This window comes from Solea solea, chromosome 7 (genome assembly GCF_958295425.1).
Source record: "Solea solea chromosome 7, fSolSol10.1, whole genome shotgun sequence".
In the NCBI taxonomy this organism is placed as follows: domain Eukaryota; kingdom Metazoa; phylum Chordata; class Actinopteri; order Pleuronectiformes; family Soleidae; genus Solea; species Solea solea.
Window position 1 is genome coordinate 15,165,811 of NC_081140.1, and position 232,754 is coordinate 15,398,564.

General features: G+C 40.3%; 12 protein-coding genes and 1 long non-coding RNA gene across 16 annotated transcripts; 8 read left to right on the top strand and 5 right to left on the bottom strand.

The window, feature by feature from the left end:
- Positions 1 to 3,962: 3,962 nt before the first annotated feature.
- On the bottom strand, positions 3,963 to 13,995 carry bmp16 (bone morphogenetic protein 16). The gene is made up of 3 exons (XM_058634863.1): positions 13,488 to 13,995; positions 8,006 to 8,382; positions 3,963 to 6,465 (listed from the first exon to the last, which is right to left on the bottom strand). Exons 2-3 carry the CDS (start codon positions 8,373 to 8,375, stop codon positions 5,399 to 5,401), a joined length of 1,437 nt encoding a protein of 478 aa, XP_058490846.1. The 5' UTR covers positions 8,376 to 8,382; positions 13,488 to 13,995; the 3' UTR covers positions 3,963 to 5,398.
- A 19,799-nt stretch (positions 13,996 to 33,794) lies between these two features.
- Positions 33,795 to 36,958, bottom strand: gemin7 (gem (nuclear organelle) associated protein 7). Of its 2 annotated transcripts, XM_058634115.1 has the most exons (3): positions 36,835 to 36,952; positions 35,881 to 35,989; positions 33,795 to 34,832 (listed from the first exon to the last, which is right to left on the bottom strand). In XM_058634115.1, exons 2-3 carry the CDS (start codon positions 35,950 to 35,952, stop codon positions 34,425 to 34,427), a joined length of 480 nt encoding a protein of 159 aa, XP_058490098.1. In that variant the 5' UTR covers positions 35,953 to 35,989; positions 36,835 to 36,952; the 3' UTR covers positions 33,795 to 34,424. The 2 variants fall into 2 exon arrangements, with proteins under 2 accessions (XP_058490098.1, XP_058490099.1); XM_058634116.1 differs by lacking the exon at positions 35,881 to 35,989 and having other exon boundaries at positions 36,835 to 36,958.
- Positions 36,959 to 43,350: 6,392 nt separating this feature from the next.
- On the top strand, positions 43,351 to 64,657 carry si:ch211-195m9.3 (galaxin). Of its 2 annotated transcripts, none has more exons than XM_058635044.1 (11): positions 43,351 to 43,500; positions 45,474 to 45,608; positions 51,468 to 51,656; positions 54,271 to 54,363; positions 54,459 to 54,644; positions 58,731 to 58,822; positions 59,195 to 59,421; positions 61,279 to 61,438; positions 62,884 to 63,046; positions 63,165 to 63,218; positions 63,316 to 64,657. In XM_058635044.1, the coding sequence occupies exons 1-11, from the start codon at positions 43,356 to 43,358 to the stop codon at positions 63,567 to 63,569; spliced, it is 1,698 nt and encodes a 565-aa protein (XP_058491027.1). In that variant the 5' UTR covers positions 43,351 to 43,355; the 3' UTR covers positions 63,570 to 64,657. The 2 variants fall into 2 exon arrangements, with proteins under 2 accessions (XP_058491027.1, XP_058491028.1); XM_058635045.1 differs by having other exon boundaries at positions 59,342 to 59,421.
- Positions 64,658 to 66,031: 1,374 nt separating this feature from the next.
- Positions 66,032 to 76,885, top strand: si:ch211-261a10.5 (potassium channel subfamily K member 13). Its single transcript, XM_058633216.1, has 2 exons — positions 66,032 to 67,792; positions 73,741 to 76,885. Exons 1-2 carry the CDS (start codon positions 67,450 to 67,452, stop codon positions 74,556 to 74,558), a joined length of 1,161 nt encoding a protein of 386 aa, XP_058489199.1. The 5' UTR covers positions 66,032 to 67,449; the 3' UTR covers positions 74,559 to 76,885.
- A 4,240-nt stretch (positions 76,886 to 81,125) lies between these two features.
- Positions 81,126 to 83,094, top strand: LOC131463133 (uncharacterized). Its single transcript, XR_009240954.1, has 3 exons — positions 81,126 to 81,386; positions 82,382 to 82,461; positions 82,678 to 83,094. It is a non-coding gene; the product is annotated as an uncharacterized LOC131463133 (long non-coding RNA).
- Positions 83,095 to 85,221: 2,127 nt separating this feature from the next.
- Positions 85,222 to 93,156, top strand: calm3a (calmodulin 3a (phosphorylase kinase, delta)). The gene is made up of 6 exons (XM_058634540.1): positions 85,222 to 85,426; positions 89,555 to 89,585; positions 90,031 to 90,174; positions 90,777 to 90,883; positions 91,156 to 91,291; positions 91,440 to 93,156. Exons 1-6 carry the CDS (start codon positions 85,424 to 85,426, stop codon positions 91,466 to 91,468), a joined length of 450 nt encoding a protein of 149 aa, XP_058490523.1. The 5' UTR covers positions 85,222 to 85,423; the 3' UTR covers positions 91,469 to 93,156.
- Positions 93,157 to 106,884: 13,728 nt separating this feature from the next.
- On the top strand, positions 106,885 to 134,706 carry ptgir (prostaglandin I2 receptor). 2 transcript variants are annotated; one of them, XR_009240961.1, is made up of 4 exons: positions 106,885 to 107,122; positions 107,561 to 108,595; positions 131,123 to 131,865; positions 133,465 to 134,706. XR_009240961.1 is itself a non-coding variant. In XM_058634990.1 (3 exons), the coding sequence occupies exons 2-3, from the start codon at positions 107,765 to 107,767 to the stop codon at positions 131,405 to 131,407; spliced, it is 1,116 nt and encodes a 371-aa protein (XP_058490973.1). In that variant the 5' UTR covers positions 106,885 to 107,122; positions 107,561 to 107,764; the 3' UTR covers positions 131,408 to 134,705. The 2 variants fall into 2 exon arrangements, 1 of the variants encoding a protein (XP_058490973.1); XM_058634990.1 differs by having other exon boundaries at positions 131,123 to 134,705.
- Positions 134,707 to 135,504: 798 nt separating this feature from the next.
- Positions 135,505 to 141,753, bottom strand: si:dkey-202g17.3 (4F2 cell-surface antigen heavy chain). Its single transcript, XM_058633711.1, has 9 exons — positions 141,567 to 141,753; positions 139,536 to 139,908; positions 137,468 to 137,632; positions 137,315 to 137,382; positions 137,145 to 137,222; positions 137,012 to 137,070; positions 136,736 to 136,931; positions 136,138 to 136,245; positions 135,505 to 136,020 (listed from the first exon to the last, which is right to left on the bottom strand). The coding sequence occupies exons 2-9, from the start codon at positions 139,897 to 139,899 to the stop codon at positions 135,610 to 135,612; spliced, it is 1,449 nt and encodes a 482-aa protein (XP_058489694.1). The 5' UTR covers positions 139,900 to 139,908; positions 141,567 to 141,753; the 3' UTR covers positions 135,505 to 135,609.
- A 1,014-nt stretch (positions 141,754 to 142,767) lies between these two features.
- On the bottom strand, positions 142,768 to 148,437 carry ppm1na (protein phosphatase, Mg2+/Mn2+ dependent, 1Na (putative)). Its single transcript, XM_058633712.1, has 6 exons — positions 148,029 to 148,437; positions 146,085 to 146,656; positions 144,332 to 144,449; positions 144,101 to 144,215; positions 143,925 to 143,988; positions 142,768 to 142,940 (listed from the first exon to the last, which is right to left on the bottom strand). Exons 1-6 carry the CDS (start codon positions 148,435 to 148,437, stop codon positions 142,908 to 142,910), a joined length of 1,311 nt encoding a protein of 436 aa, XP_058489695.1. The 3' UTR covers positions 142,768 to 142,907.
- Positions 148,438 to 151,397: 2,960 nt separating this feature from the next.
- rtn2a (reticulon 2a) lies at positions 151,398 to 165,497 on the top strand. The gene is made up of 10 exons (XM_058633710.1): positions 151,398 to 151,522; positions 152,658 to 152,711; positions 153,095 to 153,700; positions 154,528 to 154,728; positions 160,140 to 160,347; positions 161,006 to 161,144; positions 163,455 to 163,524; positions 163,629 to 163,675; positions 163,780 to 163,838; positions 164,721 to 165,497. Exons 1-10 carry the CDS (start codon positions 151,492 to 151,494, stop codon positions 164,794 to 164,796), a joined length of 1,491 nt encoding a protein of 496 aa, XP_058489693.1. The 5' UTR covers positions 151,398 to 151,491; the 3' UTR covers positions 164,797 to 165,497.
- Positions 165,498 to 169,611: 4,114 nt separating this feature from the next.
- rhoub (ras homolog family member Ub) lies at positions 169,612 to 175,523 on the top strand. The gene is made up of 3 exons (XM_058634546.1): positions 169,612 to 170,030; positions 171,551 to 171,609; positions 173,514 to 175,523. Exons 1-3 carry the CDS (start codon positions 169,814 to 169,816, stop codon positions 173,967 to 173,969), a joined length of 732 nt encoding a protein of 243 aa, XP_058490529.1. The 5' UTR covers positions 169,612 to 169,813; the 3' UTR covers positions 173,970 to 175,523.
- A 37,443-nt stretch (positions 175,524 to 212,966) lies between these two features.
- On the top strand, positions 212,967 to 224,549 carry rab4b (RAB4B, member RAS oncogene family). Its single transcript, XM_058633885.1, has 8 exons — positions 212,967 to 213,151; positions 217,844 to 217,924; positions 218,949 to 219,063; positions 219,278 to 219,340; positions 220,862 to 221,016; positions 221,127 to 221,222; positions 221,463 to 221,633; positions 222,361 to 224,549. Exons 1-7 carry the CDS (start codon positions 213,136 to 213,138, stop codon positions 221,576 to 221,578), a joined length of 642 nt encoding a protein of 213 aa, XP_058489868.1. The 5' UTR covers positions 212,967 to 213,135; the 3' UTR covers positions 221,579 to 221,633; positions 222,361 to 224,549.
- Positions 224,550 to 225,145: 596 nt separating this feature from the next.
- Positions 225,146 to 231,204, bottom strand: ap2s1 (adaptor related protein complex 2 subunit sigma 1). Its single transcript, XM_058633886.1, has 5 exons — positions 231,046 to 231,204; positions 229,893 to 230,042; positions 229,295 to 229,408; positions 227,231 to 227,290; positions 225,146 to 226,633 (listed from the first exon to the last, which is right to left on the bottom strand). Exons 1-5 carry the CDS (start codon positions 231,046 to 231,048, stop codon positions 226,532 to 226,534), a joined length of 429 nt encoding a protein of 142 aa, XP_058489869.1. The 5' UTR covers positions 231,049 to 231,204; the 3' UTR covers positions 225,146 to 226,531.
- Positions 231,205 to 232,754: the final 1,550 nt, after the last annotated feature.

The window sequence follows — 232,754 nt, forward strand, 5'->3', positions numbered from 1 at the left end:
GGTGTTACTGAGCTCATGGTGTGACTGCGCCAGTGGATCAGATCAGGGCATCACGTAGTAGATCGTGGGCTCATTGTTCCAGCTAAATGCAGCTAAACCCAATCAAAACGCTGCAGAACCAGACAGTGACAGACCGTTCCTTAATCGCACTGATCTTATAACAGTAGCTGGGTCACCTCAACAGAGGCTGCTAGTTTGGACCACCATGTTTTTACAGTAGCCCAGAACATGCAAACTAAATATCTGTTGGGTTTCGATGTTAAGTGTTACCTACAGTAGAGTACTCCACTGTGAAAGAATGGTAAGGGGGAGAGACACTCAGCTGCAACAATGCAATTTCACTAACATGAATGTTACTAAATTGTGCACAATCTGCCTTTAACTCAAGCAAGGACAATGCCCTGGATCTATATCATGTTTGTTTTCTTTGAACTACAACAAAAGGATCATTTAGTGAATTTTAACACTATAAAATGCACACTGGTCTTGACATTAGATCCATAAAACCTAAACATAATCAACCTATATTTCCAATCATCTGAAAAATACTTCAAAAATACTTTTAAAAACACATAGAGAGCCCTGTGATGAGCTTGTGACCTGAATAATCAAACAATTCTGAATTATGCTGCTCACAGTCTGAAAGACAGACTGACAGGCGGACAAAAGTGGACAAAAGTGTCCAAATATGTTACTTACTTGGCAGAGGTAATCATACATTACACCACAATATAGAAACTGAACTAACTTGAAATTAACAAATGAAAAACTGATTCTTCCTGTATGACATTTTACCAGATTAACTCAGAATACAGAGTGACAAATATCTCTCAAAGAGCACGTCTGATCCCGGTGTGAAGAACTCTCTGTAATGCGAGGCACTTGAACTCCCTCCCTCTTTTCCTTTCACTTATCTGGGGTATATATTGCAGATAAATCCAGACACCTGGTGAGCAGTGTGGCCACAGGTCAGTGAAGTGCAGTCCCAGGGTAACTGTCCATAGCTCCTCTGCATTATTTATGGACTGGGGGGGGGGGGGGATAGCTGTTCTTGCCTGGGTCAAGGCCGCTGCTACCCAGCTTCAAACATACTCCACACCTGACAAGATAAGCTTAGCCATATCCTGTGTTTGTCATCTGTAAGAATTCAAGACCACGAGCACCTGTGAGAGAAAAGAAGACCAAATGTGTTTCAGACATCGATATGAGACAGAGGCAGCGTACGGCCTTGACAAAGGGAAAAGGTCAATGCGTGATGCGGTAGCTGTCTCTCCTACTTCCACTGCACAATATATGGACGAAACACAAGGAAATAATAAGTATGCAAAAGCTGCCTTTGAGCCAACAACTGTCATCTTAAAGATATTGTGCATAACAACTGAACTCAACAACCTCTACAGATGTTTACAGCCTGTGATGTTGGTAACTCTTATTTTCCCCCATTCAAAATGGCTTGAACATTGTAAATACTGATTCTTTATCAGTAATTGTATCTCTGAAAACTGCACAACAACTATCGTACCAGTAAAACGGTGGGATTACACTTGGAGATACCACGGTTTCTCCTCACATCTCCCCCTAAGTATTGGGAAACTATGTGGTTATTGTAATTAAGTTTGTTGTACCTTTTAACATGCAGTTGCTCATGTACAACTGCAACTTTTTTCTAAATAAACATTTTTGTTTTTGTTCCTTTTAAATTGTTAAACCAGTATTTTAACATGCAGTAAATTGTAAATAACTGTCAGATATTGGTTAGTTATTCTGGTGGGAAAATGGGCAAAAGCACTTAATAACAGGACATTCTCCGTTGTGTTTGTGGTTAAAACGAGAAAAAAAAAAAAAAGTCCAGATGGACGTTTTAAGGGTTAGGTGTTAAAGGGTTAAATGAGACGCTTTAGAATATAATTACATTGTCAGGGATAATGCTGTTAAAAAACAGCAGTGGAACTCTTTGTGGCTTTGCACTGGAGCCCCCAGTGGATCTCATCATTAACTACATCAACTGATGTAGATCTGTTTTGGATCAACAGTAGATCTCAAACTAAACTAAAACATGAACCTGGGAAACAGAGCGTGTGGAGTTGAGAGTCATGTGACGATGTTGGACGATGTCTGATGTTGGACAGGTGATTGAAAAATAGGCTGAAATGAAGGTGATGATTTAAAAAAAGAGGATGCTGAAGGATGAGAGTGAGATAGAGGGGTCAAGAATGGTGGGAAAAAAAATGTGGTTGCGTCTGGGTGATGGAGGAAAAGGGTCAGAGGTTATTGCTCAGCTGCTAAGTGAACTTCAATGTGCTACAGCCGCTGAGATCAAATGTGCTGGTGCTGAACCAGGAGAGGCACAGGATTTACAACACATCTGACGTGCACATCTTTTATCTACCTCTTTCAGACTTTCTTGTTTTTGAAAGAGGTAGACGCCACACACACACACACACGCACATTCCTACCATACAAACTATGAGACTATGCCGATTAGTCCAAGAAGCACTAAATTTTTATTGAACGTCTTCTTTCATAATGTGACTGCAAAGATGTTTTTGTGATTTTCTCGTACTATTTGTCAGGAGGAAACGTTGATAGATGGACTCTGGCTGACGTCTGTGCGACAGGAATACACACAAAAGCATTTTGATTTCTGTCTAAAACATAAACATAACCTACAGCCTGCAAGGGCAGGTGGGCTGAAATAAATAATCCTTTACTAACATTCTGCTCTCTATAGTTATACCAGTTATACTATACCATATATACCATACCCTACACCAGTGGAAGTGCTTCTTTGTAGGATGTTAGTGGGTCATTAATAGGGCTGGATATTGAACTTTAATACCCTTTGTGGTATCAACTGGGTACTAAAAAAACCTTCATTTGTATCACCTATTATTAAAAAAATGTGTTGTCAATTGATGTGAACAGTAAGTAAACTAAGTAAGGAGTTAATCTCATCAGCGTCAGTGAGGCAGTGAATAGCCGAGCGTAGTATCGTATTAGACTGTGAGAAATGAAGTGTATTGTAATTGTTTTTGATGCTGCTGTGTTTATTTAATTCACATTCTGTTACAGAGTTGGATTAAATGTGACCTGTTTTTTATTTTTATTTCATATACATTTTCTTTTTGCAGATCTTTTTTGTTATAATTGACTGAAACACAGTGAAGAGAAGTGTAGGCCTTTTACTTTGACGCCGATTTCATGGTCAATTTTATTTTACAAGGAACTCAGTAAATCAGTAAGAAACAGTATATTCTTTGGGTGGAGTGGCCCTTTCATAAAGTAGGTGTTAATCAGGTATTGACGCTGTATTGAACATTCTTAATCAATAGCCAGTCCTAGTTATGTACAGCAGCTACTTAGTTTATGTACCTCATGCAAACAATTAACACTTTGCTTTTGGTGTGAAAACAGATTAAAACTGTCCGTGGTGGCCTTCACTCACCTGTGAGCTGCAGTGAGCTGATTCATCTGATGGAGGCTGAGCGAACAGGATCTTCCTCTCACACATGCAGGAATGTGGAGGCGAAAGACGCTGCTGCTGTGTTTGCTTGACTTTTGCATTCGCTGCAAAAAAAAAAATTCTGAATGGCGGTGGAATGACTGCACATCTCTGGCAATGTCTCCATGAGATATCTGGGATCAGGAAGCATGTGTGCACTGCTCATGGGCGTTACATGGAGGCGATACAGTGGGGTTTTTTGTCAGGGAGGATGTGCGGTGACGAGAGGACATTTCCTCTTGCATTTAAACCTTGATCTCAGACTCACAGCTGTATTGGTGTGAATTAGAAGTCACTTCCTAAGCTAAACTATCATTTTGTGTAAAAGTCTCTGTGGTATGGCTTCCCGCTTTTCCTCCAAAAATTCATTATCGGCTGAAGAAAAATGTAAACATATGAGGCCTGTGTTTCATGCAGTGGCTCACTAAAAAGAAGGCAATGTCAAGAAAAACACAGTCGGTGCTGTTTGCTTTGTTTATTAGAGGTATACTGTCAAACATTTTTACAAGCTTTTGCTTAAATGTTTCCATTTAGAGAGAAAAATGCAACACTGAAAAACAATTACTAAAGCTCAGCAGAGAACACGTTTAAAGCCCCCGTTTGAAAGGCACTGAAGTCCAAGTTTCAACACATGCAGACACAACTAAGAAAGACACCTGTTGTTACACACTTCAGTAGCTACGATACACAGAGCTTCCAATTGGCTTGTTAGTTGAGCTTTTTTTTTTTAATGGCAACACATCATGTCTGCTATCATGTGTTGGACATGTGTTGTAACACGGGCTGTTACTTCAACACGCTGAACAGATGCAAAGCTACCGTAACTTACTTCATGTCCACTGTCGTCTTCCAGTTTTCTGAATGCTTTGTTGAGTGCAGGTATCTTAAATATTTTCAAGATTAAATACACCATATTGCTGCTATTTAAATACATATTGTGTCTTTTAAGTTAGAATTGCCATTCATGTTCATGAATTATGTATAATCACAAGACGACCGTCACATGGTTTTTCCTCACGTCTGCAAAGGAAATGTACAAAAAAAGTCTCTCTTTTCTTTTTTTTTTTTAAATAATAGTAATAGTAGTACATTCAAACAATAGCATAATAGTTCCTCACCATTATTGTTGTGTTTTTAAATAGCTTGTGATGCAGGAGTGTGTAAGGGTTGAGTTTGCCTTTAATGCTAATGCTCACAAAAACAGATGCGCCTTACTTCTCCGTTCAAATTCTGCAGAAACAACACTGTCACACAAAGTTTAGGTTCCATGCTGGTGCCACTGATGTATTGCTGATGCTGTTGTTCATCAGTAAGTCCATCAGAAAGACATACAATTGTCTAAACTCTGCCTCAGAGCTTAAAATTCATGTCCTCACCTGCCGACTCCAACTGCCTACAATTATGCTTGCCCTCCATGAAAGCTAAACACAGTTCACCTGTCAGAGAGTGACGTGAGAGTGATGTGAGAGTGATATGAGTAACAAACACTTAGATACAGAATAGACACCTTGTGATGTCAAAGCTTCTCATGGAGGAACGTGTAGCCTCTCACATGATGGTGCACGCAGCTGTTTCATGGCTAAATGGGAAATTGAATTAAGTCTAAGGTAATTCCTGGCAGTTTACTTGCATTGATTATATTTCTGCTCGCAATTCTTCCTCTGCCTTATTGTGTCATCATTGTGTAGCAGGTCATGCTACACTCTTTTTCTTTTCTCTTTTCTTTGACAGTTTTTCCTGCAACAGATTTAGCTGATTTACCCACTCCTTTAGCTCCCTCCTCTCCACTCATTCTTCTCATGCTGCTACATTTATCTCTACCAGTCTTTGAGGCTGTTGCTTACACAGTCTATTCTTTTACCTTCTTCTGCCTTCAATGCAAACCTCTATAGGTCACTACCGGCAGCCACAGCCCTCCACCACCATGTCCTGGTAATTCTTCAGCACCACTCGGTCTTGAGGGTCCAAGTAGAGCAGGGCAATGGCACTGAGGGAGGTGGGGACGCAGCAGGCCCGAGGCACCGCTCCATTCACCGAGTTCACCAGAGTTTGCACCATGGCGTGGCTTGAGGAGTTCATGTGGTCCGCCAGAGGGAAGCGACACTCTCCCAGGCAGAAGAAGGCATCATAACCGCTGGGCGCAATGATCCACTTGTGCCAGCCCACATCGTTGAAATCTACATATAAAGGATGACGGCGGCATCTATTGCGGGAAAGGCGCTTCAGTTTTGCAGCACGGCCGCCGTTCCTTTTCACCCTTCCTTTGTCGTTCCAAACCACCCCATCTTTATCACTCCCCCAACCTGGTGCTGTCTTTTTGGCCCTCAACCAGGACTGGTCCCTACTGTGGCCCTTGCTTCTGCTCCTAGGTTTCTCTTTTGTCCCATTTCTCCCTCTCATCCTCTGGCCACCACTTGAGGTCCTCCTGCCATGTTTGACTAAAGGTTCTCCACGCCCATCGTGGCTGTAAGTCACCAAGAGTGGTCTCTCCTGAGCCCAGCTATGCTCATCCTGATCAACAGACCTGCATACCCTCAAGTGACCCTCTTTGTGTTTCTCTGCCTCCCCCTCACTGGCAGCAGAGGAGAGGTTCTGGTCAAGTGGTAAGGAGGTACTGTTCTCAGGTTGGACCTCCAGCAGAAAGCCAAGGCTACCACTCCTAGCAAGGGCCTCATGGAGGAGCTCTGCACTTAAGGTAAACGCCTCCCAGAAATCACTTTCTTTATGGCTATGGAGGCCAGAGGTGAGCAACCTTGTCTCCAGGAGAGTTGGCTTTGGGTCCTCATGGTGCTCAGAGAGGTATAGGTTTATTCTGTGGGGCTCGGGGCTCGGGGAGGCTCTATTACTGCGGAGGAGGCGAAGCTCAGCGGAGAGCACTCTCTCATCCTGAGGGATGGAGGAAATATTGAAGAAAATGTGAACCCTCTTGTGATCATCTGGTATGGGCCTGTCTCCAAGATGCTCTAAGAGAGAGATGAAGAGAAACAAGAGGGTATGGGATGTCAGTGTGGTTTTAATTTGCTTTGTTTGACTTTAGATGCAAGCATCTTTCATTTTTAAAGACTAGTTACCAAAAGTTACCAAGTCCTTCTTAAAAAAGCTAAAGAGGAGGAGAGATTGCAAATTACCTGATATTATCAAATAACTAATAATTTACAGTGACAAAAGGTTTAGAGTAGCTCACCTTTTGGACCATTTGGTAGAACATTTGGGGTTTTTTTCTCCAAAGAAGTACAATAATTAATTTGTCACAAGATGTATTTGTAAAATCCATATAACTAAGGGTGAACCTGGCTTTGTGTAAAAGACAGATGGTTGATGTTTTTTTTTTATTCTTGAGAATTCAAAGCTATTTAATCAATTAAGAAAATCTGGTAACTGCCCCATGCTGGACCTTGCGTCTCTTAACCAAAACAAGTTCATGATAAATTGACAATTTATTTAGGAGAATCTCACCACTCATGTGCAATTATGGTGTATTATTACAAACTTATTTTAGGTCATTTGTAGGCATGTCTTGTAGAGGGTGGCTGTAAATGATTTCCTCTGTGCTGCGACATGAACACCAGGGTTTACAGGTGAAGTTATCCCGATCAAATTTTTGATGCAGGACAAACAGTCCTGGTGAGCAGGCGTCGTCAGCTGTTTTCCAAGCTGCTGATAAGAAAAGCATTATCTGAGTGGAATGAAGGCAAACTAATTGACTCCAGAATTGCATTTTCTTGTCATGAACAATTTAGGCTCTTATCTGATCACGCCAGCTTTTAAAATCTGATTTTGGGGCCTGGTATCAAAATGTATTTGTCTCTCTGCCAAGAAGGTTTTATTTTCTGCCAATGTTTGTCTGTTTATTTGTTAGGAACATATTTTGAGTCATTTTCTAAGAATGTAAGTTATAGCACAAGGCAGAAAGTATTAGATTGTGATGGTGATCAGTATACTCTGGATTTTTGTTAGTGATCAAAGTCAATATTGCTCATAAAAAATCATGTAATAATATCTTATATAGTTTTGGTCATGTATATGAAACCTGGCACTTGATGTGTAATGACACTGTGGAAAATTGAGCAGCCTTGGTTGTGGTTTACACTCTCTTCTCTAGTTAAGAGCTTTTTCCAAGTCAGTGTTCTTATTTCCACATAGTCCATATTGCTAATATAGAAAAGTGTGTTGGACATTTGGCGGTAGTACAGGTATGGGTATAGGAGTGAGACGTTTCTAAAACTTTCTGCACATTTTTGGAGGTAAGTATTGTGAACATGTTATCTAAGAGGATATGAGTTTTAGTGTTTGGATTGTTAAGTGGGGAGTCACAACAAACATCCTCATAAATTAGATCTTTATACTGCATCTATGGCTGATAAAAAAAACACTACGTATGAATATATCGTCTTTGGAAGAACAGTTTAAAGGTCAAACTCAGCTCAAGCGATCATGATTTGGATATTCTAATGCAATAAAACCGGTTTATATTATGGTACCATGATGTGTCAGGGAACTTACCACTGTGGTGAAAGCTGCGTACAGTGTTGGCCTGCTGAATGTGCTGGCTTGGGAAACTAAATGAAGGGTCTTCTAATAGATGGTACTGTTGCTGGTGGAAGCGGTAAAGATCCAGGAGGTACCTAGGCACCGGCACTCCGGGCCGAGGGTCAGGCTGTGACTGCAGGCCCAGTCGGCTCAGGAGGAGACTCTGGATGGTCTGAGCCAGACTTGGATCCAGCAGTGAAGCAGCGGCCGCTGGCTGCGACAAGGAGGAAGATGTGGGGGATACTCTGCCATGGTTGATCTCGCTGGTGTCTCCACCTTGGCGACCAGACGAGGCTTGAGGTAGCAGCAGGACCATGAGGAGCAGGAGGTTAGCAGGGAACATGGTGGACCTGGGAGGAGAGATAGGGAGATGATGGTGGTACAGGTGTGTGGAGAAAAGAGGTCGTAGAAGTGGAGAGGAAATGGTGGACAGAATAAAAGATAAACTTGTCAAGACATGTTTGTTGTTTTAGGTCCTTTAAGGTACTTTAAAGCTGCAGAGTTATTTTGGTTATTTTTATGGATGTTGATGTTAACATTCTGCCTTTGTTTAATCTGTTGTGCCTATCTTTGTCAAGCAATACTATCAGACCTGACTGAGGGAGTGTTTGTGTGTATACATCGGTAAGAAGTGGGGGGTTTTTTACCAGTAGAATTTCACAGGCACTTGTTTTCAGTCACACTCCAACCTGTTTGCAGACATCTTACTTTACTAGCATAAACTTACTAGCATAATGTTGCAGTTGCCTCTTTTTGTCTTGACATAAAAGGAATCACTTCCTGTGTGCAGTGAGGGACCATCACGAGATCACGAGATCTAAACCCAGAGTCGTGTTGAGCTGACGTGCTGTTCTGATTTAGCCTTAGCATGAACACGTTTGAAACATAACAGACGTTTGTTTATATTTAAAATGAATGAGCTACAGCTTTAAATGTAGGTGTTTGTGTTATAAAAAGTGCAATCATGTGACGTAAAGACATAATACAACAAGTTGTTTGAGAAAATCTGCAAAAGAGATAGCTCCTACTAGATGCTGCAGGACTCTGTATATCATGCTTATGTCTTTTCCTTCCTGGACACACTAGTTTCTCATTAGTTTTCAGCCTTCGTGTGGCATATGTTCAAGAAATCTACCGTCCACATGAAGTTGTTTGCTTGATACTCCTGGCAGTAGGAACAGTGCCACTTTGGGGTTTTTTTTCTCCCTCGGTTGATTTATGAGAAACATTTTTATCCCAAGACTCGTATATCTCCCAGGACACCTTAGCAGAAGCAATTAACCCGCCTCTATGTGTACTTTAATCATACTGTGTGTGCTTGCATGTGAAAGAGATCAACACTAGAGTATGACAGACAGCTCGCATTAATCAAAGACTGTGGACATAAGGACATGTAATGTAGTTGTAGGGATTTAAATTGTGGGTATTTGTTTATTTTTTTCGTTCTCTTCCTTTCTGAATTAACCAGACATTTGTTAGTACACTCAACTTTCATTTAAATTACTGAAACAATTTACAACTAATTAAAAGTGTATTGATTCAAAATATAAAAGTCTTATTCAGTAGACCTGTTGTAATATTGTTTACATTACTTGACGTTGATCCTTGTGTAAAAACGCCTGTAATATATTTAACTTACAATCAACTCTGTTGGACAGTGTTTACACTGTGGAAACTGCTGTGCTCTTTGACTTTAGACTCTAGACTTCTCAAAGAATGTTGACATTCCTGCAGTCAGACAAAGGAGCTGACAGCTTGTTTTGCTTCAAGTGGATAGATAAATATTGTCAATATTCACCTGTACATAAAAAGTAAAAATTATAAATGATATATAAAAAAAACAACTAGGAGCAGGAGCCAATATGTCGCATTTAAATGTGTCAGCCATATGCTTGCATTCAGTGTAGAACATGCATGTGAATGTATGCATTGTCTTGTTTTACACCCAGAATCTGGAGAAAACACAAGGAGATTTTTGTTTCTGTGTCTGTTTTAAAGTTTAGAATGACAGCTGACATATGATGGATCTGATGGATTACGTAACGTATTGTACTGTATCTATTACTGTCCCATTTGCTCAGATGCATACAAACACCTGCTTTGTTTATGCCATTGACCCTAAGCAGAGAGTTAACCTACTCTTAGCAGACTCAAATCAATCGATCAGCTTATCTCCCTTCATGACTATTCCTAGTGCGGGAACATGACTACAGACAGGGGGTCACGCAATTATCACTGTGACCTGGCTAACACCCTGCACCTCTGTGGTGCAGCTGTTAATAAATGAGCCAGTAATTAGACACCAGCAAGTTGAGGGCCAAAAGGTAAGACCTGTTGACCTGTCGGGAACAAGACAATCTGGACTACAAATGAGCTAAACCTCTGTACAAAAGGGACGAATAAAAGAAGTATCATGGCGGTTTAATGAACAAGCATAATTTCAAATGAGAACACTGGCAACTATCTCTCTCTCTCCCCTCTCTCTCCCTGTCCACGCCGTTGCTTCGTATCTCCCTCCTCCATCTCTTTATCTCATCTCTCAGAGGGACAGAGAATTGATTAGCTGCTTTGCAGTGAGATAAGAGAGGTGTTTAAAACACATAATGACACTGTAATGACCACTATTCTCACCACACGCCACAAAAACAGCCACACGATCACAGGTGTGAAGGCGTGGATATTTTTATGCATGTGTGTGTGTGTGTGTGTGTGTGTGTGTGTGTGTGCATTGATTATCGTAGGTGGTTCAAAGGGCAGCCATGGGAAAATAAGCCACTTGCAAGCGTGGGATTGTTGCTAGCTATCTATTAAACTCCAGCAGCCCCACCCAGGGCTGCTTCACCTGAGGCAACACAGCAAAGGACAATTACAGATTAGACACTCAGTGCTGGACAGCCTCTCCCATGTACTGTGGAGGCTTGTAAAGCAGGTTAAGGACAGACACACCACCTCGCTCCTGTACTTTCCTCACCTGCTAAACCACCCAGGTGACTGTGAGGTTCAAAGGTTCATGCAACACGGCTGTCACATGGCAGGGTGTGCTGGCAGAAGAACCCAGAGGGAGAAATGGAGGCCTCTTTGCCCTACATCACTTTGACATACATACAGCTTCTCTCATCTCCCTGGGTGTCTGTGTTGTGGCTGTCTAATTTAAACTGAGCAAAGAGGATCCAGGCCTATTTGAGCATCTTCATGTGTTGTGTGCATCGGGCTGCCACCGATCCTGAGGTCCATTCATGTTGACTCACGTCGTCCCTTCAGTTCCCTCCCTTTAGACCAGATTTTTTTTAAATGTATTTCCATATCTGGCATGAAAACGGACTAAAGAAATGTTTGTATCTGTGTGATACGGGGACCAGGAATGAGGTGAGCATCAGTTTTGAGTGTAGAGCTTAGCCTATTAGACATATTGGATGTGACCTGACCTCCCAAGCAGACTGTAGCTTGACCCTGGTGTGTGCAGCAGACGAGCGTCTGCCCTGTGTCTTTTTGAACTCGCTGATTAAAACCTCTGACCTCTAATGTCTTTTGTCGTGTGTCTCTCTCTCTCTGCCTCTCCTTTTATCTGTTTATTTCAAACCCCTAATGCTTTTCCCCTTCCTCCTTCCTCCTTGCATTCCTTGAACTTTGTCCTTTTGCTCTGTTCTCACTGTCGTGTTTTTGTGCTTCTCTGCATCACCTTCCCACTCCTTCTCTGTCTCTTTCCTTCTCCCTCATGAACGTTGCTCATTTTTCCTATGCCTAAAATGAATGGTGTTTTTGCGGAAGAGTGTGGCGGGCTGCTGCCGGGCCAGAGGGCTGGAGTGTCACTGCAGCCGGCTGATTTATCCACCGCTGCTGTCTTCATGTTATGCCTGGTCCCTCAACTTTCCCTTCCTGTTGTTCTTCCCGTGTTTCTTTTCCCAAATTCCTCCCCTTGCTCTCCCTGATTTCTCGCTCCCCCCTTCATGCTCACATTTTTCTATGCTGCCGTCTCATTCTTTCAGAACATGATACATGCAGCTTACATGCCACAGGGTTCACTTTGTCGCTCTGCAAATACTAGAAAATGTCACGTTGCGATGGACAGTGCACGCACACACACACACACACACCTGCGAACACATCTGCTTTTTTTCCCAAATATAAAATGACAAATGAGTTTGTATAAACATGCATGGGGTTATGAGAACATGATATTTATCATGTTTAATTAGTCATTAATGCATGGATTTGGGACCTAAAATGTAATGTGGTGGGGGGAAAAGTGGTTGAAAACTGTTGCGAGTTTAGATGTAGCTCTGCTTTCTGATGAGTAACTGATGAAATCACTACATATTCCAACAATATTCCAGGTATCAGTGACTGCTGCTGTGTGGTTTTACTGGACTCTTAATGACCCAGATGACAAAAAGTCACATACACACACAAACACTTTATGAACAGCACAGGGTTTAACACATTACAATCAAAGAGAGTGAGTACTAACACGTCCGTCCAACCACAAGCCAAGATGTAAAACTGTGGAGGAGCTGGGCTGTAAATATATGACAGTGGGAAGCAGATTTAGAGTCACACACACACACACACACACGCACGCACGCACTGTATAGTATTGCAGTCTGTAAAATTGTGACTTTGTTGGGAGACTATGACCTTAACTTAAATCTATCCTTACCCTAACCTTACAACATGTCTTCACCTTCAAATGTAATGATTTACATAGGTGTTCACTTTATGTTCTAATAAGGACAAAAAGGGACCTAAATGTGAGTGCGTAAACAGATTAAGGTCCCAAACACAACCATTACTACTGGGTCCACAGGCATGCATGCGTGCACACGTGCACACAAACTGCCTGCATGCAGTATTGTACATCTGGGCTTTAGTCTCATTTGACTGAGCTTGAGCTATAAGCATCAACAGGTCTCTGGTCCTCATGCCGCTTTTTTTTCTCAGGTTTCTCAGGCAGGGATGCCCACAGGTCTCCTCTGTATCACAAGTGCATTGTGGTTAACAGGAGGCCCGCCGCCGAAAAGCATCAGTGGAAATACTGACACGTCTGACCCGAGCGCAGAGACTGCTGTTGCTGCGTGTCTGACAGCTAAACCCATGTGAAATACAGAACAAAAACAAACCTCTGCTTTTCACATTAAAGCTGCAGAGTGTTGAGACTGAGGGCCAACTCAGCCTGTGCGTATTGCACTGTTGGTGAATTACGTTATGCTCTTTGAACTCATAATGGGCACATTATTCTTGGACAAGTTGCTTACCGGACAAGATTTTGATTGAGCAACACTCTGTGCCAGAGGTGCATGTAAGTGCGTGTGTGTGTGTGTGTGTTTTTTTCTTTCCCCAGAGTGACTAATGGTTTCAGCAGCACAGTTCCTCTACCCTGTGGCCTGACAGACAGACGTGTGTGTGTGTGTGTGAGTGAGTGTGACTGAGTGAAGAAGCATAAGGATGAAGTACTCACGTCCAGGTGTGATGGGATGTATGCAGAGTCCATGGTTTATCCTTGAGCTCCAGTGTTACGATCCCTCGGCTCTCGCTCCTTTGGACAGAATGGACACAGTGGACTATTTATTTCTTTTTCTTTCTTGGTTTCTCTCAATTTTTTTCACCTGTCTCAGAGCAGCCACTGTCTGTCTCTCCAGTGTAAATGAACAGTAGGTAAAGCTGTTCTCTCCATGATTTTCTCTCCTCTCCTCTCTGCTGCCTCACTCAGCCTCTCATCCTGTTGTCAGTGTCAGATAAGCAAACTCTTTAAAAACATGCACTGGCTTCCCCCTCTGCCTGTCTGCGTGACCTCTGCTGGTAGGCAACTCCCTTTCCCTGTCGCCTGCACTTCCACCTCTACTTTTTTTTAAAACACACTGGCACTGCTGCTGTTGCTGTGCATGGAAGCTACAGGAGGAAAGTGAGTTGTGTCCGTCTATCTGTCTGTGCTGTATCACAGGGAATAACTTCCTCTTGTTCCTTAACCTCCTTACTATGACTCTCTCCCTCCCTCTCCACTCAGTTCCTCCCTTTTGTATCTCCTCCCCTTTTCCTCTCTCTCTCTCTCTCTTTCTCACCCTCCCTTCCATACCCATACTCTCACACACACACACACACACACCTTCCTTTTTTTTTATATACTTTTTTTCATTCTTTTTCATTCACTGACCAGCTGCTAAACTCAGTTTAACTCTAATTGACTGTCCTGGCCACTTAGATCCTCCCAAATAGTGATGTCACAAAGATCGGCCAAGTACATCTCACACACATACTCTCTCTCTCTCTCTGTCACCAGCGCGCACACACACACACACACACACACATACATACACACACATACATACACAGAGGAGACAAAACACACAAGCATGTTGTCAAAGACACATGCACTCGTGCAATCACACATTCCCTCACACACATGCATGCACATAGAGGAGACAAACACACAAGCATATCATCAAAGACACACACACACACACACACACACTGGTCCAGATAACCCTGAGGTCAGAAAACATACTTAGACTAATTATTTTTCCACACTTCCTCCTTTAACAAACTCACCTGCTGCTTTTCATTGGCACCATTTTATGTTTCGGCCAACAAGCTTGCTGTCATTATAAATACGAGGCCCCATGACACTGAATAAGAGCAAACAGATTCAGTTACAAGACACAAGGTATGAATGGATGACTCATAGGGAGCTGCCATGAAGTCACAACATTTGAGTTTTGTGATTGGATGGAAGTACACGTTGAGGTTAAAAAAAAAAAAAGAAAAATGCAGGCTGTACTTCTCCACTACGGGTTGAAGCAAGGTGCATCCGTCCTTCCAGCTACAGAGCGGGTGGTGGGGTGAATTTGTATTCATGGGCTGGACCCATGAGAAAACGTCTCTTTGGGATGCATCGTCTCACATATTGGATCTCATCTGGAGAATCACTTGTCCACGTCCCCCCCCCCCTGCTCCTCCTCTCTGTCCCCTGCACTTGCTCTTCCAGGCCACTCGTACAAACACGCACACAAAAAAAAATCCTCCTCATCCACAGACCTCATTCATCCTGAGGCTGAGTAATTATCCCAGTGCAGAGCGAATTTACACAAACGCACACTGGCTCCTCTCGAACCACACACACGCACTTCCAAACTTTGAACATGAGGGAAAAATGTTGGAAAAGCATTTGATTTCAATATTTCAACTTGATAATCTGCTTTCTGCTGTGGTTAAACAACTACCGTGAGTCCTCAAGAACTAATCTCCTGACCCTGATCCTTGACCCCTCTGAGGAGCATCACCTGAACATCACTGTAGATTAGGACAGGGCATCGAACGTCAATATCTTTCGTGACATCGACTGGACATCAAACGTCTTCTTTATCACCTTATATTAAGAAAATCTGTTGTCATTCGACATCACATGTCAGTACATAAAGAGTTTATCTCATTACTGGCTCAGTAAGTATGCAGCATGCTGTTTGACTGAGATCTAATGGTGCTTGTCATTGGCTGTCCTGAGGTTTACAGGAAGTTTGGACCAGAGACAGAGTTCCTTCTCCAAAGGAGAAGAGGAATATTGGGCTTTCTACGTGTGTCTGAGCAGAGGGTTGCATTGTGTTTAACTGCAAGAGGATTGGGCCAGCTAAAACTAAATAATTATACTGTATTAATACTGCATCACACATTTTAATCAATAACCAGCCCCCCTCTGGATACAAGCATTATAGTATCATCAATAAAGATTATCTTTGAGTATCTTCAGACATAGTAAATCGTCATTTTCTAGCAGTCTCAAATAGTTTGTACATACTGTACAGTGGTTGTGAAGTGGGAAACCATGACAGGCCCCGTGTCTGGCTATTGTCCATCAAAAGGATTCCAAAAATGGATTTAAATATTTTGTACAACTGCAATATAATTACTTTTCCAACCCGTGGAGTGAAAATATTAGAGGAGTAAAGGCACGGTGTAAAATGAACAGATGTCTGTGGCTTTTCAGGGTTCAGACATCACAGCTGAGCCACAGCTCAGGCTTCACATAGTTCTTTTTCCAAATGAGCAGTAATTCCAGCCTCCAGGTTTCCCATCCTCTGGAAAAGCCGTCGGCTGCCTGTCCCGCTGGCTTCCGATGGGGGCGGAGAGAAACTTTTAAAGTAATACCTCACCGCCTTCTTAACAAGCCATCCATCCATCCTGCATCCCAGCATTTCCACCTCCATACTGCTCCATCCATCCATCCATGGACACAGAGAGTGAGGAGGAGGAGGAGGAGGCAAAAGAATATGGTGGAGGAAGAGGGTGTGACTGTTCAACTACCCCTTTTTTTTTTTTCCCTCTTTCAGCAAGATGTTGCACACAACTATTCATTGATAAACACAGTCATCTGTCATTTTGTTGTGGTGGGAAGACGAACCTGAAAAAAAAAAAAAACTAAATAGAAGGTCATTTTGGCCTTGGAGGAATAGCAGTACTATCACACACACACACACACACACACACTGGAGTGTGTGTATTCTGACTTTGAGTTAATGGCTCTGACTTTTTAATAGTTCTGACTTTGAGCTAAACAGTTGCACTGGCTCAGTGTGTGATTTAAGTATGTCAGGTATTTCTCCAAGTCAAAGGATGTGCTTTGCCTAATATTTCTGTCGGTGACAGTGTGAGGTCTATTTTATTAATCCTATCATTGAGCAGAATATATCTGGTAGCATATTATGTGTGGAGGATCCGCCATGACTTTGCAGCGTTTCAGAATGTCAAACTTCCATCTGTCCGTCTTCTACCGCTTTATCCTCCACATGAGGGTCGCGGGGTCCCGATCTCAGCTGACATAGGGCAAAAGGAGGGGCGCCAGTCCAAGAGTGCTAACCACTACACCAACTGTGTAGCCACAAAATGTCAAACTTAAATTTCAAATGTTCCACTTTCCTACATTTGTATACTCTGGGCACAGGCTCATTGGACACAGTCACTGCTGGTGCAAACTGTTCTATCTTGAGCATTATGAGCGGCTGTGTCACTGTTATACAAATGAAATTCCAACATAATGAGAAGTGTTGTTTGGAGAACATGGAACAATGGAGCTTAATGACGTGGTCATCTGTCGTCTTATTCCAAAATCAGATTTTCCTGAGAAGAGCACATCACGGAGCAGAGTGAGTCATGAGAACAAAGCCGCACGCCGTCGAATAAGCTAAGATTGATGTTCAAACACTCAAAGGGATCGATGCCTCACCAGGGAGCGACCTGCATGATAAACATGAAGGGCTGCAGAGTCATTTCTGTAACAACCTTACATTTACCTTCATTGTGTCTATGTAATGAAGTTGCATTTTTTTCTGAGTGCCTTTGATGTGCAGCATATGAAACTTGATTATTTTTTGTTGTTGTTCATATTTGGGATTTCTTTCATTCTGTTTGCGGTAAATTAATGTTTTGGTGACGCATAAAGTCTCTGCTCAGAAAATTCAACCACTTTTGAAATTCTTTTCTCATGTACAAGGGTCAAGGGCCTTGAACTATTGGCTCCACTGCTCCACAATGTTGTGATATAATGAAGTACACATACTGTGTTACTGTACTTAAGTACAAAATTTACATATCTGTTTACTTTATATTTCTAGCAACTTTTACTCCACATTTCCTCTAACTATCTTTGTTGGAATTGAACCCACAACCTTCCAGTTGAAGGATAACTCTCCCTACCACTGAGCTACCATGGCTCAGTCCTTACTCCTCACTTTTTAAATACTTTTGCTTTTAAACTTCAGTACAATTTATATCAGAAAATGTCTTTTGATACTTAAGGACAGTAAATGGCATATACTTTAAGACTTTTACTCGAGTAATATTATAAAAAAGTGACTTCAACTTCTACTACTCAATACTCAAATAGCCCCTTTATCCATCCATCCATCCCGCTTCTAGCGCTTTATCCTCCACATGAGGGTCGCTGGTGCCAATCCCAGCTGACATGGGGTGAAATGAAGGGTACACATCACGCTGTGGTGGACAGGTCACCAGTCCATCACAGGGACAAATATAGAGACAAAAAACCATCCACTCTCACACTACAGTCCATTAAGAGTGTCCAATTTACATCATTCCCAAATCTGAATATTCTTGGACGGTGGGAGGAAACCAGAGAAACTGGGGAGCGACTAAACACCGACCACACAAATTCAAATACGATCACAACACTGTTTTATTCAGCAACAACAGCCTGATAATGAATTCACTGCACAAGTAGGAGACACAACAACATGATGAGAAAAGTGTTCGATGTTATTACCACTGCCAAGACGTTTTCGTTTGTCCTGCCATTGTTTGTCTGTCGGTCTGTGAGCTGCATAACTTAAAACAGCTAATTTTAATGACATTTTCTGGGGATGTAGGTTATGACCCGAGGAGTAAACAATGCGATGTTGGGGTTGATCCAGATATGGATCATTTTATACCATCTGAGTGCTTTCTTGTTAGACATAGAGTAGCCCTTGAATGACACAGCGAAAAGCAAATCAAGAAAAGGGATTATTTGAATGTTGCCTTGTGAAAAGGTCAGACGAGTGTCGGCAGGATGACAAACCAAAGAAAGGGGAGCGATGAGATTCAGTTTGGCCTTGACATGAAGGTGAAATGGCACATGCTGCATTAATGTACACACACACTGTCACACAAACACTTTTCATTCACTGCTTAGACATTCCTACACGAGTTTTTGCAGTGATAAGATTTCATTCCTGAATTCTGAGGTCATTGTTTCTGCAGCGAGAGAGGCTGGCAATACATGACAATGTTTCTAACACACGTTGGTCATAATTTGCTTTACACTTCAAGTTTATATTCTTGTGTACAGTTTTATGTTCTAATCTACTTCACTTTCGTCTACTCTTCGACTTTTTTAAAATTTAAATGTAAATCTGATCTACTTTTTTAGCACAATAGGGGCGTGTCACAATTTGAATTTCACGACAATGTACCATGTGACCAATAAAGAAATCTTGAAATCTCTTGGATCAGTACTGAAGCTACTTTTTCAAAACTCTTCACACAGTCTGCATCACCAGTGTTCGTTCATGTCACCTCCAAAGCTCTTTCTCACCAACAAAATACATCATACATCTCTTAATGATCTCATTCATCCACAACACTGGCAGCAAATCTCACTCAGGGAAACAAGCACTGAAAATACCAGCATTTTATCTTTAACTTATAATGAATATTTCATTCAGATAAGACAGTGTTTTTATTACAGGAAAAGTTGAACGTTGAACTTGTGGACTAAATTATTGTATGAAACAAGAATTTCAGTTCCATTTATGTTTTCTATGTCTTTTCATAGCTATTGTTAAAAAAAAAAACAAACAACAACTACAGAATCACAAAAGTCCAGGGGTAGGATAAAAATGAAAAGAAGCCCCAAAAACATGTTTAACATATTGCCGTCAATATTTTGATATTATAGATACTGTATTCAATGTGGCTGTAAATGAAATGCCCATTTTTTTCCAAACGTGTGTTAGCATTAAAATAATGTGCTTCAGAAGTATAGTGTTTCGCAGGTTGACTGAACACTTCAAATACTGAATGATTATATTAAATTTACTGTACATAGAGAATCTGCCCCCCCCCCCCCTTCAGCCTAACTCTAACTGGCTGAGGCAGTTGAGTCTGTATGTTCCTGTTAAAAGTGCTTGTGTTTCTCCTCTCTCTATAACATTGTAAGGTCTCTGCCTTACTATGTTGTGATTTGGCACTTTTCAAATACATCAAGTGTATTATTTATCAAAGCTATTCCTCAATATGGAAGGAGCCTAACCACCAAGCAGTGGAACGTAAACTGTTAATGAACATCTATAAATGCAAATCAATTGAGCAATGAAAACCAGATGGAAAGAGGAAGTCTTGTGATCGCTCTCCTCCTCCTCCTCCACATCTCAGTCATATCATGTTTGCAGATGCTGAAAACAAGGTCATTCAAGAGGTAGAAATGGATCCTGCGTATGTGTGTGTGTAAAAGAGAGAGAGAGATAGAGATAGCACCTCATGAGCTGGTACGCATTCATTATCTTGATCAAGGACATTTAACAAGGATGGACTTGTCTTTCCTTCAAACACCCACACACTCTCAACAGGCTGCTATTAAATTCATTCATTCAGAAGAGTTCACACACACACACTGACCGTAGGTGTGAATGTGAGAGTGAATGGTTGTTCCTCTGTGTGTGTTTGCGCTGCGATGGTCCATGGTGAACCCCATGTTTAACCCCGTGTCAGCTGCATTTGGCTCCAGTGGCTCCTGCGACCTGCGTTTGGAGGATAAAGCCATAGAAAATGGATGAATACATTCATATGAAATGAATTTACAGTAATGTTGGCAGCACTACTTCCTCTGGCAGGTGCTCTGAAAGCGGCGCTGCAGAAGAAGAGGACGCGTTGAGACGACAATTGAACGCAGCTCAAACGTTTTTTTTTTTTTGTCAGCTGCTATTTTGTCCGTGCACTTTACATTCTGGATGTCACCGTCACACCATTTATGTAGCTGACACAACAACTGCCATCTGGCAGACACACACTGTGGTAGAAACACAAGCCACGGGCTTTACCATTCCGAACCACACCATGGCGAGCTGTGCTGCACTGTAGCACGGCACCCAACAGAGAGGTTGTGGAATAGATGGGACACATAATAATTGGCTATTTTTGCAAAAGTGAGCTTAGTGCAAAGAGTCTATTCTGAATCTCAGTGCTGTTGAGGGAGTTCAGTGATAAGGAAAGGACTATTAACAAGTATCTACCCCAAAGATCATCTAAACTTTCAGTAGACAAGACAAACCCTTAAAAGAAAGAACAGGCATACAAGAGGTTTCTTGAAATCTGATCAACATCTACACATTTCTACATCTTCCTTTCCTTTTTTTTCCCTCAGAGTAGGAGAGCAGATGCACACATTTACATTTCTTGTATCATAGGTTTGTGTTTGCATACGTGTGTGTGGTCAGTAAAAACAGGAAGTTGGCCCTCTGTGTTGACACAATCCGGCACTGGTGATTGGCCATTTGAGATAAATAAACAAACACAAGAGTGACCCACTCAACCCACAAGCAGCAGAGTCCCTCCACAAGACTAAAAATAAGGAATGGGCCATTAAACCCAAACAGGAACACCTGCAGCTTACGCCTCAGTCCGGCCTGTGGTCATGACAACCAATTGCACTGCATGCAAACAGTTTATAGTAGGATGAGGATGGGTGGGAGATATTTTACAGATGCCAGAGAGTTTGAGCACAGATAGTGGACGAGCTGCAGCTGAACGAAGACACTGACGATACAATTAGAAGGACAGTGGAGGTGGACATAAAGTCAAAGGGAGAGGGGAATGTTGGGAGAAGGAATCACCAGGACTGAATGTTAAAGAAAAAAAGAAAAAAGAAAACCCACAAAAATATTTTAAAGACAGGGAGAGGAAACGAGAGTCAGTCTGGGATGTGGTTTGAGTAGGAGTTGGTTTCACATTCAGCTGGTGACTGTGCAGCACCAAGGCCACAGGACTGACTGTAGCCACGCACGTGTACTATATGAACGGCATTTGTCCCAAAATGTAAGCACATGTCCACATGTACTGTATGTGGCTAATGATGATACACACTCCTGTCCTGTACTAATGGAGAAATAAAAGAATCAGAAGACGGAAGCTGTGTCCTTACCCGGCAGCAGTCTGATGACTTAGCCAGCAAATGTGACTAGAATAGGAATGACAATGAATTGGCAAAATCTTTTAGGTGGTGGTATGTACCTTTAAATGTGACATTTCTCAAAATCATAGCCTGTTCTAAAAGAAGTACAAGTTAAGGTGAGTTGGTTATTATTTAACAAAACGTTGAATCTGTTGATTTTGCATCAAAGTTAAATCTGATATCTGATATGTAAACAATTATACAGCTGAGAGCTCTGGTTCCCGGAGAAAACCCTCACGCACACGAGGAGAACATTCGTACTCTACAACTAAAGGCCCCCAGTCAAACAGGGATCCAAACCTGTGACCGTCTTGCTGTGAGGCAACAATGCTAGCCACTGAACCACCATGTGAACCCTGTGTGTTAGCTGTTCAGGTTAAAAAGATAATCTTCTAATAAATAATGTTGCCCCATATTCTGCTCCTCCGACAAGCAGCACAATACAAAGCGGATGATTCTGTGTCTGTGGCTTGACCTGGTGGGACACGTCGAGCTTTAAGGTCCAACACTGTTAGCGGGCTCCTCTGGGAGGTTAAAATGCCCCTCTAACAGCTGCAGCACCTGCTCATATTTCTCTTTGAGACAGCGTGATAAAACACAAGTCTTCTTTCATACGTAAAAAGAAAACGTGGCCTCACAACTCATCAGAGGGCAGCAAGATTCTCTACATTCTCTCCATCGGCCTGTTTCAAGCATTTGCACATATAAAACTGAACGGAAACACAAAAGACACAGATCAGCGCCGCAGGTGCAGCCTTGGTAAATTGCAGCAGGAATAACACACAACTACATATATGGACATCCTGGGTGTGTGTGTTTATACTGTAGGTCACATCTTCAGGCTTCACCATATGCATTTCTTCATGGGTTGTTGAGTCAAAGTTATGATTCATTTTGAATTGCTTTAAAAAAAAAAAAAAAAAAAACGCTAATTGTGCAGAAGCCGCTTTTAGATCGCTTTTTGTTCATAAAAACGAGCCAAGCGAACTTTGGACTGTGACGTATTGCCAAATTTCACAAATTTAATCCGATTTTAAGAATGTTGAGCACTTTTTGCTCAGGTGCATTTATATAGTTGGTGAAAATGAAAAAAATAAAAATAAAATTAATCCGATTACCTATAGGTTATGCTGGGGAAAAAAGGATGGAAGACACTCTATATTGCACATTCTTATAGCCTCTACATTTTATATAAATATATATAATATATCATTTTATATATTATATATACATTTTAATATAGTAATGGAAAAAAACAGCCCTAATGCTCTGTGTTCAACGGGTTAAAGGAGTGGAAAAGTTGGTACCCCAATAAAAGATGAATACATAAGCGAAATACTCTCTACTTCTATTTGAAGTAGAGAGCAAATATTACTGCGATAATCGATTGAAGCGGCGACGAAAACAGCACCACAGATCAGTGGCTGCTGGCACTCTTCACTTATGTCATTAAATTGTACCTTCTTGTCCTTCTTCTGTGGTGACCTACAATTTGCCACCCACTGCTTACTTTGGTGAACTAACTAAAATTTCAACTTTTCTTTTACATAATGTAAAAGAAAATCTTCTTTTCTTTTTAACGAAAAGCAGGTCATAGAGATGCAAGAGCATATGTTTGTTCTATGAAGAAGAAGAGAGTGTGTGTGTGTGTGTGTGCACTTCCCATGAATTGCATACTGTACATACTATGTGTGAGTGCTATTTTAATGCAACAGCACACTGTGTCTTAGTGTGTCATATCCAGATGGTCTGGGGTCAGAGCAGGCCTTCCGTCTCTCCCGCTCTAGTCCAGATGTGGCCAGGTGTGGCCAGCAATGTTTCGCCATGGTGTCCAGACTCTCCTTAGATCGCAAAACAGGTCACAGGGTCAGACACATTTTTCACTTCTGTCTGAAAGTGAAAGAGAGAAAAAAAGTAACCAGTAAATCCAGTAAATTAAAATGTCTTGTTGATAGTTTGTGCTAAAGTGAATGAACGTCTCTGGCTTGAATAAAGCAATCGAGTGATTCATCTCTCTGTTACTATGTTTGGCAGGAAGTGGCCGTCTGTCCAGACAGGACAGCTGTGTCCATTGATATCTTCATCAAGGAGAACAGGGTCAAGCTTCAGGACAGAGATCTGGCAATTTTACAGCAGGAAAGGAGCCTTGCATTCTCCAGCAGATGGAGGAGAGACTGAGACTTAGAAAGAAGAGTCAAGGAGTTGATTTTATATAAAGATTTCATGAGAGAAATGAAGTAAGTGTTTGGTTCTTGTTGGTTTGGGGGACTTGTGTTTTGGGAGCATCACAGAGCTGTGGCGGAAAACATAAGGAGAACGGGAAGAAGGAAGATGTGCTCCACTTGTTATCTTGGCTCTCTGTTTACTCAGATTCTTTCTCACAGATAGTATCAGCAAATAATCTTTAGCCAAGTCGACGTGCTGTGGACCAAGCCATAGCTGACCTTTTGCCTCTATGAACACACACACACACACGCACACACTGTACTCTACATTCAGATTATAAATACTGAGCATTAGCGTGGGCCGACTCTCGGTAAGTTCACCGTCCTCATCTGTTGAATATAAACATCATGTTTACATTTTGTTTTCATTCCCTCAGAAACAATTTGTTGCCATTATATATACAGACAACAACAGTTACTGTAATCATTATATGCTAACTAGTCTGGAATGTGAAGAAGAGGTGGAATTAAAGGGAGAGTTCAGGGTTTTTTTTGTTACAAAAGTAAGTCTGAAAACAGATTTTATACACTTTTCAAAAAGGTTCACCTCAAAACTTTTACACCTGCTTGAGTCTAAAATATCTTAAGACAATGTCCAGTTCTTTACATCACCATTGCACAGTCAGATGGGTGTTGTCACGGGGTGTATGTGTGTGTTGTCACCTCCTCAGGACCTTTGCTCAGTATACTGATTGTCCTCTGACCTTTTTGTGTGTGACCTCTGCTTTAGCGTGTTTTGGAACTCCCATTCCCATGGACTTGTGTTTTAACTTTTCATTTTGCAACCAAAAATTTTTTTAAAAAATTGTCCATAATGTGGAAAATTGTCTTCAGTTCCACATAAAAACACAAGCAACCCCTCTTTTCATTAACTTGGTATATTGTTATAACTAACTACTCTTACAATGTAACCGTTTTACTGTATTTTCCCTCAAGCACCTGCTCCCTTTACCCGCCATATCCCTCATTCACATTCCACCTCTCCCCCTCTATTTCTTTATTCCTCTCTTTGTGCGACAGAGTGATATGACAGCAGAGAGCAGACAATGTCGGGTTACCCTGGTAATTTGGGAAGGAGGACGGAAGTATCCTGGGCGGGGAGCATCCCTCCTCCCCATGCGGTGCAAGTCCCACTGATGATTCACCAGCCCAAGCAATGAAGGTTGGTGACCCCAATTTGAGTAAGGCAGGAGGAGGAGGAGCAGGACAAGAAGGCAGATGAAGAAGGGGGATAATAAGGAGGAGGGGATGGCGATGCCTACGTCAGTGGTACTTGCTAATAGGCAGATGTCCTTGTCCCTGACACAAGTAAATCATGCCTCTTGAGGGAAAGAATAAAAGAAAGAGAGGAAAGGAAGGGAGTAAACAAGTAAGGCAGAGATTGAAATTGCCATCTGGAGGAGTTGGGCTGGACGTGAGTGCGTGTCTAAGTGAAATTACAAGCATTTAGTTCAGCCTCTGAGCCCACAGTAGAAATTATTTTTTGATGAAGACAGAAAACACAAACGAGGGAAGCCAGTGAAGGTGCAATGGCTCGGATTAAGTCTAAAACTGTTTAGTGGGCTGAGTTTTATTTAAAACCCAAGGGGATAGACTGATGACTTGCAGAGATGGATGAGTGTTTTACACCAACCGACCGAGGCAGGTGGCTACACCTGTCTGAGTCTAGATCTGCTAGCCATTTCCTTCCTCTCCACTGATGATGCTACGTGAAGTGCCTTGATATAATATCCATGGTGATTTGGTGCTATACAAATAAATGTATTTGATTCAGATGAGTGAAATAAGATAGAAAGGGAAGCAGAGCCGAGGTTGAGGATGCCAATGGGCAGCCATTACCAAAGACTGGGTCAAGGCCCACAAATGGGTTCTAGTCACCAAATAAATATGCTAAAAAAAAAATCCCAGCCTTTTACTTAAGATCTAATAAATAGCACATGCATGAAATAACAAAAATATCCCTTAAAAATGTCTGTTTTTCCAATACAAATTAATATTAGGTGTTACAGAAATTGTAGAAAAATGGTCACAATGTTATATTATGCACACATTTGTTCTTGTTGTGATTTATTTTATTTCATTTTTTGGGGACAGATAGTTTTTCATCGTCAAAAATTGAGTCCCGAGACAAGGAATCAGAATTGTCCCGTCAGGGATAAATAAGGTATTTTGATCAGAATTGAATTGATTGAAATTAGAAGTGAAAAATAACCACTGACAGTCAAAACTGATAAAAATGTCATGTTTTTCTTTAAAAATACATCAATACCCTATTATGCACTGCTGACTTAACCTTGCTTGGTATTCTATAAACTCTTCCCATGTTTTGTTTAATATAGAAATGCTGTAAAAGTGAGTACACCAGTTCAGCAAATGTACTTAGATATATTCCACCTGGTGTTCATCAGTGTGTTCGTCCTTGTGGGAATCATTGCTCTGTCCCACGGTCTCAGCTCATGACCACAGGAAGATACACTTTCTCAAGTATGTGATCTTCTTCCTGATTAAATACCAGACGACCACCCCGTCCGTCAGTGCAGCTTCCCCACATCAAACGCCCTCATCCAACCGCTTCACAAACACATTAAACACATGCACTATCTTAAAAGGCAACGTAGTCATTTAAGATGTTCTGGTCACTGTGGTTGCCCTTACAAATGCAGACAATAATAATTGTATGATACATTTTGAGAGCGGGGACTAATGCAGGATTGGCTGTAACAGGAAAACCACCTCTCAAAGACAGCATGGCTACTTTTTATCCAATTAAAGGTTTGTTTCACTCAAATGGAAACTGCTTTAGATGCAGGTACTGACTGGTTTGAGGATTGAGGGAGGAAGTGATTTTAACTTTGAAAAACTCACAAACGACTCAGCAAAATGTCAGCACTGCCACCTGGTCGGGATGATTAAGCTCAGATGGGGCATCTATCCAGTCAGCGCTGGTATCTGAGGGTCCTCAGCATCACAGACTAATTAGCAGCATCTTCCTGTGTTTACTCCTGTGGGAAAGGGAGGGGACCATGGTTGAGTCTGCACACTCAAAGATAAATGAAGATAACTTTAATCTTTCTCAAATTAGCGCTTCTGTTTGCCTCCCACCTCTTCATATGGCTTCCTGTCTAGACTGGAGTTGTGCATATGCGTATACTCTTTCCCATGTGATGCTGCGGTAACATCCTAATCATACACACACAGTCAAACACATGCATATGTTTGCGCAGCATTCATAGTAAGGACTCTAACCTTAACCTAAACCCAATTCTATCCCTAATCCTTAAGACTCAGAACGTAAACACCAGCCAAAATGTCCTCACTCCCATATGGTTTATATAGGTTCAGGTGCCACATACAGCACAATTAGATCTCAAGTGGGCCGGACCAGTCAAATAATAGCATAATAACTTATGAACAACAAGCACTCCAAATGTTTCCCTTTGTCTGAAGGGAGTATGAAGTATCTTTTCACAAAAAAATAAGCACAATTTCAACAGTAATATGCCTAAGTTAACCACTTACAAAGGCACAACACATTTAGGTATCTGGAACTGCAAAATATAATATTTCACAAATTCATCCTAGGGGCCGGATTGGACCCACTGGTGGGCCGGTTCTGGCCCACTGGCCATACGTTTGACACCACTGGTTTAAATGGTTTGTTGTTGTCACAAAGATACCCGTACAAGAACACACAAAACCCATGTGCCTTATTATATTACGAGTAGCCTTCTAACTCCACAGGTCATATTATAGATAGTGTATAAGAAGGGGGCGGAGTCTTCCGGTTTGTCAGGAGAACCTAATCAGGAAGTAAGAATATATATGAATAGGCACCAGGGGCATCTAGAAAAAATAATCCAAAATAACTTGAATGGACTTGATTTATACTGTCAGGAGACATTTTCCTGAAGAGCCAAGGTGGTCTCAGTCACTGCATGTCACATGTGAGTGGACATCAGTGTGATTGACAACTGGTATTGTCCAGTAAGTGCAAAATGGGAGTTAGTGCAGTGCTTATAAAGCCACTATGTAAAAGTAATCAAGTTGAATATAACGTACTAATTATATAATATTAACTCTTATCATATACATAAAATGTAATGTTCCATGGGCTGAGGGTTTGTTTATGTTTGGGGCCCAGGCCACTGCTCAGTGGGGTCCAGCTGGCATGTTCCTCAGCTGGATTCCGTATCTTGTCCAGCCACTTGAGTCAGGGAAGCGAGGCTGCCACACAAGCGCCTGACCCTCACAATCGCTGGACCTCCTCCAAACACTGCAACTCTAAGTGGCAACACAAACAGTCCTTAAGACTGGTGGTGAGTCAGCCATTCCTCTCATGTCTGGCTGTCTGGCCTCCGCTTGTGAATATCAACATATGTCTTCATACACGGAGAAATGTATTCAACAGTGACTATATTGCACGCACTGATATATGTGGGGTTTGTTCTTGTTCTATAAAGAGACAAAAAAAAAAAGATAATAACTGAACTTAAGACTCAAGGTCATAACATTCCACAATGATTCACACATTCATCACAAATGACTGGTTGTATAAAATGATGTTCAATTCTCTTTCCATTTTGACCTGTGACCTCTGTGACCTTGACACAAGGACAATTTTATGTCATGTTACCTTATGTTATATTATGTCATATTACCTCATGTCATGTTACCTCATGTCATGTCATATTACCTCGTGTCATGTCATATAACCTCATGTTATGTTACCTAATGTAATGTCATGTTACCTCATGTTATGTCATGTTACCTCATGTCATGTCATGTTACCTCATGTCATGTCACCTCATGTCATGTCATGTTACCTCATGTCATGTCATGTTACCTCATGTCATATTATGTTACCTAATGTTATGTCATGTTACCTCATGTTATGTCATGTTACCTCATGTCATGTCATATTACCTCATGTTATGTTACCTCGTGTTATGTCATGTCATGTCATTGCAGGTACTGCATATAAGGATATTTTACAGGTCTGGTCATAACACAAATCAAATACACAGTAAAATATTTTATTGGATTATTAGAAAACAATACTATACACCAGGAGTATAGTATTGTAAAGGGGAGAAAAAATAATGGCTGTTTATAAAACAATTTTTTTATAAAGCAAAAAATTATAACACAATATTCCATCATGATGTCGAAATGAAGATATTCATGATGATATTTCATTGAATTTCAAAGTAAAAGTGCTTGTTTTTAAAAGGAATGAGACCTATTAATGTCAAAAACAGAGAAATAAATCTAAAAATCAATGTTTGATGGAATACATTGAATAATGTGACAATTCCAACGGGAAAAATGTTATTATTTCCATTGAAAAAATATTGCTAGAAAACATATTTAGTATTATATTCTGTCTATATTGTCGTTTTGTCACTGTGTTTAAAGGACGAGGAGGTCATGGCCAATGTTTTAATCATAACATGATAGTAAGTGGTAGGCCACATGTAATGAATTGGAGGGGGCACACTAGGCCCACGGGCCACCACTTTGACCTCTGCTATACACTGATTGATTGCTGGTTATTTGAGTGGATGAATGAACTGCTGTTTATTCGAGGCCTTTTGGGTAGAAAAAGGTGGTTTGGTTATGTGTGTCTGTTACATGAGATGGCATTGGTCACACCCACAGTCTCATCTGTGGTGAGGCTACACAAGTGTTTTGTTTAATGGAAGATTGTGGTTTGGCAAAAAAAAGAAAGAAAAAAAGATGAAGATAATAAATGTGTCTGTGTGTCACTGTGAATGTCTTTTCACTGCATGAAACTGGACCATAATCTACCCCAACCCTTCAGGCGCTATGTACATTAATGTAAAAAAAATGTAATATACATGTATTAACCTAATGTCTTCATACAGTTAGAAAAGTATTGTGTATTTCAGTTTAATTGCGTTGAAATATAATCCTCTGAGTCATAAGACTTCATCTCCTTAGGATCATGAATGTCTACACAAAAATCCAACTGCAATCCATTGATATGAGGTAAACAGTTATATCAACAAACTCCATCATTGTAATTATATCAGCCTGGGCCATTAGAGTCAGCAGAAGCAGAATGGTAGCATGTCTAAAAACAAGATGCAGAAGTCAAAAAAAAAAAAGTAAGTTCCATTAAATCAAAGCTGGGAATAAGCAAAAAAGGTCACATCTAAAAAGTCATTTAAAAGTTTGAAAAACAAGTGAGAGAAAAGCTTCATGCATCTTCTTTTGTTTTTGACGTGTGCTGGATTAACGTAAATGATGTGAATCATCATCATCTCCTTTGAAACGTCCATCATTAAACACACTAAAAATACATGATCATGAGGTCACTGCTCAATTATTTTAGACTCCTGGCACAAGCTTTGGGCAAAAGGGGTGATTGATTGGTTTTGTAAGTTATCAGACACTTGCCAGGAAGTGAGAGGGGGCCACAAACAGGAAGGAGCGGAATGTGCTTCCTGATGGCTCACAGTGTTATACAGGGCAGATTCCTTGTACCATCATAACTGACGCACTGACAGACCAACACACACAAACACAAATTGATACGAAGAGGCAGGAATGTTTTTCCACTGAAATCAGGGAGAAGCAGACGGTCAGGAAAGACAAACAGTGGAGCCAGATAACATTGAGGCGGCGTGTCCTCATGCACCGCAACAGATGAGGGAGCAAGAATCCAGCTCAAAATCCCGAGGACACATAATGCAAACAAAGTACAGCCTGAAACTGAGTAATTAGTACTATAAATTATACTCTTACTACTTCTATTACAAGTGGAAAATGTTATTAACATGTGTTTGATTTGATTGATTTAATTGTATGATTGATTATAAAAAAGGAAAAGAAAGGGAAACTAGAAGCCCAGTCGACATAGAATCACCTCACATTATTTAAGAGTCCGCACACCTACAGACTGTGTGATGGTCAAATTTCACCGGGTGGGTGGGAGACAATCCAATATGATAGAGTGAAGCTCAGATTTTACAGGTGTTCTGTGAGCAGGGAAGCTGCACCCACACTCCATCAGTCAGTCTTAACAAATATACTTCATTTATATACTTTGCTTTCTTGAAAAATGATCATATAGCGTCGAGTATTTGCCATCAGTGCCAAGGAATTTTTGTGGCGGCCTCTCGTATAATAAGTTAATGGCACTGCATCGTACATGTGCCGAATTGTATGTTCACATACATTTGTACAGCTGGAGAATAACGCCAACGCTTCAGTGAGTGTTGATGAAAAGTTGTATTACCATGTTGCAGGAGGAATGCAACTATTAGAGGAAAGCACCGTAGAGGGCCCAAACTTCTACGATGGCCACTCAGTTTCCCACAGTGTAAATACATTCCGCTATCTTCCCAGGTTTACAATTGTAGTGTAATATCCACATCACCAACAATATCTAAATCACAAATGACTTCCTTTGGGCATAACCTACAACACATCCCCCAGAAAATGTCATTAGATTCTGTCCTCACAAACAGACACAGAACATTTCTCTTTGGTATAGTGGTAATAAGAAAACATTAAGACGTAGTAGGAAGATCCAACTTTAAGCAACCTACTACTGTTGCTGTGATTTAAATCGTCTTTTTTTCATTTTTAATCTTTAGTTTTACACAATGAGAAAACATTGGAGGAGCTGAAATAAAACTGATTTACATATGAAAGTTAAATATGTATAATTCATTCAAGGCTCACAGTCATCTAAGTAACTGCTCGTACGTGTACAATCAGAGTCGCTACTGTCATAAAGGCAGCAAAGATACACAAGCCTGTGCATCATACTGTATTTGCTCCAGTAGACGTTACGCATCAGAAAGGGGGAGGGGGGGGGGGGGGACTGAAGAAGTTTAGGGCTGCTGGTCATCGCATGCCTGCGTATTTATAAAATTAACATTGCTTGTCCTTGAGGGCTTCCTGATTGAATCACGCAGGCCTGATGACGTCACGCAAGGTTTTAAGTCATATTTCGGATTAGGGAGGGCGGGAGTGTGGTGCGGGGGTGAGGAAGAGCGAGAGAGAGAGAGAGAGAGGATGAGTCACTGCCTCATTGATGATTGTCTGCACTGAGTGGTCAGATAATTCAGGTACAGAAAGAAACACAGGCACAGCACGACCACCTAATGGCACTCAAATAAAATGACTTATTGGGAACTTGCAAAATACACCTTTTAGGAAGATTAAATAGTATTGATGCTACCCCACCCCCACCACCCTCCTGCTCCACCTCCCTCTTCTCTCCTCGTGCGGCTTGTGCTAAACAAAGATGAATCCCTCTCTTCTGTGTAATATTTCATCAGTGCTGTTAGAACATTATAGTATATGTATTTCTGAGGGCTATTACTTTAATATAGGTTATAGCTAAAACAACTGAATGCATTTATGCTTTGCCGTTTACAGGTTCAGTTACTGCTAAAGTTCTGTATGATTTAACAAAATGGGCCGACAGTTGTAAGAACCTGAGGGGTCACAGCTGTCGCTGACGGCATTCTTCACATTTCTTGTTGGAGAGTTGCTCAAAAATAACAATAGAAAAATGATACACATGGCTATTTTCTTCTTACCACTTTATCCTCCACATGAGGGTCGCAGGGAGAGCTGGTGCCAATCCGAGCTGACATAGGGCAAAAGGCGGGGTGCACTCTGGGCAGGTCTCCAGTCCATCGCAGGGCCACACAGAGACAAACAACCATCAACACTCACACCTTTAGTCAATTTAGAGTGTCTAATTTACCTAATCCCCATATATGCATGTTTTTGGACTGTGGGAGGAAACCGGAGAACCTGGAGAAAACCCGTGCAGACATAGAGAGAACATGCAAACTCCATGCAAAAAGAACCAGTCTAATCCTAGTTCACGTTCCCTATTAGTGGGTGAACAATCCCCAGCCCTTGAATTAACGGCGATTTGAACCAGCAACCCTCCGGTTACAAACTGCTTAAACATGGGCTGCCCACTCGACCAGCAGAAAACAAAGTGTAAAAGGGCCACACATTGGGCCCACGCAAGGAAATGTCCAGTAGTCTGGTGTGTTTAGTGACAGCTATCATGAGTCAAATCATAATCCGTTAAGCCGTATTTTAATTCAGTGACTCTGTGCTCCAGTCATGCAGGAAGTACTTGCTTGTCACTAGTTTGCGTTGTGTACAAAACGACATCATGGCAGTTTCATGCAGCCGTGGTGACCCCGCTTATGTTGAGGAGGAGTCGAGCCTCGCTGCGTTGTGCTAGAACTGTATAGTGGAATAGAAACAATAGTTTCAGTTTTGCTTCTCTCCAGTCTTCTGTCCAGGATTTTTCAGGAGTGTCTAAAAATATGACTTGATGTCACACCGGAGCCATAGTTGGCATAACTCCTCTTCAAAAGCTGTAACAATATAAAAGACTTTAAAAAGTTGACAATAGTTCACCCCTTAACAAAGGTTTAGTGGCATGGAATAAATGTGCAGGATCACAACACACAACAGAACCGAGTTCAGCACACTAGGTGCTCACAGAACAAGCAAAAGTTGTTGCCAAAAAAATTAATAAAAGATGCAATATGTCAATGCAAGACAACAGGTTTAGTTTGTTTTACTTAAACTTGCCATTTATTTATCAAAATGTAAACCTATCTGAGTGTAATTAGATGGTCATACAGTGACATAGTATCACTGACAACTATCTGGGGAAATAGTTTGTGTTTAAATTATAAAAAATGACAACGAAATATGATACATTTGTTTGATGATATGGTTGTGTAACTTACACAACAGTTCAACGTCTTTGCTGCTCATATTTTCGGTGTTATTAGAAAACACAGTGTAGTGGCAAACAAAGTGGTATATATATTTATTTATTTTTTTAAACTATATCAAGTGCAACGTTTCATATGTCAAAGTTAACCAGGGAAAGTAAACCTCAGCAAAAGAAACACAGAATCAAGAGACTTGGCTTTAAACTTCCAGATCTTAAAGAGTGCACCAACACTGTGGTCCCCATAAACAGAACACCCCTACCTGCTCAAATGTCAGATGCAATACTAGGATACAACATTTCTTGCAACATGACATTTTCAGCAAAATATAATATTTTGTCACTATTTTACGAAAAATTTTCTAATATTTGACTGATCTGTGCATCATTCAACTCCAGTACAAAGTAACAGGCCTATCAGGTTTAAAATGTGCCTTAAAACACAGGGATGACGCCCTCTTGTGGTGAAAAGTGGGAGCTCCTGTTACTGTTGGACTCAAGTTTCATCAGCACGATCTTTTGATCAAAGAGGACTGGAAAAAACAAAACAATATACAACCTCACCCTGCAGCAAATTAATAAAGAAGAAAAAGAAAAAAAAAAAGATTGATTTACAATCTCATGGTGTGAAAACAGATCCCACTTGCAACAAATGAGATTCCTCAGTGACCAAAAAAAGCAAGTAACAAGTAACAAATCCTCAGGTATTTATGCATCAAACGTTAACGAAATCACATCATGACACCTGATCAGTGCCTCTTTCTGTACACCAATCGGCGTGTGCAAGTCCGACACCTGAAAGTGCAGCATGTCAATGTCAGACGCTCCAAACGTGGCCTCAACCTTCACCTTCTCATACATGTGAAACTGAACCTTTTTGTTGGTCATGGCAAGCAGACAGTGCAGGAATCTTTCCCTCAGCGTGGTCCGTGCATGCTGCTCTCTCTGCTGCTCCTCTGGGTCGGCCTCTGAGGCGGCAGACGTGGAAATGGAGGTGCGACAAAGAGCTATGAAACGGGGTGACTTTGGGTCAAATCCACGGCTGTTGGGGTCCGGACCTTTGGGCAGACGCAGCACAGACACTGGTGCCGCCATGTTGAGTTTTTCTACCAACACCTGTGAAAATAAAATACAATATCATTAATGCTGAACATACATATGGAATAAAACTACATCCTCTTACTATAAAATGTTTCACCAAAAACTAAGTAATTTGTGTATTCCATGTACTGTAGGCTTGCACCAAACTCATATTTTGACTGTCAAAATCAACATTTTGATTCAAACAAGTTCATCTTCATGCTCCGTTTTTTCATATAGCCCATCAAGTGATTCCTGGGTCACAGTGACAGAGATGAAGGGCCACAAATGTAAAGAGCAGTAGTGAACACACAAAAGCCAGGCACAGAAGCATTGGGCAGCATGTATCTGCACCTGGGGAGCAATGAGGTATTGGGTGCCTTGCTCAGGGGCACCCCTGCCCTTGGCCCGTCCCAGGATGGAATCCGGGGCCCTTCTGGTTACAAACGGCCTGAGGATGAATGGCCCATTGCTCAGATTTTATTGCATCCAGATTTAGAAAGAGAGATGATGCAATTTACTTATTTAATAAGTAAATTGCATGATTCTGTTTTGCATTTCACTACCGATGTATGTATAAACATGTTGTGGTTAGAGATAGACACAGGTCAGATTTGTGCTTTGCCACATTAGAAAACCAAGGTTGTGGGGAGTGTGACATGAACATGAGTGCAGCCACGTGAAGACAAACACACATGCCTCAAGAGTAATATATCAGAACAGATATCAACGTAATTATGGAATCTCTTGGTACAAATACAATGTGAGGGATGGAGAGTAACTCCAGGTGAGTTGTACCATCGCTGCAGTCTGAAATGGTTCATGTTCACTGGGTTCTCACTCTGTCATGCAATGCTCATATGTAAACACTGACATTTTAAGTGTACATGGAATTAAGTGTTATCTGCGACTGCAACACACATACATATGAACAGGGAATGGGATAAAAACAAATCAGAGATAAATAAAAAAAAGAGCTCCATGAGGCAGCCATGTATGCTGTGGTGGAGAAAAACTAAAACAAAACATTGCAACATTTTCAGCTGTGATAGGTAAACTCACTGGCACATTTCCATTTTTTTACCTCACACTTTCCTCCATTTCCATCATTGTCTCTGCTTTCTTCAGTTACTTTTTGGGCAAGGGATTTAAACATGAGACTCTAAAGTTTACAGTCTGACTCACTGTGGCTCCTGCTATGAAGTAGCAAATAAATCAGTTAATCAGTGCTGACCTATTGGGTTTCTTTCTAGGTACAACCATATCTGGAGTTTTGAATCCAAAGGTCTGGGGAGAGTACCAGATTGACTAAAAATTATATAAAAACTCAAATAATTAACAAATGTATGAAGAAGCCCATCTCGGAACACAAAACACATCAAACCGTGAAGCTACAGCAGCAAAAATGTAGGTCAGCTGACCCAGATACTAAACAAATCCAAATCATGTGTCCAACTCTTGTGAAATATCAAATCAATAGTTCATTTTCTGAAGTTTGATGGAATTGTGGGTGATTTCATGCTCGGTCACAATTGTGAGCAGCGAGATATTATCTGTATATACTAAATTGTAATAAAAAAAATCATCCCTGCATCACAACAACTTTTACACATTTAACCCCAGTTACCGGTAACCCCCACGATTGCCACTTGTATGCTTTATATATTATAAAATGTAATGCATAATGGTGAAATGTCATACTTCTGCTCAAATAATTATCAAAAAATAGGTATAATCTATTCAGTGTATTTGCTGTTCAATCTATGCACTACAGCACAAAATGGATTGCTGAGCCGTTAACTGATTATAAATGAGAAAATTGTTCTCGGTACATATTCATCGATTATTAGTTTAAAGCAAGTGTGTACATGGTTAAAATAAATCACTCTCCAGGTGTTAACAATAAAGAAATGAACACGCCTGACAGCTTTTGTAAAACTAATGGACAAGATGTCAATGAAAGAGTGTTTGCTGTTACTACGCGTAACTACCGTTCAAAAAATAACTTTGATATAAACTGGAATAACATTATAACAACCGTAAGATGTGTGTTGTGTTTCCTCCTGGACTCTAATGCGGCTCCTCTCCTCTACCGACTCCAGTTAGCAGCATTAGCATGTAGCCACGTCGTCGCGTCCACCGGGTGGGTTCCACTGTTTTTGTTGTTTCCGGTAGACCAGGCACAGTCAAGCGCACTTCTGCCTCCCACCGTTTGGAGTTGGCATTGCATTTACATTACGCATACCGTGGTCCCTTTATCTCCTTTTTCATAACACCAACCCTGATCATACTCCTAACCAGAGGTGGAAAGAAATGAATTACATTCACAATTGAGTAGGTTTTTTGTGTACTTGCACTTTCTTAAAGTCATTTTTAAAATTTGAGGTGGACAGGTGAATGATGAGGACAGGTGAATGATGAGGACTGGTCAATTATGAGGAGGACAGGTCAGTGATGAGGAGGACAGGTATTAAATAAAGTCCCTGAATAAGTGAGAAAGTTCAAGCATTTGTCACCCTTGACCCATGTTGGCTGATACATTACTGTGTTTACATATTTTATTTTTTCAGCACTTGAATTTGTAAAGGTTTGCCTTTAATTAAAAACAATTAATGTGAGATTTGTGTCCTCTTGTCCTTTTTTGCACGAAAAATGAAAGAACCGTAACCTTGATAAAAAAAAAGTAATTAAGTAACTTTGACTAACGATAAATTTGGTAAATTTTTAGACCAGTACTTTTACTAATTTTATCAAAAATAGTGGGTGAGTGAGTAGAATATTTCAGTATTCTTTCCACCTCTGCTTCCACCTTGGCTCACACTGAAAATAACATAGCTTCAAACTGTGTTTAAACGCAGGGTAGTTAACGTCAACTTTTAGCACGCACACACACACCAGGGACCTAGTGTGTGTCCCTGAACCCTGAGCATGTTGGCTAAGACGCCACTTCCTTTCAATTGTGACATTCCTTGTGCCTCTCTGCCTCGTCACATCATGGGCAGCTGTGCTGTTGGTATTTGATAACTCAACCGCAAGTTGTCCAACATCTGCAGGAAAGTCAGTCATCATCTACCGCTTTATCCTCCACCAGAGGGTTGCGGGGGGTGCTGTGCCAATCTCAGCTACATCGGGCACCATCGCAGGGCCACACACAGATAGAGACAAACAACCAATGTCCAATTTACCTAATCCCCACATTGCATGTTTTTGGACTGTGGGAGGAAGCCGGAGAACCCGGAGAGAACCCACGCACACATGGGGAGAACATGCAAACTCCATGCAGAAAGGCCCTTGTTCCAACCGGGGCTCGAACCCGGGTCTTCTCGCTGCAAGGCGAGAGTGCTAACCACTACACCACCGTGTGTGTGCCAATTTTATTGCCTCTAAATATGTGCATTTCTCTTAATGCTTGCAGCGTTCTTCCAAAAAATGGATATGCTGTGATTATGGGTTTGTTCAATTACTGCCGATATTATACTTATTACCTCTAAGATTTGGTTGTCTAAATCTATTCTGGATAAAGACGTAACATTTGCTATCACTCAGAGTGTCCAAGGTAGGGCAGTGGGGGTCAAATCTTCTTTTGCAACAAAACTGTACTCACTTAATCTGCTTATTATTAGTTAGCAGATATAAATTAGTTTGAAATCTTAGCTCTAAATATTGTCTTTTACTGTTGTTAGCTGCTATAGGCCTCCTTCTGACACCTTAGCATCCTTAATGCAGCAATTTTCTGTTATTCTAAGATTACTTTGGATGTGAATTAAGATGTTTTATATTTGTTGTGTTGTGATTAAAAATGTTTATGTATTTGGGTTTTTGCAGTTTGTTTGTTTGTTTGTGTTACTTTTCCCAGTATTATATTTGTGGGCCAACACATGCGGCCGTGGTAAGCCCCATCCTGTTATAATTGTCCACTGGTTGTGCTGTTGGAAGCATTTTTTATTGTGGAATGTTAACATATGTTTAATTCAATAAAATAAACTATATTTTGCAAAATACTGTGTAACCTACTGTCTGTCCTGGGGGCAAAATTGCGTGGGTGGTGTTGTTGCTGGTCTCCTCCCCTTGGTCCTGCCCATAGTGCAAATCTTTTGTGCACAATGTGTGTGCCTGCACAAATATAAGATCTATTATAAGATCTAAATATAAGTAATTATAAGATCTTCATCATCATTATAATTACTTAACAATCCTAAAAACATGGGTTAATCTCCAACAACTACCAAGACTCTAGTGTATTTAGCGACAGCACTGCTGATCGCTCTTTAGTGATAGTATTTCAGTCCAGTATATATGTATATCATATTTTTTTAATTAACTGATTATAGTGATTTGATTTAGTTACACTGAAAACAACTGCTTTACAAGTCACTAGTCACTCGTTTGTGCGTTTGTGAACGTGTGTGTGTGTGTGTGTTTGTGTCGTGTAGTGGAGATGCAACCTAAACCGTGTGCCGTGCCATGCTGTGCCAAGGCGAGGCGAGTAGAGCCGGTGGAAATAGGGCATCAGATGTTTCACCTCATGCCTGTACGCTGTTTCCTCAAATTGTCTGCAGTTTTAATTTGATGAACGCCACTTCCTCTGCGGACACTCTATGTAGTGTCGTTGTGTGAATAGTTTGTTGTGCCTGATGCTGCGCCTTCTCTGTTTCTGCTTTTCCTCTGTTTTCCTGCGCGTCTTGTGCGCACACTTCAGTTTCGGCAGTGGGGCTTGAAGTGAGCGCTTCTCATTGGCTGATTGTGTATCGGATACATTGTGTGTGATGGCTTTGTATAGTGGGTGTGCACTGTTCACACCATGAGTCGTGCATTCTTTTTATTGTTGTCACGTTGTTGTTTCAATCTTTAGTATTTAATATTGTGAGATTTTGAACACTGCCATTTGGTGGTGCAGTTGAAATGATAATATATGTCATCAGATTGGCATTGTTTGCATGGTGCTGTGGTCCCCTCTCTCACTTGCTACTGTGTTTTTGTTGTGAGGGTATGAGATTTTCCTGTATGGCTCCACCAGAATTTCCAGACCAAAATCACTGCCAACAAGTAGTATTGACAACTTCTAAATAAATGAGGCTCCATAAAATCTAGAGACCACCCACAACACACTTTATTCATCACTGGCCAGCAGACTTCATGACTCGTATGAAATGGAACTGTCTCCACTGTCCCTACACTAAACTCCCAATAAACGTTTTGGATGTGATTATTTTATTCTTGCTGATAATAAAAATTATTAATACCAGCAGATGGTGCTCTGTGATACTTGCAAAATAATTTTTCATTATTCATTGAATTAATCTAACGTGATCCATGGCTAATGTAATGTTGTCACTGTGTAACAATATAATAAGGCTTTAGGAAAAGCGGGAACATTTTATTGACTATAATGTCTGGGGCTGATTTTACCTCATCCAGCTCTGAGCAGCTGCACAGACAGTTCACTTGGAGTTGCGTTTGTGTGTGTGTGTGTGTGTTTGTCACTGGGGCTGAATGATTAGCTGATTATGTCACATGTGCCGAAGAAGAATGTTCGCTTGATTTCTGTTGACCGCTAAACAGCTTTATATCATCATATCACATATATCCGCAAGTTTCCTTTTTGGATTAAGCGTGTCGGACAGAACCCTGTGTTCCCCTCTCAGTGACTGATTTGGGATTTGATGGTCACGTTACAAGGGTAGATTTTCAGAGAGAGAGATAGTATAGCGGCCGATCGATGTTAAGGCACTGGCATGCAGCACACACACATCAGTGCACACGAACACGAGAGCGAGAGGAGCGCAATTGGATTTTACCATGCAGCCTGCGAAGGTGTGTCTGACAGTCAGAGTCACAGGGTGTGTCTGACACTGACTGTGGTGTCTCACTGTCTCTCTTCCAAACTGTTCCAAACCTTGCACTCAACTACTGGATGGACTAGTTGCTAGTTGCTACATGACCACAACTTCCCACGCAGCGACTGATTTCTTTTTTTAGCAACATTTTGACTTTTAACTAACACTGTGTGACTTTGTAACCACTATGTGGCTGGTGTTCTGCTTCATCATTCTGTGTGGTAAGTACATGGGTGCATAATTTGTCTTGATTAATTGATTACACAGCGCATTCATTCTTTGTTTCTTTTTTTCAATGCATGTGTCCAGTCCAGTATAAGTCTTAGTATCAGTATTCAAGTTTTACGCATGCACATCTTCTGTCTTTCTTTCTTTCTTTCTTTCTTTCTGTCAATCGTATATAAGTCTTATATATAAGTCCTATATAAGTCAGAATTATCATTTAAGTTTTATGGATGCGCATCTTCTGTCTGTCTTTCTTTCTTTCGTTCGTTTTCAATGCATGTGTCCATCCAGGTCTAGCCTAAAGACTAACCGAATCATATACTGTTAAGCAGCGTGTAAAAATGTGTGTCCAGTCCAATATACGTCTTAGAATCTTAGTATCTTCTTTGTCATAGAATCATCATTTAAGTTTTACGCACTTTCTTTCTTTCTTTCTTTCTTTCAATGCATGTGTCCAGTCCTATATAAGTCTTACAGAATCATAATTTAGGTTTTATGGATGCACATCTTCCGTCTTTCTTTCTGTTTCTTTTGTTCTTTCAATACATATGTCCAGCCATACAATCTCTATTTAAGTTTTACGCATAAGCGCATCTTCTGTCATTGAAGATTAGTTCAATCAGGTGAGAGTGAGATTTCGTCGGGAAGGGCAGGTGTAGGTGAGGTGTGTGTGTGTGGGGAAATGTAATGTTTTCATTACGTTTCATTTTATGAAACACCATAATATGTTCTTTGTACTCAGCTTGGACTTCTTGTGTGTTTGTTGACAGTTGCTGCCATTGAACCTAAAGAGGCGTGTGGTAACCGGTGAGTGTTGCTCTGAATGCCCCCATTCTTTAAATACATTATACTATGTATTATACTGAGTGTTTTTTGCAAATCATATCACCTTAAAGAGGCCATAGCATGGTCCTATATCACTTATATGTGAGATATGGAGGTGTACTTACAAACATGTAGTCGTTTTTATGGTCAAAAACGTCCTAGTTGCTGCAAACGAGCAGATGTAGATGTCTCATCACTCTCGTCAGCCATGCTGTTTCAGACCAAAACCACACCTGCAGAACACGGACTGTGTTGTGATTGGCCAGTTACCTGGAAGTGGCTTAATTGGCACGTCACGCCTGCTAGCAATTATCAAAACATTGAGTAATACCTTTGTCACGACCCCTTGCTGTAATCCCTTACACATTTGACACTGTGACAAGTGAAAGACTGCTGCAGGACGCCTGTAGCTTGGATAACGTTGTGGTTACCGAGATGATAAACACACATACATGCAAATGAAATACAAGTGAACGTGTGTAGCTTAGCCTGCTGCTGACTATCGCTAATGCTAAACGACAGAACAAGCAAACAAAGACAGTAAGACAGTTTTACGCTTTGCAAATATTGTAATATACGTATTGTTGGCACTGCTCCTTCCTTTAGGTGAAGTTTGGTGCTGTGTCCTGCTTTATATTACCAGAAGTTTGTGTAACAATCCTCCGTGAAGTGGTTGCTACATACATGGAGGTATTTGGGAAATGTAGCAGAACCAACGAGAGTAGTTGTTGTTCTTCTACAGTTGAAAGTACATCACCAGATGTGCCTGGAAACTAGTGCCTGGACTAGGAGGCACTGCTGTTTACAGGAGTGGTGAGATTCGCCAGTGACGTAGTCAACTGAAGTGACTTGCCGCTTTGTAGAGCTCAGGAAAACAATAAAACCCTGCGCTCTCAGCAGTGGCTGAACTGATGGTCTTTTAGGGCTTCATAGACGAGGTAATGACAGATACATATCCAAACATACGCAGTGTTAATTGGCACTTCCGGGCTATGGCCGCTTTAATAAATTAACTAGTGTTATAATACAGTACTGTGCAAAAGTCTTAGGCCACCACCATCTACAGGTGTCAAGTATTTAGCATGATCCCTTACACTTGAACATTAACACAGCTCTGTTAATACTGGAGTGGAATCTTAATTAATCTTACTGATAAATCCTGTGTTTGTCCTACTATTTCATTTAAGGAAATATCTGCAGTAAAAAAACATCAAGACATGCTTGAGCATTACATACACATGTTGCATGAGTTAAACTCATTGACAGCTCGCTATTATATAAGACCAGCTTTAAGTCGCATCACTTCATTCTAAATTACAATGATCACAGAATTTGACAGACAGAAAAAACTACAGAGCTGGCGGTGCCTAAAACTTAAGTACTGTAACTACTGTATAATTTACACAACCATATATGGGGGTTCCCTGCATTGCATTCCCTGTTTAACTTCTTGTTGCAATGGAAAATATTTCCAATTCAATATATATCAATGGACTGTGTTTCACCACCAGAGGGCAGTATTGTAAAGCCAATGAGTGGTATTAGGGGGTATTGCAGGTATTTGTACAAAGCCTTTTTTTTGTTCTGTGTATTTGCATCGTAACTACATCTATATAAAACCAGTGAATGTCAGTCTGGATATTTGTTCTCTGTTTTTTGCAGCGAAAACTGTATGGGAATAGAATATGACCCCCATGAGTTTGTATGCTGTGGGAATAAACTTCATCGAGGAACAGGACTGTCATGTTGCGGACAACAAGCCTTCAACCCTGATATAGCGACATGTTGTGAAGAGGGACAAGGAAGCACATTCACAGGTAATGATCACACATTTCTGTGAAAGTCATTTAAAGGTCCCATATTATACCCTATTTCTCCAAGTTAAAATAGTTCCCTGGGACTCTTCCTCACTCGCCTGCACTCTCACATTTTATAGGGACAAGGTGGAGCTAAGGTGGAGCCCCAGGGTGGCTCCACCTTAGCTCCACCTATGACTTAGTGTAAGTATAGGCGATAAAACATGCGTTGTTGAATTGCCCATTTCACCGCGAATGTTGACACCCGTGGCTCCACCTTAGCTCCACCTTGTCCCTATAAAATGTGAGAGTGCAGGCGAGGGAGGAAGTTGTTCATTAGGACACCAGGGTGGCAACATTCGCGGTGAAATGGGCAATTCAACATCGCGTGTTTTATCGCCTATACTTACACTAAGGGGGACCACGAAAAAATCACTGAGTATTCTTTTTCCACACGTTGCAACTGGTAGGGCCTCCAGAGTCCCAAATATAAGTATTAAAATGATTAAAAAGTTGATTTTGCATAATATGTCCCCTTTAATAAAACAAATAAGATCCTGAAGACTTTCTTCGGCAGTCTACATAATCCTGTTTCCTGAATTTGGGTTGTATGGTTCAGTTGTTGGAATGGAAAAAAATCTGTCGTTCAATAAAAAAGATTTAAAAATCTGTCCCAACCTGCGTTAATCCCCTGACATGACTAATACCTGAACATTTAACAGAGGTGTCTGGTGTATTTAGCGACAAGCCTGTAAACATGAGTGAATCAGAACATTTGAACCTGCGGGCAAATTTCTGCCTTCCAGCTTATTGGCTTTTCCATGATTCACCGCTGTTTCTTTGTTCACCTGTGTTCCGAGTTAGAGAAAGTGTCTGGGATGGTGAAGGCTGTGATGAATGAATGATTAATTGAGTGTATTTGCAGTAGACTGACCAGTCGCAGTAGTTAAGAGCAACAATTAGATCAGCTGAGTTGTGACAGAGAGCAGCCAGTTGACTATATGCATGGAGCATTATAGTTTTTCTCAGTCGCTTTGGTGCTTTTCACAGATCAGAATGAAAATTCTCTATTAAATAACTATTATTTCAACCTCCAAAACATTAAGTCATTTGTGCACATCATAGTTGCAATTTCTCCTTCCTCTGAACAAATTGCAAATGCTTTTGGACATGTATCAGCTGCTTTCATACAATTCTCTGCTGTTTTATAACATCGTCATTTGCTTATGTCATGTCAGTCAAAATGAACTATAGTCTTCATTTGTGGCCGGGCCACACAGTTGGTGTAGTGGTTAGCACTCTACAGGTACTATATTGTAATGGAAAACCAACCAAACCTTGTTGAGTCGAGCTGTGCCGAGGTGGAGCGAGGCGAGTTGGGACCATGTAGCAGAAACGTGGTGTTACTCTGTAATCTGTCAAAAAAACATAGGATATTGTGTGTGAAAATGTCATCATCCTCGGAGTTACTCAAACCACCAACAATCATTCAGCAGATAGACAGACAGACAGACAGATTGATTGATGAAAAAAACAAAAAACAAACAAACAACGAAACGGGCTCTCACACCATCCAAGTTAATAGTTAACCTGATGAATTGATCTCTACTGACTTTGGGACGTTGTAACGTGCCAGGCAACAAGTCAAGGCTGTCACTCACGACGGAATATTATGTACAGACATACACGTAGTCTGATCGACTGTCTAGAGCTAGACTGCATCTCTGAGTGCTACCTGCTGCTGAAACATGTTTTGTCATAAGGAAAAAGAAATCAGTATGATGAAATTATGTATTGTACGATGAAAATATGTATTATGTGGGTAATGGGGGCGGGACTAGATAAGCTTTTGCTTCTCCCGCTTTCCCTTTCGGGTATGTGTATTGTGTGAACTACACTAAGATGATGTGTGATGATGATCGATCTAACTGACATGACCGAAATAAACATATAAATAAATAAATAACTTAATGATGTCATCTCTGTTATTACAGCAAATGTTACACAGGGTCTAAGTGGAAGAGTGTCTGCTTGCTGTGGACTGGAGGCCTACAACCCACTCAATGAAATATGCTGCAATTCAACAGTTGTAGCCAAACCTGTGCCAATGGCAGAATGTTGTGGTAAAGGTGAGTAGCAGCTAATGTATTTAAATAATCATATTCACATGATGTATTAAACTACAAACCCCCATTTCCAGTGAGGTTGGGATGTTGTGTATGTGATGTTATGAGTATAGTAACATGAGAACTACATTACCCAGCATGCCACAGCAGTGATGGGCTGGGGGTAAGCCAGTGCTGGATAGCCATGCAGGTAGCACATGAATGTATACAAGTTAATAAAGTAACAAGTTAATAGTAAAAGACCTGATGTCACGCCTCGTCTGCTTATTGAAGTAAAAGCAAGACAACACATGGTGTCAGAAGTGGTCGTGAGCAGCTTCGGACGGAAGATTTGACACGGAAAGAGGAAGAAAAAGTCTCTGGTCGCGTGAGTGCTACGGGCTAATAAAGCTACATGCTAAAAGAGTTTGCTGCGGTGTGTGATGGCTACGAGCGGCAGAGGAAGTAAAGCGAGGACGAGGGACGGATCGAACAAGTAGAAGAGGATCTCGTACCTGTATTGGAGGATAACCGGCACCAGGAGAGGGCTGTGTAAGTCCCGATACCCCGACGTGCAGTCATGGATAAGCTAAGTCCACCCACTTCTATGCAATTGACTGGGAACCTTGCTGATAACTGGAAGCGTTTCAAGCAACGATTTAATATATATCTAGCAGCAAGCGGAGCTGGGGGTGATGATGAAAAACTGAAAGCTCACATTCTTTTGCATATTATAGGAGAAGATGCATTGGATATATATAATAGCTTTCAGCTGAATGAAGCTGATCTGACTTTGACAGAGCTAATGACAAAGTTTGAAGAATACTTTGTGCCTAGACAGAACGTGACTTTTGAAAGATACAAGTTTTTCACCCATGACCAAAAGCAAGGAGTACTATTTGACCAGTACTTAGCAGAGCTTCACACGCTAAGCAAGACATGTGAATTCGGCACCTTGAGAGACTCATTAGTGAGAGACAGGGTCGTTTGTGGAACAGTGGATAATGCACTTAGAGAAAGACTGCTCCGAGAGACAGGACTGACCCTGGACAAGTGTGTCAGTATGTGCAGAGCAGCTGAAACCACTCGAGCACAAGCAAAAGAGCTTCGGAGAGGAGAGACAACTGTGCATTCGATAAATAAAGAACAGAGGAAAAAGAAAACATTTACCAAACAAAGAGACCAAAGAGAGAAATCTACTGAGTTCAAATGTGGTAAATGTGGAGGCAGCCACAAGCCAAGATCTTGTCCTGCATTTGGAAAATCCTGTAACAACTGTGGAAGGAGCAATCACTATGCTAAATGTTGCAAAGCAGCTCTAAAACAAAAAGTTCACACAGTCGATGAGGGAGAGGAGGAGTATGATGAGTTTATTGTGGATGTGGTGCAAGCTTGTACAACTGAAAAAGAGGAATGGATTGTGCCTATTGAGGTGAACAAAACAATAATACCATTCAAGTTGGACACAGGTGCTCATGTAAACCTGCTGTCATTGGAACACTACAAAACACTGACAGTAAAGAGCAAAATTCATCCTTTAAAAACAAAAGTGACTGGATACACCGGAGAACGTGTTCCTGTTAAAGGCGGATGCATCGCAACCTTCAAACACAAGGGTCGGCAGATAAGAGCACAGCTTCTGATCGTGGATATGAGTGTACAACCAATCCTGGGACTCAGTACATGTACAAAGCTCAATCTGGTCAAAAGAGTGTTTGTTGTGACATCACCAGGTACTGCAAATGATCACGACTCACTCATGGAGGAGTATAAAGACTGTTTCGAAGGACTTGGATGTCTACCTGGAAAACATAAGATACGAGTGGATGAAAGTGTGTCTCCTGTTGTGCATCCCTGCAGGAAAGTCCCGTTTGCCCTGCGGGAAAAACTGAAAGAGGAACTAGCGCGCATGGAAAAATTAGAGGTCATCAAGAAAATAGATGAACCAACGGAATGGGTCAGCTCGCTGGTTATTGTGCAAAAGAAAACAGGTGCTCTGAGGATTTGTTTGGATCCTAGGGATTTAAACAGAGCAATCAGAAGAGAACACTTTAAGTTACCAACCAGAGAAGAAATCATGGCACAGTTTGCTGGAGCGAAATGGTTCAGCAAACTAGATGCTTCGTCAGGTTTCTGGCAACTGAGGTTAGACGAGCAGAGTTCGAGACTGTGTACGTTCAACACGCCGGAGGGCAGGTACAGGTTTCTTCGTCTGCCGTACGGTATCTTGTCAGCGCCTGAAGTATACCATAAGACTATTCACATGATATTTGAGCACATTCCAGGAGTAGAGACGATGATGGACGATGTTATTGTCTGGGGGGCTACTCGAGAAGAACACGACGAAAGACTGAGACAAGTGCTAGACAAAACAAGAGAAGTTAATCTGAAACTTAACAAAGACAAATGTGAGTTCGGTGTAAAAACACTTACCTTTGTGGGAGATGTTCTCAGTGAAGAGGGGGTGAAGCCAGACCCGAGAAAAACATCAGCGATCAACAACATGGAAAGACCAAACAATAAAGATGAGGTCAGACGGTTTTTAGGGATGGTCACCTATCTCGCCAAGTTTGTCCCACAGTTGTCAACACGGTCGGCACCTCTCAGGAGTCTTCTCGAACAAAAGAATGAATGGATCTGGTCCCATGAGCAGGAACAATGTTTTCTGAAACTGAAAGAGACTCTCACACAGGAACCAGTGCTAAAGTTCTACGACCCAAAGAAGAGTACCAGGATCTCAGCAGACGCGTCACAGTACGGCCTGGGAGCAGTGCTGCTGCAGCGACACGACGAGCAGTGGCTACCTGTTGCTTATGCATCCAGAGCCTTGACAAGCGCCGAGTCCAGGTACGCTCAAATTGAAAAAGAACTGTTAGCGAGTTTGTATGCATGTGAGCGTTTTCATCAATATGTGTATGGTCAATTTTTTGAGGTAGAAACTGACCATAAACCTTTAGTGTCCATCATGGCCAAACCTCTAAATGACTGTCCTGTACGGATACAGCGCATGCTGATCAGGCTGCAAAAGTACGACGTGCACATGATATACACACAAGGAAAATACATGTTCACCGCCGACACCTTGTCTAGATCAGTGGATAAAGAGGAACGTGCAGACTGTGAGAACAGCGCAGACATACAGGCATATGTGGACATGATTGTGACATCTCTGCCAGTAACTGCAGACAGAACGGAACAAATACGAAGAGAGACTAATGCAGATGAAACAATGAAAGAACTCAAGAACACAGTACAGAAAGGCTGGCCTGAGAACAAAAAGGATTGCCCTGTGCAAATACAGGACTACTGGAACTGTAGGGCAGAGCTCACAGTGGTGGATGACATAGTGTTGAAAGGGAGCAAATACGTTATTCCATCCTCACTACGTAAACAAATGCTCCAAAAGATTCACAAAGGCCACCTTGGAGAAGTCAAGTGTAAACGTAGGGCTAGAGAAGTGATGTACTGGCCGAGAATCAATTTAGATATAAGCCAGACGACAGCGTCATGTGAACTTTGTCGCATCCACAGGCCAAGACAACAAGCTGAGCCGCTGATGATGCATCCAGTGCCCCACAGACCCTACTACAAGGTTGGCACTGACCTGTTTGACTGTGATGGTAAGAGTTACATAGTGGTCACTGACTATTTCTCAAACTATCCTGAAGTTGGAGCGCTGCAGTCAACATCAAGCAAAGCAGTCATCAGCTACCTCAAGACTGTCTTCGCTAGACATGGTGTCCCATGTGAACTGTTCTCGGATAATGGGCCCCAGTTTTCTAGCTGCGAGTTTGCTGCCTTTGCCAAAGAATGGGGGTTTCAACACTCTACATCGAGTCCAACTTATCCAAAGTCAAACGGCTTGGCAGAAAGCTCTGTAAAGACAGTAAAAACAATGATGAAAAAAGCAGAGGACAGAGATGACTTTCAGACAAGTTTACTGATTTACCGGAGTACACCTCTACAGAATGGACTGTCACCAGCCCAAATGCTGATGGGAAGGCGCATTCGCTCCAACCTACCAGTAAATGAGGACCTGCTGACGCCGAAAAATGCACACAAAGTCAGAAACGCAAGGGAGGAACAAAAGGTGAAACAAAAACAGCTGCATGACAGAACGGCTAAACACCTGCCTATGCTGAAGCCAGGAGACGTAGTGCGACTCAGAGACATCTCTACTGGCGCATGGAGACAAAAAGGACAGGTGGAGGAGGAAGTTGCCCCACGATCCTACAGAATCCAGACAGAGAGTGGATTGTCTCTGAGAAGAAACCGCATGGATCTTCAACTACAGCTGACTGAAAAGGACACTACAGCTAAGGAGATGGTTCAGCAGGACACGGCTGAATCTACAGAGCCAACTAACAGTGGGACTGACCACACTGACTGTAGTCTGACAGCAGTGTCTGCGTCGCCAGCTGTTGAAAGACTGTCCAGACCTGTAAGACATGTTCAGCCACCTAAGAGGCTGATCGAGAGTTGCTAAGGACTCTTGTTTACAAGTTGTTGTTAATGTTAATGTAAAAAAAAAAAAAGAAAAGTAAAAAAAAAAAGATGTTGACATGATTCTAGGTGTGTTATGATGCTTAGAAAGTTTGCACTTTATTATTTTTCTATTGCAGAAAAAGTGTTTAAATAGAAAAGTTGTTTACAAGTAAAGTTACGATGCTGATTGAAGTTAATGATAAATGCCAAGACAAAGTAAAGGCATGGCTTTGTTTTAAGGGGTAAATATCATTATTTTATAGGGGGAAAGATGTGATGTTATGAGTATAGTAACATGAGAACTACATTACCCAGCATGCCACAGCAGTGATGGGCTGGGGGTAAGCCAGTGCTGGATAGCCATGCAGGTAGCACATGAATGTATACAAGTTAATAAAGTAACAAGTTAATAGTAAAAGACCTGATGTCACGCCTCGTCTGCTTATTGAAGTAAAAGCAAGACAACACAGTGTAAAACATGGATAAAAACAGAATACAATGATATGCAAATCCTTTTCGACCTATATTCAATTGAATAGACTACACTAAAGACGAGTTATTTGATGTTCAAACTTTGATGTTTACTACTGTGTTACATCACCGTTCCATTTAACAACACTCAACAAGTGTAAGACTTCAGCTGCTCATTGGTCCGTGGTCTCCATTGTCTTATTTTTCTTTCCATAATGCGTCACACATTTTCAATAGGAGACACTGTTACTACGAAGCCAGGCTGTTGTAACACATGCAGAATGTGTCTTGCTGAAATAAACAGGGACGTCCCTGAAAAAGACGTCTCTTGGAAGACGTCTTGCAATTGCTACACATACAGTCGTTTAAAATGTAAACTGCCGCTGAAACCCAGTATGCTGCTGTTCTTCAATTCATGCAAGTTATGGTGTAACTTCCAGAGGCCTGCAACCCACTCAATGAAAAATGCTGCCAGTCAACAGTTGTAGCCAAATGTTGAGGGGATGGTGCAGTGCTGCCTGAGGGGTTAGACTGTTCACCTGTGAACTGCTCCAAACCGTTGTTCTTTGAGCTTTCCCCAATTTTCCCAGCCTTTTGTTGCCCTGTCTCAGCATTTCTTTGGAAAGTGTTACAGGCAACAAATTCAAAATGAGTGAATTTTGCAAAATTTGTAGGCACACCAGTAGCTAAAAGTTATGTTTTTATTCAACATTTAGGATGTATTTTTTTGCAAATGTAGTTTTTCATAACACATATTTATCGGTTTTATTCTATTTAATCCCGAAAACCTGTGGTCTTATTACGTCATGTCCACCACAATAAATACAGTAATATTTAAAGTGAATGTAAAGTAATTATGGAGATTCTCTTCATTATATGATATATATATATCTGTTAAAAGAAACAACAACACACTCTTGTGAATAGGTGCTTTTGATGTGGAGAATCAGCGCTGTTGTGGACCCAATGATGACAAGAAGATTGTGACGATGGCCTCCACCCACCACCAGTGCTGCGGACACACCCAGTATGACACCATGAGTCAGTGTTGCTGTTGGATGAACCGCAGTTCTCAGATACAACCCATCCACTCAAACTGCTGTCCAGAGAATTCAGGTGCATCTGATTTACTATTCTTGAGGCTCCTGTACACTATGTGAAAACAGCAACTGGACCAGTTTAAAGGGGACATATTATACCCTATTTCCCCAATGAAAATAGTTCCCTGGTGTCCTAATGAACATGTCAGTGACATGCTTTTGTCAAAATACCATAAGGATGAAGCACCATAGCAGTTCAATAACCCTGCTAAACCCGCCCCTTTCAGAACGCTCGGTTTTGTGCGTGGTCCCTTTACATGCAAATGAGACACAGGCAAACACACACCCACTTCTTCCAGGGGGTTTCTGATTTGTGCTTGCGGCGAGCTGCATAAACTGCCGCTGTATGTGACTGTATCAGACTGAGTCTGTGCTCCGGAGCTGGCGATCAGTGGTGGCGATCAGCGGTGCTGTCCCTAAGTCTTTTTAACTGATTTACAGTTCGGCAGTGTTCCGCTTGATCATTGTGTCGGAGGTCTCCGGAGCACAGATTCAGTCTGATACAGTCACATACAGCGGCAGTTTATGCAGCTCGGTGCTGTCCCTAAGTGCCGCAGTGCCGCAGTCTAATGCAACCGCAGTCTAATGCAAATGGTGGTGCGAACACACAAACACACGTTTGCTGACTTTATCCGGCACATTAGCTTTAAATATAAAATGTATCCACTGGACACACAAATCCCCTGAGGCTGGAAGTTTGTGTAAAACACTGTGCTCCACTGTGCAGCCACGAACAGCACACTTGTCCCTCCGCGTTGACATAATACCGCTCTTCCTTCCTCGCCTTCACTCTCGCAGGGACAAGTCGGAGCTAAGGTGGAGCTAAGGTGGAGCTAAGGTGGAGCTCTCGAAGTAAACTTACTGGTGGGGCGGTAACATTCGCGGTGAAATGCGCATGCTGCCGTCATAAGCGCAGGGAATTCAACATTGCATGTTTTATCGCCTATACTTACACTAAGGGGGACCACGAAAAAAGGACTGAGTATTATTTTTCCACACTTTGGCGACTGGTAGGGCCTCCAGAGTCCCAAATATAAGTATTGAAATGGTTAAAAAGTTGATTTTGCATAATATGTCCCCTTTAACATAAACCACACTCTGTCAGATGAAGTAATAACTCTGTCAAGCAGGTTATGCTTTTTGACATGCTGTATATGTTAGTCTGTTTGCTTTGAGAAGCGTAACTAAAAATAAAATAAAGAACTTGATGGCATTTTCTAAGGATGTATATTTAGGCTCAGGGAAGAAACTATGACATTTGACCTAAGTAGATAAAATCCAAGCTTAACGCATACCCAGTGAATTCTACATGAAAACACTCAATACTTCATACAGTTCATACAGTCAAATAGAGTTTGTTGACAAGCGTTAGGTCGGGGCTATTCAACTTCAAAAGTGGGGGGGGCCAAACCGGAAAATAACTGGTGTTTTGTGGGCCACACAGAATATTTGTCAAAAAAAAAAAGGAAATCATAATAATTTGGCTAAAATAAAAGGTTTATAGCAATCATAGCAAATATATTGCTATAAGGAAGAAAAATAGCCAAACATGTCAAATCCAGACAGCAGCCAGTCCACTTCACAAGTGGGACAGGGCGGGACATTCAAGAGACATGCAAAAGTTAACGTGAGACATTTTGTTTTGACAACGGTTACACATTGATTGACATGACATCACTTGACTGTGTTGAAATGATGCCGTTAGTTCCTGGACGTTACAAAAACAGTTTCTGGATGCAAGGGGGCGTAGGTTTGCATGTGGACGGTGGGGACATGTCCCCACAAGTACATGGAGAAAGATTGTCCCAACTTATATGAGACACAGGACACGTGTGTACGTGTGCAGCAATGCTGTGATAAGAGAGCGAGCGTATTTTGAGAGAGAGACTCAGTTGCTCTTCTTAGTATAGCTCAGAGGTGACTTTTATCATAACGTCAGCTTCATTTACAGAGAGTTCGCGGCCGTAGGAAAATAAAAAAAGGCAGTGGACCGCGAGTTGAATAGGCCTGTGTTAGGACTATGCTGCAAAAGTAGCTCATACAGTATTTCATCATGATTTTCAGTTGGACCCATTCACAGCATAAGATAACAGCTGAATAATTTGCCAGCTGCACACTTTGAACATTTTTCTGAACAGGACCCAGTCATTTGTCCTCGAAATGCTTAGGCTTTGGTGGTGATCCAGCCACAGAGCGAGAATCACAACAGCTTTAAAACCACTGTTATCCTTGGGGAGTGAAGTGAGACTGAGAGTGAGATGAAAGTTCATTTGCATTCGGCATGCATACTTCTCATTACTGTAACTCGTAGACCATTTGTGATATCTAGATAATTCAAAAACTGTGGACTGGCAATCTGTCCAGGGTGTACCGCTATCAGCTTTTCTTTCTGTTTTGGCAATCTAAATAAATCCAGGCGGTCATAAGAGGGTTAAAAATTGTCTTGTAATAAATTATATTTTAAGTTAGTTATATTATGAATTGTGCCCATAATAGATGCAATACTGTTCACTCACATGTGATATTAGCATAGTTCATATACACTAGTGTATAAGCAGTTTTTAATTGGTTGGTGTACTAAGGAAGGTGTTCACATATCTTATATATTAAGTTGATTTTTGCCTCTGCAGCTCAAATTCCACAGCATGTGCAACATGTCAGTACAACTGTCAGTCAACTGCAGAAGTCAACTGCAAAAGCCACGCTCAAGTCTTGTGGTAAAGGTAAGTCATTAAAACATGCAACAAAAAAGTGTTTCAAATAAGTAGCTGTGTGTGCGATTTATAAATCACACCTGCTTCACCTTTTCCTCCCAAAGGTTTCGATGCAGGGACGCACCTGTGTTGCGGTCCATTTTTTAACAAGAAGATCCTGACCCGGAAGTCCAGTGATCACCGGTGCTGTGGTCATGAGCAGTATGACCCTAAGACTGAGCGCTGCTGCTGGCATCGTGGAACCTCATGGAGACAACCCCTCAAGTCCTGCTGCTGTGCAACAGTGTCAGGTGTGTTACTCAATGTGTTTTTATTAGGGCTGGAACGGTTCACACGGTTTGGTTCATTTTGCGGTTTTGGGTCACGGTTTTTCAGTTCGGTTGTTTGTTTTTTTTTCTATTTTTGTTACACTCATACCATACCATGTATCAAATCTATAGCCTTATAATTAGATTTCTTTTTATCAGATATACTTAAGGGCATATCATGCAATCTTGCAAAAACTGAAAAAAATGAGGCAGCTTGATTAGGGATTAAGCACATCATTTAGACGCCCACACATGAGCCCAACTGGTGAGTCAAGTATCAGTCTGAAACTACAGGTTTTTTTTCCGTCCTTACCCAGAACCAAAGAATTGCTTTGAGCCAATGATTGTGTTGATTTTTTACAGTAGCTTACTGTTCACATTTTGAGCCAGTGTGCAGCGTTTGCGTTGTAATCTGGACTTTGCAGGAGTCGTTATGGCAACAGCCCACAATTACAGTTGCAATAAGATCAAAACATGGGATCATTTAGATTAGGCAAATTGGACACTCTCAATGGACCGTAGGTGAGAGTGAATGGTTGTTTGTCTCTATTTGGCCCTGTGATGGACTGGCGATCTGTCCAGGGTGTGACCCTGTCTTTCGCCCTATGTCAGCTGGGATCGGCACCAGGGGTAGACTATGAAACATTGCACACTCTGTGCATGCGCGTCTTTAAATATACTGCAGACCCACAAAAAGCTGCATGTCATGACAGGACAACGAACAATCGCTGTGGTGCTAATATTTTCAGAATTATTCACACTTTGGGTGTGGGTAAGGATGTGATGTGATGTGGACTGCATCTGTTTTTGCTTACACCTGCACATCCACAGCCCTGAGCCACACACACGTCGCTGTGGGGTGTCATGTTACAAACCGAAGAAATTCCGGTGCTGCGAGATAACACAAACAAAGCACCCCCGGTGCTGTCATTCAGGCATGTGGGTGTAGGGTGTGGGTTTGGGAATATTCCATCCGTTAGTTGTTGACTCATAGTAACTGATGGTTAATGGAAAAAGCTGCCTATATGCTCTGTGTTCTAAGGGTTAACCCAGGTGTGTCAAACTCATTGTAAGTCAGGGCAGCCTGTGGCCAAGTGGAAAGGGAACTTGGCTTGTAACCGCAAGGTCACCGGAGCCCCTGAGCAAGGTACTCTACCCACATTGCTCCCCGGGCGCTACTCAGTGTGGCAGCCCACTGCTCCTAATTCTAGGATGGGTCAAAATGCAGAAAATAATTTTCCTAAGGGGATTAATAAAGTATCAAAAAAAAAAATAATCAGGGGCCACACACATAGCAGTCTGATCTCAAGTGGGCTGGATGAGTAAAATAATAGCATAATAACCTATAAACAAGAAGAACTCCAATGTTTTATATTTAATGAATCTTTTCACAAAACATATTATGAAAAACCTGAAAATGTTATGCTTAAATTGACCATTAACATAGGTATATGAAACTACAAATTCTGGTATTTTACTTACAATTAGTACATGTCAATATCTAGAATTGATTTTATTACACATCTACGTAGTATTCCTGAAACTAAAGTGGGAGCTAATAAAAATTATGCGACCCCAGGGGGCAAATTAGGAATGACTGTATGTATAACTACATAATTGTAGTTGATTATCTTCAATGTAGTGTTAACTTTCCTGCTCTGCTTCTGGACAGTGGTCGTGGAAGTGTAGGGGAGGAAATATCTACCACCAAGTAACAATCTCTCCCCAATAAGTATTCTGTCTTTCCGGCGTTAGCAAGAGGTTTTCCAAAGTGAAGTAAAGTATAGTAAATATTTAATATTTAAACAACAAATAACTTTACTTTTAAATATTGTTGGGAATTAAAGTAAACCCATCATTTAAAATGTAAACCCTTTAAGACAATCCTATTGTCAGGAAGTCTGACATCGGTCTAGTTCAGAGATGGTTTATATTATAAAAACCACTCAGTGACCTTTTTCCACATATAAGATTAGCCCTAATGCCTAGGTTGAAGTATTCAGAGGTCAGAAATGTAACTCAACAGTTTTACAGGACATGATACTCAAATCCTTTCTATTCAACTCAGAGGTGGAGGGTATGAGTGTTAAATCTCACCATATAACTAGACTAAATAAATATTCATATTCATTCATTCATATTCATAGTGACTAATGCTAACGCTGCACGTATGCGGGCTTCCTCTCTTCTTGCACGAACACCTGGCTCTTAAAGGAGCTGCAGCATTCTGCAGCATTCTACGTTTGACACCCCTGCATTAACCCATTAAAACTGAAATGATCAGAAAATACATGAGTGTGTGTTATCTCCATCATTTTATTGATCTGTCTATCTGTCTGCGTGACTGTGAGCAGCATAACCCAAATTCAATTTTCTGGGGGTGGAGGTTATGGCCCAAGAAGGACATGGGTAGATTTAGTCGTTAATCTGGATCGACATACACTGACACTGTGGGAAACCAAGCAGCCTTGGTGGACTTAGTGGCACCAAATTACCTCAGACATCGTCTCAATGTACTTTATACATTAAGGCTGATATCTAGATAGTAACAGTTCAGACATTTAAAGACTGGTGATCTTTACCCTCTGTTGAAAAGAGATTATAGTCTGAAGTTGAAGAGCACCAGTTGTCTTGGGTGTGTTCATTATTTTGCTGTAATAATATCTTGCTGTATGGATTAATGGAAAAGTTAGGGGGTTTTCATTCTACAGTGGGTGTTGACTGAGGCAAGGAGAGTTTTCAGACAACCGAGTATGGAAATCAAAGGGAGATTTCCATCTGTATTGTTACAATGGGCATGGACAGTTGGTGTGTGGAGTGTGCTAATGACTGATCAAATACTTTTACTTGTCAGGTGACTGACATTTAACTGACCTGTATTTCCAGACACAAAAAAAAACCCATTGTCTGAAGTGTTTGATGATATTACATTACATTACATGTCATTTAGCAGATGCTTTTATCCAAAGCGACTTACAATAAGTGCATTTAAACATTTGGGAACAAACAAGGGCTAGTCGTAAGTAAGTGCTTCAAGTAAGCAAAACTATAAAGTGCTAGTCATAAGTGCGCTGTATAAGTAAGTGTTTTGTTTTTTTTGTTTTTGGGTTTTTTTTGTCGTCGTCTTAGTCAAGGTAGAGTCGAAAGAGATGTGTTTTTGAGTTGTCGAAAGGTGATGGTCAGATCTGTGGTGAGAGAGTCCTTTCCTGGGAGAAAAAGAAACTTGGTCTTGTCGAGATTGAGTTTCAGGTAATGGTCAGACAAGCGGAGATCCGTTCTGCTACATGTGTTTCAGAGCTGGGAGAAGAGAGAATGAGTTGGGTGTCATCAGCATAGCTGTGATAGGAAAAACCATGAGAGTGAATAACAGAACCAAGAGAGTTGGTGTACAGAAAGAAGAGGAGAGGGCCCAAGACAGAACCCTGAGGGACCCCAGTAATTAGAGGACAGGGTTCCAACACAGATCCTCTCCAGGTTACTCAGTATGTTCGGTTTTGAAGATAGGATGAGAGTAGGGTGCAGAGCCTGAGACACCTAGTTCTTGAAGGGAGGAAGTAAGGATCTGGTGGTTAACTGTGTCAAACGCTGCAGAAAGGTCAAAGAGGATAAGCACAGAGGAGAGAGAGGCAGCCCTGGCAGTGTGAAGTTGTTCATTGACAGCAGGAATTACAGTTTCGGTCGGGTGACCTGCCTGATATAAATCAAATAAATCAAATCAGATAAGGTTTTTTGTTTTTTTCATTTCTGTAAGAAGATTCGGGAGAACAGCGTGTGATCAGATGAGTCATTGCTGAGAAACCATGTCACACATACTGATCCACAAAAATAAAAACAATCTGAAGTTGACATGTTGATGTTTACAGACAAATGGTCTGAACAAAAGACATCATAGATTCCACCTGTGCAGACGTTATCTGACAGACTTCAACTTTCAACTGAAAGACCCTATTGACTTTTGAAAATAAATGTTAAACACTAAGACACGTTTCTCACGTTCCACATCAGTGTCTCTGCTCTAAACTCCTGCACTAACTTCTCTGTCTGCTCTGTCCCCCACCCTCTGTTTAGGTCACTGTGATTCTACGCCCACAATCTTTAACCCACTGACTCACATCTGCCGCAATGGCTGTGTTTCCGTGAGAAAGCCTTGGATGGATCAGGTAATAAAATGAATTAATGAAAAGTTCAACATATTTTCTCTGCTTGGGGAATATGCAAACCAGACATTCCAGGAATGTTTTTTGGTTAATCCCTTTTCCATTACGTTTTAAAAAGAAAACAAACCTCAGACAATCATTTGTCTGTGTGCAGCTGGCCAAAAAAGCAACTAACGTCAAAAACAAAAGTGCTGCTGTGGAGCAGAGAGAGCTCGGCGCTCCACCCAGCTTGTTTTTTATATAGAAATTGAGGGCGTTCTGGATTTACGGGATGAAAAATATAGACGTTAACCTGCATTTGCAGAAGTACAGTATATTTGTGTGTGCGTGTTTTTACTGCTCTTTTACGGGTGTATTTTTCTCTGATTCTTCAAGTGCTGCGGACAAGTACCGTATGGCTTGGCACAGCGTAGCATTCTCTGTTGTAATGGCACCTTGTACAAGGACAGAGAGGATGGAGAGGAATGTTCAGAGATCGGTATTCCTTACAACCCAGCTAAAGGAACTATGTGTTGTTCCCAGTTGCATGGCTCACCTGGACAACACTGCTGCGGGACAGAATTGTACCAGCCCCATTCTGAGATCTGCTGTGATGGACACAGGTGATTATGTTTGTCGTTAACACTTTTGTCTGTGGTAATACTGATGCCCTTCAACGAGACAGGAGATGTTGTATTTGGCCTGGCATGATGTGGCGATCATATGTGTATGTCTGTGTGTTAGTGTGAGTGCATGTGCATGTTTGTGTAATTGTTCATTTGTTTCCGTCTACAAGAGATGGAGGGGTCAGACAGTCTCAAAAGGAGTGTTGAGGGGAAAGAAATGCACAGTGACTGGATTCACAGACAGCACACCATAGCTAAAGCAATCCAACCACACCCAGCGACTCAGAGGAATGTCTGTTTCTTCCACTTTTGGCAGATTTTGTTCCCAGACATGTACTATAATCTGTAGTGTCAGCAATATCACACTCTCTCTTCTTTTTTTTTATTTGTCCCATTCAGACTGAGCTTGGCACGATGATGTGGTGTCAGGATCAGTCAGCACTTGTGTGATGGGATCCAAAGTTTAGCTTACTCACCCATAACAATTTAAAGTCCCATTTTGCAGTCTCCCGAAGGTTTGTCACTTGCAGCCCGGCGCCTATAGGACAATACCATACGTCAGTATGTCCTGTACTTAATCATCTATTTCAATCCTAATGGGAGACCAACAGAGACGTAGGCTAATTTTTCCACAGTTTTACAATAAAAAACAATAAGATCTTTTTGCAACCTGTGGAGTTGCTCCCTGTGGATATTCATCCACAGGGGGTGGATGAATAAATAAAAGTGTTTACTTTTGTATTGGCTTTCTGGGGAGAAGTGGAACATTACTCCACTTTTAATGTACATTCTAAGGTGCTAACCAATGTGAGTGTAGCTCAAATATTAAACCCTCCGAAATGTTTCACACTGGACCTTAAACACACCAGTGTATTCTCGCTTTAAAATAAAAAAGGGTTTGGTTTTCGTAGATGAACCTGTCGTCATCTGGCGCCAACAAGTTTCAGCACTGCACGATGTGTGTTTTACATCCTGTGTGGTCGCCGTAGTTACAGCCAATATTATCAATAGACATATATACGTAGACGCCGCACTGAGCGCTGAATCGTACGTCGACGTCGCCGCCATATTGGATGTGGCAGATCTGCCCCGTAAACTAATAAATGGGAATGGACTGAACTTCATAAAGCGCCTTTCTACAAAGTGCTTTAAGTTAATGCCTCTTATTCACCCATTCACACACACACACACACACTAATATATCTGGGAAACAAATAGGCACCAAAAACAACTATGTAACTTTTAAAGTGACGATTATAAATGTTTACTCCTTATGTTTAGGATATAAGTAAGCACCAAACCAACATATGTATTTTTCTAATGCTGAGTGTTTACAGCTACTAATGTGTAACACTGTTACTGTGATGATAAATATTGAAACATTTATATTTAACATTTAATCTGTGTATAATAACCAGATCCTGAAATGTAGATGTGACATGAGGGTTTTCTAAATAAAGAGCACTAACGTTTACATTTAACTGATATTGATTAATAGTTTTTATATTCACATTGATGAATTTATATACATATATACATATATATACACACACACAGGGAGGGGGTTAACATTGATGAACATATATACACATACTGTATATCTACACAGGGGGCATTGATGAACATACATATCTATACAGCTATACATTTGCAGTCTATCTGTGTGTGTGTGTGTGTGTGTGTGTGTGTGTGTGTGTGTGTGATAAATCGTTTTTATATTCACATTGATGAACATATATACATATATATGTGTATATATATGTATATATGTTCAGAGTCTTGAACTTTTCCAGTCAATAACAGTTAATTCTTGGAATTCACAGTCACAGCTTTGAAATGTGTTTCTCCATCCAGACATCGCAGAGAGGAGCACAGACACTGTTGTGGAATTCGAGTCTACAATGTTAATGATCCACAGATGAAGTGTTGTGGAGGGACACTTTACAACTTGACATCTTTGGGCAAGTCTGGTCCTGATGCACTGTGCTGTGGATCGATTTTGCAAAAGGAACTGGTATGTTTTGTCAATAATAATCGCAAATAGCTATAGCGATAGAAAGTGCTCTATAAGTGAAAACTTACAAAGCCGCTCAGTTTCCCACAGCGTCAATATGGCTCAGCAGCCGGATGTTGAGTCAACTATTCAGTAACATGGAACTTTATTTCGTAAGGTTTTTTTTATTTTTAAAGTTATTCATGAAAAGGTCCCAAATGTCCCAAACTCTCCTGTTTCACAGGGTTAACCGTGGTTTAAAGGTCCAGTGCAGAACCTCTATCGCCCTCTCGTGTATCTCTGAGTAATTACATGTATAAAACTATTGCCGCTTTTACACTATACAGTTCCAGCATGGCTCACCTTGGCTCGGAAACGGCACGGCTTTGGTATGGCTTTCAATTACTGTAGTACCTCCTCAACGTGGTTGACTTGACATGCACGGCTGTATGAAACTGCTGTGACTTGGTTTTACACACGACAAACTAGTGACTAGTGACTTGTAAAGCTGTTGTTTTCTCTGTACCGAATCATACCCAATCAATTCAGTACTTCCTGCATCACGCAGTCACTGAAAGGAAATACAGTGGAAGGGGTCGGGATGCCGCTCACCGCTCGCGATCGCCGCTTTTGGCAGTGCTGTCGATAAACACACCAGACTCCTCTGTTAAATGTTGAGATTTTAGACATTTCCGTGTTTAATGTTGGCGATTAACACATGCCTTCAGGATTTTATGTCTTTTCAACTTTCAGTGACGACACTGACCAATCAGTGGCCGACAGTCTGTCGATGTCACATATGTATAGTATCGGCTCAGTTCGCTCGCCAGAGCAGGTACTAAAAAAAGTACCAGCTAGTATCACTAGTGGAAAAACAGTACTATTTTTAGTACCTGGTACGAGGCGAGGTTCCAAAAGCGTGCCGAATAGGTACTATGCGATGATTGGTCAGACTGCCGGCCATTGACTGGCCAGAGTGCCGTCACAGGAAGCGACGTCGCACACACAAATCAAGCCGAACAGCTGCAAACTGTAGAAAAGTTAAAACTACTTAACGATCCTAAAAACGTGGGTTCATCTCCAACAACTACCAGGGAACGCTCTGAATTTAACAGAGGAGTCTGTTGTATTTAGGGACAGCGCCGCCGACCACAAGCTGCATCACAGACCCTGCCGCTGTGGTCTGTGGAGTAGGAGGCTGTGCTCCGGAGACGTGTGGACAGAAATCAAGCCGAACAGTGCCAAATGATAAGATAGATAAGTTAAAACTACTTAACAATCTTAAAAACGTGGGTTAATCAAGATTTTTGCATTATGTTTTTCTTAATATTGTCTTGAATGCATTCACTGTATATTTTAAACTATATCTCAAGGACAGACATCAGTTTCATTGAACCTTGACAACAAACACTCATAAAGTTATCAACACAAGTGAATAACTGTTCATAACTCCATGTTTACTGTAGAACCAGGTTTGCTGCTCAAGTGAGGATACAGAGTTGCTTTACTCTAACAAGAGAGGATACCAATGCTGTGGTCATATGTACTATAACATCTCCCTGTGGTCATGCTGTGCTGGGAAGTTAAGTCCTGTCCAACCAGGACAGCATCTGGACAAGATGACTACAGGTCAGTTTGCGCTCTATCACTGCCTTACAAGATTAGTTCTTAATCTTTGTCATTTTAAATACATGCTTATTCCAGTTACTTCAACTTAGTAAAATGTGTGTATTTTGTTCTTTTTCAGAATGTACATTTCTGTCGGTGAACAACCTGAACAAAATACATCTTTGCAATAAAAGTAAGTTAAGTTCAGTAAGCTAGCAATTTTTCGTGAATACTCTTTTAAATACACGTGGGTCTGTAAATATAATCCATTTTTTAATTTGCCTCCTCAGTAAAAATTGGGACCATACAAAGTGTGTCTCCGCACAGCATCGTGTTCAACACTGTGCTCGAAATCCAGGGAACGCAGGCAACTGTTGAAGCTCTGCCCTCGCCTTACATGCTGCAAACACCCAACCACTGCATCATCCCCAAACTGACCCCAGGCAAGACCTACTTCTTTGACGAAGCTCAAGTCTTCAGTGATTTCAACCACAACTCTCTTCAGTCAATCTATTTCATTATGTCAAAGTGTTTCCATTCTTAATTCACCACTTCCATGCAGTCGTAAATTGATATTTACGACTGAACAGCGATTCTGGCCGGAACGAAACCCCGCAATAACTAACAAGACGAGTTGACAGAGAAACAGATGTTGCATACTTTTGTTTAGAACCGTAACTTGTACAAGCCAAATTGATTCCGTCCTCTCAGCCATGACTCCATCCAGTTTTTTTTGCTGGATCATCTAGTCTGTGCTTTCTCATTGAAAATAGGTGACAAAGTGTCTCAAAATCTCAAAGTCTGTGGTCGCCCAAATTTTTTGTCAGATTTGAAAATCACCAACTGATGTCATAAAGGTCAGGAATGTTTTTCAATCAGGTCATAAAGTTAAGCTCAACCACAACGTTGACACATGATAGCAGCAAATTTGTATGCCACTGTTTACTCTGCCTGTTTTAACGGAAAGCTTCACAACCCACCTACTGTACTTTGACACCTTATCTGATTTAAATCACTGTTATATGGTGTCATTAGCCTTGTTTCCGCCGAGTGGAACGGGTTGGTTTGGTATAGTATGATAACATCTTTTAGGAATATTCCATTAGGCTACTCTGAGGTAGCAGAGTAAAATTGTACAGTACAGTCAGGGTGCAGCCAGTCTAGCTCCACCCATGAAAGTCAGCTGATTGGGTGACAGAAAAACTCTAAAAATCACTAACTTGTGATTGGTGCAAATATCCCATGGGAGTCAAGGCAAACAGCCGCAGTCTATTGCCATACAAACAGACAAACAGCCTCAAACCCAGCAGGACAGATACTGTACAAGCTGCTGGATGGCCTCCATTGTTGTCTATTGTGTCCCGTTCGAAATTGTCATCGAAACACAAGCCTGACTCGGGGCTTTACCATTCCAAATCGTATTGTACTGTACCAAACCAAACCAAACTGTACCATGATGGAAACAACAACTGATGCCTGTTGTGCTGTGAACAGGGAGCACTAGCTCCCTGTTCCATGTGAGCAGCACACTCTAGACTTTCCACTAACGCATGTGGAAACAGCATGGCTCACACAGTGTATCACTCCTGTAGACAAAGACTTATTTGTCTACAGGGTCTACTTTTGGCAGAACGGAATTAATTATTATTTGTTTTAACTTGTGTAATAATTGCACACCCTGAATTGCACTTGACAGGTAGTTGTTATAGAAGTGAGCTCTTCAGTTGGCAGAAGAGTCCCAAACCTATTTGTCAGCCATAAAAAAAAAAAAAGATTGATAATGGACTCAGCCAATAGCAGATAGCCATTATATTTGTGTAGATGAATCTTCTGTTTAATGCCTACTTGCCACTCCTTTTACAATCGTGTAACACTGCAAATGTCTTCCTAAAGCTACTGCAATACTATAATGCACTATGATTCACATTTATATTATTGCATCTCTGTACTGATATTATTGCCAGTGTGGCAGTTTGAAACAACTGAAAACCTCAGTGTGTTCAGTGCCAGACAACAAGTCAGCTACTTCCCAAAACCACAATGTTCTCTGATTGTAGTATTGACACTAATCAATACTATAACAAGACTAACACTGGGTGTCTTATTCCTCTGTATGTATAAAATATACAGAGCTGTGTCTTCTGCAGAACCACTTGTTTTTTAATACTAACTTGTTAAGCTACGTTCTTTTACTTGTTTTTTTTTACACCCAGCTACATACAAAACTTACTATATACTTTGTACCGTGACTGTACTGTGTGTTTACATGCAAATGACACAATCATGTGACAAATGATAAAGCTGTACTGTAATTAAGCTCATCAGAAAATATCATTCATGAATCATGTTAAGTTTAACTGTATTTTATTCTATTTTTATGTTGCATTTGTGTGTTAGTAGTACAATCCCAATCAGCTTTCACCATGGTGCCTTGAATCTGGGATTCTCTATACATTTTTTTTTCTGCATGTGACAAAACCCATTGTGGGTGTCTCTTTACTATTCTTCTACTAAACGAGCATTTGGAAAAAGAACAAAAATATCTTGTGGTTTGTCTTGTCTGTGCCATTGTTTGTTGTTATATCTTGTGGTTTGTCTTGTCTGTGCCATTGTTTGTTGTTTCATCATTACTTGGATGTTGTAGGAGGTTGCCTTTAGTCAAAACACTGTCTGCTCTTCAGTGTTGTGAGCTGTGTCTCAGTGTGAAACTGTGTGCCGTCATGATCTAAGGACAGGGGATGATCAGTGTGAAACTGTGTGCCGTCATGATCTAAGGACAGGGGATGATCAGTGTGAAACTGTGTGCCGTCATGATCTAAGGACAGGGGATGATACACACACCATCAGGCTTCTTCAGATCTGAATCCAACAATTTTAGTCATATGTAAGTAATGTGACATATCCTGTGTTGTTGTTCACTCACGCACACTCATAAAAAGGTTAAATGGCTCGTGTGTATGGCAAGCCGGTTTAACATCTCGACAGGATATTCATTACATTACATTACATGTCATTTAGCAGACGCTTTTATCCAAAGCGACTTACAATAAGTGCATTTAAACATTTGGGTACAAATAAGAAGTAGAAGTAAGTAAGAGCTTCAAGTAAGCCAAACTATGCAGTGCTAGTCATAAGTGCGATATATAAGTTTTTTTTTTGTTTTGTTTTTTGTCGTCGTCGTCTTAGTCAAGGTAGAGTCGTAGGAAATGTGTTTTTAGTCGGCGGCGGAAGATGTGGAGGCTTTCTGCTGTCCGGAAGTTGATGGGGAGCTCGTTCCACCATTTGGCTAGGACAGTGAACAGTCTTGAGTTCTGCGATTGCCTCTGCGATCCTCTCAGTGAGGGGGCAGCAAGCCGGTTTGCCGATGCAGAGCGGAGTGGGCGGGCTGGGGTGTAGGTTTTGATCATATCCTGGATGTAGGCTGGACCGGATCCGTTTGTAGCATGGAACGCAAGCACTAGAGTCTTGAAGCGGATGCGAGCAGCTACAGGAAGCCAGTGAAGGGAGCGGAGGAGCGGTGTAGTGTGGGAGAATTTTGGTAAGTTGAAGACCAGTCGAGCTGCTGCATTCTGGATCAGTTGCAGAGGTCGTATGGCACACGCAGGGAGACCAGCCAGGAGTGAGTTGCAGTAATCCAAGCGTGAGATGACAAGAGCCTGGACCAGAACCTGTGCCGCCTTCTGGGTTAGGAGAGGCCGTATCCTTCTGATGTTGTACAACATGTATCTGCAAGATCGAGCTGTTGCAGCAATGTTGGCAGATATATTCACTACCGATACTCGCAGCATCATTCTTACTAGTCAAAACCACAGTTACAGATATCTAGTCACAATGAAATGACAACTCCTGTACTCTGTAGTGTGTCACAAGAGGAACACGGTTAAAGGAGCAATTCCATGTTATAGTCAACAAGTTTAATGGTGGATGCTGTTTAGAATCTGATCAGCTGAAAAACCTTGGAAGTCTGAGCAAATCTTAAAATCCTCTTCAGAGTAAAGAAAAAAAGCAATAATAAATTGACTCAGTAATAGTAAGGTGTACTTGGAAGAAAAGGCAACAGGAGTGCGTGTGTTTGCATATTTTTGTGGCATGTCATAAAAGGAGAGTAAAGATGGATTATTGAGCTGGTGATAAGCAGTCACCATGCATACACAGATCATTAAAGTCTCAGTTAAAGCCACCTGCACACTCACAAGATCTCAGACCAGTTACCAGCATAGGTAGTGATAGAAGTAGCATTAATTCAAGACTTGTACTGGATAATTACCTAGATTTGTTTAGAATAACTAGCAAACTAAGGGAAGAATGCCTTGGACTAACATCTGCCTTGACTGATGGCATAGATCAACTATGCAAATATTATTTACTTAGCACTGTTTTATCCTACGTGAAAAAGAAATCTGCCCGCAGATCTGCCTCCACAAATGACAATGAAGAAAGATTGTGTTTGCTGCTGCCCATCCCTGATCCCCAGCAGGGAAACCACTCATTTCTATGTACTCGGTCTGCTCATTGCTCTTTACATGCTGGCTGGTGCTGCAGTATTTTCTTCCTTGGAGAGACCAGCAGAGATACAGGCTCACCAGCTCTGGGAAAAGAGGTTAACAGACTTCAGCCATGAGCATAAAATTAGTTGTGAGGACCTGAAATATCTGTTGCTGCATTATGAAGAAGCCAGGACAGCAGGCATCCGGATTGAACAAGGCAGAGCCCTGTGGGACATCTCTGGTGCCTTCTACTTTGTAGGAACTGTTGTCTCCACCATTGGTGAGTCATGGTGCACTGAAAACAAGGGTAAATAAACTTTGAAAAATGACTGTTTCATATGCTATCTTAAGTTTGTATGTAAGTGTTCTACATTCAAGTTTTTTCTTTTCATTTTTTGTCAACTATTTTCTTGACATACACATATCTTAGTATTTATACTACTTAGTAGTATATTTTATATATATATATATGTATATATATATATATATATATATACATATATATATATACAGTATATATATATATATATATATGTATATGCCTTTCTGCATGGAGTTTGCATGTTCTCCCCGTGTGTGCGTGGGTTCTCTCCGGGTTCTCCGGCTTCCTCCCACAGTCCAAAAACATGCAATGCGGGGATTAGATAAATTGGACACTCTAAATTGACCATAGGAGTGAGTGTGAGAGTGAATGGTTGTTTGTCTCTATCTGTGTGTGGCCCTGCGATGGACTGGCGAACTGTCCAGGGTGTACCCCGCCTATCGCCCGATGTAGCTGAGATTGGCACAGCACCCCCCGCGACCCTCTGGCGGAGGATAAAAGCGGTAGATGATGACTGACTGAATGACATATGTATATACATATATATGTATAAATATATATATATATAAAATATACTATATATATACACACATGTATATATATACATATATAACCTATAATATATATGTTATAGGTATGTTAACATAATTTATATACGAAGGTTAAAACAGAATTTGTAACTTGGTCATGATTTTGATGTGCAAACGTTGGCAACTTAGAACAATGAAGTACAAAACCATGTCATGTGACATGCCCCATTACTCTTCAAATATTATGTTGTTTAGACCTAATCCTAACACATGACCTGATCTACAACTAAACACTGACAACTGAAACTGACTAGACATGTAAAGCCGTATCGATTTGGGGAGGGCAACAGGGGAGATGTGCGCCAAACCCCACAGTCTGTCAAAATCAATATTTTACCTGTGTCAATTGTGGACGGACATGACTTCCAAGATAAAAATTAAACCAGCCTCATCTCCGAGAATCAATTTACAGGCCTTCCTATTTTGAAACACTATCTTTTGGCATTCCCTGTCTCTGTGGAAACTCTGTAAGGCATTGTAATAAAACTACAAGATTAATTTCCTTTCTTTAACAACCTCCATATTTACTGACTGCGGCCATACAAATCCCTTATGTATGGCTACACATCAGGGATTTGTATCACTGACAAATGCCTCCTGGCGAAGTTTTTGTTTGTTTGTTTGTACTTTTGTTAATCACTGTAGGGAAATTCCTCTCGGCATTAAACCGGCCCCCTTCCAGGAACCTTCCTAGAACAAGGCAATCAGAGATTGCAGAGATAGAGTGTCTGACTCCAGATCAGAAAGTGGTGTGTTCGAATCTACGTCAGGGTCAAAATCCAAAATCTATTCATCACAGCACAGCTGGCCACTGTGCAATGCTGCTATCATGACTAAACTTTGCCGGCAATTTAACATTGTTTACAATAGTGTTGCAACAGTGTTGGATGTGGACTGGATTGCAGGGCTTTGAAGGCACAGCCCCGTCTCAATGGAGACTCCACATACCAGAGAGTCATGAACTTGATGAGCCTGTCTGTATAAACAACAAAGCAATCAGAGACGGCAGACTTCACCCCATTCGCGCAACAAGCCTCTGTCGGCCTCTGTTAGGCAAGTGAGGAACACAAACAGACAGACAGGTAGACACACAGAGGCACTAAAAACAATACCTCCCTCCCACTCGATTGATATAAATGAGTTAGGGAAAAGGTGCATACTTCCTTATTTGTTGGCCGCTGTTCTCTGTTTCCCCAAAAGATCTAAGTAAAGCCACAACATGACCCATGACCTCGGCCGCTTATGAGGAAAAGTTGTTGTCTCCATTTTTAGATGACCACAGAGTAAGGTTTGTACATGTGTGCAAACATCTAGACCAGGGGTGTCAAACTCATTGTAAGTCAGGGGCCACACACGATCTGATCTCAATAAAGAATAAAGAATAGCATAATAACTTATAAACAACAAGAACTCCAATGTGTTCCCTTTGTTTTACATTTAATGAATCTTTTCACAAAACATATTATGACAAACCTGAAAATGCTATGCTTAAGCTTACCAGTTGCATTGCAACTTAGAGATCACAGTGGGTCTACAAAGACATTACAAAACATTTACACATATGATTAGAACCTGTTAAGATCTAGAAATGATTTTACGACACATCTATGTAGTATTCCTGAAACTAAATGATGTGACCCCAGGGGACAAATTAGGAATGACTGTATGTATAACTACATATGCTGTAGACTATCTTCAATGTAGTGTTAACTTTCCTGCTCTGCTTCTGGACAGTAGTTGCGTAAGCACAGCGGAGATATTATAACCTCCAGGGTTGGAGCTGTGGCTGCTCCAGGTTAACACCTTTACTTCTACAGATAGAGGTTAAACAGGCAGACACTCAGGTGATCTGGAAGATTCTAAGCGTTTATTTCTCTCAACAGGCTCGGAACACAATACATATTTCAGTACGTTTACATGCACAGCTTAGTTGAGCTAAGGCCGTAGTCTGACTAAGACAGACAATTGGACAACTTGCCAAGTTTGAGTATACATGTGGAGGAGAAAAAGGATTTATTGGCCGGGTACGTCTGACTCCGCCTCTGTAGGTGGCGCTGTATCTCTCTGTAAGCTAGTGCATATGGAATCAGTTTCTTGATGACCTGTACGTCACGGAAAAACAAACGGCGAACAAGACGCATAAATGTTGCAGGTCTTCTCGGTAGCTTTTGCTCTCGCCGACGCCATCTTGTCGTTTGTTCTTTTCCGGCAACAGTACTGCAGTTTATACATCGTCTCCTTCTACGTCCGAGTCAAAGACTGGGGAGGACATTTTGGTGCATGCACAGAACGCCAAGTTCCACTCTATTCCAACTAAGTGTAATAATGCTGGAGTAATCGGACTATGTATCGCATTATCCAGGTATGTTAGTCCGATTAAGTCTAGCTCGCTTTTAGTCGGACTAACAGTTTGCATGACAGTAAGAAAACCAAATGATTGTCTTCCTAGACTTACTTTTAACGTGCATGTAAACCCGCTGAATGTGTGTTAATGCTCTCCACAGTGCTATGGATAGTGACCACCTGGTCAGAGGCATGGACTGGCAACAGAAAATGGCAGTACTTGCAAACAAAACAAATGACCGCTCGCATGAGTATGGTTATGGCAAAAAGTGCATTTTTCAACATTTACAGGTTAACTCATTCCCCAAGAGTGTAGAGAAAAAAATTAATCCGGTCATTATCCTGGGAACATAAACACAAGGAAGGACAGAGGGAAGGAAGGCAGTGGGGGGTGAGGGGTTAATGATGTCCATTAACCCCTCACACCCCACTGCCTTCCTTCCCTCTGTACAGAGCTCTATACGCACCTGTGGACTATTTTTGCGCTGCCAGTAGACAACATTAAAGAATGGAATTCCATTCTTTAAAGAATTCTATTATTTAATATAGGTACAAAGGTCACAATAAGTACGTGTAGAGGGGGTGGAGTGGCTCAGCGGTTAAGACTGGTACCCTGTGTACGGAACTAATCATTGTCGCAAGTTCATATCCACCCTTGGCCTGATTGTACTCAATTCCATTGTTAGTTGCTTTGGATAAAAGCGTCTGCAAAATGACGTAATGTACAATAAAACGTGGAGCAAGCATCAACACATCTGTGGTTTGAAAAGAAAAAAAATCTTACAGGGCCTCTGAAACCCTGTTTCCTTGTAATAGTGATTTTTATTAATTTATGCAAGGCTCCTATGCACACTCCTGTCTGTGGTTAAGTATAGAAAACAAAGCAGTGTATAGACCCCTGGATGTCGTGTAGCTCGGTCTCTATCAAACGCCATGTTGGCAGCAAAAGATGCAACAAAAATTAAAGGGACCGGTGCTGGATTCAACCTTACAGTTCACAGTCAGTTCACTGCACACTTTAAATCCATGGAGATCCAAAACTTGATGGGCTGAAGAAACCTGATCCTTATAATGAAGACTGTCCTCCCAGGAATTACGACCTATACAGTGCCCCCTAGCGGTAGTATAAAGAACAGCAATCTAGTAGCTTCGCTGAGGTTCCCACTGACAGTTTGCATAGTTGTTAAAGCCATTAGCAGTGTTTGGAATAACGGCGCTTAAAAGAACGGCGTTAGGTAACGACGTTATTTTTTCAGTAACGGGGTAATCTAACTAATTACTTTTCCCATCGTTACAACGCCGTTAACGTTAAATGCGGTGCGTTACTATGCATTGATTGAATAAACTGTTATAATCCCAACGCACCCCTGGCTCACAGCTAGTGAGGAGGCGGGTTAATAACGATGTAAGCGATTATGATTGACCAAGGCAGAGTCACGTTTCACGCATTCCAGCATACGCACCACACGCGCGCGCACACACACACACACACACAAACACAAACACACACACAAACACACACACAGCTAAACAGAGAATCGATGAAGCAGCAGAGATGGCGAGTCAGGACTCCGATGTAAAGTTGGCATTTTCAAAATGGCGATAAAATCACTTCTTCAAGTTCATTGTGCTCAAAAATCCAAATTCTTTGACATATAGCAACTTTTTTTTAATAGTTACTTTCCCTGGTTAGGAGTTACTTTTATTATAGAGTAATTCAGTTAATAACTCAGTTACTTTTTGGAACAAGTAGTGAGTAACTATAACTAATTACTTTTTTAAAGTAACGTTCCCAACACTGGCCATTAGAATAATTTCTACTGTCTAATCTTTTTTCGGAGGGCTTGTTTTTATAATGTCCCTTGGGATTTTTACAAATTCAAAAACAGCCGGAGAGGCGTTATTCCAGATCTGTTGTATCCTGACATCTTTAATTTCCTGATTAACTTCCCTTCATCTTACTGCCTGGTGGGAACCAAATGGACGCAATCTGGCTTTGTGACAAACATTCAAGTCTGGAGTCTACCTGCTACGGATGGAGCCTTTCGTCAGTACTTTGCAAGGAAGCTGGAATGACGGAGCAATACCACCGGGAATTGTGGGGAAAATGATAGGAAAAAGGGCCTACGTACAGGGTTTTAAAAATTACAGAAAGTTTTGAAGAGCATCTCTGCAAGATGGTGCGGAATTATATCCATCTTTTGGATGTAGGATGCATATCCTGTGTTAAGTGTGCGTCAGTTAGTTTAGTTTACGTGTACTCTTGGTTTTATTTCTTCCTTACTGTCTGCACTTCATCTGTCTTGTCTAGTCAGTTCATGAACCTTTAAATATGCCCTCCTCCCTTTGTCTTGTGTCAGTGCGTCGGTTATGTTTCCTCCTCCTGCATTTTAGTCCCCTTTTGGATTCCTATGTCAGCTTCATCTTGTTCCCTGTGCCTGACTCACCCTGACCCTGTTTGGATTTATTGACTTAGAGTAAGAATTTCCTTTGTCAAAACAAGGCACTCAGACCATGACAAGAAAAGGATCCAGAATAGCTTGGAGGTCACAGGGAGTGTCAATGCCGCTTGCGTTTTAGACAAATAAAATAATCTCTTCAATGGCCGCTGTGTTTGTTGATGCCTGCAACTTGGCACTCAGTACTGCCCTCTAGTGGAAGTAGTGCGCAAACATCCATACCAATGTAAAAGGAAGCACAGAGGTATGCAGGGTAGTGACAGACATAATGTTTGGGATGGATGGATATATAAATGGGCCTTATGTGTTTATTAACATAACGTAGGTATTGGCAACTGGCAGTGTAAGTAAATAATTGTTGTGGTAATAAATGAATAAATAAATTTAAATAAAATTTTACTTCCCATTGTGCAAAGGGAAAACAATATTTCAGTGGTATTGTTGAAATTCCTTATGTAATGTTATCAATATCTGATTAAAGGATGTGTTCTTTAACCTGTCGTGTTTCTCGCAGGATTCGGAATGACTGCACCGTCCACTGTGACAGGGAAGGTCTTGCTTGTTTTCTATGGACTGTTGGGATGCTCAGCTACCATACTCTTCTTCAATCTCTTCCTGGAGAGAGTCCTAACGTTGTTGAGCCTCCAGAAATTCTGGTGCCACAGACGAAGGAGCACTCACAGAGAACTGGAGCGAAGTGTGGGTGACAGACATGAGGAATGGAAACCATCTGTGTACCAAATCACACTCATCCTTTTTGCTGCTGTCCTGCTGGTTGCATGTGGGGCTGCCTCCCTCTATTCAGCCATGGAGGGCTGGACTTTCCTGGAGTCACTCTATTTTTGCTTTGTGGCATTCAGCACTGTGGGCTTTGGGGACTTTGTAAGCAGCCAGAGAGCACAACATGAGGACATCCGGGTGTACCAAGTGGCTAATTGTCTCCTTATGCTCTTAGGAGTGTGTTGCACTTACTCCCTCTTTAATGCCATCTCCGTGATCATCAAACAGGGACTGAACTGGTTGCTGAAGACACTGGCCTGGGTGTATAGGGGAATCCGCCACTTTAGACTGAAACTCAAACGACCATTCAAACTCCACTTTACTGACTCTGAGCAAACTGTACGCTGTAGTGAAAATGACACTCTACATAAGCAACAAGTGCAGACATTTTCCAGCTCAGCCCACAGTTTGCTGTGGCATTTCTGTGCCCCCAGCGCTATTGGTAAATGTCTTTGCGATGAGGCTACAGTAAAAACAGTCTGCCACAGAAGCTATGATAGGATGACACAAGGCGAGAGGAAAGGTGAAAATAATGTTGTCTCAGTTCAGTGAAACACGGCCGATATACTCTGATTGTCTTGTAAAGAATTGATCACATTTCAAGCACAAATCACCAATTTGACAATGATATCATGACATGAACTACTACTGTTAAGAAGTAGAAAATACAGGAACACACACAATGAACAGTTTTGCACATCTTAAAACCAACTCTTTCAAACAGCACCTGCACTTGACCTAAGAAGATGGCATGATATGACGACTTAAAAGACAAAACAATATAAACAGCATTTTCTCATTTCCTTAACCCAAATAGTGTCAATTTTAAAAGTCAATTTCCTGAATGGTCTTGATGAGGAAAATAAAAAAATAATGACAATCAAGTTAATATTAATCTATATTCTTATAAATATACTATGTTCATGTGTGAAGTCACAAAAGGTTTACAGAGAGCCACGTTCGCTGAGTGACCTGTGAGGTTATGATACGTACATAATATTGGAAATCACACAAATTGGCAGCCACCCAAGGAAAGAGTAGATGACAGGTGCTTGGCTGAGAGCCCAAGTATTCCAAAAAACTGCTAACTCAGTAATAAAAATAGCCAATTAGAGTGAGAGGGGGAAAAAAAAACCTCACAGTAATAAAAACAAGGAAGAGAACAGAAGCTGAGACACCTGTAAATCAGCTTGACATGGGCTAATGACATGATACAAGATCAATAAAAAGAAAGGTGGGGAAGTGAGGGGGATGACCTACTTTTACTGTATAAATAAAATACTACCTAGTACCTGGTACCAGGTAGTATTTTTAGTACCTGCTCAGGCGAGGTTCCAAGCGTGCTTAAAAGCAGGTACTATGCGATGATTGGTCAACGTGGGTTAATCTCCAACAACTACCAGGGAAACCTCTATATTTAACAGGAGTCTTTTAAAGTGGAGTGGTGTATTTAGGGACAACGCCGCTGATCGCGAGCCACAGACCGCTGCCGCTGTAGTCTGTGGAGTAGGAGGCTGTACTCGGGAGACGTGTGGACAGAAATCAAGCTGAACAGTGCCGAATTGTAGATAAATTAACTACTTAACAATCCTAAAAACATGGGTTAATCTCCAACAACTACAGAAGTGTGGTGTAAAGTCACTAGTCACTCGTGTGTGTGTGGGTGTGTGTCGCGTATAAAACGAAGTCACCGCATAAAACAAGTCACTGCAGCCGTGTAGTGATAACTCCGCCCACGTTAAGTAGGTACTTTTTTGTAGTGGAGATGCAACCTAATTGTGCCGTGTAAAGCTGTGCAATACTGCAAAATTGAAATACAGGGCCAGTATTGCCGATACCGATACCAATACCAATACCGATACTTTTCACTACTACCACCTACTTTTGTGTAGGGGAGAGAAATGTATCATGATTTATTAAGTGAATGCATCATCAATATGCAAATTTGACTGAAAACTTGAATTTTCATGATTATTTAATTATTTCGTAAATTTTCCTTTAAAGGGGACATCAATGCTTGTATCGCACATATATGTTAGTTATGGAGGTCTACTTACATATATTAACTTGTTTTCATGGTTAAAAACCTCCTAGTCACTGCAAATGAGCCGATCAAAATATCTCCTCACTGACACTCTTGTCAGCCGCGCTGTTTCAGACCAAAATCACACCCCCAGAATGTGGACTGTGTTGTGATTGGCCAGCCAACGAGAGCTTTCCCACTGTCCTGTGATTGGCCAGGTACCTGGAAGTGACGTAATTGGTAGGCCAGCTCTCAGATACACAGCTCCCCCTACGGCACGGTCGATGCTCTGCATCTCAGCAGCTACAATGAGAGTAGTTCTTCTTCTTCTGCTGCGGTTGAATGTACGCAACCGGATGTGCCCCGGACTAGTGCCCGCACCAGGAGGCGCTACGGTGGTGAGATGAGTGGTGAGGTATACTGATGACAACATCAACATATGGAAGTGCCAATCCGCTTCGCAGAACCCAGGAAAACAATAAAACCCTATTTTCTCAGCAGTGGCTGAACTGTTTGTTCTGAAACTTTAGGGTTTCATAAACGAGGTAATGACTAATGACGCAGATACACACAAAGATTAGATATGGTTCAACCCTAGGGAGATCATATGCAGTTTAGAGGACAACACACCACTAAAATGGACACATTAGAATCGCCTGATAACCTGGGGCCATGGGTGTTTTTGTGTGGTTGACAGGGCAACCAGCACAACAATCCCTTCTTTCTCCTAACACTTAACAAGTATCACTGCATCCGCCTAGGAGGTATATCAGGTTTTTGTAATGGTAACGCATGACACTGAGTCAGGTGGTGATTCATACAGTACATTTATTTTTATATGTTTATTTCGGTCACTACATTTAGATCACTCATCACACAACAATGCAGTTCACACAATACACATAACCGAAAGGGAAAGTGGGAGAAGCAAAAGGCTTATCTAGTCCCGCCCCCATTATCATCATACATTACATAATTATTATTATTTTTTTTTTATGACATGAGAAAACATGTCATAAAAACATGTTTCTCATGTCATAAAGACATGAGAAACATGTGAGTGCTACCTTTATCTCAGGTAGCACTCAGAGATAAAGTCTAGCTCTAGACAGTCAAATCAGACTCCATGTGTGTCTGTACATGTGTCCATGATATTCCGCCGCAAGTGACAGTCTCGACTTGTTGCCTGGCATATTCAACTTCCCAAAAGTCACAAAATAATCCAATCAATAGAGGTCAATGCATCATTTTTTTTAATTTTTTTTTCCCTTTAGTCATCCATCTCATCCGTAGGATTCGCCTCGCTTTGCTTCTCCGTTCTTTTCACGTGCTCGAGGGTTGTGGAGACGTCGGAGCGCAGCCCAACCATGACTCTCTTTGTTATTGCGCTTTCCACCTTCACATCGATCAATTCATTGGTCATCTAACTGCCTATCTTTCTCAGTTCCCGGTATTGCAGGAACATACCACATCCATTCATACATCTGGAACTGTAGCTGCACTTGAAATGATGCCCTGCTACTTCTGGCGTGTTTTCAAAAGCCACTGCACCAGATATCAAGGCCTATATCTGTGCTAAACAAGCACCACTTTAATGACAATTACCAGCTTCCTCTTTTTTAATAAAAAAGGAAAGCAGTGAGCATAACAGTCACCCCTCCCACCTCCTACCATCTGGAAAAATGTACCGAAGTCTTCAACATCACCGGCCACTTTACTGTAGCTTACACAGGACAATGTGTATAAATGTGTATATAGATAGACTTTTTTTAATCTACAGTACCTCTTGTCTATATTTTATATTGTAATTTGCATCATTTTATGTATATATTTTATTTTATGCTTATATTTAATGTTAAATGTTACTTTAGTTCTTAAATTTTTAAAATTCCTTTAGCTTATACTGTATGTATACACCGTAGGGGCAGAGGGAAACGCTATTACAATTCAATGTATGTCCTGTATGCCAAATGACAATAAAGTTGACTTTGACGTTCACATTGATTAATCAGTGTCTTTCATCTAATCTGTCCTAAACCAGCATGTGCACACTCTCCTCCATTGTTTGTTTTAGCTGCACTGATGCATGTCAAAGACAACAATGCTCAGTGGATGTGTATACGCAAACTGCACTTGCGACACACGTTGATGACTAAAACGCTCAGTCCTTGAATATAGGAAAAAAGCTGCAGGATATGACCTCTCACTCAAGTCTCACGGCCATATATCAGATATATCTGATCTGGGACCACATACTGAAATAACAGGTGTCATCTCACCACTAAAAAAAAAAAAATAATCAGACCCGAGTCTCCACAGCCTGCTTATATGAACCTAGACATTTGGCTTTAAAAATCAGTAGTTATAATAATATCACTTTACTTGTGGTTTTTATTTATTTATTTATTTATTTTGGTCATGACATTTGGATCACTCATCACACAACAGTGCAGTTCACACAATATACATAACACAATATCATACATTTCATTTCCTCTTTTTTTTTCTTCTTTTTTTTTTGTCATTTTGACAAAGAAAACATGTTTCAGCATCCGGTAGCACTCAGAGATATAGTCTAGCTCTAGACAGTCAACTCAGGTTACATTTCTTTCCCCTGTCGTTTCCCCCAGTGTCTACAGATTTCTGTCCCTGACCTTTGTCATACTTTCCTTCTGTGTCATTCCGTATCGATTAATAGTCATCTCTACATACTTCTTTTTAAATACACTCAGTTTTGCTGATTTTTTCATCTCCTCATCCAGATTGTTCCACTGTCTGACCCCCGTGACCGATACAGTAAAGGATTTTAATGTAGTTCTTACCCTTCTCTGCCTAAACCTCATGTTCCCTCTTAGATTGTGTCCCTCCCCTCTGTTCAGGAATAATGTCTGTAGATTGTGAGGGAGGTTTTTGTTGGCAGCTCTATAAATCATCTGTACTGTGCGGTATTTTATTAAGTCATAGAATTTAAGTATTTTTGATTTGGTAAATAGTTGATTTGTATGTTCTCTGTAACTGGCATAATGTAGGATTCTCAAGGCTCTTTTTTGGAGTATAAACAGGGGATAAGTAGTGGTTTTGTAAGTGTGTCCCCAGACCTCTGCGCAGTATTGTAGGTGTGGAGAGACTAGTGCGCAGTACAACAAGTACAGTGCCTTCTGGTTTAATAGTTTTTGTGCCCTCCAAAGTATGGACACACTCCTGACTTAACTGTTTGGTGTGTGGCTTCCAACTTAACATGTCATCAATAATCACTCCCAGCACTTTGTACTCATTAACCCTTTCAATGTCCACTCCATTAACTTGTATGTTAAGACTAGTCTTACAGCCTTTTTTCCCATACAGCATATATTTAGTTTTCTCTAAATTTGGAGATAGTTTATTTATATTAAACCACTCATGTAGCTTGGCCATTTCATGATTGACTGTTTCCACTAATTGGTTTAGGTCTTCCCCCGAACAGAGAATATTAGTATCATCTGCAAATAATATTAATTTCAGAATATTGGATACCTTGCATATGTCATTAATGTATAGTATAAACAGTTTTGGGCCCAGCACTGATCCTTGTGGGACCCCACAAATTATGTCCAAGCAAGTCGATGTGCAATCTCCCATCTTAACATATTGAGATCTGTTGTGAAGATAACTCTTGACCCATTCCAGTGCTATGCCTCTTATACCGTAGCACTGTTTTATGTACAGTTGTTATGACCAAAAACAGTCTGTCATTTTTACACTCTGCCCCGTGCTGGCAGCGTAATGAAAACATACTTGACATACTTGACATACACAACAGAACTGAATCTGTAAAATAAATATAACTATAGAAGAAAATAATATTTTCTTCAGGTGTTACACAGACAACACAGCTGTGGAATGAACAAACTACAGGAGTGAGGTGAGATTCCCGCTCAGGTGGAGACAACAAACTCTCTCTGAATGTGGAGAAGACAAAAGAGATTGTTGTGAACCTCAGCTTGCACATACAGCCCTGGATTATTTTTGCATGCCCTTGTTTTTTTTGTTTTTTTTAATGTTCACCTGTTGCACTTCAGCAATTAACCTGTTGCACTTTAGCAATTAACTTTCAATCCCCTGTATGTCCTGTACATATGGCAAAATTGACAATAAAGCAAACCTTAACCTCATTGATCAGCTCCTCAAATTAATACATCCATCTTCACAACACAATCTGTTCACTTGCTAGAACATTTCCATCTGTGTCATTATCACTTTAACCTGCTGCACATGCTTTACACCTCACTTTCATCATTTTCCTCTGCCTAGACTCACAGTATGTCCCTGTACTTCCTTGTTCCACTAGCAAGTTTCCCGTGTTCTGTACTGTAGACTTCAAAATGTTGAAATTGTTAACTCCATTCATAAATGTGTTCTTTTCCCACAGCAACCTCTTTGCCATGTCTGATGCAGATGATGGACAATGTGCCCCTCTGCTGGCGGGCCTTGCAACCTACACTTATTTAGTGGACGCTTTCGAAAACTGTCACATAAAACCATAAGTCTTTATAATTTAATTTAATTGAAACCTTAATTCATATGCAAGAAATGTACCTTTTTTTTTTTTTGCCAGAGACCTGCAGCGTTAAGGGAACATAAAACAATTAAAAAGCTATTGGCAGCAGTGTAAAAACACTCCACACTAGGGAAGGAGGGTAAAAGAAGGTAAGGTAAAAGAGGTGAAGAAGAACAACATTTGACAGTAAGACAAAAAAACAAATGTAACCAAAATATAACCTCCTTGGTGGAGGTAATGAATTGTCTTTCTACTGTATAACTTATAGTCCACATAATATAGTATATATTATACAGGCATATATTATATGCCTGTGTGATGATAAGGCCTTCTTTCACACACCATCCTCTTTATTTCGCTAAAGATGACAAAGTAACGGTGAAAATAACGGTGTTTGTGATGTACTTTATAAATACAGACATAATCACGAATACAAAACACAGAGGCAAAGGAGGGAGACGTAAATACTTTGTGAATATAGCATAAAAGAGGAGACTGACCGATTGATTGATTGGTGACCCACAGCAACACACGATCATCTTCACTCAGGTGTTTTCGATTAGCTGATGACCGCGGATTCCTCCAGCCAACGTCGGTTCAGTGCTGTTACTTCGAAGAGAAGGCACACAAACGAGCTGCAAAACGAAACATAGGGTGATGCTGCTTAACTACAGAAACTGTTCCTGAAGTAGCTAACAAAACTATCGCGGTGTGACGTCAGACGCCGACAATTGGTCTTGTGAAGCAACTCGGAACAAAGAAATACGGCATGGAGAGTGAAGATGGTGACCTGGTCCAGATTAACGACTTGTCCAGAATGGTGAGTACATTTTGTCAAGTTGTCTTAATGATGGCTCTGTTGGCTCAATTATGTATTGATTTTGGCTTAATTATATGCTCAAAAGGTTCCTTAGCTTAGTGTTAGCCAAGCAGTGCCTCATTGTCTGCTTAATTCTGCCTTAATGTTAGCTTAATTATGTGCTCAATATTAGCTTTAGCTCAATGTTAGCCTAACCATGCCTCATCAGCTCAATTCTGCCTTAATGTTAGCTTAATAATTTCCACTTTGCTCAATTTCAGCCTTAGCTCAAGCTGTGCTTCATTGTCAGCAAATTTGGCTTAGTTATTTGCTCAAAATTAGACTTGGGTCAATGGTAGCCACACTGCGTCATTGTTGGTTCAATTATGCCTTAATATTTGCACATTTACTCAATTTTAGCTTTGGCTCAATGTAATTGGAGTTTTCTCACTGTTGGCCCATTTGTGGCTTAATGTTATCTTTATTACTCACTCTATATTAGCTTTGGCTCATTGTTGTCCGTACTTTGTACAAACATAAATATGTGGGCCAACAGTGGCTGAATTATTTCTTAGTTTCAATTTTGACACATTATCTAAATTGGTGACCAATTTGTCAGGAGTAAATGGGGCTGCAAATGGTCATTTTAATTCAATCTGATTTAATTTCATGTTTAGTCCACAAAATGTTAATAAATGTTGACCACTGTTTAGCAAATAACAACACTTAAGATAAAAACAAATTAAACTGTCTGAAACACTTGAACCAATAAATTCATTATCAAAATACTTGGATGAAATAAGCCTTAAAAACAAGTTAAAATGGCTGCTGTGCCATGTTTAGTCACTGTTGCATCCAATGTCATTACTGGTGTTTTTCACCGGAAAGATTTATTGGTATTTTTAATGTTTTGTTAAATGTATAAAGGCAGATTCAGGGTTACACACAGAAAAGTCTTGTTTAAATATCTCTAACCGTTTTTAATGCTGTTAAAATACAAACTTTTTTTCTAAAAGGAACAAACCTCTGCTTCCTGTTTGGAGACCTGGTCGGACAAGTCCAGCTTCAAAGACCTCAGACTGTAAAAGAAAAAAAGGTCAGTGATGCATAGACGATTTACTACCTCAACTGAACCTTAAGGACTAATTACCACAATATATTGAACTGACCAATATAGCATTAATTTCAATGCAGTTTATTTAGAACTAGTGTGGCTGATTTTTACACTAGAAGTTAACAGAAGTCAATTCTCCATCAGCTTTATTCTACAATTGTTTGCAATCATGTTAATTTCTTCATATCTTTCTTTCAGGTTGATCTTCATGAAGATCTTCAAACATTAGGGGTCATGTATTTTTAATTCCTTTACCCCCCAGAATGCATTGCGTGTTGGTCACCTGGTCTGGCGAGCTCAATAATATGATCATGAGTCTGCACAACTTTTTTGACATATGCGCTGTGAGCAACTCCGTAGGAATGCCTTTACCCCCCAGAATGCATTGCGTGTTGGTCACATGGTCTGGCGAGCTCAATAATATGATCATGAGTCCGCACAACTTTTTTGACATATGCGCTGTGAGCAACTCCATAGGAATGCCTTTACCCCCCCAGTGGTGCTGTATCCAGTTCTTATAATGCATCCATGACAAAACCTCACTCGGTCACAAGTATCCATTCTTACAACACCTAAGTCTCCAACTGAGCGCTCACGGTATAATTTACAGGTCAGTTACAGCAACTGGGACATTCCCTTGGCAATTTACAAATGCCATTCCTGTGGCATTTGTAAATTTGTTTCAGGATTTGTAAAAGTGTTTTGCAGTTTGTAAATTTGTTTTAACTTTTGTTAATTTGTTTTGGTATTAGTGAAAGTGTTTTGCCTTTTTGTAAAATGTAAATTTGTTTCAAGTTTTGTTAATTTGTTTCTGTATTTGTAAATTTGTTTCAAGTTTTGCTGGTTACTACTGGTTTGCACTTCCAGGCCACCGTAGAATAGTTATGAGATGCTCAGAGGGGATTCTGCTCAGCCGTTCATATTGGAGTAGATGTAGTGTGTCGATGCAGGGTTTGTCTTAAAGGGCTGCCGTTTCAAGTGCTTGAACTAACATTTCCTTTTTAGCTCCAACAAAGGTTAAGTCAATTGCTTTTTTTCCCCCTTGGGGCACTCAAAGCTGCTGTACACTACAGTTTTGCCATTCACCCGTTCACACCCATTCAGTCACACTTATATACAGCCCATTTATGTGCAGTGCATCACTCATCTTTCTTACCATTAAGTGTCTTGTCCAAGGACACGTCGGCATATAGGGAATCGATCCCACAACCTTCACGTTGAAAAACGACTCGCTCTACCACTGAGCTACTGTTGCCCGATGTGATGTCTTCATATTGTTCAATCCATATTTACTTTATACTAAAGTGTGCTAACTTTTTCCAGATACTGTACATAAATGCCTCAATGGCTGCTACATCACTCTGCTCCACTCTGTTTCAGATCCAGTTCAGAAGTTTTTATATGGACTTTACCACCTGAGCCAGAGACTCAGCCAACCCAGAACCCCCCTGGCCCCCACTGACCCCCAACCACACGTCACAAAACACTGTACGTGTACATGACACAGCACAAAAAATGAAAACACTACTACTTTCAGCCTATAATGATTGACATTGAAAACATGTATTTATTGCCCTATTTATCCATCCATCATTATCTTTTTTACATGTCATTTAGCAGACGTTTTTATCCAAAGCGACTTACATCCTCCACTGAGGGTATAAATTCTTGATGGTTGACTCGTATTTCTTTTTTCTATGGTTCAGTGATGAATGTTTTGACAAGTTATTTCTTTGAACTTAAAGTTGTGGAATTATTTAATAACAAATTGCATTAACTCTGCACCCTTGACACTGCTTCATGTGTCAGTTTCATCTTAACCAGAAAACTCAAACCTTCAGGTCATGTATGATCATGGATGTCAAAATTCTTTTGTTTGCCAGATCTCCTAGTTGTCTCAACATTTACTTTAAACTATTAACATTTCCAGTTTCTTAGGTCCTATGTAAAGTTTCCTATTTTTGATTTTTACAAAATTTCCAACAAGTTCCGATAGAAATGTACTTTGTTTGCCAACCTACTACCGATTAATCGGTTATCAAAATAGTTTTAATTTTAAGTGTAATTGTTACAGCACTAATCGGAAAATAACTAGTAGACCTGAAAATTATTGGTCCACAAACAAATTCTGTTTTTATTTTGTAATGGAGCAAAGAAACCAAAAAATTTACCCAAGAAGTTGAAAAATCAGAACTTGTTTTAATTATTATTTTTTTTTTTAAAAAGGACGAACAAAAACCAACTTCAGTCTCCATCAGGAAATATTGAGATAAACGTTGAATAACCAAAGACAGAATGTGGGAGCCAGCTGCTTCATGCATGATGTTAAAAAAAAAAAGAGACTCATTAGACCTTCGAACATTACTACAAAATGCAACTTGAACTTACTCAATTAAACAACGTGTGGAGGTCCATATAGAGGTCCTCGTGAAATTCTGCAGGGCCAGGCTGCCATTGGCCCCAAGTCGGACTTTGGACATGCCTGTCTTAAGTGTACTAGTGGAGCCCTTTTTTTAATTTTCGCCCCTGCCCTTCAAATATCTGTGCACGCCACTGTTCCCGAGTGCACTGTCGAGATTTTTACAGAGTAAAATGAATTATGGTTTATGTGTTGAGTACAACTGACGTTATTTAATAAACAGTGAATGTGTATTCATATTTAAATCGCTTTCATTTAGTGTCCGGTAAGCTGGCAAAGCACCTCGTTGAACAACCGAACAGACACACGCGGAGGGATATAGAGACAAGTGAAGCTTAACAGCACACACCGTGACCGGCGTCGTTGGATTGAGGTTTCCGGGCAACTCTGCTGCTAAGCTGACACATTCACGGACACATATTTTAACACAGTTCGATATTATTAATTATTTTTACTCGTATTACACATCTCAACTCAAGCTGTCTGTCGAGTCGTCTCCACTGAAGTAGGAAATTCACAGGGACAATGGTGAGTAAAGGCTAACGTTAACTCGAGTTAGTGCTATGTAGACTTGCTAGCTGTGACAGCACTCTCTGGAAAAAAGAAATCCCCTCCATGTAGCCAGTCTGTTATCCTTATTAATATACATGGTAAACGGTCATCTTTACCTATGCATGCGATAAACCATTTAACGCCACCAGCTACCCACTAGCAGGTTTTACGCTTGGTTATAAAAAGAGCATGGGGACGCTGCAGTGCTTTGGATGACTTAAGTGTATGTATGTACGTACATACATACATACAAACTCAACTGTAATGACAGAACACCGCCTATCTTTGACAGTAGCATGTCAACTGCGCAGCTTGCACGTCGTGTAGAGAGAGGAAACAGGTGATTTCGCTCCCTGCTCTTAAATAAGCCATTTCATATAATGTTTTTTTCCCTCTTCTTATGTGAAAATGCTTGTGTTCTATGTCTGGATCACGGTTTCCTATGTGTGAGTGTTTTTAACCCTTAGCTTGGAATCTTGAGTGGGCGTGGTAGTGGGGTGCTGGTAAAGCTGTGTAAAAATAGACCGTCCACTGTAAACGTGATCTTGGAATACATCTCGTTAATCTTGCAAGACAGATATTCTGAGCATTTTAGCGAACTACCCTTTTGCTTAGTTGCTGCAGCACTGGTCCTGCAGTATAGCTTCAGTCAGCAGCAGTCTACTTTGATATTAGTGTGACATGCGCAACAAGCGGAACAAGGCCAACAGATGTGATTACATAAGAATATAAAATGCTTCTTTTTGGGGGGGCGGGGGGTTAGGCTGTCTCCTCGCACCACCACCATGACAGCATCTCCTCCGTTACGTATTGCGCCATAACGTTGAGCCGCCGCATTCTGCTCCCTCTGAATGATCCTGTTCCCCCCCGCATTGAACCAAACCATGCTTGGTGCAGTAGGCTGCAGGACCCGCAGTGCACCCTCCAAAAAGGAACTAACCATCACGTAAAAGCCCCCTTTTTAGCACTACTAATTAACCCTCTTCACTGCACTCTATCCTTTTACTTTCACACAGTGTTATCGGTAATGTAACATAACATGTGGTCTGTGATATAGTCTCTCATAATGGAAACTTTGCTCATGCTACACTGATGCATGCATGCTGCATCTTTTTCATCTTCTTTGAGCTGCTCCTGATTGATGGCTATGACTCATACTTTTTCATTCCTAATATCTATATTGCAAACTTTAGTGTTTACCAAGACTAATATCAGTCCAACACAATATTTACCTATTAAACAACTTGGGCTACATAATTAACATTATTAAAAGTCAACACATTTTTTGACTTATCTTTCCTATCCTCATTGTTGTTTTGGGTTAGATCTTATGCTGTGACGATCTTATGCACTTTTCAATTTGGAAGAACAACATTTTTAGCACATTGTCTTTGGGCAGCATGCAGTCAGGGTTGCATGATCAGTCTAGACCCTAAAGCATGTGTAATCTTCAGTTTAATTTGAGGAAATGTGATAGGATCTCTGGTGAGATTGCCAGGTATACACTGTTTTGGGCTGTCCTAGATGTAAGAGGACAACATGAAACAATCATAGCAATTTCTTTGGTTGTGGCTCCAAAAGAGGCTAAAAATGGCTGTTGTCATGGTCATGTGACTAAAGATGGCCATGCCAAAACGTCATAACGATGTGGAGGTGAAAGTCCTCATTCTCTTTCTGTCACTTCTATTTGGATATTTCTCTGAACATAAAAATAATCATTGTCAGCAAGCAACTCATCCTTCTCTGTAATTTGCCACTAGTGCTGATGACATTTTATCTTTCTTTCATGCAAATCTTTTACAATAACTAGCTTCATAGCTCTTCGATTCAATAAGCTCTTTTTTCACACTCTTTGTACTACATATTCCTCAAATATTGAACTGTGCTCTGCTCTGATCCAGACACTGCTTGCTTCAGCACCACTGACTTGGCTGACAAAGAATACTTTCCCTTGTCGTCGTCCCCGTCTCCCCCCCCCCCCCCGACCAAAAAAAACAAAACAACAGTGACTCATTGAAAATGACTCAAAGGAGACTTGCTGTTACCACCACCACACTGAGCTACAATAATGTTACCTTTGGTCACTTCGATGAGGAAAAGGGGCCTTTTTTGATAAATTATATATTATGACCCCTGTTAATGTGCATCACTTAGCTGTCGCCAGTATTTTAAAGCTGCAGACTTGCCAATCATGACAACATGCACACGGACACAAAGCAACAAGCATTATTAAGCAATAGTTGACTCGGAATGTTGATTTGATATTAATCAACTCAGCCTTGTTTGTTCAGTTAAAAATATTCAAAGAGGTGGTTAGTTGTGGTGATATTCTGTGTGCTACATTGGCGACCCTGTTCATGTCTCACTAATTATAGCAGGCGTGAGTATTTTGGGCGGTGGAATATTTATACCCGTCCCTCATCACACTTTCTCAGCCTGAAGTGGGCATGTTGACTGACTTAGACAGGCCTGGTAAGACCTCAAGAGGATAACGGAAGGACGTCTCAGATGAATTTGAGAAATGTCCCGGCTGAATCCAAATGTGTTCATGTTGTTTTAACTCATTAAAGTAGTGCTGCAGTTTAGGAGTTGTGTGTTTTGCTTTAAATAAAAAAAAAAAAAAAAAACTACACCGACTGCAGTAATTAAAGAAGTCTAACATTTTAAATTATATACAACACAAAAGACCAAATCTAAGACTTTATGAATAAGTTTTGATGGGATATAAGTTGTTCTGCAACTAATGATTATTTTCAATTTGAATGTCTTGTTTGTCCACAATCTGAAATTATTCCGTTTTTAGGATTTTGTTATATGGAGCCCATACACCTTCTCACATTTAAGAAGCTGAATCATCTTGACAGCTTGTATTAATTATTGAAAAAAACATCAAAATAGTTGAGTAATTTGGTAATTGATTAATAATGGATTAATCAAATAGTCATTGCAGCCCTAAATATAGTGCCCTGTAATCAATTTGTCCTTTATTAAATGGCGACATGATTGAGGACCGTGACTGTAAACTGTAGATTAATATTTTTTTTCTATATATTACATCTCTAATTATACTTTGTAGTTCAGTCACAGCAACTATCAACTTTCAGATTGTATAACAGTCTTGAATTGCAATAGATTGATATGTGGTGGATTTACGTTGGCTGATTTTTACCTTTTATGTACAATGTGCTGATAAGAAGTTCCTATCGCTCCCTTTGTTTAGTATGTTACACATATGTAACTTCCAGGTGTGACTTCATTCACTCACACTCTATGTAAACAAGTCTATGCTTTGTTGTTTTCTAGCCAATGTGACCATGACAGACTTGTACAGTACGTGTTTGTACAAGAGATTGAGAGAGATGTGAGTCAAGGAAATGGAAAGATGCAGCAGTAAGATTTTATTCTTTTGAGATGTTAAAAGAAGGAATCAGAATCAGTATCAGTATTTTCACAAATGTAAAAGTGTCAAGCACTTTGGATGACGGAACTGAATCAGGTCACAGGACGTCACTGTTCAGAATGTGACCACAAGTATCTCAGAACAGTTCTTAATGTGTTCTGATTTATCAGATCTCAAATTCATATATCCTGCACCTCAAATTCATTTATGTATTATTAACACAAAGATACCATACATTGGCATAAAAAGTTTTACTTCACAACAGTGAAATTTATGTCGAGTCAACAGAGCACTAAAGTAAACAAGTGAAATGCTGTTTCCTCAGTGACATTTCCTGTTTGAGTTGACAAGACAACATTTTGAACATTATGCCGTCTACTCAGTCTTCGTCTTCATTTTTGCTCACATTCAAAATGTAATGAAAAGGGAACTGAAGTTTTGGTCTACTGTCAGGCAGCATTAATCATTAAATTGTCTATTTTTTATATATATATTTTTTTAAAAATCTTTTTGTTTTATTTTTAGTGGGGGTTTTTTTAGCTTTGTTAAGGATTCTATTGTTGTGATTGGCTAAAGAACCAAGAGTGTCCTAAATACTGGTTATGGTTAAAAAGCTTAGCTTAGTTTAGTTTAGCTGGTTGAACAAAAACATTCACTGTGACTCTTGTCATTGTTTTATCAGAGTCTTATTCTTTTGTTAACAGGCCGACCAGTTGACTGAGGAGCAGATTGCTGGTGAGTACATACCTTACCAGTGTTTGTTATTAGTAATTATTCCATCAGCCAATTATTACAAATTACAATTTTTGCTTGATAAATGTTGCTCAAGTTTTTTTTTTGATTTTGTCAACCTGTTTCATGTGATTGTGTAGTTTACACATTCATTTTATTGAAAATACTGTACATAATAGAGACAGACCCACCCAGTCTTGTTGAATGGCTTGTTACGGAAGTGAAGCATTTCTTTTGTATTATGTTATCATTAACAAGTTTAATTGTATCTGATGGGGGAAGGAAAATAAAATCAGTTTCAATAATCTGCCAGTGGCTGCACTGATCTCTAAAAATTGCTGTCTGCCATAGAAAATCCTATATTGGTCGACCTCTGCTATGAAGCATGCAGTGTCTGTAGTGACCTGAATTGTCACTGAATACTCGTATTATTTCTGTGAATGTACAGAGTTCAAGGAGGCATTCTCACTGTTTGACAAGGATGGTGATGGTACTATCACTACAAAAGAGCTTGGAACTGTGATGCGCTCTCTGGGACAGAACCCCACTGAGGCCGAGCTGCAGGACATGATCAATGAGGTGGATGCTGATGGTGAGGATGAAACGTACAAACATACAACAAAATTACACGTGCTGAAAGTTTATATTACTACCATCACCTTCTTGTCAAATGTTCCTCTTCCTCTGGGGAGCTGGAAATATTTGAGACATCATCTACTAACTAAAGAGCCCCAGCTATACCCATGTAAAAAGCAAGAATCTTATTAAATACTCAAATGTATATCTAATCTATAAAAAATCTGTGGTATTCTTCTCTTGCTTAATGCATAAACCTGCTTAGTTTCCTTTGTCGACCTGAAATCGGTATTACCACCAAATTAGGAATGTTTCCTCCTTGTGGAATATTTCATCCAGACCCTTGCTGTACTTTTTGAGTTGCACTGCTCACAAACAGACACAAGTGGCCAAATACACAACCTCCTTGGCAAATGTAACAATAACACTTCGTACTGGAGCCCAGCCAAATACAAAATGTGTGTTTGTTATGTACTGATGAGGATGCTGAACACTTGAAACACTGAACACTGTGAACATGTTTGTGCTCTCTCGTGGACCAGCTATGAAATGGTTCACATGTGTTAGGACAATTACCAAAATAAAAGCCCCTAAAGTTTTGTTTTTGTGATCGTGTAGGTAATGGGACAATTGACTTTCCTGAGTTCCTGACCATGATGGCCAGGAAGATGAAAGATACAGACAGTGAGGAGGAGATCAGAGAAGCTTTCAGAGTCTTTGACAAGGTGCGTTGGAGAATATTAACATTAGCTCTGTGTTTGCCATTGATCAGTTTAAGAATCCGTTGTATCCTTGTGATAACTTTATTTTCCTTAACTCCCTTTTTCATCCATACTGGACAATAATTTTCAAATGTTCAATCATACAGGCAAAGACAAAAAAACTCTTGTTCGTCGCAGTGAGAAAATTGTAGAGCTTGTACACAGAAAGTGATATTTGACTTTATATAAAATGGAGAATAAATACAATAACAGAACTCCTCTGTTGCGGCCTGCAGGACGGTAACGGCTACATCAGTGCAGCAGAGCTACGGCATGTCATGACCAACTTAGGGGAGAAGCTTACCGATGAGGAGGTGGATGAAATGATCCGTGAAGCCGACATTGACGGCGATGGTCAGGTCAACTACGAGGGTGAGATATTTGATTTTGTGTGCCTTTTCTTCGCAGGTGTTAAAATTAACAGTGATTGTAGTTACAGACTCGTATTTGTTTAGAACAAATGTCTATTGTGACGGAAACCCGCAAACTGCATAAGCATTGTTCTCTGCTCTGTTCACAGAGTTTGTCCAGATGATGACTGCCAAGTGAAGACATCACTGACATTTCTCTCAGCATTGCTTGTCCTTCCTAAGATCACTGTCTTCAAAAAAAAACATAAAAAGGAGCAATTATCAAATGATAAACTAACTTCCCCTCAATATCACTTACATGTAGAATTTAGCATTTTCCAACTACTTCAAAGGTATCTGTTTAGCAAAACACCAACAGAATAATCCCTGGAGAAGTTAATGGACCAAGCTTTAAGAGGGCAGAAGCCCTCATACTTCAGACCAAGATTTTGCTTAGACACCCAAGCTCTTGATTAATTTAGAGGAAAGAGCAACACTGAAATGGTAGCAGAATAGGAGCCATGCCACAGTTTGTATAGAGAAGCCAGCTATTCAAATCTTACCAAATAATCTTGACCATAAAAGCTGAATTGAGTACTCCTATTGCATGCACCCTTTCTGTGACAGTTTTCTTGTCGCAACAAGGAGGCTCTGATCCATTCAGAGGTACTGGTCAGAGCGTGTACACTGGAGGAACATACATTAATATATATAGTTCTATATCTGTTAAAGAATTGTGTCACTATTGATAATTGCAAGAGCAAATGGTTGCAGTGTTGGGTGTTCATTGGTGCTCGGGTTAAGATGAGATTTCTTACACCTTTGTAGAGTTTGGACAACAATGGGAGACGCGAAAGTGCTGAAGACTTTGTTCCCTCTGGGAAAGTTGAATTGTCTTGCTTTGAGTCGCGGGCTTTGCCTGCAGCACCAACTAAAGACGGTAGTATGTTGTATTGCTTCAGGATGATTATTGTGAAAACACAACTTGAAGGACTGCAGTTATTACATTTGTTCTGCAAACGGATATCCTGATGATACAATATTGATGTAATGCTTTATAAATGTGTTCTCAAATATTAATGTATTGATGACAAACCTTGGTCACAAAATATATATATATATATATATATATATACATACATACATACATACATACATACATATATACGTGTGTGTATCGTGAAGTTTGCATTGCCTATTGTTGTAGTAAAATGACATGTGACATGTTTTCTCCTTGGTTTTGAGATGTGCCATAATACTCTACACTTAAAAAAAACACCTCAGCCTTTATGCAGGACTTGTAGTTCATTAGAATATAATAACTTACTTAATGAAATGGCATAATACATGCAGTTAAACATACTTGGTATAAATCATGTGGATATTACAAAGGTTTAGAAAATAAAAAAAAACAAATGTCACATACAACAACAACTCCTACTGTTTGTTTCACTCATATCTTGTCCTTGGTGTCTGACCTTCAGTTTGTAGTTCAGAGATTCAAACTTCACTCTGCTTGCTGTTTTAATGAACATGAATATATACTGTATATCAACCAATATCTAAATGTGATGGGCTGGGGAGGGGTGTTTTGGCTGTTAAAATGGGACGTACAGGTGGGCAGTACATGTAGTTGTAGCAAAGAACTCCGCTTTAGATGTGACAGTGGATCCAGAAATTTGCAAAGCACGTTAGCAGAGATGACTCGGATTCCTAAAATAAGTCTAAATATTAAATGCTGCTCAGTTTGAGGCGTTGCAATTGATTACCTTTGACTCTGATGTATGGATGAAAACCGTGACAAGACTGTTTATTTCTGGAGGTATCAAATATGTAAAGATGTGATATATTTTCCATAAATCAATAAACTGACTGAGCATTACTCCACCTGCATGTCATTTTCATCTTATGTGTTCATTTTACACACGCAAACATTTCTGTCACTTTTACTGTACTAAACATGTAATAATGGTAAAGATATGCTTTAAACAAAAACCAGTGGAAGTTTGTCTGAACACCCTGATTTTGTGTCCATTATTTTCTGAAAAATAGCGGAAACAATGTATCTATTGTTACTGAAAATATTACAAGAACCTTTTACAATGACAAAACAAATTTAAGAATAACATTATTATAAGTCATAGGTTCAGGGGTGACTGGCAGATGCAGCTTCCTCTTAGTGGTTCTTTAAAATAACCAGGACAGTATACTGTTGAGCAAGAAATATTAATGTTTTATGATTATCTATTATAATTCAAATTTACCATGAAAAACGTGTTTATTTACTATTAAGTTACGTTGAGGAAGACGTTGTGCAACCACATGGCTGGATCAGAATTATCTAACGGCTCATTTTCATATTTGGTATTTTTTGTTGGTAATTTCTTTTTGTCCCAAAGTCAACAGCTGAATAAAAACACATTTACAAAACAGAATATATTCACACCGGATGTAAAACATCGTCATCAAGCAATAATAACATATCACAACATTAAGGCAGAACGCACAAACAACAGATGTAAAACATAATCAGCAATGACAACATGGCTTCACAACATGAAGACGTTTTATGTGAACATAATACAAGTGTGTTGTATTGTGATGCATGATAATACCGTGCATTAAAACGCAGACACACACACACACACACTGCTGGTGTTAAGCCTCTGACCTAAAAACAAACTAATTCTTCTCTATATCCTCTCTGTGGCAGAAAGGAGCTCAAATCTCATGCAGACTGGGTCAGAGCAGGTCACTCTAGCCTTCACTGGAGAAACCATCCCAGGTGCAGGAGCTATGTTTAGCACCTCATCAGATTGTTATAGGAGCTTGTGGTAATCCAGGTCAGCAAGGGTCGTGACCTCTCGCCCATGCATTCTAAATGCAAACAAAAGAGTGCTGGCCTTCCTTAAGGGGACGCACGATGTGATTGGATCTGTTTTCACACAGTAATATCGTGGTTAAGTAGATAAAGTAATGACTTTAGGAAACAGTATCCACACTGAAGAATGGCAGGAACAGGCAGGTGTGATTGTAATTTGTTGCTCACAGATCAATAGTCAAGTCAAGTCATGTTTTATTGATATAGCCTATTTCATACACAGAACGGTAGCCCAATGTGCTTCACATAATCATAACAATCACATATTAAAATATATGTCATGTCATAAGCGATCAAATCGATTAAAATAGTTAAAATGATATGAATAAAAATGAAAACATGGGAATTCACAGGGAACATAGTACACAGAAATGACAAAAGCAAAATAAATAATTACAAAACAAATGAATAAACGCAAAACGCAGCACAGATTAAAAACATGAAAGCTAACAGACCACGGGTGCAAGAGTGGGTCAGTGGAAGGCATCGTAGAAAAGTTTGGTTTTTAGTCTGGATTTAAAAATGGGGATGGTGGGAGAGGTCTTGATGTCTATGGGAAGACGGTTCCAGAGACGGACTGCATAGCAACTAAAGGCTGCCTCCCCCTGCTTGGTGCGGGCACTTGGTTGTACCAGTATGTATGTTTCAAACATCTCTGCTATATAGAGAGGGCCTTGGCCATTTAGTCATTTAAAAGCAAGTAAAATGACTTTAAAATCAATTCTGTAGGTCACTGGTAGCCAGTGTAGGGATTTTAAAATTGTGTGTGATATGATCTTTCCTTTTGGTTCCGGTCAATAGCCTTGCTGCTGCGTTTTGTATCACTTGAAGAGGTTTTATAATCAACAATACTGTTCAAACCGTTTCAAAGATTTTCTATGAAAGATTGACAGAGAGAAAGACTGACAGGGCTAACTGAAGGAAAATGTAGTTTCTGAAGCAGGTGAATCCTCTGCTGGCTACATTTTACAGTCACATGTACATTAGGATCCCATTTCTGCTGGTTGTCGATTACAGCAGCATACATATTAGCCGTTTCAGAAGATATAGTATCATATTATTTGTCCTGCATTCATGTAATCTTTTATTCATGTAAACTATTGTTTAATTATCATAGTGCCACATTTAACTAACCTGAAACGTGATTAAAACCCCTCCCCTTGCGTCTTCAACCAAATGCCTCTAACATTAGTCCAACTGGGCTTTGAAACATCCACAGCTCACACGTTGATCTGGTCACATGTCACCATATTTCTTCAACACCAGGTGGTGCTGTTGCATCACAATGTAATTTAGGTCATTCTGCACAAACAGCACGGTGTGACTAACACAAGAGGGCGATAACACACATAAGTGAAAACTGCTGCATGAACAAATTCATTTGTGGAGTTTTCAATTAAACACAAACACAGCCTCACTTAAAATGTGTGTATCATGCATCATTTGTCACTAGTGCAGTTTTTATTATGCCTGATGGAAATAGGTTAGTAGTGTTATGTAAATAGTAATGTGCCATGTAAACCCGATAATATGAATAAAATTGAACAGTTAACACTTCTATATGATTCATTCGTCGTTGATGCCAAATCATTCCTCTCTCAAGGTTATGCTCAGTAAACAGAGAGTCTCCCTTTTTGTCTCTGTCGCTCAGCCACTTCCTCTGAAACTATTCACTATCGCATGATGTTTGCTGCGATTACTCATCCAACATGTGACCCAACCAACACCATTCACTTTTGCTTTTTCCTGCACACACTATTAACTTCCTCCTGTCTCGTCTAAATCTCACTGCTGGGACTATTTAGACATTTGGAGAAAAAAAAAGGCTTTTAGTGAAACAATGCACAGCAATGACTCTGCTCATCACGTCAGGCTGAAATAATCAACAACTTTTACTGAAACAAACAGTAAGTAGTTCAGTGCTAGCCTTCATCTCTAAATCCATACGTGATCCGGCTATTTGCCCAAACTGAGCTTTTCTACAACAGTGGTCGCCTTGTTTTTTTTTCTATGTCCACTCGGCACTTTGCTAGTAATGACGTGTAAGAAGAACACACAGTGTTTGTCTTGAATTGTAGGACGTGTTGCTTTATCGCACAGTGCGGCGTCTGGTGTGTTTCTGATCAGTGACTCTGCTGATATATCTTGTACGCATGTGTGTGTTAGAATGAGAGATGAGTTCATGAATTCCCAGGGGACGTTTAGATGGAGTTTGCATGTTCTCCTTGGGTGTGTGTGTGCGTGGGTTTTCTGCAGGTTCTCATCGATTTCCTCCCACAGTCTAAAGAACACGCAGATTTGGGGATTAGGAGTAAATTAGACGTTCTAAATTGACCGTGGATGATGAGTGAGAGAGTGAAGGGTTGTTGGTCTCTGTGTGTCCCTGTGATGGACTGGTGAGCTGTTCAGGGCGCACCTATGTCAGCTGGGATTGGCACCAGCAACCCTCATGTGGAGCATAAAGTAGTAGAAGATGGATGGATGGATGGGACGTTGGGATTCTGTGCACTTGCTCGAGCCACAAACTAAAATATATGCAGACAAAGAGAATCACAATGGGAACTATAAATAAATGAAGGGATATTATAATGAAAACCTCAACAGTTAAAGACATATAGAGCTTACTTAATTCGACCAAGGCATTATTTAACTGGGGAATGAATGAATGAATGAAAACATGATGGTATGATGACACCTGGGTTAATTAAAGGAGAGATAAATAGGTGGGTGTGGAATTCAGACATTAAATTGACAAGTAACAGCAGGTGGAGGTGAAGGGTGGGAGGAGGAGGAGGAGCGAGTGACGAGCTCAACAGTGACATAAGAGTCACCCTCTCCACAGAGAGCTTGATAAGAAATGTTCTTCATGTGACTAGCTGCAATAGTCTCAATGTTCTGCAAATAATAATACCAGGAACATGTTCTAACGATAACTTGACAGATAGTGTGTAATATCTTATTCTTTTAGATACCGTTGTACTGGCACATGCTCGTCTGATGAGTCAAACATTTCAATCATTCTTGTGTGATTTTAGTACTTAATGACTGAATCTCACCATCATTCCAACAAACAATAATCATAAACATAACTTAAACATAAAATCCCTTTATGAAATGAGGTTTTTAGAATATAATGTGGTGATAGTTGGTATTTAGAGAGAAAAACATTGTGGGACGTCCCAAAGAAACCATTATGCTTTGAGAAACTCCCAGGTATATTTTAATCGGAAAAAAACTTGAATCTGAAAGTTGGAACTGGATACTGAAAACTTGTGGTCATCTGGTATGGCTTGTGTCGTCAGAGCAATAATAATTATATGAAAGGTTAGTTCACATTATGGTTTGAAGTGTGGTTGTATGAGGTACAGACACATGATCAGTACTGACTCACCCCCTGTGCTGGGAACCAGCTTTGGACACAGCTGCTTCAAAAAGAACGATTGTACAATAAAATCTACCTGTGTTTCATTCTTTTACATCTTAGGAAATAGTTTGGTGCTTAATTTCACCCTTAGGACAGGTAGTGTTGTATTGTACAAAATTCACATATGTGTACTTTACGCCACTACATTTCTTCTAACTGTGTTTGTTACTCGTTACTACCAAATAAAATCAGAAGAAGACGACTTGGTAATAATCTGTATACAGAGCTTTTCTAGTGTTGATAAGCTGCTTTTTTAAAGTCCATCAAGTAGATTAGTGATTTTACATCACGGCACACAAGTGTTGATGGTCCTCTGCTGCCTCCACCAGTAAATTCAAATGTGTTGTTTTGTTACTCCAGTTTTTGAAATCCTTTATTCAGATTTGCCTCCGTGACACAAACTCATCACTTGAGACAGCAGTGAAACAGCAACTCCTGTGTCCCAGCGAGCTAAAATCACGGATTCTCTATATGAAATGCGGGAGTCAACAGTTTAAAAACTCCAGTTTCCAGTTGGAAAAAGCTGTTTAGAATGCAGCAAACCTACATTTAACCTATAGTGGATTTGAACAGGCATAGGTTTTTTAAGGTTTTGTGCGTGTGTGTGTGTGTGTTCCTGCAGGCAGCCATGTTTACAGTGAGGGTAAGCGTTCATGTTTCACATCGGTTCCCAGAACAGAGGGCGTACGCGGCGCAGTCAGCACTGATTACACGTCAACCACACAAGAACTGAACTATTACTTAAATAAATGTCATGAGCCCCTGAAGACATCATTTAGCAGTTTACTGGCAACAAATCGTGTCATGTTTACAGACATGATGGGCGCCCTTTGGGACTATAGGGTTGCAAGAACACATGTGGATGTAAATACAGATGATATTTTCTCCACGCAAAATGTGGACATCGGAAACGTCCTTTTGCGGGAAACCTTTTTTCGTAATGTGTGTTCTAGTGGCGGTTTGTCACTCAGCACCAGACGGAGGGTTGTTTGACAACTGTGGCACATGGAAGGACAGCAGAGCCTGTGTCAATAACGGTTGCTGGTAGGATTAAGTGAAAGGGAGCTGCGAAGTGCTGGGAAAATGTCTTGTTTCTATAATAGCCTAATAGGGAGGGGATCTTCCCAGAGAGAGAAGGGGACTGAGGTGAATGTCATGCTTTCACTTCATGGTATATATCATGTCATTCTCATCTACTTGCTTGTTAAGGTGTTCTGTATTTTTCTGGGTTTCATTTCTGGTATTTCATTTTCCACTGTGTGGAACTCACCTTTGGTAGATCTTCATGACTGTCGTGCTCTCTCTATGCTTCACACAAACAAACCAGAGCCTGTAGTCTAGCCACATTAAAATGCTTAGACCGTAAGTAATCCAAATGGGCATTCTCCATTATCAACATTCTCTGTTTCCGAGAATTAGCCATAGTTTGTCTTTGTGGTTTGGATGCAATAAATTATATAAATGTGGGTGTGGGAACCTGAGACCTCATTCTGACAGTCTTTCCTCTAGTGTCGCATACTATTTGTTTGTTGAAAATAAATGTTTTACTACACTTCTATTTGTGTATGATTTGTTTAACCATCCTGAGAATCAGTGTTTGGACGTGTGCTCTCAGCCAGATCTTCTATGTTAATGTAGTGTGTGTTGCTCACTTGATATGTGGGATGTATAAACCTGAGCTGATGGCCACATCAGCGAAGGCCTGTTCAGACAGAGCGCACAACCAGTGAAGCTCCTGAGAAAACATCTTTAAATTCCATTATGTTTTGAATTACATCAAACAAGGTAACCCAACACATGCCAGGCTCATTATTTCTGTCTTAGAGGTGCCTGTGTATTGTCTGCAGGATTGGGAAAAGCCCAGTCTGTCTTCAACTTGACCTTGATAACTAAATCTGTGTGTGCGAGAGAGAGAGAGAGAGACTGCCTGTCAGCAATCTATCTTTTATCATATGGTGCTAAGACGTTCAGTGTTGGGCAACGATCATGTTGAAACAGTACAGACGTGGCTCAAACTCTGTGAATAGTACTCTTACGACATGTGCATGTAAATGCACAAGCATCTCCTCACTGTTGTTCATGAGTAGTTCACACTACTACAATACTTAGAATACTTCTAGCTTCTAGAATACTGTAGAAGCTGTTTAATCTCAAATCATTTATTTTAAAACAGCCTACATGTATCCCATAAATTCTGGATTTTACTACTACTTTTCATCGAGTAAGTGCAGCCTCTCTCACACTCTTCATTAGCACTTCATTAAAAGCAGATGTGTTGGTGAGGGAACACAGCTGAGGCCAATTCAAGTGGCCAAGCTGTTGGACATTCAAAATAAATATGGTTTATTGAAAGACAAATGAGCATGAACAATGAAAACTTACACTTTGACAATCATACGTTTTACAAATCCTTAGATAAACACATGCAGTATTTAAAGCTCAAATATACCCAGTAGAGAGTGATGTGTGTGTGTGTGTGTGTGTGTGTGTCTGCCTGACTCTTGAGTCTTAACAGTCACCATCAGCCATGGCTCGCTGCGCAGTATTTGCCGTTTGAGGATCATAAACCAGTTTGCATCGCTGATCTTCTGAGTGTAAAAACAAACAAAAAAGGGGAATTTTAAACCTGTGCCCTCCAGGCTTCCAATGTTATGCACAGCTGAACACGTGCCGGATAGTTAACGTTGTTATTAAAATTTCCATGACATAGACATTTGATACTTACCACTCACTGACAACACATGGCAGTAATTAAAGAGGACGTGCTGGACAAATACTGTGCTGCATTCACATGAATGAAACTAGAAAAAAAAAAATGAATAGAAAGTCACGTCTGTCCCTCCATCTCCATGGGGTGAGTTTCTATTGTACAGTTGGACCTTTTATGAAAGATAATCTGTGCACCGCCAGACATTGGTCACATGCATCTGTACATGCATCCATCAAATGTGACATTTTTTAAAATGAAGTCAGATGTTGTGGGAGCTGTTTTCACCCAGATTTGAGTTAAACGCCTATCTTATATGCAACTCTCTCACTGGTAACATTCTGCTTTTGATTAGGACAAAAAAAATAAATAAATAAGTCAGACAAAAACCTCCAAGACCAAAATTCCCCAAGCTAACGAATGCCTTTTCCTGATAATAACCCATTCTAAATGTGTTCTTCCTTGTAACTGACATTGATAATATGTTTTCTCATCATTGTGCAAATGTTGAATCATTTACTGACGGAGAACAGGCCGCAGGATAACATGTGACACCTCACTGACGTCCTAGTGAGCGGAGACCTTGAGCCGACTGAAGGAGAATATGCTGCCTCCATTCGTCTCCATCCATCAATTTATTTTCTATCCATCTATCTATTGATCAATGAGCTATCGATATGTCTATCGGCACATTGAGTCTGAGTTTTGTTCTGTACAAAACCCAAGATTACAATGTACATTAAAAAAAAACAGGCTACTAACTAACTCTGATGTTGACGTAGCAGAAAAACTACGTTTTCATGTTGTCGGTGGATAATCAGATGAATCTAAGAATATTCTGTTCATTGCACAGTATGTCATTTCTGCCTCCAGAGAAAAAGTGTCAAACTCAAGTGTCCCGAGGGCCAATGAGTGTCTATAGTCTGGTTTAAAGGGGGCCAGTCGAGAGAAAAAACCCACTGTTCACTAGTGGGTGGTTCAAAATCAGCTTTAAATTATAACTCAATCTTCCATCATAATATAAATAAAGAAAAAGTGCTTGTTTTGATATGGAATAATGTATACTTCACAATAATGTATGACACATGTATGCAAAATAAATGTAAAAGTAAGTTAATAATAATGTTGACAAATGTAATTCAAACACCAAAAACGTATTACTTAACTTATGGTATCATGGTATTCGTCATGATTCATAAATGACAGATCATTAAATACCATAATTAAAAAAAACAAAACACTGTAACACAATAGCTGAATCACTATTTCCTTCCTGATGCTGATATTGCATGGTGGATGTGCGTCAGACGTTATAGCAGAGATGACAGAACAGATGAAGTCATTGAAGTTAAACTGTTATCTTACCCCCCATCCAGTTATCTTTGTTCTCTATCCATTTCATAGCACATGTGTTTCTATACCCACAATACCCCTATAATAAGCCTTTTAATCTCAATGGAACTTTCTGGTTAAAAAAAAATATATATATATATATATATTATCTCTTTGTCTGAATTACTGTCCATAAACTGATGGCCCCTGCGCTGCATGCACGCATACATTTGTGATGAGTGTGTGCATCTGCTGTTCATGTGTAGCTGCTAAGTGTGGTTTGTTTTATGGGCTTTGCAACTGTAAACACCTCATGGTGCATCACGCTGGTTCAAAGTAAATTGTTCAAGCTTTTGTTCGAGAGCTTTGACTGTCAGTGAGCGAGTGCGGGTAGGAGAGTTGGAGCGAGTGAAATTGAGATGATAAAAAAAACAAACAAACTAATACCTGCATGTCTTTGTATGAAAACATCACTGGAGGCCATGTCAGCAAACCGCTCACTATCCGTGCACCACTGCTGTCATTTGCTTTGTGTAAAACAAGGAGCAACTTGAGCTCCATTCCTCCACCCAGAAGTGAACGCGGGCACAACTCCGTTATCAATATGTTCTGTCATTAACAGAGCAGGAAGCCAGCATGTTGAATTACTGAGCGGAAACTGAGCCACAGAATGCAATTACTATGCAGTAGTCTGTGTCTTGATGGTTTTATTAGTGTTGCGTCTCATTTTAGGTGTCATCGAGACTCCGTTAAGGAGCATAGAAATCTCTCCATTATCAGTCCACGCTGTGTCTGGGGACATTTAGAAATGTGAGCATAAGGAACATGGATTTCCTGGACGTCCCGCTTGTGTGGCCTTGTCCACCTTGTTCCTGATAGCGTGTGCTGGGTGGGCGTGGCTTCTGCTTCATCTCCTGCCAACGCCATTTATACACTTGTCAATCATCCTTCAGTCAAACTTCAATTGAATTTAGGGATCAGGTCACCTACCACTCCTCAGCAGTGACTTTTTTATAGGCATAAATGTGTTGGTGACTGCTTTGGACCTTTGCTTGATGCTTTGCTGTTTGCTTATTAGTCAAACTTTCTATTCGACTGTCACACTCACCCACACCCTCACAACTAGTTTCCCTGCTTTTGAACTCACGGAACAGAATCAGTGACACCTACAGTCAGAATGGAAGAAGATTCTTGGATAAGAGATTAAATGTTTTCAACTTAACTCAAGCAGGTCCAGTTGCCTACAGCTAACTACCGAAGATGATTATGACCTGGATGACTGAGAGCATCGACACCTAAAGTCTGAATTTTAGGGCCAATTCTCTGTGTCTCCCGCCCCGTATTTGTTTCCATCATTAGTGTCCAGTGGCTTTACCACCTTTAAAAGACTATGGAGGCCCCTGGGGGACAACGTGAACCACAAAATGTAGAGACATTGGGCCTAATTAGGACGTTTCCAACCATGGTGTCATTGCAGTCACCTGTGTATTGGCCATCATAAAAGTCAAGGCAGTCCTCGCAAATCTGTCATTGCTGTGGACTCACCTCAATAGCTATGGGGCAGTTACATGCTTTGCCTTCATTGGCTTTATTGCCATGCTTCACTCAACCAATCCTAACATGCCTTTTCACACAGGTGTAGTTTAGAAGACACATGTAAAGGTCCAGTGGGTAACAATTAGAGGGGGTTTATTGAAATGGTGTATTATATACATTTAATTATTATACACATTTAAATAAAAAAAATGCTTTGTTTTCATAACAGCCCAGATGGACAAACCAGTCAGAGCATGCATTTCACACTTCAAAGTGGAAGCTTATAATGTTAGGTATGTATGTTCTAAAGAAGAACAACAACATCCTCTCTGGTATGCAAAGGCCACCCCTGATCTATTCTAACACTGTTTTGGGAAAATATTACCCGCAAAATGCAGCTTGCAGTGTCTTTTATTCAGGCCTGAGCCAGTCATGCAGGCATGCTAATCCCATAATTCGTGTAGGTTGGTGAAACAACTAACATTGTACACATGTGACATCTGCACACACACACACACAGACACAGACACAGAGACATGCAGTCTAGAGATAAGGCATAAACAGGGATGTTAAGTGAAAGCCCATGTGCAGGTGTATCGTGGCATGATCTCGCACATCTACATTTTCTGCCTCAAGGAAAGGCCAAACATGGTCAACACTGACATAGACCCACAAATCAGCCATGCGCTGTAACTCTAGCATCTGTCCCAAATCAGTATTTGTAACTTTAGCTGTGTTTTGGGCATCACATGAGGGTGGACTAATGATTGAACTCAACCACCCTTGAGGCTAAACTGGTTCATTTGAAACGCGGTACAGCAAAGCACCAGGTCATCCTACGCCTGTAGTGATGGAAAACACATTTTGTCTAGCACTGATCATGCAACTGTGTGTGTGTGTATGTGTTACACCTCAGTGTGAGTTAGTGTGTGGGGGAAGATAAAAGACTACCAGACGACCAGGGGTGATGAATATGTCCATGGCCTCATGTAGAAGGAGTCGACTTGATTTTATAGCACATTTATTTCTTCGATAGTTATTTCCCCTTCCTACATTCTCACTGTTCTTAACCCAGCTGCCATGCAGCGCACACATCCTTTCTATGTGTTAGTCAGATCTTGATGATAATCTCATATTGCCCAATGAGATTTCTGTGCTGCATACAGGAAGTGCTTTGTTTTATGTCATGACAGATAGGAGCTTGCAGTTTGACGGGATTAATGCGCCTTAACCTGCCCGCCGGTGCATAAACATAAAAACACGCCCTCGGTCATTTTTAATGTTACATCGTTTCTGTTCACAACGACTAAACTGAGGCAGAATAACAACATCAACATCAACGAAAATTGTCAGAATTTCAATGCAGTATTCTGTCTTTACATAGCGCAAAGTCTTAAAGACCAATCAAGCCATATTCATCTATATGCAGCACTTTTTCTATCACACATCTGTCGTACACATTCACATCAGCAGTGTGCAATTTGGGGATTAAGTGTGTTGTCCAGGGGTGTCAGACACATTTTAGTTCAGGGGCCACATACAGTGCAATTTCATCAGTGTGCCAGACCAGTAAAATAATAGCATAATAACCTCTAAACAGAGCCAGAGAGCAAACCCCTGGCCTTCTGGTTGGAAGACAAAGTGCTTAACCGCTGAGCACAGCTGCCTCAATTCTACTCTTTTCCCAAAGAATGATTTTGTTCTATTCATTTCTATCTGAATACATCCATCTTCCTCCAGTGTGAGGACAATGCGAGCCACTGATGTGACTGTTGTTTTATTTTGAAAAGTCTTTCTCTGGTTCCACGTCTGTCAAGTGCCATGTCAGGTTGTTCCCATTTTTGACAACATTTTCAGCATTTTAAAGCCCGAGCGATCAATCAAAGGACACAGTCTGTTTCAGCGCATACAAACACTGCTGAACATTAACCTGTCTCAAAGCTCAGGTATTTCACCAGTGGCTGACAGTCAGTCAACAGACAGTGAAAAATGAACCAGCAGCAAAAAAAAACAAGCACAATAAAAACATGCTTAGATTTAGTTGGACTAAAAGCTGCATGACAGGTAAACCGTAGCCAACAACACAAAGGCACCTTTTTAAAAACACCTTTTTCGAAAAACCGTGAGGAGACCGTGCCAAACCAAATACTTACACAATAGGCTAATTTGATTTTTATGGGCAGCAAGCCAGTGGGCCCTTTCGACATGTTACAGCAAGATAAGCACAAGTATTAGCAATAATATTAACAATGGCCGTGTTCAGTTCAGGTCGTCAGGACAGGGAACCAGTATGAGAACTAAAAACAGTCCTCTATGCAGAAGACACTTTGGAGAATGGCCGTATAAGAGTCGTCAGCTTGTGCCACCACAGCTGCCCAAAGAGACGAACAAATGTTAACATGCATACGAAAAAAAACACCCTTGAAAAAGAGTTTTAAAATCTACAGTCTCACCATTAGATATCACTAATTATTCTACACTGGCCCTTTAAACAAACGTGATACTAACATTCTGATTTTGAAACTGTTGCATGCAAAATCAGTCAGTAATAGAAAACACAACAAAATGAAAGGCCAGATAATACAAAATGCATTAGGGGTGGGAAGCACAGGGTACTTCACGATCATGTGGTCCACGATACAACGATTCTGTGATAATCAATATATTGCAAGACAATCGTGTAGCGGCACGTCACGTTATCTGTCTGAGTGAAGGAAAGATAACGTCTTTGAACAGTTGAAAGTGCAGGATTTCTCTATTTATTCACAACATAGAGAACAAAGTGCATAAAGTCTATGTGTTGAATGTGGATGGAGCATCTCTTAACGTAGCTTTCTCCACCTTTATCTCACTGTAAACTCCCTCTTTTTCAGCCAGGTAACTTACACCCAAGTTTGTTTGTTCATTTTGGGCTATTCTAAAAACATATGGTGGTCCAACGTATTACTGACCCGGCTTGTGATATACGTAAATAAAGAAAGGCAGTTTTAATTTAATGTTATGTTTTCTGCTGTTGTTGTGGTGTTTTCAGTTGATATTGTTGTGTTTTCAGTTAATATTGTTGTGTATTCAGTTAATGCTGTTGTGTATTCAGTTAATGCTGTTGGGTTTTCAGTTAATGTCGTTGTGTTTTCAGTTAATGCTGTGTCTGCAGTTAATGTCGTGTTTTCGGTTTATGTTGTGTTTTCAGTTAATATCGTTGTGTTTTCAGTTAATGTCGTTGTGTTCAGTTAATGTCGTTGTGTTTTCAGTTAATGTCGTTGTGTTCAGTTAATGTCGTTGTGTTTTCAGTTAATGCTGTGTCTGCAGTTAATGTTGTTGTGTTTTCAGTTAATGTTGTTGTGTTTTCAGATAATGTCGTTGTGTTTTCGGTTAATGTTGTGTTTTCAGTTAATGTCGTGTTTTCAGTTAATGCTGTGTTTTCAGTTAATTTCATTGTGTTTTTTGCTTTTGTCGTGTTTTAAGTTAATGTTGTTGTGTTTTCCTATTTATGGTGGTGACTGGCCACCATACCACTGTGGGGTAGGGTAATGTAAAACAATTCATAAAATCAGGTGAAATTTCAGTTTAATTGTACTAAATTAAATTTCTGACAAATGGCATACACTAGACCTTTAAATGATGTATAATATTGTGGAACAAGAGCAAAGTTACTAAACACTGCAGTGTCTCTGTGTGTCAGTGTAGTGGGCGGGACTTCGTGTGTGTGTGTGTGTGAGTGAGTGAGTGAGTGAGAGGAGAGAGAGGAGAGCGAGAGCAGAGGAGGAGCGCAACTTTAAACTCGTCTCTCTCCTTCTGTCTGTCAGCGCGTGTTCTACAGCGACAGGTTCAAATATCGAGTCCAAGATTGTAACACTGGAAACGCGTCCAATTTTTTCCAACAAGGACTTTGAATCCACGGGAGAAGAAGAGGCAGCAGCAGCAGCAGCAGCAGCAGCGGATGAAACACACTTCACTCCAGAGACACTCACGGGTGAGCGATTGATCGTCACTGAAACAGACAGTGTCACAATATAAGCAGAAGCAAAGAGACATCAGTGGCAGTCATGCGTCTTTATCTGGTTGTTTTAAACTGTTCATTGATTTTCAACCAAACAAACACGCATGCACGATAGAGAAAAGGCGAGGGAAAGAAAGAAAAACAGAACAGGAAACAAAGGAAAGAAAAAGTAATACAGTAATACAAAGATCTAATAAATGAGTTGGACAATTATTTGACTTTTGATGTTTTTCAATCAGGCTCAGGACAGAAGCAGTTGTAGCACATTGTCTTTCTCCTTCAACCACAAATGTCCACAGGTGTAGCAGCAGTTCAATCTAGGCAGTAATGTGCACAGGTTTTTTTTTTCTACATGTTTCAAATGTTACCTGAGCAATAATCAGCATTGTTTTCCTCTCGTTTATTTCACAGAAAAGATTTAAAGACTCTCTGCATCAACAGGACAGCCCAGAAAGCATGGTTTAAATGTGCACAGCATTATGGGTCCCACCATACATCCCTACCAGGAGTGTTGCCGAACGATGGTGTCAAGAGGTCAGGATTCCCTTCTGTCGTCTGGGAACTCCTATTTAGTTCCACACTGAGCTGGCACTCGTCTTCCTCAGTGAGTTGGACATGAACATAAGCATGATTTCTAACGGATCGTGCAATGACAATCACACCGTGAATGAAAGCGGCACGCCATTCATAAGCACCGTCATGTTTCTGGCTGGTGTGGTGGGGAACCTCCTGGCCCTCTTCATCCTCGGGGTGCACCAGAAGGAGCATCGCTCCAGGTCCTCGCTGTTCTGCATCCTGGTGACTGGCCTGGCCGTCACCGACCTGCTGGGCACGTGCCTCCTCAGCCCGCCAGTGTTCATCTGCTACGCCCAGAACATGTCACTGCTACTTCTGGGTGGCAAAACCCTGTGCAACATCTTGGGCTTTGCTATGAGTTTCTTCGGCCTGGCGCCCACACTCATTCTGTGTGCAATGGCTGTGGAGCGCTGCCTGGCAATTAGCCACCCTTATTTCTATGCTGTACACATCCGTCGCAGCTTTGCCAAAATCACGCTTGTCTTTATTTATCTATTTTCTTTGGCCTTCTGCCTCCTGCCATACGCCGGATATGGCAAGTTCAGACAGTATTGCCCCGGGACGTGGTGCTTCATCGACATGGACGCGACAGGGGACGAGCAGGCCAACTTGATGCTGGCCTTCTCTCTGTCCTACTCCTCGCTCATGGCGCTGCTCATCTTTGCAGTGTTTGTGTGCAACGGCTCAGTGATTGTCAGCCTGCGCCAGATGCACCGGAGCCAGATGATGCGGCGCGGCTCGGTCGTGTCGACCGGGAGAAAGAAGAAGTTGAGCCTGACCTGGTTCGGACGGGGAGAAGAGGAGATGGACCACCTGGTGCTGCTGGCGCTCATCACTGTCATCTTTGTTGTCTGCTCCCTCCCGCTCACGGTAAGTTCACCTTTCGAACGTCCCTCTGTGTTTGTTTTGTTTCTGTCACACAGACTGAGGTTTGACTTGACTGACGCCCGAGTGTGTCATTTATGGAGCTGTGAAATCATGAGCCAGTCCTTCCCAGTGAAAGTAAAAGGATTGTAGCAATGGTGAGGGTGGAAAACACAAGATTCTATGTAGACAATTGAAAAAGATTTCTCCCCCAGAATTGGGATATTTCTACAGCTTGATAAAGAGATACAGCATTTGCCAATTTACATTCAAACATATTAGAAGTTCTGTTTATCTGTGTCATCTGCAATCCAGGGTTTTAAACATAACCATAGTTTAATTTGAAGGCTGTGCCCTGTTTTGAGACGCTTTATTCATTTTGACCCAGCATTCTGTTTCACTGTTCACAGAACTCGCTCAGTGAACAATGAGAACACTATTTTCTACTTGGCCAGATTGTATTTATATTATTATTAGCAGGAGCAGCTAAATGTAGTAAGTAAAAACATTCCTATACGTGATACATATTTTGTACCAATGTACCATTCAATTTAGATTAATGTCAGACTGACTCACTGACACATGTGATGTACATTGATTTTGGATGCATGACTCATGGGTTATTTTCTCAAACAATTTTGGTTTAAGGAGGGGAAAAAAAAAATGCAAATACTAATACTATTGAATCACAGCACTGGTAGAATTCCAAATAAATCAGAATAGGAAAACAAATGAAGTCAGCAGTACAAATGAGTTGTGACCAATCATTCAATCCAGTTTGTACTAAAGGTGGAACAGAAATCTGACTTTTAAGTTAAGATAAGTCAATTGCTATTATTCTCTGTATCTGCACACTGTCAGTAGAGGGTATTGCTTCCACCATGCTGTTGGTTTTCTTGGTGTTAGGGATTTGACTGATCGCCTGTGCATCTGCACATGAACATGAATACCTTCCCCTTATTCTGCAATTATTATGTACATAGAAAGCACAGCGGGCCTAGTGACCGTTGATGTTTTTACTACTGTGGTATGTGTTTGTGTGCCCTGTTGGAGCCTGCCCAAGAGCTCCGACAGTTTCACTAATAAAAAGGTGTGTCTGGAAGTGCAGCCTTTGCTACACAAAGCACGCTGTCACCGCCGTGTGCATGCGTGTGTGTGTGTGTGTGTGTTGTGTCTTTGTGTTTTTAGCTGCATATCTTCCCATATTTGAGAGGAGTGTACCGAACTTGACAACCTCGGAGGGCTGGTCCAGCCCTGCCTCTCCCTGAGGGCAGAGCTCCACCACCTGTGGTCCTCAGCTAAACTGCCGCTAAAACTTTAGCCAGCATGGTAACACTAGTGTTTTCCGATAATCAAGTTTTCAGGAGTCATTGTGTGCGTCTGGGTAAGGGTTGTGGTAAAGGTCTGACTAATCTGTGGTGCATTGCTGAATTTGCTCAGAGACGTGGCTGAGGGGGCAAGCTGCTGGGGGAATGCACAGAGACTTGTCAACACGTAAAAGCCTGTGTTGGCTGTGTAAGCGGTCATGTTTTTGATTTCACAAGATCCCCGCTCCCTCCGTGGTTTGCTTGTGTCACATTACTAGGTGAGATTTTTACCAACCTTCGCTTTGCCCCTATAGAACATACCGCTGTCCTTTTAAGTCGTTTATCGACGTCACAACCCTAATGAATCCACATTCAGTCCAGTGAGACGATTACCATTGTCCTGCATGCCTAATCCTGAGTGCGTTGCTCTGCCAGCTGTTACGCAATTCATGACTCATGCGTTCTCAGAAGATGCACATGTGTATGTCTGTGTTTGTGTGCATGAGCAAGCGAGCGCGGATGGAGCCAGTGAAGTGTGTGAGTGAGTGAGTGAGTGCCTGTCTGCAGCCAGATGTGGCTTCGTGATTAACATCGCTCACTTTCCCTGAGGCGCAGCAGACGTCTGTGAAAACCACACATTCTGTGCTGTACATGGAAAAAATAATGTCAAGGTCAGATAAGGAAAGGAAAGGAAAGTTATTGTGTCGTTATTTTTCCAAATAATGTGCCTATATAAGCCCTCCTACATGTGTCTTATGATACAGAATATACCTTGGAGATGAAAAATGGGATCCATCTACCGTTTTTGCCCTCATCAGCAGGAACAGCGCGCGGGTAGATGTGTGTGGTGTGTGATGCAGGTGCTGGAAGACGAGATTGATATGGAAAGAAGAGACGGAATTGGAAAACACAACAATATTGTCTGTGATCTTTGCCTCAGGGGTTGACATAACATTGCTGACGTTGTGTTTAGGTCTTTTTTTTTGAGAGTGAGATTTGGAAAATAAACAGGTTAGCAGGTGTTGCCATTTATACTTTTTGTATGCTATATTCTCTTTCTATGTATGTTAAACTGTCAGAAGGAGTGTGCAAGACTCTTTTTTTAAAGGAAATTTCACCTTATTGTTTGCATTAATAGAGCTGAAATAGTAAGTAATTTCACATTTTGAAAACAGCTCTGGTAAAATATTGTGTTTTGGTTGCAAAAAAAAAAGACATCATCTGTCTTTCTGAGAACATATGATGGAGTGTTTTGATCGTTTTCTGACATTTGATGTTATAAAACAAATAAAAATAATAAAATTTAATAGATGGGTTTTCATTAAATCTGATGACATGTCATTTCCTGGCCGGATATGCTCACACTCTCATGAGTATTTCATGTGTCGGCAGGAGGTTTCCCTCACAAATTACTTTTCTTTGGCCCGTCATCCCCAGTTTATAAATGATCAAAGCTGTGTCCTGTGGGGGACAATTTCCAGACCCATTTGTTTGCGATAATCACCAATATCGCTCTCTGCTGGTCCCATGACGTCAAGAGAAACTGCCTGCGAGACACGTGTCATTCGTCAATAGCTGGATCAATGAAGCGCTGCTCCAAATTAATTAATCAAAGTTATTGGAATAAATAATGAATAAAAAAAATGTTCCTATTGACAGTTGAAACTATGAACAAACAGTGTTTTTTTTTGTCGTAAATAGGCAGCAGCATTGATGCCGTGTCCATTAGTATAACTCCCATGTCTTGGGTCAACACACATTGACACTTTGGACACAAAAGATCCATAAACTAAATAAATGATGCTTGTCGAACGTTTCACATGTGTCAGCATCCAGGAAAAACCCTGTACGTAAACTCTACACAGCTTGTGATTATTGAAGTAAAGTTAGATTAAAGGTCTGGGAATTGGATGTGGTTTAAAGAAATAATGGCACCCTGTGGAGGTTTTTTTTTTTTTAATATAAAGTTGTTTATATTTAGCTTTTCCTACGAGGACACAATGCATGTATCGCCTTAGTCTGATAGTTGTGTTTCCCTCCTCATGAAACGTCTGAGAATCATCTGGGTTTTTTGGGGGGGTTTTTTATGTCCATGTTTGTTTGCAGGCAGTGTTCTTCTTCTTTTCTGTTTTTGCTGGCACAATTGAATATTTCTTGGCTAGTTGCCCCCCCACGTGTAGCAGTGGAATAACCTGAAACCTTTGGCTTGGCCATGAATTGTGTCACTGTGAACAAGCGCATCTATTCCCATTCTTCTTTGCGTGCTTAACATATTGACACCTGCTCTTAAAAACGTTAAATACATGACTTTACAGCACTACTGGTAATCAAAATCTCCGATTCGGCTCAGTTGAATCAGAGTTCCCCGTCTCAATGAATTGCCTGGTCAAAATTCAGTGCAGGTGAGGAACAGTTCTCTCTCAGATCAATTGATTTACATTATGCTGATTTTTTGGTGAATAATGCCCAAGCTCTCCTGTTTACCCCCGTGTTGATAAATAGTCGACTCGGATAGATGATTGTTTCCACCGAGCGAAGTGGACGAATATCTTTGACATTAAGTCTTCTTACTCTTGTTCCTGCTTTCAAGTAAGAAATTAAAGTGTAAAAAAACAAAACTTTGGTCCACTGGCACATGTAAAGTTCTATGATTTGGGAATGTGGAAAAGCTAAACCATTGCTAATAACACTTGGCAGAAAGGATGATTGTCAGGACGAACAGCAATTATATTTCAGTTTATTTATCGGAATCGAGCCTCAGCACAACACCTCATCAATCTCGGCTGTCTGACAGGAGGAGCACAAGGGAAGCACACTGAAACAAAAACATATGGGAGGAAGTTTGAAAGAAATTATTAAGAAAAACAAGTGGATTTGTAAATGCATCCGTTTCAAGATTCAGAGCTTCATTTTTCATCCATCTATGAACTTGGAGCATCGACAAAGCGATTAATTGAAGCCAAACGAAGACAAATTCCATCAAATGACATCCAGCTTTAAAACAAGTCAAGCATTAAAACAAAGGAGGCTGTTTATTTTTTATTATTTATTTTAGCTCGTTTACAGTTACTGTCTAATCCCAAACACCCAGGACCCTTTAAGTCCTTCCAGTCACAGCCCATGCCTTGAATTCCAGTGAAGATGTACGGATAGAATGACAAAATGAAATGTGTTCATTGACACTCCACAGATCGGACTGGATTCAGTGTGTTTCCAGGAGGGTAATTCCCCAAATCCACACTCAGAGGTGATGTCAGAGGAAATGGTTGACTCCTTTGGGGTGTGGGGTACATGGCCATTTGCAGTCAGGTGTTGCATCATGGGAACAGTGCTGTTAAAGATGTCAGAACCCGGCGTGGTGTGACGAGACAAGCGCCAGCTTTGTTTTCCGCACTGTTATTGTGCTCCAGGTGTTGCCGGGAGATAGACGGCGTTACCGGCCTCGTCCAGGTTTTCTGACATGAAAGATGATGCTCTGCAATCAGCAGCTGGCTTTGTGGACTGAACAATGAGGATTCCCTTCCTTAGTGGAAAGACACTTTATCCTGCGTTCACAACACAAACAAGGCACACATTCGTGTATGTGCACACATTTACTCTTATTACGGGAGTCACAAAGGCACAGGCTGCTCATCCTGCTATTTATATCCTTTTTTTTTTTTTTACCTGTTTGGATTTACGAGTCATTTTTACTGAGTTTAAGGGGAAAGTGGACAGAAAATGTACCCTCAAGGTAAAGGGTAAGTGGTCTGTATTCATGTAGCATCCTTTTGTAGTTTTGATGACCACCTCAAAGCACTTAACACTACAGTTTTCTCCTATTCACTCACATATTCATACAACTTTTTATTTATTTATTTATTTATTAATTTATTTATTTATTTATTTAAGGAAAGGGACAATGCATATGAATAAATATTCAAATGTAAATATGCCAGGTTGTAGCCTGATGCTAATTCCCGCCTGTAGTCCCTGAGCAGGTTGATGTTATAAGGGATAAAAATGAAAATACACTCAGGGAAACAAAAACATGAGAGCTCAAAAGTTACATAAAGGAGGAAATACATATGTACACACACACATACATACTCTTATACATATACAGTACATACATTAACATATAAAAACAGCCGTTAATGAAGTGCCAGTGACATCGGGTGATAGTAAAGTGCTCATGTTTGAGACGGGTCAATTATTGTACATGTTGTTATAGGGAATATAAAGCATGCGGCCTTCAGAAGCAACTTGGGGTTAACAGTCTCGACTCATTGGCAAATGAACTAGAGATTTTTACTCTTAGGTCAAGCTTTGTTTGTTGCTCGACTGCGCAGTTTATTTCAGCTACTGTCGCAGTATTCAAACCCTGGCAGAATCTGAATCAGAACAACTTCATTGGTCCCCGGGGGGGGGAGGGAAATTGCTTCCTTCCAGCAGCTTATTAGTTTTCTATCCATGTTTCATTGCTGTTGCTTTGTTCGTCTGTGTTCCGAGTTACAGAGAGCGAGCCCGGGACGGTGAGGGCTGATGAACTGTATTTGCAATAGACTAACTAGTCGTTGTAGTTAAGATCAGCTGAGTTGTAACAGAGATGTTGTGTGAGCGATTCAAGTTCCACACAGTTGATGTAGTGGTTAGCACTCAAGACCCAAGAGCCTTTCTGCACGTTGTTTGCATGTTCTCCCCATGTGTGCGTGGGGGTTTCCTCCCACGGTCCAAAATCATGCAATATGGGGATTAGGCAAATTGGACCTCGCCGTTCACCCTATGTCAGCGGAGATTGGCACCAGCGACCCCCGCGTGGAGGATGAAGCAGAACAAGATGGATGGATGTTTACAGTGTCTTTTAGTAGTTGTTTAAGTAGTGAAGCCCTGAGGGATTCAAACTGTGCTCATTCTATAACTCGTCACTAAACACCGACTGTAGAACATCTCTGCATCGCTGGTTGACCTCTTACCCGAAATAGCTGGGCTGGAATTTTGAAAAGCAGGAAGAGAAACGTTCAGTTGTCAGAGCACGTCAGCTCGTCACACGCTGGCGCTCCTGTTTAGCTGCCGGTACACGGTGTTATTACATGTTTCTGTCTGAACCAGTGTGAATACAAGGCGACGTCATTTACGGTTGTACTGCGTCTTGTCCTCCTCTGCGATAGTCTTGTTCGTACAGCGGTATTTCATATATGCAATTATCATGACACCCCCCATGCACAGAGCACCAGGCTAACTTGAGTCAGACTCCAGACCGGACTAAAGCTATACATGCAGTAGTAATTTGTCTAGCATTTGCATTAGTCCTTCTTTGATTATAATGTCATGCAGACTAACACACATTGTAGTTACAGTCCAGTTTTAGATGGACTAACATGATTATTCATTTTTGTGTAAATGCCATTTCAATTGATATGGAACATTTTCCCTGGAGCATTTCCTTTTGAGGCATCCACCAAGAGTGGACCAACATCAGCATTCACTGTCTGACCACAGTGAAGGTGATTCTAAGTGCATCCTTTCGAGAATGCATTTGGTCTCCACCAGCTCCTAATTGCTTCTTTTAGTAGCTACTGCCCTTCTCTGCTGTCTCCCAGCTTTCTTGCAACTCAAAGTAAGGCCATGAGTGAGAGTGAAGCAAAGGAATAAATCATTGTGCTCAACATTGAAACGATGTGCTAAAGGTGCCAACTGTTAAGACGGTGGATAATTCTCAGTGGGTTCATAACCATGACTATACATTATTATTTATTTATTTATTTCGGTCATGACATTTAGATCACTCATCACATAACATTGCAGTTCACACAATATACATAACCGAAAGGGAAAGCGGGAGAAGCAAAGCTTAACTAGTCCCGCCCCCATTATCATCATACATTTCATTTCCTTTTTTTTTTTTTTTTTTTTGCTTTTTTTTTTTTTTTTATGACATTTTGACAAAGAAAACATGTTTCAGCATCCGGTAGCACTCAGAGATATAGTCTAGCTCTAGACAGTCAACTCAGACTCCATGTGTGTATGTACATGTGTTCATGGTGTTCCATCGCACCGTTGCACCGTTTCCCCCAGTGTCTACAAATTTCTGTCTCTGACCTTTGTCATATTTTCTTTCTGTGTCATTCTGTATCGATTAATAGTCATCTCTACATACTTCTTTTTAAATACACTCAGTTTTTTTTCATCTCCTCATCCAGATTGTTCCACTGTCTGACCCCCGTGACCGATACAGTAAAGGATTTTAATGTAGATCTTACCCTTCTCTGCCTAAACCTCATGTTCCCTCTTAGATTGTGTCCCTCCCCTCTGTTCAGGAATAATGTCTGTAGATTGTGAGGGAGGTTTTTGTTGGCAGCCCTATAAATCATCTGTACTGTGCGGTATTTTATTAAGTCATAGAATTTAAGTATTTTTGATTTGGTAAATAGTTGATTTGTATGTTCTCTGTAACTGGCATGATGTAGGATTCTCAAGGCTCTTTTTTGGAGTATAAACAGGGGATAAGTAGTGGTTTTGTAAGTGTGTCCCCAGACCTCTGCGCAGTATTGCAGGTGTGGAGAGACTAGTGCGCAGTACAACAAGTACAGTGCCTTCTGGTCTAATAGTTTTTGTGCCCTCCAAAGTATGGACACACTCCTGGCCAGCTTGCCTTTTAACTGTTTGGTGTGTGGCTTCCAACTTAAAATGTCAATAATCACTCCCAGCACTTTGTACTCTTTAACCCTTTCAATGTCCACTCCATTAACTTGTATGTTAATACTAGTCTTACATCCTTTTTTCCCATACAGCATATATTTAGTTTTCTCTAAATTTAGAGATAGTTTATTTATATTAAACCACACATGTAGCTTGGCCATTTCATTATTGACTGTTTCCATACATTTCAAACTGAAATGACTTGGGTTTTAAGTATGTGCTTTTCCTTTAAACCCTCCTGTCATTGTATTACAGGAGGGTAATTGTAAAATCAGCTTTTACAGTATTGATCTTCCTGTTTTTAGTTTCAGATGTGAAAATAGCAGCCGCCGCCTTTTTGTTTGCTCATAATGCACGACTGCAGCTTTACCCCCCTGAACTACAACGTCACACTTTTGGGGAAAAGATATGTTCAAATGCACACTGGCACCGCAGCAGTGAGCAATTTCCTGTTTGTGTGGTTACATGTTCATCTCAAAGATTACAGTATTGCTGTGGTGTAGTAAAGCACAGGCACATGGAGGCACTGCAGAATATGTGTGTGTGTGTGTGTGTGTGTGTGTGTGTGTGTGTGTGTGTGTGTGTGTGTGTGTGTGTGTGTGTGTGTGTGTGTGTGTGTGTGTGTGTGTGTGTGTGTGTGTGTGTGTGTGTGTGTGTGTGTGTGTGTGTGTGTAAATCCTGGCTCTTAATTGTGAGTATTTATGATGGTTTTATGTCTAACTTCAGTCTAACTAGATTTTTAAGTTTAAGATTTTAAACATTTTTGGTGTATTAAAGCTACTTACTTTGTTTTGTTTTTTACAGCTTATCTGTAAAAAAAAAAAACCCTCCCACTGTAAATCATAATACTGATACTGAACTGGTCATCGGGTAATTTGGGACACAGTTACATTAACAATTTAGTGATAGAGAAAGAGGCAAAAGCCTGTGTCTTTTGAGATTGGACAATAATGATTTCCTCTTATTTGTCTGTTTGGTCCCCGTTCAGTATTAATAGCTGTTTGTTCCTGACAGACATGCATGTGTGAGCTTGGAGTAGGAGATAATTGCAGTCACCGTGGCATCGTACTGTCCTACACTTCCCCGTAGAATTGACTCATCCAATACTTTTCCAGCCAACAACCAACAATTTATTTTCATTGACGAAGTAATAAAATTTTTATCATCTTGGCCAGTAGCATTAGTTGTGGAACTGTTGTTCCTTTCAGGATATTGAGTACCATTAGTACACGATGAATCAATCCTCTTCAATCGATAATGTGCCTCCAGACTCCAGATGTGTGTAGTTAATGTAAGTGGTCAGCAGATGCTGTCAAGCAGTCGGTGTTATTTGAGAACGTAGCTCTTTTTTTCTTCTTGCTTCAGTTTAAAGTTTGGGTTTTAGGTTTGTGATTTCCTTGTTTAAATTATATTAATTTAGCATTATAGACATAAAAAGAAGCAGAAATGTGTGAGTTTTCACACTTAACAAACTTAACATTTGGTCCTATCAACCAATCGTTATATAGTAGATTAACAGAAATTCAACAGAAGACATACAGATGAGCATGACAGGTTTTTTTTGTCATCATTCATGTCATTTTAAGAGTTTATTCAAGGGTTGGCTGAACAGTTCATAGGCTGACCATGATGTAATATTCGAATTTGACCAAATGTGGTTAATTTTCAACATAGTCTCACCTGTAGTCTACATATTTCTTCCATTGGTGTTGCTTCCATTAGTATAGAAGCTCACTCCACTGCATGGACTGCCTTTTTGTCTCTGGCTCAAAGTGGTGGACCTAACACTCATTCTGGGTTAGGAAACGTTCAAGAACACCAGCTGGATAGGCTTCCAAACCTATTCCTGGGACATGACCAGCCTGGTGTCCTTTTGATCAGGGGTCAAAAGCTGCGCCACCCACTGGGCAGAAACCTTCATGGGAGATACTTACAGCATTGAGTACAGTCAAATGTCTGTCGCCGATCACCATGTGATGAACACAACCAATGTTTTCTTGGGATGTTCGGATCATGGGTCATTTTCAAGGATTCAAGGATTGAATTCAGTTTCCCAACATTGCACAGTTGATACATCTGGAGCTTCATCCCCTAATGTAGCAACCATGTTTCTGCAGGTAACACCACAATGCCAAATGTTGTCCATGTTGTGTCCAAATGTCTAAAGTCCTCACTTAGCTATCAGATGTGGGTTTATCTGGGAGGAAACAATGCAGTTAGTATCATTGCTCTGACATTACTTCTAGTCGGCCGATGAACTTTTCACCTCTCCCTCGAAAATACACTTCACAAACCATTAACACCAGCTTTTTATACATTCTTCCTTTTTTTCTTTTGTATCGTTGTATTATTGTGTTTTGCACTAATTTCCACGTCTTTCATTGTTTTCACTCTTTATTCACATTTGTCAGCAGCAAGGCTAACAGAAGGTAGATTTCCCTGTGCTGCATTAGTGTGAAAGGTCAGTAGTTTCCTTGCATGTGTTAAAATACAATACATTTATAGAAATATTTACCTGAGAGGTGACTTAGTATATTCTCAGTAGCCTTCAAGACATTAATAAGGAACACATCTTTCTCATGTTTATGTACAGATTTTTTAGTTGGCAGTTATTTTTCGATCCATCAGCAACTTCATTGTTCAAATAACATTGCGTCAATTGATCTCCACACCCAAGTGTAGAGTTTCTCAACCATAGGGTTCAAACCCCTTGTGGGGTCATTCGATACGCACAGTGACGCGTTGACGTTTGTATGTCGGGGTTGTATTTATGATGTGTGCTTTTATGATAAAAAAACCAAACTGTAAAAAAAGGTAAACTGTACTGAAATCTAAAAGACAACTTTGGGATGAGCAAGTAGCAGAACAAGTCTTGATCCATGTGTGACTCTCTTGCATTTACATTTAGATCAATAGCAAATGTGTTCGCAAATAAAACTAATTCTAATCTTTTAAGTCACTAAAATCTAAAACAACTATTGTTCAAAGGCGTCTGACTTTGCTGACTTTGAAGACAAAAAGAACTGAGTTAATGTTCATACTGTTTACAATCTGGTGTAACTTAAAATTAATTATACCCACTGTCACCCTGTTGACGTAGTCAAGGGCTATGCAAATTTTAAACATGCTCCTCAGCTTCTGTCTGAAGGTCATTTTACAGTGTGCAGTTACATCAGCAGTCTTACTCGGTCCGGCGTTTCCACATCACTCTCACCGTGACACAAGTCTAAACTGAAAGTCATTGAATCGGCGTTGAGGCAACGTAAGCTAAAACATGCACAGTAGGAGCGAGGGACAGATGCTCATCTGGTTATTCTAAGATCACTGTAATAAATGTACTGTATTCCCAAAGTCTTTATCCGTTATGTACATGGAAACTAAAATAAACAACACAGTGTGACACATTTTTGGTTGTTGAGGAGATTTTCTGATTCATCTATGTGCACAAGGTTTAAGAACCTCTTGTGCAAAACAGTAATAATCTGAACCGACTGCATTTTCCTTACTGTATACATAAATATGTCGTTCATCCCAAGGGCATACTGTATATCAACATCCAATAGCTGCAACTAATGGTTATTTTCCTAATCGATGAATCGAGTACTTTCTTGGTCCGTAAAATGCCTGAACTTTTAAAAAAAATGTTTATCTGTCTTTCCCAAATCTGGAAATGATGACATTCTTGAATGTCTTATTTTGTCCACAATCCACATTTTATTCAGTTTGAATGATTTCTTTGAGCAAAGAAACCAGACAATATTCACATTTAAGAAGCTGAAAAATGACAAAGCTTGTTTTAATTATTGAATAAACGCTCAAACTGATTATAATAATCGTTGCTGATCACTTTAGTAATCAATTAATCAAATAATCGTTGCAGCCCTGCATCCAATTGAACATGGAACTGTCCTTCGATGCTGATTTTATAAATCAGGCAACAGAATTCACTTTGTACTCATGTTAAATAATGAGAGGAAGTGAGAAATGATGTCACCAATGTATCACTGACTGAAAAAACCCCACTAAAGCCACCAGTGTTGTATTATATACACCAGCCCTCTTGTTCGGAATCAAATTACTTTTCCAAATGGGCTGTATCAGAGCAGAGTTTTCAGATTGGCATGTTTACATGACATATTTTTATTCCCATCAGGCTTTTATTCCGACTACTTGTGTGCACAAGTTTACTTGTGTAAACATAGCTAGTGATGCTAGGGGTGATCTCTCCAACGATAATCTAGCCAATTTGTCAGTTAGACAGCTGACCTGGCCATCTGAAAACATAATCTGGTGATATATTGGTAGTTGATTCTTCTGGAAAACAATATAGGATTCTTGTTTGATACTCCTCCATCTCACCACCGATCTCAGGGGATTTCTAATCTAATAAATCTTTGCTATGACGCATTGGTGAAATACAACACCCTCACGTCAAACAAACACCTAGTGAGGCAGATTGTGGTTATCATATGTTGTCGTGCTGGGAGGCGTGTGAAAAAAAAAAGAAACAGGTGACATCCAGTCCAATATCAGGGCGACAAATCATTCACCACCAAGTCACACACATCTGAATCATTTAGATGATTGCAGGTTGTGGTTATTCTCTTCACAAGAAGTGAACATCAGTGAAAAAAGACTAATAATCCACCCACAGGCACATGCTGTGCTATGGTCTGGTGGTCAACAAATGAATCAAAAAGTGCTTCCACTGATATAATGTGACAATGTGTGAGTCAGTTTTGTGTTTTAACAAGAGTTTTTCGTTTTCACCGTTTGTTTTTCCTTACTTTTTGGAACGTACGTATTAAATCCTCTTTGTGATTGTTCCAGAACGTTCTTTTTTTGGGGGCAAATGAAGTTCTCCCGCCGAAGAGCTTCTCGGCCAGAGTTTGCAGACAACTGGGACTAAAGATTTCCAACAACATAATAATTGCATCCAGGCTGCCAGTGCAAATTCTGTGGTTCAGGATGTTGCGACCCAGCAAACACTCGCTGATGTTTACTAGTGCACGGGGCAAGAAAATATGTGATGGGAAAAAGTGTCCCCCTCATATCTGCTGCCAGAGACTGCGTCGTTGTCCTTAAAAGTCCTCATCCGAGACGCTATCATGTTACATGTGGAGCAACAGTTCAGTCGTTTTGTTTTGGTCGATGATGGTGACAAATGCTGTGGTGTGTGTGTGTTTACTTCATTTTTTTTTTATGTGTGAGTGAAAAAGCATTGAAAAGTTTGTTTAAAAGTGATAGGGTTACTGACAGACGTGGTAGATTTTGCCGTACATGGCGGCAGCACATCACCATTTTTGGGAAGAGACGCAGGGAAAAAACATGGCTGCCAGCGGGGACATGAGTAAACAAAAAAGAATTTTAGCCACTTCCTGTAAAATAAAGAGCTCACCTAATTGAGTCTATGCCTGTTCAATATTTAAAGGATATATTTGCTTTCAGCGTTAGACAGCCTTTTTTTGGTAAACCGCTCTCTCTCTGATACTAGAGTCAACAAGTCACAAAAAGAGAGGCAGCAGTGTGTTGTGAAAAATTTTTTTGGCAATTTTTACATGAGGAAATTTATTTTCTGTGTGGGCGTGTGTGTGTTGGTGTGTGTGGGAGTATTGACCTTGTGAGGACCAGTAGTCCTCACGGAGATCAAAACCTGGTCCTAATGAGGCAGAACCTCACTTCTGAGGAACTGGTTTAGGGCTAAGATGTAAATTGTGGTTTGGTCAAAGTTAGGTTCAGGCATTAAGTGGTAATGATTAAAGGAATACTTCACCGATTTGCATTTAGCTTTGTATTACTAGAATATTGGTAGTATTTTTGAAAAATTGTGCTTCTCAACCTCAGTTTCCCCTGAGTCGAGAAATATCTTCATTCTTTTGGTCCGAGGCTTGATACTGCAAACGCTAATTCTGCACTTTTTAGATATGTAAACAGTGTCCGCTATCTTTGCTTAGAGTTACGCTAACAGGACCAAGTGTCACTGGCGGCCCCTATTCTAGTAATACAACGCTAAATGCAACTCGGTGAAGTATTCCTTTAAGGTTAGTGATAGTGCTTTGCTTTGGCTTTCCCCATGAATGCCTTGATGACCTCTCAAAGCTGCTTTACACTACATTTTTGCCATTCACCCATTCACACCTGCTCACCCACACATTCTTACAACACACAGCCACCAGGAGTCATGTGGGCTTGGGTGTCTAGCAGGGACCCATTAACATGTGAACGTTTTTGACCTTGTTGGGACATTTTGTTCCATCGTCACGAATTTAAAGGGCTTTTTCAATTAAGGCCTGGTTTTAGGGTTAGAATTATGGTTAAGCACTTAGTTGTAATAGGCTAATGTAAGCGTAAGGGTCTAGGGAATGCATTATGTCTGTGCATTATGTGTGTGTGTGTGTTTGTGTTTTGTCGTACATCTAACAAAGTCATGGCTGCGTCATCCCGTCCTAAATCCACAAACAGCACGGTGATATCACTGTCAAATTAATGGACTAGTGCTGGTTTAATAAACCGTTAACCATGTCAAATTTTTATCCATAAAACGAAACAAAAACATGTACAGACGGACGGCGTGTTCTGTTTTGTAATGAGTGATGTCAGAGTCTGTCTGGGAAATATAAAACTACTGGCTGGCAGTGACCGTCAAGACGTCAAGATAATTGTTTTCCACGTCTAATGTTCGGCTAAAGTGCTAATGGATTTTTCCTGCCACAGTGTTTTCACTTAACCTCGCTTGAATACCTGGTTGATTATTTCCAGGGATCTGAAAAGAGCAGAGAATTAGTAGGACATAATCATATTGTGCTGATTTAAATAGCAGGTATTTGATTAATTCAGAAATGTTAGACTATGGTTATATAGCCAATGCATTCCCATGCGGTTGGATTATAAATCAGAGATAAGAGTGAAATTGACGGGCGTAATTTAAGATGCAGCAATGATAATGAGTGAGTTGATGCCTTATGTTGCAGTGAGAAGTAAATTGATATGTTTATTTGTTTGAGTGATGAAATTACACACGGGAGTAGCCAGAGGAGACAAACATCGTGCAATTTCCTCATATGTAATTTGAGCAGACTTTAATGGTGTTGTAAAGTTAACAATAAAACTATATAGCGCCACATGAACTGCGAGGATTCACGGTGTGAGCATTTCCTTCCAACAGCACTACTTTGTTGTTGTTGCGATGACACAAAATGACTATTTTTAACCCAGAAAGCTGCTACCAAAACACACATCCATGCTCTGGGATTAGTTTTTGTTGGCATACGGTGCTTTAATTAGCTTTATTGTTTTGGAAAAATCTGCATTCCTCACTAAGTCTTTTACTACATCCCCAGAACTGTGTAATTTGAAAATGATGGATCAACCTACAGAAATAGGACCGAGGGCTGAGAGCAGCAGGAGTATTTCAAACAGATGTTGTTCACACACAGTGAAAGTAATACATGTGCACTATAATGCAAGTTTGTTGTTTCCAATTGAAATGCTGCTGCGTGCGTATGGCTGTGAATTTGAAAAGTTGGACGCGGTTGAAGTGTTTTGCAACAAAGTTAAAGTTGGCCCGACCAGGGAAATTAAACACAAGTCATAAATAATATAGACTTCAGACTTCACTCATTCACTCATCTACCGCTTTATCCTCCACATGAGGGTCACGGGGGGGAACTGGTGCCAATCCCAGCTGACACAGAGTGAAAAGCGGGATACACCCTGGACAGGTCGCCAGTCCAATAACAATTCACTCTTACACTCACACCTACGGTCAATTTAGAGTGTCCAATTTGCCTAATCCCCAAATCTGCATGTTTCTTGGACTGTGGGAGGAAACCAGAGAACAAAAATCTTCCATTGAATTGTACATTTGGAATGTTGCAATAGTGTCAAACTATTTTTACTGCACTTCAAGTTCATGCTTCTCTCTGCCGTCTGTTTTTCACCCTTTCAGTTGCTTCCACTTCCTCTTTGGTGTTGCTAGTGAGAATGTATTTTTTTTTTTGGTCAGCAGTTTTTTTTTCCTTAGTTTGTTTCGGTTGTCAGAAGGACTCCCACACATATGTCACACTCTTTTCAAGTTTTAACAACTTGGAAAAAAAAGTGTGTGTGTGTGTGTTTGTCTTGTGCAGTTGTCACTTTTCAACTGCACACTTTTTTTTTTGAGTGCAAACTGCTGAAGGACATTTAGAAAAATGATTGTAAAAGGTCTAATCTTCAAGTGAAATTCAACAGTGGTGGGCTGTCGGGGCCAGCAGGGCCTTCTCTGACAATATCAAAAAAGTATTTTTTATTATTATTTATCAATAATATAATAATCAAATTAATGTGTGTCTGAACGTGTCTGAATTCAATTACTTTTTCAGTATGTTATGATTATATTTCCAGAAAGAATATGGTTATTTTTTGTGAAGCTGAGCTGGATTTTCCTGGATGTCATTAAATGCATCATAGCTCCGTGGACCTGCTCTAGTAGTATTGCTGGCCTTTCGTTGAAGCTGCCATTTCCTATTTGGTTATAACTTTGACTGACGTGTGTCGTCAACCAATCAAAATTTGATGCATAGTGACAGAACGCCCCAGGCCCAGCGATGTGTCTGGCGCTAGCCCCCTGCTGTTGTCATCAACGACTCTTGAACCTTTGGCGGGTTTTGAAGTAAGCTATGGCCACTGCATTAACACCACCGATCCATCATGTTTCTGATCTCCTTCGTGTGGCCTTTTCAACGCGATTGTTTGGAGAAAAGAAGGAAATTATTTCAAGAGGAAGACCTACACCAAAGCGCTACATCGTTTTCGGTAGTTCAAGTGTTAATGATGAATTGATAACATATCTTAGAAGTGGTGAGGACAAAATTGTTGATCATAAATAGTGCCGGGGACGTGTTCCCCGCGTAGCTGACACCTATGCTCATGTGGAAGCTTGTTTTTGTGTCATATGGTGGCTTGTGAAATTGCGGTTGCTGAGTGACTTAACGGAAGATGTGGTGTTAATGATGCAGTAGCCTATAGATGCGCAGTGGTGTGCGTGTGCGCTATGGTTGTTGCAGATCAACTGTCTTGTGAATATAGTGCATAATAGTGTGTTTTGTATGTGGTTGTGTTTGTGCGTTACTGAAGGCCCTGACTGAAACCCCACGGTACTCTACTGAATTTCAATAATGGGCAGGCGTCGGTAATTCCCCTGATGGAACTTGCCTAATGACAAACAGACCGAAGTCTCACGTTGTTGACACTCATAAACATTCAGTGTTTTCCACTGAGACAGAAAACATCTATGTGCGCCTTTCAATGCTTCCTTGATCAACATCATATGTAGTTTCAGATGCAGAGTTAAAGTCATTTCACTACCAACACCATTCGAAGCTTGAGTTGTGTTTCACTGATGTGGAAAAACATTGCTGCAGAGGCGTCTCGCTTCACCAGTGCACACCCACCACTTGTTCTTTACATCTGGGATGACACAAACAACCTTCACACGAATGCCTTAAGTGCATAAGGTAGAGCAGTGAAATCCCCTTTTTGTGTAGAAAGAGTTCATCTTTAGGCGCACTATGACTCACCTGGTCATCGGCTCTGGGGTCAGTACGGTCAGACGTCCGGGGGCAAAACATGTATATTTGATTCTGGGCTTAAAATAGAGTGATCGTCCGTCCGAGAGAAATAAATGCTGTGGCCAAAAATCCAATCAACTCTAATACGCCTCACTGGTCATTAGCTGTAATATGTGTTATAGATTTTTTTACCTTGCACAACAACATAGCCTGGAGTGTGTGTGTGTGTGTGTGTTTGTTTGTGTCGAACCTTCTCAGAACTATCCTCAAATTGAGTTACAATAAATGAAGGAGGGAAAAAGCCATAGTAGCTTGTAAAGATTCTGTAGAGCTGTAGTGAAAACATTTTTCCTGATGCATGAGGTCAAATGAGATTTATTTTATATACATATATATATATATATATATATATATATATATATATATATAAGAAATATTTCCAGTAGACGTATTGTTAGTGAGTATCACCTCAATGATTGAATGCCTCAGGATCAAAGCAGAAGCAGCAGCTGGTTTTCCTCACACCTTTGGTAAACTGTTCCACTGTGTTTGTACTTTGGCCTAACCTGCATGTCAACCTGCCTCTCATCTAAAAGACTTGCTTCAGTAATGTCCTGACTTTTTTTTTCCCTTAAATGCTGCATATACTGTAGCGCCAAGAAGGTACGGTAGGTGTAAACAGGACAGATCAGAACTGCCAGATAAGGATTCAAGAGATGATACCATACATTGATTTGACCTGATATATGCTTTAAAGATGCTGTAATTGATATTCTTAATGCAAACAGTGCAACAAAGGTGTCAGTTGTAGTGATTCTGGGGCTGTCGCTTTTTATCCAAAATTCAAATATCCTTAGAAACTCACTCAAGTTCAAAATTTGAAGGGCGGTTTCACCCATTTTTTCCCCCACATGTTCAAATGGTCAAACGCAGTGTAGGGCTTTTGTTTGCAAAGTGTGAAAAGTCAGTGCTTGGGCCCTAATAATAGATGATACGATAATGTGTTTAGAGCTCACTTCTGCTGCCTCCAAGTGATAATCTTTCATAGCACGTTAAGCAGACCTATATAAGATCAATTTCGATTTTCCATCGGTCTCTGTTTCCTGGTTCACTGCTGTAAACGGTCGTCTCTCAAAGTCCAGTCATCTCTGCTCCTCTTATTCCCGTGTAACGATCCTGCAGTGAAACAGGATCAGGCAGAAAATGCTGCAAAGAGTCCTCCAGGACCATGAGATGGAAAATAATGGGTCGTAAGGCGCAGACGTCCATTACATGGTTTGTTTCCTGAAAGACAGATCATTAGCAGTCATTCGCCCCAAAATAGCATCTTTTGCTTCCCATTTCCACACGGCAACTGGGTGCAGGTACATTAAAAGCAGGATGTTGAAGTGCTTAGGGAAAGTATATGGACCTGAAGTAATTACATAATCACTAAGTCTACAGATAAATTATGCGGAGCTCTTTTAATAGTCTTTTGCCGTGAGTAATTAATGAATTTAGATAAGCTGTTGCTTTTCTTTCTGAAATTCGACTGTAACTTGACAAGCAAAGGTGAACCACAGACACTAATGTGTAACAAGAGAGTCTGACATGCCACCAGCGTCGGCCCCACAGGCTGCTGTGCCTGGAGAAGACAGCTTGTGATTTGTGTCCCTCTGAGTGGAGCCGTAAGTCTGCTGAAAGAACCATAAGAGGTATGGTGGCATACAGAAAGCAGACGCAAAAGTGTGAGGGTGGTAAATGTGCAGTGAGTCAACAAAGGTGAGGATGATGATAGAGAACAGTATGAGAATGAATGTCTGTTTAAGAATGTCTCTGGCATCGTTGCATGATTAATGAAGTGGACCTGCACTGTGAGCGCTGGAGACATTTCTCATTTTGTTTGTTAGTGTGTTTCACGCCAGTTAGGCTTCATGCACTGACTCAAATAACAAAGTGTCAGTATAACTTCTGTCTTTGGTCATAAGCCAAGGCAGTTAAAGCCGTGGTAGGCAGGATATTGTTTCAGTTATTGATAGGTAACTTCATATCAGCCTATCAACGTAATGTCATGAAAATAATACGAGAGAGAACTTCATTACTTCACCTCCTCGAGCCTCTCACAGCCCTGGGAGAATCCCGTCTGTGGCCATTCACAGTTCAGACAGAGTGGGCTCTCGCGCCTATTGTCTGTACCTCAAGTGGTAACTGGTTGTGATGTCTCCCTTAAGAATCTGAACTCTGTTTACGAGTCGAGGTTTTGCAACTGGAAATTCACAGATGTTACCAGGAACCAGGCAGATGTTACCAGCTGTCAATCACATGGTTTTCACAAAAATGTGCCGTGCTTAATTATCCATTTTCCTCTAAATGGTGATATCATTCAGCAAACATCTTGTTCTATTCAAGATGACCTGAAACTAGTGATTTTAACTCCTCTGGACGATGTTTATGATTAAATGAAGTAAGAATTAGCTTCATTTTCAGATACACTCCTATTCAAGTTCTTTTGAGTTCATTCAAGTTCTTTTTGCAAACAATGGAGTCGCCCCCTGGTGGCTATTTTATGTATTCTTACTTCAAATGGAAGACTATGTTCACTTTTTATTCACGGTTTATGTTTCAGCATCATGTACTACAAACGCTCACTGAAATGAACTCAGTTTCCAGTCTTTATGTAGCGTGTTCCATGCAAAAGGTGCACAGTGGACAAAAGGCCTTTTTTTGGTTATGTTTTTCAGATTTCAGATCAGATTCAGGTAGATGTCCCAGTCCTAGATGAGACCTCAACAACAAATTATCCGTCAATGACCTTGGGATCTTTAATGGTGGTGTATGCATGTAGCATGTATATCACCAAAACATGTCTATTGCACCCCTGATGCAGATTCCATATGGTTTGAGTTTATTGTATGAATCCATACCATCCATCCATCTTCTACCACTTTATCCTCCACATGAGGGTCGCTGTGCCAATCTCAGCTGACATAGGGCAAAAAGGCGGGGTCACACCCAGTCCAACACAGGGCCACATAGAGTCAAACAACAATGTTTTTGGACTGAGGAAACTGGAGAACCCGGAGAAAACCCACACACACGGGGAGAACATGCAAACTCTATGCTGAAAGGCCCTTGTTCCACCTCAGTTGCACCACCTCGGGATCCAATAGTTTTAAAGATCTACTGACTGTTTCTTGTGTCACCACGTAACCAACGTGTATGCATTTCATTTGCATCATCTTGAGTCTGTGAAGCATGCCGTATTTATACTAACGATCTTGGGGGAAACAGCACAGTCTCCAGCAGATCTAAATGTGCAATCCGTCTGTTGTGTTTCCAAGCCAAATTGTTTCTTAACATTCTGCAGATCAGTGCAGTGTCACCTGGGGAAAATTGTCAAACATGTCCCATTTGGCCAAATTGTTAAAATATTAGGTTGTTTTTTTGTACTTGCTGTGTTTCTAAAAGGAAGCATGTTATCCACACTGCCTCTCACATCCATGCATATGAATTCAATTAAATCTGTGAGTGTTATGACAAGTTGTATCTGTTTTTCATGTATCATGTATGAAGTCAGAGACTCCAACAGGAGTTCCAGCAAATTCGATTGCGCAATTTGAGAAAATTCAGACTAAAACCTCAAGTCACACGATGACTTCCTTAAAAGTCAAGACCATCTGGATGTTGTTTTCTTCCACGCTGCGTTGTAACCACTTCGCTTCCGACCCACCTAACATGACAACACTGTTCCAGGGTTTTTGAAGATCACTGTGAGCTCACCATCTTAGAAGCATTACGTGATTATTGCTTTTGGGTTTGGGGTTTTACGTTCACATATACAGTCACCACCATCCAATCTGTGTTGTTCACGTTGAATTAGTCGATTAAATTCTAAGTGACCACAGTTTTCAGTCATCCTCTGGTCCCTCTGGTCCCTCTTGTCCTCTCTGCCCCCCCTCTCACTGCCTCTGTAGCCTATTAGCTTTTACCCCGGGGCCTAACAACAGGGAAACATTTACATCAGTGCACAGAAGCACTCACTCAGCACGAGACATTATATTGGCCACTGTTTGTTGGACATCTCGTGAAGGAAATGGGGAATTGTTGATAGAGAAGAAGAGCAAGGTGACAAAGATGCGTATGAGGCCAGCTGCTGCTTCTCTCCCAGCTCAGGAGCCAAATGCTGCTGTCAGCACTCACTGTCTGCAGTCTGTCATACCTAAAGGTCAACGCAAGTTTGAAGATTTGAGTTGTTGTCTTAGGGCACCGCCAGCTTTGTTTTTTGTTTTTTATGTCTGTCATATTCTCATTGGTATTTGGATTGGAATGATGTGACTGAAAAGTTGGTATTTTCAAGCTGTCAATGAGTTTAACTCATGCAACGTTTTAAAACTACATACATGAGTCCCGTATTTTCTGGATGTGCGATGTGTGGGATATTATTGTCTACAGATAACATAGCAACCTGTAGGGTTAGGGTGAGTTAGGGTGAGAACAACAAAACTTTATTAGGAAGATAATTATAAAATTATTCAAAATGTGGGTGATAAAAACGTATTGAGGAGTTGATTTGTAAAATGTGCATTGTTTTAAGTGACAGGCGTGTGGAATGTGTTTGTTTTCAGTTGCATGTATTCCTATTGTCTGCTTTTGTTGGTGCCCACGTGTGTCAGGGTGTGTCTCCTCTTCCCTTTCTGCTGTGACACACCACGTCTTTCATCCCTTATGTTTTGACTTGGCTCTGACTCAACACAACACAGAGTGTGAGGCCTCACTGGTTACACTGATACCAATGAATGATCACAAATAATCACAATTTAAATTTTGAGCAAAACAATTTGTGATCACATGACGTAGAAACTCACAGTGTGTCATTAAAATGTGAATTTGGGAGGTCATGCTTCTTTTTCCCCCACCTGTAATACCTCCAAAGCCCAGCAGGGGGCACCAGCTCACACTTTGGGAAGCATACTTTCTCTCATACTTTCTTGTGTTTTTGTTTTTCTCTCTGTCTTCAGATTGCTGGTTTTATCAACGCCATTCACCCATTTTCTGGTGACGCAGCGAACCTCACAGCCTTCCGCTTCTACGCCCTCAACCCCATCGTGGATCCGTGGGTCTTCATCATCTGCCGCAAGTCCGTGATCCGTCACCTTTGCTCTCTGCTGAGCTGCTCCTTTGGCAAGGACGCCGTGAAGACAACGGCACACTGCGCTCTGTCTTTGCCCCTTGACAATCACATACAGCATAATCCCCCCGACGTGACAGTTTCCCAGTCCCCATACTCCAGTTTACCTCTGTGACAGAAATCCTTGCCTGTGGAGACTGGGGAGTCTTTCCTTTCTGAAGTACAAGGCGAGATTCAAATATAAACATGCCAAGTAGCAGTCATTCTCGATGAACTCGCGGGAAACAATTGCACTAGGTCTTAAATTGTCCACCGATGGCTAACCCTAACCCTAAGTGCTGCTGTAACGTAGCACTAATGGACACATCAAACCATATCATCACTATAAATCATATACTGTAAAATCAGAATGTATGCACTCGGGTAAAGCTATTATGGGTGAACAATATGCATGCGTGTTCTGTCTTCTTTTTCTGCCTCATCCAATCAATTCTTTTCTTTAGGATGCAGCCAGCTGGCTTTTAGCTGACCTGTGCACAGTTACAGCATCTTTGACACTGGCGACACTTGACATGAAGAGGGACCTGGAAGGACAAGGCTCGATGTCGTGTTCATCATGATCGGAATTATAACGTGAGTGGGAAGCACATTATTTGATAAAGTGAAGAGGTGTAATCGTGATCCTGCCGGTGCCTAAAAGATGATCATCTCAACAAGAGGAGGTGAACCATTGACACATGTTAACGGAGGTTTTTGATGGTGATACTTTGAGTCACTATTATGTGTTTGCATGCATGAAGTACAACCCTGAAGGGAATGTTTTCAGTATTTCAGAGTTATGACTCAGAGTAATTCATGCATTAAAGAACTTCTGATTCTGATGGACCGGTGTTCCCCCTATGTCAGCTGAGATTGGCACAGCGCCCTTATGTGGAGGATACAGTGGTTATACAATGGATGGATGGATTGTGTTAAATTAAAAGTTAAAGAATTGGCTAAATTTGCATAATAATAATTCATAGCTCACCATGAATCATTTTCTCAAGTTTCATGGAAAAAAATGTCCACCGAGAGTGGGCAGTGAAGCAGTTTCCTCCTCTTTGGAACGAAACAGTCTGACACGCTCTGCAGATCTGGACATCGAGCGTGAGGCTCAGGCTCCTGTGAGAAAACAGCAGGAAAACATTTAGGGAAACACAGCGAGAGCCAGTTTGCAAGTGTCCTGGCCTCAGCCCAGGCATTACCCTTTGCCTGAATGTTCTGGATGTGTTCCTGCTGTTGTGAACATGTCTAACCCCCAATTATGTCCCGCTGTGTTCTTGTGTGTGAGAACAGCAAATTAAAAAATATCCGGACTTCATTTATATTTCCCAGAGTCCGTGTCTGACAGCGGCTCAAGCGTTTCTTTGGCGATCGTCGGTCTTGATCAGAATTAGCATATTTCAAAAACAGATTTTTAGAGATACTTTATACTTAATGACTATAAAGTGCGAGTGTGGATTCCAGCTGTTTTGTGTTTACTCGGTGCTTGGGGAAATGATCTTGGTATGAGACATTTTCCAATTAGTGTGTAATCATTTCTTGTTTAGAACATGAGGCTGGTCGTCTGTAGTGAAGCAGACAAAATAATCAGCATGTTCCATGACTGACAGCTTTAACATTGTACTGTATTGCCCACAGTTCCACTTTCAACACAAACTAAATACATGAATATGAATGTGTCATTTATGATTACGGGGGTGGAGTGGCTAAGTGGTTCAGACCGGTAAGACTGGTACCCTGTGTGCGAAAGACATCATGGTCGCAAGTTCGACTCCACCCCTGGCTGTACTCAATGCCGTTGTAAGTCGCTTTGGATAAAAGCGTCTGCTAAATGACATGTAATGTAATTATAAACAGAGTTCCGTAATTTTTGAAGTACTCTAGTAGCCCAACATAGCAGTAAATGGCCGTCTTCAAACCTAACTCCTGTTGCCTACAGCTAGAGCTACCTACTAAAGATGTCTGTAGCCCCTTTTCCACAAACATGTCCAGGAACTTTGATTACCAGGAACTTATTTATTTGAGGAGAAAGAATTCCCAGTAATCTGTGTGGTTTGCGTTTCCACCGCACCTCGAAGTTCTGGAAAACAACACTCAGACCTCGTCATCCGTCCTATTCTTTTGCTCCATATTTTTGAAATGACTGTTAGTGAAATCAATAAGTTCTCCTTTCTTCGTCTTCTTTTAAAGGTCTTGTTAAAAGGTGGCTTGCAGCCGCAGTGGCTCTAACAGCTGCAAAATGTGTTCCACCAATCAGTGTTCTTCGGCACACAGCCCCGCCCCTCTAAGAGTTCCTGGTAATCTGAAAAGTAGGTACTTTTTTTTCTGTGAAAGTTTGGGGTCACGGGAAAGTTTTTCTCTAATTTCGGTGGAAACGCGTCAAGGTTTTTCAAAATCCCAGCTAAATGAGATAAGTCCCTGTGGTGGAAAAAGGGTTTGAGACCTGAATGATGAGGAACCTTCACAGACAAACATGAAAACAGTGAATTGTTTTAATTCAGGCTAATGTTTGTGATTGCAACTTTCAAAATGTAGCTCTTATCCTGTGTCAAGAAAGAAGCCAATCCTAAATGTGAGACTATTCTAAAGCCTCTTAAGGTTTTTAACTCAGTTTATCTACTCGTCCTGTTTGGTCTATAGTGTCATTGTAGTGCATGAATATTATTCCACCTCACTTATTTCTAAGCTACCTATGATGAATGTCCTTTTATAGCCTTTTGCTTTTGAAGAAAAAAAACTGCTGCTGCTAAACGCACTGTGAGAATGATTTTGTTGTTGTGACTAATGCTGTAACTATAATTTAAATGTGCATTATTTATGTCTTTCCACTGTGCTGTGATGTTGTGCATCCTCATGATTTTGTGGTTTATACAGTGAAATAATAGAGGTAATAACGTGGTGATTTGAGTTTCGAGTTTCTTGCCGTGTTGCGCATTCATTTCTTGCTTATTGCCTTTGATGCTCAGTCATGTCTGACCCGGCGTGAATCACTTTGAGCAAAAGTTTTGAGTTTTATATCCATTAATTAATTAATTATATATATATATGTTTTTTTAAAGTATACAGCACACGTTTTGTTAATGTAAAATAAAATAAAAAAAAAATATAAGCAAAAAATGGTCGCAACTTGTTCCAACATATCTTTGTTTTTCTGATTTGTAGTGTAGCCAGTTGTGAATAGTGAAATGTACATTTATGAACATTTGATAAAGTGTTTCAATTTATTAATTGTCAGATAACAGTTAACGTTGTCAGAATAAAAGAATTGATAATGTTCGAGTTGTTTGGAAATACATTTATTTTCTCTTGAATGTGATGTGTGGCGATACAGATTAGAAATATTGAAATTGCTGTCAGTGTGTTCACTACAGTGGAAATTAAAAACAGTATACCATTTTAGGTGTTTTTATTAATAAAATGTGTTTTAGAACTTGATAACCGTAAAGCTGTATAACAATTTCAGGCAAGTTCTTCAGTGTAAAATTTTAACTTCTAAAAATATTAAATAGGGTTTGTGATCATTTCAAATAAAAAAAGTTCTTATGCAGCCTAACAGAGACCTGATTTATTTATATATATATATATATATATATATATATATATATATATATATATATATACACATACACAGTATACTAATTAAAAATGTACTACTTAGTCTTTAAGTCAAGTCATTATGCAGCCAGCATTTAGTTTAATGTTGCAGTATTGGTGTGCCTTGATTTATTTATTTAAATATTGACATTATTGTTATAAATGAGGGATGCTGACAGTCAGAGCACTGCAGCACCACTGTGTGGTTAAAAAAAAGCAGATGTGTGTGAGGTCACAACACAAACAGTACAGTGGCCTAAAGAATTCCATTAAATGATATAAAATAATGATAAGTATACAAATATCAGCAAAATCACTGCTTTGATATTAAAGAATTGTCGTCTCTTATTTTAATTTTAATTTAGTCTTAGTTCAGATCACTTTTAAGCTGCGCTTACTCCATTTTACACATTGTCACCACAAACTATTATCCCATCTTGTCAACATAAAGCACAACCTTTAAGGACCGCAAATCTTAGAATGTAGAAAGTGCTGATTAAAAGTATAATCTTCCATTTGTTTTTACCCTTTTAAGTTCTTCCAATTGTTCTCCACACGTTATTGAAAGTATTTAACGTTTCCTTAAATGACAAAAACAACCTTCACAACAGCAAATAATACCACTCACAGACGACGCAAATTTATTATTTTATTTTCAATGATGTAAACAGGGAGCAATCTTTTTTTTTTTCTCTTTTTTAAATTGTGCTGAATGTGGGCTTCTGTAAACAAACAGAAGCTCTACGAGTAGCTTCCCCCCTCAAACAGTTTGATGACAATGGCTTCGTGGGGCTTCAACACCAGTGTGTACAACGACGTCGAGCCCAGGCGGTCTAATCCTGAGCTGGTCACAAACACTCCAGCCTCAGGTAAACTCGGGGCCCAGGCCGGATCCAGAGCGTGAGGCTCAGACCCGACGTTGAGCAGGACGAGGAAGTGGACACAGCCCCACGAGCGGAGAAAGGCCAGGACTGTGGGAGATGATGGCGAGGAAACAGTGGAGTTTGAGGAGGAGGAGGAGGAAGAGTTGGTGGAGGAGGTGTTGAAAGGGAGGAAGGTGAAGCTGCCGTACATTAGAGCTTCTTCTCTGGCTCTGGAGTGACTGAGGGAGGTGAAAAGAGTGACAGCTGAGCGCCTCTCTTTCCCCTTATCCTGAGGGAGGAAGTGTAGAGTGAGTGAGAGGCAGTATATTAAATATTTAAATAAGTTTTAATCTTATAAAATGTTTAATGTGGTTAATGCAGTTCATGCAGTCTTTTCCTGTCTAACCTGTGTTTGGTCGAGGTCTTCATCATATTGGAGTGCAGGCGATCCTGGCAGAGTCATCGTCAACACCAGGAGTAACCTCTTCAAGTCATGAGACACTTCACCTCCAGCCTAGAGAAGATTCATTATTTCAAACTACGACCATAGAGACGAGCAGCTGATCAGCAGAAGACTGCCTCGTGGTAGGTGGAGTTTCTTGTACATTTTTAAATGGCTATGTGGCATGTTTTTTTTTTTTATTTTAGGCTTAGATTCAGAAAACTGTACATCAGGTATGTCTTTATTTCTAACTTAAATGTGTCATGTAGAACCAAAGCATGTCCATGATCAGTATTTAAATGTAACAAAGCAAAGTTTGGCTGCGGGTTGTGTTTTTACCTTGTAAGCTGAGCTGCTGTTAAACTGCACTGTATTTAACTCCATTGTTTAACTTTCATTATTGATTTTAAAAGGGTGGATAACAAACCAAACATAACAAAAATTAGTACACAACTGAAACAGAGAGCAACACTGTTGATCTGTTATGAGGCTACATTTGTTTTACCTAGGTTTGCTTTAACAGTCAGTGGAGTAAATCGTATTGTAAATGCACACGTCTTACTGTCCAGCTTGGCCATATCTTTTCATCTTTTGTTTGCAGGTGCGTCTCTATAGCGTCAGCCACTTCCTGTGCTGAGAGGGGATGATGTGAAGACGGAAGAATTGGCCTCATAACCACATCCACCAGTGTCCTGTTGATTTGGTCGGAGTTGTTCAGAGGCAGCAAGACGTGTTGAGTTTGTTTGACCACCACAATCCTAAAAAGACAGACAAATTGCATGCAAATTAACACTTAATTTAAGAATAGAATGAACACACAGTTCATCCATATCTTCACCTTTCTTCATCCTCCTGGCCGTCAAACTCCACTAAGACATCTCTCCATTCCAGCAGAGTCTGAAATGTAAACATTTGACTGAAGATGCTGCTGAAAAGAAAATTCAAAACATACATTTGTCTTTTTATTTCACCTTTTCTGAATATGCTGCATCGGTATCACATATCGCAAAACCTGCCACACCTTGCTCCAACCAGAACCGCAGTGAGCGCTTTGAGAGGGAGAGAAAAAGTGACATTTTAAATCCAGCGTGACTGAGAATTCAGTGTGAAAAGTAAAGTGAGCAGAGAGTACTTTTCCCACCTGTTCTGTGTCTGAGACATGCGATCCATTTAGATCCAGACCACAGAAGTCCAGCATCACTTTGAGACCTGTAAAGACCAGTGACACATTCACACCAAAGATCATTTGTTATTTAATTAAGCGGGGTGAAAAAGTCGACAGTCATTTACTCACCGGCTTTGTTACTCTCTGTGAGCAGATGCTGGATCTGAGGCAGCGTCCCCGAGCTTTGAGCAGCCATGGTGAGGTTTGAAGCAGAAACCTCTTTACTGAACAGGCCCTGCAGGATTAGAGTCCCAATACCCAGGGACCTGAGGTAGGGAAGCTGCTCACACAGCACTTTTGACAGATTAAAACATTACCAAGTTAGTGATAATTACTATACTGTTCATTTTCCTTCACTCTGTACAGTCAGTCATCTCTGAACATTTGAAAACCTTCTATTGTTCTGTTTTATATTATATGAAGTTATAAAAAAATTTATGAGTTGGATAAAACTCTTACTCTAAACTCTTATATTCAATCAAATAAATTCAACTATTTTTTACATTGAATTTGGATTGCGGATGTGCGTCAGTGCATGTTTTTGTCAATTTGTATTTGCCCTAAAAGGAATTATAAAACAATGCTGTATACTGTACTGCAAATAGCAAACCTCTGGGATTATGTATTATTCAACAATGTTTTTCTTTAACTTTGAAGAAAAGTTTTTGGCTCTATCCGACCACCTGAAGCACACTCCAAGTTTGTCTATAGCACATGCCAGACAATCTCCTGCTAACATCATCAGTGAGTGGAAAACCGTTTTCCGACACGGACACCAGCAAATGTCCAGACCCAATTTTCATGTTGGAAAATGGCTTCCATCTACAGCAGAAACAACTACAGTACTTTGTCACAAGACAAAAAAGTGACCAAATGGACACAACAGGCAAGAGCAATGGCCTGTTTTTTTCTGGACACATCTACACTGAGCCAAAATGAAATGAAAACAATAGTAGCTCTTTGTGGCCTTTGCACAATTTCACAGCAGGCGGTTCGCCTTTACATACTTGGGCCAAATCTACTAAGAAGTGGATCATAGTGGTCTTTGTCCATACAATCTCGAGCTCCTCTGTCATTTGGTGAGTTGGTGGAGGATAGGATGCATGCAGACATGGAGACGCTTTATTCTGTTTCTTTAAACTGTACGGAATATGCAGTGCTGGTCATCTTTAAAGCTATAGCGTCTAACTTTTAAATGCCAAATGCCCTGGGATTACACAATGCTGATTAGGCCATGATCAGCTCCACATGACTCTGTTTCTCATTATACCATTGTTTTATTCTCATGTCTATGGTGACACAGAGGGGTGCGGTTTTCATCAGGCAGAGGCGTACAGTGACAGCTTCACTTCTCTACAATCTACAATTTTATGAAACTTCTATGAGTAATGTAATGAAATACAGAAGTGAACATCGAAAGAGAACTGTTGTCCTTTCAGAAAGCCCTGCAGTCTCTTCTGAGGTGTGGACTAAGTCTGAGAATGTAGCTGCAGAGTTTTGGCAACATAAGTTACACCGTGGAGCTTTAATAATGGCAGCCATCACAGGACAGAAATCCTAAACCACCTTGTTTAAAAGTGGCCATCTTCTGTATAAACTATTAATGCATCACATGTGGCCCCCTAATAAATGTCATGTGGCCTGCCAAGTTGTGAGTCATTTAATATTTGCACCATAAATATGTTTACATGCTTAATTATTGAAAGTTCCATATGAAAACAACCACTATTTTTTAAAATTATGTGAAATGGGTTAGTTTCCAGTACCGGAAGTGACGTCCTGAGGGCCATAGTACACAGGCCCAAGGACAGCTGAACAATAAAGCCGTCGACGTCTATGAAATATAGCCTTTACCGCGATTTTTTTTTCACTTGTTATATAAAAATACCCAGTCATCTTGGCCCTAACTTCACTTCTTCTCCATGCCTAACCCTAAACCCCAGGTTGCGCTTTTCCCCTAAATTTGATATACCGTCTCTTCTTCCACGTTACGTCACTTCCGGTACTGACACCACAGCCATCCGTGACCTCTCTCTGACCTTCCCTCGGCTGATTCTGGCAGAAAGTCATTCATGTATGTTGTTTACTTTAGTTACTGTTAACCAGGAAACTGTAGTCATTTAGACATTCTGAAGCTATATTTTGGTTAAATTAATTGATTTCAAAAATGGACGCGCCTCTGCTGTTCAATGCTCACCGTTTAAACCATGTGGAGCCTCCATGTAAGGCGCGGGCTGCAGCTCGTAGAACACAGTTTTTTGCCACCACTTGAGTGGTATCACCACAGGTCTGGGGCTCATGACTATGATGGCGATGGCGGTGGCGAGCATGGCCACCCAGGCGAGCCAGAACAACAGCACCAGGTAACAGCGCACCCTCCTCCATAGCGGACCCCCCGCCGCGGCCTCCAGCTCCTCCTTGCTCAGCGGCAGCCATCGTTGTTCCGGCTCCGGTTCAGGCTCCGGGATGAGTAGCGGGGCAGTCTCGATGCCGCCCACACTGGCCGACAGCCCGGGGCCAGGCGCGCTGCCGTAGCCATTGTCTCCTGCGTTCAGCGGCATCCTGTGTGTCTGCAGGTGAGGTGAGACACAGTCAAACATTTGTTCATTCAAGTTCAAACGTGCAAGGCTGGAGTTGTTGCACTTGTTTGCATACCGGTCTGTGAGTCTCCTCAGCGTGATCCATGCCAACTACAGAAAGTTTGAGACAAACACACCTATGTGTACACACACAGGTGTTGACCAGCTGATTTAAATGACCTGCCTTGACCTCAGGTCAGGTGAGACGTTTGTAACAAATGCTTCTCAGCTTAGAGAGTTCAGGTTTCTATTATAGATTTCTATGGTAGCGTGATTATGAGGAGAAATAACCAAAGAAATCCTGCAAGGCCTGTCAAGACCAAAAGTCTTAACAGAAAATTACTTTGGTAGAAGTTGAAGGCACCTTTTTATAATATTACTTAAGTAAAAGCCTTAAAGTATATGACATTTACTTTACTTAAGTATCCACATCGGGTATAAAATGTACTTAGGTTTTAGAAGTAAAAGTATTAAAAAAGTGTGTAATTAGGATTGAACCAGTGCTAGGGTGAGTTGTCTTTTAACTGGAAGGTTGTGAGTTAAATTCTGGGCCTAGCTAGTCTATATGTGTCCTTGAGCAAGACACTTAACCCCATGTTGAAGTGTGTGAATGGGTGAAAACTATAGTGCTCTATATAAATACAGTGCATTAACAACTCTTCTTCTGATTTAATTTGGTAGTAACAACTAACAAAGACAGTTAGAGGAAATGTAGTGAAGTAAAAGTTGCTAGAAATATAAATAAAGTGAAGTACAGACATGTGGATTTTGTACTTAAGTACTGTAACAAAGTATTTGTACTTAGTTATATTATAACACTGGGTACCCAGTGGGTTATTTTGCTTAAAACAGACTGATGGGATTTTTAAATAAATAATAATAAGTCATCCATTCATTAATTTGCTTTCAGACATGTGCAATTTAAAAGAAACACATTCACCTAACTATGCCAGCTGTAACATAAAACATTTGGCACTAAATGATCCCCTAATGCAGTGTTTCTCGTTCTGGGTCCTTGGGGACTCATGTCCTGTATGTTGTAGACATTTCCCTGCTCTAACACACCTGATTCAAATGTGTCAGTTCATCGTCAAGTTCTGCAAAAGCCTGATTATCTAAACCATGCAAAGCACCCTAGATTGAGAATAATTGCACTAATATATCACTACAGTACTGATGATCACATTATTTAATGGGTAGATAGTTTCAGTGAGGCAATATTACTAAACCACATGTCATGTACACATTATTTATTTTGTGTGTTTTCACTTTCCTTCTATTGAATAATGAATGATTACTTTAATTATGCCATGGATCACATGGATGCTATTCTCTTAAAGTGGCTTTAGTGTGGATTTTAGATAATAAGTAATACTTTTATTACTAAATTTCTAAAACACTGTTCCAATAGATAGTAATGCCAAAGTGCACCCACGACAGTAAAACAAAGATATATCTGTCTGTTAGTTGAGGGGCTTCTGACACCCACTGACTAATCAACAGCTCTTATGTGGTTGATAGCTTCCAGATCAGCGTCAAACCAATATCTCTGAATGTAATACAGAAAATCTCCAAAATGAGGTACCACACTACCACTCATTCTCTGTGATGCTGATCTAATAACCCCAAAGACAAACTCTCAAACTCACCTTTTCCTTGTCTTCTCCTCGTCCTTTTTCCTTCTTTTCTAATTGACTTCACCCAAAAGTGTAAGTGTCCCCACACCACGCAGCTCTGCTGGTTGTAGTTAGAATAGTTGATCTGAGTGAGGATGTGAGGATGTGAGGACGACACTGTCCAATAAAAGGTCTGCTCAGTCAATTAATACAGAGGTGCTGGGCCTCACCACACCCATGCAACACATTCTGAAGAACCCATGACTGGAAATGAGAGCTGCTACCCCCCCACCCCCCACTCCCCCAAGCCAAGCCCTCTAATATGGTATTTTTCACTTTCTAGAAATGTTTTGACATCATAGTGTAGTGTAGCTGAACAAGACAGAGGAAAAGTAAGGTGTTATTACATTTGCATTAGTCGTATTTTTGTTGGTCTGGCTTTATGCTGAATGCTGTGTTCTATTTTGAATGAAACACAATTGTTTGACCATACAGTGATAAAATCAGACTTTGATAAGATGTTGTAGAAAATCAGCTGAATGGAGAGCTTATATGTATATATACTATAAAGGCTTATCATTGATATTAATGTTTTGCCTCAGATTTGTGAAATGGTTCTCTGTTTTAATTAATGTTTTTAATTTTTGTCCATAAGACAAATTTCAAATTTCATTCAGGAGCAAAATGTAATATTTTCTGATCTGACATCTGGCTGTAGTGGTTTTGTGATGAAAACAACTTGTAAAATCAGCAGATAAACTGATGAATCCCTCAAAATAAGTGGATCTGAATGTCACAAAATGTTTTAATCAACATTATTAGAACAAGCTGTCAGGAGAATGTTTAAATCATCATCACACATCCACTCTAAAGTGCATGATTAATGAGGTATTTGTGCTAATTCCTGGAAATAACTTATTTTTCCCTCAGTTTACCCCCCTGATATGCTCCCTTATTTCTTTCTCCAGCTCCCTCTACATTCTTCCTCCTTGTGTGTCTCTGCGTGTGGCTTTTTTCGCTTATGGCATTGGCATACATTGATGTTCCTACTATAACACAGTGTCGCTGTTGATGTCACCTTTGCTCCTTGGTGGCATCGTGCAAACTCATTAGTTTACTGCGTTCCATCACGAGACTCTGACACGTGCAGTTCACGTGTGGAGCCTGTACTTCTTTGTCAACACCGATGTAGAACATGTCCACCAATGTCTGTCCAAGATTATCAGATACAATACAAGGTTTCTTTTTTTATTGAAATTTCATTGTAATTGACCAGAAAGCAAATACTCTGACTATTGTACATACTTATCTAAAGTTTACACTTAAATGCTATCTTAACTGGTCTCCAACTGGTCTGTTTCCATGGTTACAGTTTTAGTTAGAGTCTTCCTCCGATCCTTCGATGTCCTGAAATTTCATTGAAATCAAACATTTACTATCATCAAAGCCACACCACTTCCTCCATAACTTATACATTTAAATTTACATTTCTATAAATAAATTGTAGTTGCTTTGCTTTGTCCTTAACCCTTTAACACCAAGCATATGGAGACGACAAATTTGCACGAGCACACTTTGCATTATCGTAATTACGCACTGGTTCATGCTATCGGAAATACCCCAACGGTTTCTGAAAGGTGAGAAGTTGCACGTCAAAGCCACATATGGTTATTACAGTAAATTCTCTGGTGATGTTGCAGGAAACCAGCAAATCAGTGTCTTTGTCACCAGAGAGTAAAGAGTTGTGAAAGCACCTGTACATTTTTTGGACATTGAGACAAAACCTCGAACGTATACTATTATTATACTGTTAAAATTTCAGACTTAACACGCAAAATCTGGTGTTTGTGTTACATTACATTACATGTCATTTAGCAGACGCTTTTATCCAAAGCGACTTACAATGGAATCAAGTACAATTTAGCCAGGGGTGGAATCGAACTTGCGACCATGATGTCTTTGGTACACAAGGTAGGGTCTTAACCACTGAGCCACTCCACCCCCACCTACAGTGGGTTTTTTTTTAACTTTCTTCATTTTAAATTGTTAATACACTATTTTAACATGCAGTAAATTGTAAATAACTGCCAGATATTCAAAGATATTCTGGAAAAATGGACAAAAGCACTTACTCACAGGATATTTTATGGTTAAAATAAGCTTAGAAGGTCCAGACAGACCTTTTGAGGTTTAAGTGTTAAAGGGTAAATAGACACTTGAAACAGCTTGAAATATTTAAGAAATGTTTTTTTTTCAAAGTATGATTATGGCTGCAACATTAAAAGCGAAACTGCAAATCTTCACGCAGTCAGAAACTGGAAACTAATTTATCACATTTGCTTGCAATTACCTATAACAAATACATTATTATTGTTAATATTATCATCTCACCATAGGCACCTGAGTTTTCACTGTTGTGATGTATTTCTGATATGCAGAAAGGATACAGTCTCGCCTGCAGAGAGAGAAACAGTGGCAGCTCGTATTAAAAACGTGAAAACCCCAAATATTTTCCACTGTTGCTGAACATAACTTCAGTGTTTGCTGAGTTACTTGTTGACACTCACTTGCTGGTGATACCTCCTCCTGGTGGAAGTGCTGGCATCTCTTCTGCAGCCAGAAATTTGATGACATAAAGAAGGTCAGGGTCCTCATCTCTGGACCTTATCATATGGATAATTTCTGTGAAGGGAGATGTGTAGAGCAATAATTATTTTAATTATGAATTAGGGATGATGACTACATTTGCCCTTTTCTTGCTGCTGAGGGTTGAAGTTAACCTTTCTGCAGCAGATTACCTTCCACTTTCATGTCAATCTGCTGCTCCAGTGCGGCTTCCTGCTGCAGTGCCTCCTGTGACACCTGGGGGGCGCCAGGGAAGCAGATGATGATTATACTGATGTTGTCCAAGCTCCCCTGAGGGGGGAGACAAAGCAGAGGATAATCAGTCCTACAGCTCTCATAGAAAGTGTACATATAAAAGTACAAATATTACTTTAGTACACTTCATTATACTTCATTATACAGCTGTTGTCACTGGCAACTAGTGATAAAAAGTGATTCAATGATGTATTATGTACGTAAACTGAGTTGAGCATTACATTAACTGCATCCAAACAGGAATCATTTTAAAATACACAGAAATTGTACTCTAAACTTTACACACTGTTGCTGGTACCTGCTGGTACTGATAGTTTTACTTTATTAAATGATCGGAATATTTTTTGTACCATGTGTAATCACAGAAAATATACCTGCACTCGGGGAAAAAAATAGCAGGGGGAAAGTATGTGCTATATTTTATGGAGCTATACTGTGGGTTATTTTATGTGTGGATTATCATCTGCAGTGTATGTATAAAATTATATTAAATATAATTGCAGCTAATTATTTATATAGGTTCATAAGTTTACCTGTGAAATAGAACGCCACACAGATGAAGTTAAATCTGGTTAATGTTAATGATTACTACAAGTAATTGTACTTTTAAAACACAACAGCTATTTTAGGTTGAAATAAATTGCACCTCATAACAGTCAGCACAACCCCACTGCCTGTGTCTGCAATTACTCATTTATTACCTGTATCATTCCTGTATGCTTAGTTTTAACAATGGCTTTGGCAAGTGGATTAAAAGTCCAATAAACCTTTTGCAAGAAAGCTACTTGCGGTGACTGTGTGCGTCAAGGGAATTATTCTGTATCTGAGCTGGTGTGTGTGTGTGTGTGTGTTGAGCTCACATTCAGCCCTAATCCATGTGTAGCTGTACTTTCCTGCTATCCCATGTCCTGGCTATTTATAGACAGATCGTTCGTAACAAGCATTAAAAAGAGAGGATAAATACACCTGCATAACAACATCACAAAGACTGATCCCAGTCTGTGGTTCCTCCTGAGTGTAAAGGTGTTCATTTATAAATCCACCTGCTTGTGGGGCATTATTTTGTTTTAAATATTTCAGGACATTTATTCTTTTCTCTTTTTTTACCCGTGGAACACCGAGCATTTCAGCTGCTCTTTTCTATTACTATGTTAAAACGTACAGTATATACAGAGGCTACAAGAATATAGTCTTATATCCCTTTCTTCAGCACAACCTAGACAATCTGATGAAACTTTTTTTTTCATTTTCACTAACTGTACAAAGACACATGAGCAAAAAGTACTACATTTTAAAATCAGATTGAATTTGTGAAATTTGGAAGAAAGAAACACACTAGCCAAGTTAACGTCCTCAAATCTCTCGCTTTGCTTGACCAACATTTAAAAAAAAAAACATTTGGATTATAGATATTTTGAAGATCAAAATTGTTGCCAATTTAATGGATTGATCAACTTTGTTGGTACTGAAAACCGTCATGTTTCATAAGTGGATTTTTAGACCGTGGCTTGGTTGAGGAAAACTCTTGTATGGCTGCTCCTGGACAACATTTAATATTTAAGTATGGCATTTAAGAAACTCAAAGAAAATCAAACTCATTACTTTCTTTACCATCTTGACATGCTCGAATATTTGTATGGTATCCCATATGTAATATCAGTGACCTCTCACCTTATAGAGGCAGAGGTCAATAACTTGGGTACAAATCTCTCTCAGGTCATCGCACACCCTCAGACGGCTGCGCACAAAGGCACACAACTCCTCATTGCCGATGGCATCCCATACACCGTCACACGCGAGAATCAGGAACTCATCCTCAGTTGTCCTCTCCAGTTCATACACCTCTGGTTCCGGTGACACCAGCTGCTCCGTCTGTGGCCTCCAGTCCACCTCCTTGAAGTCAAAGTCCCCCAGTGCTCTGGAAACAGCCAGCGAGCCATTGACTCTCTGCAGGGTCACTGAGCCCCCGGCGTTCTGGATGCGCTCCTTCTCTCTGGGGTTGAACGGCTTGTGGTCCTCTGTGTAGAAGACCACTTGGCCGTTACGGCAGAGCAAAGTGCGGGAGTCCCCACAGTTGATAAAGTAAACGAAACGTGGTGAAATCAGGACTGCCGCTGCAGTGGTGCCACTCCTGTCCCAATTGTCCTGGCGAGCCAGTTTGTGCATGTGGCAGTCAATGTCCAGGAAGCCCTGACGGATTCCCTCCTTCACCTCCACAGGGTCTTTGCTCGCTTTAACTGCACCTGTTTGGAAACATTCTGCTCTTAGTTTCACCGCTGTTTTGTTTAATTTAGTGGCAACTTCATTTAACTAGACAGCAACTACAACAAGACTGCAGACAGAAGACATCTGTGTTATTAGTAGGGCTATATAATTATTGGAAATTTTATCAAAATCGCAATATGGCCTTCTGCAGGAGGTGCAATATTTGGTAAAGCCAAAATATCATTTTAGATTAAATATGGTCCTGACCTACACATCATATTCTACAGACTGAAGAAAAATCAAAATCACAAAAATCGTGAATCAGTAATCTCCCTAAATAGGTTTTTCAATGTAAATAATAAATTGAATTCCCCCTATTTTGACTCGTATCACAAAAAATTATTGCAATTAGATATTAATTCAAAATTGTACAGCCCTATAGTTGTTGTGTTAACTCTGTAGCTCAATGCAACAATATCATATGTGCTGTATTATGTTGTTTAACCTTTATTAATCTAAGAAGAAAAAACACAGAAGTGTTATGGTGTCATAATGAACAACTCTAACAACAGTTTATTAAGCTAGCAGGGCTCATGATCTGAACTTGGCCTTTAAATTCATATGACATGAAATATATAGTTAACTTTTGCAACGCTTGTGATATAAATGGCCAGCTTAGGCTCCCATAGCAGAAACAACCCTTGCCTTTACCTCCATCTCACACTCAAAGCATTGTTTGCCAGAGCAGGAAGCTGATAGCTATGCTAATTGGCTAGCCTGTCCAGAGAACATGGAGCTATTTGTATGTAAAACACCTCGACAGACAAAATGGAGTCAAAACAGTCACTATCACTGCCCTTGTGTTTAATACAGTGATTCCCAACCCTGGTCCATAGGGAACACTGCCCTGCATGTTTTAGATGTTGTGCCGCTTCAACACACCTGATTTACATGAACAGATCGTTATCAGGCTTTTGCAGAGCTTGATAACGAGCTGACCATTTGAATCAGGTGTGTTGGAGCAGAGCAGTGTTCCCTGAGGACCAGGGTTGGGAAACACTGGTCTAATACATGAGAGAAAACAGATTGGATTAGAACATCCTCTGACAATACCAGACACATTTTCATTTATTGTCCTCCATTATATCCTTTAAATTGTTAGGCTAGTGCAGTTGGCGTTAAATTTGATTAGTTCCAAGTGATATTTAAAGGTTATTTCAGTGTCAAGTTTAAAACCTGACCTCTCCGTTTGTCAGATTTCATTAATCTGCTCTTAATCTACCACTGTCCAAGACTTCTTCCTAAAGTCAATATATATACATTGTGCACTTCTATATTATATGTGTACAATGCCTGTATACATTAATCTTGAATAATTACATTCACATTAGTAGTCACAGTGTTGTGTACCTGTTGCCATGATGTGGTCCAGCAGGTGTTTTGAGCAGTACTGTGCCACTGTGATCCCTGCATGTCCATCAAAAACAGCAAAGTATCCCCACTCTGCCAGCTCCCCCCTTAGCTGTGGCATACAGGTGTGTGCGTCCTCCATCTGAGCCCTCCAGCCCTGCATGCTCGCCACAGCGTAGTTCAGCCCCAGCTGAGACCCCCCCTCTGACACGTGCTTCTCCAAGATGGGATGGTCCAGGTATGGACTTGGCATCAGGTCTTCTTCATCCAAACTGTCCTCCTCTCCAGGCCCTGCAGCGTCCTTGGTCCCCCCTTTGAAAAAGAAGGTGACCATCTTCTCGGTCTCTTTGACCAGCTGTCGGAGGAAGGAGGGCACCTCCACATTGCTCGCCCGCCTGGCCGTCCTCATCACTCCACGGAACCTGTGTTCAAGCTTCCTGCTCGACCTGGCAGCAGCCCGTCTCTTCCTTGTGCCTCTCCTCCGGCTTTGTGTTTTTCTCAGCAGGTCCAGCGCAGCAGTTTTGATGCGTCACTCCAAGCAGGTAAAAAAAACAACAACAAAAACTTTAAGTGAGAAGTATCCTGTTAGAGAAAAAAAATGTTTATAATGATCAAAGCCATTTTTCCATCACTGAGATTATTTTATTTCTCTGACAATGACAGATGTCTTTCTTTCTCTCGTCTCTCTGTTTGTGTGTCCGTCCCATTCTCTGCTGTAAGCCGTCAGTAACTGTCCTGTGCTTCTATTAGCCTGTCTATTTTTACTGATTTATCCCTCTGCTCTGCCCCACCTCCTCCTTCTGTATGAGTAACACTGCTGGATAATCACCTGGCTGTCAGGACAGCCCAGATGACCCATGCCTGCACACTTGTGAGTGTTCATGTTACTCTGAGTGCAAAACTTTACACAGCACAGAGGAATCCCATAGTCAGACATTTCTGTTAGTAGTTTTAGGTCAGACGCAAGACATTTTGAATCCACAAAACCTTTTTGTCTTTCAATATTTAAGTAAAGTAAATTAGATAGTAAATGCTTTAGAAAATAAGGCTAACAGTTCTGGTTTGTGTTGCATTAAGATCTGCTGTTCAGTCTCCATTATTGCATAAGTGCAGTATATGTAATGGCTGTTTTCAATCCCTTGTGCAGTACCCATTCAATGTATGACAGTTTTGTTTTTTGTTAGCAATCTCACTTACACTTCTTATCCAAACTAGTTAAAGCGTTATTTTTTTTAAATCATATATGAAACTAGAACAATAATGTATTAAAGTAACAAAAGGTAATGTTATGTTGTACAAGCTCATACAAAATTAAAAGGTGATAAGTCCCTTGTGTTAACACACATCCTTAAACCTGCTCTGAGCTGTACAAGTGTAAGTGATTGGTCCACTCCGTGCCTCACCAGAATTACATTTGTGTCTTTATCTCATTAACTGCCGTGTATTTGGAGCCAACAACCAGGTTTAAATACTCCTGAGATTACGTTGACGTTGTTTCTACCAAGCTAAAAGTAGGACTAAACCTTTTATCAGCTGTTTTTAGTCTCAGATGAGGTGTCTTGTTTATCGAGACTGAGCATGCATGCAGTGAACAGGATGACAAGTACATCAACGTACTTAAGGGGTGTTAAATTGGTCTGAGTTCGATATCACTTGCATAGATAGAGAAATCTTGATGATGAAACATTTCTATAATTAGACTTGAACTAAATAGTGACCACTGTGTGCTGTTTAAAAGCTTTATGCTGTGAAACAAACCCAGGCTAGTAACTCTACTCCAATTGGCTCATTTGTTGCTTTTCTCATGCTGTCAATAAAAAAAAAATCCCTTCAAAATCTCTTAACAAACTCTCCTAGTCCCAGTGTGTTTGGGACCAGTGAACAGTCTATTCACAAACTGCACAAGTGAAGGCAGAGTTTCATTATATGACACTTGAGCAAACTTCCACAACATGTAACACAACATGTCCCAGTGCTGAAAACCTACATATTAGGTTAGAAAATGATATGTTCCTTCTTGCTTTAACTGGGGGAGGAAACGATTAAAATGTGTGGTGAAAACAAAGATAGACAGGTTGTGTAAAGTTGTGGACATAATATTATTGCACTGCACTACGAGAGCAGAAATGCAAATTATTATTTCATGACAATGGCCTGCTTCGTGTATGTTTGAATGAGAGTACTTTTATTGTCACATTTAAAAGATGAGAATAAAATTGACCCCAGTCACAGGGAGGTCAATTCCAGTGTTCGTGCGTAGGTCCCAGCCCCAGTTTAACGGGAAGGTTGCCTCACGAAGGAAAATCTCTGCCAAATCAAATATGTGGATCATTTGCCCTAGAGAGGGAGAATCTTATGTTGTTTTTACATCCATCCCACTCCCATTTTCTCTACTGGTAATAAAAGAACGTCAAGTTAAGTCATAACAGACATGCACATTTGGTTTCACCCGTCATGAACCAGTGTCAAAGCGTCAGTTGGACTCATAAACTCACTTCCCACTATAGAGTAGTTCTTACTGGAGTTTCCACATCATTTGTCCTCCAGCTTTTAAATCATAATAAATGTGAAATTAGTTTCAATAATAAATATATTCTTCTATATTAAAGATCCAGTGTGTATCATTTGGTAGGGTTTATTGAAATTGAAATTAAAATTATATTGAAATTAAATACGTTCCTAAGGATAATTGCTTCAAGGAAGAAAAAAGAAACTGCCGCAGAATAAGCATTTTACACTGTACAACTTTCTAGTGCATGCATTTTTCATTTTTAAGTGGAGGTTTACTATACACTTCCAAGGGATTTGAATTGGAGTCAATGCAGTGTCTTTATGTATCCATATGTATGCAGAATTGCTGTGCAAACCAGTGTGTGCGTTTCAGGTATTACTCATGTTGTGAGGACCTAAATCTGTTTACACAGTCACATTATTGTCGTACTCATGTGGACAAAAAGTCTCCATAACATAAATGATATTACATTTTAAGGTGAAGACATGGTTTGGTTAGGATTAGACCAGTAGTAGTTATGGTTAGTTGAAGTCTCCAAAGAAACATATGCAAGTAAATGTGATGTCCTATGAAGTCATGGAAACCAGACTGTGTGCGTTCATGTTATACATTAAAACACATGACGAGGCACACAGAGTGAACCATGAATAGGAGATGACATCGTTGCACGCTCACTTGTGCTTTTCCCTTTGCTGTAGGATACATGACCACCGCTGCAGTCATAAACATGCGAGAGGAGCTGAGGAGAGAGAAGGGGGGAGGGGGGAGGATGCTGGAGCAAAGCAGGGCGGGGCTGCTCAGTGACAGAGCGGAAGAAGAGGAAAGGAGGAGGAGGAGGAGGGAGAGGGAGGGAGTATGCTGTGTATCCACAGGGTGTGATTGCCAGCAGCAATTGGAGGGAGTCGGTGGGGGCTTCCGGACTCAATGGGCTCAGAGATGCCTTGATGGAGTATGGGCCAGGTTTTAGGATTTTCCCATTGCCGTGAGTCTGCTTTTATTGTGCAGTTTCCTCCCGAGTCTGTGTGTGTGTATTTGCTGATCTCACTGTGCCATCGACATGTGTGTTCCAGCTCCATCATGTCCTCTTGCTAAGTGCCTGCTCTCCTCTTGTCCCCCCCTCTCCCTCTGTAACCGTTTATAAACACATGGTCGATGGATGGATGGATGGACGGATGCAGTGCAGAAGCTGATCTGTCCATTGTCCCTGAGTGATTTACTGGTGTTTGTGTAGCAGTTGTTTGTGTTTTACTGTATTTTTCTGTCTCAACGTTCCCCCTGGTATTGTCTTCATTCGTATGACAGTGTGTTCTGTGTATATGTAAACGCAGAGGAGAATAGCCTGCGTTCCCACAGCAGCTCTGTCTGGTTTGATGTATTGTATGAGCTAATGTAGTCAAGGCCTTTACTGCTGCCAGTTTAGCTCTGACCTACAGCACGCCATTGAACTTGCCACATTCCTGTGATATGTAATGGATGTACACATAGTTTCGAATGTAGTCACATGTGGTGTTATTTTGTAATGATTTGAATAGGGCTGACACGATTATTAATCATCAACTATTCTGATAATCGATTAATCGGTTTGATGTTGCTGCTTTGCTGTTTTTTCAATAATTAAAATAATTTCCAGGTTTGGGAAACATTTTTCTACATTTTATGGACCAAACAATTACTCTATTCGAAGAAATTATCGCTGGTTGCAGCCCTAGATGTGAAACACAATTAATCTACAGATTCACGAAAACATATTTAACTGTTCTTTTATGATGAATTTAAATTTAATAAAATAGTTTTTAATTAATCTCCTTTTTAGGATGTTTTTAGAGAAATTCACCTTTTGAGATGAATGAAGGTAAAAAACAGCAGCATAATTATCTTAGATTTCTGACATTGTTTTGGCCGCAGTTTGTTTTAGGTGCAGATTTGTATAGATGTTGACTGTAGGCACAACATGTTTGTATTTCATTCTGATATTTATATGTCTGAGGTTGCTTTTGTGCTGCTGCTTGTTTACGGGCAAATGTTGACTGCAGGAACACAGGACTATTCTGATATTATATTCTAATTTTATTTGAATGTGCACACATTTATACAAAATGTTGATTGTTTTCTTTCAGAGGAATATGGTTCTGTGGCATCCACTCCAGACTCAACGCCCCCATGCACCGATGGTATAAGACACTTAACTCTTACACACAATACCTATAATATAATATAATATAATATAATATAATATAATATATATGTTTACTTGTTACATGAACAAGACTACTGCTTATGAAAATAAATTCACCAAACACCCCGATTGAGTAACTCTGAACAATGAAGATCCACAGGTTTGACAAGAAGTCATTGTTGTTAAATGATGGAAGTAGAAATGTTATACACTTGTCAAAGAAAGTTTCATTTTAAAATATCACACACCTTTTTGCTCGCACACATCAAATAATCTGATATCTTTATTTATCAAAAGCAAAATCACATCACTGCGCTCATACGCAGAGTTTGTACAATTCTTTCTCAGCTCTTTCCTCTTCTTCTCTGTGTTTTTTAGGTGGAAACGAGGAGTCTGAGATCTTTGAGCTGCAAACAGCCAGGGAGTGGTCCGACGATGAGGAGGGTGGTGGGTACGGAGATCCAGATGATGATGATGATGGGCTGGCTTCATCCCCGTCCATCTGGGGAACGCCGCGTCAGAACTCTTATGAGCTGACTTTCTCTTACATCGCCATCGCCGAGGCTGAGGCAGTGGGAGCCTCACGACACCTGCGTGACCGCCGTCGGGCCGGCTCTCGGGGAAGCCGCACTCCTTTGTTTCGTACAGACACACTGGAAACATTGTTGGACTCGCCTGATGTAGACTGGGACCCGCAGGCTTTCCTCGGTCAAGAGGATGAAGACGAACCGTCAGAGAGGAGGGAGGAGGAGGAGGATGAGGAGGAGGAGGAGGAGGAGGAGGAGGCGAGGATAGCAGGTGAAGCTGGACAAAGGGACGGAGACCAGGACACACAAACTCAGACTGTTACAATGCAGGACTCTTCCCAAAATCTGGACCTAGAAACTCAGGTGATCCAAAGAGAGGAAAGAACGATCCAGACTGTCCCGCCTCCTGCTCCATCCCTGTCCTCTCAGCAGCAGAGACCCATACAGCTACATGAGGGTGAGAGAAGTGGGGCAGCTTTTAATGATATTTTTCTTAAGCCCAACCCTGAAAGGCAAGTGAAAAACAACCTTTGCTCCTAAGGGTAAACTTTTAATTATTCACATGCCTTTCAGGGGCTTTTGTACAATTCCAAGCCATCTGCATATTCTGCTTGCAGTTCATTAGTTCTTTCTGTCGTTTCATAAGGATTTGCCAAATAACGTGCCTGTGCTTTCCCTTTCAGATTCCTCCCCATCTCAAAAATCATAACATGTCAAGAGTTGACTATACAGCCTGACTCTTAATGAGCTACAGATCATTTGGCACAGCGTTGCATCAAAATAGCCCAAACTCAGAGAAACGTTGGCATTTTTATAGGCATATTATGATCTTTGAGTGTTGGAATGTAAGGTTTATTTAGGTTTGGGGGTTTTTCAATATCAGATTGTTCATATTTTCTTTTCTCTTTTTTTCAATTAGCTGTTGTCACACCAGGCAGAGTAGACTATAAATATCGCATATCACATATCATTGTTTACTTGTGGGTAAAATTAGAATCCCTTTCTTGTGCACATGATAAAACATACATCCACCTTCTTTTATTACATCCATATGTATTTATCTGTTAAGATGTGATGAATGAACAAAGTAAAATTACTAAGCTGTTTTCAGCTTTACTAAGCTGTTTAAACTTCACCTTAAATCAGAACTTTTCTGTCTAAACAGAGACTACACTATGATTTAATATCTAATTGGACAATTTCTGCTGTTAGTTTTAGTTCAAGCTGAGATTGCACAAAAAGTGTGCTTATGTCATCTTGAGATCACCCTCTGCTTCCCGGCAGCTTCACCGACCCTCGAGTCGAAGTCTCCCGTCGTTAGGGAAACCATCTCAGTCAGGCTGCTCACGTCTGTGCGACCCAAAGGCCCAGCGCCCACGTCTCCAGCCGATATTGGTCTAAACTCTCAGGAACAGCTGGTCAGCGATCACTGGTTTTCAGCGCTCAACCTATCAGAGGACCCGACAGTATGCAGCCACATAGCAGGTACAAGAGTCACCCAGTTTTCTTTGCCTTTCCTCATCCTTCATCTCTCTTGGTACACATCTCTGTGTCCGGCTCGGTGCTGAGTGAGATCTCTCACTCTGCTCATTGATCAATACTCTGTCTGAATAAAGAATATATCACATTTCAGCCTGGACCTTTAAAAGCAGGCAGAAAAAGATACACCACGGCCCCCACCCGGAAGTCTTGGCTGCTCATTTTGTCTCCATGGTGACCCTTCAGTGGGATTTCAGGAATGTCTGGCTAATTGTGGAGAGAACATCAGTGAACATTCACATTCAAATTACTGCTGACATCAGTGTGACATCAGAGTATCTGAGTGTGTGTGTGTGTGTGTGTGTGTGTATGTGTACATGCCTTTAGTAGGCAGGCAAACCTATCTTTGTGATATCATTTTGTCTGGTCCACACTACTTTAACGGGTTATCTGAGGTTAAAGATAAAGGTTTTAGTGTGATGGTTAATGTTAGGGTGAGGGGCTAGGGAATGCATTATGTCTATGAGTGTCCTCACAAAGAATGCAAAACCAACATGTGTCTATGTGGACTCCTCAGGACCTCTTTGACCTTGTCTGGACCTGACAAGGTCGATGTTTATACCAGATAGATTCTCTTCATTACACTGAGATTGTCAGGAGTCGTCCTGACAATCATTAGCAACAAATTCTGGTGTTCATGAGGCACAACCTCATTTCTGAGGAACTGACTGAGGTAAGATGTGCATTGTAGTTAGGTTCAGGTAAGGCATTCATCAGTCAGCTGGAATATCCAAATGCATGGAAGCCAGTGCAGCGAGACAAAGATAAAGTCACTTCAAGTGGCCTGTCAGTCAGAGTGGAGCTTGTTCTTATTTTAGTTGATGTGGAGACGAGGGCGGCACCACTGAACCCCTCACACTGTTGATGAATGTGTGGTTAGCTTGATGACAGAGTTTAGGTTCTCCTCAATAAATAGCACTTACACTTTGCGTCTGTAAGAGCATCATGTTTTCGTCTGGATTTAGGCCTTGGACACACAAAAGGTGTTTTATTGTATGTGCTTTTTATCCACACCAACCATCAGCGTTACTGGAGCAATGAAACTATGCTATTTTCGGGTCCCGGAGTGAGAAAATCTCACTTACATTGTTGGTTATGCAAACATCATAGTCCCTCCTCTTTCTTGCTCTTGCATTCTCTGTCGTTGTCGTCTTCCTCTTCTTGTGTTTGGAGATTGTTTGGTATTTTCACTCTATAATAACTTTTATGTGAAAGTATGTGCACAGCGTGCAGGTTTTATGCACATTCTCAAAGTCTCCTGTTCGATTTATTTTGTGTATCTCTATAGCAGCATCACCATGCCACATACAGGCCTGACATATGTACCACAGTGTCTAGAGTCGTTTGGGGGCGGGATTTTGTGTGGATGAAGACGTTTCTTGAAACAGTGAAAAAGAAAAGATTGTGTAGCAAAAGTTTCCTTGTGGATAAGGCCATAATATTTCTCCTCATGTCTCCCTGTAAATCACTGAATCCTGTTATTGAATGTCTTGTGCTTTGATTATGATTTTAATTTGACCTTTTATTGACAGAAGCTCAGCTAGATTCTTGAACAGCTACAGCTCTTGTTATATGACGACGTGTCTTTTTTTAGAACACGAAATTCCATGCATATATGGAAATCTCACTGACATTATGTTACATTTAACATTTGTGTGTCTGTATATAGTTGCACACTGCTGCCTTCATTTCTAGGTAACGTGTCAGTTAAATAATCTGATAAGAATAAACATTTCTTTGTTGACCTGATTCTGAACCTCACCTGAATCACTTATCCCATTTTTATAGCATCTTAAAAAAGTTGCAATGAAATAAATGTAATTTCTTGAAGCTATGCTTTTTAAAAATAAATAAATAAATAAATCCTAAGAATTTGATGTTGAAAAGGTGTCAATCACTTGTCTGTTAATGTCAGTGTTGACGGCACGAAAGAGCTTGGCTTCATGACATAACAGAAAATAAATCCATGTTCTCACATTTCAGTCATAACTATGGAGGCAACTCTGCGAATATCTCCAAGTTCAAAGGCATCCCATAAATTCATTCTGCTTTAGAGGTGATTTTTGCTGTAAGAGCAGGTGGTTTGGGGATTCTTGTGTGATTGCTTTGAATCAGCAATCTTTCTATGTGAAGCTCTTGGAGTCTTGAAGAGTGGTGGGCGGTGCTGTAAACAGGATTATTTTAGGACATCAGGACTTTGGACTGCTGAATGAGCAGAGGGTGTCCAAAAACAGCTCGGGGGGAACAAGGGGAGCACAGCAGGACAGCGACGGGGACAGAGGGCGTGAGGGGGAAACACTGGAGCAGCATTCAAAATGGCCAGTAAAGGTGAGACATTGGGCTTTTGGTGAAAATAGGATGATTTGTGACAGCAGTGTGTGCACATAATGTAGATGATGTTGAGGTATTTGTTTAAAGTCATGAGCTGACTGTTCGATTCTGCAAAGAGCTGTGAGTGAGTGAGTGAGACAGACAGCAGAGGGGTGGAAACCTCTGGTAGTCTTTAGTAGTGAACTCTTTACCTTTGTGAATGTGGTGTTTTGGAAAAGGCTTTCGTGAGACTGGAGGAGGAAACTGAGTCTCTCTTCTCTTTGATCCTTTTACAAGCAGAGTCTCTGGAGACGGCAGCTTCCATCAGCTCAGAGACTCTGTATCAAATACCTCAGTTGAAATTAGCAGCAGCACCATTCAAAAGAGGCTGCCCTGTCATGTTGCAGTATGTTAATAGAATGTTGTTGTCGTATGTGAAATTTCTGACATTTCCAACTGCAGCACCACCACATGTGCTCAATGAAATGGATTTATTGTTGAAAAACATTCAATTGTGGCATGATTGGTTGAGAAAAAGTATGACTATTATTGTTGGTTAACTCTTTAGTTCTTGCTTCTTCCTCTGTGCAAACTAAATTCAAGGATTCAAACACTTCAATTCTTGTTTAGAGTTTAGATACAGTCCTGTTATATGTTATCTCTGTGGTCATCAATAGTGCAGCGCAATAGTGATAGTGTCTCAGTATTTCAGCCAGTCACTACACTCACTTATACTGAGTATCTGATAGTTTAGACCAGGGGTGGGCAATTCATTTCCCCAAGAGGCCACATGAGAAACAAAAAATATTGTTGAGGGCTGGGCCAAATTTGAATGAATTTTAATAAAATTGTTATCTCTTTTATCTAAAAAAGCAGTAAATTGTATTGTTTTGGTGTCAATTTGGCAGCATACAAACACACACAATTAACACAATTACTAACCAACTCTATTAAAAATATCAAATTACTACACTATATAATGAATACTATTATACTATACTACTGTGGCCGTAAGATGCCCAGGTCTGGTTTAGACCAACACATGAAGACCACGATCAGCACATAAGTTGGACATTAGTGCAGTGTTGAGAACCAAGAAGGGTTATGACATTATTTACAACTAACTATTCAAAAGTGTGAGAGAAAGATTTGCAGAAGTGCAGATATGTATGTTTCTCGATGAATTTAGAAAAAATGTTGGTAGAAATATGTTGACTTAGAAGTTAAAGAACAAAATAAAATCACATGAAACATTAAGTTACAATCAACAGGTGGTTAACCTAGCTTAGCTTAAAGGTTGAGTTTGTAGGTGTAGCTATCCACACATACAATACAGTATGTTTTCATGTGGGGATGAACGACATTATCGGCACAATATCGGTAATGGCATATATTGGCTTTAAAATGTATTGTCAGATACCTCCTTGGCTACTATGCTGGTGCCCTCTATAACTATTTTTCTTCTACATTCATTTATTTTTTTTATTTATTTTGCTCAATGAAGAAAACAGATGTGACAAAGCAATCCGTTAATTATATCGGTATTGGCCCAAGCACTGATATCTGATATATATCGGCATATCAGATATCGAAATCATGAATTTATTATCACCTGAAAGAGTCTGCCATTTTGTGCAGCCATGTTTACAGTAGCACAGAATGGACTAAATAAACACTGGCTCTGTGTTTATGTTACCTGAAGGCCACCGTAGATTCTCATACTCTTTTGGATGGGAACCACTTTATCCTCCACATGAGGGTCATGGGGGGACGCTGGTGCCAGTCCCAGGTGACATAGGGCGAAAGGCGGGGTACACCCTAGACATATCCCACTGTATTAATTGTATGCCGTCACTTTTTTATATAAATAACCCATCTGCTCTAAAAATACTGTATTCTAATAGGCTTCCACTTACTTTAATGCTGAGGCTTAGCATTTCACTGAACGAGGAGCACAAATAGTTAGACACTTGTCTGACAGCACATCACCATTCAACTACACAGATTAACACATACCACCGTTTTAAATACTTTACTATGAACTTTATTATGCACGGACTATCCTAATACAAGGGTGTTATTCATTGTTTGGGGTTTTTGAATGGGAATGTTTTTGAAATAATTCAAACTAGATATAGTATATACAGTATGTACTTTATATTATATCATAATCCAGTCCAGTAACTCTATGGACGCCACGGTCTCCACGGCAGCTGTTGCTGGGTGACAGGGAGGGACACCACCAGGGTGTGGAAAGGGGGCTGACGTCTGCCAGCAGGTGTTGTGAAATCCTGCGTCTAAATTATCCTTGATCCTGCTTCCTTCTTTCAACTTAGGACTAAATTTAGCCCAGGCTATAGTCTGATGTGTCCTCATAGCTGCTGCTGCTGCTGGTGGTGGTGTGTGTATGAGTGTGTGTGTGTGTGTGTGTGTGTGTGTTCTTGTGCTGGAGAATGAAAATCTCCCTGAATCATGTCTCCCACGACCTCTTCTTCAGCTTCACTTCCACTTCTTATCTCACCAGTGTTACTGCAACCCTTTTACACCAGAAATAACACACGTAATGCACTCCCACTGTGAAGAATGCAGAGGTTCACAGACCTCACCTACAACCAGGCACTATACTTTATGGGACAGTACAAGCTGTTAATCACATAGTGTTCACTTCACTCATATGTGTCATGCTTTATCTTCTGTTTTCCTCTAAATGTGTGTCACTGAAGAAGAGCTGAAACTACAAATTGAGACCATCAACTCTCTTTCTCCCATAGACTTTCATTCAAAAAAAAGTGGACTAACTGCTACTTATGTTTATATTTTAAAACTACTAGGCTATATTATATATATCTATTATTTTGTCTATGTTTTTGGCCAATGACTGAGCTTCAGCTGGTCCTATTATTACTGCAAAAATGACAGATTGCTGTCACTGCCTTGGTTTAGTATCTCCTTTTTCCATTCACTTGCATTAAAATCCAGTTTCTTTTGACCTATGTTAATGGTTTATCTTCCCCTTTCTTCCTCCTCCTTTCCTCGTTGTCTCTCAGTGACGGACCTGATCTACTGGAAGGACACGGAGCGAACAGGTATGGTGCTCACTGGGCTGGTGGTGTCCCTGCTGACCCTGTTCCAGCTCAGCATCATCACTGTAGTCTCCACAATCTCCCTGGCTGTCGTTTGTGTCACCATCTCTGTTCGCATCTACTATCAAGTCCTCCATGCCCTCAAATGGAGTGATGGAGAGCATCCCTTCAAGTAAGATGCTAGTTTGTTTTTTATTTAGAATCGATGCATTTAAAGGATTCACTCTCCTTGCGTGTTCCAGCTTGTCTAATTAAAAACAAGTAAAGGGAACGTGGTGACGATGGAGTGGAGAAAAAGAGCATAACACTGGATTCATCCTATTATAACCTGAGTAAATTCAGCCAAAATAACTTTCAGGCTGACTTTTATGAACATGCACTTATTCTTAGTAGCGGTTTAAGTCCCCAGACATTTAAATGCCCTGCCTGTGAAGATTAGAAGTGCTCAGTCACTGCCCCAGTTTAAATCATTGTTTTAAAGCTGCTTTTAATTCTTTTTACATATATATTTGTCATTTTCCCTGCAAACCTGCCTTACTAATGTCCATATGTTTCTTGTGTATTTTTTGTGCAGCTCTTTTTATATAAATTAAGTAATTATTTTTTATAGTTTTCAGTTATTATATGCAGTAACGGGTTTGGTGTAGCATACTGCAGCATGTGTCTGTGCTTCTGTTTTAATGTATATTTCAACAAATTAAAGCATGTTGAGTTTTCATTAACTAAGTTCTTTGTTCAGGGGATGAAAGCGAGACTTTTTTTGCAGTTTCAGCCTCCCTCTTTTCCTGCGCCTCATCTCCTCTCTTTGTCGTCTCGTATTATTGTTGCAGGACATACTTTGACATGGACATTAGTTTCAGTGGAGAACAGGCTGAACTCTACACGCAGAAAGCCATCGTTATGGCTTTGTCCACTGTCGACACTCTGAAGAGACTCTTTTTTGTTGGAAACCTCTTTGATTCCCTCAAGGTGAGCCAATCCAGCAAACTTTCAAGGTTCAACAAGCTTTATTTTGTCACTGAACATGAGGAGTGAGATATAGTCTCCACTATTTACAAAGTAATTGTAAAAGGCAGCCTCAAATCAATAAATATGTAAAACTAATAAATCAATAAATAACATGGGTGTCTTTGTGAGGACCAAAAAAACGTATAAACCATAGGAAGTGAGGACATATTTGGTTGGTGCTAACGTTTTGTCAACGGCTTAAGACTTGGTTTTAGGGTTAGTGTTGGAATTGTGTTTCGGTTAGGGTTCAGGTAAGGGGTTAGGGAATGCATTATGTCAATGAGTGTCCTCATTATGAATGCTGTGCAAACGTGTGTGGTTGTTTGTGTCAGGGGGGTTCAGTTCACTTGTTTACTCCTTTTAAATATCGGTTTTCTAAGATTTGTTTAGTTCCGTCCAGAACTTCCCATAAATCCAAGCGTCCGTGCATTTCTGCTCACTTTCATTTGGCTCCATCATCTCAGTCCCCTTTATCAGTGGAGATGACAGCGTTGCCATGCCAACCGTCATTTTCATTATACCAGTATATATAAAGTCTCTGCTCTTAAATCAAAGCAATATCATTGACAGCAGCCGCTTTCAGTCCTAATGACATATTTGGTAATCATTTCACTTTGGTCATTTTAATGTATACAGTGCAATGCATTTACATTGTTTCTGTTTTGTTGCAATATATGAAAGTACTGTTGTTTTTATATATTTTATTAAACCTTTATTTATCCAGGTGAGTCATTTGAGAACCGATACTCATTTGCTTGGAAGACATGTGTGAGATGTTTATGGTTTAAAGACTTTGTATGGAAAACTTATTGAAAGTCATGTCGCAGCAGAGTGTGGACAGTTAATAGTATAAGAAAGTTTCAGTATCGGTTTCTCCGAGTTACACTGAGTCTGAACAGTCTACCAATTAGCAATCAGCAGCGGCTGAAAATGAGACTTGGCCACTACCCCGAATATAGATTATCTTACATTTGTCATTAGGTAGCATTTTGATAATGTGATTGCAGAAAAAAACACTGGACAGTTTTAGAAAGGATGGTTTCCAAAAGTGTAAAAAAATATCCTGGACAAAAACAAATGATAAAATCAATGTTTTGAATTTAAAAAATACTAAATGACGTATGTAATGTTCAATGAATTTGACAAAAGTGCTAAAAATGGATTGAAAACTTGAGTTTAACTCAAACGACATGTGTATATTATGCTCAAGCGTGAGTTAATGATGGTGTAATAGACCTGTTAAGAGCCAGCGTTTCATTTTGTGTGTGAAAAGTGTGTGACTTTAAAAACTGCATACTATGTGCTCCAATAATGACATTTGCACAGTCATCAGTATCCGCTGAAATGTCATGAATTACACCTTACTTAATCTCCAACATATTCTGACATTTCAGTTATGAAGCGCAGCAGTTTGTGAGCACACAGACATTAATGCCTTGACAGTAAATGGTGAGTCAGTGTGAAGTAACTGAGCCTCAACCCTGACCTGGCCGGTATGTGACATGACATGGACGACGCCAAACGCAGAAACGCCCGGGATGAACTATTCCCATCTGAGGCGGGGGGGGGTGTCCCATATCAGGGCCTCACTGGGACTGAGACACTGAGAGATGTAAAACTATACTGGGACCCATGTATTTAGAGCAACTTTCCGTCATCGAGTAGAGAATTGTGTCAGTGTGCATCGTTTTAGTAGATATTAAAATCTCAATGCGTAAGACTTAGTCAAGACGGGGACAAACGCACGTTAAAAGCATCAAATAAAACAAATTAGAATGACTGACTGAATAGGTGACTTTATTTTTAAAGGTATATTTAAAAAACATAGAGATGAATGGGGAAAACTTAATTAATGCAGAAAATGAATTCAACTTTTTAAATATGTCCCTATTTGGGCCTGTTGATGGGGTTGCCCTTGTGATGTACTGTATTTGTCTGAAATGTTTGGGCTTTTACTGTTTTTATTTTCTGCTGTTACAAAATTAGAAACAAATGAAAAGCAAATAGAATGGATGAAAGCACAAGGCAGCAACACTTATTCCTGTAGGCTTTTATTTATCAGTTCCATTACAGCAGCTCACAGTAACACATTACCACAGTATAATAGAATGCAGGTAAACGTGTCGCATGATTTACTGCTTCCTGAAACTGAACGAAAGCCACATGGAGCAGAGCTGGAGGGTTTTCCCTGACCTCTGCTCGGATCATTGATGAAAGTTGAACTAACTCTCTGCAGCTGTGTTTCTCTGTCTCTGTTTTTCTTGGTCTCAGTTCCTGGTCCTGATGTACGTCTTTACTTACCTGGGAGCGCTGTGCAATGGCCTTACTCTGTTCATCATCAGTAAGAAACTGCTCTCTGTCGACTCGCACACATCTGGAATGTCTTAACGCACATGTTCTCTTGTCATTTAATGCTTCTTTGTCTGTTTCTTTCTTCTTCTCCAGGTGTGATCGCTCTCTTTTCTCTGCCACTTTTCTACAGACAGCACCAGGTAATCAGTCTGTCAACGTGCTCTTCGTGCTGTCACTCGAGCTTTCATGTCAGTATTCTTAAACATGTATTTAACATATTTTGTTCTTCACTGTCATGTCACAGGAGAAAGTGGACGCCGTCTTCGCAAAAATCCAGGCCCACATTGACAACTTTAGGGACATGTGCGTATGGCGCCATCTTCTGGCACAATGGTGCCACTAACACAGTTTTATAGTTTGTTAATATCGACAAAAGAATCTGTGTGGATACCCACACTTGAATGTGTCATTAGCTTAATGTCCTCCTTGATTTTGGGGCTTGAATGTCTAGTTTATCAATCTACAATCTATGACAGAGCTTCCCAAAAAAAAAAAAGAAAATAAATGATGAATTTAATCACTTTTTTGAGACTAAAATATAATGTTTGTTAATTGTATTTGATTAATACTAATTTCAAGACTCAGTCTCCGTGTCTCACACCTTCCCTGGAGTACTGAACCAGAGATTGGGTCTATGAGACCCTTATTTTCAGAAGCAGTGATGCTTTTTTTTCCACCAACTACAAGAATTTCTGACAATTGGTGAAAAGAAATCCAGATGTGGCAAAGCTGCCATGTCTGACTGTTCTCATAGTGACAATGTAAAATAACCACAACACAGCCATTATGCGGTGGTTTGTTTTCCCCAAAATGTATGAAAATATTAGCAATTCTACTAGAATTTAAGTGATTTCTAAAATAGGTTATGCTACAGCACCTCAGAATACCACAAGGCTTACTCTTCTCAATCTGCACGCACACTAATCAATCAAAAAAATCAATGATATAGCATCATTTGTGCAAAATTGCAAAACAATGTGCTCACCAATTAAAAAAATCACACAATAAAATAAAAATCAAAGATACAGTAATAAACTCAAATATTTTTAAATTAAAATACCGGATTAAGATAATGCTAAGATCAACATGTAGCTTTAAGATGACTTTCATAAAATATTTGATTAAAAGGTACTTAAGAACCCAAGAGCTACAGTAAAAAACCTCTCCTCTGTTTCTCTTTCACAGCTTTGTAAGACTCGCCCATGGCGGTGGCCCTCCTCCTGACCCAACTCCCGGTGGCGCCAAACCCAAAATCCAGTAAACACTCATGAACAAGAACTTGAACACAAGCTCCCCGTGTTACAGGCTGTCACTCAGATGTCTTACCCAGCAGTCTGTGCCGAGAACAGAGCCGCCGAGACTGGGGAAGGGATGTTACGTAAAAGGACGATGACAAGCATGGCATTTTATACTCTTAACTATCTAAGTTATTGGGTCAGGTGGTTGGGGATGGGATTTATCTTAATCAAGGCGAAAACAAGGGGTATAAATCCTGGATGAGACTTTTGAAGCTGATGTCAGAGGTGGAAGGAATCAGCCATTCACCTCATCCTTTGTGACCATCTTTGGAAATATTGTTTTTAAATTGTAAAAAATTATTAAGAAGTGTCTTAGATTGAGCTTTAGTCCAAATGAGGTACTGCGACCAGAAGTGGGAAGTTCCCACACTGACAGCTACACACCTGAGCAAAGGGAAGTCAGTTTTTAAGGTGTTTTACGCTCGAGGACAAAAAAAAACCCAGAGGTCATCCGTCATTAATCATGGCAGCATAAAACTGGCAGATAAGAATGCATGTGTCGGCACATGTACGTTTCTGAATGCATATCCATTCTCATGACAGTTTATCAGTGTGTATGTAAGAATGAGTGTTTGTGTGTGTGTGCGTGTGTGTAATTCCTGACATATCGCTTGCTCAAATATTACCTACAAGCAATTAAATTAAAAGTCACATTTCTTCTTTATTTTACAAAGATTTTTCTCTCACTTTCTTCTTATCATACACAGACATCCACCTTCATTCACACCAGCATTGGTCACTGCATCTACTAATGAGCACGCATTCATGTAAATGGTAAGTTAAAACATCATATTAGAGGGGGATGTGTGTAAAATATGCTTCACAGTGACCTTTGGCATACAAAACAGTTACTGCAATCCCAATTAAAAATACTGCAATTATCTGGATCATGTCAACACAGCTGTAATTCAATCCCACCCTCTTTTTTTTCATCCATCGATCCATCTTCTACCATTTTATCCTCCACATGGGGGTTGTGGGGGGCACTGGTGCCAATCCCAGCTGACATACTGCTTATTTTTATAATTGAACCTATTTAGTAAATTGAAGAAGTAACGTTTAAAAGTGAAAGTGTGACCACTATCACATGGTAATGTTCTGTAAAGGTTGTACGAAGGTTGTAGAAAAGTAACATCAAGGGAACAATCTCTGATTTGGAGAACGTTCTCTTTAAAGTGTATGAAGGTTGTAGCAAAGTAACATTCTATATGTCAAATATGCCACCAAAAACTAACATTAGGGGAACATGGCAACCACAGGAGAACCTAGGAGGGAACCTTCAGGGAATGTTCCCGCATCCAAAAGGTAATGTTCACAGAACGTTCTAGGAACCAAATATTGTTAGCTGGGGGACATTATTTATGTTAAATATTGACCAACAAAGTGAAAGAGACAGACAGTGAAGCCAATATTTACATTTTTCCATTTCGTTTATCTCTGATGACGCATCATAGTTGTTTTATGACTTTATATATATATATATATATATATAAAACACTTTGCTTACATTAACCACTTTTATGTGAGTTCTTTCAACATTTTTGAAACGCGAGATGCACGATAAAGATTACTTAACAGGAAGTTCTTTGGCAGACTGACGGAGTGCCAGGAGTGTCAGTGCTGCTGAGCAGGAGTTCATTTGTCAGACTGATTGTTTATCTCCTGCCCTGGAGGAGGAAGCAAGAAAACAGCAGGTGCCTTTTTAAACTGCAGGTTATTGTGCGTGATCTTACAGCTGCTGACCCTCGCTTGCAGCAACCCCTCATGTTTACATGAACCATTGCCTCCCTGAGAATGGGCTTTTGTATCTCTACAATACTTGTGTGAATGTTCATGTGCACCATGACAAGTTAACTTATGCAGCATTGTGTAACTAGTAAAATAAATTTTAGGATTAATGAAATTATTCAGGATACTCTTTTCCCTTTAGCAGATGCTTTTTTTCTTCTTCTTTTTTTGACAGAAACTGCCAAAATTCATAATGAATGAATTGGAAGAAAAAGCAAAGCCTTGTACATCAAAAACATTTTATATGTTATTAATTGTCTTAACTTTATTTGTAATTTAGGCTGTTTCTGTGTCTGTTCTGTCATTTGCTCATGGTTGGTAACATCCTAATGTGTAACATAATGGACCTGCGGCAGCTGCATGCTCTGCTTTTCTGATTGTTTTCTCACTATCTTTTTCTTCCACCTTCAGCAAAGTGAATGAGACACTAATGAAATTAACAGGGACTCATTCCCTCATCTGTCCTCACAGCTTGACACAGAGGAAGTTCATTTCCTCACAACTGTCTTGTGCAATTATGTTTAAACACAAACTGGTGTGTATCTTAATCAAACGCATCACTCTTGTAAAACTGTGTCGCAAAATTCGGATCATTGAGTTTCTATGTTTGCTCTGTGAAGAAAATCAAATTGTAACAGACGTGTGGAATCAGTCCAAATCATTAAACCCATTTATAGCGGTAAGCAGTTCATTTTGTATTCTTTAAAATAGAGTTTAATCTTGAGAAATAAACATTGAAAATAAATAGTATAATGTGAATTTATTTTTCAAATGGAGACACTCGATGAGCACTTTGATAGAAACACCTGTGTAGTTATTTTATATCATATCAGGATGAGGATAAGATGTTAGCCAACCTGCAGGCACACAGGTGGTGTGATCGTGTTGGAATTGTTTTCTTGGCACACGTTGGCCTCGTTCAGTCATGAAAGACACATTTTAGGTCCTGTCTGGGGACATTTATGTCCTTTTACAGTCTAATTTTGTCAATTTCCAGCATGATAAACTAACTGTCACAAAAAGAAAGTCAGCTCAATTGTTTTCCATGATGCTGGCCTCCTTAAACTTCACTGGCGTTATAGTCATCAGATCTAAATCCAGTAACACTGTGGTGATACAGTCACATCAACATGAGCCAGAATCTCAAAGGAAAGTTTCCAAATTCATGTACATTTAAGTGAGAGCCATAACGCCAATAGTTCCAATTATTTCTTATTTTTGCAAAATGCAGAGTGAGCTAACAAATCTAACATTTGTCTTCAAATCAGCATCAATTATTATAGGTATACTTGCACAAAGTCAGGGATTTCGAAGGGTTACAATCAGGTATATGATTAACCAATATTGTCATCATTTTCCTATTGAGGCTGAAACAGCAAGGTCTCTCCCAGGTAAAGATTTCACACTAGACTGGGGTTAAGGAGTGCAAAGAAAAGGCCACATTGAGGACAGTAGATGCATGCAAAATGGAAGATGTTGAGCAGTGTCATCAGCTTCGAACTGGCAGAAACCTGTCACACCCATCTACTGTCTGGAGCGGTCTGATCACAAGTGGTCTTCATGGGAGAATTGTGTCGAAAAAGCCGGCATCAGCTGTTCTGGAGAGTCAAAAGTTGAAATGTACAATAATGACAGTCTGCAGGCAACAGTGAATCATGGGTTCCTTGCAAGTGTGGGCCAGCATTTCTCCAAACTGAGTTGGGGAGATGGTCAGAATGAATTGTTTCCCTAGAGCTGAGAAATACATGCAGCTACTTATCCATCATGCAGGACCATCAGGGAGGAATATGGTTGTGCCAACATTTACTTTTGGAGCAGAACAACAACAACAACAAACACACAACCAATGTCATTAAGAACTATCTTCAGTGTGAAGAAGAACATGGAGTTCTGTGTGTGATGGTGTAAACCGCACAGAGCCTTGTTCTCAACATCATTGAAGCGTGTCTGGGATTACATGAAGAGACAGAAGGATTTAAGTTCTTTCAAAAAAAGTCTACCTAGATGAACTGATGTTGGTTTGTGAAGGATGGTCACACAAATACTTAAATTATTTCATTATTTATTTGCTTTCATTGTGAGCCCTTGGGATCACTTGAGCAAAATGTATTTTTCAGTATTAATAATGTCTTTATATATATATTGTATATTATAATTAAAAAGAAAATGCTTTGTTCTTTTAGTGGATGTAACTTGGGAGCTTGATCTTCCTTTTTACCACAAGGGGGCGACACAAGTCAAGACATAATCTCATCCTCATTATATCCAGCTGTCAAATGTGTCTGACCTTTTCTCCTGGACCAGTACGGTTTGAAAAAGGACCCAGTCAGAAAGTAAGTTACGTTAACCAATACATAAATAATAACTGCTGACTAAGTCGTGATTTGATTGTTTCCTTCTGAAGCTGCATTTTAAGACCTGGCTATACTGTCCTTGCAGCATGAGCTGGCTACAAACGAAAGTAGGTCAGGCGGTCTGACTGACTGACAGACAGGGGTTTGAAATTTCACCACATTATGATGCATCATCTTCAAAATGGACACCATGACGTCTGGACAAGTATGGACCTGCTGACACAAGGTCAAACTGCTACACTGTTAGATCATTGTACCCTAGAGATTATTGACAGCGCTGCGTATATATATGTATATACGTATATATATAGTTATATATGTGTGTGTATATATATATATATATATATATATATATATATATATACAATAGTGAACAATAATAATAATAGTACTTACTATTATTATTATTATTATTATTACAATAGTATGCAGCACAGCATCAATGTATTCTGATATGAATGGACACATTTGACAGGCCCCGTTTATAAACATATATAGACACATAAAAATAGATAAATAAGTGACGAAAAGTGGTTTCTCGGTTTCCACCTGCGTCTGTTCATCCCTCTGCTGTGAGGAGTGAAGTGGGCGGGGTTAGTCAAATCAGTCTGAACATATACGGCGTCAAGATCCGCCCTCGCATTGTAAAGTGCGGATTTTCTCGCTGGGGTCGGGATGGTGAGACGCTACAGTGAGTTTGACAGCGCGCAGGTCGAGAGGTAAGCCTGTTACGCACGGACTGTCGGCACCGCACAGTTTAGAGACGAGGGAACCTGTTCCCATGGTGGACGCTTCGTCTGGCCGTCGAGGAGAGAGCGGTCAAGTGCTGGCTGATTGAATGTCACCTTTGTTCACCATGGATTACGGAAGGACCATGGCTCCTCCGGTGCCTCCGCATAACCCCAAACCAGACCGGCCTGGAGACGCGCAGGAGCGGCTGCTGAAGTGTGTGCTGCTCGGTGACGGAGCGGTGGGCAAAACCAGCCTGGTGGTCAGCTACACAACGAACGGATATCCCACCAAATACGTTCCCACTGCCTTTGATGACTTTTCGGGTAAGCACATATTGCCACCTCTCACTGAGTGAAACCCCCCCCACATTTCTGCGTTTTTGTCTGCACTTGCCTCTTCATCTCTCTCAATGACTGAACTCTTCTTCAACATCGCATGCTTCGATTGCACCCGCCCACTCTGCCATGTCCCCTATTATTTGACTGTCATCACAGATGTGTTTGTGTTTCCTATCATCTATCTTCCATCGGGGTTAATGTACACGAGCTGACGCCGCCAGGTTTCCATTTGGCACGGTCCCACTTTCCAAACTGTCTCACTCACTACTAGTCCGAGCAGGCTTTGTTTAATCAAAAAGAAAAGCAAGAACAGAACGTCTTGTTTTAAAGTGAGCAGTGTTGGCATGAACAATGCACCTGTGACCTGTTGATCACCACTTAAAGAAACTTTTTTGGAGCTCTTATTTGTATTTGTATGAGCTTTAGAGTATCTGTAGCTCTCACTTTTAAACCCAAGCTGCTTTGTCATTTATCTTAAAGTTACTTCTCTGTGTCGTGCAGTAAAGCACAAATCCCAATAAAACACTTGGTGGGAACACACACCACCCTCAGACCAGCACTGGCTCAACCCTCTGGTACAGACTGGTCTCTGGTTCAGGGGTTTTGGATTGCACAACTCTGCCTATTGTTGTCAGCCTTGACCCACAAGCCCTCTCCTCTATGCTGGAATGGGCACATCTGTTGCAGTGGCTCTGAGGCAGAGATTGTCTTTCGCCGCAGCCTGACAGAGAGCGATTGTGCAGTTGGGGGGCCCTTAATGGTGATGTCATTTCTCGGGGATCACAGTGTCCTCTTGAAAGCTGACTTCTGAGCAGTTACGCAATGCCACAGGTGGCAGAGACGCAATGGAGCGTGAGGCTGAGAGAGGGGATGATAAGTGGGAATTTGGGACCTGAAAATCAAAGGAATATCATATGTCAGGGATTAGGGAATGATTACTCAGAGGCTCTTTCTCCTCCTTTTGTTAAAGCAGGGTGCCATGGTGCCTGTCCTGTTACATGAGCAGCTCCAGCAGGCTCTTTGATCAGGTTGTATGACCGACCACTCCAGGCGTACTTTAAATGTTTCCATGTGCCCACTGCTCTGCATTGTGTTCAATCGTCTCGAAAGAATAATTGGCCCTGTAATGAAAGCCGTCGTAAGGTGACTCATTCACTTTTCCAATCTAAAAGTGAGGCTGACTGGAAGAGTCACAAAAAAAAAATCTCCCCTCTCTTTTTTTTTCACTCCTCTGTTAGTCAGCGTTGGAATGGCCTCTGTCAAAACACAACAGAGAACAAAGCCCAGCGAGTGGTCCGAGCGACAGTTAAGTGTTATGGCCTCAACAGTAACATGCAGCAGAGTGGGTGGGCGAGACGGAGCAGGAAGAGCAGAGGTCTTTGTGTTTTCAACTGGCACGCTCTTGTTTATTCCAGTGAACATGCTCGTGTGTGTGTGAGATGTGCTCAAGTGTCAGGTGGTGGCCTCATACTCATATTTTCTTTGTCTGTTTTCTGTTTCAACAGCTGTGGTTCAGGTGGATGGAAACCCAGTTCGACTACAGCTGTGTGACACTGCAGGACAGGTGAGTTTTTGGCACTCTTCCCAGATAACCCTGTGTCTCTCAGCCTTTGCTCCATTGAGCTGTAAACGTCACATTTTTGTGATTGCTGCACTTTTCCTTAAGTGCCACCACAAATGACTTTAAAACATCTTTGTTGTTCGCCCCAATGCCAAGAAAACAAATACAACTTATAACCTAAGATTTAACATTGTACCTGCAGCACATATCATGTCTGCGAGCAGATTAGCTTCAACCCAGAGTGTAAACCTCATACGGCAAACACCTTCCTCTCGTGAAGCATAAAACCATCCAAACATGTGACAACTCCGTGCCCGGCATGTTTTAGAACACACCTGATTCAGATGAACGGCTTGTTATCCGGCTTCTGCAGCGCTTGATGAGGAGCCGTTCATCTGAATCAGGTGTGTTGGAGCATGGGCCACAACATGCACTGGACTACAACAAAGCTCCGTTTTGAGTGTGTGTGTGTGTGTGTGTGTGTGTGTGTGTTATAGCAATTCGATTTCTCATGTGGACATTGTCATGTGACGTTAAACAAAAAATATGATTCATTGGGAAAAGAAAGCAATTGTGAGTCATTAGTGAAATGTGAATAAGTCCAGTTGCATTTTAAGTCAGTCTCCATTTGGAAAAATAGCTTAGCCCGTACAGGTATACAGTATCTGGTGGTGGAGGCTTGGCTGTAGGTGAGTCAGTCTGTCTCCACCGAGAAGAACATGGTGGTGCAACAAACCTGTCAGGCAAATGTTATTGACTCATAATATTGCTAAGAACATTTTGTGAAAGAGTGTTTATATTTTCTCTCAGGCATGGGTGTTTTTTTGTTTTAGTTATTTTGTTTAGTTTTTTTTCATCTCGTTAGAAACCTGCCCTTCGGAGCAGCATATTTGACATTCACAAATATTAACTGCCAGTTCTACGCAGAATCAAAGGCGTTTGGCAAGTGAAGTGGAACACATAAAAACCTCACAGCATGTTGCAAGCTGCACACAGTGTTGAAACTGCACTCACACACACACGCAAGCACACAAGCACCCACACATGCAGACAAGCTTGGGCAAATTAGGGCGGATAAAAGTCCTCAAACACTTACTGTACTGATGTAGTTTCATAAGAGTAGTGGGTTAGTGCCAGAAATGGGTCGGGATGTGCCAAATATAAAAAAAAGAAAACAGAACAAGAGAGAGGTACAGAGTGATAGAGAGAATGAGCCAAGACTGAAAGACTGAGGTTTGGACAAAGATGATAACAGCTGCAGCCAAAGCTGTGATAAACAAAGTTGCTCCACACGTCTGTACAGTCAGCGTCATCAGATCAACAAAGCAAAGCCAACGTTGATTAAGTGTCTACTGTATTTCCCCAGCTCCAGTTGCACATGTGAACCGTTTGAATAAGCGGTTGTTTCTGCAGATTAGAGTTGCGTTTAGAAATCAGAAGGTGCCGGCACAGAGCATTGTACAGGGATTAGGAGATGTGTGCCACAACGAAGGGAGTTAAGAGAGAGAGGAGGAGTGGTTTGTGTCAAGTTTCTGCAAACCTTTAATCTGTGTGTGTGTGTGTGTACCCAAGGATGTGTGTGTGTGGGGGGGGGGGCTTATTGGTCAAAGCTGTGTGTCTCCAAAGTGTTAATTAACTTTAGATGACATAAATAAGTGGGCTGATGTGTATCAGCCCAATATAAATATGGTGTAGACAGTTTGTCATTAAGCGATTATTGGCACAACTGCCTTTCCTGTGATGTGATGGTGCTTGAGTGTGTGCACCAAAAGTGCAATTGCGTGTGGTCTGTCTGAGACGTACATTTCCACAGAGCGAAGATAATGAGCAGAGCCAAATGGAAAATCTTGTCTGATTTAAAATAATGGACATGAGCGCATTGCTGACTCTCCTTCTCTTTCCACCAGGACGAATTTGACAAACTCCGGCACTTCTGCTACAGTCGAACTGACGCCCTGCTGCTCTGCTTCAGCGTGGTCAGCCCCGCTTCCTTCCAGAACGTCTGGGAGAAGTGGGTTCCAGAAATCCGACGGCGCTGCCCTCTCACGCCTGTGCTCCTCGTGGGCACGCAGTGTGACCTGCGGCAGGACGTCAAGGTGCTGATCGAGCTGGCGAGGCGGCGGGAGAGGCCCGTGTTGGATGAGGACGCCAGGGCGCTCGCGGAAAAAATTGGTGCGGTGACGTACATCGAGTGCTCGGCACTGACGCAGAAGAATCTGAAGGAGGTGTTTGACGCTGCCATCGCTGTGGGGCTGCGGCAATCTGACAGGAGGGCACGGCGGGAGAGAAAGGTCCGCAGCACTGCTGATAAGATGAAGATGCTCTCCAAGTCCTGGTGGAAGAAGTATGTGTGTGTTCAATAGGAGGAGCGCAGATGATTTAAAAAAAACTGGAACTGCTGACATGTTTGGGCAGACTAACTTGGATGTATGGACTTCTTTTTAATTTTTCACTTGGACGACCCCAGATGTGCCGGCCAGAATTACTTTAATTCAGTGGAACAACAGATCAGTGGAGGCAGAGTGAGCCTGTCTGAGCTGTAGACTGGCTGGAGGTTTGGCACCCTGCCATTGTGACCATAAAGTATCCAAAGTTAATGCCTGAAAGACAGAGAACATGAGGCTATAACCACTGTCTGCTGCTCAGAGCCTTGACTGAATGGTTAAATATGACTGAGACCAGCGCTCAACCAAAAATTATGGAGCTAATAAATCTTTTATGGCACATGGACTTCATATCATACTGGACTTGTCCAAAGGAAATGTGAGCTGACTTTGAGGGGACGTGTTCGGCGCCAATGTTATGTACTTAAAGTATACTCCTTCTTTTTGTCTGATTGGATACGTTTCTTTAACAAAGTGTACTATTTTTATGTGTTCTACTGTAATCCAGCACCCAACACTTGTGACTGACACTCACCTTAAAGCTCCAGTCTGAGATGCAATAGTTCTGCTATTGAAAAGTTGAAGCCAAATCTGCACATTTGTTTTCTAGTCTATAACTTCACTGGCAACTTGCTAAGAATCTGATCAAACTTATTTAACTCGTTCTCTATTGAATTACACTCAGATGTATAAGAGTATAAATGTATATGAAATTTAGGATGTGACGTCGTTTTAATGTGAGCTGTCACATTAGTCTTCCGATCCATTTCTGTTAAAGTGTATGAGCCAGTGAAGGGATTTCTCCACATCAGTTTTTATATGTTGTTAGCCATACACCAGAGTTCTGTAAACTACTCACCAATACACGTAACCTGGGTAACACATGTCTGCTTTAGGGTTTAGAGGTTTTAAGTATTCACTTTGACTGAAAAAGCTTTACCAGAATTTTTACAGATGGCCTCTGTTTTCAAGGGTGTAGCATTAGGTTGGGTGGTGCCACTGCACATTGTCCTTATCAAACAAAGTCCAAACATATCACCAAAGTCTTGCCATGCAATGGCCTTTGGACCAGTGGAAACTGGTGCTCGAGACAAACGTTTACTCATTATCAGTGAAAAAGAAATGGCTGATCAGCAGGGCTTTTCACTGTCACTGTCGCCACAGCCTTAAAGAGATAAGTAATGGTCTTTGTCAGTAAGTGCATTGGAGCTTTCTCTAATCTAACAGTAAATGAGGTGAAATCACCAAAGAAACTGATTCTGTTTGCTTCTTATTTTTCAGAAGCCTGTCATTCAGCTCTGTCTGTTTATCTGAGTCCATTCTGGGCCAGTAACCGATCAACAGCGATACAGGACAGATGTGTGAAACATGATATGTTGTTATGTATGTTACATAGTAATCATTTTAAGATGACATTGCTGTCCAACTCTGAATGGTGCTCAACAGTATGAGCGTTTCAGTCGGTTCTATTCTGGCATGGAATCATTTTGTTGAGCTGTACAAGCAGAACAAAATAAAATGTGAAATATTTAACCTGTTCTCACGGCTGATGTTTCCATTGAGACGTTATTTTGACAGTCGCACTCACTGAAGAGAATATGATATATAGATGTATGATATATATATATATATATATGTATGTATGTATGTATATATGTGTATGTATATATATGTGTATGTATATATATATATATATATATATATATATATATATATATATATATATATATATATATATATATATATATATATATATATATATATATATATATATGTGTGTATGTATATGTGTGTGTGTATATATATATCTCTATATCGATATAGATAGATGGATATAGAGGTGGGTTTACTCATGTCTAAGGTCACAAGATATGAGGGCGTGAAAAGGGGTTTTGGCAGGTGTTATGTTTTACGTAACCTGACGCGTCTGTGGATTTGTTAGGTTACACAGAAGCATTCGAGAAGGCATTGTTGTGAAGTGTAAAGAAATAGGGCAGATGCTTTCATAAAATACTTATACTTATACCATCCATTTATCACAGTTGCAGTCTTTATTTGTTCCACACACCACACTCACACACCGTAGCTATTCCCTGCTTTTAGGACGCCGTGTAGTCCAAACCACTGTGGGTCAGCCACAAGCAGAAAGCATGGAGCCTGGTAAGATGGATGTTCACTAGCGGGAAATCAAGTTGCCTTGCAGTGTTAGATTTTATGTGCTTTATTAAGACATTTGTGCTTTATTAAGACATTTGCAGTACAACTTGCCAAAAGAAACAGAAATGGAACTGGGGATGTATGATTAGGCTGTAGGATTAAGGCTATTAGGGTTTTGACACAAGTGTTTCTGCCTCTCCTCTTCCTGTCTTTCAATATTTAAACATACTGTAAATGAACATAATAAGAAGCCAAAAGAAAAAACTAAATGCAGACTGAGGGTGATGTTTAATCCAGAGGCTAACCCACTTTGAAACATAAGAAGCAGTAGCTTTGTCCAAATGCGTTCCCTTTTTTCTTTTTTTTTAGCTTAGTTTAAAAATTGACATAAAATTATAGAGGTACCTTAATGCCTCTATAATGGTCTTGGCCAAAACTGTCTGCCCAATCTATTAACTATAATTCATTGAATAACATGGTCACTATTTTGGGAGCCTAATACGATTTATTATAACTATATAGTCGTTGTTATAATAATGTAGCATTAATTGAATTTACCATCTCCCACAACATCATGCACTTCTTAGACAGAGAAAAAAAAACTGAATATAGAGTAGCAACCAACCCTGCCACAGTCTTTACACACATTGTATGCTGCTTAATCGCTGACAAAGAGTTTCAAGAAAGCCTGAGAAATCAATAATAAAAAATAAAAAACTATTTTTAAAAAGTGAGGAAAGAGTCAAATGAGAGTTTGAGGATTTAGCCTCAGAGGTTTTGTCTGCACCAAGTCTTCTAACTTTGCAGGATCAGATGATTATAATGACCCAAAATATGCCTTTCCTCCTATTCATAGCTATGTGTCTACACCACAGTATACAACAATGGGCAGAGAATGACAGTGAGCTAGGTATCTTGTGCTTGTTTAGAAGCACTAATCATAGGGTAGATGGCTAAAAGGGAGTTTGTGTTGTCTGGCAGACTGTAGATTAGTATGTTGTCCAGCCTCAGTGTGGGTGAAACTAATTTAAGACTGGTGCCAAATGGTCTAATTATGATAGTTGGTGTGGCTCCACTTTGCTTCAGCATTTTAGCAAGAAATCCCATTGTTGTGTCTGAGGCAGCCATTTTGCGAAGAATCCCTCTGATTTAGTGTTGTGACGTGCGTCTGACTACAATACCTAGTACCTGTCGGCTTGAAATTTGAGTTGTCTGTGCGAGTACATTGGAGACGTCAGTCATGAAACTACCAGACAGGAAACATATCAGGGCGACATTGCTAAGACCTCACAGTGAGATTCTTTGCTCATGTTCAACTTTCTCCACAAACCATTTAGACAGATTAGATTAACCACACTGCTCCCTGAGAGCCTAAAGACTTTGTTTGTTTTTTAATTTATCCTCAGTGAAAATTATCTTTCACTACAGTTTCAATGTCTATAACAAATACTGTTGGCCCTACCTGTGTAAAATAAAAAGGACTATAATATTGCAGTTCTCTGAATCCATACATTCTCTTCAACAAGTTTAAATACAATATATGCTGACTGACAGATGTGTGGCTCCATACTGAAGGGTCCTGGTATTTAGTTGAGTACAGATGAGAATTTTAAGTATGTTTTTATGATAGTTTCTATAGGTCATCACATCCACTGTGAATTCACTTGTAAATGTAAAAAAAAAAAGTAGAATAATGTAGAATATTCTTCTCATATGACTCCCCTACAATCCCAGAAATGTTAAGTATTATTTGCAACTAGTCCTGGATGTAAACAGCTGAATATATTATTTTTTTTATTTAATGCTACGGATGAGGTAATGGTGTCAAACGGGTGGCCTTGTCAACTCCAGCCAGTTGCTGTGTTAGCTGTTAAAACTCAAATGGTCATTGAACTTCTCAGCCATGTAAACCCACCTCTTTACATAACTTCTGAGAATCATTTAGGCAACAACTGAACTCTGTCTCCACATAAGCACCTCCATAATCAGTTTTGATGTCTTAAAGCTGGTGACACACACACACACAAAAGCAAAAGATAATTGCTACCACTGGAGCTGAGCCCACAGGGCAGGGATTACTGGGCCACATGAACCACATACGTCAGTGGAGTCTGTGCTGCGGTGTGAAACTGTGAAGACTGTGGTCCAGTGGGTACATTGTTTTAAGGATTAACTGTTGCCCAAGCTCTTGTAAGGCAATGCAAAGTCTGAGGCCCTGATTAAAAGACATTCACACAATAGATGTATCCAGCTATACGAGGCATCACAGCCATTATATTGGAGGGGGACTATATTTCATGATTATTTGTTACATTTACCATGTAAAATATTATTGCACGTTCAGTCTACCCCAGTGTTTCCCAAGCCTGGTCCTGGGGACCCAGTGTTTTAGATGTTGTCCTGCTCCAACACACCTGATTCTAATGAAGCCCGATAATGACTTCATTTGAATCAGGTGTGTTGGAGCACGGCAACATCTAAAACATGCAAGGTAATATTCCCCAGGATTCGGGAAACACTGGTCTATCCATTCTGCGTTACCTATACCACTGAAAGTCCACTCCAGGTTTTCCTTGTTACCTACCCACAACTCACAGCACGTATTTGCTAGTTCCTACCATGGTTCCTACAGCAGGTGAACCGTCATCAAATCCATTAAAGCTGGACGAGGTAACGTCAGCTCCGGTGTTCAGCTTTTACTAAAGCCTTATTCTTTTGTTTCATAGTCTCTGTATTAGCCATAGGTCATGTTAGATTAATGTTAAATTCCACCAAACAATGAAAAGGGATGTTATTGCGTTAGCTATGACTAGTATAGCCTAAAGAGCAGGTATTCTGTATTTTTTATCATCAAGTTTGTTGGGTCTATAGTCGGACAACTCAGCTGATGAGAAGACCATTGGGTTAAAACTACTTATGAAACTAGGCCTAACATGTCATTTGTCATTTATTGATGTTATTTCATGCTAATTTGCTGACTTATTTCAGTTATAAACAAAAACAATGCTCAGCCATCTCCATCTCTCTTGATATAGATGCTTGAGACTGAGAGTGAATCAGAGGCAGCGTCAGCATGTAGGGACAGTGGAGACAGTTCCATTGCTGAGGTGAGTTTGTATTTATAAAAAAAAAAAAAAAAAAGCCAACTACATATACTTTTTCTTGGTGATCATCCTAGGCTCAACTCACTTTCAAACTGCATAAGTAAAATGCACTGTTGCTGATAAATGTTGTCAAACTCCTGTCATTATCTTGGCCATGACAGTGCTGATACATATGGACTAGTTGAATGAGGGCATTTTATTGAGTCTGTCTCTGAATTAGTTGAGTACATAGTTTTGTTTACTTCTGTAGGTAGAAGTAGGCATCGATCTACTTCATCCCTCAGACCCCCCCACATTACAAATGCTTCTGATGCCCATGTACTGACTACTGTCTACATTATTCTTGAGAGAAATCTCCTCCTGTTACAAGAGTTGTTCACACAGCCTCTGTATACGTTTACAGGACTGTAAAGCATGAGAATCTATGTGCTCGTGACACCGGTTCACTAAGGAAAAATAATGGTGTTAAAGAGATTAGCGATTGCACAGCTGACCTGTCTCTTGTCGTGTTCCTCCCCTTCGCTACTTGTCAGTGTGTCTTCCAGTTGTCCCTTGCTTCCCTGTAGTGCCCTTTGTCACAGCCTGCAAACCTTGGATCAGTTTTTGGATTTTTATTTTATTTTTGTCTGCCCATAGTGAATTCAGTTGTCTTTCTTTTGTCATGATATAGGTTCATTACAGCCTTGCACTTAGGTCGTGTTTTCTACCAACTCTAACAAGACCTACTGTACATTAATCCTCTTAGATAACACTTATACTTCCAAAGAAATGTTTCAAGTCCTCTCTCGTATGAACGTTTTCCAAGTGTAATATGTGCGCGTTTTTCTCTTCACTTCTGAGAACCACAGCCACTGACCTGCTGCACCTCACACAGCTGTTACAGAGCGGCCTGTCTGGCATGCTACAGTATGACGTTGCTTGCAGGATTATGTTTTAATAAGCTTATATAAACACCCCCCACAGTCTGGTCTCATTATGTGAAGCTAATTGTCTTGCTCTGTCCCAGGGTCAGCAGGGTCTCTTTGAACAACTCTTATGTTTTGCTATAAAGAGGCCCATCGCTGCCATTCAGAACATCTGTCCTGCGGTCTGTTGAACATCTGTCTGTCCTCCCGGCAATCTGTTTGGATGTGAACGTCTTTATTGTCGCACATGCATGTTCAACAATAAAGGTGTTGTCTTTATGAGTACTGTAAAGGGGGGCTTCAGCTGCAGCCTTGAGGTAAATGAAACTGTAAAAATAACAAACTAGAATACAAAACTTCCATTTACTAGCCTAGGCATCTGTCAAACTGAAAAAAATGTGTCCCTTCTTACCTTGTTGTCCTACTTCTCTTACTTTCCTGGTGCCTCCGCAATGACGCCACCTGACCTAATACTTTGGTTTATACAGTAACAGAAAACACACTCCCACCTGCCTCAGCTGCACTTTATATTTAGGGCTAATTAAACATTTTAGTATTGTTATTGTAAATGTCGTGGCATGCCTACATTAGCACTTAGCTCAAAACACACTGCTTATATGGCATGTGACAAATAATAACCCTGAGATAGATTTATGTACATGGGCATTATTTGTTGCTAATTTAAAGCGGTAAATGATTGACAGGGAATATTGCCAATAAATCCACTGCTGGGAACTGTAAAATACTACTGCTGGACATTTGTCCAAGTCGGATGGCTGTGTCCTCTAAAATGCTTGTTTTTGCCACTAACATGGTCTGATGGTTATTGCATGTGTCTGACAACATTGAAGAACTGGTTCCTACCCAGAGAGACCTTTTAGTTCAATTGTATGATTCTTTGTCGTTTATCGAGAAACAGCTTTTATAAAAACCACTAGACTCCATTAACATAAACAGTAATTTTACCTTGTTAAATGAAATAGTGTCTCAATCGGTTACATAGTTTGTGTTATTATGTGGTGATTGAATTGAAGAAAATGGCCTAAATATTTCTGCCACGACTGAAAGTTGCAGAAGGACATAAACTAACCAATTAGAATCAAAGCCAAATGTTCTGACTTTTTTGATTTTGAGATAAATGGATTATATTATAATTTAAGTTAGCAGTTCTCTTTTTGTCCTGGCTCATAAAAAGAAAAACTTTTCCTGAACCTTTGAGTGAAGTGGTATTAGATGGAAAAATGATTCCAACAAACTTGTCACTAACAACGACTCCTCATTTGTTGATTCGTGTATACTTGTCACATGTGACCCTCACAATGTATTGGGTTTTCTTTTTAGAGGTAAATATTGAAGTAGGTTGAGTAATTTTCCTCTGTTTATGGTCGAGCATACAGCTGAAAAGATAATGAACCTGTTTTATAGGGTGAGGTGACAGAAGTGGCTCCCTATCTGCGGCTCTGCCGCACAATAGAAACTCTGGTCCGTTTAAACTTGCTGTTAATAGTTACCCTGAGTTATGTCACAATTTCACATGTTGTCTCTCAAGTTTTGAGCCATAAATATTTAGTACGATGACTAGACACTTGCCAGATGTGATGTGCTGCTTGAAAATGGGAACGTCTGCTGTTTGTACAACATCTGAAGTTGCTTACACTTTACTTCTTTTTACTGTTTACTGCTGAATTTAATGGAGGGCGTGAAGAGCGGTCGTTCACTGACTCTAGAAAGTGATATTCCTGATGATACTGGAGCACAGAAGTAGAGGCTGTAGGGTCTAATTCAATAAGGTTTTTTTTTTTTTTTCTTTCCTTAGCATATCATATTCCCTGGAATGAATCCAACTGTACATCTGATGTCATTAACAGAGACAGTGATTGGCTCACAGCTGCAGCCCACTTGGCTGGTGTTATCTGATTGGCCTCCAGAGACGTACATTGTTCACTGTGTACTGTAGCAATGGCTTATGGGTGAAGTGACCTCATTTACTCTGGGACATATGTGAATATTTTCTTTTACTTTCTTCCTTGTCTCCCTCCTTTTGCTTTCATATCTCTTCACAGAGTACTTACCCAGTCTCTCTGTCGTCATTATCATTTGCTCTCTTTTATCAGCTTTGTTGCTGTTCCCTCTATTCCGTTTGATTGCTGACAGCCCATGGTGCTTTGATCTCTCATGTGGGACAGATAAGGGTGCAAGTGTGTGTTCGTGTTTCCATATGCATACGCACACATTCGTGCCCTGTTTTCCCCTGGCCTTGGTTTACCACTGTTTGGACTTCAAATCCAATAGCCTTCAGTTTGACTAATTTACACAGGACAAAGACAACTCCGATAACATATTGATCACTCGCCCTGACTGAGCTGTTCCAAACATCCACGCCCGTTTGACATTATCAACAAAAGTGCGGTTTTATTCCAAAAGTAAACAAACACTGATGAAATGTGTCCATACAGGATTAGTGACTGATAACGTCAGAGGTGGAAGCTGATTATATATCCAGTGAGTCATTGGTGGCCTGACCAGCAACAGGACTAAGGGACCGCAGTGTTCTTTGCTGTGACAGTGTTGGCAGATAACTCTGTTCCACGTGTGCTAGATGATGTCACAATAATATTTTTAACATCAAGTGATTTACATGATCGCCATCACCCAGCACAAGCGATGTGAAATTGCTGTTACAGCTTCACATTGACATTGTATGTAATGTCATCTCACACATAATATTATGTGACATAAATCATTTGGATTGGCGTAAACTTTCATGCACATCTTCATGGCAACCAGGGTGAAATTTTGTTTTTTGAATTAAGGTGTTGTGAAAAGTTATGGCTAACCCTGAAATTTGGCACAGAATTTCTGTCCCCTCATTGAGAATTAATTCAAATTCTGTATCTTTTGAGTTAGTTGTCACGACCCCTGGATTACCCAGGCACTCTTTGTTTGGACAGTTGTCTTTATACTTTTTCTTCTTTACCTTGGTTTTTTAGTTCTCTGTGTTTGATTTTCTGTTCCTTGTTTTTGGGTTTATTTTGAAATGTTTCCTTTGCGTGTATCCTGTTGAGTTTTGATTCCTATCCAGTGTTCCCTTTGCCCCGCCCTAATGTGTTTCACCTGTGTTATATTAGGCCCTATCTACACGGATAGTGTTGTGGTTTTGAAAACAGGTTTCCATCATTTCAGGAAATGTCTTCATCCACACAAAACGCCCAAAACGACTCTAAACGCTGTTGTTCATATGCCAGGCCTGTACGTGGTGCTATAATGCTGCTACCCCAAAAACATAAAGCACGTGCACTGTGTTCAAAAGAAAGCGTAGAAAAAAAAGCTTATTTTGAGTATACAGTACTACATGAGTATGAAGTACAATGTATACAATCACAAAAACAGAGAAAATAAAGGAAATAAATAAAATGATCATCAAGCGAACAGACCAAATAATCTCCAAACACAAGAGGAGGATGACAACGACGACAAAGAAGATAATATATATAAAAAAATAGTTTTAGGGCTCCCAAAACACTGTTTCCATGTGGATGAAAAGCTGATACAATTTCAAAACCAAAACAAAATCCTGTGTCTGATTCTACCTGCCTCCCTCATGTCTCTGTGCTCCCCAGTGCCTGTTGGTTCATTTGTTTGTTTCAGTTACTTTGTTCAGATTCCTACGGTTCCTGTTTGCATGTATTTCCTGGTGGTGTTAGCCATGTTTCTGCTCCTTGAGTTTTTATTTTTGCCTTTTTTAGTGAAGACTCTTGATCATTTTTGCAATTTCTTTACTTTGTGACTTTAGCGCCATCAAAATGTACCTCTGTCCATTATTTTGGATGATGACTACAGTTTTATTGGTTCATTGTACTCTAACCTTAAAGATACAGTGATTTTTAAACCAATCTCTGATGTCTCCTTAACCAAGTAGCAATATGATCCTAAACCATGATCTTTCCCCGAGACAAACCAATATTTGTTTTTGCTTATTGTAACCATAGCAGATACAGAGCAGAGAGCACTTGTATGCGTTGCTCTGGAGCACAAATGACAGTGTGTTATTGTTTCAAGTGTTTGCAGTTGAAACTGTATATCTAGTGGAAATTCTTATTAATGTTGCAGGTGTGAAGGAATCTTTTTTTCCTTCCCCCAGGTTTCCTAATGTCCTACTTTTTTTCCACTTTGCAGTGAAGACACACCGTTTACCTCATGCTGATACATTTTAATAAGCACTCGGTGCCAGAACCTGGGAAGAGTTATGTTACCTCATTATTTGTTTGAAAGGAATAAGTGGACCAATGTAAGTGACCGCGCGTGTTGCGTTCTCAGTTCTTGGCAATCGATCAACACATATGTTTTCGTGCTTAGACTGAAGAGACTCGTTTTGACAGGAAACAGAACCACTCATGACCAAGGACTTTCTGTTCTGCATACAAAGTCTGACAGACGCATGAAATTTGAATCTTTGTGCACTGTAAGCCCAGAAAAGGCCAGCTGCCGAAAGTTACTGGAGCAGTTGCGTATGTACCGCCCTCTCTCCCTGTGAGACCCGGCTCGTTGCCACACCGTGCATCAACCTCCTTATCAGTAAATAAGATACCACTTGCAGATGCATTCCACTTACCTGTCCCTGTACATTGGAGCAATTTAACAGCCCACAAAAAGACAACAAGATGCAACTTGTACTTTTGTCGTACTTTTAGTTCTTCCCCGCCTTTTCTTTTGCACATTTTGTTGCAACATCTTTGACTTGTGCACATCTGTACTCCATCATCCTCACTCTTGGCTTGTCTTTCTCTGGTTTCCTTTCGCGTCTGCCACACCCACATTCACCTCCCCCAATCACCACCACCGCCACTCTATTGTCATTGTAGATCCCACTTCTGAATAATCTGTATTCACACTTCCAATCTAACATGAAAAACAAAACGTTTTGACCTTTTCTTCTTTCTCTCTCTACTCTTTCAGTCCCTTTCGTTTTTATCCGTTTACCTCCACCTCCAGGTTTATGTAAGTTTCAGGGTTAGTTTGCATTGTTATGCTTTTTTAAATTACATTTTTGTAGTTCATGTGAAGCTGTGTCCAGACATGCACTCAAAGGGATCACAGAAGATATGGGCCCTGAATTCACCAAAGTTTGCCGTTCACGTACAACAAACAAATTGGAAACCCTTTCTTGGAGAGAAGTTTTCACAACAGCAGAAGAATCCCCAGAGGATCCAGGCAAGGGGGATACGCTTTGGCTTTAGCATGTGGGAAGTAGGACACTTGTCCATTCACTTGATGTAGATCCTTCAAAGTTTCATGTTCTCACATGAGCTTACTCTGACATTAACCCCACAGGGGAGCAGACAGGAGAATCTCTGGAGTGACTTCTGCAGACAATTTGTGTTCATACATTCAGCCTCTTCAGAGGGTCTCCAGAGCTCAGTGCATGCCTGAAAGCAGATTTATAGTCACTCTCAATTGTCCTATGGTCACTAGTCACACTTCACATACTCCTGAATCCTGAATTATTGTTTTTTCACCAGAGGGAATGGGTATAATCAGCATTCACTTCCGAGTCTAATAACTCAACAATCGTTTGGTCCATAAAATATCAGAAAACCTTAAAAAATGTTGATCGGTGTTCGTCAAACCTGGAAATGATGATTTTCTCAAATGTCTTGTTTTGTCCACAAACCATAATGATTGACTTTTAATGATTTCTTTGTTATCCAGAGCAAAGAAATGAAGAAAATATTCACATTTTAGAAGCTTAAACAATTGGAAATCTTGTTTTAATCATGAAAAAAAGCTTAAAACCATCAATTATCAAAATAGTTGCCGATCAATTTAGTAATCGATTAATAATCTTTATTTTTTGTAATAATTTTTTTTATATAATGCAATTACAGACAATTAAAAGTATACATTAACAGATGCAGCAGTTGCAGTAACCATTTTTATTTAATTTTATTAATAATGCCCCAGATATAATCAAACAGGCTGATAAGGTTTCATCTGCAGACATCCATAAGGCAATTGACTCTTTAACACCAATTCATTAGGCGGTGGATAGCTCCAAATAAATGCCATCATGATGTGTGAAAATCCATTTGTTCACATTAAGTTGTTCTGGGTGTTTCCACCACATAGCTATTCATTTTTAGCTGCAGTCAGAACAGCAAAAATAACTTTTTTTTTTACGGTGCCCATGAATCCCCAGATGGGATAAATTATTCAGGAGAAGAACCGTGACAGATACAGGTATGGATAGCAAAAAACATATTTGACAGTTGACTAGATATCACTTTCCAAAAATATGCCCCAGATGGGAACTCCCAAGACATGAAGGAAGGTGCCCTGAGCCCCCAGGGAGCACAGGATGCAACGGGAGTCAGTTAGCAAACCCAAATGCCACCTCCCTGGAGAGAGGTATGTTTAATGAGCAGAGTTCAGCTGAATTTGTTTGTGATCAGGATTCCGAAATGACAGCTGGATGTTAGCTCAGACAGATCTCCAATCAAAATCAGGACCAATTTCTTTCTACAAAAACCATTGAGAAACGTCTTTATAAATGTACAAATCAGAAACATGGCCCTGGGGGAGAGACTGTCAGTGATTATATTTTATGTAATGGATGTTTCTTTGATTGCTTATCCCAAGGAACTCCATGAGCCGGCCTGTCCGGTGTTAATAAAAGGAAAAAAGAAGTGCCCGGCAGAGCAGGAGGTGCCTGCCTGTTAGCCTTGCATTTATCCATTAATATTTGTAGCACACCTTTATCAATTGGATCATCTGAATGATTGATTTATGGAGAGGCGAAAATAAAGGATGCAAAATAGTCACCACCATAATGTTATCACTGAGGTCTATGGCGTAGTTGTTTTCTGACTCATTTTGTTTTTGGTATGATTGTGATGTCACAATTCACTCACGGGTGATCGAATTGAAAATGGGGTTAATCGCCTCTTTTAGTGGCTTAATTTGGCTTCAAAAATCCTGGCTCTATAGTCGTCTTTCATTTCCAACAGTGAGCTCACACTGAGACTGTGTTTGTCCACTGAAGTCAAAAGCAGAGCTGCCCTCAGTGATTGATTGCCCCGTAATCCCCCACGGCGACAACAAAACACACTCTAAAATCACAGTTGTGTGGTTTTCTGCCCTGCACAGCAGGTAACGAGCCCCGAGAGACGGATCACGTGTTTGGCCGAAACAGCGCTCACCCCAACAATCCTCACCACAGGATGCAAATGCTTCCATTTTTAGCATTTGATTGCGGAAACCATTACTGTGATTCACAAAGACAGGGTTACCCTAACTAGAGCTGAACTGCCCATTGTGACCCTGTGGCCTCAGCTCCCAGCAAGCTTTGAAACTTGAGTAAGCAGCCCTGACCTCTGACCCCCATCCTGCCTCCTCCCACGGTAAGAGGAGCCTACTCTCTCTCCCCCTTCGGACAGGATGTGACCTATAAGAGGAGCTCCGTAGGAGGGCCTTGACCCCAGACATTGTCCAGACTAAGTGTCTGGACCAATCCAGCCACAACTTACAACAAGATGTCAGAGGTTCTGATAAGTGTTTAAAGAGTGATGTGTAGTTATTTTATGTTGCTTGTACTTGCAACTTACAACATTTCTGACAAACAATCATCAAATTATTGTTTTAACGTTCTCCAGCTTTAGCTTGTATCTCAGAGATCTGCAAACCCGGGGTCGAGACCATTGTATGGGTCATTAGATAAATGTAAAGGTGCCACATGTAATTTGTTTCTATAAAACTTTTTTCTGCCTTTATTTAAAATCACTGATTGAAATCCATAAATAATCAGTCTTACCTGCCTCGGGATACAGAACTCAACATCACACCAGACACTCGGATGGCAGAGAAACTATCACCAGAATTTAGTCTCTTCGACCACCAGCTAAGGGTCTGGAAGGACTGAAAAGTGATGCCAAGGTTGTAATAATGTTACGTGTGTGCGCTTATTGGAAGGGGTGTGATTTCTTTATTGTCCAGATCAATTTAGCAATGCAGTAAGTAGTGTTACGTAGCTTTTTGTGAGTCACGGAGTTGCCTTTCCAGTCCGTCACCTCGGTTGGAGCTGTGTATTCACGTACATGTGCGTTCATGTTTGTGGACATGGCTTCCACCATAGGAAAGAAAGGAGGTTGTGATTGCTAGCTTGTCCTAAATAGTGGACGGCACATTGAATGGGTTAATGAGAATTTAAATAAAAGATATCTACTGTATTACTATTTGAATCCTTATCTCCAAAACCTTTTTGGGCATTGAAAATGTTTTTAAAAGAAGAAGTTGAAGTTGTACAAAGAGAGAGATAATGAGACTAACAGAAATCGTAAATGTTGTTTGACGTAGATTTGTTTCCCAGAACATTTCCGTCCTCTTTGTGAATTAAAACCTTTAGTCACAACCTCACATTATTGTTTTCTTTGTTTTCAGTTTCCTCTTTCACTGTTCTTCACCCTTTTCCATCCTCCCCTTGACATTATGAATGTAGCAAGTCACTGCCAGTAAAGTTTATAAGAACGAACTCCCTTTGTGATGTCACTGGACAAATCATCCATTTGCCTTTGTGTCTTTATTTGGTTAAGGCTTTTACTCAAGGTTTACTCAAACCATCATCCAAGCTTCTCTATTGAGTTCGGAAACTGGCTTTGATGCTTTTGAGTGAGACGTTTTTGTCCACTTCCATTTCAGTATGGACAGTTGATCCTTTACTTTGTTTCACTGTAGAGTATTAGCCAACAAAATATCAGTAAGAGCTGCATTGTTAAGAACAGGGAGAAGGTTTGGACATGTTGGAGATGGGGTCTTATGTGTGTCAGCACTAAGGCTGCTTTCACCACCAAAGGCTTTCGAACAAAGACCTGCTGCATGAGTCTACAGTTAACACATAGCATGTGTTGTTCTGGTAAATAAATTTAAAAAGTGTCCTAGTTTTGGTTCATCAATGTATGAAATTGTGCTTTTTAATTCTCTGGAATAGTTTGTGTGATTTACAGTTACAAGTTCCACGTTTAATGAGGAGCAGTTGAGGTTACATTTGCTGTACTTTAAGTTTTACTCAACAGTTTCACATGCTTTACCTGAGTCTTTTTCTTTTTACCTCTGCTCAGCTACATGTCAGAGGTAACAAAAAGATCTGACTATTTTGAGTGAAATGTATTTGAAGAAGCGTTGGATCATGTGAACTGTTTTCTTGTTTCTTGATGTTTGGGTTTGCTGTTCCCTGTTTCTACCTGCAAGTAATATACAGAGGGCCACATTATAAAATGAAATCATTGATCCAGCAATAACAGAAACTGTTTAATATAAAGTATCCTCTTGATGGGCTACATCAGAAGGATATGTACAGTATATAAATGGAACTATTTGTGTGTGGGAGTGAATACTTCAGGGAGTTGCTGCAGCCAGTTAACAAACAATGATTGAAAACCACATGTTGCATATTCTTTATTTTTTGCACAAATCCACATTTTGGCAACAAAGAAACATTTCCATAACTCTCTTTCCATAACTCTTTTCTCAATAATTTTGCTCTTGTGAACATGCATTAACTTGATTGAATCTTAATTTGTCAAATATATACTGATGATACTCTGTATGTACTGACAATGAAGTTTATTGTTTCACTCAAGGTTGAACAGCGCGCGTGTGTGTTTTTTAATAATCTTGTATGTTGAGGTGATGGGAGTGAACCAGAGAGGACGAGGTCAGGGAGCAGGACAGACTCAAGGTCTGGGAAAGTCAGAGGGGAGGGAGAGACAGAGCAGAACAGACAGTGAGGGAGTGTGATGTGTGTAAAAGGAGAGCTTGAATGGAAAGCAGTGCCATTTTGCCCAGTCTATGGGAAAAGAGTCACATGACAGCAGCAGCCACATTCAAGGAGAAGCTGTATTTATTGTTTTACGGTTTTGGTAAAAATGTGGATCATTTCCGAGGACAAAGTGAGGCTTTATTCCTTCTGGGATGGAGTCAGAGAGAGTGAGATGGATAGAGATTGAATACCTCCTTGCAGCAGCCTCCTAATTGGTCTCATTACTGTGTAACTTCCTGGTGAATGCAGGCTGTTCTGACCTTGGCCTTTGAAATATAGAACCATGGCGTCTCAGAGCTGAAGGCCAAGGAAGGACTTGGTGGAACAAGCACTCTCTCTGTCAACCAGTATGTGCCTCTCTCTCTGCGCGCACATGCATGTGTGTGTCTATGTGCTTGCCCCGGGGGTTGGTGATGATGCACAGATGAAGCTGGTGCACTGATACAGTCTATTTCCATGTCCAAGCTGTTTTCTGACAATGAATGCTACAGTGGGGCTCATACAGTCTGAGCCCTGGATTAGAAAACTGGATGAAACAACAGTTTGTGTATGTCAGTCTCAGACTGAGTGAGGTTGGGACTCTTATCTCAGATTGGATTAAAAACCTGCTAATGCACGTTTCCCCGTCACTCGTGATTTCACCACAGTTGTTTAAACAATGCACTGTGTACATGGTGCATTTTTTGCACAGTTTTTCTCCTGCTGTCACACACACACACGCACACTGAATGCGTGTCGCTCGCTTGAGTGCAGAGCAGAGGAAAAATCCCTCTGGCTAGTTGACATATCAACTCACACACAACTCTGCCTGTTTCAAACCAGCATGAACAACTGCTCTGTAATCACGCATGATTAAGAACATTCTTGTACATCACAAAATCAATCCATCTTTCTTGATCTTTGTTCAGCTGTGTATTTCTTCTCTCTGTCTCTCTGTGAATGTCGGAACAAAACTTTTTTTATCAGAATTCTGTTCAGCAGCAATGCGTTTTCCAGTGAATCATTTTTGTTCTTCACACAACTAAGAAAGGTGGTTCAGTGATAATTAACTAGACGCATCAATGTTTGTATAGTAAGTCCCTGTTGACTTTTACAATATTTAACAAAGGTTAATATATTTCCATTTAAGTGCTCTGCTAAGATGTTTGATAATGCTTGGGTTAATAAATACAACATTTTGCACATTCTAGTTACCACGTTTACTTATTTAGAATGGGGTCATTGCACATTAATCAATCAAGATTTAGCTTATTTGTTGTCTATTATTTGTTGTCTATAGGCATGCTGATGGTACAGTTACACAAACACATAGGTAAGACAACATGTTACCAGGAAAAATATTGACAATAAGCACCTTATATATACAATCAGTTTAAGTTTACAATTATGAAAGCTCTACTTCAATATTATGCAGTCTTTCTGGTGGAGTCATCCATCTTTGAGCTAAATCATTCATCAAAATGTATTTATAATCTAAACTGGATAATTTTAAGAATGCAATGATTGGGTAGAACACCACTGACACAATGAAATCACATCGACTGGATTCATTAAAACAGCTTTAGTTTGTTTGGTTTCACAATAAACATGCTGCTCCTCTCTTATATTTATGGATGAAAACAGGACTGAAATCTTTCATTTATTTCACTGAAGTATAACCCACATCTTGTTAGAACGGTCACCATTTTGGTTTGTTTAATTATAATGAATTATAGAATTTGCAGCTCAATCTCTATTCCATTCATTTCAGTGTTTGCCTTAACAATAGGTTTAACTTCGCATATCTCCTCTATCACACACTTAGAAAATCATACTTATCCTGTCTATTCCCTCTCTCTCATTTAGACATCCCGCCTTTCTGTGTCTGTGTAGCCGTCTGTTGCCTAAAATGAATGTTTGCCTGGTGACTAGGTTGGCCAGCTGCTGCAGATGTCTCAGTGGGTCTATAGATAGAATCTCTGTAGACGGGCAAGGCTTGATCTTTGAGCTGAAATGAGAGTATACAAACAGATAAACACGGTGGAAATATGGCACATTGAGGATTTAAAACTCAAGACGACTTTAAAACTGTAGGACATAATAACATTCAGATATGGACAAAATTCTGTTCACACAATGCTGATTTAAGCCTATCGGCATCACATGACTCTGCACGACTCCGTTTCTCAGAATAGTGGTACCACGCGACAACATCCCCGCGCTGCACATAGGAAGGGATTCAATTCACACTGAGACAGATGGAGGCAGTGAATTATATTGCTCAGAAAACCTGGTCATTTAGCAGTTAGATGAGATAAACGTCTGCCCGCCCCTGCATACGCATACACACAATGCTTACAGTGTTGTCAGTGGCCTAATCTCATTGGCTGGAGTACAGCCGTTGCTGCTTTTTCTTGCTGGTTGTTGGTGTTATTGTTGTCATGTTTATGTATTTCTTTCTTGTTTGGTTCTTGTTTTTTCATACTTTTTTTGGAGCACGTTCTTGAGTGTTTTGTCTTGTTCTATCAAACTGCCCAGTAACTACTTATGTAAATTAGCTAAAGACTATAATCTGGCATAAATTCCCATGTTGATGTTCGTTAATGTGCAATTTCTCTACTTAAACTGTCCATGTTCGCATGTGTGCAGGCATCCACTCGGGTTTCCGTGACAACACTCAGAAAAGGACAAGCCGTAGATGAAGGATAATATCAGCGTTAGCAGTAATGAGTATATAGTGTATAATATATAGTTATAGTTCTAATATTTAAGCTGTGGAATATGAACAAAGAGAGAGAGAGAGAGGGAGAAGAAAGGAAGAGCACAAACTAGGGGGAGGGAGAGAAAACAAATTTGGAATAGTGTGAGTGGGAGAGAGAGGGACAGAGAAAAAGACAGATAAACAGAGAGATAATAACGGTTCCTCCAGAAGTCTAGGCCTATGGCAGCACAACTAAGTGATGGTTCAGAGTTCACTTGAACCAGCCCTAACTATAGGCTTTATCAAAGAGGAAAGTTTTAAGTTTAACTTTAAATGTAGGGAGAGTGTCTGTCTGTCTGTCTGTCTCCCGGACCCAAAGTGGGAGCTGGTTCCACAGGAGAAGAGCTTGGTATCTACTCTTAGAGTCTCTGGGAACCACAAGCAGGCCTCCATTTTCAGAGCAGAATGTGGTCTATTTGGGTTGTAAGGAATAATCATGTCTTTGAGATATGACGGGGCCTGATCACTGACTGCTTTATATGTGAGGAGGAGGATTTTAAATTATATTCTAAATTTTCCAGGGAGCCAGCGTAAAGAGCTCAGCACTGGAGGTGCACTCCTGTTTGGGCCAAAAGAGACAACAAAGAAGATTGTAACCATGGAAACATGACTAAGGCTATGTAAAGTCTACCAGTACTCACATATTAACTAGTCAGAGCTCAAATAATACAAGGACATACAAATGAGACGATTTCCTGGTGAGAAACTGCATTACCATACAAGTAAGCTTGTATGGAAGACTGACGCAAACTCTTAAGGCTTGTAGTGCAAAGTGTCTCCCTGTGGACATGGAAAGCATATATGACCTTGCCTTTATTGTACCAAACTGGCTCATAATATCTTATCTAAAAATCATTCCTGCCCGAGGCAAGCAGTTTAAACACAGTTTGTGGACCAGAGAAGAAAAAACAGGACCCTCCCATACATGATATTCAAAAACATATGGGTGGGATGCTATTTACAACAATATTATTATCAGTGTGTAGGTTTTTGAATGGATGTTTTGTTTTGCTCAATGGAGGTGGGATGTAAATGGGAGTGTTCACGGGGTTTGGAGGGGTCAGCTGGTAGGAGTGAGCTACAGGTTGACAAATGACACACAGTGTATCTGTGTTTCTGTCAAAGAGCTTTACTGATGAGTTGTGGAGCGCCAAATGTAGATAAACAAGAGGCGGCATTCTCTTATCCCAACATGTCCCAGCATGGAGAGACAGTGTACTGTCTGCCCTTATGCATTACTCTGTCCTTCCATCACACTCATTACATAACCCACCCCAAACTTCACTGTGCAATGTACTATTCATCCACACACACACACACACACTCTGCAGTGAACAATGGACTGACTGATAGGCACACAACCCACTATTTTCCGCAGACAAAAGCAGATGTGCTGTATGTTCTGTACGTGATGCATTGTTGAGCAACATTTGTACATCATTTAAAATGTCTGTGCAGTGTTTTATCTGAGTCTCTTTCAAGGAGTTGGCATTCTATCGAGGGATAGGACTGTACCGATGTCACAAACTCGAGTGTCTACCGATATTAGTCTGATACAGTCACTTTAGACCATTTATGAACTATGAAGCTGTTGACAACACGTCGAGTCATTTCAAAGACATAATTCTCCAACCTTAATTGGAATACATTGGCTTTCCATGTGTATCTATCTACTATTTGTACATTAAATGATTCATTTTATATATATATATATACTATATATTACCTTTCTCTTACCCTGCTTTTTACTAATATTGGATTGTCCTGTTCATGTTTTCTTAATTTTTTTATTTTATGACTGCCTCTGGGCACAAATAATGTTTTTTGAATTGAATTAAATTATAGACTAAATTTATTGAGCTGATTTTTATCCAACAGCGTTCAACACTGCTTCACACTCCACAGACTTGAAAGTGAACTAGAAACAACCTGCAACCCATAAATATAGTAAGATAAACAGAGCCGACAAGCTTTTGGAAGAGGTGGCCGCTGTTATATAAAGCCGACGGCCTATTTAAGACATGGTGGCTGGTGCACACGCTGCATCATCTCTTTGCCCCAAATTAGACATGCGACTACAGCAACGACGGCAACATACTACTCACTACTACAAAAAACACAGAAAGTAGTCAGAACAGCAACGCTGTGTGTGCCTATGAGCTGATGGAAAGTGGGCGGAGTCGGATGAGTGCTGTTTTGCCGATTGACAAAAGCCCTGGAGCAACAGATGGACGACATGACATAAGAGGGTGATATTGAAAAAGTAAATGATGTGCACAGGCAAGGCTCTCAGGGCTTTGAGGAGAAAGTTGTGTTTCACAAAGGAGGTAGAGGAGGATTCAAGGAGAGAGCAAAGCACATGAGAGGCAACAGAGAGGACAGATAAGGAGGTGGGAGGTGAGTGAGGAAAGTTGGGTGGCGAGTGAGGAGAAGAAGTGCGGTGGGGGAGATAACATATCATAAATCCTCTGTTTGTGGACCAGATACAGGCCATAAAAAGTGAACAGAGTGAAACTGTAAAATATCTGTAGCAGCACTGACGTCAGTGAAACACATTAGGAGGTTTGTGAGGATTAGGCCAAACAAAAGACACCTGCTTCCCATAGTTGCTGCAGTGAAAAGCTGCATGACCATTTACTGGAAGTCTCTCCCTCTCTCTCCCTCTCTCCCTCTCTCTCTCTCTCTCTGTCTCTGTCTCTCTCTCTCTCACTCACTCTTTGAAAGGTTAAAATGGTAAACCTAAAGGACTTTGTCCTCCTATGGAACAGTGGGAGCTCCTTCTCATAGCAGAGATAAGACCAGTCTGTTTGATCATTTGTCAGTTTGTCAGTGTTCATTTTTGTTCATTTAAGGCCACTAACACACACACGCACACACACACACACACACACACACACACACACACACACACACTGAGCACACACTTTTAACTTGACCTGACTTGTGACCCAACTTGGACCATAGATATTAATTCTGTGCTTGCTCATATGTGTGCCTGTGTGTGAATAACCACAGTGACCCAGAAAGACCCCATTCTGTTTTGCCACTGTCACAAAGCCTGTCTCGTGATGCTGTGCCCTAAACGGACAACAGTCATAACTAGCTGCTGATCCTGGTTTGAACAAAAATGTCAAATTTAGCCAGCTAAGACTGGACAGCTTTACACAAGATGTGATAGACATCAGTCAACATCAGAGGACAGTGTTGGGCTGGACAGAGATTACTCACCCATGCCGGGCCAAAGTCTCCATGGAAACATCTCTTTCAAGCTTTATCTATCAGCTGAAGGCTTTAAAACCGTAACCCTTTAAAATGTCCTTGCCAAATATCAGATTTACTGCTGTAAATGATACAAACTGAGCACAATAATTTTAATGCTTTTATTTATTGGTAACAGAATTAAGTCATAGCACCACCGTTTCTTTCTGCTGACTGACATTCTTGTCTTCACCTCAGTCCAAAGTGAGAGGAGCTATAAGTAAGGAAATGTGCTGCCATATTTGTTGTTTACCAAATAATTAGTTTGTAACTGACCAATCTGATACTTCATGTTAACTCACTCTGGTCTGCTCCCTGCTTCCATGCAGACATAATGGTTGGAGCAGTCACAAACACCAATGAGCACTTCTATCATGTGTTGCATTGCTCTGATTTGTATTACGTCTGTTGTGATAGCTCCCATACAAAGATGCACACTGAAATGTGCTAAATCACTGTCCGTGTCTGTCCTGATTCCAGAGAGAATGCTAAATGCTAACTAGTTTGCACATTTCTGATCATGAAAGATCTCTATTATCCCTTTAAAATAATCTCAGCAGTTAAATCGTTAGTTCTTTCAGCACACCATTTGGAAAATAAAGACATCAGCACTTTATTTAACCAGGAAAATCCCATTGCGATTAACACCTCTTTTTCAAGGGAGTCCTTGCCAAGATAGACAGCAGCAAATATGAAACACTCGACATTTACACAGTTAAAACACGAGCAGAAAGAATCCAGATTAAATTTACAAACACATTATGGCCTCAAGAGATCTCAGTTTGGATTTGAAAGTGTTCAATTAAATTAATTCAGTTAGTTTCCAGTCTTTCTGCAACATATTCCATGCAAAAGGTGCCGAATGGACAAAAGCCCTTTCACCCAATTCAGTACAGGCATATGGAGCAGAAATAACAAATGTGATCTTGTGAACGGAAAGAGTACGGATCAGCACTTCTCAGTGAAATTAAGGTACACATTTGCATTGTGACCTCCTGTTACAGGACCTACAATGTTTGCATTCACTGACACGCAACACAAACAGGGACAGATGCAGTGGTGTCATTTAACGGTGAGTGTTCTCAGGACAGGACAGCTCACCATTGTTGTGGCTGTGCTTGGAGAACACCTACTCTCAGCTTTCCTGGTTTGTATTTGTCACAGTGCATCGTGCAGCTCAAATTCCTGACGTGTCACACGTGCCCAGGAGGAGACACGTGCGTTGATAATCCAATTGTGAAAATATGAAACGCAGATTTAGCTACTTGTATATAATCCAAGGATACAGAGGGCAGTGAAGACTCAAACTACAAACCGATCAATCCCTTTTCGTCCGTGGGAATCGTCCGTGGGAATCACCAACAACTGGTTATCTCTGTCAGGCATCTGCCCTGTACGATATCATATGTCACACATGTATGTTACACACATGACATATGCACATATATATATGAAAAACACACACACACACAGCATGTTCCCCCAGCTGCTGTGGGTCACTTGTTTTTGTCACTGTGACTCATGTCTTCTGTCGCTTGGGAGAAAACTGGAGCTCATCTCAGGTTACATGCAAACATCTGCCACATTAGATGCACGCATCTCTCTCCCTCGCTGTGTGTTGGCCCCGCAATAGACTTGCAAACTGTCCAGCTGGGGCCGTCTCCGGTGACCCTCATGTGGAGGATAAAGCGGTAGACAATCTAAGTATTAAGAACACTGGAATTAAAATAGAGTAAAAAATAGAAACAGTCATTTCAAAGTAGGCAAAATAGCTAAGAGATTTATGGGAAAGCTGCAGATTATGACATTTTTAGCACTGATTTAAAATGAGCTGACAGTTGGTTCTGACCCTGGGAACACTGACTAAAAAGTGGACGAGGCTTGTCCTGTATCATGTTGAAACACGAAAACCGTTGCCACATAAGATTTGGAACAAGAAAGCATTACAATTCCATACTAGTTTTACAGTAAATGGCACAAAATATACAATAGCAAGTTCCTCAAAATCGCCCTTGACATAGTATTGGTTCCTTTGAGCATGGAGTCTCTGTATGACACACAAAAGGCAAAATCATTTGTTCAAAGGGGGATTTTTAGACATGAAAATCTAAATAGACTCTGGTAAACCTGAGAGAAACAAATATTTGAAACTTAATATCTCTCTGTTGTTCACGAAAATCCCCCTTGTTTCTTTCAAGAAAATTCCCTAAAACAACCCCAAGACAAATGCTCGGCTCACAGTGAGTCAGGTATAGATTTGTACACAAACATCATTACCGCATGTCAAAATGTGATGTTTGAGTGTGAAAAACCCCTCGACACATCTTTACATGATCATCTGTGTCTTTGCCAGAAGTGTTAATCCTCTCTATGACGTGATGTGGTCTAATTAAAGGGCAGCGAGTAATGGCACAGAGGAAAATTATGTTTTGTCTTTGTAGACTTTTTGCTTTGTAAGTTTATAGCAACCGCAGAGGTAATTTAAACATTGGAGTTTATTTAGGAATGCGACTGACAAATGTCTGAAAGAGTTCCTCTCTCCCTTATCTTTCCATCAATTAATCAACAGCTCATGTGTGTTGCTGACACACACACACACACACACACACACACACACACACGCAGGCTCACACACATTCCTGTGCTGATATGAATAGCAGCCATTGATGTGACTCCCTCTGATCCTTGCTCCCAGTACGTTTACTTGACATTAGAAGAAAATGATGTAGTGTGTTGGTCTTTCTGCATGGAGTTTGCATGTTCTCCGTGTGTGCTTGAGTTTTCTCTGGGTTCTCCAGTTTTCTCCCACCCTCCAAATACATGCAGATTTGGAGATTAGGTAAATTGGACAATCTAAATTGACCATAGGTGTGAGTGAGTGAGTGGATGGTTGTTGTCTATGTGGTCCTGTGATGGACTGGCGATCTGTCCAGGGTGTATCCTGCCTATCGCAGCTGGGATTGGCACAGCGCTCCCACGCGATATGGAGGATAAAGTGGTAGAAGATGGATGGATGGATGAAACCAGATGATTTTTAAGATACTTGTAAACATTTTAGTCTAACTGGACTTGCACTAAATTGAATTTCTCAAAGTCAGACTAACACACATTGCGAGTTGAATTACTTGTACATGTACAGTCACCTTCAGTTGGACTAGAGTCAGACTCAAACCAGCCTGGGGGCTCTGCACATGCACCACAGTTCCAACCCACAGCTCATACCCTGAAATAACAGAAGAAACCAATACACAGAAGTATAAGACAACAATGGGAGAAAAAAAAAAATACAGAAACCATAGGAAACCGCCTAATACTAACAAGCTGAAAGGGTGTGTATCACTTCCCAGCATGCTGGAAAAATACACTGAAGTCAATAAATTGAACTGGGGCTTGTATAGCGAGACATGGACAATAGTCAAATTAACTGTGCATTGAAAGTGTAAGTGTTGTGCTGAGCAGGTAAGTGGCGGTTGGTAAATCAATCTACCCCCTGAGCTCTGTTATGCTCTACCTCCTAAACCAACTACTGACACACACTGTCACTACCCCCCCAGCGCCCCAAATTTTCCCATGTCTCTCTTCTTCCTGGGCCCCTGCACTACCTGCCGGCACATTCCTGTTGCGGCCCTGTCAAATGTCTGTGTTCACACTCTTTGTTGCCCTGTTTCCACTGTCACTATTTCTTCATTACCTTGTTTTCCTGTCCCCCCTCTTCCCTTCTGTTAGGTTTTTTTTTTCTTGTGTGACCTCTTCCTTCATTATCATGAACACTGTCACTTTTTATTGTAACACAGGTTTTATTGTATCACAGACTGTACAAAGGACGTATTAAGGGATTATTGTTAGCTTTGATTTTTCAAGGAATGTGTTTGCTAAGATTAAACATCAATCTCTCATTCTTTATCTGCCAATCGATACATTTCACACCTGATACACAAGCTTGAATCCTTCCTTTCTTTTTGACTTATTTAATATGTATTTGGTCTCATTGAGACCAATTAAAAAAGTAACAAATATATATACAGTGCAAAATAATTGACTGACTGCAGTAACCTTTCAGTAACACCGGTGAGGCTTTATAATCTGATGATGTGTTGGGGCAATCTGAAAGCTTTATTGGGGCATATTGTGGCCCTGTGAATGTCCTGGGAGCATTATTCAGTTGGTGATAAAGAGGAGGTTTACAACCAACAACAGAACCAGTCTATCTTCACTCCATCACTCACCCCTGCAGTAATGTTGTCACTTCACCTCTCTGGTAGAGATTCACAAATCACCCAAATCACAGCAGAGCGCATGCATCCTCAGGTGTGGTCGCAGAGGTACATGCTTCAGAACAAGTAGTTTCCCAGATGTCAGTGTTTGGTGTCCTCTGGTCGTTTACTAAAGTGCTTAGTGACCCCAACACCCATTCACAAGTTTTGTGTCCCTTTCACGTCTTCTTTACTGTTTTTTTCCCATCCTCCGTTCTACTTGAACACTTACCACCCAACACAAGTCTCTGATCTTCAGTCCCTACTCTAACCTGCTCTAATGCTGTCCCCTGACACACAACCTTCCCATCCCCAGGGGGGCCCCATAAGAGCCTGACTGGGTGGTCGTCGCCCTGCCCCCCTCCACACACACCCCTTGCTGCAGGGTCAGATGTCAGAGGTGAACCCCAACAGTGTGTGGGAAACGTGCTGTGCCGTGTGCTGCACAGGGTAAGACAGAAAAGAGAGGAAAGCGTTCAGGCTGCTCCATTTCCTCCCTGGTTTCTACTGGAGCTGCTTAATGGGGCTCCTGGGGTCAGTGGGAAAGAGAAACGCTGGCGTGGTCCTGGTGTCTGTTACAATTTTGATTTATTGGACCAATTTCTCCTCCAAACGTAAGCATGTTTGGGTTGAGAGGAAGGCAAAGCAGACTGGCTTAGGCTGAGGGGATCAACTGAGACGCCATACAGGATGATGGGGGAAGATTGTGTGTATACTTGTCTCTATTCATGTGCTCGTGTGTATGAATGTGTCTAATGTGTGTGGCAGCTATGATCCCTCGCTGAGTTTGTGATAACTTGAAGCATTTATTAGGGACCGTCTAGCTGGTGCTGTGTTAAAGGAGCTTAGAGTGATTTATTTGAATGGCCAGTTCAAGCTGGTTATTTTACTGGCAAATTGCTGTGTATTTTAGAAATTATGGCCCTGATTCTGTCCAGTGGAGGATAACAAGCCTTAGCTGGCAGGCATGTGTGGTAATAACAGCTTCAGATGATATGAGACCACCTTTTAAATATTTTAAGATGGGAGTATCAATGTAAATACAAGATAAGATAAGATATTGTTTTATTAGTCCGAAAAAACACTAAAATACATGTAGGGTGAGTGTATAAATGACTTTTACACATAGTAATACAACAATAATGCAGTATAATTATACAACAAATATGATACAATCTTCAATTAAATTTTAATCAGTTCTAAAAACGTATATTTAGTAAGGACATCTAGTGTCGCCATTAAGCAGCTGATCCCATGACTGAACTTTATGTGGATTTTCTTTCAAAGTGCTGCATATATTGATTTACTGTGCATTAGTGAAGACATAGTCACTATATGAGTTACATAATAATCTGTTATAGTAAAGGGGTTTTTTTTTGCAGCCAATTCAGTGCTGTGTCGTTTCCTCAACCATGTTGAAACTTGTAGAATCACAAGCTGCTTCTCTCAGCACAAACTTGTACTGTACATATACTTATACTACTACTACTACTACTACAATTACTACTTGTACTAAGCAACTTCTACTTAATTTTTTTAAATATGCCAAAAAGACTCATATCGTCTTAGGCGAACCTCTACATTTAAGTTACTGTATAATAATACGAAGCAGAAGACTAAATACACACTGACATTAGACTGATGAACAAACACCATAACACTGGATTTTTTCCCCTAGATATAACCACTGAAAACCTGATAAGTTGCTATTGTTTATCTACAGTAGGTTCAGTGCTATATAAGTGTATGGGAAGGGACTCTGCCCTCCAGCAGTTAAATTAACTTCAGAATACTGTCTCTGTACACAGGTGTGTGTGTGTGTGTGTGTGTGTGTGTGTGTGTGTGTGTCCTCCACACCCACACAAGTATAACTGTAAACATTACAGCACAGCACATGCCCTCATTCGAAATCCATGTGTGCTGATAGATTTGCTTCTCGTTTCACACACTCACACAAAGGCAGTATTTATGGCAGTCAAGCGCAACTCCTCCACCTCTACAGATGTGTTTATAGGAGAAGACCCCTCCTCTGAAATCATTCATTTAATAAAGTCAGTGTGTTTACATGCATGTTAAAAGTCTGATTTTATTTTATTTTTATTTGTACCGCAGGTACGAAACATACAGAACCATAGCACGATCCATCTCACCGTTTGCTGTTTGTTTTTATGTGACATAAAGATCAGCAGGAAACTGATTCAATAAGCACTTCAGATAGACACCCCCAACAAATGTATACTTCCTGTCAAACTTCTGTCCCCCTTTAAATGCCGCAATCCCTTTGGGTCTTTCTACCAATTGTCCTTTTCAGTTGACTCAAGATAAAACCGTGACAGAAGCACAATCTGTGGAAGCACAGCGTAAACTTCCTGAGTTTCTCTCTTTGTTCTCTTCTCTGCTGAAAAACCCCACAAAACAAACACATAAAAATAGTGAGATGTAAGGTGAAACTCCCACAGCATCACAGCCATGTGTGAACCTAGGTCACTGTTGTCATTGTTAACATCAATAGGATAATATATATGTATATATATGTATATATGTATGTGTGTGTGTATATATATATGTATATACATATACATATAATTATTATTATTATTTTCTTTTTTTTTTTTAACTTCCACCATCACATTTTTACATTACTTGTTATGTAACTGCTTCTTGATATTATTTGTGGACTTCATTTCAGAATTAGAATCAAAATAAGAAGACTTATACAGGGGACAATTATGAGACAATTTGCAGGTTGACAGTATTAGGAAAAAAAGAGTGCGGGTGTTTGTGTTCTTGTATGGGTATCTCGGTGAGAACCAAAAAACCTATATGCCTAAGGAAGTGAGGAAAATTTATTTTCAGGGTTTAAGTTTTAGTTTTAGGGTTAGAATTAGGTTTAGGTTAGGGTTAAGTTAAGATTAGGGTAAAGGTTAGGGTTAGGCATTTAGTTGTGATGGTTAAGGTTAGGGTAAGGGGGTAGGAAATGTATTATGTCTATGAATGTCCTCACTATGAATGCTATACAAACGTGTGTGTGCTTGTGTGTGTACAGTGCATTCCAATGAGCATATGCAATCATTACAGTATAACGGCTTCTGCAAAGTAGTGCTATACTGCATGTGAGTGAGTGAGTGAGTGTGCGTCTCAAAGGTAAAGGAAGTTAGGTCATGGGTTTGCTGGCCCTGGTCGGCAGCCACTCACAGCTCTGACTCAGGATTAGATGGTGCTGATTCAGCATGGTTACAGGTCTCCTCTTTCCATTTGTTCATCCAAACATCAAGAGAACTGCTGTCTCCACCTGACTTTCCACAAGACCTTCATTTTTCATCCTTGACAGTTAAATTTCACCTGAGCGCACCACCCTGTTCTGGCATTTTCCATCCAAGCAACTTTGTTGCATCACATGGAGTTGATTTAAGCTTCAAATGCTGTGTACTTGGTTGCAATTAGTATTATTATTCACATCTGCGAAGATCAAAGAGTCAAGCTCTCTCTCTGTTCTTCCATTGCCATCACAACGTCAGGGCAATATTTGGCTTGGCACCTAATCAATACCACATTTACACCAGGAGAGTCATTTTTGCTCTCTTTGAAAACTGTTAGACACAAGGTGCAGGAGCATGCATCTTGTAAGGTGAACTCCACATGTCGTCCATGTGCTTTCATGTTGTTTACCGTAGTCACACTTTTAGCAGAGGAACACCAAAAGTTTCCCGTCCCCTCAGCTGCTGAACACGAGAACAGCTTTGCACTCCACTCCACTGAAGCCTCCTGCTGAGTAATCACAGGGGAGTTATTTATCTCTGCCTGAAGGGGGGGACCAGCAAGAGAGGAGAGGGTGTTAAAAGTGGGGTGGGGAACTGTCATAGCCTAAAGGTCTGCCTTTGTCTCAAGTAATGAACAGGTTGTTTCAGAAATTTGGCATGTTAAACTTGGTAAGGAGTGCAAAGCCCAAAAGTCATACAAATATTTAGTGGATTGTAATGTGTGTGTGTGTGTGTGTGTGTGTGTGTGTGTGTGTGTGAGAGTGTGAGTGAGAGAGAGAGAGAGTTGTCATAGTAACTAAGGAAGGGATCAGCTAAATTGCTACTTTCCCAGGTATAAGCTCCAAAAGGACTCCTGACCCCACTACTCAGCCTCAAAACTTGTCACTTCCACAAAACATAATCTCTCCGCTGCATTGTGTCCTGCTCAGTCACCATTCATGCCCCTGGAGGCGAGCTACTCAGAGCGGTGTGGTCAGCTAATTTAATCTGGGGGGCCTTTTGTTGGGGTGACTTTATTAACTGAAAGTCCTTTGAGGCAGTCAAGTCAGCACTGACCCTTCAAGGACACAAGCCTATGTTAAATTATCCAAGAAAATGGTGACAGATAAGCTAAACAGCAAGACAAGATGAGGTTACTCTTTCAATTAAGCCAGGGTGGCAGCTTCAATTTGCTAATGTTTGCAGTGGGGACACAAGGCAGAGGGAAAGACACTGGAAGAGAGAAGCACGCACAGAAAAACAGAGGCACACTCCGTCTGTAAATGAGAGACTGCTTTGTTTGCACAGACCTGTCATTTGAGGTGAAGAGCAATGACAAGTGAGAAGAAACAAGGACAGTGCTGCAGCTGCACTCATTTAAATGCAGAGGAACTCATCATCACCACCTCACCACAATAAGGTGCTTTTATCTCCAGCTGCACGTTGGAGAAGTGACCTATGTCATTATGTCGTGTTTCTGAAGGCTGTTTAAATGTGTAGACTTCTGGAACAGTCAGCAATGGCGTGCAAAAATGGATTTTAGTTTATTTAGATTTCATATATAGATAGTTAATATAATAATATTTTTTAAGTCAAGTCAACTGCTTCTTAAGTTAAGGACATGTTGTGTCAAGCATGATAATGGATGAGCTGCACAGGAACAGGCCCTGAAGCCTAAGACAATAAGGAGCTTCTGGATCAGAGCTTCTGTTTGAAGTGACTTTTTCTGTTTGGAAGAGTCGATCGAACGATCACAAAGAAAAACACAAAAAACTGACAAGATGCATGAGACAGAAAATAATTACGCAAATTAACTTCACACAAAAAAAAATGTGTCCCTGAGGGGCTGTTGTCTCATAATGTGTTCATAAGCACAGAGATAACGCACAAACAATCAATCATTTCAATACTTAGTAATGGATTGACAAAGATGAATCACCAGGACCAGTGTGGCAATAAAAGTGAATATTCCAATCCAAGTTTTGTCTATTTTGAGCTACTGCAGAAAACATGTCGGTCCAAACAGGTTCTCATTTCATGAAAACACAACAATTCTTAGTTTAAGGTGAATTTGTGATATTTCTCTTAATGTTTTGCTAATGTACGACACATTTACTCTACATTACTTTAGAAAGCGATATGTGCAGTATATCTATCTAATTTAGTCCGATCAAATCAACTGTTATTGGCAAGTGATCACACTCTCTCACTGAGTGAGAAGCAAAGGAAATATAGATAACTGCAATATATGAGGGTTTGGTTTTCAAAGCTTTCTGAAGGGATGTGGGTTCACTCCACATCCTTAAACTCTGAGAGGAGCAGCAGCCGTGGGGGGAAGCAGAGTGGTGAGGAGGTGATGAAGGTGAGCCACACTCATGTGCACACCTGGGCCTTTGTATGTCCCCGTTAGCCATAGATTAACCTGACTCACCGAGGTCAATGACCCTCTCTGCTGTTACAAATAGACAGGAGATTTTGTGAGGTGGAATTAGGACACCATATGTAGGGCATCTGCGTCTGATGATTGTTTTTTTAGTGAACTTAATGATTGTTTTTTTTCATCAGGGGAAACAATTACTAAACCACATAACTGACAAGAGAGTCAGAAAATGACTCGAGCATATCTGCAGTGACTAATTATGGTGCCATTTCTCTGTTTGGAACACAGAGGGGATGTGCACAGACATAGGGTGAGGTGAGTGATGTCATCCATCACAGTCCCTGACATCATCCTCTGTGGGTGACTGATGCTGTTGTCAAACGGAACTCGTGAGCTTGTAATTAAAACAGACAGTAGAAAATGGTGTACACGTGCTTGGAACTTAGACTTATGATGCTGCTAATTTCACTGATTGCTTCTGCAGTGGATGAAAAAGGCCAGAACAAAGCACTGAACCTTGGAGGACCGAGCTTTCGCCACCGCTACACCTCTGGCATTTCCATAGTTTTAAAGTTTATTTATTTACTTATTTTTACTGCTGTTTTGTCTTTTGTTGTTTTGTTAAGGGTCTTTGGATGTCCTTCAAAGCACTATAAAATGTGATGTATTATTATTTTATTAAGAGAGCCATCAGGTGGGCTTAATTGTAGAAAATGGAAAGTCATGATGACAGAGGCAAAAGATGCATCGATTTCCTCACCATGTAGTGAGTGTGTAAGCCTAATTCCATGTTATCTGTATGTGTAGGTTAATACAAATAAATGAGGGTTATGTTCAAGGCACTTGTTGCTTGACACTCACGGCTGTGTTGTAAATATGGTTGCCTAGGGACCATGGTCCCCTTTAAATTGCCTCCAGAAATGGTGTGTTCTTATGGACTCCTCATGAACATGGTAAACACAACCTCCTTTAAAGGCAGAATGACATGTCACTGCAGGGCCAGCCAAGAGTGTGTAAGAGGACACAGGGGCTCGTGTTCACACACTCACTTTTGAATTTAATTACAGACAAGTTTCCCTGACCTGCATTGTGCTTGTGGTCCAGACCTCTTAAAAGTCGGGTTTTGTTTTAGCCACATGCTTCATATAGATGTATAATCATTTAAGTATATGGCCCCAGGCAAGGATTTGTAAAACATCTGTATTTACTTTACAGACTACATAGAGTGAAGTTAGTGATGCAAGTTGTCTTTGCATAAAGTGTGTGAATCAAATAATTATGGGATTAAATCTGCATGGAGAAAAGGTAAATTCTCTGACTTCCTGACAGGTGTGACAGGACAAGAAGGGAAATATAGATGAGGGTTTGTCATATGTTTGTGCCTGAGGCTGGTAAATGAGCCTGTCGTGATCCTGCGAACGTGAGAGATAACCTCTGAGACGGCAAAGGATAAGATAATATCAAAAGCAGAGCCTGAATAACTACAATAAATTTGGCTTGTGACGTTTTTCAGGTTGTTTTTTTCCTACATGGATAGCATTTTCTGGAATGATAGATATTAGGTAAAGAGACTTAGTGGGTAGCAGGTATTTCCTCCCACCTATGCAAACACACGCATACAATGTAAAGGACAGGGGCTTTTTCTTTCCAGCAAACATCAGCCTTTGTGTACGTGCAGTCTGGCATGTTCCTGAAAGGCTTGATGTTTTCTGACTGTGACTTTTTGCTTAAGTGAGCGTTGAAAAACGACCTGACAATCACATTGGCAGAACCACCCGTGCATGCAAAGATATATTGCGTCTTCTTATTTGCAGAATTAGAAGCTGAGAATGTGCCGCCCAGGGCTACTCTTTCACTTTTTACCCCAGGGACGTGCACGATGATCCTCAGCAGATCTGTATGAATTCCACTCGTTTGTGAATGACATCATGCAGAGATTCCTAAACAAGTTACATCCAGCAGGCATGCAGTGAGAGGCCATGATAAGACCTTCCATATGTCAATATGTGTCACAACATGAGACGAAATGCCTGTGATTGATTAGTTTTAGTGGAGCCAAGAAGAAGACAGAAACATCAGAGCATGTTGCTAATTGAAATTGTATGGGGTAATTTTCTTTCTCTTATGCAACAGCCTTTGTGTCGTCATTCAAATATTTTTTTTTATGCAACTGACTTGTGCAACATGTGAAAATAACAATTTGGTTTGGCTGAAATTTGAGTGAACTTTGTAGGAGAATTTTCATGTGTGGTTTTGTTGACATTTTCTCACCACCAACAAATGAAGCCTTAACGGCAAATGAAGTTCCCTGCAGTGCTTGTTTTAATTCTCTGGCTTTACTGTGACGTAAGGATAAAGAACATTCCATTTAGCTTCGTCACATGTAGAGCTGCACCTATCGATTATTTTCATAATCGATTAATCTGTTGATTATGTTCTCGATCGTTTAGTCCATAAAATATCAGAAAACCTTAAAAAAAAATTGATCGGTGTTTGTCAAACCTGGAAACGATGATGTTCTCAAATGTCTTGTTTTGTCCACAAACCAAAAATGATTAACTTTTACTGATTTCTTTCTATCCAGAGCAAAGAAATGAAGAAAATACTCACATTTAAGAAGCTTAAACAATCGGTGTTTTAATCATGAAAAAAGCTTCAAACCGATGAATCAATTATTAAAGTAGTTGTCGATTAATTTGGTAATCGATTAATCGATGAATTGTTTCAGCTCTAGTCACATGCCACTGTGAAAAGAAGCCTATTGTTGTATTAGTCTACGACAAGGCTTAATCTCTGTATGAGAAAGTGGTGAAATGTGTTTTTTGGTGGTAGTTTTCGTCAATCTTTACTTCCATGTGAAAAAAACAAAGTTGCAGCTGAGAAAAGAACTACAGGAAAGGTTTCTGACCAAAATAACAACATCCTTTTCTCCTCCAGGCTGTGGCGTGAAAAGTGGAAGGAGAGCAGTTCTGGTGGTTTGGAGGTGAAGAGAGGTGAGTTTGTGAAGTGACAGTCAAAGATGTATGGAGGAAGCTGCTGGAGTTTAGATAGTGATCTGCCAGTGGAGACGTCAGCAAGATTAGTTCCACTAACATAGTAGGTCCCGACCCGAGTTTAACACATCTAAATTTACTCTCCCTGTGATGAAATATGAGTTTAAAAACCCCAGTAAACACATATAAAATTTGCTTTCACTGGTCACTTAACTGCTTGATACGACCAATACTGTATTCAACCAGCCAATCACACGGCAGCAGCTAAGTGTATTTAGGAAAGAAGACATGGTCAAAAAGAGCTACTGAGGTTCAAAACAAGCATCAGAAAGGTGATTTAAGTGACTCCGAATTTTTTTTTCTTACACACAATCATCTCTGGGCTTTAGAGAAAATAGAAAAAAGAGAAAATGTCCACTTCTCTGTGCAAAAATGCCATGTTTATTCCAGAGGTCAGAGGAACTTTGGTTTGGCAACAGATGGTAAGGCAACAGCAACTCGAATTATAACCAAGAGGACCATCTCTCAAGACACATTACATTTTATAAGGTGACCTGAGCACCTAATAAAGTGGCTGGTGAGTGTATTTTTTTATTTTTAAAAAGTCCAGCCTCATAAATGACTGTTCACTTATTTCAACCCAAATTTCTTGCTACAGTAACCATTAGGAAAAGATGTTCAAACCATTGAACTGGTTTATAATGTGATTATCAAATACTGCATGTTGTTATTTGGTGAAGGACATTAGGAGTGAAGATGATTTGTGACTAGAAATCTACTCATGAGATCCATGTCAAAGTAAATCACTGAATGTAAAGAGATGTTAAAAAAAATAATTAAATATGTATGTTTATATGAGTGTATAATCACTTGAAAATAATAATTTAAAAAATTCTGTTTTTTTTGTAGCCTTAGAAAAAGATGTTTATATGTACTTAAGGAAAGGGCCTTGCTGAAGCAGAAGTTTATTACACAATCAATTTCTGGTATGTGAAGGCCAACATTGTCTCCTGACATAAATGCTACTCTAAATACTAGCATTTGATGTCACTAGTTCTTCCACACTGGAATTTTAACAAAATACATAAATGAACACAAAACAACTATGTTACATGGACATTATATATGCATGCTTTCCACTTAATGATCTTCATAGATAGAATGTAGTATAGTAGCCTGTAGTCTTTTGTCTGTAGGGGAGCCACCACATTACAAGTCATGATAAGTGAAAAATGAAAGCGATCTAAACTATGAATAGCTAAAAGCAACATGATAGGCCAGACCTTTCTCCTCCGTATGACTTCACAAGATGCTCCATTATTCTTCTCACTCATTTCAAAGACTGATGTTCCCCTTTGTTAACATATGGCTCCCATTCCACTTGCTTTCAGTGTGATTCAAACAGCCTCAGGGGTTTTTGATCTAATGTGTGCCAATATGTTGGGGTTTACTGACTCAGTGTGCAGTGCAGAGTGAAGAACACAGCGAGGTGGGGTAGAAACTGCAGTGGATGGCCTAGCGTACAAACAAACAGTTGCTCAATCACTGCCATGCCGAGCGGGTATGTACATAAATACACCTTGATACACAAAATGGTACATTCTGCTCCCCCACTCCAACACATGTCACACTGTGTCTGCCTGTGGCCGCCTCAGTGAGATATTGACTGTTGATTTATCAATGTTCTTGTGTTCCTGCAGTCACTGGGACGCTCACAACATAGTCCATTCAAGTAAATACCTTCTGCCTTTACAAAAGTCTTGTACTTCTTTCAACTCATTAATGCAGTCATATATTATATTATATTATATTATATTATATTATATTATATTATATTATATTATATTATATTATATTATATTATATTATATTATATTATATTATATTATATTATATTATATAAAACAGCAGGTTGTCATTCGTGATGTGACAAACACTTTCATATTTTCAGTGATGCCACCAACCAACCGCAAAGCTCATGTGTCTCAAGGGCTGATTTAATTCAAATGATCCTCATTGTTTGTTGTAAACATTGTGAATGTTGTTGGGTTTATGCAGGGCTTCCCCTCTGTGCTCATCTCCAACACATTTTGTTTTGATCATGGGTTGAAACTGTTTTGACTGAACATGAAACGGTCTGATTTCTGTTTTTAGGCGCTCCCCTCCCCGCATAGCTATTTTCTATTTGACATGTCTTAAAAAAGTAAACTTGAATCCAGCAGGCCTCTCTGCCGCTACAGTCCGCACTGTTAGTCCAAGGTCAAAATCCCCCAAACAACAACAACCCACACACAGTCACAGACATGCAACTTGTTTTCTCTGCAGCCCAAACAAGTGGATGCTCTGATGACACCTGCAGTGAACATTAGGATGAAAAATAGGACATAGAAACAATTAGACAACCACGTAACGGAAGAGCTTTAATTTCCGTTTGCTGCACACCTTTGAGGCTAGCATTTCTTGTAGCCCACCTTAGGAAAACATCCGTGCCCCCACACGACGTTGAGCTTTTGTGTTTCCTTCTGTCTTTCATCTTATGAAAAGAGCTTTTAACACGACTGAAGTGGATGGGGGGGATCTGCCAAAGCAGAACAAAGGCAGGGAGGAACTCTTAGAGATAGTAGCAGAGTGGAAGACTCTGTAATTTATCACCTGTTGCCCTTGGGCGTCCCTGCACTCCACACCCTGGGCTCTGAGTGGGTTTTTGTGTGTGTATTGAAAGGTGATGAATGAATAAGCAAAGAGTAAGTGAAGGATATTTTATCATTCTCCTGAAACCTACAAAAAAAGGAAATTGTTCTGAGCAATTATTTCCAGAGGAAAGTAGTTGTTTGCTTGCCAAAGATACCAGATTTATGCATAACTCCTTTTACCACACATTTTGACACTGGATGTTTATATACTGGTTGCTTTTTCTGGACGACAAAAATACAACAGGGTTCTGTAAAAAATCATGCTGTTTCTTGACATGTTGAGGCTTTCACATCAAATAAGGTTAGACGCTGCCCATCTCTCAAGAAATTCAGTCTTTGACTGCCACCTTCTGGTTTGTAGTTGCATCTACAGACACTTTTAAAATAAATGTATATACTTGTATACTAGAAATCAACTACATAGCAAGACATAGACTAAATGAAATGTAAAAAGCTAGAGTATGTTGAGTAAGTAGTTATTTTGAAGATGTACTCATTTTCATAGATAACGTTTGGTATATTGACAATGGGGAGCCACCACATAACATGTCTTATGGATAATGGAAATATTAAAGTGATGCTGTCTCACAAAAAGTAATTCCTTGTTTCCTTTTGTCTTTGCCTGCCACCTTCTGATCTACTGTCGCACATACAGACACATTATTTTACCGACAGATTCAGATCAGTTTGATCACAACATTTGCTGTACATTAATTGTTTATTTGACAAATAATCCATATTTGTAAAATACATTTATAAACCTAAGACATTTTTGTTATTTCAAAGAACTTAAAACTTGTTTTGTGAACTTTTGTCCCTGTCATTTTCAGAGCGAACTTGACACAAATTGTTTACGCAACAATGAGGTTTTCCCTGATATTGATATTGAACTAAGGCGAACATGTGTACACGTATACATGAAAAAAAACAACCCACAAACACATCATTTGATATGAACGCAAGAGTCGCATGAAACTAGGCAAAGAGCCGCATTCGGCTTGGGAGCCATGGGTTGGCCAAGCCTGCGCTAATGCCTAGTGTTAGTTTACATAGGTAAACTAACAATTTCCAACACACTGAATCACAACTTCATTTTGAGCATAAGTTAGTGAATACTTGATAAATTAGATCAAATTAATACATTTGTGTGGATGAATATGATATCTGGTTGTGCATAGACTAACACATTCATTTTACTTAAACCTTGCAAATGTGAGAGGCCTAACTTTAGCTGTAGTCTGTTCTTTATTTGGTCCTTTAAATGAGCCAAGCATCACTTGTGGCTGGCTGAATCGTTGGTTTTGGCTAATTGATGCTATGTTTCCAAAAAGAAGAAGCTATCTACATGTCCGGAGCTCCCGGGGTGTAGGGATTTTTTGTGTGTGAATAATAAAAAGTCACAATTCCCAACGACACCTGAACGCCACGCCAGGCGGCGAATGACGTAGCACGTAGTGCAAGTGATTGTGGTCGGAGCGGATCAAGGAAATCTGTAGCGAGCATCGCAGATAAACACCCTGGAGAGGTGTGAACTCGGCGAGCACACAGCTGTCAATATACCAAGACAACAATAAAGAGGTCCGACTGGGTCCTTCTCCCAACAAGGCTCAACATGTCTGAGACATACGGTACGTGTGTGTCGGGCAGCGGGTTGTAATGTTCTGTGTTACACTGACTCTTAGCAACGATGCTAGTTAGCTGGCTAGCTAACGTGCCAGCTCATCGTGTATTGCGTTTTGCAGTGGTGATAAACAACCTCTGCTGCTGACATTTCATCCAAATTGACATTATAATGTTGGCTGTGCTTTGGTTGTATTTCCTGGCACCTGTGTTACATCATGGTGAGCGTGCGTTGCTTCCTTGAACGGCTACTAAGAACAAACAGATGGTGACACATCGTCAGGTGAAAGTTAGTCAAACTTTAGACAGAACGCCTCGTTAACTTGGATTAGTGCAGGATGTGTCTGCAAACATTATGTTTACCCAAGAAGGCTGAACATGAGGGAGATGGACTGACCTTGTGAGCTTGCAAGGACTGTTTGTTTTTAGTCTTAAGTGCGTTGTTTTGTAAGGTTTAATACCAGGGCCTGTTTGAGGAAGTCACCTCGCTGTGACTGATCATCCCTAATTTACCTGCACAGCAGCAGCTGTTTATACATAATCAATGAGAAAATGGAGACATGGTTGCACCTGTGTGTGAGAGAACTACTGACAACCAGTGCCCCTCACAGAAATTACTAGAGAAAGCACTTCAATCCTCTGTCAAAGCTGATTGGTCTCCACTTTGTCAAAAGTTTAACTTTTTTTTTGGAATATCACCACTTCTTCTTTCGGCTTCTCCCATTAAGGGTTGCCACAGCCGATCATCTGCCTCCATCTTGCCATATACCTTGTGTCCTCTTGTTACACAAACTGTCTTCCTCTTCAACATCCATGAACCTTCTCTGTGGTCTTCTTCAGCAGCTTGATAATTTTTTAGTATAATCACTATCCCTCTTCTGCAGGTGACTAAACCATCTCAACCTTGTCTCTCTTAATTGATCTTCAAACTGTTCAACCTGAGCTGTTCCATTTCTAATGCTGTCCATCCTGGTCACTCCCAAATGAAAATCTCAACATCTTCAGCTCTGCCACCTGTCTCCTAAACAGCACTACTGTACAGCACAGCAGTGCTGTTTAGGAGCACTAGTGTGCTAAACGGCACTCACCTCTGACACACGTCTCCACCCAAAGTCTGTACCACTACAATTCTTCATTCCCCAGGCATTTTCGTGCTCTCCAAGATTGTGTTAAACAATCTGGTCAAAGAGTGGACTGCACTCTCAATTCCTCCACTGGTTTCTCATCTAGACCAATTGACTTTCCACTTTTTTTCCCTCTTCAGAGCTTCGCTCACATCCTCCTTACTAATCCTCTGCACTTCCCAAGGCACTATCTCCCCTCAATCTGTCTTTCTCTCATTTCCACATCCACCAGCTCCTCAAATTACTCCTTCCTTCTTCTCAACACTCTCTTCCTTTACTGGCCGTAATCACTCTAACCTGCTGCACATCCTTTCCAGCTCTCTGTCTAGCCAATCAATTATCTCCTTCCTTAGCCTCTTTATGCCTCACTATAAGTCTTTGCCACCTCTCTCTTTGCAGCATGCCTAGACTCCCAGCACTCACTTTTGTTTTGAATATCTTAAAAAATATATTATTTTATTGCATGGGCCATAACATATACCCCATAAAATCCTATCTAAATTCCCATTCTACTTCTTAATTGTGGTGCTCACTAATAAACATCAATCAGACAAGCATGACCAAAATTAAACCTCCTTGGTGTATGTAAGTACAGCGCAACCAATACCTTATGGGGCAAACATTGATGAGAAAATATCAATATATCAGACAGTATTGTACACATAAATGTATGTTTTGTTAAATGTAGACTTACTAACTTCACAGCAGTGGATTTCACAAAACTGTGAACTTACTGTGAAGACACTGCTTGACTTCACACCACCATCTGCTCTGGCTCAGCTGTGGCACGTAGTTCTGTAAATGAGTCGTAGCCCACTCTGTTGTATAACTATTCTTTTTTGCATCAGTAAAAGTTATTCGTATCGGACAACATATACACCATCTCAGATGTATTTGTGAAAGGCATCTGGTAATGAATTTAGTTGAGTAGGATGAGCATTTCCACTGTCAGGACTCTGCCTCATAGTGGGGCTTCCAAAGTAGGCTTACCACCATAGTCCTAGTTGTTTTGAAATTGTACACCATCGGTTCATCATTCTCTACTGTCGCACCCCTTCCATCCATTTGTATTTGTCCCATGTCTCTCTCATTTCTTGTGTGAAACTTCATCCCCGTGGGCAGTATTTGTGTAAAAGGGCCTACACTAATGGAAGCTGTAATAAACATTTATTGATTTCTGTCTTGATGTCTTCTTCTGTCTCTTTTCCTGATGGGCCAGTGGTGGAAAAGTATTTTGAACATCAATGCTGCATGAATTTGTCACTGAATCCAACTTCTCTTGAAAGGATTACCTTCTTTTCTTTGCGATGCATGGAGGTTATCAAAATATTTCACTTCTTGGTACCTTGGACTTTTGGGAACTGTATTAGGCTCACTCATTGTCTGTCACTTTATCCTCTACATGAGGGTCACAGGGACCAAATTACTATCGGATTAATGTTAAGATTATCTGGTCATGGAAATAGGAGTTGGTGTAATAATATGGCTAGGTTGAATTGTTAATATTTGTTCTTATTTTGTATTTATGGTACAATATGGCGTTCTTTAATTAATCTCCCGTGTAGTTACATAATCTGGTGTATATAAGGAAGATATTTTTAAAGCATTTTCTGGGATCAATTAATTAGTCATTCAGAAATTAATTTGATTGCAGGTTCCCAGAGAACAAGTTTATGTCTTCAGAATGCTCAATTGTTCAACAGAATAAGGATAAATAAGACCATGAATTTCTCAGCTGTATTCAGATAATGTCTGGTGTTTTTGCTCCATATATTGGTGAATATATTAATTGGTTATCACGCTTTTTGCTCATCCACATCCTGTATGTAAAAACAGACAGTTGTGTTGCTTGGAAATGATGTTGGCCATTATGATTGTACTAATTAAATCTTGAGTTTTTCTTTAGTTTCAGTATTTTATGTCTGTCTTGTGCTGATGTGATGAGTACACAAATGAAGCCACCAAGGCAATCCTTTACAGAAACTTGAAGTGTAACAACCCTGTGATATTAATCGATAGAGGACACACCAGACAAGCATAACCCTCAGGTAGATCTGGATAAGCGTCTAATGTTGTCACAGTGTAAGTGAATGCAGATATCAGCATGAGTATAATTCTTCAGCTGTTATTTAACATTGATATGTACAGAATACAGTAGCCTGAAAGGCTGCCTCTTAGAGAACAGTATATTCCTCCCTTCTCATTACTTTGACATATTGACAATTTAATTGTTGTTTCTGGATCTCCTGTGGGAATTTGTGTGATGTTAGGGAATGCTGAAAAGCTGAGGCAGGCTTCTAAAACAGATCTGTTGCCTTTGAGTCAAACTCAGCAATTTGTGGTTGAGATGTAATGCTGACGGGTGATGCAGAACCATTAGTGCTGGTTTTGGCACCTTTTACTTTGCTGTTCTATTACCATGTATTTGTCCTATAGCTTGTGAAGCTTGAGAAAACACCCCCTTCAACATGAACTGAACCCATGGTGCCGTGTGTTGGGCTGTTGGCGATGGAAGTGTACTCTCAAAAGCCTTGAAAAGCACTGGCATACTTAGGATGAATGTCACTCGGGAAATAACTAAAGGTTGATCTCCTCCACCTGTCTTTTTTCAATTACTGTTGTGTTAACCTTGTGTGTCAACAGGTACTCTTAATCTTAACACTGGTGACTAGTCATTTGCCAGACGGGCTCTATTTGCAAGCAGAGCAGGCACTCGCTGAAGCATAGGCTTCATTCATACGAAGTACAGCTGCAACTTACAATTGTTTTCATAATTGATTAATCTGCTGATTACTTTCTTTATTAATTGAGTACTCGTTTGGCCTGTAAAATGTTAGAAAATGTAGAAAAATGTTGATTGTGTTTCCAAAACCTGGAAATAGCAATGTTCCTAAATGTCTTGTTAATGTCCACAAACCAAAATTATTCAGTTTTTCTGCTCTGAAAAAATCTCTGAAAAAGAATAGTGAAAGAGTGAGTTGCAGACTGACTTACGTCACTTACTCTCAGCTATCACATTGTTTCATATCTAATGGATCCTGCTTTGCTGCCTACGCTCGTATGTAAATGTCTCTTACACTATTTTTGGTCACTGCACACACAGACAGACTGTCTGTTCTTGTCTTGCAGGGTCAGGGCCCCAAGTCGTTCAATATAATATTATGCGTCATTGAGGTTGTACTTTACACGGCAAGAGACAACACTATCAAACAGCATCTTTACAACCAGCCAGCTGTGGTCGTTCAATCTCTGTGTGATTTACTAAACCATGTTTAATAACGCTAAAGCCCTGGCTTTGCTTTAGTCCCATGTGTTATCAAGTCACTTCTACAAGGCTTCAAACCAACTAATTTCCATCACAGATAAACATGCATACTTAATTTATAATCATAGTGGGCAAGTTATACAGATTACATGTGATTAATCGACAAATTTAAGGTTGCTGAATACTGTGGTGTACTTGCTCTGTGGGTTTAAAAGGAAAGCTAAGGATTGTCTCCGAGGGTGGAAGTGCAAAGATATTCTCAGATTCTCCTGTGACTGTTGATGTTGCATTGATCCCCCCTCTGCTTTCAGACTTCCTGTTTAAGTTCCTGGTGATTGGCAGCGCTGGAGCCGGTAAATCCTGCCTTCTCCATCAGTTTATTGAGAACAAGTGTAAGTTTTCCTCCTTTAAAGCCAAATGGACATGGTCATGAAATTAGTTTTGCAGATTTTGTGTTACGCATAATTAAACCCTATCTTTCTACTCTGGGGTTATACATTCTGTTTCCTCCACGATTAACTTCTGTGTGTAGTCAAACTACAGTAGATAATTATTAAACCAGCAAGATGTAACGCATGACTCCACAGTTCTCTGGTCTGGCCCAGGATCTAAAATAAATGCCAAACGTTTCCATTTTTAATTAAATGAATTGACTCTATTTGACAGTTTCAGTAAACTTAAATTTTTCTGTTAAGAGCAGTCCTATAAAACACCAAACAAGAGTGTCAACATAACAAAACATTATACACTCAGGTTTTATTGCACAACCTTTTTTAATAATGTGAAATTGTACCAGATAAGCCCATGAGTCAACATACATATATCAAATAAATAATTCATCATCCATTAAATTATCTAAAGATAGAGGTAACCAAGCTGTTAAGTAGGTAGTTTCATAAATAGCGATCAGTGTAATATTTACTGAAATAAAGAAAGATAAAATATAATTTTTAATATAACTGGAATCAGGAGTCAACTCAGTTCTACAGAGGCCGCCATTTTGGAACACCATGTTTTTACAATTGCCCTCAATGGCTAAATAAAATGTCTTTTGAGTTTTGATGCTAACCGAAGACTACATAGGTTCTCCATCACACATGAGGAAGGGTAAAGTTGGGAATATTCAGCTGCTACATGCAATTTCCCCAATAAACCTTGATAAATTTTGTATACTGTACCAAGTTTGCATTTATGAGTTAGACACATGCAACACACACTTGTATTTGATTAGAGGCGTGTGAAGTTCCTGTGATGTGTTTGAAGTGCAACACATCGTGCAACACACTTTATAGATCAAATGTAAGAGACTGAGAGTAGAGTCAAAAGTCTCTAGTGCATCTGTTGGGCAAATGGTAGAGGCATCTTTTTATTGAACCACATAATCTTAGAATAAAATCTAATATGTTCTCGTTGCAGTTAAACAGGACTCCAACCACACCATTGGTGTAGAGTTTGGTTCCAGAGTGGTGAACGTTGGTGGAAAGACAGTCAAACTGCAGATCTGGGACACCGCTGGGCAAGAACGATTCCGGTAAAAGACATTTGCTGCTGAGGGTTTGGCAAACTTTTTTTAATGAACCAATTACCAAGAACACATGGTTGATGTTTGAAAATGGATATTCCAACAACAGCATAGGTCTACGCTCATGAAGTTGTTGACAACTAAAGCAGCAAGTTTCTTAACCTTTAGTTTTATTTTACTGGTTGATACGATAATGTGGATGGATGATTCTTTCTCTCCATAGTTCAGTCACACGCAGCTACTACAGAGGAGCAGCTGGAGCACTCCTCGTCTATGACATCACCAGGTAAAAAAAAAAAGTGTTTCTGCTCATGTATCAACATTTACAAACGATTCCTGTTCTTCTCCATAATGTTCTTATACACACAATCATATTACCTACATGTTATGGCTTTGCAAATATTATCTCCCAGTTTTCTCTGACATTCAGTGCATGTGGTAGAAACAGTAAAGTTGACCTCAAAGCTCAGTCTGTACAATAACATGTTCTCCCAACAACTGGACATTCAGTGACAGCAGTGGCTCTGTGTTTATAATGTTTAGTAATAGAAGGAGACATGAATACCAGAATCCACTCAATCACACACTTCTATTTGACAAGTTTTAGGCTGCATTACTGTAGTTGTGAAATCGAGGAATGTGACCCAGTTTGTGTGAATGTATGGTCTTTTCTGGAGTAGAGAGGAGATGAGTGCAGAGTGGCAGGAGTTGTAATGTTGAGACACCATCTGTCAGGCAGTTGAGGAAACACAAGTCCATCACAGAAAATGTCACCTGAGGAAGAAAACAGTGATGAGTGAGCACAATAAGGAGGAAATGGGAAAATTAGAGTGTCAGTGGGAGTCTGGGAAACATGTATCAGGTTTCACAGGTGAAAAGGTTACGCAGGGAGATGGACAGGAAGGTAGATGCAGGAGAGAACGTGTGAACCAGATAGCAGTCTTGTGTATGCCTGAGGAGTTGTGTCATCATGTGTTTGTGAGAGCAGCTGCTCAACATATCACTGCTCACACCGCTGACCTGCACCCTTCTGCTCACCTCACTGGCCTCATGTTACCATGGACACCAGGGTTCTGCTTCCATGGTGACCAATGGCGTCAACGCCAAGATGTTTCCATTAAAGTTGTGTGACTTGCTTTACTGTCAGACGTGGGTCAAAAATAACATGTTATCGCTACAATGAATCTCTGTGCCACTATGTGATCAACTGTGTTGAATAAGATTTGTTAAGTAATTTAATCATTTTTACTTTAATTTGCAGGCCAATCTCATAAAATCATGTTATTTTGAGAGGCTATTTTCAGCAAGTTAGCTTTAAGCAGGCCTACTTTATTACTTTCTCCATTCTGATTTAATATTCAGCAATGTCTTTGCACTACATCTGGGAGATGATATTAAGCCCTGGAAATAACCCAAATAAATGTTAATAAAGTGAAATAGAAGTGCATTGACTGTAATTTAAAGCCTTGAGAAACTCCAGTACGGGCGCTACTTCTCCATTAGACAGGGAAAGCGGATGTGCGCAAACTTCTGTTTATACTACGTTGGTTGTGTGTATATGCAAAAACATTCACCCATGCAAACACAGAGGCATCTGGTGACTTCTCCATCACACAGACTCTTCAGGCTTTTGATAGAAAATAACAAGCGCGTGACGTATTTGAGAGAAGGGCTAGGGATGATCAAATCAGTATCACTAACTATTGTGATATAATGTCACATTAATGATTTTAGGTGAATTATTGCCCAGTTATATTGCAGAGTGAACCCAAATCCTCATCTCCATCTTCTTATCCTTGTCTTTCAGTCGGGAGACGTATAATGCCCTGACAAACTGGCTGACAGATGCACGGACACTGGCAAGCCCCAACATTATCATCATCCTGTGTGGCAACAAGAAAGACCTGGATGCAGATAGAGAGGTGACTTTCCTGGAGGCCTCACGCTTTGCTCAGGAGAATGGTAATTCATCGCAAACTCATTCGCACAAGTCTTTATTTGCTTGTATTGCTTGGTTCTTGTGTTTTCTTCTTATTGATTGTTTCTTGGATATTTTTTTTCTGTCCATAAAGAGCTGATGTTCCTAGAGACTAGTGCTCTGACGGGAGAGAATGTCGAAGAGGGTTTCCTGAAGTGCGCTCGCACCATCCTCAACAAGATAGATTCAGGTACATGTCATTTGTTTGTGTAAGAGGTTGAGCATTTGTGAGAGTAAGCAGATGTTTATTTGTGTTTACTTAGGGTCCTGGTACGTTGCACTTTAACAATGAAATTCTTCAATGGAATGCTCACCCCAAAAAATTTGTCAATGATTTAGAAAATATGTAGGTAGCACATCCCCATTCAGGACAAATACTCGCATGTGTCTGCATTGCTGACAGTTTCCATCATGTTTTTGTTTTTCAAAGGTGAGTTGGACCCTGAGAGGATGGGTTCAGGTATCCAGTACGGAGATGCGTCGTTGAGGCAGCTGCGACAGCCGAGGGGCAACACCACACAGAATAAGCAGCAGTGTAATTGCTAGGGGTCGGAGCCCCACACCCACCCACAGGCCCATACAGACAGGGCACCCCCTACAGGTCAGTGGTGTGTCCTCAAATTAGAGATGGGTCTGTCTGCAAAGTCTCGGACAGGGGTGTAACTTAAACACGTGTAACTACAAGGGACTGGGACAACTAGAAGTTCACCTGCTTATAGTCCTGCACTCTGCAGTTTGCTTAACTGTGACCTAACCCTAACATAACCTCTTAAAAATATATCAGCATAATAAATCTATTTTTATTCTTTTATTTTGCTAACTTGGCTTGGACAATTTGAAGTTTTGCCCACTGCTTATGGTTCCGCCCCCTCTCTTGCAGTCTGCAGATGGACGCTTTCATAAATTCAGATTGCAAACTTTTGGTGTTTAGTCTTTGTGAACAGAACTTCTCACCTCTACAATATCACAATAATGCTATTGCCTTCGTCCGTATGTAGGCCCTAGGCGGACATAAGATCCTTCTTTTTCAGTCTATTCAAACTCCTATTACTCTGTGCCAATAGCAATAAAATGTCTGTTATTTTTCAAAACCATGCGTATTCTCCAAATGGTTCAAGAACAGCTTTACATTTACTGTGGGTATGCCTTTTTTAGGTGTTTTAGGCAAAAGGAACTGTACTGAGAATACTCAACATTGTATGGCCTCATTTGGCATTGTGTTAAATTAAAGGAACAATTTAAAAGTTACACACTGCAACTTTAAGCCGTGGTTTATTTTGATATGCTTAATTGAAATCACTGATCTCGTTTCTCTTTCCACATCTCAGCACCAGGTGTTTTTTGGTGTGTGTGTGTGGACCTCCTTTCTACCGTGTCACACACCTTGGATCACCTGGATGAGTGGTCATGGAGACCACTGCAACCCCTGACCTCTGGTAAGAGGAGCCACTTCTTACTCGAGGGGTTTAAATCTTTGCACCTGTGTCTGGACAGGGAAACCCCTCGGTGTAAACGCACTGAGATGATGAAGACGAGGAATCCTCCTCCTCAAACATACGTCTCTCAGTCACGGGTTGTGTGTATGGGCTGCCCTAATGTTGTTTTATCCCTGTTATTTCACCCTGGTTTCGGTAACAGCTACTGCTTTTTGCATTTGCACGTCATCTGTTGTAAATTATTCTTTTTGTGCATATTCACTGTTTAGGCTATCCAGACGGGATTCATGATTAGTTTGACCCACACGTTTAAGTTTTAACATTCATGAAGGCATGCATTGACTTTTAGCTTTTTGTTATCTATTTAATTTACTGTAATTCTCATAAATTCAGTTTTTTTTTTAAGTTAGAAACAGTTGAAATTCAAGTTAACCTGACCAGATTTTCAAATCCTAACAAGTGTTTCCATGGTTTTTGGCCACTAATACTTCTCATCTGATCTGGAAATGAAATCAGTTAGTCCACACTGATGTAGAACCCAGGAACCTTTTCCTTTTTTTTACTTAAGTGCATTGTTATGATGTAGAGTATTAGCCTTAGTGATATACTTTATATTGTGGATCTACAGTATATTGTTTCCAGTGAAAAGTCACTCCATTTTTGAACCATATATGACAAGTCTGTATGTCAGGTTGAAAGCACAGAAAATGAGAATTGTTGCTCTTAATTTTAATCCAAAGGCCCCAAAGTCTGTAGAGCTGTGTCATCAGATTTGCACTATGTCAAAGTCCCTGTGTCTCTGATCCCAAATCGGTATTTGCGAAAACATTTTATTTCTCCATCTGCTGGGACATTTCTCTGTGACATTGTTTGGATTCACACCGCTCTTCGTGCACATACTGCATAAGGGACATCACAGGAAACCACAGTTGGTTTTTCCCTCAGTGCCATGTTTAGAAAGCCGTGCTGCCGCCCACCCAGTTCCCTCATAGAGCCCTGACATTTAATCACAAAAGGCTGTAAAGGCATCTTGATAATAGTCAGGAATCCGAATTTTAACCTGCTGTCGAGCACAGAATTGGCTCCACTCTGCCGTAAAATATTCCCGACTTTGTCGAGCCAACGCAGATGTTTCATCCTCCGAGCAGAGAATGCGTCCCCCCCCAAAGACAAACAGGGAATTTCCTTTCAAACATGGTTACCTCTCTTTGTGTAACACTGACTGTATGGTTTTGTGTTGCCACTGGATGAGAATTGACATTGCCCTACTGTTACCAGTAAAAGCACTGCTTCTGTCTGAACCACTGAGAGCAGTTCACACTGATGCAGCCAAGAGGAGATCAAAACGGACGCATTTCTCATCAGCGCATGCGTGCGTCCTCGCAGACCGAACCTCGTGTGAGTCAGCACACTGAAGGGAGAGACGTGGTGAGTTGTGCAAACACGAGAGAATAGGATTTCAACAAACAGATGGCATAAAAAAAAATTTCAATATTGGCATTGTGTGAGTTTGTCTCCCTCTGCAAGTGCACTTTTACTTTTTAATAGTTTTTTTTTGTTTATATGATGTAACTATAGAACTGTACATTTTATTTTGAACTGTATACTGAAATAAAGATTTTAATTGTAGATGTAATCATATCTTACTAAACAACAACTGAAAGTCTTTAATTTTCCTTTCACCCGCAGTCACAGGGCTAAAGACCGGAGTCTGAAGTCTGAATTGTTTATCGTTCACGGTTGAGCTTTGTTACCAACTCCAATCCTGTCCAGTTCTGTCATCGTCCACAGTCGACCCATATAAATAATTGGATGCCCTTGCGTTCATTTGTATGTATTTATTGTACAGGTTATAGTAAGTGCTCACCCAAAATAGCCATATGATAAAACATTATTTTCTCATTTGTGTGTAAATGCACTCCAACTCGGTTGTTGCTTAGTATCTAATGTTACATATTAGACCCCAACTACCAACGACTGTACATTTCAAGCAACCTATGCTGTAAATACGATTTGTCTATTGAGTGTTGATCATTTATTATTGATTATGCAAAATCCCAGTAAACTGCTTGTTTTTTCAATTAATATCTTTCACTTGTCTTTTGGGTGCTAATATTTCCAAATGTGTCTCGTCTCAACACCTACCAGATCAGGATCGGGATTTATAGCACTGCTGAGTGAACAGACCTTTTAATTCATCAGTTGAATCTGTGTCCATGATTCATTTGTCTCCTCTATTCTTCAGTCATGCCATTCCCGTTGAAGGCAGTCAGGGTGAGGTTAGGATATCAGGATATCGGAGGACGGATATGATGAAGAGTAAGTACCCTCCATGTCCTATTGCTGGGATTTATGTTTCTGGGTCGATGGCGTGAACAGCTAGAGTGGTTTAATGCAGCTGATGTGGATACATTGACTGATTTATTGATTCTTGACAAGCTGTCGGGGTGACCTCATAACTACAGTGTATAATTGTATGTGCAAGAGCTGATCTCTCACCACTAGATGGTGCTAAAATGTTAATCATAATTTTAAGACAACAGCACAAGCTGCACTAAACCCTTCCCCAGCTCATCAATATTTTAATGCTGAATATTTGTTTACATATTTAAAAAAATAATGCATAGCAAAATGTAAAGATATATTTTCCTTTCATTGATTAATCAGAAACAGTTGATGAATGTATCACATTTTTTATTTACATATAATGGAACATATTGATACTGGTAATTGAATTGGGGACAATACATACAAACATCTTTCACCTGTAAATAGGTGGACAAGAAGGGAAGTACATATGTCACTATTCTTTAATAATTCTACAATAAAAAATAATACAAGAGTTCAACAACATTGACATTTGAAACCACAGGGTTTTTTTTGAGTGGTGCATTGGATTAATTTCATAAATGTTTAAGTTTTAGCCTTATTTTCTATATTGAAGTTCATGAGGCTTTTTAGGGAGGACTTTAAAAACCTGTTTATTTGATGCAGTGTTAGATGTCAATACTGCTCAGACCATGTAGTGAACAGGAACCATTTTTTCTGGAATCAAATGTGTTAATTTCACAATATTCAGTATTACACATGACACGCTGAATGAACATACCATACCACGCAAACTTCACAGCACTGTTTTGTATAAAATATACTTCATGCCCAGGTCTAATTTTTCCCAAGTGTTTTTAAGTAACTAATGAGCACCGTCTTTAATGCAATGAAATTTATAGTTACCTGTCATTTGTAGTCATTCGAGCGCCTGTAACGTGCACTGTTGTCTGGCCCAGCGCAGGTTATCTAACACTCTGTCAAAATGGTACTCATCCTAAGCACACTTCAGTCAATTATGAACTTGACGCACTCGGTCGATTGCGCTGAAGAGCTTCCCCGTTGTAGTTTGCTTGTACTGTGATCCTGATGTAAAATGCAGAATGGCCTTGGTGACTCCATTACCACAGCACTTGCAAGGACTTCCCTAAGACAGTTTCATAAAAGTGCCTGTGAGGTTCTTAGACCTTAATGAGCACAGAATCATTACAGGCGGCTCTTTATGTGGTGTGTGTTAGTTACAATAGTGCCATTAAATGAAAGGTGGAGAGGAGGGGGAGGGCATGAGAGAGAGCAGTGTTAACCTGATAATTTATGTCAGTGTTTCCACACTCGATAGCGATAAATGGACCACTAACTACATGAAATAATCTGCAGCCTGTGGCTTAAGGGATAAAATGACCCAATACAAAGTGGACTGTAACAATATATGAAATGTCAACATGTTGAAATGTTCAGCCTTTGTATTGGTCGACTTCATTAGGAGTACAACAGGTACAGAATAGTTTAAAATGGACCGCGATGATATTTACTGAACGTCGACATTGCATAAACAAACATACGTAAACAATATTGTGAATATCTTTTTCTAAACATCCCCGTCTTGATGTTGTGTAGGTGTTGGCTCTGTGGAATGAATGAAAGGGATTCCTTTCCAGAGACAGGAACAGGGAGGGGGTTGGTTTAGGTGCCAGGGCCACAGATCAGTGAGCAGGTAGGAATGATGGTTTAGTTTCTACTCAAGCGACTGGAGCATGAGAAGCTGCTTCAGGACCTTGGTCTGGCTGGTCTCCCTGATCTCTCCTGCGAGGAACATCTCGTCCACCACTGTGTACACCTTAAAAGCAGAAAGAGAGAGAGAGAGACGGAGGGAGGAGGCGCATTAGAAGGAAGATGTGGCAAAACAATGTGATCAAAGTAAATTTTGAGTTTTATGGCTAAACAAAGAAAGAACAGATACCACAAACCACATGAAGCATTACTGAAACCAAAGTGACATTATCTTCTTGGGGTTTCCAACATTATGTATACACCATCTTGTCATCAACATTTCCAAACCCGCAGAGGAGCGTAATGTCCAAAAATACCCACAATTCTTAACTACTGGTTGTAAACACTGCATGAAATTGCTTTGTGCATTGTTTAAGTGAGTTAAGCATGTGGGCAGATGCCGTAGCTAATTAACAACACTGATGGCAGCTCAGGGAGCTCAAAGGTTCCTGCTGTTTGGCATTTGCTTCTAAAGAAAATATATATAACATGATTAAGATGGATCTCTCTCAGTTATTTCTAGTTGTAAACATGAAATCGGTTGTCATGATGTTTTTAGTGTTGCAATAGTGTTGTTTTGTCCTCCTCTGCTTCTTCCCTTTGATAAGGTGTTTAAAAATGAAATTAGTAGTCCAAAACCAATGATTAACTCTCGTCTCCTTACCTTGTAGAAGTTGAACACAAGGTCCAACTCGCACACGTTATGGAAATATTCATTCAGCACCTTTTAAGAGAGACAAGAAAGCTTGGTCAGATAACAGCCAGCAGATAACCACACAGTCACAGATCACGATATATGGCCATTGTGTGACTTAATGTGAACCATTAGTGCAGAAATATACTGATGCCGTAGAAGCAGCAGAAGCCACTTTACCATATAATGAGCCCATTTCCACAAACACAACCTTTTAAAATACACCAAATTAAAATTGATGTGCTTCTCATGTTGTATCTATGAGGTTTAAGTATTATGCACTGATAGACGGTCACTGACACAGGCAGAGTTACTAACCCCTAGTTAGCTATTTGCAAAAGTGAATGAGGGAGGCCTGTTGGAAGCTGTAGAATATTTTTAATAACAGATTATTTTTCCTGATGGCATGTGGCCATATGTAGCAACACGCATAGAAAGTACTCATGATGACTGCTGCTACTTCAGACTGCATGTGCACCAAGTCAAACATTATATCAAATGACCTTCACCCCTGAAGCTATTGGCTAGAAAAACTGTCTTTAACCTTTATAAACTGTATTGTACTTTTTTTGGTTGTTTTTTCTTTTTTTGACATCATTTAAACTAAGTGACAAAACAAGACTTGAATTATGCCTAATTTAACTTTAAATAAAAGTTTCAAAATGTAGCTACAATGACTCCACCATCTTGTGGTTCTCCAAAGACATTTGTTCAATTCGCCTTTCCAAAATATAAAGGGGAAGTATTTCAACACATTTTTGTCACTATATTTCTTTTTGTCAATTGTATGCAGAAAATCTCATTAGACTGTCAACTCCACAGAAGAAACCTGTTGTGCAAGTACATAGTTTCTATCATGGTGCCACTGGCTTTGTGAAAAGGCGACAGAAAAATTCCAGCACACTGACAAAGACAGTGATGGCAAACCACAATCAGCTGTTAGGAGGTGAAATGAACAGCTCAGGCTGATGTAATCTGACATTCCACACAGCTCCTGACTGTTGCACTAATGTTTCATTAAAACCACATCATCACAAACCGAGTCATATTACAATTGTTTTATTTGTTAAATACAGTCCAGGGGAATCAAAGATATCTTTCATTTATTTTATTGTTATGAAAAGAATCATCCGCTCCCTGAGCTCTCATTATTCTTCTTTGAAGTGTTTATTCCAGATGGTTGTTTTTTTTTGTTGTTTTTTAAATCGCTGCCAAACCTCAATACCTGATTTCACTACCAGGTTTGAGACATTTGTTGGTTGCGACTGAAGTAGAAAGTCTTTAAATTAGCAAACAAATGTATTTTCAGCTTCAAATTTGCAGTCAGCAACATTGTTTTGCATAATTTTTACATTAAGCAATTATCTGTGCACTGCCTACAAACACTGCATTTTTCAATGTATTTAGGAGTAAATAATGTATTACAAGCTTTTCTCATAAGCACAGTAACTCAAAGTAGCCTAAAATGCCCACCATCATTACCGTAGAACATGTCATCCAGTAAAATGTGCGTGTGTTCATGTTTGCCGACAGCAATGATAAAGACTGAATAGAGACAGCTGAAAAAAAAAAAAAAAAAACCTGAAATTCGTGACGTACAACATTTATAGGGCATGAGGTGGTGACTGTAGGGTTTGACAAGTCTGAAATTATGTGAATCCCATGCTATTGCCTTCACAGTCAACAGATCTCAACCCATTTAAACACCTAACAAGATGATTCCATTATTGGTTCTGTAAATATCACTCATGTCTGAAAAAAAAAAACATTACCTCTTGACTGAAATGATTATGCTTAGGTAACTAAATACATTGTCTAGGACTAATCCCTGGTCAGTTATTGAAAGTCATATCGATGATGCAATATCTTGTAATAAAAACAAGACATTCGTACGTGTTAAAATGAAAAGAAACAAGACAGTACAAGTCAGAATATCTCGAAAGGAATCATCTAAATCCCTGTAAACAATCGGACCGTGAGAAACAAATTGTCATAGTTCACTTACTTAAATACAGTGTGTTTTGAGTCACTTACCTCTACAAAATTGTGAATTCCCTCAAGGTATGCCAAGTTGTTATCAGTCACATCAACACAAATACAGAAGTAGAGACCGGCATAACGCCGATAAATGATCTTGAAGTTTCTGAACTGTGAGAACAACAAAGACAAAATTTCTCAATATTTTTTGTCCCATATTATCACAACAACAGCTTAACTCTGTTTCCCAGCTTCAAGGCAATACACACCCAGTTTACATATTATGACTGTAAAACAAACTGCATAGGGATTAATGTCCAATTCTTTAACACATATTCCAATGATTCTAAGGGTTCTTCTTCAAAGAAGCTTTAGATATTGTAAAACTACTCCACATCACATATGTTGTGAATAAATAGAGAACACTGCACTTTTAACTTTTCACAGACATTTTGTTTTCTTCAGTTTGACAGATGTATCGTGAGATGACTGTCTTGCAATATCACAGAATCGTTGTATCGCGACATTATTGGTATCATGGACCATGTATTGTGTATCATAACATATCGCGAAGTAAACGACCTAGAAAAAGAATAACCACACAAGATGTATGTATAACATACATAAATGCACAAGACAGGGACTGATCTCTTACCTCCACAAAGTTGGTGTGTTTGGCATCCCTGACAGTTACCACTGCATGCACTTCCTCAATCAACTTTTGTTTCTCATCATCATCAAACTGCATGTACCATTTGGCCAGTCGTGTCTTCCCTGCTCTGTTCTGAATGAGGATGAAGCGGATCTATACGGTTAAAAATAGAGAAAAAAGTAAGACAAAATTAGGGTGGTGGGGGGGTGCTGTGCCAATCTTAGCTGACATAGGGTGATAGGCGGGGTACACCCTGGACAGTTCACCAGTCCATCACAGAGTACACTATTTTCCACTTGCGTTAAATCCAAAACTCTTTTTATAACCCAATTTTCAGTATTTGCCAATCATAGATTCATCATAGATTAACAAAAAAAATAACTTATGAAACAGAATTAATAGCATAACAATCAGGACCATTTTTTTAATTCACTTTTTAACTTTACATTTTTGAAATACATTAGATAGATATATAGATTGATTGATAGATACTTTATTCATCGCACAGAGAAATTCACAGTTCAGCAGCTCCAGAATATGTTACAAGATAGAAACATAAGAGGCATGCAAGTCTATGTACAGTCTAAATATTAACTGAAACATATGTATAAAAATAAAAAAACCAAAAAATATATAAAAAAATATAAAGGCAATAAAAAGACTGAGATGAACTTATTAACTTATAACATAATATTTCTATGCCCCCATATCAATACTTTAACCTAATATACCTGAGCCATCCAGTTCTGGTTTAAACACAGAAATAATTTAACCTTACTTTCCCTGTCACAGGCGATCGACTGCTCATATTAAACTAAACTAACTGTAGCTTAGATATAGATAAATACAGCTTTGCCTTAGTAGTAGCTAATGTAACAGCTAGCGTTAGCCAAACCGCACCCACTTAGTCTGTATTGACAGCGTCAGCAAGATTTGTATTAAGAGAAGAATAATGCGTGATCTCCTTCAGCTGTGTAGTGGTTTGTGTCTGTGATAAAACATTGTGACTCTAAATGTGTGGCCTAGTTATTCTACGACGCTTTTGGCTAGCTAACTTGCTTTTACTAGCGTTTCTCACTGACTGAACGCAACTGTTATCTCGCGCTAATACGCTAATGTGACGAAAATAAAATGTCATTCTGTCGGCGTAACATACCATTTTTGTATCCTTAAAGTGGACCTTGCACTCTCCACGACGGTTCCTGAACAATTCAATGCACAATTTTAGATAAACTCATCAGTAATTCTTTCGACCGCTCGTCCGCTATCCTCCAGGAGCTAACAGGAAGAGCCAAACGAGCCTAATTCGCGCTGTATGACGGGGGATGTAGTCCTTATGCGGCACATTTAGATCACACTTAAGGTCATTCCGCACTACAAGACCCAGCGTCCCTCCGCCGTGCGTCATGTTGAGGATCACATGAGAAGCAAAGGGGACGTCAGTGCTGGTTCGTGGAGCGGTCACTTTTTCGTGTGTGCTAGTTTGTTATTTCTGTTCACTTCGCTTTTCTGTTTTGTTTGTTGTTTTTATTTTTGTAATATTTTCTAATCATCAATTGATGTCACAGTATCTGTTATATACAAGGAGTACATATCTGCTGTTCTGTATATGTGTTATCAATAAAGTTTGTTAAAAAAAGAAAATCATGTGCACTGAACTAAAACTAAAGATGGATGACAGAAATGTGCCACATGACATCACAAAATCTATTTATCTATTTATATGTAGCATCAGTATTTAAAATGCAACAATATATTGTCAAAGATTCATGTTTAATTGTGTGAGTGTATGTGACACAATTCCCAGAATGAATAACAGAACAGAAAAGGGAGCCATATACAGTATATTATTTTCCACCCTCATTATCCATTACATTATCTGTGGGGGGGTTTTCTGCAGAGTCAGGGCTCAGGGTTTGTTTACTGCTCTGACCGAGCAGCCAACTCACCGCAGAACATCGCCCAGACAGCTTGGACAGCCTGACTCTCTGTGAGTGTTCAGGGCTTTTAGGGAGTCAGAGGGGGGATGGGGTAACTGTGATTGTCAGGGATTGCACAACTGTGAGTGGAGGAATGTGCTTGCCCTTGGGACCCAAAAATATTTTAGCTGCAAATACAGAGAGGGTTGAGGTGAAATAGGGAAAAGACATAAAATGAAAGAGACAACCAGACAGGGAGTAAATGATGTGTGGAGGTTTTTCTTTTACATTATGACTGCAGCTTTGTTTTTGATGACCAACACAGTAGAGATCTTTATATGAAATGAACAGTGACTGTCATAAATAATTTAAAAATAATAACAAAGAGCTTGCCTTAAGCAGGCACGAGAAAGGGGTGTAAAACAGAGGCAGATTACTCAAGAGAAACTTTGACCCCTTGCTAATCTTGCGCTGTGTTATAGGGGCCATGCAAATATTGCTGACAGCACAGAGACTGTGTGATTGGACAGAAGCTTGTGGACTTAGTCAAACGGAGGGCAGTGCACCTTGAACCCTGCCTGAGTGTGTACCTAATAGTGGGTCACATTTCAAATTTGTCAAAACACACATCGTAATTCATTCACAATCACAACTGTACAACTCATGTAAGGACAACATCATTTAACATCACTTTAAATGCTAGTCCTCGTGCTTTGGTTTCTCTATTTAGCAACCCGGGAGGATGAATACTGCAACAGCTTTTACTTCTAATTTTAAAAGAGAAGTCTCTGACATGATGCCAGCATTGTTTCTGGGGAGCACTGTTTCCCCCCCTAGAGTGTCAAACTCCATTATAAAATGAATACATTAGGTTTTACAGCTTTATGAAATGTTTGTTTTGTTATGACATAGAGTTTAAGTTACTGAAGTGGAAATGTATTTAAAA

Coding starts and splice junctions, on each gene's coding strand:
- bmp16 (XM_058634863.1), bottom strand. CDS start 8,375: ATGTTCCCTGCTAACCTCCTGCTCCTCATGGTCCTGCTGCTACCTCAA. Junction 6,466..8,005: donor ACGCAGCTTTCACCACAGTG/GTAAGTTCCCTG, acceptor TCTCTCTCTTAG/AGCATCTTGGAGACAGGCCC.
- gemin7 (XM_058634115.1), bottom strand. CDS start 35,952: ATGTTTAAATCCCTTGCCCAAAAAGTAACTGAAGAAAGCAGAGACAAT. Junction 34,833..35,880: donor GAAATGGAGGAAAGTGTGAG/GTAAAAAAATGG, acceptor TTATTTTCACAG/GTGTTGGTAGAAAAACTCAA.
- si:ch211-195m9.3 (XM_058635044.1), top strand. CDS start 43,356: ATGGGAATAGAATATGACCCCCATGAGTTTGTATGCTGTGGGAATAAA. Junction 51,657..54,270: donor CTGCTGTCCAGAGAATTCAG/GTGCATCTGATT, acceptor TTGCCTCTGCAG/CTCAAATTCCACAGCATGTG. Junction 58,823..59,194: donor GAAAGCCTTGGATGGATCAG/GTAATAAAATGA, acceptor TGATTCTTCAAG/TGCTGCGGACAAGTACCGTA.
- si:ch211-261a10.5 (XM_058633216.1), top strand. CDS start 67,450: ATGACAATGAAGAAAGATTGTGTTTGCTGCTGCCCATCCCTGATCCCC. Junction 67,793..73,740: donor AACTGTTGTCTCCACCATTG/GTGAGTCATGGT, acceptor TGTTTCTCGCAG/GATTCGGAATGACTGCACCG.
- calm3a (XM_058634540.1), top strand. Junction 90,175..90,776: donor CAATGAGGTGGATGCTGATG/GTGAGGATGAAA, acceptor GTGATCGTGTAG/GTAATGGGACAATTGACTTT. Junction 90,884..91,155: donor CTTTCAGAGTCTTTGACAAG/GTGCGTTGGAGA, acceptor TGCGGCCTGCAG/GACGGTAACGGCTACATCAG.
- ptgir (XM_058634990.1), top strand. CDS start 107,765: ATGAACATAAGCATGATTTCTAACGGATCGTGCAATGACAATCACACC. Junction 108,596..131,122: donor TCTGCTCCCTCCCGCTCACG/GTAAGTTCACCT, acceptor CTCTGTCTTCAG/ATTGCTGGTTTTATCAACGC.
- si:dkey-202g17.3 (XM_058633711.1), bottom strand. CDS start 139,899: ATGCCGCTGAACGCAGGAGACAATGGCTACGGCAGCGCGCCTGGCCCC. Junction 137,071..137,144: donor ATGCAGCATATTCAGAAAAG/GTGAAATAAAAA, acceptor TTTACATTTCAG/ACTCTGCTGGAATGGAGAGA. Junction 136,932..137,011: donor GGCCAGGAGGATGAAGAAAG/GTGAAGATATGG, acceptor CTGTCTTTTTAG/GATTGTGGTGGTCAAACAAA.
- ppm1na (XM_058633712.1), bottom strand. CDS start 148,437: ATGAGGACGGCCAGGCGGGCGAGCAATGTGGAGGTGCCCTCCTTCCTC. Junction 146,657..148,028: donor GGACCACATCATGGCAACAG/GTACACAACACT, acceptor GTTTCCAAACAG/GTGCAGTTAAAGCGAGCAAA. Junction 144,450..146,084: donor TTGACCTCTGCCTCTATAAG/GTGAGAGGTCAC, acceptor CTCCCCCCTCAG/GGGAGCTTGGACAACATCAG.
- rtn2a (XM_058633710.1), top strand. CDS start 151,492: ATGGGCCAGGTTTTAGGATTTTCCCATTGCC. Junction 151,523..152,657: donor TTTAGGATTTTCCCATTGCC/GTGAGTCTGCTT, acceptor GTTTTCTTTCAG/AGGAATATGGTTCTGTGGCA. Junction 163,676..163,779: donor TTTTCTACAGACAGCACCAG/GTAATCAGTCTG, acceptor GTCATGTCACAG/GAGAAAGTGGACGCCGTCTT.
- rhoub (XM_058634546.1), top strand. CDS start 169,814: ATGTCACCTTTGTTCACCATGGATTACGGAAGGACCATGGCTCCTCCG. Junction 170,031..171,550: donor TGCCTTTGATGACTTTTCGG/GTAAGCACATAT, acceptor CTGTTTCAACAG/CTGTGGTTCAGGTGGATGGA. Junction 171,610..173,513: donor TGTGTGACACTGCAGGACAG/GTGAGTTTTTGG, acceptor TCTTTCCACCAG/GACGAATTTGACAAACTCCG.
- rab4b (XM_058633885.1), top strand. Junction 217,925..218,948: donor TCAGTTTATTGAGAACAAGT/GTAAGTTTTCCT, acceptor TTCTCGTTGCAG/TTAAACAGGACTCCAACCAC. Junction 219,341..220,861: donor CTCGTCTATGACATCACCAG/GTAAAAAAAAAA, acceptor CTTGTCTTTCAG/TCGGGAGACGTATAATGCCC.
- ap2s1 (XM_058633886.1), bottom strand. Junction 229,409..229,892: donor AACACACCAACTTTGTGGAG/GTAAGAGATCAG, acceptor TTGTTCTCACAG/TTCAGAAACTTCAAGATCAT. Junction 227,291..229,294: donor GAATTCACAATTTTGTAGAG/GTAAGTGACTCA, acceptor CTCTCTTAAAAG/GTGCTGAATGAATATTTCCA.